Source organism: Urocampus carinirostris, chromosome 13 (genome assembly GCF_059441175.1).
Source record: "Urocampus carinirostris isolate Australia breed hairy pipefish chromosome 13, RoL_Ucar_1.0, whole genome shotgun sequence".
Classification (NCBI taxonomy): Eukaryota; Metazoa; Chordata; class Actinopteri; order Syngnathiformes; family Syngnathidae; genus Urocampus; species Urocampus carinirostris.
In genome coordinates, this window is record NC_142361.1 from 30,859,008 (window position 1) to 31,147,365 (window position 288,358).

The following is a 288,358-nucleotide window of genomic DNA, read 5'->3' on the forward strand; positions in this document are numbered from 1 at the left end:
CTGGCAAAGCAGCGACTGCTATGACTAAAGACGACCCCAGACCACATAACACAACGCAGGTAAACACTACACCGGTAATTGTCCATGTCAAGACTGAACGTGAAATTGTGACTTTCAGGGGAAATGGTTCTGACAAGTTTTCAATTCAAGAATGGATCACCATGACTAAAGCCCAGCTTCGGAAACAGTCTTATACAACAGCTGAAAAAGCAGATGAGATACTAAGCAGGCTTTTAGGGAGGGCAAGAGACGTTGTCAGAGTAGCTCTCAGGAGTGATGAGGCACTTGATGTGAGGCAAGACCCAGATATCATTTATGACATTCTAATACGATACTTTAGTCATTCCTCGTCAACTCTCCCGTTGCAAGATTTTTACACCACGCTACCCACGCCAAAGGAAAATCCAGTTGACTACTGGATCAGACTAAACAAAGCAGCAGACACAGCTGATGAGGGTTTGCGTCGCTTGGGCAGAAAAATGGAAAACCTTGGTGGGGAAGTGGCACAAATGTTTGCAAAGTACTGTCCTGATCCACAGCTATCGAACATTTTCAGATGCAAGCCTGTTAATGAGTGGACCTCTAAGGACGTTCAACTCAGGATAGATAAGTATCAAAGGGAATCAGGGGCGTCAACTAGGTCTTGCAGTGTCCCTCCACTGAAGAATTACCCGACTGCAGTGCTTGACAGTGAATCTTCTTGTTGTTCCTACTCTGGCTCTATAGAGACGGGTCTCCAGTCCTTTTGTCCCCACCATGTTAACCCCGATCCATATACAGATTTTTCGTGTGTTCGACAGCATGCCCAGCGCCCACAGCATGTCTCACCGCCTGTCCGTGTCCCACCACAGCATGTCCCACCACAGCATGTCCTACCACAGCATGTCCCACAGCCTGCTCAGAAAGATGACAGTGATGTCCTTGGCCGAATGATGAGCATGCTAGAGAGAGTTTTGTCTAGAGTGGAGCCACGGAATCCTGAGCGTATTCAGAGGCGCCTAAGTCCTTTCAACTCTCCTCCATGTAAGGTGTGTGGTGGCGCTGATCACTCCACTTTATATCATTGCAAATTGAATAATCTGTGTTTCAAGTGCCTAGCCCCTGGTCACTCTAAGCAGCATTGCCCCGACAAAGTTTCTCCCCAAATCAGTTCAGTTTCGGGAAACTAGCTGACCTGTATTCAGAGGGAGGCCGTACAGGTCAAAATGAGTTCTCCCACCCATTTGATCTCAATTTCAATTCAGTTTTTAATTCTGACACGTTCACACAATCTCAGTTGCCTAATATTGTTTATCAAAACACACATACTGTAGGGGGCCGCGATAGTTTGTTTTATGTACCAGTTAGAGTGGGGAGCAGTATGACTTTGGGGGGGATGTTGGATAGTGGCTCCATGGCCTGTATTGTGAGTGAGACTGCTCTGCGTAAGATGCTCTCTGTTGGAGCAGTACGTACAGAAGACGAATTTTCCACCAACGTGACACTCATTGGTGTTGGGGGTCGACGAGTGTGCCCAAAGTCAGCTTTCAACATCGAAATGGAAATCAATAATTGCAAAATGATTGTGCCAACAATTGTTGTTGAGGGGCAACCTGATGACCTAATCATTGGAACTAATGTTATCAGAAACATATTGCATGAGTCAAAGAAGTTTGGTGCGTACTGGACAGCAATCTCTGCTCCATCATCCACTAATGCTGAAACTGAGCAATTTCTTTCATTGCTAGCTGGCTTGCATAGATGGAGTGGTGGTGAAATGCCCGAGAAGATAGGCACAGTGCTCTGCAATTCAGCCACATGCCTTGAGCCTGGCCGTGAGTACCTCTTGTGGGGGAAGCTGTCAAAAACTGCACGAGTATCTCCTGGGAGCGCAGCGATGACAGAACCTACGTCGGCACGATCTGCCCCCAAGGGTCTAATGGTCGCCAGAATCGTCACACCTCTGTGGGCAGATGGATGGGTTCCACTGAAAGTCATGAATGTCACAGAATATCCGCTGTTTTTGAGACGCAATGCAAAGCTGGCTGACTTGGTGCCTTGTGTTGCTTTGGAGGATCTAGACCTGGTCAGTGGCCATCAGAGTACTTCCGTTGTGCAATTGCCCCCTGTCTGCTCTGATGTAAGTAATGCTGAGGAGAAGCTACAGTCTATTGGCCTGGGTGAACTAGATGTTGGCTGTTGTGATGCATCGTCTGAGTGTAAAGACAAGTTATCAGAGCTGATCATTCACTACCAAGACATCTTCTCGCGTAATCACCTTGACTGCGGAAAGGCGAAGGACTTTGTTCACAGAATCCATCTGGTTGACCAAAAGCCGTTCAGACTCCCTTTTAGACGTGTGCCACCGAGTCAGTATCAAAAATTACGCCAAGTTTTGAATGAAATGGAAGAGAAAGAGATCATTCGAAAGTCAACAAGTGAATATGCTTCACCTTTAGTTCTCATCTGGAAGAAGAATGGTGATATGCGTGTGTGCACTGACTTTAGGTGGTTGAACAAGAGGACTCTGAAAGACGCTCATCCTCTGCCACATCAGGCTGATTGCTTAGCAGCACTTGGTGGCAACTCCTTCTTCAGTACGATGGACTTGACGTCTGGGTTTTACAACATGCCTTTACACGAAGATGATAGGAAGTACTCAGCGTTCACTACGCCTATGGGGCTTTATGAGTACAACAGGTTGCCACAAGGGCTCTGTAATAGCCCAGGGAGTTTCATGAGGATGATGACTTCCATTTTCGGGGACCAAAACTATTTAAGTCTGTTGTGCTACTTGGACGACATTTTAGTTTTTGCCCCTGATGAAAGTTCTGCACTCAGACGTCTTGAAATGGTGTTCAGCAGACTCCGTGCCCACAATCTGAAACTGGCCCCCAGGAAATGTCACTTTTTAAGGAAATCTGTAAAATTCTTGGGCCACATTATTGATGAACATGGAGTGTCAACCGATCCAGAAAAAGTTGAAAGTATAAGCAAAATGACTGTGGCGGACTTGATGGAGTCGGATGGAGCGACACCTTCTGACAAACGTGTACGGTCTTTCTTGGGCATGTTAAATTTTTATCAACACTTCATTCCGGGGTATTCAACACTCGCAAAGCCCTTGTTTTATCTGCTGGCTGGCCAGAAACGGAAGACAGGCAGAAAGCCCAAATGCACTGTAGTGGGCCGCAAACTGAAATCAGGTGACTGGACTGCTGACCACGACCAGGCATTTACAGACCTCAAAAAGGCCCTTATCCATTCTGTGGTTTTGGCTCATCCAGACTTTAGTCGTCCATTTTTGCTGTCGACTGACGCCTCACTGGATGGCCTTGGAGCCGTTTTGTCCCAGGTACGTGAAGGTGACACAGTGGCTAGGCCAATTGCGTTCGCTAGCAAGTCTTTGACCCGGTCACAGAAGAACTACCCAGCTCACCGTTTGGAATTTCTTGCACTGAAGTGGGCTGTGTGTGAGAAGTTTAGCCATTGGTTGAAAGGCCATGAGTTTACCGTCTGGACTGACAATAATCCACTTACCCACATTATGACTAAACCCAAATTGGACTGTTGTGAGCAAAGATGGGTGTCAAAGCTGGCCAGTTACAATTTTGAAATCAAATATGTGCCTGGTCCCAAAAACACGGTTGCTGACGCTCTCAGCCGTGTCCCTTTTTGTCAGAATGTTGGCCACAGACTAGTCAGTGAACCTCTTCATGATCACACTGCGGAAGCTGCGGTTTTGTCTGATACAGCCGTCCAACAGACTCTCAGAGACTCTACAGATCAGCCTGTCATGGCAGAGAAGCTGTCCCATTCTATAGCTACAAATGTCCAGTCATTACTCGTGTCGGCCCAGACTGTATCCAATCAAGAAGTTGCTGCTGTTGTCCAGTCACACACTGAATGGGCCTCCGGTGCGAGAACTCGTGCAGCTCAACTGATAAGCCACATGCCCCACCTTATTCCAGATACACTACCCAGTCTGCCTGCCTTCTCTATGGATGACCTGCGAGAGGCTCAGTCCAGGGACAGAGTTTTGTCTCGTCTTCGGTTTTATGTGGAACGGTCTCGAAGACCGTCTAGACGTGAAAGGGCACACGAGACAAGTCAAGTTCTGGGCCTCCTGAAGCACTGGGAGAAGTTTGTTCTGAGTGATGATGTTTTGTACAGAGTATCCCGTAATCAGATTTCAAATGCAAAACGCCATCAGTTAGTGGTCCCTGATTGCCTGAAGGCCGAAGTTTTAAAAGGGGTGCATGACAGTGCGGGCCATCAAGGCCAGTCAAGAACCCTGAGCATCGCCAGACAGAGATTCTTTTGGTAGCATATGGACAGAGATGTGAGGATGCATGTTCGTCAATGTCAGCGTTGCATAGTCAGCAAAGTCACTGAGCCTGCAGGGAGGGCCCCTCTGGAAAGCATTGCCACTTCCCGCCCATTGCAACTTGTTTGTATTGATTTCTGGTCCGCTGAAGATTCACACAACAAATCTGTTGACGTATTAGTGATAACAGACCATTTCACCAGATTGGCACAAGCTTTTCCATGTAGAGACCAGTCAGCCAGGCAAGTAGCTAAAGTTCTATGGGAAAAGTATTTTTGTGTTTATGGCTTTCCGGAGAGGATCCACAGTGATCAAGGCCCAAGCTTTGAGAGCAATTTGGTCGCAGAACTTTTACAATTGTCTGGGGTGCGTAAGTCACATACTACCCCGTACCATCCGATGGGAAATGGAAGTGTTGAGCGTTTTAATCGTACTTTGGGCAATATGATCAGAGCTCTGCCCCCTGAATCAAAGCAGGACTGGCCAAGACGTTTACAAACACTCACATTCATGTACAATTGCACTGCTCATGAAACTACTGGATATGCACCATTTTACTTGATGTTTGGGAGAGTTCCTCGCCTCCCAGTCGACACTCTGTTTGGGAACATTTTGTCTGACCCTGACATTACCACCTACGGCAGATATGTTGCAAAACTGTCTGAAGACCTGAGGGAGGCTATGTCAATTGCTCAGGAACATGCAAAAAAGGAACAGGGCAGACAGACTCGACTCTATAACAGGGCAGCAAAAGGGCCGTCAATTGGAGTTGGAGATAGAGTCCTTGTGGCGAACAAAAATGAGAGGGGCAAGCGAAAATTGGCTGATAGGTGGGAGTCTACCATCTACACTGTTATTGAGATGAACCCTCAAACACACACATTCAAAATTCAAGACACCATCACAGGGAATGAGAAGGTTGTTCACCGTAACCTGCTGATGTTGGTTAACTTTCTCCCAGTTCAAGACCAGCCCTCTCTCCAGTCTGATTTGTCTTTGTCCTCTGCACAATCATCTGCCTCTGTTTGTTCTTCAATGACCAGTCCCACTGTCTCCGAAGAATCTCACGCTCGAGTGCCTGCTCAGCTAAACCGGTCTGGATGTACGGCAGATGATGCGCAGAGTCTTGTAAGCATCTCAGGCCCTGACAACTACACAGATCTCACGCCTGCGTCTGGGGAGAGAACCAGAGAGTGGGTGCATGGGCTGAACTCTGAAAGTTCTGATCACTCTGGTCATTCCTTGACCACTCATACTCACGACACTGCTGTTAGGGATGACATTTCGACTCTTAGTGAGCATGATCATGTTCAATCTGTAGTGGCTGCTGTCTCTGGAGGTAACGTTAGCCACACTGATCAACCAGAGTCTGCACCACACCGCACTACACGCCTGGGTCGTGTTATACGACCAGTCAACAGGCTTCTTCACACTATGGCTAGACAAGATGTCACCAGACACCTACAGTGTAATGTTTAGACTATGCGTAACACAGTAGTTCGAGCTCTTGGGGCATGACATTTTTTTCCCTTTAAAATTCTTCTGAAATAACTTGGTTTTGGAGATAATGTTTTGTGCTCATTTATGTCTTATATATGTCTTGGGTGAATGTGGAATGTGTAAGGCATTCTATAGCCGGTGGCTGGTTCAGAGAATTTTCTCTGTCCACTGCATCCTTAAAGGATACTTCTCAAGTCGGTCCTAATATGTGTGACCCAATGACTACTGTTATATATTGATTTTGATTTTATAACCAAGTGTCAGATTTTGTCCAGAATTCGGTGGGGGTGGGTGTAACAGAGTTGAAATTTGATTGTTTTGAATGTTTTTTTGAATTCTCACAAAATCTGTGTTTTTGTTGTATTACTGTTAATATTCCGGTACCTCATTCAGTTGTTAAGTCATGGGCGTCTGCGACTGTTCTTTTCGTTTGGCACTTTATGGGCTTCAGCGCTTGCCGTAGCTTAAATAAGTTTGTAAGCGTTGAAGATAATTGCAGTCGTGAACAGAAGCCCCTGACTTTTGTATTGTTTTGTTTATTGAATGCAGGCAATAAACCAGAGATTGTGAAACCTTGTATCGTGCATGAACGAGGGTCGCTACACAAGGAAAACCTCAGAAACCTCAACATGATGTAATCCCCCTAGTTCCACTGAGGTTGCAGATCAATTCTCAGGGGGCAGAGTAGAGAACGCTCTCAAACCTGCGGATTTCTTCTTGGCTCCTGGGATCACTAGTAGACCAGCATTTTCAGAGCGAAGGCGCCGGGCAGGAACATAGGGGGAAATTAAATCCGGAAGATATGAGGGAGCAAGTCCATGCATGATTTTGTATACTACCAACAGAACCTTAAAATCTCATCTTAAGCTAACAGGGAGCCAATCCAGGTTATCTAAAATCGAGGTAATGTGATCAAACTTTCTTGTCTTAGTTAAAAGCCTCGCTGCAGCATTTTGTGCCAGCTGAAGGCTCTTGACTTTGGACTTCGGGAGACCGGAGAGTAGTACATTACATTAATCGAGACGGGAGGTAACAAACGCTTTCAAAGGTTACAGAAAATTAGAATAACCATTCACTTTCCAGAGAGAACCTGAGTACACGGACAAAATCTATCCAGGCATGGGAAGAACATGCAGATTCCACACTGAGGCCAGTAATTGGAATTGAACTCTGGACCTCTGAACTGTAACGTGGATGTGCTGACCAGTCATCCACTGCTGCTTTAACTTAATCAATAATCCAATATAGATTGCTCCATGTAACATTTACTAGCTTTAGGACCTCACAAAACTGCTAGGTAATAAAAAGTCAGGAGGTTTTGAATCCGCTTTTAAACGGTACTGATAAACTGTTGAAAGTTGGCCAAAAAAATAATATAGTATTCATTACACTTGACCTAAAATGTAGTAATGCATTAGTCCTTGAAATACTTGTTATTCTCCTAAGCAGCACTTGCAGTAGTACATGCATTAAAGGGGTAGGCAAACTTTTTGATTCCTATTGGATTAGAAAAATTGCATAAGGGCTGGGCCAGAAGGGAAAAAATGGCTGAACCATTTCATTTTTTGTATACGTATGCTGATACAGTCTTGAATCATACCTAGGCAAAAAGTTAACGGGATTCTTTTATTGTTTTTAATTTTGGACACCTGAAAATGAGATCGCATAGAATATCAGTTTGTTGTTTTGACTACTATGCACTGCTTTGATTATTGTCACTATTGGACAATCATATATTTTTTGGTTTGAACAATTTTATTGACACTATTAACAGTAAATAAACAATGTGAGGTTTGAACAATGTTTCTCGACAATTTTAACAGCACTCAAGCATATTCACAATTTCGTTATCTGACAATATGACGTTTTAACAATTTTTTCCGACATTTTTAACACAATTTCATTATATCATATCCCAACAATATGAGTTTTTATCTGTTCTTTGATTCTACACCCTTTAGGGCAGATCTGCTTTTGTAACCCCTTGAAATTTTAAGAAAAAAAAAGGGCTCATTAGAGGACTTCTAGAACCGGTTGCATTTCTTATTTGAGGTTTGGCCTGTTTCCCGTTCTCAATGCAAGATTAAAATCCATTGATGTGTTCTCTCCTTTTGAGTGTCTACTAAACTATGAATTTTATCAGTAAGACTATCCAATTATCTAGTTTGCAATTATATGTACAATATATATTTCATTCTTCATTTGTTTCAAATGGTACCTCTTCATCTGATTCTTTTTGAAACACTCGAAATACAAAAATAAATGTGTTGATTTATATTAAAATGAAGGCCAGGTTAGTTTTATGCACCAAATGTGATCATTTGCATGGAAAAACTCAAAATGCAATACAGCTAGGTAAAGTGTTTTTATTGCATACAATTTATATATCTTGATGAATAAAAATTCCTGATTTAAAAAAATATATATCAATTACAGAAATACTTGAAAGATGGCCTTGAGCACATTTTAAAAAAATAGTTTTTATGGGGACACATGATAAGAAAGGCACTTCAACACATTTTTATTAGTAGTACTTTTTCCTTGGGCAGGCTGGAGTGAAATGCCTAACGGTCTATATGTAGCTGGAGATTTCCAACTCCTAATGTAGCTACTCCGAAATCTTTAAGTGGTGAAAAACAAACTAAATGTACTAACTATTTCAGACAAGTTAAAAGATACTCATTCATTCTATATATATCAGCAACCTCCCAGTCTCAGGGTGGGCGGAAAGAAATACTCTTACCAGTGTCTGAAACAACTTCTGCCCAAACACAGAAGCCTGCATCGAATAACTATAGCTTCCGGACTTTCACGAGCGTTATAGGATCGTGCATTTGCATATAATTTTCCAAAGTAGACGCACAGAGAACACAAGAATAAGTGGTTAGGAATTAAGCCAAAACCTCAGCCCCAGAGGAAAGATTCAAAAGAAGGTAACACAATTTATGACGCGACAAAACTTAAACGTACATTGAAAGCATTGTGGAAAGAGGAGTTCACGTGGCTTGTAGCGGACGACGCAACGGAAACATTGCATGAATGAAGATGAGTAAATACAGGTACACACTGATGGTAGATGGAAAACAACGATGTCATATACATGCAATGAATGTTATGAGTAGATTTATAATAAACTTCACTTTAATGTTTTGTTCTGTTATATATTCTGATTATCAATCCATAATACTTTGCAACGATGGGGGTTTTTTTTTGCGATGAGTCGTCTTATTGTGTTTCAAGTTGTAAAAAATGGGGCAGGCAACTTTATGGCTGGGCAGGCAACTTTTCAAAGTTGTCTGCCCCTGGTGTCCAGTAACTTTTTGTCACGAGTTTCAGACACTGCTCTTACCTACACAAAATAAAACAAGAGTACTGAAAAACACTACAAAGTACCGTTATATTCAAACACAATAAAAAATTGCTCATTCATCGATTAAATTTAGGTCTAAAGCAGGGGTGTCAAACTCAGTTTAACTCGGGGGCCACACGGTACAACAAACATTCTGTCGGGGGCCGGACTAGTAGATTAAAGAGAAAGAAAAAGAGATAAAGAAATAAGAGGGATGGAAAAAGGAGAGAGGGCGGGACAAAGAAAGAGAGAGAGAGAGCGTGAGAAACAAAAGATAGTCACGAGAGAGGGGGAAAAGAAAGAGAGAGGAAGAAAGAAATCCAAAGAGAAATAGAAAGACAGGAGAGAAAAGAGAAAAGAAAGCGCAAAGGGTATGAAGAGAAAAGGAAAAAAAGAAGTTAGAGCTAAAGAGGTTAAGACACAGAGAGAGAAGGAGACAAAGGAAGAGAAAAGAGACACAGAGAGTGAAAGAGACAGAGTGGGAGAAAAGGGGTGTAGAAGAGAAATAAATACAACTACAGTGTCTTTGTGAGAGACATCTGGCTTTGGCAACATCAAGTTGACATATTTCAACCTGCAGCTTGTTTTTCTCTTGCGCTTCTCTGAGTGTTGTCTCGCGGGCCGGATTCAATCCCTTAGCGGGCCTGATCTGGCCCACCTGTGGTCTAAAGTAACCCAATTCATCTCAATGCAACTCTAACACACCAAAGGACTCTTTCCAACTTCAAAATTATGTCAATAAAACTCAACTTTTGGGGGATCGTAAACAGAACCGAGATTGCTTTCAGATTAAAACTGTTTTATTGAAATCTTAAAAGGCTGCAGACGGATGTGTTAATTCATCAGGAAAAGACTGATTTAACTCTGACATTCAAATTTCACATTTCTCGATTTACTCTCTGCTTCCGCAATGTCAAAGACATACAAAAAACAATGATAAATGTTGCAACGCGTGAAATGTTCTAAGCCGAGACTTAGAAAAGGCACACAGAGAAAACACTTTTGCGAAATGTTACAAATGTTAAAATTGCACATTGGGTTAGGTATCTCATTCGGGTTGTTGCAACAAATGCATTACTGTGCTCAATTCGAAGAAAATATTTTGACCTACACACATAATCAGGCATAGCCCATAAACAGTAACATATTTCATATCAACCTAGAAGATTCCACAGATTAGGCATGAGTGATAGTTTATGATAACTTGACTTATTAAAACTTTGGTTGATTATTTAAATAAAAATTAAGTCATATGGATCTGAATACAAAGAGGTTTTGTTCTAAAGAAGAGCTCGTCGAATTCACTCCAGTTTTACGTCTCCGTGCAGCTTCCTCTTGACTCTTGAGTATGGACTTAAGGTGTCATCCATGATGAAGTCGTAGAGGACCTTCACCCACGATGTGTATTGGGGAAGGTCGTCATAATACTCTGCTGCTATTTTCTTCACCTGAAATATTGGAATAGAAGAAAAAGAATCAAAACCATGGCTATTTTTTTCATCATCCATCGATTATCTGCACCGCTTATCCTCAGTAGGGTCACGGGGGTGCTGGAGCCCATCCCAGCTATCTTTGGGCAGTGGGCAGGGGACACCCTGAACTGGTTGCTACACAGAGAGACAACTCACTCATTCACAGCTAGGGACGATTTTGGTCAGGACAATCAACCTGACATGCATGTTTTTGGAATGTGGGAGGAAACCGGAGTGCCCGGAGGAAACCCACGCATGCATGGGGAGAACATGCAAACCCTGCACAGGGAGACTGGTAGCTGGATTTGATCCCATGACCTCAGAACTGTGCAGATGTTCTAACCACTCTGGCGCCATGCCACCTGTGTTTGCATCAATTTTGCTAAATTAAAACAAATCACAGCTGAAAACAAAAACCGAAAATCCATGTCAATCTACAATCTACTTTGCACTATGGTTACTCTGAATCTCTGTGGTTTGTATTCTTCCTTGTGCTTCTAGCACCCATTTTTGGTTGGACTACACAACACAGAGACATCGGATGAAGCGTGTGAAGTCCAAGCAGCAAGATGGACGCGAGGATGTAACTAATTCCACCATTCATTCCTCGCCGGACAACCGACGCTTTGAACTCAGCGCTCATGAGCGGCCACAACGCCGGGAGCTTTTGAAGATCTCGACAAAGACTACAAAGAGTTCAGCTAAGTCAAATGATTCAGCAAAGCTGAAATTTGGTCTGTTAAATATTAGATCGCTTGCTCCAAAAGCTTTACTTGTTGATAACATTATTCGTGATTATAAACTTAACTGTATGGGTCTTTGTGAAACGTGGTTACGCCCGGATGAGCACTTAGCGCTAAATTATGCCTCTCCCCCAGACTACGAGAGTAGTCATATAGCACGCACGCTGAAAAGAGGTGGTGGTGTTGCGCTAATCTCTGAAAAATCGCTCAAATTTAATACACGTACCTCTAATAATTACAAAACGTTTGAGGCTCTTGTGATGCGGTCCCCTCAATTGTCAATTGATGTAATAACTATCTATCGTGCACCTGGGCCATACACAACTTTCTTAGACGAATTTGCTGAACTTTTGTCTGAACTAGTAACCTATGCAGACAAAATTATAATTATGGGAGACTTTAACATTCATATGAACTCCCCACACAGTTCACTTACTATTGCGTTTAGTTCTCTAATTGATGCATTTGGTTTTACTCAACTGGTTGACTTGCCAACCCATAAAAATGGGAACACGCTAGACTTGATTCTGACTCGAGGAGTTTTAACCTCAAACATTATGGTGCTACCGTGTACTACTGTTATCTCTGATCATTATTTAGTGACATTTGAGGTGCTAACTAAATGTAAAGTTAATAAAGCTGAGGGATCTAGCGGACGCAATATAAGCACTGGCACAGTTTCTGAGCTCTTTGAACTCCTTCCTGGAGCAGTTGCGTCCTTTCCTAAATACAATGGCTCGATTGACTCACTCATGAATGAGTTCAATACCACCCTGACTAGTGTGCTGGATTCAATAGCGCCCATAAAACTAAAATCACGTCCTAAAAGACGCACACCTTGGTTTACTGAGGAAACTAGAACCCTTAAAAAAGAATGCAGGAAATGGGAGAGAAAATGGCGCGCTACCAAGCTTGAGGTTTTCCATCAAACCTGGTGTGACAGCTTGTTAAAGTATAAAGCGGCCCTTGCCTCTGCAAAATCGGCCTACCTTTCGAAGGTGATTGCGTCTCAAAAGAACAACCCCAAAGCCCTTTTTGACACTGTAGCATCGCTTACAAGGCAACAGCCTATCGCAGACAGTTCGACACACTCTGCTCAGGACTTAATGGTCTTCTTCACTAAGAAGATTCAATGCATACAGGAAGAAATTGCAAAAGATATTGTTAGTACCACACGTATTAAAGGACTGAAATTTACAGATGCACGACAGGGTGGCTGCCCTGGGAAAATGGCCGGTTTTAGTGAACTGTCACTTGATGATCTCAAACAAGTGGTGAATGCGGCCAAACCGACAACTTGCCAGTTCGACCCGCTCCCAGGTTCACTTATTAAAAGTCTTTTTAGCGTCCTTGGGCCTTCAGTTCTAAATATTATAAATACATCACTCTCCTCAGGTGTAGTTCCAGCAGCTTTTAAGTCCGCCGTTATTAAACCCACACTGAAACGACCCAACCTTGATCCAGAAATATTAAGTAATTACAGACCTGTGTCAAACCTACCTTTCCTCTCTAAAGTACTCGAAAGAGTAGTGGCACAGCAGCTGAATGCTTTCATATCGGAGAATAACCTTTTTGAATCCATGCAATCAGGATTCAGGGCTAACCACTCTACTGAGACAGCTCTGATCAAGGTAACAAATGATCTCCTAATGTCAATGGATTCTGGCGCTTCATCACTTTTGCTGCTGCTGGATCTTAGTGCTGCTTTTGACACAGTGCGCCACAATATCCTACTAGAACGGTTGGAAAAATGGATTGGTCTCTCAGGAGCTGTCCTCTCGTGGTTCAAATCCTACCTCTCAGATAGGACACACTGTGTTAAATATGGTGAAACGACATCTGAGCCCTTTAATGTTACCTGCGGTGTTCCGCAGGGTTCCGTGCTCGGCCCCCTACTTTTCAACATTTACATGCTTCCGTTAGGTGATATTATTCGCAAGTACAATATCAGCTTCCATTGCTATGCAGACGACACTCAACTATATCTTCCGTTGGAGGAATCTTCCACACTAAACTGTGGAAATTTGGAGGCCTGTCTCACTGAGATAAAAGAGTGGATGTCACTCAACTTCTTGCGTCTTAACTCTGAAAAGACTGAAATGTTAGTCATTGGTCCTTCTAAATGCCGGGACTTATTCTCAAAAACTGCTGTGAACATTGACAAATGTCACATCACAAAGAGTGACTCAGTTAAAAATTTAGGTGTCATATTTGACCCTGAACTATCCTTTGAGATGCATGTAAAACAAATTACTAGAACTGCCTTCTTCCATCTTCGCAACATTGCTAAAATCCGTTCAATACTGTCTCAGTCTGATGCGGAAACATTAATTCATGCATTTGTTACCTCCCGTCTCGATTACTGCAATGCACTACTCTCCGGTCTCCCGAAGTCCAGAATCAAGTCTCTTCAGCTAGTACAAAATGCCGCAGCGAGGCTCTTAACCAGGACAAAAAAGTACGATCACATAACACCGATTTTGGCTAACCTGCATTGGCTCCCAGTTAGCCAAAGATGTGACTTCAAAGTTCTCTTAGTATTGTACAAAATCATACATGGACTTGCTCCCTCTTATCTTTCAGATCTGATCTGCCACTATGTCCCGGGCCGAAGCCTACGATCTGAGAGTGCTGGTCTTCTGATGATCCCGAGAGCAAAGAAGTCTTCTGCTGGTTCGAGAGCGTTCTCCATCCGGGCACCGGTGCTGTGGAATGCTCTTCCCCCTGAGATTCGATCTGCAACCTCAGTGGAAATGTTTAAATCTAAACTTAAAACTCACTTCTACTCCATTGCATACGAATAACCTACTCCTCTTGTCGGTTGAAAATAGTTTGTGTAATATAGTGTAACAATCTGTGAAGCCCTTTGAGACTCTTCGTGATTTAGGGCTATACAAATAAAAATGACTTGACTTGACTTGACTTTAGTGGTCAAATAAAAGAAAATTTATTTTTGCTTATTACCTAAATCAATATTGTTTTTTTAAGAATGACGTTTTATACCACTAGGAGGCACTAAAAATACACACTGTACCTTTAAGTCCAATGCGGTTTTCGGACAATAAGAAACTCCGCATCAAATAATGACACATAATCAAGGATCAACATTGTCAATATAAAAATGAGTGTTGCTTGATTTGCTTCCCCCTTTTTTGTATTTTTCAAATACTACACGCAAGATTTGAAGTATTTGGTAGCATTGCGTATGCATACATGTATATTGCAGATATCATCTGGGCGACATGATGCAGGCTAGATAAAATAGCATAGTACAATATTTTCCAGCCCGGCCTACGGTGCAGAGGTTCATGGTTCAACTCCAGCTATCACAACCCCCCCGTGTGGAGTTTGCATGTTCTCCCCATGCCTGCGTGGGTTTCCTCCGGGCACTCTGGTTTCCTCCCACATTCCTATAAACATGCATGTCAGGTTAATTGGCCAGTCCAAATAGTCCCTAGGTGTGAATGAGCGAGTGAGTTGTCTGTTTCTATGTGCCCTGCTGCTGGGTGTTCCCTGCCCACTGCCCGAAGATAGCTGGGATGGGCTCCAGCACCCCCGCGACCCTACTGAGGATAAATTGTACAGATAATGGATATTTTCCAGACTTTAATGCTCACCTAAAAACCACTAATTGGTCGGAAACTTGAAAGCACCTTTTAAACAAGAATATTCGGTGGATAAAATTGCAAATGCATAGTTACAATTAAATTATATTGCATACTGTTATGCTTTTGAGAAACATATAGAATGGTCTTAAAGTGCCCTTTTGTGGTTACCATGTGAATTGTATAAACATGCTGGTTACATTTCATCCAATGTAGAAAGGAAATCTTACAATAACCAAAATGCACCAATTTTATTTTGTCTTCATTCAATTTTCAGGATTCAGTCAATTATTTAGGCGCTTTTCATCCAATAGCTTGCATTTTATACGTTGTGTATGTTTAATCAGATAGATATAAATAAAACTTGGTTTACAATCATTTTGTTCTGCCTTTGAGAAACATATAGTGGTTTTGCAGCGCCCTCTTTTGGTGAACATGTTAATTGTTTGTGGATATAAGGAAAGAAATGTTGAACTTAGACGGCAGCACAGACGCCAATGTTCAAATGATTAATGTGAATCCTTTTTTGTTGTTGCACGTCGTTTACTAGCTGTGTAGCTGGAGAAGAGGGCATAGAGTACTTCGAGTGAAGACAGCATAGCAACCAATTATGTATCAAATCTTTTTTGTGGTAAAACCAGATGTCATAATGTTCATTTATGTTCTATGAAATTAATTAGATGTATTTATTTGTATGCAACCCTAGCTCTTACTGTGGTTTCAATTACAAAGAACTTATAGTTGGGTATGCCTTATAGATGGAAATTGTATCACTTAAGACTGGATTTGGGGGTGCGCCTTATAATCTGGTGCACTTTACCGTGTGGAGAAAACGGTAATTCTGAATACTAACCATAGGTAGTCTACAGCCTGGGATGCTGGGGAAGTCATGGTGCTCATTGTGGTATCCTACGTTGAAGGTAAGCAGATTGAGAGAGCCGTAGTAGGAGTAGGTTTCGTGGCCCTTGAGGAACATGTAATGCTCCGCTATAAAGTGACCAGAAATCGGGTGTAGTCCCATCCCCAGCATGGAGCCGGCAAGCATGTACACCACAGGTTTGATCCCCCACATCCAGAAGAGCAGAATGTCAAACGCGAGCTGCACGAAAACATTTGTCAACTCCAACTGAGTTATTGGTTTGGGGTTGATGCATAGAGGCCGGATGGCGTAGAAAAGAGGCTGCAGAGTAATCCAAATCAATTTTCGGAAACGCGTGCAGAAAAACCAGCCTTCGAACCGAGTGGGGATGTCCACGTCGATGCCGTCTCCTCCCAGGTAGCGATGGTGGTCCAAATGATACCGTTTGAATGAGGCGGAGTAGGGCAGACCGATGGGGAGGTTGGCAAACATGGCAAAGTATCGGTTCCACAGAGCTTTGTTGTTCCCGAAAGCCGTGTTGTGGGAGATCTCGTGGATGGCGAGAGTCATTGAATGGTTGATGCAGCTCCCGAAGGCGTAAGTCCAAAACAAAACCCATTTCCAGTCCAAATCTTTGATCAGATAAAATGCTAAAAATTGAATAGCCACCATTGTGCAAACAATCCATTTCAACCTGAGGTCCGGACCCATGAGTGACTTGATTTGTGGGTACTTCGCTGTAGGAAGGGGGAGAAACAGTTACAATGAGGAAATACAGCTATGTAAAAAAACTAAACTTGTAAAAGGATTTCTAAACTAATATTCCCATTAAGTCTTCTACGATTTTTTATGCCTGAATTGGGATACTTATCCAATTGCGCACTGCTCGCACATTCTCTGCGCACAAGAAAATCTAGCCGGCGCACAAAAATGCGGGCTCAAAATTACAAATTTAGAAGCGACTTAAGTCAAAGTTACAGTGCATGAAGGTAAAAATACACGGGTTCCTTTGACGTTGTGTCCTAAATGCGGTATTTTGAAGTCGAGTCGAAGTACAACGAAGTTGAGTAAAGTTAGTAAAGTTTGTCGAGAACCGGCTTCTTCGGCTCGCATCACTAAAAGGAACCGGCTCTTGAACGGATCTTCAGGTTGCTTTTGCTTCTTTAATCCCAACGTGACCAAATATTATGTAAAACTATGCACAAAATGACTTAATAGAAGGGGGGAATAGAACAAAAAAGAAAAAATACCAAAATGGAAAAAGTAGTGAAAAGCTGAGAAAAAAAGAAACAAAAGAGAAAAAAAGAAGGAAAAATTTAGAAAAAAGCCAGAAAAAAAAGAAAAGAAAGAAATGTAGGAAAACAGTAAACAGGGAAAAAAAAGAAAAAGTAACAGCTTGGAAAAAATAAACACAATGAGATTTTTTTTAAAAGGAATTTTTTAAAAAGTAGAAAAAAACACGGAAAAAAGAAGAAAAGGTTTGTGTTGCATTCAAATAATTTCCAATTATATCAAGTGAATCTTGTTGCCAACATTGTACTTCCACTAAAAAATGTGATTAGTACAGTTCTGTATCTTGCAACAGACTAAATAAACCCCCCAAAATGTTAATATTATGCGACAAAATATATCAGGAAATAAAAAGAAATGGATATTTTGTGAAAGAATTGTAAGAACAAACGACGTTTGTAGGCCGTACAACCTTTGCAATAGTACATGGGTCAATTCATTCAAAAGAGAAAAATAATTTTGCATTGCCGGAAACTCAGCAAAATGTAACTTAGTGTCAATTTTTGGACATGTTTGATAATTAATTATCTTGACACACTTGGGATTATGGTTGCTCACTGTTGTTTCAAGCGTTGCTCACCCGACTTTGTGTGAATGCTCAGACCCGTGGAAAATTACAGGGAACATTGGTCATGAGTGAAGAGGAATGAGTGAAGAGGTGTTGTAAAAGGATAGTGGGATGTTTGGACGTGTTCTAAGGGATGGGCAGGGCACTTGTATGATGCGACAGGGGTAAACCAGTGAAAGCTGTCGAGCCCTAATGTTGAACAAAAGAGTGTGTTGTGTCACCCTGACCCGAGTGACATAGCCGCTTTCTTGTGTCCCGTTTCATCTGAAGGGACGAAAGCTTGACCAACTTGGGTGTCGAAGGTGCTTAACTTGTTTGGGCTTTAGGCATTTGGGTTGGCCATGGTCCAAAAATGTTTGTGTGTGTTTTTTTGGTATATTTTTCACTTTTTAATTTCTTTGTTATTGTATGTGTTTGTCTTGCTGTCGGTCACCCCTCTCGAGGGGTATGACCAAGGTAGATAGATAGATAGATCGATAGGGATACGTTTAATCCGTTTTTAAATATTTGACACCCGCAAAGGAGACTCCATCGATCATCAGTTCATTGTTTTGACTAGGATACCTCATGTTTGTTATTTTGACATTTTAATCACTATTGGCCAATAAAGTTGCTGTATTTTGAATTACACAATGGCCGGCATAAGCTCAACAGGTAAAACGGGTTAAGAGGTCGCAGGTTCGATTCCCGGCACCTCCGTGTTATATGTTGAAGTGTCTTTGGGCAAGACACCGAATCCCTAATGCCCCCGATAGCAGGTAGTTGCCTTGCATGGCTGACGCTACTATTGGTTAGTGTGTAAAGGGAAAAGTGTGAAGCACATTGTAAAGCATTGACTTGAAAAGCGCTATATAAATGCAGACCATTGGATGCATTGACACTCTTTACAAAGAATCTGCTCGTCCTAACCTTGGAGACGTACATGTATTTAAAAAATGAGCTGAGGGGAAGGCTTATAGAACTCGTTGGGATTTCTTATATAAGGTTTGGGTCTTCTCCTGTTCTCCTTGCAAGCTCCAAATCCATTGATGTCTTCTCTCCTTATTTTGAGTGTCTGCCAATTTATGAACTTATCAAATTCTCAACAAAGGGTCTAATGTAGCCTAATTTGTCATCTTAAATCCAAGCCTCTAAGTCTCTTCAATTGATATGTTTTGTCACACTGTTGCTCAGGAAATAGTACACGATATTTTAACGCACCTATGCTCTTATAAGATAATTTAAATGCCCAACACAGAATAATATTTGAGTTACTTGCGGATGATCACAGAGACTCGACAACAACACACTTCTGCGAACAACGATCCCTTTGTTGTTACCATTTAGATCAAATTAGCAAATTTCCCGTGAGACACCATCCGCAGGACACTTTAGACACAATAGTATACAGGTTTTTCTCCAAAAATTAGAATACAGTAATTTGTTGTAAAGTGCTTATTTTCAGGATTCGATATGAATCATCTGAAAAATTGCATGCATTTTATTATTCTATTTTTCGGATTATGGCCTTCTGTAAACTAGGATACATTTTTATGATATTGTAATATTTTGAGATGTGATATTTGAGTGAAAACAATAAAACAAAAACAATAAAAGACTTGTAATATTTCAGTAGATTTGTAATGAATCCAGAATGTATGACTTTTGAAAATTTGCGTTAAAAGTAAAACTAAGAACAGGTTGCAAAGGGTGTAGCATTAACAACCAATACACAGATATTAGGGAACCACCCGATTGTTCAGTTTTACACCTGAACCAACTCGCTACCTTAAACTCACGTCAAGGAAATTTATTTTCCCCTATGTTCCTGCCCGGAGCAGTCACTCTGAAAATGCTGGTCTACTAACGATCCCAAGAGCCAAGAAGAAATCCGCAGGTTCAAGAGCGTTCTCCATTCGAGCCCCGGTGCTGTGCGAGGCTCGGCCCAGAGATTCGATCTGCAACCTCAGTGAAACTGTTTAAATCTAGGGTTGAAACATACTTCTATTCTATATCTTAAGAATGACCTATATTTCATGTTGACAATATATATGTATTGTTTTTAATGCAACACCCATTTCAACCTGTTCATCCTTTTCATTTTACACGATACTTTAATTATTTTATATTTTATTTATAATTTATTGTTTGTTGATGCAACATCCATTACAGCCTGGTCATCCTGGAAGGGGGATTACCTCATCTGCGGTCCCTTCTCAAGATTTCTTCATTTTCCTCATGCTGAGGTTTTCGAGTTTTTCCTTGCCCTCATGCAGGTTTTAGATCAAGGGATGGTGTCATAATAGTCTGTAGTTTACAATAGTCTATGCAGCCATTTGAGACTCTTTGTGATTAAGGGCCATACAAATAAACATGACTTGACTATCACATATTCAACATTTCCGAAACAGTCCTGTATACTATTGCAGGGGTCATTAATGTGGTGCCCCCCCCCGGCCTTGTTCTGAAAAGAGCTCACCAGTGATGGGTCATTGTGATTGTCTTGGAAATTGGATTTCTAATATGCATAAGAAATCATTTTTATGATCGCTGTCTTTCGGAACATGACCAATTCTTCCAAAATTATTTTGAAAATGAGTCTATATATTATGTATTAGTGCCCTTAAACACAGCAGCTGTTTTAGCAGTTAACTGAACCCATTTTTACCGCACGTCTGATAATTGCAACATGGTAATAACCATTTAACTACATAGTAATAACAGGATGAGTTATTTGAAAAGTACATGTCAGACTAGTAGCCCTTCCTGCTATTCAGTTACAAAAGGTAGCTCTCAGCTTCCAAACCCTTGATGATCCATGCTATAAAATGAATAGCATTTAGCAACAAATAAGCTACTAAAAGTTGCAGTACAAGTAGTTTCGATTGTATTTACATAACAGGCGAGGTGCTATTTACTTAGCTTGCAGTCATCACTTGCACATCATCTGATTTGGAACCGTTAGCTAACCGTTTTACCGAGACAACACTTCATCAGCTAATTCAAGTCACATCAATGTGTTTTAGTTCAAGAAGAGTGATGATCAAAGCAAGGAGAGAATTATAACGAAAGTAACAGTGATGAGGTTTATCGAAACTTGCCATTAAGAGAAAAACTCACTCACCGAGGATCTCTTTCCTCCTGTCAGCGTGTGGTTGATCGCTATAAACCCATTCGTAGTCCTCTCGGGCAACTCGATTCCCCATCTCGGAGGGAAATTGTTGTATTAAACTGCCCTAAAAACACGCCGATCGACGTTTAAATACGACGGTATAAAATGGTGGTCCTTATGACTACTGTTCACTGTGCCACCGCCCATGTGACGTAACAGAAACCCTGTAACTCGGAAGTCGTGGCACCGGATAAAAAAGTGACACCGGATAAAAAAGACAAATTAGACATGTGATTTAAAGAGTTTTTTCTTACTTTTTTACTTTTACTTTTTTTTAGGGTTTTAAAAGAACACAATGCACAACAACTTGCCGCAGAGACGAGTTTCTTTTCCAAATATTATTTAAATTTAAGCAGTCACCGAGAACAACACGATTGAAAATGGTTGACTTTATCAATTTTAAGGATCTATTTTAAAACGTATAAAGTACAAATAATACATAAATGGATGCATACATAAATGAATGCATGAACAAATACATACATTAAATCAATTCTATATAAATGACAAAGAAAGACAGAAAGAAAAAAGAAAGAAAGAAAGAAAGAAAGAAGGAAAGAAACAAAGAAAGAAACAAAGAAAGAAAGAAAGAAACCAAGAAAGAAACAAAGAAAGTCATGTTTATTTGTTTGGCCCTAAATCACAAAGAGTCCCAAAAGGCTGCACAGACCACGGATTATTGCAAACCACAGACTATTATGACACCATTCCCAGATCTAAAACCTACACGAGTGCAAGGAAAAACTCAAAAACCTCAACATGAGGAAAATGAAGAAACCATGAGTATTGTAATATTCTTAACGTGTGTAGGATAGATAGATAGATAGATAGATAGATAGATAGATAGATAGATAGATAGATAGATAGATAGATAGATAGATAGATAGATAGATAGATAGATAGATAGATAGATAGATAGATAGATAGATAGATAGATAGATAGATAGATTCTTTATTCATCCCCGCAGGGTGGAGTTAAAGAGCCTCGTGGCATGAGGAAGAAAAGATCTCATCAGTCTGTCCGTGGTACAAGACAGTGACAGCAGTCTGTCGCTGAAGCTGCTCTTCTGTCTGGATATAATGCTGTGTATTGGATGCGATGAATTGTCCATGATTGACCGCAGCTTTTTCAGTGCCCGTCTCTCAGCTACTGTTGTCAGGCTGTCGAGCTCTGTGCGCACAACAGAGCTCGCTTTCCTCGCCAGTTTATTGAGACGATAGGCATCCTTCTTCTTGACGCTGCCTCGCCAACACGCTGCCGCATAGAAGAGGGCGCTTGCCACAACTGTCTCGTAGAATATTTTCGGGAGCTTTTTGCAGATGTTGAAGGACGCCAGCCTTCTGGGGAAGTAAAGTCGGCTTTGACCTTTCCTACATAGAGCTTCTGTGTTGGCAGTCCTGTCCAGTTTGTTGTCCAGCTGCACACCCAGGTATTTTTTAGGTCTGGACAAATTCTACACATTCTCCTTTGGTGGTTACAGGAACCGGGTGAGTTTTAGTTCTCCTGAAGTCCACCCCCATCTCCCTGGTCTTGGTGGTGTTCAGGTGCAGGTGGTTTGCGTCGCTCCATTGGACAAAGTCCTGAATCAGTTTCCTGTACTGATCTGTACTGAACACCATAGGCAGGGTTGGGTAGGGTTACTTTAAATGGATTACTTTCAATTACTTTTGGATTACTCCAATACCAAATACGCTAATAAAAGACAAAGGAAACTAAATATGAATAACCTGAACGGCAAAAATTATGTTGGCAAGCTGTTTGGATTTATTTTCATTTTGTTTCTGTCGCATTTTATGTTAGTTTTGCCGGAGATCAAAGAGATCAAAGCCAGGAGAGAAAGCTTACCACGTGTTGTGAGATAATATAATCCCTGTCCCTGTTTTTAAACACTATATATATATATATATATATATATATATATATATATATATATATATATATATATATATATATATATATATATATATATATATATATCATCTCATTAGCTGCACCGCTTATCTTCAGTAGGGTCGCGGGGGTGCTGGAGCCCATCCCAGCAATCATCGGGCAGTGGGCAGGGGACACCCTGAACTGGTTGCCAGCCAATCGCAGGGCACACGGGGACAGACAACTCGCTCGCTCATTCACACCTAGGGACAATTTGGACCGGCCAATTCACCTGAAATGCATGTTTTTGGAATGTGGGAGGAAACCGGAGTGATATATATATATATATATATATATATATATATCCTAGATGGTAGTGTGCCCGCTTTGAGACTGGGAGGTCGCTGGTTCGCGCCTCGGCCGAGTCATACCTAATTGGTAAAATGGCGGCGCCCTCTGTTGGCTGCGGCTGCATCGGCTCGCTACAACGGGTCAGGTGTATCGACATTTCGTTCTGTGTACATTGTTACAAAGAATGACAATACAAAGGAAATTATTATTATTATTATTATTATATATATATATATATATATATATATATATATATATATATATATATATATATATATATATATATATATATATATATATATATATATATATATATACTTCCTGAGTGGGTTCAAATCCAGCTACTGGACTACCTGTGTGGAGTTTGTATGTTCTCCCCGTGCTTCCGTGGGTTTCTTCCAGGCACTCCGGTTTCCTCCCACATTCCAAAGACATGCATTTCAGGTGGATTGGCTGGTCCAAATTGTCCCTAGGTGCGAATGAGCGAGTGAGTTGTCTGTCCCTGTGTGCCCTGCGATTGGCTGGCAGCCAGTTCAGGGTGTCCCCTGCCCACTGCCTGATGATTGTTGGGATGGGCTCCAGCACCCCCGCGACCCTACTGAGGACAAGTGGTGCAGCTAATAAGATGAGATGATATATATATATATATATATACTGGACTGTCTCAGAAAATTAGAATATTGTGATAAAGTTCTTTATTTTCTGTAATGCAATTAAAAAAACAAAAATGTCATACATTCTGGATTCATTACACATCAACTGAACTATGTCAAGCCTTTTATTATTTTAATATTGCTGAATTTGGCCTACAGCTTAAGAAAACTCAAAAATCCTATCTCAAAATATTAGAATATCATGAAAAAGTATACAAGTAGGCTATTCAACTAATCACCTGAATCATCTAATTAACTCGAAACACCTTGCGAGGTTTCCTGAGCCTTAAAAACACTCAGCTTGGTTCAGTAAACTAAATCACAAGTATGGGGAACACTGCTGATCTGACTGCTGTCCAGAGGACCATCATTGATACCCTCCATCAGGAGGGTAAGACACAAAAAGAAATTTCTCAAAGAGCAGGCTGTTCACAGAGTGCAGTTTCAAAGCATATCCACAAAAAGTCTGTTGGAAGGGAAAAATGTGGCCGGAAACGCCGCACAACCAAGAGAAATGACCGCAGCCTTAACAAAATTGTGAAGAAGAGCCGCTTCCAGAATTTGAGGGAGCTTCAAAGACAGTGGGCTGAAGCTGGAGTCCAGGTATCAAAAGGCACAGTTCACAGACGTGTCCGGGAAATGGGCTACAATAGCCGTATTCCCATGGTCAAGCCACTTCTGAACTCAGGACACCGGAAGAAGCGTCTGACTTGGGCTATGGAGAAGAAGCACTGGACAGTTGCAGAGTGGTCCAAAGTCCTCTTCTCAGACGAAAGCAAGTTTTGCATTTCATTTGGAAGTCAAGGCGCCAGAGTCTGGAGAGGAGCAAAATCCAAGTTGCTTGAAATCCAGTGTGAAGTTCCCACAGTCAGCAATGGTTTGGGGAGCCATGTCAGCTGCTGGTGTTGGTCCACTGTGTTTTATCAAGTCCAGAGTAAATGCAACTGTGTACCAAGAGATTTTAGAGCACTACATGCTTCCATCTGCTGAAAAGCTCTATGGAGATGAGGATTTCATTTTCCAGCATGATCTGGCACCTGCCCACAGTGCCAAAACCACCAGTAACTGGTGCACTGACCATGGCATCACTGTCCTTGATTGGCCTGCTAATTCCCCTGACCTGAACCCCATTGAGAATTTGTGGGGTATAGTTAAGAAGAAGATGAAAGACACCAGATCTGCAAATGCAAATGGGCTGAAGGCCGCTATCGAAGCATCCTGGGCATCAATAACACCTCAGCAATGCCACAGGCTGATTGCCTCCATGCCACGCCGGATTGATGCAGTAATCTGTGCAAAAGGATTCCCAACCAAGTACTGAGTGCATCAATGGACATTTTCAAATGTTTGATTTAGTTTTGCTGTTATAAAATTATTTTTTTACTTGGTCTGAGGAAGTATTCTAATATTTTGAGATAGGATTTTTGAGTTTTCTTAAGCTGTAGGCCAAATTCAGTAATATTAAAATAATAAAAGGCTTGAAATAGTTCAGTTGATGTGTAATGAATCCAGAATGTATGACATTTTTGTTTTTTTAATTGCATTACAGAAAATAAAGAACTTTATCACAATATTCTAATTTTCTGAGACAGTCCAGTATATATATATATATATATATATATATATATATATTATATATATATATATACCCCGCGACCCTAATGAGGATAAGCGGTACGGCTAATGAGATGAGATGAGATATATATATATGTATATATATATATATATATATATATATATATAGTGTTTAAAAACAGGGACAGGGATTATATTATTTTACTTTCATTCTGAAGATAAAAAAATAGTATATAATTCCTACAAAAACACTACGAGAGTAGCAGTATATAACAAAATACTACTCCAGAATTATTTATACTCCAAAAAGACAACATAAAGAAATAAAAATATTACTATGGAAATACCAAAAGAAATTCTGCAAAATACTGCTTTGGAAATACGTCAATTTTTTCTTCTACAGATATACTAATAAAATGCCAATACATTATACTATCAAATGAAAAACTCCTAAAGAAATATTACAGCAAAAATACAAGAGGTTTACGACAGAAATACTGCAAATTACACCTATAGCGATACTACAAAAAGTCTCAGATGAAAATATCACAAAAATTAAACTACAGTAAAACTTTACTACCAAAACACTACAGGAATACTCCAGATATACAACAACTATTTTAATATGAAAATACCATAAAAAACAATGGAGACAAAAATAAATACTTGAAAAAAACAATACCACAGTAATGCCACAAAAATACTATGATCATAAAACTACTGTAATAGGCAGGGTTGGGTAGGGTTACTTCAACTTGATTACTTTCAATTACTTTTGGTTTACTCCAATACCAAATATGCTAATAAAAGACAAAAGAAACTAAATATGAATAAAATTTAAAAAAATTGTGCAGGCTTGGGGAGTAACATAATACATGGAACGGCAAAAATGATGTTGGCAAGCTGTTTGGATTTATTTTCATTTTGTTTCTGTCGCATTTTATGTTGGTTTTGCCGGAGATCAAAGAGATCAAAGCCAGGAGAGAAAGCTTACCACGTGTTGTGAGTCGTCATTTTATTCATATTTAGTTTCCTTTGTCTTTTTTAGCATATTTGGTATTGGAGTCATCCAAAAGTAATTGAAGGGAATCAAGTTAAAGTAACCCTACCCAACCCTGGTAATAGGTCACCCCTTTCTTTATGTTTCTACTTTTCTATTTTTTTCCTTTATTTTTTCAATATTCGAACCAATAATTTTTTCTTCCTTGTTTTTATCTTTTTGTACCAATATACTAAAAGTTAAAATGTTAAAAACCAAAAATACTAATTCCGAGATGCATTTCGTGGTTATACGGCGGAAATACGTCACAGCTAGCAAATGTTTACGTCGCCATTCCATTTTTCTCAGAGACTTGTGTCCTAAATAGTACTTCCCATTGTACGTTTACGTTTTTAGAATAAAATACATACCAGAAGATTGTACTTTACTTGCTGTGGGTGGCTTAAAAACCGTACTATGCGTTTTTTATATAAAAAACGACGCGTTTGTTAGTGAATTCACAACCACGTGTTAACATTATCACGAGAAGAAGAAGGCGACGAGGAGGGGAAACAAAATCATAAAGTTATTTATTTTTGGGGAATGTCTTTGTTTCTGGTGAATAGGTAGGCATGGCTCCCTTGCATTTATTTCATACATCATATACATTACGTAGTCTGTAGTGACTGGCAATGTTGCCCATTGCACATTGTGCTTAGGAGTGTAATGTTGTTCAACCCCTGTTAAACTGTAAAACATGGATAGCGTTTGCATTTTTCTATTAAACGTAAGAAATAAATTTCAATACTGTGATGTCTGCAAGAATTCTATGCATCTACTAAATATTTCTCCTTTCCGTGTAGGTATCTTGGAGACAATGAAGATGGAGATACTTCAAAAGAGTCACGTTCCCAGGCATTACTTGCCAAACTGCAACAAAAGGCTAAAGAGAAGCAGAAGCAAAGTTTGAGAGAGGAAAAAGAAAAGTCTTCCGAAAAACGGAAAGCTCATCTTGACGTTAAGGAAAGAGGAGAGGGTGATCATGACAACCGTCAAGAGACCAAAAGATGTAAAAAGTCTTCTGAAAAACAGAAAGCTCATCTTGACGTTAAGAAAGGAGAGGGTGATCATGACAACCGTCAAGAGAGCAAAAGATGTAAAAAGTCTTCTGAAAAACAGGCAGCTCATCTTGACAATGAGAAGGAGGGAGAGAGTGATCATGACGGCTGCAAAATATCTAAAAAGAGGAAATCGAAGGTTGTAGTTGACGATGGATTGGACAATATTGATTCAAATACTTCTGAGTGTGAACCGAAGAGAAAAAAGCAACGTACAAATGAAAAGCTAAAGAAAGATATTTCAGGTACTATTGTGAACACTCACAGCACTAAAGGTCTACTGAATTTTATAATAAAAATACAATTCTCTCTATATTGGCTTCTTCAGTTTCAGGTGATATACTTAATAAAAATTCAGAACCAACCGTTTCCTGTCAAGATAAAGATGTTAAAAAGTCTGAGGACCATATCCAGAAGGAAACCATGAAGAAACCTGATAAGCCATCTGAGTTCACAATTTTGCGAGGATCTGAAAGAAAAGCAGTCAAAAAGGTACAATGAATTATTTATATTTATTTAAGAGACTTTAGTGTTAACCTTGGAATCAAATCTCTCTATGGTGTCCAAAATGACTAAAAATTTAAAACAATCTGTTGTGTATTTTGCATGTCAAGTTAATGAAACACGCTTCTGAGAGTCTGTTTTAGAAAACTTTCAAGGATGCACGCTTTCCTATTAATTTACAGGTTAAAAGAGTTCTACCCCAGTGGCTAGCCCAGCCTGATGTCATCCCACAAGACATGAAAACTCAACTGGTGCCTTGCTCCGATATCAAAGAACTTAATGAGTCGCTGCAGAAGAAATTACATGATCATGGAATTCAGCACTTCTTTCCAGGTTATATTACATATTTGAGTGCGTCATTGATGAAATAACCGAGTCCCTGGCAAAAACGACAAAATGTATGAATCTTATATGAATTGAATTGTGATTGAAAACAATGTAGTTAACATTGTATGCTGCGAGATTAGATATGTCACTCTTGGCCAGGGTAAACATGTAATAGTCAAGTCAAGTCACGTTTATTTATATAGCCCTTAATCAGAAAAAAATTCTCAAAGGACTGCACAGGATTACAATTACACAATTGCACAATTACCTGATCTTAAACCAGCATGCCGGCAAGGAACAACTCAAAACCCCAGTGTGAGGATAAAAGAGAAACCTTGAGAAAGCACCTCACATGTGGTAATACCCCTTCCAGGATTGACCCGGGTGAATCACAATTAGCATTACTGTACACAGAATAGTAAACACTAGGTAAGGTAGGCCACTAATAATGACTTGAGTTGTGTTATTTAATGTTATGTGCATCTTGTAACAATGAATGTGATTTTTTTTCCCACAGTGCAAGCAGAAGTCATCCCAGCCATTTTAGAGGGTGCACGGAATGGATATCTGATTGGGCCGGCTGGTTACAAACCTAGAGATTTTTGTGTTTCCGCTCCAACCGGAAGTGGCAAGACACTGGCTTTTGTCATTCCTGTAATACAAGTGAGTAGCAGGCCAAAAAGATACTTGAATCATAAACCGGGATTATGCTGTATATTAGGGGTGTCAAACTCGTTTTCGCTCTGGGGCCACGTGGTAGAAAAAACGTTTTGTTTTTACCTCCATCTTTTTTGAACTTCACAACGATGGATTTGGTTGTGATGTTTATCAACTGCTTTTGTACCAATAAGCAAACATTTAACTTTACTTTGAATGGTATTTATATAGCGTATTTCAAGTCAAAGAAAACCTCCTAAAGCGCTTTACAATGTGCTTCACACTTACCCACTCACACACACACTCACACACCAATAGGGAGTCAGCCATGTAAGGCGCCTACCTGCTTATTGGGGGCATTAGGGATTCAGTGTCTTGCCCAAGGACACTTCGACATATAACACGTAGGAGCCGGGAATCGAACCTGTGAGCTCTTGATCCCAGGCTTCATTTACACTACAGTTTATTTAACTAGGGGAATATCACAGACTGGAAACGGACAAAAATTGCATGCAAATTCATCTAAAATATTGATTATAATGAATTAAGTCTTTCTGCTTATTGTTTTTCATGTAAATGTTTAACTAAAAATGGGGACTTCACTGTTGGATATCATATCTATATTAGAAAGGAGTTAAAGTTTATTCAAACCCCTGCAATGACACCCAATGTTGCGGCTCGTAGCTCTCCAGCTAATCGGTTGAAAATAGTCTGTGTAATATAGTGTAACAATCTGTGAAGCCCTTTGAGACTCTTCGTGATTTAGGGCTATACAAATAAAAATGACTTGACTTGACTTGACTTGACCTTAAACAGCGCTTCAGTGACTTAAGCTTTAGGTAAAATAATGTCAGGTTGAGTTTCCTCAATGTTCGCTGGTTGATTAATGGTGGACAGTTAATACTGCTTTGCGAGTTGCGTCTGGATTTGGCGATACCTAGTGGGCATATTTAACACTGCAGGTCACTGACTCATTTTACCCTTGTGCTTCTCTAAGAATTTTCTCTTGGGTCACACACAATTGTTTGGTGGCCATGAGTTTGACACATGTGCTCTATATCAATCGGAATTATTTGATCAGGATTTCTGGGATGTTTACCCTATATTATTTATTTTTTAATGTATTGTTTGTTAGTGCAACACCCATTGCAACCTGGTCTTTATTTTATTTTTATTTTATATTATACTTTTATTATTATTATTTTATTTTTTGGTTTTTATTATTGCATTTATCCTGGAAGGGGGGATTACCTTATGTGCGATCCCCTCTCAAGATTTCGTCATTTTCCTTATGTTGAGGTTTTTGAGTTTTTCCTTTCCCTAATGTAGGTTTTAGATCGGGGCATGGTGTAACAATAGTCTGTAGTTTGCAATAATCTGTGGCCTGTGCAGCCATTTGAGACTCTTTGTGATTAAGGGCTATACAAATAAACATGACTTGACTCTATCACACCTAAGCATAATTTTTTTTTGATAATCTATGGTTTTTCTCTTTCCACCCCATCAGGTTCTGATGAAGAGGGTTGTGTGTGCAGTCCGTGCCTTGGCAGTTTTACCAACCAAAGAGCTTGCTCAGCAGGTCTTTTTATTATTTTGTCTCTATTAATATATTTGGGCTGGTAACTTTATGCATCAGAGACTAATCGAGTTTTGAATTGTAAATCAACGTTAAACTAAATTCTGCCATCATGATATGGTTGCTAACATTAGCTGCTAGTATCAACCTCTGCAATGTCGAAAAATGTTGATTATCTAAAGATAAAAGATAGTTGTCACAAGTTTATATTACGATTTTTTTGGTGGACCAAAGGAATAATTTAATTAATACTTGATGTTTCTGTGGATTATCCTCTTTTCAGGTTTGCCAAGTATTTACATCCTATGCAGAGGGAACCACCCTAAAAGTAGTCATGTTAGCAGGCCAAAAAACATTTGAGGCCGAGAAGATTTCACTTTCTGAACAAAGGTGATGGTGAAAACAAACTTCAAGCATTACTAAAATGTTTCACCCTTCAGTAAAGACAATTCACTTCTTTGATTCAAGATGCGGGATGAGACGCTGTTTAGCTGACATTGTTGTGGCCACTCCTGGTCGGCTTGTGGATCACATCAACAAGAATTCAGGCTTGTGTTTGGATCAACTTAGGTTTCTTGTACGTTACCGATGTTCAAAGATTTTCTAATTACGCTATGCTTGTTCTGATTTATTGTTTTCTTTGACTCAGATTATCGATGAGGCGGACAGGATGATTGACACCATGCGTAATTCTTGGCTGAATACTGTAGTAAAGGCAGTGTATGGACAGATTGAGCAAGGAGAAGCGAACACATCCATCTTCAGGAAAAAGGCATCTCTGCATGTCACCGCGGCAAGGTGAAAAGCTCAAAGCTTTATTACGCTCATTGTTAGTGATAGGTACAGATTAAAGTAGAGAACACCCCCCGAGACTAAACATGATTCCACTCAGAGGCGGGGTAATTAGCTAATGCTTTCGAAACTTCCGACAACCCAGGTAAAAATATATATGTAATATTCGTGTACATAATTTAAATAACATAAATAGATATGTATATTATGGGAAAATGAAATCACGTATGACTCAAGCTGGCACAGTGGAGTTTGGGGTGGATGCAGAAGGGTGAAGAGGCAGTGGAAAAAAATGAATCCCGATTTTGAAACTTCCACTTTCCAGGATCTTCATGCCCATAGAAGACTTTTACTTTCATTACCTCCTTATTCTTAATACCTGTCCCTTTTGTTGATTGGTTACCCCTATAAAGCGGTACTTGGTGTTTTTACCTGAACGCGTATAAAGGTAAACTTGAAGTTGTACTTGAACCGTTTGGAGTATTTGTTTGGACAACACTTCGAAGTTTTCTCCTCTACAGTCAAAATTTTTGGCACTAAATTATGGAAGTTTGGACACACACAAAAAAAAAACAATTTGTGTGCGCCTATTTTTTCCCCTATATAAATCTGCCTGGAAAATTAATGTAGCGGGGTGGTGGAACCGAATAACACTCCAGGATTACAGCCCAAAGCCTCCCTGAGCTCCACCTCAAATTTGACTATACTATTAGATATTAGTATTTTACACAAGTTTTCTTAAAGAGAGATCCAGGCAAACCAAAATTGCCATTCGAGTGACCATTTGGAAAAGGGCTGCTATTCTGGAATTGGGCTCTCTAATTAAAATATTTGTATACTGGCCATTGTTTGACATAAATATTCAGCGTGCCTGCAAATATGATTTTATTTTATATTGTTTGGTATCATTCGAATCTGCAAAAACTCAGCGTTATAACCAAATATGGCATGTTTTGAAGTTGTTCTGTACATACTGGATTACCTTGGCTATGACATCACATGAAAGGGAACGTTTTAGGTTATATTCCTTAGTGAACGAGGCACGTGCCTTTACTTTTATTTTAATTTTCTAAAATGTTGTATATTTAATTAGTTTAGCGTTTAGTTGACACTCAAAATAAGAGAAGATGTCAATGGGTTTTAAAATTGCAAGGAGGACTGGGAGAAAAGCGCCCGGATAAGAAATCCCAACCTGTTCTAAAGGCCCTCCTCTGAACCCTTTCTTTTTATGACATCACCAAGGTTATAAAAGCAGGTCTGCCCTAAAGGGTGTGGAAATCAACAAACGGCATTGTCACGGTTGCTATGGCGCCCAATTGGCCCCGCCTTTGTGGCGCCAGCTGAAACTTGTTGACAGATTGGCTCCCTGTCAGTATTTAAACTTCGTCCTGTCAGTCCCCTTTTGTCGGTCCGTCTGCGAATGTTTTTACACGGCCCTTCTTCGCCTGTCCCGTTTTTTGCTCCTGTTGGTCTTCCACAACGATCTGTTTTGATCTCGACTACGTCTGCTCTCCCGTCCCGAATTACGACCTGTTTTGATTCTCGTCCACGTCTGTTCTCCCGTCCCGAGTAACGATCTGTTTTTATCTCGACCACGTCTACTCTCCTCTCCTGGCTTTCGACTTGTTTCTGATCCCGACCACGTTTTTGCCCTCTATCCCGGCTACTGACCAGTTTTTTCCATTCCCGACACCGCCATCGGTTGCCACAGAAGTCCCACTTTTGCTTTCGGAGCGACCTGCTACCCGTGTCCAGCGATCTCCGGATCGTGGGCCCAACCTCCTCCCTTTCTTCTAATAAAACTCGTGAGAAACGTTACGCGAGTGGGTCCTGTTTCCGTTCTGGTCCTGACGGGCATCATGATTGGCAAATATACACAATGATACGTCGACCAATGGCAGATGGACGAGGCACATGACTTGCACAGAAATATACACAAACAAAACAAAGTTTAACGAACGAAGATTTTGGACACATAAAATAAGTTGTTTTTAAAGTTCTAAACTACAATGAATGAATGAATGAATGAAAACTTTATTTGAACATCAAAATAAAAAACAGAACAAAAACAATAACTCAACAACAAAATAACGTTACATAATATGTTCGAAAGGGGTAGTAAGAAGCAAATGCTTATATTATCTGCACCTTCATCTTCCGCACCAAATTTACCAATGATAAAATAATATGTTGTAACAAGTGACCAAAAAATTCTTCCACGTTGTGACGTGAAAATATCAAAAGTTGGGAACGACGTAACCCGTGAATACAAAATACCTTTGTGATATTGACTGAATAGGGTCGATACTACGGTTAGTCATTGACTCGCTTTTTCCATTCCAGCCTTTCTTTCCCACAAATGCCACTTCAGAAGTTGCTTTTTTCTGCCACACTCACACAAAATCCAGAGAAATTGCAGCAACTGGGACTCCATCAGCCGAGACTTTTCAGAGCTGCTGATAATTCTAGTTGTTCTGACCATCCTCAGTCATCTGTTAACTCCCATAAATCTGAGCAGTATAACTTTCCACAAAGTTTGACGGTAAGTCTTGATTTAAGGGAGGGAAAATACGTATTCTGATATCCTGTGCCACTGGTTAAAAGTGTAAATGCTTGACTGTTTTGTAGGAGTTATATGTCCCTTGTACACTCGAGAATAAACCTCTCATACTTATCCACTTCATCCTACGACTGAAGCTCAGTCCGATTCTTTGTTTTGTCAACTCAAGAACGACAGCCCACAGGTGAGTGAAACCCGATTACATGAATCCGTTTTAAGTCTTGATATTTAGTGTCTAAAAACATGTTGTTGTTTTTTGCTCAGACTTTTCTTGCTGATTCAGCTGTTTTCTGGCATTACGGTAGCAGAATTTTCCTCCCGACTTTCTCCCAAGGAACGAAAGAAGAGGCTGAAAGAATTTGAACAAGGAAAGATCCAACTGTAAGGATTTAAAAAGTTTTTTTAACATTCAAAGCATTATACTTGAGTGTATGTGTGTGAATCAATGTGGTATGAAATTTTGAGTTAATCATCCAGATTTCTTTGTTTTAAAAATAGTTTAAGGCAAAATATACCTACCTACCCAGCCACCCTGGTCATATACCTTGAAACGGGTGACAGACAGCACGACAAACACATACACATTAACAAAGAAAAAAAGTAGCAAAAAACACACAAAAACTTGACCATGGCCAACCCAAATGCCCAAACACCCAAACAAGTTAAGCACCTCGGCACATAAGTTGGTCATGCTTTTATCCCTCTGGATGAAATGGGACACAAGAAAGCGGCTATGTCACTTGGGTCAGGGTGACACGACACACTCTTCTGTTCAACAGCAGGGCCCGACAGCTTCCACTGGTTTACCCCTGCCGCATCATACAGGTGCCCTGCTCATCCCTTAGAACGCGTCCAAACATCCCACTATCCTTTCACAACACCTCTCCATTCATTCCTATCACCAACAAGAGCTCGAGCTTCCACTACATTGAGACCTCTTTCCTGCAGTGCATGACACCATCCATTCACGTCAATCGCGACCTTCCTCTTGGTGTCCTTCCATTTACTTCTGCTCTGTAGATCCTCTTCAACATTCGCTCCTCATCCATCCTCTCCATGTGTCCAAACCAACAGAGCACTATCTCATCCACACGCTTGCTCCTACTCCAGTTCTGTCTCTCACAATTTAATTTCTCAATCTATCCAATCTTGTCACTCCTAACATACTCCTCAAACACTTCATCTCAAAAACATTTAATTTCTTTCTCAAATCTGTGTTATGACTCCAAGTCTCTGCACCATCCAACATGGTCGGCACAATCACATTCTCATACAGTCCTTTCTTAACACCCATACTCTAGTTACTCATCACTCTCCTCAAAGCACCCACAACCTTCCTTGATTCACTCTGTGCAATAGTCGCACTCCATTCCAACAACTGCAGCCACATCACAACCCAAGTATCTACAATTAAGGCAAAATATAAAATAAATTATATTCTCATTTTCAGTTTCATTTTTTATTTATTTTATGTCAAGGGGAGCTATAATGTATATACATTTAGAATAGAAAGTTTTATAGGAATTTCTTGCCACCTATAAATACAGAGGAATAGAACAGTTACTCTGCTGATCGCTGGAAGACAGAACAGATTCTTTTTGCAAATAATTATCACTGTGTTGTCACTCCTTACCGAAATGGATTTTTGCTCAATTTCTTGTGGCACATAGGTTGAAAAATAATACTCTAGTACCTACAGAAATCGAGAATTACCTTATTTATTTGTGTATAGCACGCATCTGTAATTTTGTATTGAAAATTGGTATAAAATTTGGTGTCACTTTAACTTAACTCAACTGAGCATTGCAAGTCACAAACATTGTTGAATACATGCGCCAATGATCAAAATTATTGATTGTCCACATAAACTATGAACAAAACACCAACACAAAATTTTGATGTATTTATTTAAAGTAGGGCTGTAACTAACGATTAGTTTAACAATCGATGGATCGGTCGATTTTAATTTTTTTTCCCGATGAATCTGATTTCTAATTTCCGTCCTATTTATTCTAATACGGAAGTTTTGGACGGATAGACATAGTGCACAAACCAAAATATTCTTTGATATAAAACAATAAAAATAATTCTAAGTGTTTTTTTCAATCAACTTGATAATAAAAATAAATGCATAGAAATGTATGCTGTACACCTGCAAATATGATAAAAGGTACTCTTTTCCTACCGATCATATTAAATTTGGACTTATACAAAACAAAAAAGAAAAAGTAATTTAAATTTGTGTAAAATAAATGTGATCCACAAAAAAAGAAATAATCAAAAGTGTAAACAAACCTACTTTTAAAAATGTTTGTATTTGGGGGTATTTGTATTTTGTCGATTATTTGTTGCAGCACTGATTTAAAGTCCTTCAAAGTCAGATTCATCATCAAATACATCATGGATTTGTTTCCCTCGTCATGCTTTGTTTGTGTTTATTTATATCTTTCAGGACAACTTTCTGTTTTCTCCATATGCTAACGTCGTCTCTAGTACAGTGAATAAAAATATTGTAATGATTAGATAAAATGTAACCGCCTTTTTGTGTGCCATTTATATCAGTGGTTAGGATCCGATGCTCTCGACACCGACACCCTGGTTCTTCTCCTGTTGCGTACAATGTTTTGACTGACCAACCATTGCACAAATATGGGAATAAACTACCGTAAAACCTTTAGTTTGATGCGCACCCCAACTTGGAGTTCTTTTTTTAGGTTAAAAAAAATTTGCTTTTTCCATGAATAACTGTGTCATCTGTATTCCATTGTAGGCTGATCAGTACCGATGCTGCTGCTCGAGGCATTGACATAGCAGGGGTCAGATGCGTCGTAAACTATGACGCACCACAATACATCAGGACGTACATTCACAGGTGAGCTTTTGGAAAAAAAAAAGATCAAATAATTGCGAAACTATAAGCATAACTACCTGTATTTGTTAATTATAGTTTGATCTTGGACTCATTGACATGTTGATTTTTATATTTTCTCAACCGATGGGTTAGGGCACAAGTGTCAAACATACAGCTCATGGGCCGGATCATGCTCGACAAGGGTTTTAATCCGGCCCGTGAGACAACGCTGAGCAAAGCGCAAGAGAAAAAACAGGCTGCAGTTTTTAATTTGTCCACTCAATGGCGCCAAAGTCAGGCGCCACTTGCAAAGCACCAGTATTTCTTTCTCTTCTCTTTTCTTTGCTCTCCCCCTTTCTTTTTTTTTTTATCTAACTCTCTTTCTCTCCATCTTTTTTTCTCTTTTTCTTTTATCTAACCCTCTTTTTCCTTCTATCTCTTTTTTTCTTACTCTCCTTTTTTCTCTTATTATTTTTCAATTTTTTGCTCTTTCTTTCACTCTTCATTTTTCCTCACTCACTCATTTTCCCCTCTTTCACACACTCACTCTTATCTTTCTCACTGTCACTTCCTCTTTCATTGATTCTTTTTCCATCTTCCTCTGTTTTCTCTCTCTCTTCCTCCCTTTCTGTCTAGTGTGCTCTCTTTATTTTTCTCTTCTCTTTCACCCTTGTTTCTATTGCTCTCTTTTTCCTTTTTTCCCCCTCTTTCTTTCTCTTAAATCTACTAGTGTGAGCCACATGAAGATTATTTCTTTTACAATGTGGCCCCCTGGTAAAATGCTTTTGACACCCCTGGGTTAAAGCAACTATTGGTCAACTGTTAATGTTAACATTTGACCAACCGTCTTTGCCCTATTTTATATAAACACAGGATCAAACCTATTTTAAATTTGTTGTATGCACAATTTACGTACCCAGTATGTTTTTTTTAGCAGTGAGTGACTTCAAAGGATTAAATATGACTGAAACTATTAAACTAATAGGTTTCCTGGTTGTTTCAGAGTTGGAAGAACTGCAAGAGCTGGAAAACCTGGTCTGGCCTTCACATTTCTGATAAAAATGCAGGTCTGAAACTTCTACATTACATGTTTGAAATATTCATCCTTGGGGCGAAATTAATGAACATAGAAAGCACATTAACCTTTTGGCATGTCCGATATGACTGTCTAAAGAAATAGTTGAATCTTCGCTTTGTTGTTTTCAACAACAGAAAAACTGTTTGCTTAGTCAAGCGAGATCTTACCTGGTTCGTTTACTAATTGGACTGTAACAGCCTCCCTCATCGTGCTGTTCATATTTTGTTGCGAGACAAGACTACTATCATTTCATCAATAGCATCTTGGTACTTAGACATAAGGGAGATGTCTAAGGTCATTATCAGGATTGACTAGGAAATACAAACCTTCACAATCACCACAAATATTCACATTATGTGTAAATCAATTTTATTACATGTTGATCAATCTGCCTTCATCCCTCGGTTGTAAACACATTTTTAAAACGATTCAACAGGGAAATAATCTCTTGCCAAACCTCCCAAAAAGTTTCCCCTTGGAGTAGCAGTTTTTCTGATCAATGATTAATCTGAGAATATTTTGTTATTTTAAGGGGCACATCCATACCAGTGTTTCCCATAGAATTTTGTGAGACCCAGGCGGGTGGACGGTCCAGGGGGTTCAGGGGCATGCTCTTCGAAAGAAACATGTACATTTTGAAATAAAATGCATCGTTCAGGTGCATTTTTTCGAACAAAATCAAGAACCTAGATCTATGATGAATGTGTACCCTTTGCAAACCATTGAATCATAAATACACTAGTTATGAAAGGCAATTAAACAGCTAAGCAAGTAACACCCACAAAGCCTGGTAAACGAGACAGTTTTTTAATGCCAAAAAATTCTGCTTGTCATCTAATTAGACTAACGTCAACTCTCGTTGTTCCAATGCTGTACCATTAATAGAAAATAGAACAAATCTCTGATGAGTTTTAAATTTAATTAAATGTAATACTCATATCTGTAATAACGGTAATAAATACCAGTACTGCTGCTTTTGTAATTGCTGCTATGTCAGGATGCTGTTTCTTCTTCTATGGTTCACAGGAGGTTATTGAAATGTGCTAGTTATAGCAAGAGACCAAAGTGTTTGCTGTCTCTGAGCAATTTTTTTTTCTAATTGTTTGCAATGTCTGCACCGCGTTTTTACACTGTCGAAAACGCAGGCAGTGCAACAAGTGCTGTGCAGGTTACCTGTGTTGAAGGCTCAAAGCTATACCTTTTTTTCTACTTGTTGAGATATGAAAAGTGTTTATCTTGGGGACAATGCGACGCTCATCAATGTCACATTTAACCCAGCCGTCTAATCACAGTGTGGGCGGGGCGGGGCAAACACCGCAATGACCAAATGCTATCTTTTGCAAGTGGGAGTGAAAGTGCGCTTTAACATGTTCTTTTGATGATACAAGTTTATGAGTCTCTGGCAGGACTATTCAAACCCTGGTGACCTGCCAGGATCTTCTTATGTAAGGGAAACACTACTTTAAATCAAGTTGTGTGTCAAGGCGAGTCTGAATATGTGGTTAGTCCAAATCTCCTGACCCTGCTCACCATCTCTGACTCCTCATTCCCATAGAAGGATTATTCAATTTCAGTGTTTATTACTTTAAGGGTAAACCCTTGAGATGCCGCATCTCATTTTCAAGGGGGTATTTCTACGCAGCAAGCCTCACACCACCTCAGTTCTTCACCGTTAGCAACTCCAATAGCTATCAAACACCCTTCTTTTCGCACCTATGTAATCTGCAGGGTTGGGTTCCTGTTAGCTCTTAAGGCTGTTCCTTGGTGCAGGCTTTAAATTTATTTCCAAGAAATGCAAGAATAAGTGTCGCAACTGTGCTTTTTCCTGGTCCTTCACCCAAGAAACACCTAGCCAGCGGGATTAAACGCCCCAGATATTATAAATCTAAAGATTGTTCTATCAACTTTCCGAAACAAAGGTTTTTGTTTTCCCTTCAGAAGAAAAAGTTCCTTCGAATGGTTCGTGCTGCGGGGAGTCCTGGCCTCGAAAGTCACGTCATTTTACACAAAAAACTGAAAGTGATGCAAAGCCGTTACAAACAAGTGCTCCTGGACCTTGCTGCTATTATTAAGGTAATAATTCCATCATTAAAAGTAACTGGCTTCATTTGAAATGAGTGAATTTGCATTGGGGATCAGCTAGTTGGAGCCTTAAATCGCTGAGCTTGGAAAACAAGTCAATTTATCGCTAAAAGCCAGAGTACAACCGTTTTGCATGTATGAGTTTGTTTTAACCCAAAGGCGGGGCTTGTTTACAGTTATGCTGTCATCTTTTTTTTGCAGAAAGAAAAGGCTTCCCTGAGATGAGGATGTTTTGTGACCAAACAGAAGACAAGTCATTGGATAGCTTTTTATTGTTTCAATTTTATTCAAAAGTAAAGTACAATTTGTGTTGTTGGTAATTATTAGAGTTAACGAGTGAAATGCTTGTTTAATGCACTTCCCCCTCATTTAAACCCCTGATTGGAATCGTTACATTTAGCCTCCATTCTCTGGAATATTCAGTTATTAATCACTGATTCACAATAGTCAAAATAAAGCATTATTAAACAATACAGTGAATAGTCATGCAAAGCAAACGTGTGGTCTGAGAATGTCCCCAGAACAGATACTTTTTTATTTTTAAAAACAAGGAGATTTGAATATTCTACACAAAAATGTATACCTTACAACTGCAAAACAATCCTAACAGACTCATCACGTTTCGAGTGATCTCGTCTGTTTATATCTCAAAAAATGTTCTTAGATCTCAAAACGTTGAGTTGGAAATCTCTTTAACAGAGTCGTGGTTGCTTTTGGTGTCAGTTGTCCTCCCGGGAGAGCCTCTCCTCTATTCTTCATGGATAACTGCAAGGGAAAGAGCAGTTTTTGCAAAATATTTTAATAGTTGTGTCACCAATTCAGCACTGTTGTACTTGAGACAAAGCTCCAAAGTGTGTTTTACGGTTGAGATGATATTCGATGACCTTTGAAACAAAGCCGAGAGGTATTGATGCATAAACAGACGATAAACAGTGGTCCTTTGTTATTTAGCCATCCCTGAAAATCTGTTATTAGTTTATGTGTTAAGGTTATTGGGTTGGAAATCAGATGTATTATCAGTGCCTGAAACTCATGTCAAAAGGTTACCGGACACCAGGGCAGACAACTGAAAAGTAGCCTGCCCATCCATAATGTTGCCTGCCCCATTTTTCACAAAGTGAAACGCAATAAGACGACTCATCGCGAAAAAAACAATTGTTGCAAAGTAGTAAGTATTGATAATCAGAATATATAACAGAAAAACATTTTAAAATTAAGTTTATTATAAATCTACTTATAACATTCATTGCATGTCTATGACATCACTGTTTTCCATCTGCCATCAGTATGTACCTGTATTTACTCATCTTCATTCACGCAATGTTTGTGTTGCGTCTTTTGCTACAAGCCACGTGAACTCCTCTTTCCACGATACTTTTAATGTACGTTTACGCTTCGTAGCGTCATCAATTTTGTTAGCTTCTTTTGAATATTTCTTCTGGGGCTGAGGTTTTTGGCTTGATTCCTAACCACTTATCCATTTTTCTTGTGTTCTCTGCGCTTCTACTTTGGAAAACGATATGCAAATGCACGACCTTATTACGCTCGAAAGTCCGGAAGCACAAAGTTATTCGATGCAAGCTTCTGATCGGCTGCAGAGTATGCAAATTGCCAAATGAACCGAAATTCTGAAATGTCCAAACCGAACGAAGATTTCGAAATCGGAATAAAGCAAACGTTTGATTTGAAAAAAATAAAAACGAAAGATTTTTTTTTTTTCTTGAAAAAGTTGTCGGCCACCCGGGCAGAGACGTGTAAGTTGTACGCCCGATGTAAAAGATGCACGCCACGGGCAGTCGTTATTTCAGACACTGGTATTATATAGTTTCTTTGTTGCATTATTAATTCTTTATTGTAAACATTGGATTCATGCAACATTTTTTTTAAATGACAAAATTGAGAAATGTTTTTGGACTGGAAGCGACGGTACATAAAAAGAGCCACCATTTTGCTCATTAGTAAATAAGTTAAAATATGGTAAAAACATGTATTGTCGCGAACATACCTGTGCCTTTTGAACACAGGAGTAAAATTCCCCCATCTCTTTGGAGCAAAGAGTGTCCACAAAATTGTTCTCCTTCCAACAGGCCATCATGACGGACAGCTCGGTGATACAGGTGGCCTCTGGGGGAAACAAATTACAATGTAAACTTGTACAAAAATATGCAAGTAAATAAACAAGGGCTGAGGCTTAGAAACCGTTTCTTCCCCGGAGCCATCACCACCCTAAACAAACATTGCATATGCATAGAAAAAAATGTATTCATGTTTTATTCCTTCACTCTTGGGATAATATTGCTGCTACATGATGCACTTCCAACCTAGGGTAGTTTACAACCTGAACAACCTTGAAAATATTGCCTTTTTAATCCTGATATTCTTTTTTTTTAAAGGGACAGTGTGTATTATGTAGGCGGCACGGTGCAGAGGTTCGGGTTCAAGTCCAGCTACCGCAGCCTCCCCGTTTGGAGTTTGCATGTTCTCCAGATGCCTGCTTGGGTTTCCTCCCACATTCCCAAAAACATGCATGTCAGGTTAATTGGCCGGTCCAAATTGTCCTGAGGTGTGAATGAGCGAGTGAGTTGTCTGTCTCTGTGTGCCCTGCAACTGGTTGGCAACCAGTTCAGGGTGTCCCCCTGCCAGAAAATGGCTGGGATGGGCTCCAGCACCCCTGCGACCCTACTGAGGATAAGCGGTGCAGATAATGGATGGATGTCTTATTTAACCACTACAGGGAGTGCAGAATTATTAGGCAAGTTGTATTTTTGAGGATTAATTTTATTATTGAACAACAACCATGTTCTTAATGAACCCAAAAGTCTCATTAATATCAAAGCTGAATATTTTGGAAGTTGGAGTGGGGCTTTTTTAGTTTTAGCTATTTTAGGAGGATATCTGTGTGTGCAGGTGACTATTACTGTGCATAATTATTAGGCAACTTAACAAAAAACAAATGTATACCCATTTCAATTATTTATTTTCATCAGGGAAACCAATATAACAGCTCAACATTCACAAATATACATTTCTGACATTCAAAAACAAAACAAAAACAAATCAGTGACCAATATAGCCACCTTTCTTTGCAAGGACACTCAAAAGCCTGCCATCCATGGATTCTGTCAGTGCTTTGATCTGTTCACGATCAACATTGCGTGCAGCAGCAACCACAGCCTCCCAGACACTGTTCAGAGAGGTGTACTGTTTTCCCTCCTTGTAAATCTCACATTTGATGAGGGACCACAGGTTCTCTATGGGGTTCAGATCAGGTGAACAAGGAGGCCATGTCATTAGTTTTTCTTCTTTTAGACCCTTTCTTGCCAGCCACGCTGTGGAGTACTTGGATGCGTGTGATGGAGCGTTGTCCTGCATGAAAATCATGTTTTTCTTGAAGGATGCGGACTTCTTCCTGTACCACTGCTTGAAGAAGGTGTCTTCCAGAAACTGGCAGTAGGACTGGGAGTTGAGCTTGAGTCCATCCTCAACCCGAAAAGGCCCCACAAGCTCATCTTTGATGATACCAGCCCATACCAGTACCCCACCTCCACCTTGCTGGCGTCTGAGCCGGACTGGAGCTCTCTGCCCTTTACCGATCCAGCCACGGGCCCATCCATCTGGCCCATCAAGACTCACTCTCATTCAATCATCAGTCCATAAAACCTTAGAAAAATCCGTCTTGAGATTTTTCTTGGCCCAGTCTTGACGTTTCAGCTTGTGTGTCTTGTTCAGTGGTGGTCGTTTTTCAGCCTTTCTTACCTTGGCCATGTCTCTTGAGTATTGCACACCTTGTGCTTTGGGGCACTCCAGTGATGTTGCAGCTCTGAAATATGGCAAAACTGGTGGCAAGTGGCATCTTGGCAGTTGTACGCTTGACTTTTCTCAGTTCACGGGCAGTTATTTTGCGCCTTGGTTTTTCTACACGCTTCTTGCGACCCTGTTGACTATTTTGAATGTAACGCTTGATTGTTCGATGATCACGCTTCAGAAGCTTGGCAATTTTAAGAGTGCTGCATCCCTCTGCAAGATATCTCACTATTTTTGACTTTTCAGAGCCTGTCAAGTCCCTCTTCTGACCCATTTTGCCAAAGGAAAGGAAGTTGCCTAATAATTATGCACACCTGATATAGGGTGTTGATGTCATTAGACCACACCCCTTCTCATTACAGAGATGCACATCACCTGATATGCTTAATTGGTAGTAGGCTTTCGAGCCTATACAGCTTGGAGTAAGACAACATGCATAAAGAGGATGATGTGGTCAAAATACTCATTTGCCTAATAATTCTGCACTCCCTGTAGATCGACACTCTGTATGGTGTCGTGCAACTAAAAAGTGCTTAAAAAAAAAAAAAAAAAAAAAGCATAAGGAAGATACTACAAAGACTAAGTGACCTGACGGCACAATTATAATGTTTTTGCACAGCCTTTCATAAGCTTTTTGCTTCTTCGAGTTCCCCTAACAGCAAGTGTGTGAGGCTTGAATTTTTGGGCAGTGGTTTGGTAACAGGTCTTCATCTCAGCACGTTTTCCTGATCTGACTCAGATACAGCACCTTCATTATCAGGTCGCCGTCCTAAATCGGTGAGAGGCGCTAAATAACACACACTGTCCCTGTAGGCCTATATTGACGTGTCACGTCTAATCTCGTAAACAATGTTCACGGCTTTATGACAGTAAGGACAATTATGATTTAAAAAAAAGATACTGTTCGCTTTTATCTTCCAATTTATAAGGGAAACACATTTGTGGCAGAATTTAGACAAAAAACGCGTTTACCGAAGGTGGCTTAGTAACACGCAAGCGTTTCTTTTCACAATGGAAAGAACAATAAAATGCAATAGGGAGGAAATCTTTTTTTATAGAGAAAAAATATACATAGATTCAAATATTTTCATGTTCTGCCTTCTTATAAACCAATGATATGTTTACCTCCTTTCTTGGGTTTGCGGTTGGCCACTTCATCTTTGAGGACAAGAGGTTTGTTAGGTTTAAGGACAGGTTTTTTATGCCTTTTGCAGATCATTCGATTGACCTTTTCCTGTAACAAAATTCCAACCTTTGACGCCATTGCATTCGGAAACTAAATCAATGTAATATTAGTCCTTGACTTTAACTCTCCATGTGTAACCTGTATGTATTCTACGCTGTTTTTCTTCGTTGGTAGTTACGTTTTATGGCAGATTAAATAATGTTGCAGTGCAGTACCGCCATCTACCGATTTGTCATCTTACTGCAAACTTAATTTATCAAACGCTCATGAATGAATATATTTCTATTGGCACGATACGTGATAGATTTATAACGGATAATTGCTTTCATTCCAATGTTCCCTGTAATTTTCCACGGGTCTCAGGGTTCACACAAAGTCGGTGAGCAACGCTTGAAACAACAGTGAGCAACCATAATCCCAAGTGTGGCAAGATAATTCATTATCAAACATGTCCAAAACTTGACATCAAGTTACATTTTGCTGAGTTTCCGGCAATGCAAAATTATTTTTCTCTTTTGAATAAATTGACTCATGTACTATTGCAAAGGTTGTACGGCCTACAAACGTCATTTGGTTTCACAACAATTCTTTCACAAGATTTCCATTTTTTTTCCCCCTGGTATCTTTTGTCGCATATTACTAACATTTTTTGGGGCTTATTTAGTCGGTTGTACGATACACAACTGTATTTAATCACATTTTTGAGTGGAAGTACAATGTTGGCAACAAGATTGACTTGGTATAATTGGAAATTATTTGAATGCAACACAAACTTTCTTCTTTTTCCCTGTTTTTTTTTCTATTCTTTTAAATTCCTTTAAAAAATCTCATTGTGCTTGTTTGTTTCCAAGCTGTTACTTTTTTCTTTTTGTTCTCTATTTACTTTTTTTACTTTGTTTCTTTCTTTTCTTTTTTCTGGCTTTTTATCTGAAATGTTCCTTCTTTTTTCTCTTCCTTTCGTTTCTTTTTTTCTCAGCTTTTCAACACTTTTTCATTTTGGTATATTTTTCTTTTTATTTTATTTCCCCCTTCCTTTAAGTCATTTTGTGCACAATTTTACATAGTATTTGGTCGTGTATGGATTAAAGAAGCAAAAACAACCTGAAGAGCCGTTTGGGACCCGAAAGAGCCGGTTCTTTTTTAGTGAGCCAAGCCAAAGAAGCCGGTTCTCGAAAAACTCTACTGACTTTACTCAACTTTGTTCTACTTCGACATTGTCATCAAAATACCGCATTTCGAACACAGCGTCAGGAAAACCCATGTATTTTTACCTTCATGCACTGTAACTTTGACTTAATTCGCTTCTTAATTAGCAATTTTGAGCTCTGATTTTTGTGAGCTGGCTAGGTTATCTTGTGCGCTGAAAAGCTCTGGATAGTGCACAATTGCGCACACACGCAGTTTAGAGGGAACTGGCTCGATTTTCTTGTGCGCTGAGTATGTGCGGGCGGTGCGCGATTGCGCACGCGCGCAGTTTGGAAGGAACATTGTTTCATTCTCTTTTTTTCAGATGAAAAGTTAGATAATGCGACAAAAGATTGGTTTCTTAATCACTAAAGCACAAAAAATGTCCAAGCAATTTTATACCGTTATTTTTCCAAATGAAGCACAAGATAAAAAATAGATAGCGATAGAAAATAAAAGCGCGTTCACAAACAGCCTAGGTAGCTACCACAAGGTGCGCTATGGTTTCAAGCTGGAGAGACGAAAACTCTAATTAAAACAGAAGAAGAAGCGCAAGAAGGAGAAGGGGAAAGAAGAAGAAAACTTAAGTTAAAAAAAAAACACCAAATAAACATCTCAACTGGGACCAACATGGCGACGCGCTCTATCTTGCCTCCACCTTACAGACTACTATTTGTTTTAAAGGTGAGAAGAGTCATTCATTAATGGCACTTTCTTTTCTTACACGAGAAGTCATCACGTTGTGTTGTAGCTAAATAAGTCAACCTGGGAAACGAGCAAACGTCCTTCGTGTTGGACATAGCGACACTGACAGTCTTCTTGCAGAATTTAATGAAATTCTGCTTGGTCGACGTCAAATTAATGTAAATTTATTTATTGTTTGTGGTAATGAAGCATGCTTCAACGTGTGACCAAATGTATCTTAAACAGTGAGCATGCTCAGTAAATTAACAAATGCAATGTTTTCAGGTGTTTGCAGAAATAAATGTACACTTTTGCATTATGTGTGATGACTCTACCGCAAAATACTTGATAATTTACAGTTTCTGAATATTTTGTCGTTTTACATAGAATGCAATTGATATAGTGTTTTGAGTTGATGGGTTGGGAAATGTTTTTTTTTTATATAGCACGTTGAGTTGCAATTCATTGCCTGAAAAGTGCAATACAAATACATTTTGATTGATTGATGAATTTCTGCAACAAAAGTAGTGACATAATCATCAGTAATCTTCTATGCATGAAATTACGTCATGGCTGTTGTTTTGCAGCATCCCACTTTCCGGTCTGCATATTGCGCACTTCACAGCAGCAAGGCTGAGTATTCCACTGCCCCCAATCACAATGAAAAGGTAATCAACCTTTGTATATTATTATGAGGACCCATGGAAGAATAAGCAACAAGCATATTATATTATTAGGAATTGGGCATTGCCTGCAACGGTTCCTGATTGTTTTGGGGAAGGATATTATTAGGGGCCAAGCGGTGACCCTTCGAAGGTCCTTTTTGTTTAAAAAAAAAATCATTTTAAGGTCTAAGTAGTAACCACAGAAAATGTATCTAATAATTAAATAAAATTGGTTTGGGTGTGCGTTTTAGCGACAATTGCAAAGCGCCCCAAACATTTTCCTTTAAGGGGCAGTTCACATTTCCCTTCTCTGATGGAGTCTATTTGTAACAAAAAGGAAACCTTGCAGGGGTCACCAAGAAAGTTCAATTGAATCATAAATGATTGCTACTTTTGAGTTTACTTGGAGGGTTTTGGTGAGTTTTTTTCGTTTCTGTACTCATACGAATAAAGCTACGTGTTGTATTAATGTATATATTTTTGTAGCTATTATGCTTCTCTCCTTCCACAGACGTTCGACAAGATTCTAATAGCAAACAGAGGGGAGATTGCTTGTAGGGTAAGACTGTCTGAGCTACTTCCATATATCTAACTGAACAATTAACCAACTTGACTCTGTGTCAAAAATGCTATCAATGCTTTTATTTAGATGTAAAGATAAAAACGTTTTCATTTTTTTTAGTGTTTGTTCTAATTGAATTTTCATAACAAATGCCATTTCTGCATAAAATAGATCTACAAAGTTATATGGCATCAACGATGATAAAATATTGTTTTCTAATTAATGTCAATGTTCTCAAATGCATTTGTTTACTCAAGATTATGAAGTATCTATTCTAAATATTAAATAGTATTATTAAATAATTTGTATATATATATATATATATATATATATATATATATATATATAAAACTGTGTCAAGTTATGTATTAAATTTCATTAGATGTCCCCTCAATGTTTGACTTTTCTTGCACATCTCAGACTTAAAACTTCTTAAATAATGGAAATTGGAATGCCCATACATTATGCTCAATGTCAGACAAATCTAAATGTAAGAAAGGGGCTACAGTGTAGTAAATCTTAAGTAAAAAATATATCACTATCTGCCTTACAAATATGTAAGTACCATATGTAATGTGTCTGCATTCCTATTAGGTGATGAAGACGTGCAAGCAGATGGGAATCCGGACCGTTGCTGTTCATAGTGACGTTGACTCAAATGCTGTGAGTTCAGTGGGCAATTTGTTATTTCAGGGGCCCGACTTTGACACAGTGGCCGACCGGATTAGTTTTGATTAATTTTGGGTTACATATTTGGAACTTAAGGATCTGTAGTCAATTTTGTAAAGCTGGTCTGTCTATCCAGGTTCATGTGAAGATGGCTGATGAGGCGGTTTGTGTGGGCCCTGCTCCCACTAGCCTGAGCTACCTCAACATGGATGCGATTATGGATGCTGTCAGAAACACAAAATCACAAGCTGTAAGTCTTTGCAGGTTTTCTTTTGTGACCTTAACATTTTGGGCTATTTTCATTTAGCTAGTGTGTCATATTCAGAAATGTCCTTGACCACTAAATTACTATAATAGTATCATAGTATTGGTATGCTCCTGAGATTTGCAGGATACCACTGTTGGAGTATGTCAAAAACGTATGCTTTATACCACACCAGATCATTCACTTTAATTTTTAAAGTACGATGGATGCTTCCGCTAACTGTCATTGGTACCATTTAACAATCAATAACTAGAAAATAAAGGAATAATAAATTACCAGTAATAATAACTAATGTATTAGTTAAATTATTATTTAGGGATTTGATGGCAATTCTTAAGAAAAGTGATTGCCTTTTTTCGCAGGGATTAGAAATGGAATATTCTTGGTGTTTGTTACCTGGTATCAGTTTTTGTCTTTTTAATATTTAAGTATCCAGATTAAGCCGAATAAATAGGTAATTATCATCCCCAAAAAGGAAATAGAAATGACGGTGGATAGATAATAATTAATAATGTAACACTATTTTGTAAAATTTTGAATACTGACACATTTTAGAGCAAAATGAAGTTTGTTGTGATGCATGGCAAAAGTTGGTCAAATGCTCTTCGGAAGGAAATCAGACTTTCCACCTGGGGATGAAAGAAGGCTCTGCTGTCACAGTTCAAGCGAATTGGAAGGAGATTTTATTTCTAGTCAAAAAGATGCCAGAAGCAACAACCAATCTTCACTCAGAAGAGTGGATAAATCATGTGTTTTCTCTCACCTCAGACATCCCATTTGGATTAATAGCTGTCACTCATGAAAATAGACCTCATGAACAATATGCCATTTTTCGTTATGTTATACGTGATTTTCTTCTGACGTATGAGTGTCAGCATGGAGATAGATAGCAGGGCAAAAACAAACAAGGGGGAAACAAAACAATAATTTCTTTTAAAAAAAAAAGTCTACATCTGTGCTTGCAGACAAAAATAAATTGAAAATAAGTCTTAAAAGGAATCTGTCAAGACATGTGTGCCTTCAGTTTAGGGCAAGATAAGATTACCATAATACCTGTAATTTTTATAAGAATGTAAATCATAATGTTTTTATTCAATCAGTCTGCATTTTTTTTTGTCCTTTTGTAGGTTCATCCAGGATATGGCTTTCTTTCCGAAAACAAAGAGTTTGCAAAAAGACTAGTGAGTAAAGTCGCTGTTTGTATTTTACCATTCGAACTATTTAATTGTATTTTAGTAAAAAAACCTACAAAAATACGAAAGAATGTTGACTATCTTGTAAAAACGAGGAAAAATGATTATTTTCTGTTTTTGTTAACAACCCTTCTCATTTTTGTAACAATTCTCTATGTAACTAAATTCTATGTATTTTCCAGGCAAAGGAACACGTAACATTTATTGGCCCAGACACGCACGCAATCCAAGCAATGGGGGATAAAATCGAGAGCAAACTCATTGCAAAGGCTGCAAAGGTTAACACAATCCCAGGATTTGACGGTGTGGTCAAGGTGGGTTATATGTTTTTAGGATTATTTTTTATGCAGTTTTACTTAAAAGAAACTGTCCTCTTTGAACCAAAATCCTTTGTCATAGACTCCAGAGGAAGCTGTAAAAATAGCTCAAAACATTGGTAAGTTAGTTTAACTTATTATGTTGATATAACCATTTTGTTCCCTCTATTTTGTGTGCGTTCATTCAATATTATTGAAATCATCGTAGTATTTTGGCAATTATCTCATTTTTCTATTTTTTGATACTGCTAGGATATCCAGTAATGATAAAAGCATCTGCTGGAGGAGGAGGCAAAGGAATGAGAATTGCATGGAACGATGACGAAACGAGGTATGTCTGCTTTTGTTAAATGTAAACATGAATTCCTTAAAAAAATCACTTTAAACTTCAAATTTCATGCTACAATATACCTTCGATTTGCATGGTTAATCTGTTCTATAGCCACCAGTACTGAATGAATTTCCATGAAGTATAAACTATATATCCGGGACATTTTGATTGTATGTTCTGTTGCCCCGGCAAAAATTCTATAGTTTTACCCATCTATATATAGTGGATGCCACAGTTGCATCCATCTATATATAGTGTAAGTCCATGCCTCTCCAAACGAACACCTATAGTACATTCTGGGGCTTTAAACTAAATGTTTATTTGGACCACCTTGACTAAATAAACAGCGTCTAACACATCATCTCAAAACGTTTTTCCCCAGTTGCTCCCTCTCAAGCAATCTTAAAGTCCCATTTAAGATAGGTTTATTATTTGGCCTGATTATAAAAATGCTATGTAAATAACCTTGAGTATAGCGATTGGTTAAGCCTGTCCTGCAACACATTTGCTTTTGGTTAACAACCCACAAAAAAATAAAAAAATATGTTGTCTATGTGCTCTTTTTCCTTTTTTTACCAGGGAAGGTTTCCGGTTTTCATCACAGGAAGCAGCGTCAAGCTTTGGAGACGATCGACTTCTCATTGAGAAATATATCGATAACCCGAGACATATAGAGATTCAGGTAAACTGTAGTAAAAACACATTAAATAGGAATTATTTTCAAACATAATGTTTAAATAAGGTGTGCTGCTTCTCCCAGGTGCTGGCTGATAAACACGGGAATGCTTTGTGGTTGAACGAAAGAGAATGTTCAATCCAGAGGAGGAACCAGAAAGTGGTGGAAGAAGCTCCCAGGTATGCAAGAAACTAATGTGACTTTGAAGGGGAAGTGTGTTAAACTAAATACATTATTATGGTAAAGATACAGTTTTATGGATCACGGAGTTGAAGTTCTGCCTAACATGCTTGAATAAAATGAAAATACAAACTGAATGACAACACAATGTTTTAGTAAACCTTAGTGTTGTCTTTTGCAGTACTTTCCTGGACTCCAAGACGAGAAGAGCAATGGGTGAACAAGCAGTGCAGCTTGCCAAGGCTGTGCAGTACTCCTCTGCTGGCACAGTGGAGTTTCTGGTGGATTCTATGAAGAACTTCTACTTCCTTGAGATGAACACACGGTTGCAGGTTAGACAGTGTTGGAATATATGCGTTAATATGAAAAATGCATTGAAAGTTGGGGTACCAAACTTAAAACACAAAGTTTGAAACGCTTGACCCAAATACAAAAACCGCAACACTAAAGTTGATTACAAAAGTCGAATCGTATTTATTTGTTCAGCCCTTAATTAAGAAAAGTCTCAAAGGGCTGCACAGATCAAAGACTATTGCAAGCTACAGACTATGATGACACCATCCCATCATCTGAAACCTACATGAGGGCAAATAATACATATTATCAACATAGAATATAGGTTATTCATATGCTATAGAATAGAAGTGTATTTCAAGCTTGGATTTAAACATTTCCACTGAGGTTGCAGATCGGATATCAGGGGGAAGAGCATTCCACAGCACCGGTGCCCAGATGCCTGCGGATCTCTTCTTGGCTCTTGAGATCACTAGTAGACCAGCATTTTCAGAGCAAAGATTCCGGACCGGAACATAGGGGGAAATTAAATCTGAAAGATATGAGGGAGTCCATGCATGATTTTGTATTATACCAACAGAACCTTAAAAACACACCATAAGCTAACAGGGAGCCAATCCAGGTTAGCTAAAATCGGGGTAATGTGATCAATCTTTCTTGTCTTAGTTAAAAGCCTCGCTGCGGCATTTTATAACAGCTGAAGGCTCTTGATTTTAAGAAAAACTTATTATTATTTTAGTTAAGTGGCTGGTTAGGATGAAAAAAATTAATATCTATCCCAATGGCTTTCTCTTTTTTAGTACCGGTATATATTCTTGAGGTATCTAAGCTTTTAAACAATAAGACCGTAAGTAGTGACAAGAAAACCGGAGGAGGCATCTAATGATGATGATGATCATGATGGTAGAGCGGTAGTCTGTGCAGCCTAATGCTTTGACTCACATTTGCAATTGTACTAAATTAAATTCTCGCACATAGCGTAGTGCCAGCCAAATTTACTTCAAGCACAAATGGATTGGATGTTGCACACAACCTGAAGGTCATGGGTTCAAATCCAGCTACCAGCCATCCTGTGCGGAGTTTGCATGTTCTCCCCGTGCTTGTGTGGGTTTCCTCCGGGCACTAACACAAAGGGCACCTTAATAACGCATAACAAGAATTTCATTTTAATTTATCAATTTAATTTTCTATCCTACTGATATTTTACACGAGAACTGATTTTTAATGAATGATAGTCAGAATGATTCAACAAGGTAGGAAACTGATGAACTTCAACATGCAATATTTCATTTTTTTTTTACCTTTCCAATTGTTTTAATTACAAATGCTCAAAAGGAATCAAACAAAAAAAAGGACAATTTTCACGACATTTTGCAGGTAATCAAGACTCTATCATCAGTTTCAGTCTTAATGAACTCTGCACCATGTTTGTACAAATGATAAATTCTGTAGGACTCTTTAAACTAAATAAAAATGAAATATCACATTTCTACTAATTACTACATGTGCAGCCATAAAAAAAAACATATATTTCACACTTATTAACACATTTTTAACCCTTTTTTCAATATTTGAACTACATCTTTGCCATGGCACCATCTGAAAATGCATTCTTCTTCTTTCTCCAAACTGTTTTGCTCGAAAAGAGGCTTCGGTTGCTTTTTGAGAGTTTTTTTCCTTTTTTTTTTAAACAGTTCTGTAAAAAAACAACTGCTGTCTGCCCAAAGTAGCACAGTTTGCGAGCCTATCCGTTCGCGTTGCGCTGCCGGGCGGGTAATTATGGTAGCATGAAAGCTCCACGCTGCAAATGAGACAGAGCTTTCTTCCACATTAATAAAATATAACGTTTCCTCCCATTCACTTCGAAAAGTACACGGTTTCTTCCTTTTCCCGCCATGTTTAAGTATGTAGCAATCGTTTTGAACTGCTTCGCGTCGCTCAAAATTGAGGCTGCGATTGTCACGCGGTCTCACCTCTGCTCAGTGATAGCTCGGAGTCTCCCGATTATCAAACTCTCCTACTTTAATTCTTTTTTTTTTCGTTTTTTATATCATTTTTTATATTTTCTGTTTTTAAGAAAAATTGCAACAGTTTAATCACATTTTAGGCATTGATATTTTGTGATTAGGTCTATTCTTAGAACAGGCACGTGATCATGTCGCTTGGAGTTGGCGACCCCTGCACTAAATGCAACACAATGTCCCCTTTAAGATTTGACTAATTCAGCCCCTGAGCTTAAAAAACCCTCGCCATCTCTGTTTATAAAATATATCTTATGCTAATTAATCCCCAAAACTGTCTTTTTCAGGTTGAGCACCCCATAACAGAGTGCATTACCGGTCTCGACCTGGTAGAGCAGATGATCCGAGTCGCCAAGGGTTACCGGTTGCAGCATAAACAGGAAGATATCCCGATAAATGGTTGGGCTTTTGAGAGCCGCGTCTATGCAGAGGTTGGTATCTCAGCTTTTATGAATTTCTTTAGAGTTTCTCTGTATCATTTTATTTGTTCCATTAGGACCCTTACAAGTCGTTTGGTCTTCCTTCTATTGGAAGATTGTCCCAATATCAAGAGCCAAGCAAACTAGAGAATGTACGTCATGCGTTTATGGGAATACTCTAAATGTATTCTTACTGCGGCTAAGTTACGAGTGCAATTCATTTCTTACTGCCAGGTTCGAGTGGACAGCGGCATCCAGGAGGGAAGTGACATCAGCATCTATTACGATCCAATGATTTCCAAGGTTAGTTCATGAATGTTGGTCATTTTTGCTTGTTGAAAATGTATGGTTAAATTGTCATGAAATTCAAATAACATTCTGATTTATTTTGGTTTGTGTTTGAAGTTGGTAACCTATGGTGAAACGAGAGCTGAAGCTCTTGCCAAGATGGAGGATGCCCTGGACAACTACGTCATCAGAGGTATATTTGAGATAGACCGCTGACCCCCGAAATTTGAGATAAGCCCGTTCTGAGGTGGGAATTAAGAAGTCAAATCGTCTAATGAATAATTATTTAATGCGTTTCAAACCCTGTTATCTCAGGTATATACATTAAATGTATATATACATATAGATAGATGGATAGATAAATACTTTATTCATCCCCGTAGGGAAATTCACACTTCCAGCAGTATCCTTGTGTTGAAAATAAAACAATAATAAAGTAAAAGGAATATAATACATAAATACTGTTGATATAGAGTATATTTCACATTTCGAACAAAATAGTATATAGTAAGTTCTACTTCTATGTAATATATGATTAAACCACATTATATGTAGATATATATGTAAAGTAAAAGTGGCATTTTGTGTACCTTTTGTGTGATGTGACTTAAACTGGTACAGTGGAGTTAGTGGGTGGATGCGGAGGGGGTAAGTGACACCAGATTGCAATTAAAATGGGATTCTTATGCACAAAGAATATGTTTTTGCTTTTGCTGCGTCCTTATTCTAAAATTATTGTCCCGATGTCCGATTGGTTATGGCCATATTTCTCTGCGAGGGTAACCATGCATGTGGCTTCTTTGTATTTCTTGATAATTGCAAGCTTTGTTTTTGGATGGGTGTTATGTTTTTTGCTTGTCCCTTTGGCATTACTGAAAGTCTTGGAATACATAGCCAAACAAATCCAAGTTTGTGACACAAGATTATAAAAAGGATGAAAAAAAGGGAACATTGTGGTAAGGGGGTTCACCCAATAGCATATTATCATCTTCATGATGCTGTGTGCTAAACCAATAGCAGAGCAGGATCTTTTATGACATTGACCAATAGCAGATGGGTATCTTAGAGTTGCCACTTGCACAGTTATATGCAAGAACACTACAACGCTAGAAATTTGTAAGGAATCTATTGCCGAGGGATCTCGCATCATAATTTGAAGACACCATAAACTAAGGAAGCCGTAACCCGGGGCTCTAGAGTACTTTTCCATCTATCCATCCATTAACTGCACCGCTTATCCTCAGTAGGGTCCCGGGGGTGCTGAAGCCGATCCCAGCTATCTTCGGGCAGTGGGCAGGGGACACCCTGAACTGCTTGCACTTTTCATTAGAAACATTTTCATTTTATCTCATTTTTAATAACGTGTCCGTCTCCTCAGGTGTCACCCACAACATTCCTCTATTGCGAGAAATCATCACACATCCTCGCTTCATCTCCGGCGACATCAGCACAAACTTCCTTCCGGAGGTTTATCCCGATGGCTTTAAAGGTCATCAGCTTCAGCCGGAACAAAAGAGGGAGCTGATAGCTTCTGCAGCAGCACTATATGTCACAGCACAGTTCTGTTCCCAGAATATCCTTGGTACTATGAGGTAAGGACTGTGGAAAATTATATATTATTATTTCTTATACTCGTTACTGGTGTTTTAGGTTAGGCTGAAGTTACACCAGGAAGAAGCAACTTAGGTTTTGGGTGTTCTATTTTCAGGATAGCTTCAGTTCCTGTGAAGAGCAGGTGTTGGGAGTTATGCGCACAACTGGAAGAGCAACAGCATGAAGTAGTAGTTCATAAATCTGGAGACATGTACACGGTGAGAAGCAGTTGTTTGTCTGATATGACAGCTTGGTTTAGATTGTTACATTATGAAAATGATATATTTACACATTACATATTATCTAAATTTTAAATGGAAAGTCATTTTTAATTCAGAAACATCCTAAAAGGTGCATATGGCCGTGTAGTATTACATAATTTGGTTCGTTTTAAGTGTTATTTTTCTTATTTTACTACTTTTTAAAAACATTTCTATGTTGTAAAATAGATTTCTCACATTTACTTTTTCAAACATATTTCTTATTTGAAATTATTTTCTTATTTTACAATGTAGAATTTTGTTTAGAAAAGGTATACAATAAGAAAAATAATACTTAAAATATGCTATATTAAACATTTGGTAGAAATAAGGAAATTGTTTTACTCGGAAAAATATGTTTAAAAAGTAGTAAAATAAGAAAAATAACACTAAAAATTAGCCAACTAATGCTACATTATGTAATATTGTAGAAATAAGGACATTTCTTTACTACAAATTAATATAGTTAAAAAGTAGTAAAATAAAAAAAACTACTAAGCTGAATCATAATGCATTATGTAATGAAAATAAATACATTGTTTTACTTCTAAGAAATATATATAAAAAAAAAACATTTAAAAAACCAAATTATAATGGTGTGTAATCCGATATGGCAAAAATTAGGAAATTATCCATCCATCCATCCATTATCTGCACCGCTTATCCTCAGTAGGGTCGCGGGGGTGCTGGAGCCCATCCCAGCTATCTTCGGGCAGTGGGCAGGGGACACCCTGAACTAGTTGGCCAGCCAGTCACAGGGGACACAGAGACGGACAACTCACTCGCTCATTCACACCTAGGGAAAATTTGGACCGGCCAATTAACCTGACATGCATGTTTTTGGAATGTGGGAGGAAACCCTCGCCAGCACGGGGAGAACATGCAAACTCCACACAGGAGGTTCGATCTCATGACCTCAGAACTGTGCCGCACATGCGCTAACCACTGCTCCGCCGTGCTGCCCTAAGGAAATTATATTAATATTAAATGTTTATAAAGTAGCAAAATAAGAAAACTAAGAGTTAAAGGGACAGTGTGTAATATTTGGTATCCTCGGTGGCACAAAAAACTCGTCATTCTGTGAAAAAACAAACAAACACCTGGTAAATTGTGTTTCTTTTACATAGTGGAATCCCAACTTTAGTGACCGCCATGTTTGTCTATTGTGTTGTTTCTAGCTGTGTGGCACTGTTTTTTGTTCGCATTAGACCACAGTGCCATCTAGTGGTCAAATATTACAAACTAGGGCTTTCAAACGAGCCAATTATGATAATTTAGGTACTATAATTAGGCGGATTCCATGTACTTTTAGGATTTGTCTTAAACAATGAAATATGATTTTAAATCATAAAAGTATTTTACAACTTTTTCAAAGCTCCCCTCTTTGGAGTAGAATTTTTTTTCAAACGATCCAAAAGATCACCACGGATCCAGATACTCGATATAATACTGGAGTTAACACTGCATGGAAGTTTAGCATAGTTGTCGTCAATTAATTGTACCAGTTATCAAATTTCTTTCCAGGTGCACGTGGATGGAGAACAGGTTGATGTGAGTGGACAGTGGAATTTGGCCTCTCCGTTACTACCGCTCACTATTAATAATAAGCAACGTATGTTACAGGTAATAAACACAACACGGAAGCCTGTTTGTAACAGTAAATGACTTTCACTGCAAATGTATTTACAACAGTTTTATATTTTGGTTTAGTGTCTATCCCGGGATGCTTCAGGACACATCGTTCTGCAGTATCTGGGCACAGCGGTAAGTTTCATTCAGTTTATTCAGCGCAAGGCTTAGACTATTTGAGGTTAGTTTTCATCCTTTATTGGTACTGGACTGAGACTTTGCTGCTGTAGTTATTGATTTGATTAAACAAAAGAATGAATATATGAACACATAGAGACGCTGCCCTACTTAAGAACGAGATTCCGGTCTGGTTCCAGACAATCGTTCTTAAGTTGAATTTTCCTTAAGTGCTATATTTTGTATTTTTAAGTTTTATATAAGTAGGTTTAAGGCTCGTATAAGTAAACTCAGTTTTTTTTTTTACTAAAAAAAAAACATTTCTGAAAATAACATGCTCTATAAAGTTAAGTTTAACTTACTTTTGGAAGATGAGCTTCAAGAGATAGGCGACTTCCTCCTCCCTGGTAGAAATTGGCCAAAAAAAAAGTGATCCAACCATTTTCTCAACCGCATCAAGCTTTCTTATTCCACTTTCATTTCAAATGAAACGGCTCGCCTCTTCTTTACACCAACTATGTCAAATGGATGCACGAGATATTAAACAATAAAAATGTCAAAGTTCTTAGCGTGCTGGAGATACGGTATAGAATGTTTACACACAAACTAGGAAGAGGAAGCTGGATTTCTTCTTCGGGGTGGATGCTGGGTGAGCTCTCACAGCGCCACCACACACCGGTAGTGGCGGAAAGTAGCACTACAGTAATGTCCTGTACTTGGAAAAAGTTGCACACAATACAAAATCTAACTTACAGCAAAGTCCGGATATTTTTTGACCTCCCGAAAAAAATGTATCTATCGTTTTTCGTAAGACGAATGGTCCTAAGTAGGGGAGCGTCTGTATTTAGCAAAAACGTTTCACCTGAAAGTCACGGTGTGTATTAACTCACCACTACAGGGCGTTGTTGCATATATTGGAGGTGAAGCATCTGCATTCAAAGACCCACTACTGAAGCCTAAAGGATATCTCTTTTTCAAAATTCTGAAGCCAAAGACAGGACATGAAAACTGGTGTTAGTCCCTACGAGTGACAACAAAAGACCAAGCGAGCCTGACTCACAGGAGCTTCTGAAAAAGGCGGATATCTGGAGTTGGTCAGAGCTGGTATAAGTAACTTACTCTAGCAATTAGCAGAAGGAGAAACTGAAAAGGCCAGTAAAATACAGCAAACCAGAACATGTCAAGCATCAGGAATAAGAATCACAAAACCGATGGACAAAGCAAGCTTTATTCACACCTAACAGCTAACAATGAAACTCGCAAATACCGGTAAGCAGCCAAGTGACTAACTTGAGCGGCTAGAGAAGAAAACAATGGGATAAAAGATGCATGAATCACGGAACCTTCACCACCAAATGCAGGGCTCAGCTGCGGAAGCTAAGTGGCTGCTAAGTGCAAAATGAAGGACAGAGACGAGGTAACTTGGCAAAATCGTAATTCAGGCTTTCATTGTATTAAGATGGCAGCCAATTATGTCAGCTTCTCATACGAGCATCTCAAGTTGTGTAACATACACATTTCTGAACCTACGAGTCTGAAATTAAGTAATGTCACACCACTAAGGGTCGCCATTACACACTGGGGCTATGAAACTTAGAAGCAAGTATACAGATGTCATGTTGGATACTCCTCCTTGCAAAGATCTTGTTTGAAAAAAAAATGATTGTTGGGAATGGGAGGTTAAATCAAGTCTTACTACCTTGTTTTTTTTTTTTTTTAGTTCAAGGTTCGCATTCTGTCCAAACTGGCTGCGAAGTTAAATTCTCACATGCCGGATAAAATCCCCGAAGACACTAGCAGCATCCTTCGGTCGCCAATGCCAGGCACAGTGGTGGCAGTTACAGTCAAGCCTGGCGATGAGGTGAGATTTACTTTGTCCAAAATAAAATGGGCGTTGTAAGCATGCATTGACATTTTCTGCCGAAAATGACCTAAAGTGTCTTTTCGGTTTAGACCAAACCAAAAAAAAAAAAAAGACAGACCACGTAATCTCTTAAGTGAGGTGAACCCTCCAAAGCTGGTTTTCACTTGGGGCGGAATTGCTGCCTGAAGTGGCTATAGACTTTTTGTATTGCACTTGAGAAGGAAGGAGATGGGGAACTCCATCCGAACAGGAACTCTTCTAACCTTATTCCAATAAGACATTTCCTTTGAAGATTGTGTGTCCCTGTTCTCCCATGTTTTCGTTAGCCGCTAGCTAGCTAATGTTTACATGCTTATACTATCAGTTTTCATTCCTAAACGTGCACTTTGTGTGAGATTTTCAGTGGTTTGGCCCCGAAGTCAATCGTCTGGCGCTAAACTATGTGCTAATATAATTTTATTTACCAATTATGTAATTTTCTTTGGTAAATATGCACGCTTGACTCATGGTTTCATTTTAAACTCCGCCCCTTAGCTCACCATTACCATGATCCTCTCGTTTTCTTGTTGCCATTCACTCTTCCGTCCATTAAAATTAAATGAAGAGCTAAAATTTCCCAATAATATGTACTTAAGAAAGGAGAGATGCTTTATTCTTCATTATATTTTTCTTATTTTTTCCCCTTTAGATCTTTCATCAGTTTTACTTCTTCTATCGCTTTGTCCAACAAGATTTCTTCAAAGCACTCAAAACTCATTTTTATATTTGGAAATTATTTAATAGAAGCTCTTAATTGAGCATTTTTGTCAGACGCTCGTCAATTATTTATCATTTTGTACCTGTGCAAGAAAAAGTATATCTTTTTTTCTGTAATTTCTGTGTTTTGGCTATTCGGTTTTTCACATATTTGAGTAAAGCACGCACACCCTTAAATTTGTATTAAGAATGTATGTGAAATTAGATTTCACTTCTCTCGGCTCAAACTAACCATCGGAAATGACGTTGAGGCGAGGTGTCCGGGATTTAGAGGGAGTTCGAACTCCTTTCTTTGTGAAATGGTATGCCCCAGCGGCAGTGTAGTGGTGTGTGACGCCATGTCGTGCATATTGGAGTTTGATACAGTTCATTTAAGCCTATGCTAAAGTTGTCTTCTTCATTACTATTATTACATCCCATACATTGCGGAAATACCTCCAAATACTTCGGGAATACATCTAAGTGTTCTCACCGTAGCCCTTGTTAATAACATGCCCCCATTTTTTAGGTAGAGAAATGCTCGCGATATACTTGAATTAATGTGGTACCTAAATTTTGGTGTATTGTGTGTCACGTAGGTGGCAGAAGGCCAAGAAATCTGCGTGATTGAAGCTATGAAAATGCAGAATAGCATGACCGCTTCCAGGCAAGCTAAGGTCAGTGGAACTCAATAGGTAAATTGTGAAAACGCCAATAATTGGAATTAATACACAAATGTTTCCCCGCCAGGTAAAGCGTGTCCACTGTAAAGCGGGTGAAACGGTGGGTGAAGGAGATTTGCTGGTGGAGCTTGAGTAAATCAAGCCAGGCTATTTACTTTCCAGTCCATAACGGGAAAATCATCGGAAATGCACTAAAGTGCCTGAGCATTGAGCTTGACCAACGCTGTTACTGGGTAGTTATTCTCTCATTAAGCTAATAGCACTCCTTGTTACCTTCATAAAATGGAATCAGCCTGTTTTTGTAATTTTTTTTTGCCTATGTCTGTCTGCGGCAAATTACTAAATACTCTATGAAAACTAAGAAACTGGAAAGGAAATCAAACAATGTTCATTTAACTCTTCCAGATGGTGCTCTCGGTTTTCAATACAGCGGGTAGTTCAATACATTTCCAGTGTATTTTCCAACAAAAGGTGCCATCGATAGCAGGGGTGGTGGACCTATAGCTCGCTGGCTATTTATGGCTCTTTTCATGAGTACATAGGGCCCAGAATTAGAATACAACTTCCCCGTTAATTTAATGTACAAATACAAGTGAAGCCGATTGTCACTGGTGCAGAACCGATGATATACTGACTCTAGGTAGGGTTTTCTTTAGTGTATATATACGACAAAATTTTCACTAGTTTACATTTAAGGTAACCCACTACAGAGCCCGTTTTGGCCGTTAATCATTAAAGAATCTGTTATATAGAAGCTCGCGAAGCATTCCATGTTCATTGTTTGGACACTTTTTATCGAAAAGCTACAGAACGAACTTTAAATACCCAGAAGCTCTAGCAAAGCACCTAGAGCAATTTGATTGGGTGAGTAATAGCAATGGTCGGAGCTATACATACCCCTCCTCCACTTTTTAATGAAAAGTCCTACAACGAACTTGAAATACCCAGAAGCTCTAGCAAAGCACCTAGAGCAATTCGATTGGGCAAGCAATAGGAATGGGCGGAGCTATACACAGGAGAGAACGTGCGCACTTCTCCTCCTCGCCCAGTGTAGTCCACATTGAAGCTAATTACGTTTGTGCCCTCGTTTGCAGTATTTTGTGACATTTTTACAAAGGAACTTTGCTCGCACTCAGTTTTGAAACTATTATTTCAAAATGAGCCCCAACACCCAGTAACTGCAGAAGGGAGACACATTTTAAGTGGTATATTTGTGTTAATATGAGACACAGGCTCTAGAATTATTATTTCAGAGGTTTTATCAAATCAAAAAACATTACAAAATGAAATAAAATGGCTTTTGTCCAGAGAGCGCGTTTGGCTGTTTTGTTGAATTTTGTCCTAAAATTTATGGTGTGGCAGTCTCAAAAACATGATATTTTTGCTATTTTGGCTCTTTGATTTAAAAAAAAATCCCGACTCTAAGCTAGACTACTAACTAATATTATTTCTAGAACCACATTCAACCTAAAAATGGCGCTCTCAATTGCTACTCTGATTATTTGTTTATTTTACGGAAAATCAAATTCTGGAAAGGAACATGCTTTCTAACAATATACTGTATACTCACAGCCACATATTAGGTCAGGGGTGCCAAGCAGGCGGCCCATGGGCCGAATCAGGCCCGTTAAGGATATTGAATCCGGCCTGCGAGACAATGCTGAGGGAAGCGCTAGAGAAAAACGAACTACAGGTTGAAATAGGTCCACTTGATGCTGCCAAAGCCAGGTGCCTCTCACAAAGACTGTGTAGTTGTATTTATTTCTCTTTTACGCTCTTTCTTTGTTCCTCTTTGTCTGTCTTTTTACCTTCTATTGCTCTCTTCCTTTTCACTCTTTTCTTTCTCCTTCTCTCTTTCTACCCAACTCTCTTTCTTTCTTCCCCTCTCTTTTACTATTTCTCTTTTAATCATCTCTTTTGTTTCTCATGTTCTCTCTCTCTCTCTCCCCCATGTCCCACACTTGCTCTTCTTTTCTCCCTCTTTCTCTTATTTCGTTCTCTCTTTCTTTCTCCTCAATCTACTAGTCCAAGACAATGTTTGTACTATCGTTTGACTCCTGGAGTTAAAATGAGTTGGACACCCCTGTATCAGGTTAACCTTGCCTTATATCTTTCTAGCCTTCAAAGCTGCCTTAATCCAAGGCAGGCCTAAGTAGGCCTATGCAATATTTGCTGGGGTTCCTTTACAGTTTACACACAACATGGGATAATACAAACCAAATACCTATGCTCTTGGCATTGGCAAATTAAGCCAAATTCTAGTTTTTGTGCAATTTTCTTGTAAAACTGGATGGTTTAGATTTATCTGCGTTATTTCTCCCTTGTGTGACTTCCCGCATCCAACATGGTTTTCTGTTATTGTAGATTGCGACAAAGTTATTCAACACTTTGTTTTTTTTCATATGTTTATTAAGACAACGTGGTTATTCTTCCAGCATAGGCGGAGGGGATAGCTTGAGACTGAAACCCTCTTGTGCTGGATGAGCTTGAATTAGAATCCCGGCTCTCTCGTTACCGTGGGAAAGCTCTGTCAGGACGGATAACTGCAGGGTAGGATGAGAGAAGAAGACACGTTTAGGGAAAATGTTCATTTGTTAGCGTCATTGGTCAAGTCGTATTTAATTGTATAGCTCTTTATTACAAAAAGTATCAGAAGGCTGTACAGAGCACAACAAAAGACAAAACTAATAAATCATTTATTTTAAACATTGAGCTTCTTAGTAAAAAAAAAAAAAACTACTATATCAGTAAGAACATTCAAAGATTTAAAACAAAGGTGTTTGGATTCGTCAATCTAGTAGCGCTCTTACTCAGTTTTGACTTTTTTGGCTTTCTAACAAGTTCAGCAACTTCAAACACCATCATCTGATCCTGGTGGTCTCTCCTATTACGGTAAGATGTTTTCCATTGTGTGACGTCATCACGCGTGCACCCTATTTTCTTTTGCTCAGGTAGATCGCCGTGTTCTATTGAATGGAGCCCTGTTCTTGTTTGCCTAATGTTAAATAAATATTCTCAAAGGCTGAACCACAATGTCCTGCTTATCTTCTCACGCATTAGGAAACAGCACTCTTACATGAAAGTAGTTTACAGGACGCTGTGTGTTATTTGACCACTAGATGGCGCTATATCGCATTGTGGACTAAATGCAACAAATGAGAAGTGCTAAAAAGGACGAGGGAGAATACAAAACTACACAATCACTTCACAAAATGCTACATTTTTCTTCTAATTCACCTTATATTAAAATTTTTGTTTTTTGGGGGTAACCATTGATAATTACTAACCCTTGACGGTCCTTTGTATAAACAACGTAATTGATCCCAGGATTGTTCTTGTTGAAAGTCGAGCATGACTTCTTCCAAAGCCTGCAATACAGAATACAATCAAATTATAGACAGTAGACCCCGGGATACAGCGACCCCGAGTTTTCACTTTACAGCGATGGGTGTTTTTTTCTGCCTTGTCTACATAAGCCCCCCCCCCCCCACACTATACAACAACCAAAAATAACTTAATATGCCTAAAAAACTTGCATTTCTCACTTTGCGGCGATCGTGCATATGTAATCAATACCTGCTTATTTGCTGACATATAACAAAAAAGGAGAAATAACCAAATAACAATTTCACAACTGACTACTCTGTGATGCTAATCACCATAACCTAAGTAATATTTATGAGTATAATTCTGATAAAAAAACCCTACAAATGGTAGAGGTAAGATCAGGCCTCAAAAACCCTCCCCGACCCGAGTCGGCAAATATCGAAGCCCGAACCGACCCGAGTCCGACAGATGAACTCAATTTGAGGGACTGAGTCTGAAGCGAACCCAAATTTCCATATTTGTGAGGACACGGGAGTAGGCTCCCGATAAAACCATAGAATCGACTACAAAATCCTTCTGTAGACCTACATGGCCATTCATAACCTCTACCTCTCCGACCTCCTTCACATTAACACGCCAGAGCTTTCAGCCGCTCTGCCCCCCGGCTCTGGAACTCATTGCCGCCTGACCTCTGGAATTCCGCCACCCTGTCCACCTTCAAATCCGGACTCTTCAGACTTATCTATTCCTAATTATCTGCTTCACATACCACCCCCTTTTAACTGTACTGTGTTTTTATTTGCTATTTATTTCTAGCTTGCTTTATTCTTGATTTATTGCTGTTTGGTACTCTATGTACAGAGACCTTGGTTGTTCTGAAAGGCTCTTAGAAGTAGAATTATTATTATTATTAGAGAGGGGTGACGACACAGTCACAGAATCTGTCATGCGGACCCTCCACAAAAAAAACAAAGAACAATGACTGTTGGATAATTAAAAAAAAAAAGCGAGATTCAAGCCCAGCCCGAACGTAATGATTGACATTTTAGGCCCGACACAAATAGGGAAGTACTAGTAGAACCAATGTATTTGCATTACGAGATGCCTTACCTTTTTTCGCCGCGTTTCATGATGTGCAGATGAAAGTCGAGTCTGTAACAGAAAAAGGTTTTATAAAGGGACAGTGTGTAATAGTAAATCCCTCCTAGTGGTAGAAAACAAAGTTCATTCAGAAAAAAATACATTGGTTTGAATACTAGCCAAAAATACATGAACTGTCATACCAATGTTAATTTTTGTAAGATATTATTAGTTATTATTATTATTATTATTATTATTGAGAAATTTGTCTTCCTTCAACATAAAGGAATCCATACCTAGAGGTCGGCACCATGTGTGTCTGGGATCTTGCTGCTTGCAACCATTTTCTGGTTGGCATTAATAACTAAAATAAAGTCGCTATCTTGCTGCTCTCACATATTTTTTTTGCTATTTTGCGCGGTTCCTATCTATGATCTATGGCGTTTTTATGTCAATGGGCTGCTATAAACTGACATGAATTCTGCCATTCTGCACTAACAAGGCTACACTTGTTCACAAACACAGAAAGGGGTTGGGTAATAGTGGAGTTCAATATGGAAGACAAAAAAAGACAAATTTGGACTCATTTTAATCATATTGATTGCTCAATATTTAAATCTGAGAGACTTAACACAGTCCCTGGTTTTCAGACTGGGTGGAAACATTTGATGGAGTGAGATGGGTGCCACCAGGCTGTACTTTCCCAAGACCAACTACTGGAAATGGGGCCCCTACGACCCTACTGGTTAAGGGATCCTACAGTCAGACATTCTTATAAAACTGTCCTCACGAACAGTAGGGGGCAGTAACTCTTCCACATGCCAACCAGATAATTAGGACTGGAGCCACCATCGGCGTCATTTTTACGCACTTTTTACATATTTCTTCAAATAGCGTGGTCTATCAAGTGACTATAAAGGATTTTATACGATTGAATACAAATTACATTTGATGCAAAAGATATTCACTGACTGGGCTGTGGTGCGAGGTCAGGGTACCCTGGTGGAAAATGTTTACAGGAACGGCGAGAACGTGACGTACGGCTGATAAGATAATCAGCACATCCAGACGCAGAAAGGCCCTGATAACGTCGAAACGCTCGGTGTTGTTTTGAGTACCCCAGACATCGGGACTCTTCTACGAGATGAAGCCCAGGGGGCTTCCTTGGCGCGCCCATGGGAGGAGTCGGCACGCCATTGTGCGGGGAGAAGATGGCCAATAGGAGAAAGCTAAAGGAATTGAGAAAAAGGCTTCCCAGAGACTCCAACGTCGCTAATTCAGCCGTTTTCGATGGTGTACACTTAGTTAAATTTTGAGGGAAAATAAATCTGCCCCCGTGTGGAAATGTCAGCTTCCTGTTCATCTTTTCCCCCAAGAAACGAGCGCGCATAAATTGTTGTGAATGTAGGTTTTGTTTGGTTAATGGAGTCAAATTACTAATCCGAACAATTTGGTAAACGGTACATTTTGATATTTAATTCCTAAAACGAGTCGGGAAATAATGTCAAGAATTTCAATCACCCGTACGAACGCTAAATAAGTTCAAACTTTCACATTTTGAGTGATTTTCTTCAGTCCTTTTCTGCTCTCCTTCGGAGCTCCAAATCCATTAGTGTCTTCTCTCCTTATTTTGAGTCTCTACTAAACACAGAAGATCCACAAACCTGAGCAAGGGACGTGGTCCGACTCCTCACCGGTAGGGAAAATTGTCGGCCTTTCCCCCTGTTAACGTTGGAACACTTGTAGCAACTCCAGTGATCTTGCTGCTGCTCGGAAGTGGACGCCAGTCCACAATCCATTGTTTGTTGCTGCAGGCACTGAACGTGGTACAGGTGACCACAGCTGTTGACAGAGACCGATCTTCGTATTATAGGGGAAATAATTGCATCTTGTTGGCTAATTGCTAAGTTACCAGCAGTAATAATTAGTTATAGTTACTCACTACCTTTTGCAAAGAGTAACTGAGTTACACTGTAGTAAAAGTAACTAGTTCCCAGGGAAAGTATCTATTTCCGTTACTTTAAAAAGACGTTTTAGGTCCAAAAACCTTTCTGAGCAGTACTTGAGTCAGTTGATTAGAGAATAGATAGGTACTAGTGTTCTATAATTTTGTTGTTACTTTAGTCCTCGCATTTCCAGTTTCGGTTGTTGTTTCTAGTTTAAACTTTGTTAGGTTTGGTTTTTGTTACTAGTTTCTTGTTTGGACATTTTGTCAGCACATCTTTATTTGATAATTTGATCCAGATTTTGTTAAAAAAATATTAGAATTGTTTTGAGAACCTTTGCTTCCAGTTCCTGCCTCCCCCGCATGGGTCCATTGACCGCTAAACTTAACACTATGTCTGTATATCACTGTATAGCAAAATATTTTTTAGAATCGTTTATTTCTCAATTCCACTCATTGATATGAATATATTGGAGTGAAGTGGCGTTGAGCCATTAATTCACAGATATCTTGGGTGACAGGCATTGTGGGAAACTCCTTTGACGTGTTTATTTTAAGATGCTCAGACATTTTGAGCTCTTGCGGACCCAAAAATAATTTATAATCAATAATAAAATAATTTGGCAGGCCACTTATGGGCCATCAGTTTAATGCAACATTCGTATCCTCATTTTCCTCATCTGAGGATTTTGTGTTTTTCCTTGCCATCATGTAGGTTTTAGATCAGGGGAAGGTGTCATAATAGTGACTTGACTTGTATTTATTGCATTTTAACAGTGACAGATTTATCCTACACTAAACGATTAAGTAGAATAACAATCAGCAGTAAACAATGGAAAGTGAGTTTAATAAATTAAATCTAACTCGGATGGTCCGTTGTTAAGATGGGAATTCCAAATATTTAGAGAACCGGCGTTTTCAGCTTGCCTCTTTTTCGGCTCTTCAGGTTGTTTTTGTTGTTTAATCCATAAATTATAATTTATTATGTATCATTACGATTTACTTGAAAAGGGGAAAAGGAATAAAAATCAAAGCTTAAACATTAATGATGAAAAACACAGATAACATTGAATATTTATAAATTTACAAAGAAAATACTAAATCCAAAATAATTCTGACCTTTTTTTTATACTCCACAAATTCAACAGCACAGAATACCTGGAAAAAGCATTTTGACCAATCACAAGAGGAGAATAGCGTCTCAAATGAAACCGACTCTCTATCGGTGGCTAGCCGGCTCCCACTTCCAAGAGAAGGCTCCTAGACATGAGTCGGTAGCAGCATTCACCGATTTGCCTATCCTCTAATATTAAATACTGTATTTTGAATGGTGACACTTTTGGAAAAGACGTGACGTAAACAACCCGAGTAGAGCAGAAAACCGTGCTTTTGAACTTCAGTAACTAAAACGGTAATGTAACTGTGTAAAAAGTAATGAGTCAGATTACCCAGTTACTGAAAAATAATATAACGTTGTTATTCCCGACACTGGTTATCAGTACGAAGCATCATGTCCCCTTTGCTAATTCTACGTCGACGAATGCTCGGCAGAGGAATCCCCGAGGGGACATTACCAAAACCAGTCATTTTCAACCAATGTGCCGAGAGGAAATTATGCAATGTCACTTTTTAAAATGTAAAGTTTTATAAAACACACACGGCAAACGCAAACGAAAAGCCACAATCAACTACCTAAAAGGTGGAGAAGGCAAATAAGGAACGCACGCTGTAAGGACAGCGGGTAAACTTACCTACTCAGCTTTTAAAATAGTCACAAGGAACCCAGTAACAGGGTTAAAATTTCTCCTAGCAGAAATGGTCGGTACGCAATGGCTGTTACTTACAATCACTGTTTCAGAGCTGCCTTACGTGTTGTGTTAATGGGATACGCCATGTTGAACTGTTGTGTTACTTCAATGACATCTCTAGAGAAAACAAGCCAATGAAGTCTACTTTGAGACTTAAATTTATGACATCATATTTTCTGCAAATATCATGATAAATAAAAATAAAAAAATTATGGTATTGAGTTAGGGCAGCACGGCGGCGCAGTGGTTAGCGCGTGCGCGGCACAGTTCTAAGGTCTTGGGAACCTCCTGTCTGGGTTCAAATCCAGCTACCGGACATCCTGTGCGGAGTTTGTATGTTCTCCCCGTGCTTGCGTGGGTTTCCTCCGGGCACTCCGGTTTCCTCCCACATTCCAAAGACATGCATTTCAGGTGGATTGGCCGGTCCAAATTGTCCCTAGGTGTGAATGAGCGAGCGAGTTGTCTGTCCCTGTGTGCCCTGCGATTGGCTGGCAACCAGTTCAGGGTGTCCCCTGCCCACTGCCCGATGATAGCTGGGATGGACTCCAGCATCCCCGCCACCCTACCGAGGATAAGCGGTGCAGCTAATGAGATGAGAGACGTTATTGAGTTCTTTGAGTTCTGATATGAATTACTAATCCCAATATTTTCTGCAAATATATAATTGTCAAGTGTCTGTGCTGTAAAAACTGGGGGTATTGTAAATTATATTGTAACTAAACATACTGTTCAGTGTCATTTTATAACTTTTTTGGTTAGTGGTGTGCCGTAAAATGTTTCCGATGTAAAAAAATGTGCCCTGGCTCAAAAAAGGTTGAAAAATACTGACCTAAATAGAAGTATCTGCTCAGCCGGATCCTGCCACCTTTTGTAGTGTTGTAGGCAAATACTGCAGTAGTCCTGCCTGGGGTGAAGTCCCCTCGTCACGGCGGTCCGCAGATGAGCCAGTGACCAGTGGAGGTCGCTATTTAACAAACTCGTGGTCGTTTCGAATAAAATCTGCAACGCAACGCGGGGATTCTCTTATACGGAGCGTCATTTTTTACAGCGTGGCGTGTTATCTACCTGTTCGTAGTTGAAAGTGTCGAGCATTCCGAGAATTAGGACTTGGATCTCTGCGAGTTGTCCTTTCTCGTAGATGGGATTCTGTTGGGAGGCGTAGGTCCGATTTAAGAGGATTCGTGGGGGCATTACAAGGAACCAAACCGCATCTTTTGGATTTCATGTAAACCCAAGGGGAATTCATTTTTCTACTGATTAGCGCAAAGGGCTCCTAGTTTGATTTGCATTTCTAAAATAACAACTTGTCTTGTACTACGTGGTGTTACTGTGTTATAACCAGGTGGATTATTGGAAGTAGAAATACAGGCGAAAGAACGAAAGAGAAAGGAAGAGAAAGTAAGAATGTAGAGAAAAAGAAAGAGAGAAGGGAGAAAGAGACAGAGGGAGAAAGAAAGAGAGGACAAAAGAGATGGAAAAAAGAGAATAGAAGAAAGACAAAGGGAGAAATAATCAGAGTAAGAAAGTAGAACAAAGAGTGAAGGAAAGAGAGAGAAAAGGGAGAATGAGAGAAAGATAGATGGATAAAGAAATAAAGGGAGAAGGGAAGACAGAGGAAAAAAGAAAAAAGAGGGAAAGAAAAAGAAAGAAAAAGGAGAATGAGAGAGGCAGAGTGGGAAAGAGAGGGAAAAAAGAGGGGAGATAGCGAGAGAGAGAGAGAAAGGGATACAAAAATAAAGGAAGAAAAGAGAAAGACAGTAAAAAAGAGAAAAAGAAAGAGTGAAAGTGAGGGAGAGAATGGAGAATGAGAGAGCAAGAGAGAGAGAGAGGGAAAAAGAAAGTAGAGAAAAAGAGAGTGAGAAAGAGATAGACAAAAAGACACAAAGGAAGAGAGAAAGCGAGGCAAAGGGAGAAAGAATCAGTAAGAAAGTAGAAAAAAAGAGTGAAGGAAAAAAGGGAGAGAGAGAGAGAGAGAGAGAGAGAAAGGGATCAAGAAATAAAGGGAGAAGGAAAGGCAGAAAGAGAGAAGGAGGGGAGAAAGACAGAGGAAGAAAGAAAAAAGAAAGAGGGTAAGAAAGAAAAAAGGAGAATGAGAGAGAAAAATTGATAGAAGAAAGGGAGAAAAGAGGGGAGATAGCAAGAGAGAGAGAGTGAGAAAGAAACAAAGGAAGAAAAAAAAGAGTAAAAAGTAGAGAAAAAGAAAGAGTGAAAGTGAGAGAGAGAAGGGAGAATGAGAGAGCAAGAGAGAGAAAAAGAATGAGAGAAAGGGAAAAAAGAAAAACAGAGAAAAAGGAGAATGAGAGAGTGAGAAAGAAAGGAAGAAAAAGAGAGAAAGAGTAGCAGAGATAGAAAACAAGAGGAAAAGAGAAAGAAAGAAAAAACAAGTAAAACAGAAAGAGAAAGGGAGAGAAAAATACAGAATGAAAACGAGGGAGAAAAGTATCAAGAAAGAAAGAGGAAGCAGGGTTCAATTGACTCAGTCGACCACTAAATCACAATGACGGAGGACTGCTGAGCTATTTGCAGAACACCTTAACCGTCCTCAAGGGGCACCACGTTGGGGACCCCTGATGTAGTATTTTTGGAAGGAGTAGTGAGTAATGACTTTTTTACAGTAAATCAACAACAATTCTAATCAATTCTAAACATGTTTTCACAAATGTATACATAAAGTCTCCATACCTGCAGTATCCGCTGGATGATAGCAGGCAATGAGACCAGGCTGCTCATATTATTGAGAACATTCATGGTCAGGTCCTTTAAGACTGAAAAACACAGAATTAGATGACATTTACAGTTTCGTGTGTAGGGATTTTTCTAGCTTTTATTTTGAAAATCGTTAGGATTGAAATGAATTGTTTTACTGCAATCAGTAAACGAATTTGCTTCTAGGTGTTGCTTGTGCTCCACCATAAATATTTTTTCTCTGAAGGATGCTAGAATTTCCGACACTGATGAAAAAATAAAAAAAAATAAAAAATTATGTTATTAAGTTCTTTGAGTTCTGATATGAATTAGTAATCCCAAGAAAATGGAATCAATGAACCAGGCCGTTTGAAATAGAACACACAATTAATTAACACAGGGAATCACTGATAAGAAAAAAAAGAGGGGAGGGGGCGGAGATTATGGAAGTTTTTGACTGCTGAAAGTCAATTTGGGGAGATTCCCTTGTACAGAAAAAAACCTCTCATTCCCAAGAACCTGCAAACATGGAGTTAAATCTATAGCCGTCACCTTACTTGCGTTGTGGAGAGATTTGGTATCGTGCTACGGATGGTCGCAACATATGGCCCACGTGCTGAAGAGAGCAGGCCTGCTTGATGCGCCCACCACGCGAGGCGGAAAAAAGACAGTGAGCTATTGACCTCTTTTTATATGGACCAGGGACGCTTGACCAGATCATGCTCTATGGGCGGTCTAAGATATCTGATACTGTCAGTATCAGGTGACGGTGTTTGAAATGGCTAAACTTGTTAGAAAGCCAAAGAAGTGAGAAATTTGCGTCATGTTCTGTACTTGAGAATGTCCCTCCAATCGACATAATTTCATACGGTGAGAATATTATTTAAATTGGATATTTTAATTACATTCAAAACTTCATGTTACCAAATTTCATTATGGTACATGTCCGGGAACTGTCCAAAAGGGGACGCCGTTATTCCATATATTCCAAAGTGAGTTATTTGAAACAAAGGAGGTGGAAGTCATTTTTGTGATGGACTTATTTGCTATTTGAAAAATAGCTACAATTTTTCAAGATCCAGTAAAAAGTGGCGATCAAATGTGAATTCGAATATTTTAAAAACCAAATTCATACACATATACTGCTTGGGTCACTGACGTTTATTTTGTTTTTTGAATGAGCTTTTCCAAAATAAAAGAATATGTTATTACTGTGTTGTTACCATGGTAACCACTAAAACGTCTGCTTTGTATAAGGGAACAAAGTGATGAAAGACCCTCCTGATTTCTCATTGCATTTAAAAAGCATTTTTCCTAGAAAACCACAACCACTTGTATTTACATAGATCTTTTTTTACCTTGTTTCTGAGGAGCCATCATTGTTTCCAACAAAGAAAACCAGAGCTCCTGTATAAAAGAAGAAAGAAACATAGGGGTGGGGGATATACGATATTAGATCTCTAAAGACGTAATAAGCTTTAGACCGGAAAATAAGGGAAGGATCATTAAATCCGGCCCACTATATTCAAGTGAAAACCTAATATTAAAGCACTGTGACCTTGTACATCTTAATTCTAGAATAGGGGTCTCCAACCTTTTTCAAGCGTCGAGATTCTTTTGGCTACTTATTAGCGCAAAGGGCACCGCGTTTAATATACATTTCTCAAAGAACAACTTACCTTGTACTATTTACTATGCTGTTACTGTCTTATTACCAGGTTAATTATAGCAAGTAGAAAGAAGAGAGGGAATAAAAGACAAAAGACAGTGAAAGACAGAGAAAGACAGAGAAAGAAAGAGAGAGAAAAAGAAAGATAGATAGATAGATAGATAGATAGATAGAGAGTGGAAGAAATAGAGATAAAGAGAGCAAGAAAAGGGAGATAGACAGAGAGAGAGAGAAAGAAAAAGGAGAAAGAGAAAAAAGGGAGAAAGACAAATGAAAGCCGGGAATGTAGAGAAAGCAAAAGAGTGAGAACAGAAGAAAAGGAGACTTAAATAGATATAAAGAAAAATTGAAATAGAAAGAGAAACAAAAAAGAAGAAGAATAAATTGAAAAAGAGAAAAAATAAAAGGGGAAATGGTAAAATAGAGAGAAAAATGACAAAAACAGAGGAGAAAGAGATAGAAATAGTAGGGAAAAAAGAGACAAGAGATAGAGAGGGAGAGACAAAGAAAGGAGGAAGAGAGAAAAAGAAAGTGAGAAAGTAAGGGAGAAAGACAAATGAAAGCCGAGAGTGTAAGAGAAAGAAAAAGAACGATAAAGAAAGAAAAGGAGACATAAATAGATAGAAAGAAATATGTAAATAGAAAGAGAAACAGAAAAGAGGAGGAAGAGACATAAAGTGAGAGAGGGAAGAAAATAAAAAAGAAATGAAAATAAAAAGGAGATGTAAAATAAAGAGAAAAATGACAAAAACAGAGGAGACAGAGATAGAAATAGTTGGAAAAAAATAGAAAGGGAGAAAGGGAGAGAAGGAATGAGTGAGAGAGAAAACAGAGAAAGGAAGATAGATGAAAGAAAAAAAAAAAAACAAAGAAATAAAGGAACAAAGAAATAAAGAAAAAGATAAATAAATAGCGAAAGAAAAGAGACAATGAATGAAAGAACGAAAGACGGAAAGAGAAAAAGAAAGAAAAGAAGAGAAGAAGTAGGGTTCATTTGACTCAGTCAACCCAAAAAAATCATTTGACTAAAAAAAAAAAAAAAATCACAATGACCCAGCACTAATCATCTATTCTAAGAACAGGTCAGCTGTCCTCGGAGGGCTCCCGGGTGTCCGCGGGCACCAGGTTGGAGACCCCTGTTCTCAAACCCAACCAGAAAAATAATATAGCCCTAATACTTTGCAATGGAAATACCTTGATTTGCGGCTGCTGGAGTTTCTGAGAGTTACGATGACCTAAGGCGATGAGATTGTTCAATGAAAGTTCCACTTTCTTCAATATGGCTTCCTCATTCTCTCTCCCTTCATCAATAGCCAGAAGAGAAAGCTCCTCTTTCAATGCCTAGGTAGGAACATATTAGCAGTCAAAAATAAATACAGTGAAGTATTTCAACACCCTGCTATTTTGCTATTTCTCCTACTTAGAAATCATGGAGGGGTCTGAAATTTTTATCGTAAGTGCATGTCCACTGTGAGAGAGATAAACTAAAAAGAAAAATCCAGAAGTCACAATGCATGATTTTTTTAACGATGTATTTGTGTGATACAGATGTAAATAAGTGTTTGATCACCTCTGTATCATCGAGAATTCTGACCCTGAAAGACTTTTTAGTCCGCCCATTAGAAGTCCACCAGCAATCCTGATTCAGATGAACCTGTTTGAGGTCCTTAGCTGCATAAAGACCCCTGTCCACCCCATACAATCAGTAAGACTTTAACTTGTAACATGGAGAAGACCAAAAAGACACCAGAGACAAAATTGCACACCTCCACAAGGCTGGAAAGGGCTACGGAGCAATTGCCAAGCGGCTCGGTGAAAAAAGGTCCACTGTTGGAGCAATCATTAGAAAATGGAAGAAGCTAAACTTGACAGTAAATCTCAATCGGAGTGGAGCCCCATGCAAGATATCCCCTCGTGGGGTCTCAATGCTTCTAAGAAAGGTGAGGAATCAGACAGGAACTGGTCAGTGACCTGAAAAGAGCTGGGACCACCGTTTTCAAGGGTACTGTAGGTAAAACACTAAGACATCATGGTGTGAAATCATGCATGGCACAAAAGGTTCCCCTGCTTAAACCTTCACATGTCAAGGCCCTTCTTAAGTTTATATAAGAGTATTTGGATGATACAGAGGAGTAATGGGAGAAATGACTGTGGTCAGATGAGACCAAAATAGAACTTCTTGGTCTTAAATCCACTAAGCGAGTTTGGAGAAAGAAGAATGAAGAGTACAATCCAAAGAACACCATCCCTACTGTGAAGCATGGGGGTGGTAGCATCATGATTTCGGAGTGTTTTCCTGCACATGGGACAGGACAAATGCCCTGCTTTAAAGAGAGGATGACTGGGGCCGTGTTGTGAGATTTTGGGGTCTTCCCTCGGAAGGAGCATTGTAGATGGCTGGGTCTTCCAACACGACAACGTCCGGAAGCACAGGACCAGGAAAACCAAGGAGTGGCTCAGTAAGAAGCATATCAAGGTTCTAGCATGGCCCAGCCAGTCTCCAGACCTGAACCCACTCGAAAATCCGGGTTTCTCAGGGACAGCCTGGAAACCTGACTGATCTAGAGAAGATCTGTGTGGAGGAATGGGCCAAGATCCCTCATGCTGTGTGTGCAAACCTGGTGAAAGACTACAGGAAACATTTGACCTCTGTAATAGCAAACAGTACCAAATATTAACATTCATTTTCTCAGGTGTTCAAATACGTATTTGCAGCTATATCACACGAATAAATCGTTAAAAATCATGCACTGTGATTTCTGGATTTTTCTTTTTAGTTTATCTCTCCCACAGTGGACATGCACATACAATGGAAATTTCAGACCGCTCCATGATTTCTAAGTGGGAGGAATAGAAAAATAGCAGGGTGTCGAAATACTTAGTTTCTTCACTGTGTGTAAAAAAACACAAAATTATTTGTTCAGTCTAACTACGAGTGTTACAACTATCTCTTGGTAGCAACCATCCTCAGTTATCCAACTCCTTATTAATTCGGTATTTATATTTGAAATATCAAGACTTCTAGGTAAAAAAATCCATTACCTGCAATAAGACTGCAAATGCTCCAGAAAAGTCTCCCTTCTTCTCGAGAAGATAGCCCGTAGCTTCGCTGTGGTGGTGCTTGTTGGTGATCTTAAGAATATATAAAAAGAACTTTAACACAACCCTCAAAACCTCAAAATGAATGAAGACTATGAATATAAATGGTATACTTCTTATATGTCAGAGATGATTGAATAAAATCATGCATGGAAAGATAAAATGTAATTTGAGCTGGTACAGTGGAGTAAGTAGGCGGATGCAGAGGATACACTGTATACTGTATCCTACAGCTTTAGGAAAGTGAAATTTAAGACCTTTTAAGACATTTTATTGCCTTATGAAATCAAATTTAAGACCAACTTGACAATTAAAACGGACAAAGAAAATAAAATTTGAAAGATTACAAGCTGCAAGTAGTGAAATATTCGGCCCAAAAACAGTAAGTTTGTAAATCTTGGAAGCTATTGCCAAGAAGCAGAAATGATGTCTGACATGAGGGAGGTGGAAGGAGGAAGCCGCGCTTCTTTTACCCCAACACCGAGGAGGAACATTTCTTTAGATTAAGTGATTTGTAGTTAAACTGATAGTTTGGCAAGCATTTTGTTGATCTAAATAATTACTTGGGTAAAAGTAAGTACGTGCTGTGTAGATATTGGACAAAAGGGAAAATAAAAGAGAGAGAGCGAGAGCGAGAGAGAGAATGTCAGGAACAAAAGAGATAAAAAAAAGAAATAGTGAGAGAGGGGGGAACAGATAGAGAGAGAGACAGAGAGGGGGGAGAGAGAGAAAGAGAGAGAGAGAACGATAGAGAGAGAAAAAGAGAGAGAGAGAGAGAGAGAGAAAGACAGAGACAGAGAGAAAATGTGAAAAACAAGAGAGATAAAAAGAGAAATAGTGAGAGAGGTGGAAAGAGAGAGAGAGGGAGAGAGGGGGGAAGAGAGAGAGAGAAACAGAGAGAGAAAGAAAAAGAGAGAGAAAGAGAAAGGAGAGAGAGAGAAAAAGAAAGATGGAAAAGAAAGAAAGGGAGATAGACAAATGAAAGCCGAGAGTGTAAGAGAAAGTAAAAGAGTGAGATGAAAGAAAAGGAGACATAAATAGATAGAAAGAAAAACAGAAGAGGAGAAAGAGAAAGAAAGTGAGAGAAGAAAATAAAAAAGAAAGAAAGAGAAAAAGAGAGCTGGAGAGAAAAAGAGAGAGCGATAAAGGAGAAAGAGAGAAAAAGAAAGATGGAAAAGAAAGAAAGGGAGAAAGACAAATGAAAGCCGAGAGTGTAAGAAAAAGCAAAAGAGCGAGAAAGAAAGAAAAGGAGACATAAATAGATAGAAAGAAAAACAGAAGAGGAGAAAGAAAGTGAGAGAGAGAAGAAAAGCAGTAAGAAAGACAAAAAAGGAGCTGAGAGAAAGAGAGAGAGAGATAGATAGAGAGAGTTTATACAAAAAAATAACGATTTTCTACTGTACCTGAACCGCCTCCTCCAATTTCAAGTGCTGTGCCGATTCGAGGAAACTCAAGAGCTGTTGAGGGGCGAAACGGCACAACAAGTCCAACAGACGCATGTGAAGATCATCTTCCAGAGGAAGAGTGCTTCCTGGATGATGACGATCCCTAAAAAACAGATTTCACTGAAAAATTATATTTGAAAAAGACGGAAGAAATACATACGAGAAAGGAAACAAACCACGACTCCATGAATGAGCTTAGAAACTTGAAGAGTAGCTCGCCGTCCTACAAAAACAAAACACAAAATGACTACTATGAAAACACAATTTCAGAGGGAGACATCAACAGGGTTACAGTGTCCCTACCGTGTGATGTCTTCACTAGGGCTGCAACAACCAATCGATGAAATCGATTTTTAAAAGCATTGGCAACTAATTACTTTGCCCTGTTGCGCGATTTATCAGCAACTAAACACGCTAAATCAATGCAAATACTGCAATCGACATTTCGTTCTGTGTACATTGTTACACAGAATGACAATACAAGGAAATTATTATTATCATTATTGGATCTCGTGGTGAAGTTGTACGCTTGTAGTACCACTTTGGTCCGGCAGAGGGCGCTGGAGGCCATTGGTAATTTTCCCAAGACACATATCTATGTGCAAACAATAAACTGCTGTAATGTATCATTTATTATACTCTCACGCCACCTAGCGAACAACATTATACACTGCATTTAAATATGTGATTACTGCCTAGGACAATCAGAATGGGCTTACGTGCACGTGTTTTATTCTATCCTCCAATCAGAAATCTATGAAACAGTACAAGAAAGTGGCTCACGCCTCCAGTCAGTGGGACTATTTCGTCGCAATCCAAGAGTACAATTTTGCCTTGTTTCAATGTGCTTGCTTTTCTTTAATAAACGAGTTTGATTGTAACTCAAAAGTCTCTTATTTCATCTGGAAATCGTTTTGAACCTGACAGCCCTTATTTTTGGAATAATGAAATCAATGTCTTTTAAGACTTGTTAAGGATCCGCAGTGAAGGATTTTATCTCATCTCATCTCATCAGCCGTACCGCTTATCCTCATTAGGGTCGCGGGGGGGCTGGAGCCCATCCCAGCCATCTCCGGGCAGTGGGCAGGGGACACCCTGAACTGGTTGCCAGCCAATCGCAGGGCACACAGGGACAGACAACTCATTCGCTCATTCACACCTAGGGACAATTTGGACCGGCCAATTCACCTGAAATGCATGTTTTTGGAACGTGGGAGGAAACCGGAGTGCCCGGAGGAAACCCACGCAAGCACGGGGAGAACATACAAACTCCGCACAGGATGTCTGGAGCTGGATTTGAACCCACGACAGGTTCCCATGACATGAACTGTGCCGCACAAGCGCTAACCACTGCGCTGCCGTGCTGCCAGGATTTTAAACATTTGACTATAAAAGATTTTATACGATTAAATACAAGTGCAATAAATATTTTCACAGAGAAGGCTTAAGTTCAATGAGCAGTGAAAGTTCAGGGCAGGAGATGTTGTTTACAAGAGTGGCGGGAGCTGACGTTAGGCTGATAAGATAATCAGCACATCCGACGACGCAGAGGGGCCCTGGTGACGGGGGACGGCAGGCGATGTTTGGAGAACAAGGCCCTGATGACGTGGAAGCGCTCGGGATGTTTTGACCATTTCAGAGATCGAGGCGAGGGGGTGGACTCCACATGGGGGTTTCCCTAGCACGCCTATGGGAGGAGCCGGCACACCAGCTTGCGGAAAAAAATTGGGAGAGGAGGCTTGACGGAGACTCAAGCGACACTAATTCGGCTAATTCGATGGAGTTCACTTAGCTAAATTATTTTAGAAATTAAATCTGCCCCCGTGTGGAAATGCCGGTCTCTTGTCCATATTTTCCCCATCAAGAAACGAGCGAGCATTGTTAGGTGAATGCAGGTTGTGTTTGGTTAATGGAGTCAGATAACTAATTCGAAGAATTTGGTAAACGGTACATTTTAATATATTTAATTCCTAACAGCGGGAACCCTGAATTATAACAATAATTAGCAAATAAAACAAGGCCGTTTGTGTGCACTATACGTTACCGGAAGTTGCGAAATGATTTCATCCACTTGGTCAGCAAAGTGACACACAACCAGGTCAGCAGACATGCTGGAATCAAAGACGATCAGTTCCTGTGAATGCATTTTGGAGAAAACACTCCTGTTACATTTATAGAAGAAGAAAAAATAAATGCTTCTTCTTTTTCAGAGAATCTAATAAACTGAGCTCTATGTTGCAGTAAATTACTCCAAAATGTTTTTTGTTTTTTTTTCAAGAGAAAACAGACGCTCCCCTACTTATGAAAAACGGTAGATATGACAAAAATTTCAGGATGTCGAAAAATATATAAGTTCAATTTTGTATTGTGTGCACCTTTTTCCGAGTACACAACAGCACTGTAGTGCTTCTTTCCGCCACTACTGGCGTGTGGCGCTGTAAGAGGTCACCCAGCATCCAACCGGAAGAAGACATCCACTTCCTCTTCCTAGTTCATGTGTAAACAAACTATCTCCAGCACGCTAAGAATTCTGACATTTTTATTGTTTAATATCTCGTGCATCCCTTTGAAGGATTTTACACATTTTACTATAAAGGATTTTATACGATTAAATACAAGTTACATTTATCCAGTGCAATGAAGATTTTCACCGGGTAGGCTGAAGTTCAATGACAGGTCACGCTATCCGAATGCGGAACGTTTTGGCTGGGGAATTTTGATAACAGGACTCTGACGGGGGGACGACAGGCGATGTTTGGAGAACAAGGCCCTGATTACGTAGAAACGCTCTGCTGTTTTGAGTTTCTCCAGACATTGAGGCGAGGGGGTGGACCCCACGTGGGGCACGCCCATGGGAGAAGTTGGCGCACCAGCTTGCGGAAAAAAACGTAGGCAGTGGAAGAAAGGAAGAAGATCGAGAGAGGAGGCTTGACGGAAACTCGAGCGACACTAATTCGTCCAATTCAATGGTGTTCGCTTAGTTAAATTGTTTAAGAAATTAAATCGGCCCCCATGTGGAAATGCCGGTCTCTTGTCCATATTTTCCCATCAAGAAACGAGCGTGCATTGTTAGGTGAATGCAGGTTGTGTTTGGTTAATGGAGTCAGATAACTAATTCGAACAATTTGGTAAACGGTACATTATAATATACCTAATTCCTAACACCTTCAATATGGTTGTTGTAAAGTGTAAAGGAGAAGCGAGCCACGTTTTACCACGGAGGAGGACCTCTTGAAGTGCATCTCCCAAAGGTAAGTTAAACTCAACTTTATTTATCTTTATAGAGCAGAGGTCCCCAAACTACGGCCTACAGGCCGGATGCGGCCCGCCTCCACATTTGGTCCGGCCCCCTGAACAATACCAGAAAGCATTTTGATTGTTTTTTTCATATATGTGTATTTGTATTTGATAATAACGTTGGACTTTTGCAATAAAATGTTCCTTAGTTATGAACTATTTTCATTATTAATTATTAGTTATTAACTATTTTATACGGCGCAAAAAGGGTTGCTGACGAGTTAAAATGTTATATTTGGGGATTTCAGTGTTGTTTTGTAAAGCAGAGAAAAGTGAAGTAACAATATATCACCACTAAATGACATAGTCTCACAGGTCAGAGAAGGGTGTTTGGGGCAAGTCTCACGTGATTTAATGAGACTTGTTCAAAAAATCACTCTTAATGTAAACAAGTAAATGGTGTCGTGTGAGACTGACATTTACCATCTATTTTGTTGTTTACATTTAGGCACTCCTGCAATCATCACACTTTTTCTGTTACAAACTGACCCCGGCTCCTCATCAGAGAAGGGAAAAGTTAGGTGGCCCTCACAGGAAAAAGTTTGGGGACTCCTGTTATAGAGCATATTATTTTATGAAATGTTTATTTTTTAGTACAAAACAATACAGGTTACTTATTCAAACCTTAAACATACAAAATATAGCACTGAAGCAACTTACGAAGTAATTCAACTTACAAAGGATCGTCCGGATCTCGTTCGTAAGTAGGGTAGCGTCTATAGTGCATTTGAGCTGACCTGTAAATGTTGCAGTGTTATATTCTTGATTGATAGTTTCTCTTCAGAGCTGAGGCTTGACATTGACATCAATTGGTGGATATAGTTAAAGATATCCCCCTTCACGTACAGACAAAAAAATACAATTTATACTTTATATAACTTTTCAATACATTTCTTTAGTATATTTATGAGATTACGAAAACCACCCAATATCATTTTCATACAACTGAAGTTATTTTACCTTTCTCAGCGGGTCTTTTAGGTAGCAGTCGATGGTCTTGTCATACATGTGTTTCTTCTCATAAAGAAACTCCAAAATTTGGAAGCTGGTTTGTCAGAAGGTGGGGAAAAGATCAGGATTGCAACGGAGAAGGAAATTCATTTTTGCAATAGATGCGGAATTAATAGTAACACACTGTTATTACACTGTAGTTACTGGATAGTTATAGTTTGAGGATCCGGTGGTGAAGTTAATGAACCTTGAGTTTGATCTATCTTTATGCTTACATCTAATGGGTATATTCCCATTTTAATTCAAATGTTAAAAACATTATTATCATTGGGCGGGTATTGATACCAGGCGTTGCTATTATGCCGATACCAGGCCATAATTCTGATACTCAAAACAGCTATCAACATCAGCCGCCAACATTAAGTTGTGTGTGGCTTACAGATGACCATCAAGATTTACGAAATCATGATACAGTGTATAAAAAATGTGGACTTAATTGATAGGGGGGGGGAATCCAAGAAAATTACCATTCATACAATATAATGTAAATGGCTGAATTCCAATATGAAAATCTTTGTTTTTGGGGACATTTTTATACAAAAGTATCAATAGTATTGGCAGTGTCTGAAATAATGTCTTTCTAGACTCCCGGGGCATGCATCTTTTACGTTTTTTTTAGATTCTTGTTTTTTTTTAATTTACAAATAAAACGTTTTATTCCAATTACGAAATCTTCGATTTTTGGAAATTTCGGTTTGTTTGGAAATTTGCATACTCAGCAGCCAATCAGAAGCCTGCATCAAATAAGTTCGTACTTCCGGACTTTTCCGAGCGTTATAAGGTCGTGCATTTGCATATCATTTTCCAAAGTAGATGCACAGAGAACACAAGAAAAATGGTAAAGTGGTTAGGGATAAAGCCAAAACCTCAGCCCCAGAAGAAAGATTCAAAAGAAGCTAACAAAATGTATGACGTTACAAAACGTTAACGTACATTAAAAGCGTCGTGGAAAGAGGAGTTCACGTGGCTTGTAGCAGACGACGCAACGCAAATATTGCATGAATGAAGATGAGTTAATACAGTTACATACTGATGGCAGATGGAAAACAGCGATGTCATATACATGCAATGAATGTTGTAAGTAGATTTATAATAAACTTAATTTTGAAGTGTTCTGTTATATATTCTGATGATCAATCCTTAATACTTTGCAACAATGTTTTTTTTGTGTTTCAAAGTGTGAAAAATGAGGCAGGCAACTTTTCAGAGTTGTCTGCTAACTTTTTGTCCTGAGTTTCAGACACTGGCACTACTTATCCATATTGGGGAGTAGTGCAGAGGTAAAAAGGAATCCAAAATCCCTATCAAAATGTTTTCATAGACCTATTACAAATCATATTGTCATATACTTACAATTTGGCTCTCTGTGATAAAGTCAACAACTTTTCCTCATCAAACTGGACCACACCGCCCACTTGGAGCAGCTGTAGCAGAACCTTGGAATCAATAACATGAAATCCCAGTCACTACATTGTCCAACAAAATCGGGTTTCATTTAACTGGAAAGAAAAACTCATTCATTTTACTGAATTATTTTATGAGTTTTTTACACCAAAGTCAAGGCTGGTTAATTTTTAAACAGACTTCCATCAGATTTTCTCTTTTGTCAAAGCCAAAGTGTGAATGTACCCTTAGCTAAACCGTAAATATCTAGGGATTATCTCCATGGCAACGACAATAAATCGGCAAATTTCCCTCTAAATCGTATCACAGACCTGCTGCCGTTCGGTATGTCGAGAAGCATCATCGGATCTGCAGAGAAACTCCAAGACCTTTCGAAAATACAATAAAGATGGTTCATGTAAACGGTGTGTGGTCGCAGTTTTACACTAAATTACTCCTTAGGTTGAGACCACCCCCTAGCGCCCCTTAAACCACACCCCGAAAAAAAAAAAAAAAAAATTGACAAGACACATATTTATAAAAGGTATATTATGTTTGTCAATTGCACAAATGCTCAAACAGAAATAGAAATACACTATATACATAGAAGTGGAAAATATTTATCAAAAATGCTGAAATAAGAAATACAAATGCATTATATACAAACAAATGGCAAACAGTTATCAAAATGCTTAAATAATAATTACAAATACACCGCATGCATAAAAATGGCAACTATTTATCAAAATTGTGAAGAGAACAATATTATAAAGTAATAAATTTGACTTATTTTCTGATACTCGCAAGGTTTCTTCATTTGCCTTATGCTGAGGTTTTTGTGTTTTTCCTTGCCCTTATGTAGGTTTTAGATCAGGGAATGTGTCAGGTTCATTGGCCGGTCCAAATTGTCCCTAGGTGTGAATGAGCGAGTGAGTTGTCCGTCTCTGTGTGCCCTGTGACTGGCTGGAAACCAGTTTAGGGTGTCCCCTGCCCATTGCCCAGAGATGGCTGGGATGGGCTCCAGCACCCCCGTGACCCAACTGAGGATAAGCGGTGCAGATAATGGATGGATTGTTGAAGGTTCTCATGCCGTCCCCGATGTGTCATGGAAAAAATGCCGCCCCGCCCACCTCGCCTGTGCCTAAACCCGCCACTGTAATTAGGAAACAGTATTTTCCAAGTCACAGTAGTTACTCAGTCATGTCTGTAGAGGAAAGTCAAGTCACATTTATTTGCGACGCCGTTAATCACGAGTAGTCTCAAAGGGCTGCACAGACCAAAAAATATTGCTAATCACAGACTATTATTACATCATCCCCTGATCTACAACCCACATGAAGGCAAGGAAAAACTCAAAAACTATAGCATGAGGAAAGTCGAGTCAAGTCATGTTTATTTGAATAGCCCTTAATCACAAACAGTCTCAAATGGCTGCACAGGCCACAGACTATTATTACACCATCCCCTGATCTAAATCCTACATGAGGGCAGGGAAAAACTCAAAAACCTTAACATGAAGTGAATGAATAAACCTTGAGAAGGGACCACACATGAGGTCATCCCCCTTCCAGGATGTCCAGGCTGCAACAGAGGTTGCAATAACAAATAATACACAGATATGGTCAACATGAAATATAGGTCAATCATAAGCTAAATAATATAAATGTGTTTTAAGCCTAGATTTAAACACTTCCACTGAGGTTGCAGATCGAATCTCAGGGGGCAGAGCATTCTACAGCAGAACGTTTTCATGACGTGTTTTGTCATCGATAGAAAACCTTTCCTCGGAAATCCACTTAGTACGTGTAATGATAGAATGAATTAACCACTAAAATCAAGGGGAATAATGTACTCTATCTTCCTGTTTTTTACCCTGGAAATAACATAAAACCTGAGAGACACAACTTACCTGGTCAAACAACTTTCTGTTTACAAATAGCGTGTTGTCCGGCTTTGATAGCTGCCTGGCCAGAAATGTGAAAAGACCGCCGACCTGGCATGGTGTAAAATCGGGATTATCCACCATTACCTGAGGGACAAAAACAAGAACATATTATACAGTGACAATGACGGTTGGGTTTGCCAATTACACAGGACTTATCCTACTGGGCTTTTTGACATGTTTTAGATTTGAATAAAAATATGACGGAAGAGCACATTCAGTGACAGACTGCTGTCAGTCTTGTTCTACGGACAGACTGAGGAGATCGTTTCTTCCTCATGCCATGAGGCTCTTTAACTCCACCCGGGGGAGTAAAAGCCCATATTAAACCACACCAATACATTTGCATATTACCCGATTTTTATTACAGTGTATTTTCCGTATTTAAATACTCTATAAAAACACTTTACATTGGGTATTTAAGTATTATATTCCTTTTCCTTTATTATTATTTTATTTTCAACACAAGGATACTACTGGAAGAGTGAATTTCCCTACGGGGATGGATAAAGTATCTATCGATCTATGACAGCAGAAGCAATGTGGTGGTAAATATGGTAGCTGAAAATAATACCGCATTTTCTCAAAACCAACAACAACAGTGTCCTCGAGGAAGGACCAAACCATACCATTTCTGAGTGAGTTAGGAAAATTTGAAAATAAACGTGCAATGAACCCCTTTTTTTAACTAGTCGATTGTTTCTATCAGGTGAAACTGCAAAACAGACTTGCAGAATTTAGTCCATGCACATTTACAATTTGAGACTATAAAATAGGTCAATCAAATATATAGTCTTGATACAAATAGATAGATACTTTATTCATCCCCGTAGGCAAATTCACACTTCCAGCAGTGTCCTTGATGAAAAATAAAATAATAAAATAAAGGATATAGGATACAAAAATACCCAATATAACGTTTTGCTATAGAGTATTTAACTAGTGCTACGGAAAATACACACTATAATAAAAATAGGGTAATATGCAAATGTGGGGGTGGGGTTTAATGAAGGCTTTTACTCCCTCGGGTGGAGTTAAAGAGCCTCATGGCATGAGGAAGAAATGATCCCCCCAGTCTGTCCGTAGAACAAGACTTAAATAGTTGGCTTTAAAACCGGATAGATGTTTTCTTTTGACAATCGTAAAACGTTGACCCTGCGTATAATTTTACCTGAAGTAAAATGTCAACGATCCTCTGCTGGTACTCGGTGGCTTGTTTGTCGTTTTTAAAGTCTTCAAAGGTCTAGAAGAAAGAAATAAGGAATACATATCTTAACCAATCCCCCTCATTTTAAATTTGAATTTTTATTCATGAATACCTCAGCACAGCTAAAACGGAACCATGGCAACAATTATTTTCAGTGTCATTGTGCACCAAATCAATTCATACCCCAAAAAGTACTACTTTCAGTATCTATAGTATAAAGTAAGAATTTATGAGTGATATGATAACTCACCATGGCAAGAACATTTAGAAATTCTCGAGTGTCAAAGTGTAGAAGTGTCTGGATGAGAGGGTAAGAGTCTGATGGCGATTCCCCCGTGTGAAGCAGAATCAGGTACTCAAAGACCTGAAAAATGAACCGAGAGTGGGTTAGCCGAGTCAAAGCTGTATAGGATGGATTTCATTTTTATTGATAGTAAAATGTAGACCAGAGGTCTCCATCATGGTGACCTGTTTTGAAAGTAGCCCACCAATGCTGGGCCATTGTGATTTTCTAGTGAAATTACTTTTTTGTGGTTGACTGAGTCAAATTAACCCTACTTCCTACTCATCTCTCTTACTCTTTCTTTTTCTTTCTTTGTTTCTCTCTTTCGCACTCTCTCTTGTTCTTTCTTTCTCTATTTCTTTTTTTTTCTATCTTTTTTCTTGCTTTCTTTTTCTATATTTCCTCTTTCGCCCTTTTCCGTCTCTTTCTCCTTTCCTTTCCTTTGTTTCTCTCTTACTTTTATTCTTCTTTCACTTTTCTCCATTTCTGTTTCTTTTACACCCTCTATTTCTCTTGCTCATTCTCTCCCCATTCTTTCTCTTTTTATTTTTCTCTCTTTCTCCCTTTTTCTCTCCCTCTCATTTATTCTTTCACTTCCTCACTTTCTTTCTTTCTCTCTGTCTTTCTCTACTTTTCTCTTTCTCTCTATCTTTCTCGACTTTTCTCCACCTTTTCTCTTTTTTTCTTTCTGTCTTTCCCGACTTTTCTTGACCATTTCTCTTTCTCTCTTTCTTTCTGTCTTTCTCTACTTTTCTCGACCTTTTCGCTTTTGCTTTCTCTGTCTTTCTCTACTTTTCCTGACCTTTTCTCTGTCTTTCGCTCTCTCCGTCTTTCTCTACTTTTCTCGACCTTTTCTCCTTCTTTCGCTCTTTCTGTCTTTCTCTACTTTTCCTGACCTTTTCTCTTTCTTTCGCTCTCTCTGTCTTTCTCTACTTTTCTCGACCTTTTCTCTTTCTTTCGCTCTCTTATTTTTTTCTCTGTCTTTCTTTCCTTTTGTATTTCTTTTCTCTCTCTCTTCCGCTCCCTCTTTCTCTCTCTTATTTGTCTTTCTTTCTTTCTGTCTTTTTAATCCCTTCTTTTGACTTGCAATAATGAACCCAGTGTTAACAAAGTAAAAACATAATAAGTAGTACAAGTTATTATTTTAGAATTTTTTATCAAACTGGGTGCCCTTTGCACTAATAAGTAGCAAAAAGTAACCCAGCGCTTGAAAAAGGTTGGAGACCCCTGATGTAGACTACAATTGACAGTCTACAAAATGTACTAATAAAAGCTCCACTCATGCAAGCGTGCTATAACTAATATTAATATGAGGTGGTTATCTGTTATTGTGCCTTAGTTTTACTCGAAATAGTTGTTAAATACCTGATTCTTGACCTGAACCACTAGGTCCTCAGGGATGTTCCCAAGAGGATACGCCCTTCCTGCAAGACAGCAACTTAAAAAAAACAAATACATGAATCCACAGCTATCTTAAAACTCATTCTAATCACTCTATGTACATTAATTACAGTTTAAGGCGGCAGGGGCGATTAATTATAGTGACCCGAAACCACTAAACATGTGATCAAACCGCTATTTACTTTTTAAATGTATGCTAAGACACAATTCTCAAACATCAGCAGCTACCCGCTAACGCTTACATTCAGTAAAAGGGTGTCCAAATGCACTCTAACTTATCAAAACCACACAAAAAAAAGTCCGTAACTGCATTAACTATTCATAACAGTGAATATCTCTAAGCACTGTGTTTTTCAGACAATCTGTAAAAAACTGTCAACAGTGCTGAAATGACTTTCCTAAAAAAGCCAAGAACTAGTATAACAATGAATTTGAGAGTCTAGACTTTTAAATGCCTTTGCACATTCGACAGGCTCTATTTTTAAAACTAATCTTAAAACCCATTTTTATTCCTTGACCCAACATGAGACTTCATCCCTGTATTATTATTTTCTATATTTTTTAAGCGTTTTCATTATTTTATGGTCTATTTAAGGTTTTTTGTTAACTATGTTTTATTTGCATACAGCACTTTGTTTTCAGGGATTTGTAAATAAAATTATATTCTAATCAAAGAAAAACTGGAGCATCTTTAAATAAATGTCTTTTAAAATACATTAAAAACTGCTCAAGAATAATATTTATAGTCAAAGTATCATTGTTTTGATTATCTTATTCAGCCACCTAAAATTTAAATGACTTTTCACGATTTTTTTACTAGCTTTGGAATTTGATCAAATTCATGGTGACCTATTCCAACCAACGTGTCAATTTAAACTTACCTGATGTACACCAAAAGTTTGTTTCCCATCACTACTTCTTCAGCTTTTCAGAGAGGATTACAGAAAGATAGATTCAGTCTTATACAAATGACTTATTAAAAAAAAAAATTAACAACGACTAACCTGTTAAGGTCCTTCCCTTCCGAAGTGGTGGGCCAATGACTGCAAAGAGTTTCTGAGGGGAAAGAAGAGATATCTTTTTTCCTTTTTTATTGCTAAAGGTATCAGATGAAGACTGTCTCGGCAGATACAAAACAATCAAATCAATTGATCATTTTTTTTCCTCCTGTCCCTATACAGACGCTGCCCTCCTTACGAACGCAATGGGTTCCGGACGATCGTTCGTAAGTTGAATTTGTTTGTAAGTAGCTTCAGTGCCATATTTTGAATTTTTAAGGTTTGTATAAGTATGTTTAAGGCGTGTATAGGTAACCTGGATTGTTTTGTACTAATTAATAAACTTATTACGAAATAATATGCTCTATAAAGATAAATAATGTTGAGTTTAACTTATTTTTGGAAGATGGGCTTCAAGAGGTCCTCCATGGTAGAGAGTGGACGAAAAAAAAGCGTTCGAACCATTTTCTCAACCGCATCAAGCTTTCTTATTCCACTTTCATTTCAAAAGAAACGGATCGCCTCTTCTTTACACTTTACACCAACTCAATTGGATGGATGCACGAGATATTAAACAATAAAAATGTCAAAGTCCTTAACACGCTGGAGATTTAGTACAGTATGTTTACACACAAACTAGTAAGAGAAGGTGGATGTCTTCTTCTGCTGGGTGACCTCTCACAGCACGACACGCCAGTAGTGGCAGAAAGAAGCACTACAATAATGTCCTGTACTCTGAAAAAGGTGCACACAATACAAAATCTAACTTACAGCAATGTCGGGATATTTTTCGACATCCCGAAAAAAATGTTCGTATCTACCGGTTTTCGTCAGTCGAATAAAGTATCTATCTATCTCTATCTGGTCGTAAGTAGGGGAGCGTCTGTAACTCAATGCAGCCTGCTCCTCAAAAGGTTTGTCCACCACATGCAGAAATCTACACTCCATCCCCATGCGAAGTAAGATGTTAGACCCTGACCCGAACCTGGCCCGAGGTTCAGGCCCAGTTCGGGCATAAAATATCAATCATGAAGTCGGGCCGGGTCATACTTCTTAATCTGTTGATGATTTTTTTTTGTTTTTAATTGTCCCATCATCATGTGTTCTGTGTCTCTTTTTCCTTGTGGAGGTACTGCACCGCATGGACGCTACCCTGGCGACTTCAGAAGGGTAATTCTTGCCGTCTCAGACAAAAACTTTTCAAGGTAGTCAAGGTAGCGTGCCTGCTGCGCACTCCGGAGCCAAGTGTACACTCTGGTGCCGGGCTTTTTGTCGTCGGAGACGGCCAAAATCAACCCACAAATAAAATATAAAAATTTGGGATTTTGTCGGGCTCGGTCGCTTAAATCAAGCTAATCTGGTTGGCTCGGGCTGGTTCGGGCTTTAATACCCTTAAGCTGGGTTGGGTCAGGCTTGATTTTTTTTTAGGCCCGAACTAACCTCTAATCCCCATCCATCTACTAGTCTGTCCATCACTTGTGAGCAGTCTACTATTGTAAAACAGAGATGGGTTAAACTTACCTCCATCGGTGTGATGTAGTCATTCATACCACTGTTGAACACGTAGATCATAGCATCATACAGTTGGTTTTCCCAACAAACTTGAACCACCTTGAATCAAACACACACACACACACACACACACACATATACAATATACGCATTGAATACAATAGAAGGGAAAATGCTGCCTTTATAACATATTATTGGATGACACACAAATACACACCTGCTGTATGTCCAAGCTTGTGACGTCCAGACGGACAATGCATCTCTCTAGATTGTCCATCAAAGCGTTGCTGTGGTAATGGGCCAAGAGATCCTTCATGATGGGTGTGGGGAGGTGACCGAGCCGGTCCATAACAATATACGACTCCAGCGACTCCAGAAAAACACCCTTGGCAACCACGTTTTCCGCAAGCCGAGAATAAAGCTGGTCAAATAGTAGATCGCTAAAATGGAAACACATACATTAATATTTGGTACCAGTACGTACATTCCTAGAAAAAGGAAAATGTGCACTAATTTCTTAACACAATATCGACGCTACAAGGATCTATTTTCAGTACTAAAAAGGAATCCTAATTACTTTGCCTTGGCTTCAACTGTATTCAAGGACCCAGGTTGATTTATACCAACTACAGGGCAATGGCAAATACTGTATGTATCTTTTCAAACAGGTACAACAAGGGTTAACAACAGCAGACCAGTACTGAAAAAATCTCACCAGCGAGACACTGGGATTTTCTAAGAAATTGGATATTTAACTGGCATGAAAAATTATTGACAAGATCAGTGTTTTTAGATACACCAAAAATTCTCCCCAAATTCCATCTCAAATTAGTTCATAATGTTAATCATTCGTTGCTCTTATTTAAGGCAGATGTTTTAGCGGTTGACTGAGTCTAATTTCACTCGACTTCTATAAATGACAACCTGGTAGTAACTTAAAAACAATATCTTTACACCACAGTAATAGCATGTTATCAAACTGGTCCACTACACAGCATCATCTCCAAACAGAAGAGCAGCTTCAGCGACAGACTTCTGTCACAGTCTTGTTCCACGGACAGACTGATGAGATCATTTCTTCCTTATGCCATGAGGCGCTTTAACTCCACCCAGGGGAGTAAAAGCCAACATTAAACCCCGCCCCCACATTTGCATATTACCCTATTTTTATTAGTGTGTATTTTCCATAGCACTATTTAAATACTCCATAGCAAAACGTTATATTGGGAATTTTTGTATTCTATATCTTTATTTTATTTTCAACACAAGGATATTGCTGGAAGTGTTAATTTCCCTACGGGGATGATAAAGTATCCATCTATCTTTCTGGTAGCCCTTTTTACTAATCAGTAGCAAGAAAGTAGCTCTCAGCTTCAAACAGGTTGGTGACCCATGTGTATCTAATAGAATATACTTACGTCCTTTGCAGCAGCAGGGAGAAGTCTATCAAGACTGGAATCAGATCCTAAATATAAAACGAGATTTTTTACAGCAAATATTAAATTTGAATATTGGTAAACAGAAGCATATTTTTTCATTCATTTGGTAGCGCTTAACACACTATTTTCAGAGGGCATTTTAAGATCACAGTCAAAATACTGATGATCGGCTAGCAACGCTAGTTACTTTTTTGGCAATCAATAATTGCTATAATAAAATTTTTCAAGGACAATTACATTGTATTGTTTTTTTAGAAATCGCAGACAATGTTACTTACATGGAAATGTTGCTCCATCACTTGAATCCGTCCTTGTTCTGGGCACCTCTTAATTGCATAATCAGCAAACTGGAACAGTATCTCCACCATCTTCAATGCAAATTAAGATAAAATTGAAGTATGATTTGAGTCACAGACATTGTGGCGATTTTCTGCACATACCTTGTCACCAACAATTCCCTTTCTTTTCAAAGGATCAACCCCGAGGCCTGGGGAAAACACAAATACATTTGCTTTACACATTAAATGTAAACATTTTAGTCCTTCTGATGTTAAAGGGCCTGCTAAATTGTGATATAACAAAGGTTAAAATCTGTAGAATGTAGGACATTTTAAAAGAAATATCTTTATTTCAGAAATAAAAACTTAATATTTCTGTCAGGACCAGAACGGAAACAGGACCCACTTGCGTGAGTGACGTTTACCACAAGTTTTATTGAAAGAGAGAGGAAGGACTGCGCCCACGATCCGGTGTTCGCTGGGCGCGGGAAGCAAGTCGCTCTCGTACTCGGATTGTGATCTGAACGCGGAAGTAGATCTTCAGTAGCGAGCGATGGCGGTGTCAGAAGCAGAAAACTGGTCAGTAACCGGGACTGGGAGAGCAAGACGTGGTCGGCGTCGGAAACGAGTCGTAAGCCAGAACGGGAGAGCAGACGTAGTCGTGAGCAAAAAGGGGTCGTAAGCCGGGACGGGGGAGCAGACGAGATCGGAATCAAAACGGGTTGTAGCCAGGGACAAACGAGAGCAAAAACGGGACAGGCTGGGGTCAGGGTCGAAAAAGGCTTGCCTTGTATACACGGAGATTCGCAAACGGACTGACAACGGGATTGACAGGACAGGGTTCAAATAGTGGCAGGGAGCCAATCAGAATCCGCGGCGGTTGGCGCCAAACAAGCAAGCACAGGTGAATAGCATTGATAATCATGACAATTTCATATTTTTAAGATGGATATTTAAAATCCGTTTAATTCCCGGTTCATGGTTTTTGAATGGTCTGTAGAAGTGTCAGATACAATCTCCAGTACTGATATCCCTCTAATGCTACTCGCCTATTCCTAACAATGATGATTATAATTAGATGAATTAGATAAAGAATGAGTACTTCTGAGGGTGTTTATGCATGTTATACAAAAATCTCCCCAATAGATCTAACAGTTTTAATCTATAAGGTTTTGGATAGGGTTTACTATGTAATAAATAACTGAAACATTTAAAAAAAGAACCTTTTTGGACTTTAATCACTTTTTCCAGTTTCCTAGGATGTCTATGAACCATTACAAACCAAATGTTATTAAAAAAATCCCTAAAACATGAGGTAAATGTGAAACCGGACAAGAAATAAACATTATTTTAATCATAAAAAATATTATCACTCACCAACAACTGCCTTAGCTGTTCGCTCATGGAAGGACCAAGCCAGAGAGAGGGCTTCAACAAAATGTTCTTGCTTCAATAAACAGTCAATGCGCTGCACATGCGAAGCAAAAAAAAAATCAAATTTCGCCAAAGAGAACAGAAAACCCAGGAGTAAGTAAATACATATCTTAAAACGAAAAGATGAAAATCAATGAAAAAAATAATCTTCATAATAAGTTACCTCTCTCCAGGTTCTGAGAGTCATGGAATGGGCTGACTGAAAGAGAAGGAAAAATAGCAATTGTAAAAAAAATAAAAATATCAATAGACCATTTAAAATTTTTTGAAGAATCAGTACGGGTGATAATTTGTTTTAACTTTCGTTTTTACATTACTGCAACTCGCGACTCAACAGTTTAAGAGAGTTTAAAAGCTTATAAGAATCTCAACCAATATTTTCCAAATTCAACAAAAACAAATGCGCGGCTATTCTAAATTCGAAAATCTAAAAATGAAAATGTGAGAGCTTAGAGAACAGGGGAACCTATGGCTCGCAAGCCATTTTTGGCTCTTTTCTTAAGTGCATATGGCTTAAAGGTAAAATGCACAATAATATAATGTGTATTAACACACCAACCATTTGTCAGACATGTGAAGCAGATACATTATCAAATAATTCTTAGTTTTTTTAGTCCGGTATATATGGAAAATACTGACGGTAACTAAGGTTTGGTTGAGTACATATAATACACAATTTCACTACAGTTTACATTCAAAATGTCACACCAACAGACCGTTTTGGCTGTAAATTGCTCAATAATCCTGTACTGTATATGGAGTCACACAAAGCATTCTAGGTTCATTGTTTGGACACTTTTTAATGAAAAGCCACATGAAACATTTTAAATACCCAGACGCTCTAGCAAGGCACCTAGAGCAATTCGATTGGGTGAGTGGTAGGAATGGGCGGAGCTATACACATGAAAGGCCGCCCGCACTCCTTCTCGCCCAGCGCTGTCTCCACTGAAGGTAAACACGTTGGTATCCTCGTTTGCAGTATTTTGTGACATTTTTTTTATAAAAGAACTGCTTGCACCCTGTTTTGAAACAATTTTATAAGACAAAAATGACGGTCAAAATGAGCCTCTTAAGTTACTGCTGAAGGGAGACAAATTTTAAGTGGTATATTTATATCGATATGGGACACAGGTTCTAGCATTAATTTCCTAGATTTTATCAAATCATCAAACTTCACACAGTGAAATAAAATGTGCTGAAGAATTAGCTCTTGTCTGGAGAGCGGGTCTGGCGGTTTTGTTGAATTTTGTCTTTAAATGGTTGTTTCAAATATATTTTTGCTTTTCTGGCGCTTTGGATCAAAAAGATTCCCGACCACTGTTATAGAATGTCAAAACCTTGAACCTTATCCACCAGATATATTTTTATTTATTTAACTTAATTTTATAGCATTGTTATTGTAAATGAAATGACTTGATTGACATGAAATATCCGAGAAACATTAACAAATAGTACCTTGGTTCCCAAAAAGACGATCTGTCCTGAGTGGCTTGAAATAGACTCGTAGCAAGCTTTTTCTCCAATTAAAGCCTGTAACACATTAAGAGTTTGTTGGTGACTCAAAGAAACAGACACACTGATACAGTAAAACAAAGATTGATTCATCACAGGCTAAATATTGATAAAAACAACCAAATACTTCAATTTATACCCAGTGTCTGAAACTCATGACAAAAAGTTACCGGACACCAGGGCAGAAAACTCTGACAAGTTGCCGGCCTAGCCATAAAGTTGCCTGCCCCATTTTTCACAACTTGAAACACAATAAGACGACTAATAAAAAAAAAACATTGTTGCAAAGTATTAAGGATTGATAATCAGAATATATAACAGAACATCACTTTAAAATTGAGTATATTATAAATCTACTAACATTCATTGCATGTATATGACATCGCTGTTTTCCATCTGCCATCAGTATGTACCTGTATTTACTCATCTTCATTCATGCAATGTTTGCGTTGCGTCGTCTGCTCCAAGCCACGTGAACTCCTCTTTCCACGATTCTTTTAATGTACGTTTACGTTTTGTGGCGTCATCAAATTTGTTAGCTTCTTTTGAATATTTCTTCTGGGGCTGAGGTTTTGGCTTGATCCCTAACCACGTTACCATTTTTTTGTGTTCTCTGTGTGTCTACTTTGGAAAATGATATGCAAATGCACGACCTTATAAGGCTCGGGAAAGTCCGGAAGCACAAAGTTATTCGATGCAAGCTTCTCATTGGCTGCAGAGTATGCAAATGACCAAACGAACCGAAATTTCCAAACCGAAAGACCCTTTCAAAATCGGAATAAAGCAAACGTTTGTAACAAGCTACAATTCCATTCTGTCTAAAAAATAAAAAGAAAAACGAAATATTTTTTTTCACTTGAAAAAGTTGTCGGCCACCCGGGCGGAGACGTTTTGTAAGTTGAACGCCCGATGTAAAAGATGCACGCCCCGGGCGTCCGGGCAGACGTCATTTCAGACACTCTAATACAGGGGTGTCAAACTCATTTGAACTCGGGGGCCACATAATAGAACAAACATTCTGTCGGGGGCCGGACTAGTACATTAAAGAGAAAGAAAAAGAGAGAGAAAAAAATAAGAGAAAGAGGGAGGGAAAAGGAGAGAGGGCGGGACAAAGAAAGAAAAAGAGAGAGAGGGGGAGTGTGAGAAACAAAAGATAAAAAGTCGTGAGAGAGGGGGAAAAGAAAGGGAGAGGAAGAAAGAAGTCCAAAGACAAATAGAAAGACAGAAGGAGAGAAAAGAGAAAAAAAAGCACGAAGGGTATGAAGAGAGAAAAAGAAAAGAGAAAAGGAAAAAGGAAAGTCAGAGCAAAGGAGGTTAAAAGACTAGAGAGAGAAAGAGACAAAGAGCAATAAAATAATAAAATAAAAGAAACAGAATACAAAAGTACCCAATATAACGTGTTGATATAGAGCAGGGGTGTCAAACTCATTTGAACTCGGGGGCCACACGATAGAACAAACATTCTGTCGGGGGCCGGACTAGTAGATTCAAGAGAAAGAAAAAGAGAGAGAGACAAAAATAAGAGACAGAGGGAGGGAAAAAGAGAGAGACAATGAGAGAAAAGGGTGGAAAAGAAAAAGAGAGAGAGAGAAAGAGAGAAAGAGAAAGGGAGAGAGAGAGAAATAAATACAAGTACAGTGTCTTTGTTCGAGGCACCCGGCTTTGGCAACATCACGTTGACCTATTTCAACCTGCAGCTTGTTTTTCTCTTGCGCTTCTCTGTGTGTCGTCTCGCGGGCCGGATTCAATCCTTTAGCGGGCCTGATCTGGCCCGCGGGCCGCCTCTTTGACACCTGTGCTCTAATACCTTACAGATATATTGTCGAAAGGAGCATACAACATGGAAAAATGGGTGAGCAGGAATGAGGAGATGGTGTGTGTGTGTGTGTGTATGTATGTATTAATAAACGTGTTTAATCCTAGGTACTGTAATTGAAATTTTAGGACTATAATTGCAACATCGTGTTTTCACCACTGGATTTGCTCGTTGTGCCTTTCTTAATTTAGCACGCCATATTCCAATAAAATCATTTTTTCCACGTCTGATCCACTACATCTATAGCCCTGTGATTTTTTTAAATCTCTAAATTAACATTGGGTCAATCAATGAGAAAACCCCTTACCAAAGCCTGAGAGACATTCCCTCCAGTGGCTAGTGATTTGAAATGCCGGCTGTTGTATACGAGTTGCACTTGCTCCAGATCCATCACCTCCAAAATCTCCTGACTGGGTCGGTCCACAACTTGGAGCTTTTCGTGGCTGTCTATCAGGACTAATGTACGACCATTAATCCACTGATGAAGAAAAGTGAGACAATAAATAGGAAAATGATGGACATTAATATATACTATTTACATTTCCAAAGTAATAACATTCATGCAGGTGTTGCACATCGGCAAAATGGATGTCTACTGATGACTTCAATAACTTTGTGAGGGAAAATCAATACATTATTACAAATAATGATCTAACAATTTGTTTTCATATATTCATGTTTAAATCATTTTTGCACAATGACGATGTTTCTGTTGTTTTCATTGCACTATTTTCTGCCATACATACAATTTAGGCAAGTGTAAAACCACAATATTGTAAATATTAACCATCTATTCAAATTTTTGTTTTTATGTTATTTTTATCATTACATGTTTCTTATCAGGGTTCTTAGAGCTTAAGGAATGTTAAATTTAAGACTTTTTTGAATGCCCAAGTTGACAAAAAAAACACAATTTGAACATACAAAACAGAAAAAACAAAAAATATTTCTTACACACAATACATCCTGACTTGTACACATTTCCTGCCAAAGCTTTTAGCCATAACATAAAGCGTTTTTGGGACAGCCACTTCTCATTAAATGGACACTTTCCCATAGTCCAAAGTAAACCACTCTCTTCAAGTGGCTATGTGTATTGTGGGTAGACCTTATATATGCATCTGCTCTAAAACGCCCGACTGAAACCACATCACCGTTTTGATACTTCCGTTATTGTGGTCATGCCATGTTCCCACGAAAATAATTTTGTGAATTATATATATAAAAAAAAAAAAGATAAATGTTACAAAGTATTTTTAGTTCAAACAAATATAAATGTTATTAATGTGTTTACATTTTTAATACTTCTAATCCATTTAAGACATTTTAATGACAATTAAGGCCTTACTTATAGAATCACGAATTTAATGCCTTTTAAGGCTTCTTCAAGGATCCACAGTAACCCTGATAATGTCGTTCTACATCTAATCCCGTTGCTAACAGTGACGATATTTCTATTTTATTCTATGTACACACCAATAATGATTCGGTAACTAGTTTACTCCATAACATAACATGCAAATATACGAATGATAGTTTTTCAAATAGAAAGCAAATGCTTACTAATATCTTTTTTGATTCATCAGAAAAACATTTTTAATAAAATACAGAAATCTGACAATATTTACTATTTGAAGCTGGAAGTTCCGATACATTCAAATTAAATTAATTGTGTAAAAATGTAACGCAACATTCATGCATGTGTATTAAAAAGAAGCAGCGGTACCTTTACTAGGTTTACTTACGTTCAAGCTAATAATATCACAGTTGAGATGAATCTGTCTCTGTTTGATGACATGGATAGCACCCATCTCTTCTCTTTTTATCTGGACAGCAAAATTAAATAAAAAGAAATGTTACTTTTGATGACACTAGTCTAAAGGTTTATTTTAAATGATCTTCAGAGTTGGTCTCCAATCGCATAGTATTTTTACTTTCCCATGTTTCATTAGTGCAGCTGCATAATTTTGTTGTAAACGGAATACAGATTAAACAAAAATCAATACATAAAAATGATCAAAATGTGAAAGAAGAGATATTGCAAAAAAGCATATGCATGTAAAAATAGTATAAACATCCATCCATGCATTATCTGCACCGCTTATCCTCAGTAAGGTCGCGGGGGTCCTCAGGCAGTGGGCGGGGACACCCTCAACTGGTTCCCAGCCAGTCATATTAAACAGTTTTCGGGAATTGGTTCGGCACTTACCATTAGAAAATGGACAGTCTCTCCTTTGCAAAACGCTAAGAACGGGTTGACAACCGTTTGAGCAGACACAAACTGCCAAGCAAGCTGTGGCACACTGGATGGATCTGACTACAAAAAACAAAACACATTACATGATATGGCAGTACATCATGAAATTTAAAATAGCATTTATATGGTATGAATGAGTTGTTTTGTATACAATCAAATGCAATGGACAAACATTTTGTTCCATCTCTGTCTCTTTGCTTAACAAAGAACCCGGGATGCATTTTGCCAAATACCGTTATTTTCTGCACTATAAGGCACACTTAAAAGCCTTTATTTTTTTTTCAAAAGCTGACCATGCGCCTTATAATCCAGTGCACCTTATATACGGATCAATATCGATTCGTAATTTCTCGCAACTGAGGCAAGCAGCCGGCGACTAGATTTCCCCCCGTGGGAGAAGTAGTCGGCGATATATGCTGGGATGTTTATACCGGCGTTTCATATCCTAACCAATGTGTCAATCATCATTTGAATTGGTCACTATTGGCTAATGTTATTCGGAGGTAAAGAAGGTCGGTCCTTTTTAGCATTTATAGGCTTGTATGGGCTAAAGCGGGGCAAAACAAAGCCTGCAATAGGCAGAAAAAGATGCGAATCACAAGTTTGGTTGCTCTACGGCCCGGAGAAAACATTTTTTACTGCTGTAGTTTGTATTCGCAAACAGGAATAATGGGGTTAAACAGACACCTAGCAACAAGCAACGTCCATCAAAACAGAGATGCTTCTTAGCGGATTTTTTTCGTTTATTTGTCGGCATTATTGCGTGTTTTAGAGTATGTAAATATTTTACACGGTTGGATTTACTACACTCACGGATGTAATAGGACAATGGTTGCGTAATATTATTGAACGTGATGGCTGCAAGGCGACTTTGGTGAACTACCCTGGCTTTATATTTTTCCCAGTATCTTGTTTCAGACAGATCTTGATGTTTCTGTGATGAGTCTATTTTTAAATTCAATTCAATTCAAAGTGTTTATTGTCATATGCACAGTAAAGAACCACGTATCCCTGCACAATGAAATTCTTACTTTGCTGTCCACACAGTTGCCAGCGAAAAAGAAAATAGAAACTAAGAATCTGTTGGCATTTCTCGAATCCCAAGAGTTTAACCTTCCTAATTATATGTTGAATGACACATTTGAGTAATTGGTGATATCGTACAGACACCGTGTCCATACGTGTCTGGAACACGTATTTTCTTCTTTGCGAGCAGTCGGAATGTTAAGGGGTTAATAAGTTTGACTGAACAATCTGACTGTTTTGTTGACGTTCCCACTGTATCACCTTCTAGTCCGGTGCGCCTTATGTATGGAAAATATAGGACAAAACACTATTTTTGGGGGGGTGCGCCTTATAACCCGGTGCGCCTTACAGTGCAGGATATTCGGTATTCATTGAAAATGCACAAAAAATTGTTTAATGATTAGTTTCTTTTCAAACAAATACTGACCTTGCTGTAGGGAAAAGTCATCCAAACTTTTAGTGAAGGCTTCAGTCCAATGACCAGAATCTGAGATTTAAATACAGAGGCACATCACAAACGTGGCTTGATGTTTCAAAAAGTTGATGAGCAAGGGTCACAGACATACTTTTGTGAGGGAAGCCAAAGCCAAAAGTGAATAGTGCGTTATTGGGTGGTCACTGAAGTCAGGAGATGCACGCAACGGTTCAATACAGCAAACTTCCCCTTTTGAGCCACTAAAAAGACATCTTGAGTCGCAGGAACGCATGCCCATTACTCTCCTGGAAGTATAAAGATTTAGATTACAACAAGAGGATGAAGGTGTACTGTTTGCTAGTGCTTGCAATGTTTCATTCTTGCCAATATTATCATAAATGAAGTTAAAATAAAATTTTTAGATGAATTATGTCAGAGTAGACAGGCATAAATCTAGCAGTTAAATGATGGCTACATGGTGAACAATTTACTCAACTTTATTTAGAGTAAAGCTTTTTTTTTTTTTTTATAAATCAGAGAATTATATTTTGTCATTTCTTTTGTATCTGAACTTCTATAAGCTTTCATGATCACTTCAAATCACCTTTCCTAATGTGAAGAGTTCTTGTTTTCGAGTTCCTTATAAAAGATGATGCCAATGATTAAAAATCCAGTTCAGTCAGCTTTAGCAAGGATGCTATTTACTCTCATAAAGCAATTAGTCAGGATGGATGGATGGGTGGATGCAAATGAATATCTGTTTTAAATATTGGATATTAGCCCCCATCTACAAAAAAAATAATTGATACGATCCCTCTATCTATACAGGACTGTTTTAGAAAATTAGAATATTGTGATAAAGTTCTTTATTTTCTGTAATGCAATTAAAAAAACAAAAATAACATACATTCTGGATTTATTACACATCAACTGAACTATTTCAAGCCTTTTATTATTTTAATATTGCTGAATTTGGCTTACAGCTTAAGAAAACTCGAAAATCCTATCTCAAAATATTAGAATATCATGAAAAAGTATACAAGTAGGCTATTCAACTAATCACCTGAATCATCTAATTAACTCGAAACACCTTGCGAGGGTTTCCTGAGCCTTAAAAACACTCAGCTTGGTTCAGTAAACTAAATCACAAGTATGGGGAAGACTGCTGATCTGACTGCTGTCCAGAGGACCATCATTGATACCCTCCATCAGGAGGGTAAGACACAAAAAGAAATTTCTCAAAGAGCAGGCTGTTCACAGAGTGCAGTTTCAAAGCATATCCACAAAAAGTCTGTTGGAAGGGAAAAATGTGGCCGGAAACGCTGCACAACCAAGAGAGATGACCGCAGCCTTAACAAAATTGTGAAGAAGAGCCGCTTCCAGAATTTGGGGGAGCTTCAAAGACAGTGGGCTGAAGCTGGAGTCCAGGTATCAAAAGCCACAGTTCACAGACGTGTCCGGGAAATGGGCTACAATAGCCGTATTCCCATGGTCAAGCCACTTCTGAACTCAAGACAACGGAAGAAGCGTCTGACTTGGGCTATGGAGAAGAACCACTGGACAGTTGCAGAGTGGACCAAAGTCCTCTTTTCAGACGAAAGCAAGTTTTGCATTTCATTTGGAAGTCAAGGCGCCAGAGTCTGGAGAAAGGCTGGAGAGGAGCAAAATCCAAGTTGCTTGAAATCCAGTGTGAAGTTTCCACAGTCAGCAATGGTTTGGGGAGCCATGTCAGCTGCTGGTGTTGGTCCACTGTGTTTCATCAAGTCCAGAGTAAATGCAACTGTGCACCAAGAGATTTTAGAGCACTACATGCTTCCATCTGCTGAAAAGCTCTATGGAGATGAGGATTTCATTTTCCAGCATGATCTGGCACCTGCCCACAGTGCCAAAACCACCAGTAACTGGTGCACTGACCATGGCATCACTGTCCTTGATTGGCCTGCTAATTCCCCTGACCTGAACCCCATCGAGAATTTGTGGGGTATAGTTAAGAAGAAGATGAAAGACACCAGACCTACAAATGCAAATGAGCTGAAGGCCGCTATCGAAGCATCCTGGGCATCAATAACACCTCAGCAATGCCACAGGCTGATTACCTCAATGCCACGCCGGATTGATGCAGTAATCCGTGCAAAAGGATTCCCAACCAAGTACTGAGTGCATCAATGGACATTTTCAAATGTTTGATTTAGTTTTGCTGTTATAAAATTATTTTTTTACTTGGTCTGAGGAAGTATTCTAATATTTTGAGGATTTTTGAGTTTTTTTCAGCTGTAAGCCAAAATCAGCAATATTCAAATAATAAAAGGCTTGAAATAGTTCAGTTGATGTGTAATGAATCCAGAATGTATGACATTTTTGTTTTTTTAATTGCATTACAGAAAATAAAGAACTTTATCACAATATTCTAATTTTCTGAGACAGTCCTGTATATTAAAGGACACAATGCCCTCCATTACAGTAAGATTATAGAGAAGGGGGTACAAATTTATGTTGTTGGTAAATTTACCTGAAAGCCAGTTCATAAACTGATCCACCACTATCACTGCAAACTGCAAGTGTTGGATCGTCTGTAAACTTGGAGGATAAAAAAGGAAAATACAAATAAGAGGGCAAATGAACAAAGTCAGTAATTACCTTGATAACAGAACGATTGCATTGAATGATGAAAGACTTAAAAACAAACTTAAATTTACCTTCACATGAAGGATCGCAGTGCCTGGAGGGTGCGCATCAGTGATAGTCCTAAGAAGTTTCCCATTGGCAAGATCCCACATGGTGATCTAGTCATGAACCAAATACATTACAATTATTTTCATTCCGCAGGGCTCAGTACTTGGTCCCCTTCTTTTTAGCATTTACATGCTTCCATTAGGTGATATTATTCACAAGTACAACAGCAGTTTCCATTACCATGCAGATGACACTCAACTGTATCTTTCAATGTAGGAATCTGCAACACTTATTTGTGGAAATTAGGAGACCTGCCTCACTGAGATAGAAAAATGAATGTCACTTAACTTCTTGCGCCTCAACCCTAAAAAGAAATGTTAATTATTGGTCCATCTAAATGCTGTAAATACTGCTCTGAACATTGACAACTGTGACTCAACTCAAAAATCTAGGTGTCACATTTGACACATTTGCAATAGAAAAGTTATTTTCCATCTTGCAACATTGCAAAAATTCGCCCTATGCTGTCCCCAGTCCGATCCTTCTCTCAGCTTTCACTCGGGAAATGATGGTGTGCGAGTTATCCTGAGAGCCAAGAAGGGATCCTTAGGATCGAGAGCTTTTTCCATTTGACCCCAGAGCTATGGAATGCTCTGCCCTCTGAGATTCAATCTAGTACCTCAGTGGAACTGTTTAAATCTAGGCTCAAAACAAACTTATATTCTATAGCTTATAAATGACCCAAGATCATGTTAATGATGTCTGTGTACTGCAATATCCATTTTGGCTTGGTCATCCTGGAAGGGGATTACCTCATGTTCGGTCCCTTCTCAAGATTTCTTCATTTTCCTTATGCTGAGTTTTTGAGTTTTTCCTAGCCCTCATGTAGGTTTTAGATCAGTCTGTGGTCTGTAATGGTCTGTGGTCTATGCAGCCCTTTGAGACTTCTTGTGATTAAGGGCTATACAAATAATTATGACTTGACTTTAAGAATAAATGACTGTGAAGATGTACCAAATTGAATCCAAACAAACGGTAGCACATATTCTACACCTAAAAGCCCCACATAATTCTGTATTTACCTGTCCTTTTGCAAAGCCACAAAGAAGTCTTGAGCAATCGTTGTTGATGCTGAGAGCAGAGATTGCACCAAATTCTGCACCGGTACTTTTTGTACCAAGACAGAGCCTTAACGCTTGGTTGGTGTCTGGTGGTGACAGTAAAGATTAGATTATCCTTATTAACAAGACTGGTATATTTTTTTCTCTTTTAGCTTTCAGAAAAACTAAAAATCGATTTTTGGCTTACCAAAGACAAAGGCGAGACCATGAGATGTTCCCACAACAATTACACCTGCGACTGTCTTAAAACAAGATAGAAAACAAAAGCATTAGATAACAAGAAATTACAATGTAAACACCATGAACCCAAATTAAAGTTATCCTTATTTGGCCACTAAAGATCCAGATTATAACCCTGGCAGCTCTTTGTTAATTTACCCTTTCTGAGTTCACAAACTCCCCATTTATAATTCCACTACTCCAATTAATTTCTCCTAAAAATAAAACAATATTATGAGTATTGAAATGGGCAACAGAGAGAGGAAGTGTTCTCATCTCATTTAAGAACTCAGCCTTAGTATTGCAATCCGCAACACATTTTATGGTGAGAGACTAAGATTCCGTTTTGCTGTAGGCGTTGTGACCATAAAAAGCTGGATAAATAATTAGAAACACGAATACTTTTTACTAAGAGGCCCTGGTTATACTTTTTAACCCAAGAAATATAAGATAAAAACTCACAATCGCAGTTGGTAACCCAGCATCAACTTTGTCCTGAAGACAAAACAAATACATCATTATTATAAAATATATAACATTGTATCTAATCTAAAATAGTGGAAACATTACCGCTGCTGAGACAATTTGTGCAGAAATACCCTGAAGAATTGTGTGTCGGAGAACTGAACCATGAACTGCTGCTTTCGATTCCACAGCCTTCTTCTTCCTACATGAACATTTCAACAAGTTAGGTTATAGTGTGTAAGATAATGTACCAATATTTATGAATTTATATTTATTGAGCAATAACAGAGATTAAGTTGACTATTGTCTGTGGGTTCGGTTTTTTAATCAAGTCTTTGTTTTCCCAAGAATAATTCTTTTTATTAGATTTCATGCATTGTGGCATCATCTCTGAATGCTTATTTAAATTCCATGGGCACATGTTATAAGTTATTTTCGATACGGTATAATTCTGTCATTCTGTCACACGGTTAGTTTGGACACATTTCTGTCATTCTGTCACTCGGTTGGTTTGGACACATGGAGAGGATTGATGAGGAGCGAATGTTGAAGAGGATCCACAGTGCACTGGAGGAAAGAAGTCTAAATGTAGTGGAAGTTAAAGCTCTTGTTAGTGATAGGAAAGAGTGGAGAGGTGTTGTGAAAGGATAGTGGGATGTTTGGACGCGTTCTATGATACGGCAGGGGTAAACCAGTGAAAGCTGTCGGGCCCTGCTGTTGAACAGAAGAATGTGTCGTGTCACCCTGACCCAAGTGACATGGCCGCTTTCTTGTGTCTCGTTTTATCTGGAGGGACGAAAGAATGACCAACTTGGGTGCCGAGGTGCTTAAGTTGTTTGGGTGTTTGGGCATTTGGGTTGGCCATGGTCACATTTTTTGTGTTTTTTGCTACTTTTTCTTTTTTTTGTGGATGTGTTTGTCTAGCTGTCGGTCACCTCTCTCGAGGGATATCACCAGGGTAGATTGATAGATCTTCCTGTCATGCTGAATTACCTTTTATCACCACTCTTTTCTAATTGAAATTCTTCTTTATGTTACTATTATTTAACTCAATTTTGTTGCCACAAAAGAAATGACCAAAAAAATGTCCGCTTGGTCATGAATGCAAACTAACAACATATTTTTCAAGTGACTGAAAAAAGCAATGATGAATTTACTTGCACAAAATAGAATGTTGTGGATCCAAACAGATATTTAAAAGAAATGAAGTGCAAAGATAGACACTAGTTGGTGAGAGACCTCCTGACCCTCATATTATTTTAATATTATGTATACGTGTTCAGATATTTTTCCATTTGTATGTTTTATCTTCCTTGTAGTCAGGTTGGTTTCTTCAAAAATGTTTGATTACTCTATGCAATGCTGCCAGTCCTTTTTTGTCAATGTCTAGAAAGATATTGTTGGTGTTGGAGTTAAGCAGTATTTCTTCTTTCAATTAGGACATTACAGTGTCCTTGGGCAGGACACTGAATCCCCTAATGCCCCCAATAAGCAGGTCGGTGCCTTGCATGGCTGCAAGGCCGCTATTGGTGTGTGAGTGTGTGTGTGAATGGGCCAAGTGTGAAGCACATTGTAAAGCGCTTTGGGAGGTCTTCATTGACTTGAAAAGCGCTATATACAGTGGGAACTCGGTTATCGCGGTTAATGGGGACCAAAACCACCCACGAAAAGTGAAAATCTGCGAAGTAGCGACGCCCCTTTAAAAATGCTTAAAAAATATATATATATTTTTTTAAATTATTTTATTTTATTATTATTTTTTAGGCCCGCGAAGCTCTGAACCCGTGAACGTCGAACCGCGAAGTCCTACTGTAAATGCAAACCATTTACCATTAGATTTTGCATTCTAAAGAATGCTGTGCACACCTACGAGATTTTGTATAATGTAAAAAATACATACATACATACATACACACACATATATATATATATATGTACATATATACATATAATTCATTTATCGTTTTCTTTTTGGAACCCCTTGTGCTGTTTAATACCCCCTAATAAAAAAACGTGAGTCTTCATGCCGTTTTAAGTGAGCTGGGTCCCCGCTGTCAGAGCTGGCAAGGGAAGCAGTATCGCAGGAATGAGCATCGATATTTTCAGTATTGAGGACGCAGGTGTCTTCCAGGACAAACGGTTCCTCTTCATCTTCCAGCTACAATCAGAAATAAAATGAAAAAGAAGTCATATTTAGGTTGCATTAATACAAAGTCTAACAGGCTCTGATTATTCCCCAGAACCATCACTGCCCTAAACAAGCACACAAAACTATAAATGCTCTTCAATCTGTGCAATAAAACTGTTTTACTATCATCTCATGTAACTGTAAATAAACACGTGTACTAGATTCACTACGTATAGAGAAAAGTTATATTCATATATTGGTATTTGTATATTGTATTCTTTTTGCTTTATTATTGTATTGTTCTCAGCTCAGGGATGCTGCTGGAAATGTGAATTTCCCTTCGGGGATGAATAAAGTATCTATATATCTATCTATCTATCTATCTATCTATAGGACTGTCACAGAACTTTTCAAACAAACTCAAATATTGCAAGCCTTTTATCATTTCTATACTGTTGATTATGGCTTACAACCTACTAGTATACTTTTTCATAATATTCAAATATTTCGAAATGGTATACTTTCGAAATCACCAGCAACGTTAAAACAATTCAAGTAGTGCAATTTTGCAATTGATTTGTAGTGAATCCAGAATGTATTAAACGTTTTTTTTTTTTTTTAAAGAGCATTACAGAAAGTAAAAATCTTTATCACAACATTTCAGAGAGTGTCCCGTACATACAACTTATCACAGTCTACAAGCACTACTGTACTATGTAAATGTTGGCAATGTATTGAAGGATTTGATACATTTTACTATAAAGGATTTTATACGATTAAATACAAGTTACAATTATCGAGTGCAATGAAGATTTTCACTGAGTGGGCTTCAGGTCACGCTGTTCCAAATTCTGAATGTTTTGGCTGGGGAATTTTGATAACAGGACTCTGATGGAGGACATCAGGCATTGTTTTGATAAGCGCTCTGCTGTTTTGAGTTTTTCAGACATCGAGGCGAGGGGGTGAACCCCACCTGAGGGCTTTCATTGGCATGCCCATGGGAGGAGCCGGCACACCAGCTTGCGGGAAAAAAACGTGGGCAGAGGAAAAAAGGCAGAAGATCGAGAGAGGAGGCTTGACAGAGACTCAAGCGACACTAATTCGGCCATATATTTGATGGAGTTCACTTAGCTAAATTGTTTAAGAAATTAAATCTGCCCCCGTGTGAAAATGTCGGCTATTCCATCTTTTCCCATCAAGAAACAAGCGCGCATTGTTAGGTGAATGTAGGTTGTGTTATGTTAATGGAGTCAGATAACCAATTCGAACAATTTGGTAAACGGTACATTTTAATATTTAATTCCTAACAGTATCCTAATATTATTTCTCATTGTTTCTTTAAAGTATTTTATTAGCTGTTTAATCTGGTCACGTCTTATTTGTTGTAAACAATGTGCATTACGTTGTAATCAAAGACAACAAACAACATTGTATTATATCCCATTATTTTTTTAATACAAAGCAAAAGTTTGCACTAAAGAGATTCTGAAATGGTTTTCTGTATTTTTATGACCCATTGCAAGTACACGACTATAACAACAAGAATGGAATTCAATATATTATTTACCTCATTCAGGATGCTCTCTAAAGTGGGTGGTGTGTCTACTTGGGGGATGTCGAATTCCTTATCATCAATCTAAATCATAAATGCAGTGGAAAGGATATTATATACACCTTGGGAATACAATTGAAGTCAAATAGTGATTTGACTCACCACTTCTTCATCAATTAAATCGTGCAGCGAAGGTGAAGAAACGAGACTGCATGTGTCTAAAGATTCTGCCATGTTATTTTTTAGATGCGCAGCATAAAAAAGATGAATATTGCGTTGTTATTTTGCATCGGTTTACTTCCTGGTTTGTTTTTCGTCGTCTTTCGAATACTTGGGAACTGCAAGCAAAGTAGAGGTGTATATCGCCATCTACTGTACAAACGTGTTTAGCACTCAAGTAGCCCTGGCTGTAAATTGCAGTTCAAATACGAACAATATAGTGATAAATGTGACTTTGGCACAGTATTAGAAATCTGCAAAACAATCCCTCTCTCTCTCTCTCTCTCATCTCTCTCCTTCCCTCTCTCCCCCGCTCTTTTTTCTTTGTCTTATGGTCTTGCTCTCCATCCCCATCCTTCCCTCTTAATTGTCCTCTCTTTCGCGCTCTCTCTCTCTCTCCTTCCCTCTCCCCCGCTCTTTTTTCTTTGTTATATGCTCTTGATCTCCATCCCCATCCTTCCCTCTTAATTGTCCCCTCTATCTATCTATCTATCTCTCACTCTCTCTCTCTCCTTCCCCCCCCCCGCTCTTTTTTCTTTGTTTTATGGTCTTGCTCTCATCCCCATCCTTCCCTCTTAATTGTCCGCTCTATCTAACTATCTTTCTCTCTCCCTCTCTCTCATTCCCTCTCTCCCCCGCTCTTTTTTATTTGTTTTATGCTCTTGCTCTCCATCCCCATCCTTGCCTCTCATTGTCCCCTCTATCCATCTATTTACCCCTCTTTCCATCCATCCACTCTGCCCGTTTCTCTCTCTCTCTCATTTCTCTCCTCTCCTCTCTCCCCAGTTCTTTTTCTTTGCCTTATGCTCTCACTTTCCATCCCCATCCTTCCCTCTTAATTGTCCCCTTTATCTATCTCTCCATCTACCCATCATCCACCCTCTTTCCATCCATCCATGCATCCACCCTGCCCCTCTCTCATTCCCCTCTTTCTCTTTTGTGCATGCCTCTCTCTCTCTCTCTCTCTCCCTCTCCCCCTGCTCTTTTTTCTTTGCCTAATGCTCACTCTCCATCCCCATCCTTCCCTCTTAATTGCCCCCATATCTATCTCTCCATCTATCCATCATTCCCCCCTCAAATAATTTTGCTTATATTAAGTATTGTTTTTTTTCTAAAAAAGGTAGAACTTTTGATTTTATTTAATTTTAATCTTAGAGTACACCATGTTATCTTAACTATTCAAACATTGAAAATGAAGACATTAATACATTTTAAAATGGATTTAGTACAATTAAATGTAATCATTTAACTTAATTCAAAATTGTTTTGCAATATGTCTTTAATGTATTCAATTAAAAAGTGTATGTTGGTTTAAAAAAAACAAAAGGTTGAGAAATACTGATCCAGCTCCTCTTCAAAAAAAACAAAATGCTTGGTACAAACGTGTATTTACGTTGTCAAAAAGTGGGAGTACCGCCCCCAAGAGGGCGGTGGAAAAATCTGGGGGGCGGTGAGGAAGAAGGGGGCGGTAGGGGGCGGCAGTCCGAAGTCAGAATTTTTAAACGTAGCCCGGTTGTGAAACAGCAAAGCACTGCGTTTTTTTTTCCAAGGTTGTGTAGTAAGTGATGGAGTTTTGGCCAACCACAATTGTTACTGTTCGAGTTTTAAAAGCGCCGACCAATCAGACGCAAGTTTTAATAATAGCACAAGCCAATAAACGTGATTCAAAGTTTGCAAGCACGACACTATGCCACATCTGCCGTGTGAGCTCATTGAGTGTCATGGCGGACTCCGTAAACATAGTCCCAGAGTCAAGAGACGAGAAGGATACAACCGAAGAAGGGCGGTACATCAATTGTTTGGGGGTTGGGGGGCTATGAATACACTGGGGAGCCTGCAAAAGTTTGGAAACCATTGATTTACAATCAAGCAAAATCCTTTGAAAAGAAAATGGGAGGATGGATACAAAGATTTACTGTTGGTTTTTTTTTTAAGTCTTAACCGAATTTTGTCGACTGCACGTCGGAATGTGATCACAGGTTAGTATGACCGCCTCACAATCAGAAGATTGCTGCATGTGCATGTTCTCCAGACGCTTACCAGAGTTCTCCAGGCCCTTTCCAAGGTAACAGTACGTTTTGACAATCAATTAGTGAAGATTTTATTCAATTGGGGGCTGCCACAACGAACTATAACACAAAAAATCTGCTCCTTGGATGTATTTATTACTGTTTACAAGCAGGATAAAAAAAATATTAACACAACACTTGCAAATAGTTGCACTGCTCAAACATACACTGACTTTCTGTACATTGTGCATCTCACCTCTTAAATATGTCAATTAACAGTCCCTGGCAGTAATTCCCGTTTTAAAACTAATATATTATGAGACCATCAAATAAAATAGATCAATTGGTGCAGGTTTTTTTGGTACGTCTCAGCTTCTGTCACCGAGGCGGACTATTGTGGAGCTGGCCTGGGAAGCAAGCTGAGTGTTGCTATGCTCTGTAAGTTTATTCAAAGTTTCTTTCATTTTCACTTCCTCCAACTCGCCATTCATCATACCTAGAAAGACAAAAGCAGGAAGAAACAATTCACAAGGTGAAGTAGAGTTTTTTCAATTCAATGTTTTCAATAAAATTACCTGCTTGATATATACTCTAATACAGTGTTTTTCAACCAGGGCGGCGGAGCACACTAGTGTGCCAGGAGACCTTGTCTAATGTGCCGCAGGAAATTTCCCGATGTTATTTTTCCATAAAAAAGCATGCCATTGTTCAGTATATTTCCTTTTATTCCAGTGGTCAGCCAAAAACCTTTAACATTCATCTACCCGGCAGCAGTTTCCTATTCTTTTACCCTTTATATATTAATTATGAGGTAGACAGGGACATGTTATTGATAACTTATTTTGTATGATGAAGCTGTTCAAGATTGTACTCCAATAGAAATAATACAATTAATCAGTGTCAAAATATTGCTTTTAATTGTACTGTCATGTCCTGCACGGTTGTCATGGCGCCCAGCTGGCCCCGCCCCTTGACACCGGCTGAGGCGCATTGGACTGATTGCTTTTGGAGTACTTTAACGCTCCTTTTGGGACTGCCCGTTGCCAGACCATTGCTTAATCTTGTGGAAAACCTGTACATGCCTGTTTGACCTGAGTAATGCCTAGTTTGTAATTTTGATTGCCTTTGAACCAGTTTTGTTTTGGGTCCGTTTGTGTGTTGGACAACTTTTATTTCTCAATTAAAGTGACAGATCGTCTACGCATATGAGTTCCGACTTCCTGCTTCCCGGCCCGTTTCATGACATGTACTCATTTGGATTGATAATTTCTTATTTAAAAAAAAAAAAAACTGAAAAAGTTAATGTAGTAAAATAAAAAGTCATACTAAAACATTTTTATAAAAATAAAATAAATAAGTAGTAAAACTTATAAAATTGATAGATATCGTAAAATCCCAAATTACTGTAAAATTATTAACCAAGGGCAGCACGGCAGAGCAGTGGTTAGCGCGTGTGCGGCACAGTTCTGAGATCGTGAGATCAAACCTCCTGTGCGGAGTTTGCATGTTCTCCCCGAGCTGCGTGGGTTTCCTCCGGGCACTCCGGTTTCCTCCCAGATTCATTCAACATGCATTTCAGATTAAATGGCCGGTTCAAATTGTCCCTAGGTGTGAATGAGCTAGTGACTTGTCTGTCTCTGTGTGCCCTGCGATTGGCTGGCAACCGGTTCAGGGTGTCCCCTGCCCACTGCCCGGAGATAGCTGGGATGGGCTCCAGCACCCCCGCGACCCTACTGAGGATTAGCGGTGCAGATAATGGATGGATGGATTATTAACCAAAAAAAATAACCTGTATTACCTCCAGTTCCACGGTGACCACAAACAATGATAAAAATGTTACACTGTCAATTTAGGCGACATGATCATTTAAGCTTTAAAATTAGAAAAAATTGAATTTATATCTTCACATTTTCGACAGGGAGTGTCCCTCAAGATTTTTTTCGACTAAAAAAGTGTGCCTTGGCTCAAAAAAGGTTGAGAAACACTGCTCTAATATATGTTAAGATTTAAAAAGGGTCATACCGCTGTCAGCGAGACTGCAGATGAAACCTAATGCACTGTACTTGACTTCTACTGCGCCTGCGGGATCTTCCAGCATGTTCTTCAGCATTGTCAAGAACTCTGTTTCTATGAAGAGGTCCTTGATGGATTCTGTGGTCATAAATCCATAAAAAGCTATTGTTTAAAAATCTAAAATTGCTTGGCATTTATCAAATATCTCAATATGGAATCACCTGTGGCCGCTCCTTTGGCGTCAACTCCCTTGGACTCTGATTGGCTCCCTGTCCCTATTTAAACCCACTCCTATCTGTCCCCTTTTGTCCGTCCGTCTGCGAACCTCAGTTAACACTAGGCAAGCCCTTTTCGACCCTGACTCCCACCTGTTTTTTTTGCTCCCGTCTGTCCCCCGGCTTTGACCCGTTTTTGATCCTGACCACGTCTACTCTCCCGTCCCGGCTTTCGACCACTTTTTTGTCCCCGACCACGTCTACTCTCCTTTCCTGGCTTACGACTCGCTTCTGACCCCGACTACATTTTTCCTCTCCTATCCTGGCTACCGACCTGTTTTCCGTCTTCGATACTGCCATCGCTCGCTACGGAAGATCCACTTCTGTGTTAGGATCACAAACAGAGTACGAGAGCGACTTGCTTCCCGTGCTTAGCGAACGCCGGAACATGGACGCAGCCCTTCCTCTTTCCTTTAATAAAACTTATGAGAAACGTAACGCAATTGAGTCCTGATTCAGTTCTGGTCCTGACACCTTTCTTCACACAAGCTACTGTTACAAGATATCTGCAATATTCCTATACGTCCGGTTAGATGACAGCAGATCGCCATTTTCTTAATTGGTTGAAAAAGAGGTAGTGTGGGTAAATTATTTTGCTCACCTCTTTTGCTTGGAGTTAGTTTGAATTGAGATGATCAGCTTTTGCAACCAAGGAGATTTAATACAAAGAAGAAGGCTCGGGGAGGGATTTTAGAACAGGTTGGAATTTCTTATCTGAAGTTTGGGCTCTCCCCTGTTTTCCTTGCAACTCCCATACCTGTCAACTTGTACGTTTTTGCTGTACAAAGTATGTTTATTATGCATTTTAAGACGTGTACGACGTACGAGAAAATCCGTACGGAAAAACGCAAATTAGTCAATTATGGGTACCATCCGGTATACACTGACTATCACGAAACGGCAAGTCAATCAAGTCGAACGAGTTCGCCGCGGTAGCCTCTATCTCTGTATTGTTTTTTTCATTGCAAACGAAGCGAGCAGTTTGATGCTACTGTGCGCATGCGTCTGCCACTTTGGGATTTCCCATCATACATCATTCCGTGGTAGTTGTGTAGTGAAAGGAAGTCCGTCTCTTTTTGGGGAACCGGCTTTTTCGGCTCAACTCATTAAAGAGAGCCGGCTCTCAAACGGCTCACTTGCTTTGATGCATTATATTACAAATGATGATGTTGTATAAAGAAGTTAAGAAAAAAAAGGAAGTATAAAAGGAAAAAAATGAAAAAAAAGACAGGTTTGTGGTTATCCCTTTAATCGGTATATTACCAACAATAATTTGATGCAGAAAATGAATTAATAATTTGAATAATCCTACTTAATTATCTTTGCATGTATTTTTTCCTTCTACAGTGAACGTCCAAGCTACTTCATTTTTGAACTTTTTTTAATGATAAACCTCGTTCATGTCGAGCAACTCAGTATCTCACAACAAAATGTTAATTAACAATATATATGATATAACGAAACACATGTACAATATAACATGTTAAACTACATAAATAAACACGTTTGAAAAAAATAAAAATGGTGTAAGATTATTTTGTATTTTGTAAGGGAAAATACGACAGTTTGTAAGGGCATGACAGGTATGAACTCCATAGATGTCTCCAATCCTTATTTTAAGTGACAACTAAACTATAAACTTATCTATAATTCATTGTATTTGCATGTGTAAGTTACAGAGAAACAAAATACACTTAGAGGAATTTTGCATCGGACTTTTTGAGCAAAAAAATTTAAATACATTACCAATGTTGATAGCAGAAGCAATCGCCAGGGCAATCAGGGCCTCATTCTGCATGATGACATGCTCACTTTTGGACATGGAAATAAGGTGGCGAATTCCATCTGCCTTTACTATTGCATTGATGACACCCTGCCAGAACGCATTAGTGTAAGCAGCACTATAAAAATCAATTAGGGATCGATGTCTCGATTTAAGTTTAGGTTTGAATAAAAACCGAAAACTCACTGGTCTGCGGCTATGCCTGATAAGAGCAGACAATAGACGACTGGCTTCTCCTCTTAGTCCTACGTGGTCTTTGGCTTCACACCATTCCGTAACACGAGATAGGAGACTGCCATCGGTTCCGAGCGCCAGGGCTGCTTCCTCTGGCGGAAAAAACACAACAAACAAAAACATATACCGTAAATTCCGGACTATAAGCCGCTACTTTTTTTTCCAAATTTTCAACCCTGCGGCTTATTCAGAGATGCGGCCAATTTATGTAATTTTTTCAACGACCGCCAGCGGCGCTCGAGTACAAAAGGTAAGATTTAGACCGGTGGAATATATGCGCCGAGGAAGATCACAACATCTGAGCGTGAACATAGCTTCATCGTGCAAATTTCAAACGGGCATATTGCTGGGATGTATTGAAGTAAGGTAGCGTGGGACAACGTCGTCATGATTAAGTTTCTATCCGACAATGAGAAAGACAACTTAGATGTTGTTTAACAGGGAGGATGAAGTGGATGGTCTGCCGTGGTTTGATTTGGTTTGAACAAATTTATTGACACTAATAACAGAAAACAAACAGTGTGAGGTTTGAACAACCCCTCTTGACAATCTCAACAGCAATCAAGCACATTCACAATATTATATTTCAATATGACGTTTAACAGCAAACACAATGTGAGGTTTGAACAACCCTTCTCAAAAATCTTATTAGCAATCAAGCATATTCACAGTTTCGTTATATAACATCTTTGTTAGTGTCAATAGATCCGTCCAGGCCAAAGTCGATTGTTTTTGGTCTGAACAAATCCACCGACACCAACAGCAGCAAAACAAACACGACAATCCTTAACAGACTAATTTGCTGGCATGCGAGCGTGTTGTTAGTAGTGTGAGGCTACCTCCCAAAGGCACGGTTTAGGATGAAAGTTATATTATTATTATTAAAGCTTTGAAAACTCTCTCGATGTACCGTCTTTCTTTGTGAATATGTGTACTATGTATTTGCAACTGTATATTTTTGTAATGTATTTATTTGTATTTATTTGAGACACTTATTCTGCACGAGCAAATTAAAAAAGAGGGGCGGAGCAAACGTGGGCTGATGGGAAAGTAGGGACCGGTAAAGGTGAGTTTTTGTGGACACTGCGGACAATAATGGATATATATTTTTCCCACCCTTACCTTTGGAAATATGCACTTTTTTTCCCTTGGATTACTATCAACGGGCACCTAGAATCTGCAGGTCTGCAACAAATTTTAAGTACCCATATCATTTTGCGTTCATTTTGGCGGCTGTGATTTTTGGACTGTGTGCTTCAATGAAGGACATTTAGTTTCAATCGCGGGACTTGAAGTTTGGTTTGGATTAATTTCTTTTTTTTAAGTGTGTGCATGCAGCTTATATACAGGTGCGGCTTGTGTATGGACAAAATCGATTTTCCCCTTAAAAAGTGATGGGTGCAGCTTATAATCAGGTGCGCTCTATAGTCCGGAATTTACGGTAATCTGTGTCGTGCACTGATGGACACAGGCTGGTGCTGGAGCTATTGCCCCTCTGCTGTCTCTTAACATAGTGTCCTTTCAAAAGTCATTCACGTACAGTTTCTTACCTTGTCCATCAACCATCATGCGCAGCGTACCAAGCAGTTTGAATTGAACGGGGGGCATATCAGACTGAAGAAGGCCCTTAATCCTCTCTGCCACTCCATTTTCCATCATGCGAACCTTATTGGCAGCTTTAAAATTAAAATATTTACATCGTTACATTAGTTTTGGAGAATCATAACAAATATCTACTGTATAGAGTCATTGTACATATTAATCTAATCAGTTCTTGTTTTCTGAGACAAAAAAAATAATAATTTTGATCATTACCTGGAATGGCTAAGTTTCGTAGTGCGCTTAAACCAGCATGGAGAACAGACACATCTCCATCAGTAATGTGCTGTTCCAACATTGTAAGGATGTGAGGAACCACCCCGAGGTCCATCATCTTCACACAGTTACTATCTGACATGAAAAAGTACAGCAATAACAGAACATATGTAGTCAACAAAAACGTTTCACAGTTTATACATTGCTGACATTAGATGTGTAAATGTTTGAATATGATACCATTTCTGGCAAAGTTGGCAATTGCCAAGGCTCCTGACAACTGCAGCTGAGTGTTGGAGCTCTGCAGCCATGAAAGAACATCTTGGTACACCATACCCGAGCCTTCACTAAAACATTTTTGCATGGATTCATCTGACAAAAACACAAATGCGCACAAAGTGCCTATTTAAATGTCAAAAATGTCATAATGTTATTATTCGCTTTGTCATTTAATGGTGGCACCAGAGAAGGCAACAAACTTAAACTTTGATTAAAAGGAGATCTGGAGTATTGTACGATTCAGACAAACTTTGTATCTTGCAGCAAAACACTCACCTCCTAAAAGCAATGATACAATAAGATTGGAAGCAATCTTGACACTGCAGAGTGTCGGAGGATCTGAGCATTCTTGAAGGCCTCTGATCAGCTCAGATAACGCCTCTGGTACCCCAGATTCAACAAATTGGAACTTCAGGATATCTGTTGGAACAAAAATACCTGTTAAAACATATAAACTTGTAACACTAGTTTTGTTGTTGTTGTTGATTTCATCTCAGAAAGATTCCACATGTCCTATTTTCCTTGTTGTCAGCTTTTTTCAAATTTTGTTTATTTATGTCTTCCTATTCCTGTAAATTGGAACTTTGTGTCGCCAATAATAATTTCTGGCTGTATCTCCTCTTCCCAATATATGCTGTTCATGAAAGTGGGAAGTGTGACTCCAAAACAAAGAAGTAAACACAGAAAGTCTTATTTAAACTTGGAGAGTCCAATGCTGAAAAAAAATATCCCAACTACACTGACTTTTTGCTCTCTTGAGGGACTTTATTGAGATTACTAGAGCTTTTCTGCCTTGTTTCTTTAGATTTTGCCCCAACAAATGGTCCTATGTATCTTCTAGTCAAAGTTATGAGGGTTTTTGGGCATCTTGTTTTAATGTTTTGGTAAGGAAAGAAATAGCATAGAAAACTTTGACCCATTTTTCTTGGTCATTTTACACAAAAAAGACCCAATTGATTGGATTGGCTGAAGAAATGACTTTGGTATAAAATGAACCAATTTTAGGGGGTGTTATTTTCAACAAAATATATTTTTTTTGCGGAATTAAACGTAAACATTACAAAATTTTGTGGCGGTTATTTCTGCAAAACTACACAGAATATTGGGTCAAATCAACCCATGTCACGTTTGCCCATTGCCCTCACTTGGCCTGGCCCGTTTGGTGATAGCTGCGGCTCGTTGCCTGATTGGCTTCACTCCTATTTAATATCAGTGCTCTCATTCACGCCTGGTCAGTCCGTCAACGAACCTCTGCACTTGCAAGACCTGTGTTTTGATTCTGTCCGATATCCTGCTCGTGTATCCAGTTTACGATATCGATCTCGTCTGTCTCCTCCTGCCCGGTATCTTGCTCCACTCTCCAGTATCCGATATCGATCACGCTTGCCTTGTCCTGTCCGGTATCTTGCTCCAGTGTCCGGTATCGACCCCGTCTGTCTCGTCCTGTCCGGTATCTTGCTCCCGTCTCGATTATCCGTTATCGATACCGTCTGTCTCCTCCTGTTCGGTATCTTGCTCCAATCTCCAGTACCCGATATCAATCTCACCTGTCTCCTCCAGCCCGGTGTCTTGCTCCAGTCTCCAGTATCCGATATCGATCCCGCCTGTCTCATCCTGTCCGGTATCTTGCTGCAGTGTCCTGTATCGACCCCGTCTGTCTCCTCCTGTCCGGTATCTTGCTCCAATCTCCAGTACCCGATATCAATCTCATCTGTCTCCTCCAGCCCGGTGTCTTGCTCCAGTCTCCAGTATCCGATATCGATCCCGTCTGTCTCCTCCTGTCCGGTATCTTGCTCCAATCTCCAGTACCCGATATCAATCTCATCTGTCTCCTCCAGCCCGGTGTCTTGCTCCGGTCTCCAGTATCCGGTATTGATACCGTCTGTCTCCTCTTGTCCCGTATCTTGCTCCAATCTCCAGTATCCAATATCAATCTTGTCTGTCTCCTCCTGCCCTGTATCTTGCTCCAGTCTCCAGTATCCGATATCGATCCCGCCTATCTCGTCCTGTCCGGTATCTTGCTCCAGTGTCCGGTATCGACCACGTCTGTCTCCTCCTGCCCGGATCTTGCTCCAGTGTCCGGTTTTGATCCCGTCTGTCTCGTCCTGTCCGGTATCTTGCTCCCGTCACCAGTATCCGGTATCGATATTGCTGTCTCCTCCTGTCCGGTATCTTGCTCCAGTCTCCAGTATCCGATATCAGTCCCGCCTGTCTGGTATCTTGCTCCAGTCTCCAGTACACGATATCGATCCCGCCTGTCTCGTCCTGTCCAGTATTTTGCTTCAGTCTTCTGTATCGATCCCATTTGTCTCGTCCTGTCCGGTATCTTGCCCCGGTAGCGATCCCGTCTGTCCCATCCGGAATCTACCCATGTGTCCTGTATCAATTGCCCCTGACTTCTCTGTCTCACTGCTTCCCCCTAGTGATCACCGCATCCCTGGCGTTTGTGTTCACGAGCATGACTGCCCCATTCCCGTAAAATAAAGCTTGTGTGAAAACGTTGCGCGTCTGGGTCCTCCGTCTGTTCTGGTTCTGACAACCCAAGTATTAATGGGGTCCATTTCTTTCATTAGGATTATTTCTGATAACACTGTGTTTAGAGTGTACTATTGGTGATTGTAACATGGAAATCATAGTAATGAAGTTTTATCCTTTCATTTCTTTACACACCCTTCCACACCAAGATATTTAAGAAACATAATCATTATAATAATTTTAATAGACATATACTGTAATCAACCACCCTATTTTAAAACAGTCGATCACAATTCATTAGATAATGAATCATTGTTCTACAGTATTCAACAGTTTAAATATCACCGTTCTCAGCCAGTGAGCCCAGTATTTCCAGTATGGCGTGTTGACGCTCAGGATCAGCTGCCCTTCTCAGTTGAGTTATCAGTACATCTGCAACATTCACTTCAACAAGAGCCTCCCTTGCTGAATCTGCAAAGAAATTGGTTTTGTAGTTAGGTAAGTTGCTTATTTTTCACAGCGGGTGGTCGAATAGCTTAAGTACCGTATCCTTCGCTACACTACAAAAAAGCATACGAATATTTTTGTTTTATTTGACTTAAACTACTAATGCAGTATTTATTTGGTATATAGTATCCACATCAAAACGTACCCAAGTCGACCAAATTACAGAGAGCCAGCACACAGACGTTGACAAGGGGATCATTTTCTGGATATTTCCTCATGATCGACACTAGTTTGAAGATTACACCGGATTGAACTAACTGCTCCTGCTGGTATGCTGTGTAGAAGAGAGAAAACAACGTGTTACAGAGCGTTCTCGGAAAAATTAACAAAGCTCACCACTTCACAAGCCTTAACCTCCTTACCTGGACACTAACCCTTTATTTTTACTGCTAACACTAACCCTTGCAACCTTCGCGAACATGAGATGGGATAAACAATAAAAATGCAATATACTGCTGTAAAAATACAACGGACGAGAGCAGAGGACACTAAAATCGAATATACTAATATCCTAAATAAATAAATCAATAAAATGTGCTCTTTACCTACACTGGTGACTGCTAGGTTAACGTCTGTTGACCATGATGTTGCTAATACACTGTATGTTATGTATTGCAATCATCAACGTTTTCCTCTATCTATCTATCTACCTTGGTCATATCCCTCAAGAGGGGTGACCGACAGTAAGACAAACACATACAATAAAAAAGAAAATAAAAAGGGGAAAAAAAAGGCACAAGACACAAAAACATTTTGGACCATGGCTAACCCGAATGCCCAAACACCCAAACAATTTAAGCACTTCGGCACCCAAGTTGGTCATGCTTTCATCCCTCCAGATGAAACGGGACACAAGAAAGCGGCCATGTCACTCGGGTCAGGGTGACACAACACACTCTTTGTTCAACAGCAGGGCCCGACAGCTTTCACTGGTTTACCCCTGTCGCATCATACAGGTGCCTTGCCCATCCCTTAGAACGCGTCCAAACATCCCACTATCCTTTTACAACACGATAACCAGAAAATAATAGATTTAAACTGTATCAAATGTGTTATTTGAGTGTGAAAATTAACTTACAATTGTCAAAGCAAATGCGACCAATTGCTCTTCCAGTATTAAGCAGCATCTCTGGATCACTACTGTCCAAATGAGGAACCAGGACATTCACTAAGCCCGCTTCAATGCACATGCCTCGGACAGCACCTAAAAACAGTGAGATAAAAATAGAGTAATTGTCTAGATTTGTTTTAAAAGAGCAATATCCAGCTAGTTTAAGCCCCTTAACCATAAAATGTAAGCATTTATATTATATTTTGGCCTAATGGCAGTGTCTGAAACTCATGACAAAAAGTTACCGGACACCAGGGGCAGACAACTCTGAAAAGTTGCCTGCCCAGCCATAAAGTTGCCTGCCCCATTTTTCACAACTTGAAACGCAATAAGATGACTAATCGCAAAAAATATGTTGTTGCAAAGTATTAAGGATTGATAATCAGACTATATAACAGAACAGCACTTTAAATTAAGTTTATTATAAATCTACTTATAACATTCATTGCATGTATATGACGTCGCCGTTTTCCATTTGCCATCAGTATGTACCCGTTTTTACTCATCTTCGTCTGCTACAAGCCACGTGAACTCTTTCCACAATGCTTTTAATGTATGTTTGCGTTTTGAAGCATCATAAATTTTGTTAGCTTCTTTTGAACCTTTCTTCTGGGGCTGAGGTTTTGGCTTGATTCCTAACCACTTATCCATTTTTCTTGTGTTCTATTCGCGTCAACTTTGGAAAATGACATGCAAATGTATGACCTTATTACGCTTGGGCAAGTCGGGAAGCACGAAGTTATTCGATGCAGGCTTCTGATCGGTTGCCGAGTATGCAAATTGCCAAACGAACTGAAATTCCGAAATTTCCAAACCAAACAAAGATTTCAAAATCAGAATAGCTACTGGTGCTGTATTATGTTAATGTGATTCTGGTGATTTAAACCCAGAAGTAAGATGAGAGTGTGGAGATCCACTATTTGAGGCTGAAGCTTATGTTGATCTGTTCTCCCTGAAAATTTGTAGACGTTATACAATTTAGCTATTTAAAGCGAACAGTTAAGAAAAGATGGAGCTTTTGGGGGTTTAGTTGTTTGGGAGCTTGCGCAATGGAAGATTATTTGGTAAAGGTTATACTGTTGCTTTGAAGTATTACTCCCATCAATGTGTTTTTATTGAATAGGAATTCATGAAGATGTGCATTTCCCGATCACCTGTTTTGTTCAAAGATAATGGGTAAAAAATTTTGGTTAAAATAAGATATGGTTTGTTAGTGTTAATTCATGTTGTCTAGGTTTACAGTTTTTCCTAATTTATTTAAATTCCGTATCACAAAAAGGATATCGATGTCGTTTAAAACAGTTAAATGCTCCGACAAAAATGTATTCTGTGCAGTCCTTTGTGACTCCTTGTGATTAAAAAATAAATAAACATGACTTGACTTGACAATTGCAGCGAAGAATGCATAGGGTGCCAGTTTATTATTTGGTGTCATGATTACTGATGTGACAAAGCAGTGCCCGCTCATTTGACGTCAACCGCCGCGGGTTCCGATTGAATCCCTGTCACTATTTGAACCCAGTCCTGTCTGTCCCCCGTTGTCAGTCTGTCTGCGACCCTCAGTGTATACTAGGCAAGCCTTTTTCGACCCTGACTCCCACCTGTCCCGTTTTTGCTTCCGTCTGTCTCCGGCTACGACCTGTTTTGATCCTGACCACGTCTGCTCTCCCGTCCTGGCTTACGACCTTATTTGTCCGCGACTACGTCTATTCTCCCGTTCTGGCTTACGACTCTTTTCCGACCCCGACTACACCTTGCTCTCCCAGTCCTGGCTACCGACCAGTTTTTCCGCCCCTAACAACGCCATCGCTCGCTACGGAAGATCCGCTTCCGTGTTCGGATCACAATCCAAGTACGAGAGGGACTTGCCTCCCGCATCCAGCGAACACCGGATCGTGGGCGCAGCCCTTCCTCTTTCCTTCAATAAAACTTGTGGTAAACGCTACGCAATTGGGTCCTGTTTCCGTTCTGGTCCTGACAATTTGGGCCATTTTGCAGCCAATCATGTTGCTGTTATTTGAATGCCCCACCCTTCAGGGCGGATCTGCTTATGTAATCCAGGAGATTTAATAAAAAGAAAGGGTTTATGGGAGGTCTTTTAGAACAGGTTGGAATTTCTTATTGGATGTTTGGGTTCTCTCCTGTTCTTTTTGCAATTTCAAAATCCATTTATGTCTTCTTTCCTCTTGCGAGTGTCTACTAAACTATAAACTTATTATGGCCAACAAATTTGATTTTTCAAGATTGTAAGAACAGTATTTCCATTTACAGGGTTGGGTAGGGTTACTTTAACTTGATTACTTTCAATTACTTTTGGATTACTCCAATACAAAATATGCAAATAAAAGACAAAAGAAACTAAATATGAATAAAATGACTAAATTTTGTGCAGGCTTGGGGAGTAACGGAAAACATGGAACGGCAAAAATGATAATGGCAAGCTGTTTGGATTTATTTTCATTTTGTTTCTGTCGCATTTTATGTTAGTTTTTCCGGAGATCAAAGAGATCAAAGCCAGGAGAGAAAGCTTACCACGTGCTGTGAGTCACCATTTTATTCATATTTAGTTTCTTTTGTCTTTTATTAGCATATTTGGTATTGGAGAAATCCAAAAGTAATTGAAAGTAATCAAGTTAAAGTAACCCTACCCAACCCTGTCCATTTATATAATAATCATTGAATTCTGTAAAGATTTAAACTTTGTCCTACCTTCCCGAGCCATTTCTGCCACCAACAAGGCGATCCGGCAGCTCAGATTGCTCTTATTTCGTAAAGCCTGAGCAAGTATAGGTAGAATCCCACTTTTGGCAATCTGGACAGCAATGTCTTTCTCTGTAAAACATGTTAAGGGATATTCAACGCCAAATACCAATCCAGTCTGTAGATTTGTATTCAACTCTGCTGTGGAAACCGAAATCCTATTTTCAGCTCATCCAGATAGAAACTAAATGGTTCCCATGTACTCTGAAGAGTCACAAAGCATACAAAATGAGATTTGCTCCAAACACACATTTCGAATTTGTCGGGGATATCTCACTATCTTGAAGAAACGTAATCGCAAAAAAAAAACATTGTTGCAAAGAATTAAGGATTGATAATCAGAATATATAACAGAACAACTCTTTAAAATTAGGATTATTATAAATCTACTTATAATATTCATTGCATGTATATGACATCGCTGTTTTCCATCTGACATCAGCATACCTGTATTTACTCATCTTCATTCATGCAATGTTTGCGTTGCGTCGTCTTCTACAAGCCACGTCACCTCCTCTTTCCACGATGCTTTTAATGTACTTTTACTTTTAGTAGCGTCATACATTTTGTTAACTTCTTTTGAATCTTTCTTCTGGGGCTGAGGTTTTGGCTTGATTCCTAACTACTTATCTATTTTTCTTGTGTTGTCTGTGCATCTACTTTGGAGAATGATATGCGAATGCACAACCTCATAACGCTCGGGAAAGTCCGGAAGCATGAAGTTATCCGATGCAGGCTGATGAGTATGCAAATTGCCAAAAGAACCGAATTTCCGAAATTTCCAAACGGAACTAAGATTTCAAAATCGGAATAAAGCAAACGTTTGATTAGCAAATAATTCTTTTGGGGTTTTTTTTCTCTTGAAAAAATTGTTGGCCACCCGGTCAGAGACGTTTTGTAAGCCCGACGTAAAAGATGCACGCCCCGGGCGTTCAGGCAGACGTTTATTTTGTCTCAATAAACTGGCTAGGAAAGCGAGCTCTGTTGTGGGCAAAGAGCTGGACAGCCTAACAACAGTAGCTGAGAGACGGGCACTGGAAAAGCTGCGGTCAATCATGGACAATCCATCGCATCCACTACACAGCATTATCTCCAGACAGAAGAGCAGTTTCAGCGACAGACTGCTGTCACTGTCTTGTACTACCGACAGACTGAAGAGATCTTTTCTTCCTCATGCCATGAGGCTCTTTAACTCTACCCGGCAGAGTAAAAGCCCACATTAAACCACACCACCTACATTGCATATTACCGAATTTTATTGCAATATGTATTCTGTGTAGCACTATTTAGATATTCTATATAACATGCTACAGTGGGCATTTGCACGTCACACTGGGTATTTGTATATTGTATTCTTTTTGCTTTATTATTGTATTGTTCTCAGCTCAGGGATGCTGCTGGAAATGTGAATTTCCCAGCGGGGATGAATAAAGTATCTATCTATCTATCTATCTATTTCAGACACTGCTTGAGGGTAATGGTATGACTACGAAAGCAAAATGCCATGATGGCTCTGCTTTTCCATTGGCTCACTTTAATACATATTATTGCATTAGAAGAAGCAGAGCACTAATTACTTGCTACAAGCGCATGCTTCCTGTCACCAGAGCCGCTTTGTAGGTTGACCAGCTATTAGGCTCAGGAGGCAGGCTTAGGTTTTCCCCAACTGCAGGTAGAGGTGACTTAATTGGTTCTAAGGCAGAGACAGATTCCTTCCCTTTCCCTTAAGCACACCGAATTACTTCCTACAACAACTGAGTTCCACTGTTTATTGCTAGTGGGAATTACTTCACATACTCTTTTCCAACTGTGCAGCCAGAATTGTGTCCAAATGAGGAGTCAGCTCCTCTTCAATGAGTTCAGTACTCACACTGATGGCCTGGAGAGCGTCATTCAGAGAATCTGCAAAACACATTCAGAAACATTATTTTTTGCTTCCGTTTGTTCTGTGGGTTTAGTGATAGATGGCTATATGGTTTTGGATTTTTTCTTTGTAGGAAGGGAACAAAATAGAGAATACTTCTAGTGTCAGGGAAAATTATAATTTATTATGAGTTGCCGTATAGAAATATATAACAACTATATAAGATAAAATTCAAAAGCACCAAGTCGAGTCAAGTCATGTTCATTTGTATAGCCCTTAATCACAAAGAGTCTCAAAGGGCTGCAAAGACCACAGATTACTGCAAACCACAGACTATTATTACACCATCACCTGATCTAAAACCTACATTGGGGAAAGGAAAAACTCAAAAACCTCAACATGCAAAAAAGCACGACAAGGGAAACAAATCCATGGCGTATTTGATGATGAATCAGACTTCGAAGGACTTTATATTAGTGCTGCAACAACAAATCGACAAAATACAAAATACCCCCAAATACAAATTTGTTGACAACATTTTGAAAAGTGGGTTGGTTTACACTTTTGCTTTTTTGTGGATTAAATTTTTTTACACAAATTGAAATGTATTGCTTTTTCATTTTTTGTTGTGTATGATAAGTCCAAATTTAATATGATCGGTAGGAAAAAGAGTATCTTTTATCATATTTGCAGGTCTATAGCATACATGCATTTCTTTCTAAGTCAAGTCAAGTCATGTTTATTTCTATAACCCTTATAGTTGAATAGAGCACAGTCCTACTGACGATAGCATCGGGAAAATATTGCTCAAGCTGCTCAACTTTTGCCTGAGGAAATCCGTTGTATTTTATTAATGGGAACGACAGATGGACTTTATTTCTACTTCTGTGCTACGTTATTCTCGTTTCATTGCTCGCCTGTCGTACTCAGAAGTGTGTTCTACTCCTAAACTCCAAAAGCTAAATTATTTGAGCACCCCTTGTGGTGTCAAAAAACACTACATGAATTAAACTGTCTTTATTGTCATTGATATCAACGTTGTGAAACATTGTATCCAGCGAGTATAGATATGGCCCTCTATTATAAACATGTTGGCTAATAGAGGCTAATAAGATAGATAAATAAATAAATAAAAGAGTATGAGTACTTATAGCAAGAAAAGCGTTACAATTAAAGATGAAAAATAATCCTTTAGTTTTTAAATGCTAATATGCGTTTATTTGTTGTTGTCACGTGATAGCTGCCTGCAGCTCCCCATGCTCAAATGGGATAAGAATCCTGCAGACGATAATCAGCAAAGCTAATCCATTTTAGGTCCAAATAAAAATAACCTAAGGCAATGCTGCACTATCTAGAGGATATTACATTATCAATTTGGATCAATGATATTATCGACCTACATAGCTGTCTATATATCTGTATATCTGTTCATTTATCTAATTTATGCATATCAGGAAGAATAAATAAATATATGTTTAGCATAAATACTTACCAGTATCTGTCATGGCTGCGGTCAGCAAAAAATCTGCAATCGTAGGTTTTTGGCTATCGGCAGAGAAGACAGGATGCTGAAGATGCTCGCTCCCCTTTTTATATTTTGACGTCGCTGTTGATCATGTTCTGTATGTTTCACCAACACCATGAATCTCGGATCGCCTCTTTCCCCTTCTTCTCCTCCTGTTGTGGTATGAAGACGCTAGATTTAATGTGGTTTGCCGTTAGAGGGTGCTGTTTATCTTTTGTTTTCAATTAAAACGGTAACTGATGATTTGTGTTTAATATTCATTGGTTTAATATTATGTTTTAAGATGTGGGGGTGAAGTTTGTGTCTGGATTTATATTTGATTTCTTGATAGTGGTACATAATGCTCTTGTCAAGTGAAGTTAATGAAAAAAGTGGATTTAAACTTATCAACAGGGTTGGGTAGGGTTACTTTAACTTGATTACTACATTTTGTGCAGGCTTGGGGAGTAACGGAATACATGGAACGGCCAAAATGATGTTGGCAAGCTGTTTGGATTTGTTTTCATTTTGTTTCTGTCGCATTTTATGTTAGTTTTGCCGGAGATCAAAGAGATCAAAGCCAGGAGAGAAAGCTTACCACGTGTTGTGAGTCATCATTTTATTCATATTTAGTTTCTTTTGTCTTTATTAGCATATTTGGTATTGGAGTAATCCAAAAGTAATTGAAAGTAATCAGGTTAAAGTAACCCTACCCAACCCTGCTTATCAAATATTGAATGAAAAGCGCTATATAAATGCAGATCATTTTCATTTTCAATAAAACCAGCGCAAAACAACATTCAGAAGTCAGAATATTTTCTTCTAATATGTGAAAAAATCCGACCAAGAATCATCTCCCTTAAAACACTTTCATTTTATATATTTAGAAATATTAAAAAGATAATCAGGGCAGCACGGTGGCGCAGTGGTTAGCGCTTGTGCGGCACAGTTCATGTCATGGGAACCTGTCGTGGGTTCAAATCCAGCTCCAGACTTCCTGTGCGGAGTTTGTATGTTCTCCCCGTGCTTGCGTCCGGGCACTCCGGTTTCCTCCCACATTCCAAAGACATGCATTTCAGGTGAATTGGCCGGTCCAAATTGTCCCTAGGTGTGAATGAGCGAATGAGTTGTCTGTCCCTGTGTGCCCTGCGATTGGCCGGCAACCAGTTCAGGGTGTCCCCTGCCCACTGCCCGGAGATGGCTGGGATGGGCTCCAGCCCCCCGCGACCCTAATGAGGATTAGCGGTACGGTTAATGAGATGAGATGAAAAAGACAATCAATTGTGTCAAACGTAAGAAGCAATTATCTATCTAGAAAGGGGAGACAGGGCGAGAGAGGGAGAGAGAGAGAGAGAGAAAGAGAGGAGAGGGAGAGCGAGAAAGATTGACAGAAAGGAACAAAGAAGGAAATAGAGAGGGAGAAAGAGAGAGAGAGAAAAATAAAAAGAAAGAGGGAGAGGGAAGAGAGCAAGGGGAGAGTGATGGAGGAGAGGGAGAGAGAAAGAGAGACAGAGGAGAGTGAGAGCGAGAAAGATTGGCAGAAAGGAACAAAGAGAGGGAGAGTGTGAGAGGGAGAGAGAGAAACAGAGAGAGAGGGAGAGGGAGAGGGAGAAAAAGAGAAGGATGCGTGAGAGTGAGAACGAATGACCGAAAGAAACAAAGAGAGAGAAAGAGAAAGAGAGAGGGGGGAGAGTGAGAGCAAGAAAGATTGACAGAAAAGAATAAAGACAGAGGGAGAAAGAGAGAGAGAATGAGGAGAGGAGAGGGAGCGCGAGAAAGATGGACATAAAGGAACAAAGAGGGAGAGAAAGAGAGAAATATGGGGAGTGTGAGAGACAGAAAGAATAACCGAAAGATACAAAGAGAAAGGGGGAGAGGGAAGAGAGAAAGGAAAGAGAGAACAGGGGAAGAGGGCAAGGGAGTGAGAGAGATGGAGGAGATTGAGAGCGATAAAGAACAGAGAGAGAAACAGAGAGAGAGAGCGAAAGAGAAAGAGAGAGAGAGTGAGTGAGAGAAAGAAAAGAAGGTGTGTGCGCGTGTGCGTGCGCAACAACAGACTGAGGAGGGCAGCAATATGCTGTCGCAACCTCTTGCCTGCACAAACCAAGTAGAGCAAGATAACTTGCAGGAAACGAACGAATAAGTTCATTTTAGTTGCATGACTTGTACTAAAAGTACAAAGGAAATACATTGTATCTCGGCGACAGCTACGGTTTAATGTGAGTTTTCTTTTAATGGCGTCTGCTGTAAGAGCGCACACTTTTCTGAATCGTTTTCGCAACGAAAGCAAAAAAATTTGAAGATAATTACAAGACCCGATTATAAACAACAAGCGAAACCAAAGAAAAATGAACCCATTTGTGGCTACGTGTGAGCAATCGCTGTTATAAATATAATTCTAATTCATTCATCATCATCATCGAAGTGCAAATTATATGTATCGTTACAGAGTCTCTTGTTTCCAGCTGTGCCCCATTTGACTTGTCCGCTCTTCTATTGCCAAAAACAGCCATTGTATTTTGAGATATCCACCCCATCTGCCTTATAATCCATCCATCCATCCATTATCTGCACTGCTTATCCTCAGTAGGGTCGCGGGGGTGCTGGAGCCCATCCCAGCCATCTTCGGGCAGATACTCAAATTCAAAATTCTTTGTTATTAGCTAAAAAATAAAAGCCTTCTGTTATAAACACCGACAAGGATTGCTGAAGGGCTCGAGAAAATATGCTTGATTTCCAAGTAAAAGAACATTTTATTTTCATTATTCTACCGAACATTAAGTAAAAAATGCAAATACTCCCTCGGATATACATTTTGGTCTATGTTTGTGAAACTTAGATTATATATTTCCAATTTGTTGTATCACTCATACCCCATTTTCTTCATCTCTGTATTCTTCTGCTAGTAATGTTTTTTTGTATTTAAATTTGAACAGGTGAATATTTGGACATTGTTTGATCTCTTCTTGTAAATTGTTCCAAAGTTTGACTCCACACACAGAAACACATGTACTTTTCCTGGTGGTTCTCACCTTTGGGATTTTGAATCTACTACAGCCCTTTAAGTTATAACTCCCCTCTTTCCGAGTGAATCATTTTTCGATGTCTTCAGGCACTTTTTGTTGACCTTAAATCGCAGTTGTGAATGAAGTCAAATTGCAAAAAGGGTAAACAATTGCATGTAAAAACCTTTAAACAGCATAAAAACAGCTGTTTCAGAACAAAAGGCAAGACAGATAGATAAATAAAAGCAGCAATAATAAAAAAAATAAAAAATACAAATGTGTCAACATGACAAAAATAATACCTCCTATTGCCCAATATTTTGAAAATGAAGTCCGAACGTGCAAATACTCCAAAACATGCTCTTTATCAACACATTATATAGGATATTTTTGTATTCTATATCTTTTATTTTATTATTTCATTTTTTAACAAGGACACTGCTGGAAGTGAGAATTTCCCTACGGGGATGCATAAAGTATCTCTCTCTCTCTATCTCTCCCTCTGTCTCTATCTCTATCTTTATTTCTATCTCTAGCTCTCTATCTATCTCTCTATTGCTCTATCTCTCTATGTCTATCTCTCTAACAATACAATGAAAAAACCGTTAACAGTATAAAATATAAAAACTTCTACCACAATGACTGTATCAGAACAGAAGTCAAACCAAAACAAAGCCGCGATGTAACAAAAATACAAATATTGTATAACAATGTCAAAAACACAGCTAAAATACCTTCCACTGCAAAATACCTTAAAAATAAAACACAATTAGCTTGAATATAACAGTTTATAATGCATGTATAATATTTCGACACAAAATGTAAAGATATGATTGATCCCAAGACAGCAGTATCAATCCGATCCAAGTACTCGCTTATTATCGATAATATCGATATTTGGATTAATACCAACACCCTTAATATACACTATTTATACCATCTATGCATATTTGCAGGAGCAACCCTATCATATAAGATAGGATGACACAAGTGAGATGTCAGCCGTGGGGGAATTCGTCCAGCAAGGTCGATCTGTGGACACTTCAGTCCCCTCGAGTAAAAGTGGAGGTCCTAACACTGGGCGCCATCATCAGGTCCGTTTTTAGCAGGGGGAAAGATGGTCAGCTGGAAGATGTCGTCTTGGGCTACGAAGATCTTGATGGTAAGTATTAGTAAAGTATTTGTATATTTTTTTAAAGCCCTTGCATGTAGAGTGCTACCACTACCTACACATTTAATTTGTCCTGGGAGTAGCTTTGTAACCTGAAACGCTTGTAAGTAGGGACGCCTTTTGTATGTAAATGCGCTAATCCGTTCCAAGCCCTGCAAAAAGTATGATATTTTTTAAAAATAAATCATAAAAGAGCATCAGGACATGAAACAATTACTTTTCAAAATTAGATTATTGCATGACAAACATAAAATGAGAGGTACATTATATAAAAAAGAACAAAAAATAAAGGATATAATAACATTTCAATTTTCAAGGTTTCTGTTCCTTCTTTTGTCGATTTTAAATTCAAACACGCTATCGATCTAGTCTGTACAGCCCTTTGAGACTTCTTGTGATTAAGGGTTAAACAAATAAACTCGACTTGGCTCGCGTTTCTTGAAAAACTGATCCAATGACGTCTGCTTTTGCCGGCTTTGGACAAGCCATCAGAAATGCGCATGGCAGACGTCGTCAAAATGAACTTGTTAACAGTCTTTCCTGGGTGTTTCCTTCCCACAAATTCCGAGACTTCATGGATTTTTGCCCAAATGTCTTAAATGTGGGCTTATGGAATGATAGCTGCATCCTACTCCTTGTCATCTCTGAATTCTTTCTGCATGACAGTGTGTGTTTTCGGACCTTTCTGTCATCTATATGCGGTTTTTTTTTGGGATGGCCAGAAAAAGTATTTTCCTCTTCGTTTCTCCTTGTCCACTTTTTGAATGTCTTTCGTGGGGTGCATTGTGAATGATAGCTCTTTGTAACGGTACCATACAGTAGACTGTTTACAGAGCGGGAAGGGGACGCCAAAAGTGCACTGAACTGTATTTTTGACTTTGTATCCTGAAACGCCTTTGTAACTAGAGGCATATATTTTTCCCGTTCAGGTACTTTATTTGTATGTGGTGCTTTTAGCACTTTACTGCCACATACCATGTAAATATTTTTGCTTATTTATCCTCAGATTCTTGTACCTAATTTTTATCATTGAAGTCTTTATTAAATGTTTATTTTGTTTATCCTGGACTGCCATGTCTAATATTGTTGCAAACAATGTTCACATTTTTACCAATGACTACAAAGGTTACTCTATTCTATTCTGTTCTATTCTGTTCTATTCTATTCTATTCTATTCTATTCTATTCTGTACTGTTCTGTTCTGTTTTGTTCTGTTTTGTTCTATTCTATTCTATTCTATTCTGTTCTGTTCTGTTCTGTTCTGTTCTGTTCTGATTTGTGTTGTGTTGCTTTGTTGTTTTGTTCTGTTTTGTTTTGTTGTTTTCTTTTGTTTTGTTGTTTTCTTTCTTTTTTTGTTGTTGTTGTTGTTGTTTTGTTGTTTTGTTGTTTTGTTATTTTGTTGTTTTGTTGTTTTGTTCTGTTGTTTTGTTTTGTTCTGTTGTTTTGTGGTTTTGTTTTGTTGCTTTGTTGCTTTGTTGTTTTGTTGTTCTGTTGTTTTGTTCTGTGTTTCTATTCCATTCTATTCTATTCTATTCTATTCTATTCTATTCTATTCTATCTTCTACCACCGAGCCCTGTATGTGTTGGTCACCTACTCCAGTGATTCTGGCATCTTCGACTTTTTTCCACTGTCTTCTTCTCTAGCCACTCCTATTAGCCACTTAGCTGCAAGCTATGGCTAGCTGATGTTATTTTAAGCTGATTTTGCTTTGTCCTTCAGTGTTACTTGCCTTCAGCAGCTGGCCATAAAAGCGAACAATGACAAATTCAGTGACTCCTGAAGCTAGAAAATTTAATTTTTGCTCTTGGAATCTTTTACAATAATCCATTTCTGTATCGCGGTTTACTTATCATGGTTTCGCTACTTTGCGGATATTCATCGTGCATTATGTTCTGCATTCTGATTGGCTAAACAGTTGCCCCGCCCTTTTTTGCTTGTCTGTTGTCTGAGTTGTACATGTATGTAAAACAGGTTGACGAAACTACATTGTGTATGCGCATTTTTTTTAATAATATGCCGCACAAGCAACAAAAAGCAGAGGAAGATGCTTTCTATTGCCAACACAGTTGGACTTCTCGACCCACTAAACTTACTCTGGAGCCACATGCGGGTCTTTGGCGCTTCCTAGTGGCTCCCTGGTGCTTTTTAAAAAATGTTTGACAATGGAAAAATATATTCTTTCTGTAAGACAAAACCAGAACATCCATGCAGTTCTCCCTAACGTCCACACGATGGGTAAAAGTATCTTATAAAGTTAAGTGGATGGTGTCTTTATTCCATACAGTTGTGCAATAAAACGAAAATATTATTTTTGATATTATAATTTAACAGTACAGAAATTATTTATTAAAAAATAATCATTTATAAAGTACAGTACGCTTATTTGGTAAACAAATTGTCACGGTCGCCGTGGCGACAAGTCTGCCGCGCCCCCGAACTCAAGCTGGAGCAGATCAGCTGATTGCTGGTCTGCTACTTAAGGCTGGGTTGTGGGTTTGGCGAGCGCTGGCTCATTATATACACATTCCCCGGTCTGTTATGCCTTGTCCTGTTTTAGTTTTAAACATTGTCCGTTCTGTTATGCCTTGTCCTGTTTAGTTGAGTTGGAAGAAACAACTGTTTGTTTTGTCATGTCCCAGAGTTTTGGACAACTTTTATTTTGGTGAATAAAAGTTTTGGATCGTCACGCAATTGAGTTCTCTCAGTTCCTGCCTCCTGCCTCCGTTCTGGTCCGGTCACCCCTTCCACTCCACCACGCCCCGTGACACAAATACTTGTGCCTGGTAATTGGGTTTGTTCTTAAGTAATAAATAAATAAAGGTTTCTACTTTTTGGGTTTTGACTATAGCGGGACATTTTTGGAACGCTACCCCAGCGAAAAACAAGGGATAACTGCACTGGTCTTTTTGTAGTTTTTCATAGTTTATACCCGCAATTTACACAAGCTCTGACCAACTCCAGTTATTCATTCTTTGCAGCTGCTTCAGGTCTTTCAGGTCAGGTCTTTTCTTGTTGCTCACAGGGATTAACACCATCTTTCCTGTCCTTTTGCTGGCTAAAATTCCTCCTTGCTCCTGCAAGAAAATACGGAAGCAGGCTTCCAAATCTGTGGTATCCTTTGGACTTCCATAGTGTGTTTTCTTCATATGAGCACGCTTAGCTCATTTCTAAGATACAATGAGCTGTAGTGTGAATATTTATACACTGTCACTTTAAGAAAGTGAAACTAACTTTACCTGCCTCCTGTTGCCAGGTTATGTGTCGGACAAGCGGTACTTTGGAGCTGTGGTAGGCCGAGTAGCCAACAGAATCGCTGGAGGATGCTTTGTAATAGAAGGAAAAACGTATCAGCTAGACCTCAACAGTGGACCCAATGCGCACCATGGAGGTTTTTGTGGCTTTAATAAGGTAAGATAAGTAAAGAATTCACTTTATATTTCATTTGATCTCTTCATATACATCAGGGCGTGGCAACCATGTTTTTTCCAGTGTTTTGATTGAAGGTGGTTTTTGCTACAAATCCAACTTTACAACAAACATGTATTAAATATAGAAGAAGAAATAATCAGGACCCATAGACATTATTGTAGGCATCTTTTTATGCCAGGGGAGGGGTGGAGTCAGGGGCCTCATTGGGTTACAAAATTCGGCCAAGGGGCCAATCTGGGGGACAGATTTAGTTTATTTATTAATTATTTTTTTAATGTATTAATGAATAATGAAGATATATATATATGTTTTTTTTTTTGTTTTTTTTTAATAGATTAGTCTTATCAAATTGGTTTTGAAATGGTCACGATTAAATCAAAATAACTTGTCCCTGTTATAAGCACTTCGTTTGATTATTTAGTTCCTTAGTATTACTGCATTTGTATTTTGCAGAAATTTTGTAGTATTTCTGCAGTCTGATTGTTGTTGTAGTTGTGTAATATTTTGTAGTATCCTTGTAGTTTTATTTGTGTAATATTTTCTACATTAGTATTTTTGTAGTAGTCCCATAGTTTTATTTTTGTAGAATTTTGAAGTATTTTTTAGGATTTCCGTAGTAGAATTTTTGGGGGTGTATCTGTAGTATATTTGTAGTATTTTCTGCAGTAGGACTTTTGTATTATTTCCATAGTTGTATTATTGTACAATTTCTGAAATATTTTTTAAATAGTTTTCCCATAGTAGAATTTTTTTGTATACCTTAAGTATTTTTATAGTATAAATGTATTTTTTTGTAATATTTCTGTCCTATATTTGTAGTATTTCCATATTGGAATTTTTCTGTAGTATGTTTGTAGTATGACTGTAGTTTTATTTTAGTTCGCACTTTAACCTTTTTAACTTTTTAAAAAAAAAAATCCTCAAACCCCCTTGGTCTCATGGTTTCTTGAAATCAGACTGAACACTACTCTTTCGCTTAGGACCTATTCTCACCTTCGTCTCGTGGCCTCCTAAAATCACTGTGTTCTTTTGCTTAAAGTTCCTGACATTAGTTTGAAGTTGTAGTTTGCATTGAAAATATCCATTCACAATAAAAGTTGATATACTTCATCTACAATAGGTCTACAAACTGTAACCTAACTGTTAATCGATAATATTGTTATTTTCAGGCTATTTGGACTGCTACTGCTGTAGAAAATGGTGTCCAGATGAGTCATACAAGTCCGGATGGAGACCAAGGTTATCCTGGAGATTTGCACGTCTCTGTTACTTACACATTACAGGTAAACGCATACAAAGTATGTCTGTGTATGACCGCAAAGTACAGTATTTTCCGGGCTAGAAGGCCACCTAAAAATAATCCTTATAATCCGGTGCGCCTTATAGACCAGAAAATACGGTAAATAAAATTGAAAATGCACAATAGAAATGAAATCCTACTACATATAAACAAAAGAATGAGTCTATATATTTTAGTGGCAAAACCAGATTTCATAATGTTTATGTTTTCTGGAATACACATATTAAGTATTTTCTGTCTTTTTTTCATGCATAATTTTTATTTTTATGCACCTTGTAGCCTGATGAGCTTTATATCACAAACGTATTTCACAAAATACTATTTATAGTCCTGAAAATATGATACTTTGCTTGAATTCCGAACATAACAGAGTGTCGAGGTCTATATGACTCATCAGTTTAGTTGCCTTTTGATAGACTGTGGTGCGTGTTTAGATAGACAGAAGGACGCTTTGGTCACAAGATAATGAAGATTCACAGTAAAAAATCGTACTTTCTGTTCAGGAGGAAACATTGACTATGGAGTATCGAGCCGAGTCATCTAAAACAACACCAATCAACCTCACTAACCATTCCTACTTCAACCTTGCCGGACAGGTAATTTACTCAATTATATGTTCAAGTATTATCTGACTTTCACTCCAGTTCACACTTTGCATAGTGATTCCACAAGAAAAACACAAATTACTATGCTAAATTGCAATAACCATTCCAGCCTAGATGGTAGTGTGCCCGCTTTGAGACTGGGAGGTCGCTGGTTCGCGCCTCGGCCGAGTCATACCTAATTGGTAAAATGGCGGCGCCCTCTGTTGGCTGCGGCTGCATCGGCTCGCTACAACGGGTCAGGTGTATCGACATTTCGTTCTGTGTACATTGTTACAAAGAATGACAATACAAAGGAAATTATTATTATTATTATTATTATTTAAAAATAGTAAAGAATTTGCAAATTGTATTTCTAGCCAATGGGAATTGGAGATCTAAAGACATACTATTGCTTCCAGGTAGTAATTGACATATGGAAGTGGACAATTAATATCAATCTGAACCAGAAAGAAAGAAAGGAAAATACTGAAAAGAAAAATTCACTACCCTGCATGATTAGGGTGGAAAGTTTTGAATAATACTGTAGTTGAGGGACCACTAATACAGACGCTCCCCCTTCTTATGACCATTCTACTTACCGAAAACGGTTGGTACGAACATTTTTTTCAGGATGTCGAAAATATCTGGACATTGCTGTAAGTTAGATTTTGTATTGCGTGCACCTTTTTCCGATAGACGACATTGCTGCAGTGCTTCTTTCCGCCGCGTGGCGCTGCGATAGGTTACCCAGCATCCACCCCGAAGAAGAAATCCGCCTTCTACTTCCTAATTTGTGTGTAAACACACTGCACTGTATCTCTATCACGCTACGAACTTTGACATTGTTATAGTTAAATATATCGTGCATCTATTCGATATGGTTGGTGTGACGTGTTAAGAAGAGGCGAGCCGTTTCTTTTGAAATTAAAGTGGAATAAGAAAGCTTGATGCGGTTGAGAAAATGGTTGGATTGCTTTTTTTTCGTCCACTTGTTGCTACGGAGGAGGAAGTCGCCTAACTCTTCCAAAAGTAAGTTAAACTTAACTTTAACTTCAGTCATATTTATTTGTGTAGCCCTTCATCACAAGGAGTCTCAAAGGACTTCACAGACCATAGAATGTCAACGCCTAATGTGTAGCTTTGTTTATCAGTACCTTACTCATCATTCAGCCTGCTTTGTAACGTTATAGAGCATATTATTTTATTAAACGTTAATTTTTCAGTTTCAAAACAATACAGGTAACTTAAACAAGCCTTAAACATACTTATAGAAAACCTTAAACATACGCAATATAACACTGAATTCAACTTACAAACGTTTGTCCGGAACCTATCTCGTTCGTAAGTAGGGCATCCTCTCTACCAGTGTTTAAATAGCAGTACATGTAATTTCTTAAAATTAAAAACAGGAAGAATGTTTAATTTTATTCCTTGGTAGAAGTTCGTCACATACTCTTCTTTTTGTCAATTCTGTGGAGGATAAAAATAAAAGGAGGAGAACCAAACAACTCTAGGGTTTACATTATGAATCTGGATTGCATAGAAGAACTTTCAAGCGAAATCTTGAATGTTCAAGTTATATTTTGCTTGTACTCACAGGCCGCAGGAAACATCTATGATCATGAAGTGTCTATCTTTGCTCATCACTATTTGCCAGTGAATGGCACGTCTGTTCCCACAGGTAAATAGATTTCATAGTTATCCATGGAATGAATATCCTTGGATCTTTTAGAAATACGTTGGTTAAAAGTTCATTTTTTGCCGGTGAGAAGTTGTTCCCACTCATTCAACTTGGTTATAATTGTGGTCATTTACTGACTCATAGATAAAAAAATGGCCCCTTTGATAATAACACTGCATCTCAAGGGCTTAACCTTTAAATCAGTGGTTCCCAAAGTGGGCGGTACCGCCCCCCTGGGGGCAGTGGAAAGATCTGGGGGGGCGGTGAGGAAGTAGGGGGCGGTAAGGGGGCTGCAGTCCGAAGGCAGAAGTTTGAACGTTTGTTTGACGATTTGTACATGAAATTGAATCGACATCGCGATGTGACATAGTGCGGTCATTAAACCGCAAAGCACTGCAGTTTTTCAAGGTTTTGTGGGTGATGGAGTTTTGGCCAACCACAATTGTTACTGTTCGAGTTTTAAAAGCGCCGACCAATCAGAGGCAAGTTTTAATGATAGCACAAGCCAATAGACGCAATTCAAAGTTTGCAAGCGCCACACTATGCCACACCCAACGTGTGAGCTCATTGAGTGTCATGGCGGACTCCGTAAACATAGTCCCAGAGTCAACAAACAAGAAGGAAACAAAGTTTGCACCGAAGAAGGGCGGTACATCACTTGTTTGGACCTATCTTGGTTTTGACGAAGCGGACGTGGAACAGAAGAAAACGCCTGTTGCAGAATTTGCTTTCGCGTAGTCACTAGGTTCAGAGAAAACACAAATTATTTGTACCACCACCTTAAAAATTATCACATATTAAAATACACGGCATGTCAAAAATGATTACGAGTAAAAGACGAAGAAGGTTTATCTACACGTGGACTGAGGGGTAAACAAACCTCCATCAAAGCAGCATGTGCGCCCTTCATGCCGTACGAAAAAAGTTAGATGTTGACATTGTTTGGTTATGAAGACATGTTAAAATAAATAATTGGTATGTTATTTTGTGATGGGGTGCTAGGAATTCACTGGGGAGGCAAGGGGGCGCCAGCCTGCAAAAGTTTGGGAACCATTGCTTTAAATGAAATGCTATCATTTTATTGATAAAAACCTTCCGATTTCCTGCAGGAGAAGTCAAAGCAGTGGATGGTACATCCCTAGATCTCAGGGAACCAGTTTTGATTGGCCCTCATCTCAAGAAAATTCCGAGTGGTGGATTTGACCACAATTACTGTCTCTCGTCCCCTGGGGACCCATGGATTGAGAAGATGGCTGCTAGGTTGTTAAAGTCCCTTATTTATTTAAAAAAAGACACTTGGTGAACACTTTTTGTTTTCTAACTGCTGTCCTCTAATTTCAGGGTTTACCACTCAGCCAGTGGTCGAATTTTGGAGGTTTCTACCAGCCAACCAGGAATCCAATTCTATACAGCGAACATTTTGGATGGTTCTATAAAAGGCAAAGGGGGGGTTAAATATGGAAAACACTGCTCTTTCTGTTTGGAGACTCAGAATTGGCCCAATGCCGTCAACCAGGTATGCTATTCCCTCCAGAGAACACGCAGTTAAAGGTTATCCATTACTGTAATCCCTCGCTACTTCTTGCTTTGTACTTTGCAGCCCAAGTGTATTGCAGGTTCAATAAAATTCCACAATTCATTATTCCCAATCGCATCTTGCCACAAGCGGGACTAGCATAACGCATTTTTGTTGGGCCTGGTTGGTCCACTAAAAAGTGAACTGCACTTATGCGGCTGTGATCCATTATCCTCGATCGCATATTGGTTCAAGCAGGGAACGGCAAAGTGTATTTTTGTAAGGCCTGGCGGCAATTTTCTGCCGTTACTGTATTTCCACCTAAACTGAACTGCACTCATCCAGCCGCAATACATTATCCTAAATCCCGTATCGTTAAGAGAGGGGACTGTCGGAAAGAGTGCTGTCCTGGCACACCAAAAATGAGATGCACGGTTGTGGCCATGTTTTATTATCTTCAGTTGACGATTGCTGAGAGCAGGAGCTGGCAGAGTTCATAATATTTTCAGTTCAGGCTGCTGAACCGTGCCAATGTGATCTACCTAAAATTAACGCCACCCGTGCGGCCGCGATCTATTATCCCCAGTCACCCAATGCTGTGAGTGGAGGTGGGCAGAGATCATGTCAAAAATGGGTGAAGGGGGGCGACTTTTGGGAATTTCACTTATTGTTTGAGGGTTTTGGTTCCCATTAACCATCATAAACGAGAGAAAACTGTGCATGGAACTGTTTAATTAATCCCTAATGTAATTATATTTCTTTGAAAATTGGTAAAGAGTGATTGAGACAGTACAAAACAGATATTCATGGTGGTTGTTATTCCATTGTTTACCAATATTCTTTCACATAAAATAACTGTAGTTGCTTTTGTCTTTTTAGGCTTCATTTCCTAGCTGCCTTCTTCATCCCGGAGAGGAATATCGACACGTGACTCGTTTCAAATTTACCTGTGCTGATTAATTTATTCCTGGCATTGAAATTGTGTATAGTGCCATGACAAAATATGTTTTGGAATTTCTCACTGAAAAAAGTATTCTGTTTTTAATATTGGACACATTTTTTTTTTCAATTAAACCTTACCGTAGTTTGTTATTTTGACTATCATGCACTGTTTACATGATTGTCACTGTCTGCGAATAATGTTGTTCTGATTTGATTTCCGCATACTTCCTAGATTTGTGTAACCAAGGAGATTTTATTAAAATAATAAAATAAAATGCTCAAGAAATTCCTTTTAGATCAGTTTGGAATACCTTTTCCGAGGGTTGGGTCATCTCCTGTTCTCTTTGCAACTTCAAAATTCTCTGATGTCTTCTTTTCTTATTTTGAGTTTCTATTAAACTACATTCTTATCACTCATACTTCTGTATAAAATCACCATTAAATGTCTTGTGATCTTTTTATAACGCACACAGTGTCTTGTTGAACTTTTTTGAACTACATATAAAGACAATGCCAGGTGAAATTTGTGTGTTTAAGTGGTCTGATCCTATGGCAACACGACATATTTACATAAACACATAATAAAAACACTCTGCAGAGAGCAACAAGCTGCAACCAAAAATGTAAACATGTTGTTGTTCCTGAATAAAAAAATATATATAAATCCGCCGTCACTACGAAAAGAGAGCCAATAAGAGAAAAACGACACTGTACTTGCATTACTGGCTTTACTTTCAAAATATTTTGCAATGAAAGGTATTTTAGTCCTCCAGTTGACATTTTTACATATAATACTCTCATAAATAATTGGGGGAAATTTGTCTTATTTTGAAAAGGTCAACACTTTGTTTTTCAACACTTAGAACAATAGAATAAAAAGATATTTTGAAAAGGTCAACACTTTGTTTTTCAACCATTTAAAACAATAGAATAAAGCAATAGAAATTGTGTTCAATACTTTTCAAAAAGTAAAGAGAATTTGCAGTATTGTTGTAATGGAGGTAGGAACCTTTGTGAGGTATCTGTTCACTTGTGTGGTTTACTATCACCCAAAGTCAAGTCAAGTCATGTTTATTTGTATAGCCCTTAATCACAATAAGACTCGAAGGGCTGTAAACAATAAAACGAAAAAGAGCAAAAGAAGAAAAAGAAAGCTAAGAAATAGAGAAAAAAATAAAGGAGCAAGAGATAAACAAATTGATGGATAGAGAAAAACAATCACAGAAGAGAAAAAGAAAGAATCATATCAGTGGATGGATTTAAGAAGAGTGGTTCACACAGCCTCATACCAACACACAACCCCCTATTTTTTTTTTTTTTTACAGAAACCCTGTGGATGAGGTCTAGGCCACTTTAAATCAATATTGTTGTGTGGTACCCGCGGTAATCCGGGACCCTAACATATACAATATTTGTATTTGAGTTAAATGCTTGTTTTGTTTTTTTTTTTTTGGTTTGGGCACTCTTGGCTTATGTTCTAAAACCGTTGTAATATAAATATTTCTATTTAAATGTGTTATACAAATAAAATAAAAATGTAAACAATTAAACACCTTTAAACCTGTTTGGGCTGTGTTTACCGTCATTTGTTAATTGATTGATGAACTAAATTATTCAATGACATTTCCAAGCAAAAGGGTTCCAGATTTTCAGTATAATATTAATGAAGATTTTACACATAAATAAATAGAATATATGATAATCGGAAACAACAATGTACCAGGAGCACCATGTTTTCTATTGTAACTTATATCTCGTGAACAGAGAACACGTGACAAGCTCCCTGTCTCTGATAGGTCGCCTTGAATTACGTCGCGCGGGCCTATTGGCTTATTTTGAATCTCCACGGCGTCAAATTTGAATCATTCTACCCCATTCGAGTTTGCTTTAGAGCCTAGTGTGAATTCGACGGCACGAGGCGACACATTCCCATCAGGTAATTCGGTTTAAAATCTGATTTAGATTTTGATTCAGTTATTTTATGTTTATATTTAGAGTTGTATTGTTAAAATGTGTCTGCAAGTGTTTGCGGAGCCCGGTGCTTAACAAAGGGTAGCTGTCGTTTTGCTTTATATTGTTTGAGAATATGATCTTCATTGAACTAATAGCAAGCGAAAATAATAAAAGTTAACGTTTTATTAAAATGATGGTGTAAATATTGTGTTCAGCGTTAATTCCTTAAAACACTGAGTTAACGAGTTTATGGCAAGCACTTCCGCTTCTAGGTCTTTGGTCGACTCCAGTTTTTTTTTTTTAAGTTGTGGAAAGTTTACACATTCAGCATTGTTTTATTTTTTATTTTAGTTTTTTAATAATAATTATCACGGTTTTCACGTTGTCTATGCGCACATACATTTTAAAAGTTTTAAATTGATGAGCGAAGTCGACTGGTGGTTCATGTTCTACCCGTGAGTAAATAAACGGTCAATAAAATGTGTTTTTTTTTTCACTCTATACAAAATATATAAAGGTTCGGAATAATACCCCGAAAAAACAAGTACTCGTCCGGTTTCCCTACATTTAACTGCAATATTTTCCTCCCCTCTCAGCAATGGACGATTATTTGAGAATCGAGAAAATCGGAGAAGGTGGGTATAACTTTTATTTGCTTTACATTTGGAGGAATTCATTTCCATACTTTTTTTTTTTCTTTAAAGGGACAGTATGTATTATTTGATCCTTAAATGTCACTGTATCGTGTAGTGCAAGTGAAAACAAGTGCTAAAAAGCACAAAGGAAGAATACAAACTACGGAGACCAAAAGTGACCAAACGGTGGTAGTTTCCCTTTGTCCTGTTATGAACAAGGTTTATTTTTTACTTTTGGGGGTACCTGCAGTTGCAAGATGGTGGACAACTATGTCGGCATCCTCCAGGTCAGGGGTCTCCAACCTTTTTCAGACTGAGAGCTACTTTTTGCTTCAAATTAGCGCAAGGGGCACCCAGTTTTATGTGCATCTCTCCAATGGTAACCAAGCTAGATGACTAAATAAAAAAGGGTAGCTTAATGGTTAGCTACAAAGGTAAAATTGAAAGGGGAGCTGGATACTGTGCAAATGAATGAGCTTGCAAATTTGGTTGCCACAAAGCTAAAAGGGTAAGATAACTAGCAAAAAGCTAAAAGGTGGCCGGATAGCTTGCTAAAACTTAACGTTTTCTTCCTCATTTGCTTTATAAAATCCATTAATTGGATTTAAGTTTGTTGTATTCCCTGTAAAATTAATAAATCAAAAGATGCATAAATTGAGTACACAGATTCTCATTCTACTCCCTTAATTGCCTAAAAATAATAATTGGATTAATTATTAATAACTGGAGTTAATTTATTTGAATTACCGAAATGAAAACTTGTAATTACTATGTTGGTACTATGTTGTTAGGTTAATTATTAGAGATGTGTTAATTTATTCAAGTTTTAGTGTATTCAATAAATATTTATCCTGGTCGGCCCGCGACCAAAGGTGTGGTTTGAGTTATGGCCCTCTGTATAATTGAGTTTGACACACCTGCTCTCGGTAAATTTCTTGACCTACAAATGTTTTTAAGAACGCACATTTATACTGTATATTTTTGCTCAATACCGTAATTGTTTTTCTAACGAATGGGGGATTGTTTTTTTATGTCAAGGAGGCACTAAATAACACACACTGTCCCTTTAAACACTTTAATCATGCTTCTCAGAATTTTCTTATTTCTATTCTGGTGCTCTTGCAGGCACGTATGGGGTGGTATACAGAGGCAAACACAAAGCCACTGGTAAAATTGTTGCAATGAAGAAGATCCGTCTGGAGAGTGAGGAGGAAGGGGTTCCCAGCACTGCAGTTCGAGAGATTTCTCTGCTTCAGGAGCTCAAGCATCCAAACGTAGTAAGGTATGGTCACTTAGTGCATAAATGGGTACCTAACTCATATTTTCCCATTTACAAGTAAACTTGTGAGTTATATATACTGTGAACAAGAATATGAGAAGAAGCGATCTGTTCATGCTAAACTGTAAATTTCAAACGTGGAATTAACTTGATTATTGTAAAGACACCTTTTGGGTGGCATCATTTCGGAGTTTTAGGTATATAAACAGTTTTACAGCCCATGGGATGACCTTTTTTCATTTTATGCAAGCCTACTGCCTGTTCTTTGTATATTTGATCAAACGATTGCAGGAAGGCAGAAGGGTGAACCTCTTTTCTCAGAAATGAATGAATACAAATTCTGGTGTCTTAGTACATAGCTGACATTTTCAGACTGAGATTGGTGAAAAAGATGAGTTCATTATTGAGGAATTCATGGAAATTCACCAGACAAATCAATTGGTTGATAAATATGTGCACATCCAGTGGAAAGTTCTTTGGGCGATGCATCGACTAGTGCAAGCCTAATTCAGTTTAATAACCTTTTAGATTTCAATATGGAAAACATTTGATTCAGCGTAATAATCAGTTGTTCAATCCAGAAAGGGTAACTTTATCTTTTTCCCCTGACTCCTTGAAAATGTTGGTTAGTTATTGCCACTTGTTTAAACTGGCTGGGTGTTTAGTATGGGATTAATCCTGACAGCCAGGAAGATTCAATTTAGGTCAATCTACACCCACTACCATCCAAATATTACTCATCAGTTTTACAATTGTTTGCAATCTTAATTGCTTTAATACTGGTGTCAAGTCATTTTTATTTGTATAGCCCTTAATCACAAAGAGTCTCAAAGGGCTTCACAGGTTATTACAGACAATTTTTTCAGACTATTATTACACCATCCCCTGATCTGGAACCAACATGAGGGCAAGGAAAAACTCAAAAACCTCAACATGAGGAAATAATCTCTGCAGAATTTTTTTCACTACTTAAATGCTCTACCAAACAATGGTAATGGTGTTTTTTGTGATTCGCAGCCTCCTAAATGTCCTGATGCAGGAGTCTCGCCTCTACCTCATTTTCGAGTTTCTGTCCATGGACCTGAAGAAATACCTTGACTCTATTAAATCCGACCAGTACTTGAACCCAATGTTAGTCAAGGTAACTCGTACTTAAATCTTTCTCCAACATTCCACTTTCAGTACTGTTTGTCGTTTCCCCAAAAGTTCAATGATTTGAGGCACTTGTGACAATACTTATATATTCACTCCCCTTTGCTTGCTGCAGCAGTTTTACTCTCAAACTTAGTTGGAGCTTCGCGAAATCAGGCCAGTTGTGATCGAGACCTCTCTGACTAACTGTTGAAGTGGGACTTAATCCGTTTTTTCCCCCAAAAGAGTTCGAGCATGAAAGATCGTAGGAGTCGGGAGGGTTGGGAAAGGAAACTTAAATTGCTGTATAATGGTTAATGTAAATCAAAGGCAGATGGCTCTGAACCCCCAGTGCCCCGGATAAAACGTTCGAATATAAATATGGTATACAGTAAGTTTTACTTATTTGTAACATACGTGCATACAATTGAATACATTTTTATTTTCCTTATGTTTGACATAATTTGAGCTGGTACTGTGGAGTTGGTGGGTGGATGCAGAGGGCGGTGAAACTGCAGCTAAAATAAAAATCTTTCACTTGCAAGGATTGTTGTGTCCATAGAAGACTGACTTAATCACTTTCTTTTTCTCAAAAATGATCCCAAGTTTTTTTTTATTCTGGACACATTCTCTAAAGAAGGTAGCTATGCGTGTGCTTTCTTCACATTTTTTGATGATCGTATCGTTTCCATGGCTGTTTTTTTTCTTCTCCCTTTACGCCTCTGCAAGTGTTGGGACCCATACCTGATAATTACAGGACTGTATCGCACTAACTCAGAACGTTTCCATGAAGCGCATGAGATTCATAAGTGAAGGAAGGCAGAAAGGCATTGTGGGAGTTAGTACAGCCAATAGTATATCAGCATTTTCATGACTGGGATGCAAACCAAAATCGGACTAGCCTTTTACGATGCCGACCAATTGCAGACATCCATCTTAAAGTCACAACTCGCCAAATAATCTTTTTCAATACAATAAGGTAAACATGTCATAAGGCGGGCTTGCTGTATCCCGGGTGTCTATAGTATATCGAAATAATACCAGTAATATATTTTATTGGGGTGATTGCGGGCGTATAATTGCATCTACAGGTACATGAATTGGGCTATATTTTGTTCCCATTCACCTAGAATATTTAATGAGAACATCAAAGTCTTTGGTATGAAGAGAGGAATTTGCAGCTAGAACTGTTTGAAAGTGTTACAAACCAAAAAGTGCTTAATATTACTTGGATTGACAAGTGCACAAATCCAAAATAAGCACTAACTAAAGCCTTGTTTTGTCGACTTTGTCAGTGCATACAGGCGAGCATTATCTGCAAGAATTTGATTGGTCTTAAAAACGGCAGGCAGAAACTGGATTAACGTTTTGACTATAATACTGCAGCAGTTAAATTGTACTTCTTTTAATAGGAATTCTGTTAAACAAAACGATAAAATAAGCAATAGAATGCACGAGAACCCCCTCCTTGGTGACATTCTGACCGCATCTTTGCCCATTTGTCTCATTCGTTGTTTTACTTTTTATTTATTTTTTTTACTCCTACAGAGCTACTCTTATCAGATCTTGGAGGGCATATATTTTTGTCATAGTCGACGAGTCATCCATCGGGACCTGAAGCCCCAAAACCTTTTGGTTGACGACAAGGGAGTTATCAAACTGGCGGACTTCGGACTGGCTCGAGCATTTGGAGTTCCTGTCAGGGTCTATACCCATGAGGTAAGGCTCCTACCAAAGGGACTATCTATTATCAGTAAACTGGTTGACATTTGACTTAGGAACCAAGTTATCTCATAAACTTGCGCAGAATTTGATACTGAATAAGATCTAACCCAGGGGTTGGCAATCCAAAATGTTAAGACATATTTGCCCGAAAAAAATGATTTGTCTGTAGCTGCAAAAAGAGACATAAACTGTGTGTCTTTATATTAGTTATATTACCCTACTAATAACATGACTAAGTTGAAACTTCATTACAATATTAATGAATGACATGGTTTTAAGAGACCAAACCCCCCTGCAATACTAACCTTTAATGCCGATGGCCAAGCAGGGAAGCAATGATTACCATTGTTGTAAGTCTCAGGTATGATTTAGGCCATCAAGCTACGAATTGTTTCATTGGTTTAGTAAAATTTAAGATAAATGCAATAAAAAAATCCAACTTTTGATGTCATTTTAATTTGAGGATTCATAAAACAACATAATGGAAAATGGCTAACAAAACTAGTGCAATAAAATGCAGCATGCATTAATATTTAAAAATGAAAAAACAAAAGCAGCCTTTTAAACAGATGAAGTAGGTAAAATTGCGTTAATACAGTTAAAGTATGATTTCTTTACCTTTTGGGGCCCTTGGCCAATCAAACACACGCCTGGCTTGTGACGCTGCCCCTTTAAGAGTTGCAGCTCGGCTTTAACGGGCCACACGAGAGTGGAAAAGAAGCAAAAGGAGAGATTTGCCTCAGTCTTTCATTGCATCTACGTTCTCCAGGCAAGTGTTCAAGCCTGAGAGAAACAACTTCACATCACAATACATGACTTTGTTGCAGTCGAGGCAACAACTTTTATCCTGCGGTTTACAAGCCGAAACCCGTGACACAGTGCCTGTAAACTCGCACCAGATGATTTTTTTTTTTCCCTCTCATTTTCACCCTTGTTTTTGCAATCAATTGCAACCCCTGGTTGAAATGAAATGTTCTACCCATTTTTACAGCATTGAATACGTTAAGTGTTGGTGTTATATTTGTCCTCATACAGAAACTCAAATACATATTTTCCTCCCCATCTTTTTCAATTCGTAAACATTTTTTGGAAAAGCGCCAGGAAGCCACTCGGCAGCGCTAAAGATATGCATGCAGCTCCTGAGCCGTTGGTTGCCGACCCCCTGTCCAACCATTCGTCCCTCAATTCCATGTCAAATGACTGCTAACACACTCTTAAATGACCTGCATGGTAATTAAGGTTTTCCTTTCAGGTGGTAACCCTTTGGTACCGAGCTCCCGAGGTTCTCCTGGGTTCTTCACGATATTCAACTCCGATTGATATTTGGAGCGCTGCCACAATCATTGCAGAACTGGCCACCAAGAAGCCACTGTTTCAGGGAGACTCTGAAATTGATCAGCTGTTTAGAATTTTCAGGTATGGTTCTCAGTGCATTTTGTTTGTTTGAGCATTACTATATGAACTGTAAGTGCATTTTAAATTCCTTTTGTTTTAAAGCACAGGTGTCAAACTCACGGCCCGCGGGCCACATCCGGCCCGGCGTAGATATATCCGGCCCGCAAAATAATTTTGTATACATCTACTATAATGGATGAAACGCTGATAACTTTCAAACTATACTCCGATATTAAAAACCACAATGACCGAGAAATTTATGTTATCTGACATTGCCGGGAAACCCGTGGAGCTTTTGTGGCCGTAATTAAGGAATTTGATGTAAACGGCACTACAAGACAAAACTTCAGAGTAAGCTGAAAAACTGGAATCCAGATACAGAAAGTATATGAAGATGTTTTTCACCAAAGCAAATTCCCAAAGTGAAAAGCACAAATTTTATATTTCCGTTTTTTCATATTTTCAATTTGTATGGTTTTTACAGAAGATATTTTTATGGAGAGCAACAATTTTTAATTCATTTAATGTTTAAGTTTGTTGATTCTGGAATAATATTCCTGACTGTTTTAAATTCATATTTATTCATGTTTTTTTTTGTTAAAGGTACAGTTTTGTGTATTCAATAAATATTTATCCTGTTTGGCCCGTGACCAAAGGTGTGGTTGGAGTTCTGGCCCTCTGTATAATTGAGTTTGACACTCCTGTTTTAAAGGTACATTATTGTATTGAAGAGTTCATACAGGTGCTTGAATTTTATTTTCCAGGATTTAAAAGTGCTTGATTTTTGGGTGAAGTTCTTGTAAATGTTCGAAAGTGTTGCCATGTTTCTCCACCAGTCTGCTTTAAAATGGCGTTGACACCGCTCTTTGGTAGCTTTGCCATATATTTCTTCTTCCCTCTCCTTTTTCTGCAAAAATGGCTTTGTAACGTTGAGGACAATCCATTGAATCCAACCGTGATGAATGTATTCCAAAACACACGTTAATGCAGACAGATAAATAGTCACCTGTTTCGTTGGACGTTGCTTCTTGTAAGCAGTTTGTTTTCGCCACGTATGCATTTACAAACAAACTCTATGATAAAATTTTGCGAAATCTGCAAATTTGACTTGGCAAGTGCTTGAATTTGGACATTAAAAAAAGGTGTATGAACCCTCCTGGTTGAGTAATGGTAGTCTGAAAATACAGCTACAGTGGGTGCTTTGCAAGTGGCGCCTGGCTTTTGGCGACATCCAGAGGGCATTAAAACTGCAAGTGATTGTTTGTTTGATGCGAAGCAGGTTATCTTACTCCTGTACTTCTCTGCATTGTCTCGCGGGGCACACAAAATGTCATGGCAGGCTAGGAGTTTGACACATGCGCTTTAAATTGTGACTTATTGCTGCAATGGTCAGGATCCATAGATATTTCCCTAAGGATTAAGTGAAATGTCAGCGATTGCATTTTATTGTATTGTTTTTAAATCTGAATATCTTTGTTTTGCGTCATTATTATCAGGACCTTAGGAACACCGGATGATAATGTTTGGCCTGATGTGGAAACCTTGCCCGACTACAAAAAGAATTTCCCCAAATGGAAGCCTGGCAACCTCGCATCAACTGTGAAAAACTTGGATACGGATGGTCTGGACCTACTAAAAGTAAGATCATTTATGCTTGTTTGCATAATGTTGATCTAGTCTGGAATGTACCCGGATAATCCTCTCGATCAAACCTGACATCTTCTCTCACTTCTAGAAAATGTTGCTCTACAATCCTTCCAAAAGAATCTCAGCCAGGGAGGCCTTGAATCATCCCTTTTTTGACGATTTGGACAAGTCAACCTTACCTGCGGCAAATTTTGAGCAAATCTAACATCCGCCTTGATTTCTATTTCACAAACAAACCACAATATTTATCCTGTAAATATTTTGTGTGTTGGCGCTAAACCCTTTAACAAATGTTTGTTGTCTTTCCCTTTCATTAAACAAATAGCAATACTTTTAGAACTTTCGGCGCAGAGTTCAATAATCTGTCATTGGTATTCAATGGCTGTATATGTGGATTTGTTTTACCAAAGTTTTTTTTGTGTGAGATTAAACATTTTTTATATATGAAATGTAGTTATTTGTCACTAAGGTAATGATGATAAAGCCACTACACAATGGTATGGAATGACATTCGGGCCTGGCTCATTAAGACTGGTTTCAAAGAAGATTTCTCAAGGAACCATTTCTTGCAAACCCATCTCTGCAAGTAACTTATAAATAAAATAAAATAAAGAACATTCGTAAATCTGACTAGTGCACCGGTTTAAAAGTTACATGCCCGAATTTGAGGAAGAACTGTTTTTGTAAAAGCCTGCCACACGCTGCAGGCCTAGTAGATAAAATGAAAAAAACGTTTTGCTTTAAATCAGCTGAAAAATGTCTAGAACAGAAAGGGATCTATTTCCCCCTTTTTTTGGGGACTTCTTCAGCAGATGTCATTCTCAACTAGCACAATAGTAAATATTAGTTTATTAACAGAGGGCCACTGTTGATAAAGGGTTACATGGCACAGCAACTCACCCCATGGTGTGCTGTGGGCTTAATGTTGGGAAGAGTGAAGGCATGAATCTTTGGTGACTGTGAGTGGTCTTGACTCAGCCAACTCACTTGGGGGATATGTCTTTAGTATATAGATTTACAAAGGGGTGCTGAAAACAAGATTTTAAAAGCCCTTTCAATCACCTCAGCATGTCAACATGCTGAGCCATAAAGCTGATCTTAAGCTCTCCCATCCCTTGCGCAAATGACTAAATGATAGAGGAGACTGAGTATAGCTGCCACTATGACATTAAAACTAAATCATAAATTTTTGGAGTCTAACAATTAGTTGTATTTTTCCTATTGGGCCTGGTTATCAGTCAGATAACTCCATCCTTTTTCTGCACCACTTATCCTCAGTAGGGTCACGGGGGGTGTTTGAGCCAATCCCAGCCATCCTCGGGCAGGAAACGCCCTGAACTGGTTGCCAGCCAGTCGCAGGGCACACAGATGACTCACTCGCTCATTCACATCTAGGGACAATTTAACCGGCCAATTATCCTGACATGCATATTTTTGGAATGTGGGAGAAAACCGGAATGTGCAGAGGAAACTCACGCAAGCACAGGGAGAACGTGCAAACTCCACACAGGAAGGTTTGATCTCATGACCTCAGTAGTGTTCCACGGACGGGCTAACCACTCAGCCGCCGTGTTGCCCAGTCTGATAACTCAGCATGGTAATTATTGTGTACCCCTCCTGGGTAACAATTGTCAGCATTTTTCGACTACTGTAAATAAACTTAAAAAAAAAATCATGAAGTAGCAGTAAATTCCATCTCTCATCTCATTAGCCGTACCGCTTATCCTCATTAGGGTCGCGGGGGGGTGGGGGCTGGAGCCCATCCCAGCCATCTCCGGGCGGTGGGCAGGGGACACCCTGAACTGTTTTCCAGCCAATCACGTAGTCAATTGTTGCATTTATATAGCGCTTTTCAAGTCAATGAAGACCTCCCATAGCGCTTTTAAATGTGCTTCACATTTACCCATTTACACACACACTTTCACACACCAATAGGGAGTCAGCCATGCCTACCTGCTTAATGGGGGCATTAGGGATTCAGTGTCTTGCCCAAGGACACTTCAACATACAACACTGAGGATCCGGGAATCTAACCTGCGACCTCTTGATCCGAGCGCTCTACCTCCTGAGCTAATGGCGCCCAGCACATGGTCTCTATCACTTTGCCACGTGCGCAAGGGATTGGAGAGCATGCGTACAGTCTGTTGTGATTGCATAATTTAAAAGGCAGAGGTAAAAAAAAAAAACACTGCACCTTTAATTCTCCTCATGCTGGAGTATCCTCCCCCTGCCTACATATATGTCTTAGATATGGAGATGCTGTAATCGCGGCCTATGCAGCCCTTTGAGACTCCGTAAGTAAGAGTTTCCACAAGTGAATTGACAATATTCCCGTTCAATTTGATATTTAAAGTGTCTAATCCCTTAAAAATGTGTTTTTCCCTTCCTGATCCTGTCAGAGTCGCATACAGTTGAAGTATCGCACAGATGAGTCAAGTTTGAGACTAAATATCTCGAGTCACAGAGCGCAAGGAATATTTTGCAACAAGCTTGCACACTGCACAATACACAAAGAGGTAAGTATTAGTTTCAGGAGCGAGCAGCAGCAAGTCAACTGCAGGAGAGAGAGTGGGAAAGGTGAGAGGAGAGAGAGTGGGAAAGGTGAGATGGCACAACATTCATTTGGACAGGTAACTTAAAATTAGTTTTACCTGGTTATATCAGTATCAGAAATTATTTTCCCCCCATTTTATTAACACTCCACTTATTGAAACATGAATTGTTTGTACATGATTCAATTGTTTGTTTGTTTGTACATGATTCAAATTGAATCTTTTCTTCCGGCGCCGTCACGAATGGCAGCCACTCCAGCAGCTCCCGTGTTATTTTCGATTGTTCTCGATTGTTCTCAGCTCAGGGATGCTGCTGGAAATGTGAATTTCCCTTCGGGGATGAACAAAGTATCTATCTATCTATCTATCTATCTATCTATCTATCTATCTATCTATCTATCTATCTATCTATCTATCTATCTATCTATCTATCTATCTATCTATCTATCTATCTATCTATCTATCTATCTATCTATCTATCTATCTATCTATCTATCTATCTATCTATCTATCTATCTATCTATCTATCTATCTATCTATCTATCTATCTATCTATCTATCTATCTATCTATCTATCTACAGTTTTGCCAGAATTCAGCTCCATACCACTAGTTGGTGGTAACTCACCAAAGCGTATTATTTACTAAATGTTCTCAGTGAAGAAGAAAAACACGGAAGTGATTTCAGTTGTCCAGAAGCCACGCTTTAAGAAACACTTTTCGTTTACTTTCGTTCACGTTCCGAATTTATTGTCACGAATGTGTCAGGTCGCGGAAAGCTTTCAGGATGATTTGGAGCAAGTGGTCTCGCCAAGGTATTTGTTTTTGTTGCTTTTATTGTGTGCATTTTGTCACCGAAAATTGTGTTAGACCAGCAATGCAAATTTTGTTAAGTCAAATCTATCTCCCATTTGTTCCATAATTGCAAAAGTCAAGTCAGTAATGCAGTATTCCCCCTCACAGGACGTGTACAAAATGAAACGATTTATTTGAATTTAATAATTTTGCAGGTAGATAATTGTACTCCAAACTTCTGTGCTATCAAATACTACACGTCTTTGGTTGCTTATTACTCCAATTCAACCCTCGGCACGTTTTTTGGTGTATTTCCAATCAGAGAGAGAGCTTAGATAAGTAAATGGTAAATGGTCTGCATTTATATAGCGCTTTTCGAGTCAATGAAGACCTCCCAAAGTGCTTTACAATGTGCTTCACACTTACCCATTCACACACAAACACACACACCAATAGTGGCCTTGCAGCCATGCAAGGCGCCGACCTGCTCATTGGGGGCATCGGGGATTCAGTGTCTTGCCAAAGGACAGTCTATTTTTATAGCCCTTAATCGCAAAATGTATTAAAGGGCTCTACAGACTGTTATTACCCCATCTCCTGTTCTCAAACCTACATGAGGGCAAGGAAAACCTCAAAAAGCTCAGCATGAGGAAAATGTCACATGTACATGTTCAAATCAATATTGTGTTTGTGATATTGCGATTGGGAGCCAACCACATACTAGACATTAAACATGTTTTCTTCTTTATTTGGGCATATAGACGCCCATAATATGTCATAAGTTTTGTTGTATTATTAAACTGGTGTATTTCAATGCATTTCCCATGATTTCGGGTTATTATCTTCAGTGCAGTGGATTCAATTGTATGTGAGGTAAAAAAAAAAAAAAAAACTTGAGTGCTTACAGCACTACACTAGCTAATAAATCAAAAATGATGTGTGTATGGGGAAGTCTGATGCCCTTGAACATCAGTGGTTGGAAATAAAAAATCCTAAATGGCTGACTTATATACTTTAAATTCACTTCCAAGCAACGTACACTGACATGCTTTGGGTCACAAAAGAAAATGGATGTCACGAGGGTTTAAAACAGATATCTAAACACATATTCTCAATTTGGTTAGCGCATGTGCTCGCGCATGACGTCAAACCTTCCTGTGCACTATGACAGTATGTTTAATTCTTGTATAAGTAACCTGTATTGTTTTGTACTAAAAAGTGAACATTTCATAAAATAATATGCTCTATAAAAATAAAAGTTGAGTTTAAATTACTTTTGGGAGATGCGCTTCAAGAGGTGCTCGGCTCGCCTCTTCTTTACACTTCACTCCAACCATATTGAATGGATGCACGAGATATTAAACAATAATAATGCCAAAGTTCTTACCGCGCTGGAGATATTATAGACATAGACAGTATAGAATGTTTACACATGAACTAGGACGAGGAAGCAGATCTTTTTTCTTCTGGGTGGATGCTGGGTGACATCCCACAGTGCCACACGCCGGTAGTGGCGGAAAGAAGCACTACAGTAATGTCCTGTAATCGAAAAAGGTGGACACAATACAAAATCTAACACAACTCATGTCCAGATATTTTTCGACATTCCGATTACTTAAGTCGAATGGTCGTAAGTGGAGGGAGTCTCTGTATTTAGTTGCATCAATAGCATTTTACTTGGACATGGTATAATTTCCAAATCGTTTAGCCTTCACGCACAATTTTTTCTCTAAGTTGCATTCTCCATGACTGGTAGCCTGACAGAAATCCCACAGCAGATTGATGAATTTTGAAACAATTTTAAACTAACCGGTAAAATTGTCATTATTATTACTTGATCTTGCAGTGTGTCAAAGAAATGTGTCAAATGCAAGGAGACGGTTGCTGTTGTGGCCATCAGAGCAGGGGACCAGTTTTGCAGGTAAATTTAATCAGTTCACCTATTTATAAAACCTTTTTTGAGGTGAAAGCTGATTTGTGTTTGAATTTATTCATGATGTAACATTTCATACTTAACATCTATTTCAGTCTCATTTTTGCTAATTACTTTGTCCTCGCTTTATTACAAATGGAGCAATCCAAATATTATTAATGCAAAGAATAGAATGATTAAAAAAGAAATCAAAGAGTAAAATATATACTTAGCGTTGAGATGACTTTGTCAGATGAAGTTTTGTATGCTGTTTTTTAGGGACTGCTTTGAACAGTACTTCCACCACAAATTCAGGGCCACTCTAGGTAAAACCAGAGTGATTTTCCCAGGAGAAAAGGTACGTGGTTGTGTTCTAATAACTGTATAAACCTCAATTTTGTTTTTATAGTTGTTCTATAAATATGAGTGGTCTCTTATACATTAACACGTTTTATCTTGGTGCAGAAAATGTAGATTGTGCTCAAATGACTTAACAGGGCATGCAACCTGATACCTACTTTTTGCCATCTTATTTAGTCAGGCCATGTGTTTTATTTTCAGTAGGGGGTTATATCATTTTACATTTTTTTCTTCTGACTTAAGGTCCTTTTGGCTGTATCTGGAGGCCCGTCTTCTTCTTCAATGCTCAGACAAGTCCAACAGGTTGTGTCTTTTATCACTAAGGACTAAAGTTGATTCACTCTGAAATTCTATCTATCTACCCTGGTATTATCTCTCGAGAGGGGTGACCGACAGCAAAACAAACGCATACACAAAAACAAAGAAAAGAAAACAGGAAAAAAGTAGCAAAAAACTTGACCACGGCCAACCCAAATGCCCAAACACCCAAACAAGTTAAGCACCTCGGCACCCAAGTTGGTCATACTTTCGTTCCTCTGGATGAAACGGGAGACAGGAAAGCGGCCATGTCACTTGGGTCAGTGTAACGCAACACACTCTTCTGTTCAACAGCAGGGCCCGACAGCTTTTACTGGTTTACCCCTGCTGTATCATAGAACACGTCCAAATATCCCACTATCCTTTCACAACACCTCTCCACTCATTCCTATCACCAACAAGAGCTTTAGCTTCCACTACTTTTAGACCTCTTTCCTGCAGTGCACTCATATCACCATCCATCCACGTCAATCGTGGCCTTCCACTTGGTCTCCTTCATTTACTTCTGCTCTGTAGATCCTCTTCAACATTCGCTCCTCATCCATCCTCTCCATGTGTCCAAACCAACCGAGCACTCTCTTATCCACACGGTTGCTCAGTTCCACTACTACCCCAGTTCTGTCTCTCACAATTTCATTTCTCAATCTATCCAATCTTATCACTCCTAACATACTCCTCGAACACTTCATCTCAAAAACATTTGATTTCCTTCTCAAATCTGCGTTCAGCCTCCGCACCATACGACAGTCGGCACGATCACACTCTCATACAGTCCTCTCTTATAACATCCATACTCTCTGAAATAGATTAGCCAAATTATTTGTTTTTAAAGACTATCCAATTATTTGTGGGAGGCATTTTGTTAAATTATATATTCCCCCAGATCTACTTGTAAAACTATGATGACTGTCGTATACATTATGAACACTATGCAAAGTAGAATGAATAGCACTTCAATGTTCACGATTATATTTCATTATTGTTATCATTAACGTTGTTGTTATTGTTACTAATAATAAAAGCTTTCCTTCTTTTCAATTTTAAATCTCCACTTCCAGGGTTTAAGTCAAAATGCTCACAAGAAGTTGAGATTCACTCCAGGCATTGTCTACATTGATGGTAACATACGATCCCATTTGAAATGGAGCACAGTCTTAAATCGTTTTCCAAAAATATTTGTTGTGTTGTTTTTTAAGAGGGTGCCGCTTTGAATCACTCTGTTGAGGAGAGACAACAAACGGTGGCGCAATTAAAGGAGATATTTGCTGCCACGGGATTCCCGTTTCACATCTTGCCACTGGAAGAGGTAATGTAGAAATGTACCCATCATTCTTTTTCATTCTTATATTCATGGATTGTTATATCTGGTTTTTTTTGCTGTTATTTCTGACTTTTGGGAAGTATTTGTATCTCTTTCAACATGAGACAGATTTAGGCATTTAGAAATGCGCCTAAAAGTACAGTACTGTTCAAAATAATAGCTGTACAATGTTACTATCTAGAATATCCCTGGTTTTGAGTATATCTTTTATTGTTAAATGACAAACAAGTTATAAGACCCAGCATTTATAAAGAGCGTTCTCCGAAGGCTCTGCAATTGGAAAAAATAGTTAAATGGGGTGTGTTAAGACACAGGAGTGTGGCAACCAATCCCTGAGTTCTTTAATTTTGGGGAGGTAATAAGACAAAAACAGGTGTGAATCGGGTGACACTTGTTTAACGATGATGAAGCCACCACAGGTTGAACATGCATTTGAGTCGTTCAAGACACGGCTCCAAAGAACGGTGTTCTTTGATTAAAAAGTTGATTGGAGAGGGAAGAACCTATAAAGAGGTGCAAAAAAGTGTTGGCTGTTCAGCTCAAATGATCTCCAATGCCTGAAAATGGCTAGAAAAAAAACGAGGCAAGTGGAAGAAAACAGAAGACAACTTTTAAAATGGACCGGAGAATATCCAGAATGGCAAAGGTTCGGCCAATGATCAGCTCCAAGACGATCAAACACCGTCTGCAGTTATCTATAAGTGCTGTGACTGTTAGAAGATGTCTGTGTGAAGCAAATGTATTTTCAAGAATACCATGCTAAGTCCCTCCCTTCTTTCTCCCTCCTTGTCTATGTTCAGCAACTTTTAAATGTGCTTTCATGGCTCAACTGACTTTATGACTATTTTCTTTACCTTTTTCAGGTTCTCGATCTCCCCCCTTCAGTTTTAGTAACTGCTCCTCCTCCTTCACCGCAACCAGCGACTTCCTACAAAGCATCTGTTGATGAATTTATTTGCAATAATACCAGCAGTGGTTTGACAGCAGAGCAGAAGAATGAAACTCCATCACCATGCGTGAAAGAGTCTCAAACTCTGTTACTGCGGCAGTTTATCGACTCCTCGAAAACTTTAACTGCCAAAGAAGAAATATTGAGCATGTTAAGGTATTTCATTTTGTATTATTTGTGCAATTTAAAATGTTTTAACAGAAATTGATCCGCGAGCTAATAGATAATGGCTATATTATATTGGCTTAATGGGAAAATTGTTAAACCCAGTTCTTATATGGACCAGGGATGCTTGACCATATCATGCATCTTTGGGCGTGATCTCAGATATCTGAGACCACCAGGATCAGTTGATGGTGTTGGAAGTTGCTGAACTTGTTAGAGCCTTTTGTCCCATTATTTTTTTTTTCTACCATTGTTTAAGATTGTAGAAAATACTTTTCTAGCCTGAATTGGCTAGAGCAGTATTTTGCTTTTTTAAATTCATCAACGAGCTATTCTTTTTGTTTGCCTTTGCATAATGCTTTTTTAGGTAAAGTTGTTGAGTCAAGTCCAGTCATCTTAATTTTATAGCCGTTAATAAAAAACTCTTTTAAAGGGCTGCATATCCCCTGATCTAAAACTCAAATGAGGGCAAGTAAAAACTAATAAAAAACTCAGCATAAGAGCCCGATTTGGTATGTAAAATTCTAAATTGATTGAACACCCCTTCATATTCTGGCACGGTACCTTAGTACCAGGTTTTCCTTAATGCGTCAAAAAATCTCGTATCCTAAACACCATCTCCACAAAAAAAAAGATTTTCAGAAAATCTAAAAACAGTTGAATATCAGGCCTAAAGAAAACTAGATCTAAAAACGTAATACTCTGCATACCTTAGCCAATCGCTCTCCTCATTAATGATTGCAATTCCCCTTTATAGTTGATAATAACTGGTACAACCATAACATGGCACCTATTTACTCCCAGCAAGGCAGACTATGTAGAATACCGTGACAATATTAGCAAAATAGGAGGACGTTGTTGCCTGCTCCCAGTGGCCGAGACGATCCAGATCAGAGCCAAAATGGGCAAGATGAGATCGGTCTATGAAAAAAAAGGAGTAAAAGATAAAAGAATATACGGCACATAGAATATTAAATGTATGTGTGTTTCAAGCTTAGATTTCAAAACTTCCACTGAGGTTGCAGATTGAGTATCAGAGTGCAGAGCACTCCGCAATCCCGGGCCCCAAATACAGATTTCTTCTTGGCTTTTGGGCTTACTAGTAGACCAGTATTTTCTGAGCAAAGACACCGAACAGGAACACTGGGGGAATTAAATCTGAAAGAAGCGGCAAGGGCATGTTTACTCCCCCACAGTACTGGTTTCCATGGTTACCAGTAGAAGTAGTAGTCTCCCGATCTGACTCAGAGACAGCACTTTTATCATTTGGTCGCCGTTCTGTCTTTACCGAATTTCATGTTGATAATGTCTATGTATTGTCTGTTGATGCACTTACCACATCCTTTGAAGGGGGATTACCTCATGTAAGGCCCCTTCTCAAGGTTTTCTTATTTTCCTCATGCTGAGGTTTTTGAGTTTTTCCTTGCCCTCGTGTAAGTTTTAGATCAGGGGATGGTGTAATAGTAGTCTGTACAGCCCTTTTAGACTTCTTGTGATTAAGGGCTATAAACATGACTAGAGCACATTGTCATCAATTCCCATTGGAAAACAAAACCTAAGTCAAGTCAAGTACTGTTAATTTGTGACGCCCTTAATCACAAAGGAGTCTCAAAGGGCTGCACAGACCACAGACCATTGCAAACTACAGACTGTTATTACACCATTCCCTGATCTAAAACCTACACGAGGGCAAGGAAAAATAAAAAACCACAGCATGCAAAAACATCAGATATTTATTGGACGGCAAAAGTGTGACGGCTATTAAGAAAATCCAGATTATTTAAAATATATATATATCAACAGAAATGTTTGCCTATTTTAACATTATTTTCGTTTATTTGGGTTTTTGTCTACACTGTGAGAGTATGTAAACAATCCTGTTCTAGCCAATAATCTGACATAGCCTTCCAATCAAGATAAACAGCTAGATAACAATTGACAGCACCATCACACAATAAAAAAGCAAAGCACTTCTCTGATCTCTTAATCAATTAATCATTTACTTCTTGTGTAGCTGTTTAGAAAATGTCCAATCACGATGAAATGACCGTGTCTTATTTATTTTTTAAAGACAGCATCTTTTAGTGCACACAGCCCGTCGTGAAGGCTACACTAAATTGATGGTGGGGGACAGCTGCACCAGGTTGGCTGTTAAACTTCTTGTTAGTATATCATTGGGAAGAGGAGCACAGCTAGCTCAAGACACAGTAAGTGATATATATATTTTTTTTTAAGGCTAAATCAACAAATTCTTACTTATGTTTCTTTCACTAGAGTTTCTCGGACTCCCGCTACGGTGACATCATCACAGTGAGGCCGATGAGGGACTACTCTGCAAAAGAAATAGCTTATTACAATCGTATCTTTAAGGTCCCTTATGTTTTCACACCCAACTTGAACACTAAGGTATGTTCAATTAGTTTCTGGTCACTGGAGTTAGGATTTCTGCAGGCTCCCGCGGGTACTTAAAGTCTTAAAATGCATTGAATTCATTATTCTAACAATAAGGCCTTGATTTGCATTAAAATGTCTTAAAACCAATTTTCGAAAGCGTTACAAATGTGAGTACATTAATAAGATGTGTTTGAACTGAAACAGGGTTTCCGCAGATCCTTGAAAAGTCTTAAAAGGCATTAAATTCATTATTCTAAGAAGAAGGCCTTCATTGGCATTATAATGACTTAAATCCAATTTTTGAAAGTGTTACAAATGTGAATATGTTGATAAGATTTATATTTGTCTGGACTAAAACAGGGTTTCTGCGGTTCCTTGAAAAGTCTTGAAAGGCATTAAATTCATTAACCCAAAAATAAGGCCTTAAATGGCATTAAAATGTCTTAAATCCAATTTTCGAAAGTCTTAAAAATGTGTAAACCTTAACAAGATTTATATTTGTTTCAACTGAAACATGGTTTCTGCGGATCCTTGAAAAGTTTTTAAATGCATTGAATTTTTCGTTCTAAAAATAAGTCCTTGATTGGCATTGTTATGTCTTAAATCCAAATTTCGAAGGTCTTAAGAATGTGAACACATTAATAAGATTCAGATTTGTTTAGACTGAAAAGATTTGGTAACATTTATCAATTGTCTTTTTTTAATAATTCACCGATTTACTTTTGTGGCAACATGGCGTGACCACAATAACGGAACTATCGAAACGGTGATGTGGTTTCAGTCGGGCCTTTTAGAGCAGACCCACAATAGAATGTAACAAAAATGTTTACAATTGTGATCTTATAAATAAGCTCTTAAGAAGAGAGATTTACTTTTATTTTGATAGTTTTGAAACATAAGTTTAGCTTCAGACCATCTCGGAATGCAATCTTAATTTATTATAACTCTTTTGTTTGTTTGCTCTCAATGCCGTCAACATTTTATGCTTGTTTCCAGAATCAAGAAAAGGCGAGTATCCAGCATCTGACCGAGAGCTTTGTCAATAAACTGCAAGTTGATTTCCCATCCACTGTGAGCACTATCTATAGGTTAGTATGATAATTTTATACAATATAATCTTCCTATTAAATGTCTTTCTACACCTGGGGTGGGCAAACATTTGGTGTCACAGGCCGCATGATGGGAAAAATTGTCTTTAAGGAATTAATATGTCAATGATCAAAATCAATGATGGGGAAGAAACATCAACAATTTCAGTTATCACAAAAAGTTGTTGATGAAAGTGTTGTTTTATCTCAAAGAACTAGTGAGAAGCTGCAAACGACTTTGAAGAATTCCTCTTCTGAAAACCCTTGCGACAGATGTTTACTCTGTATGTGTTCCCTGGATACTTCTGTCGGTGAGTCTTTTTAGGTTGAAAACGTTAAAAAAGTGAAAAAAGTTGGCCTGTGATCAGTTGCTGTCAAACCTTATTGGGATGATACAGAAACTAGCCACCCTTTTTTTCCAGAATTGTAACATTTTTACTCCGCAAAAATGAATAGATATAAATGTGCTGGATCTTGAATTGTCCCAAGTCAATCTCTTGTCATCCTTTAGAAAATGCTTCTGCCTTCCAGTCCACTCTAATCTCGGAACGCCTCTCCCAGAACGCCAACAGTACGCCATCTCCAAAAGAAAACGCAGGTACTTTCCATTTGTTATGGATTTTTAAGCGATCGGTAAATCCCTATCGCTATTTCCAAGATTGAAGGATCGGGCAGCCCTACGGATAGCAAAAATTCATATATTGCTATGTAGATTTTTCTAGCTTTAATTTTGAAAATCCTTTGGATTAAACCGAATTATTCTTTACTGCAATCAGTAAACGAATTTCCCTCTAAGATGTTGCTTGTGCTCCACCATATTTTTGTTTTTTCTGAAGGATGCTAGAATTTCCTACACTGATTAAAAAAAAAAATGCGGTATTACTTTGAGTTCTTTGAGTTCTGATATGAATTACCAATCCCAAGAAAATGGATTCAGTAAACCAGGCCGATTAAAGTAGGACACAAAAAGAAGGTTGAAATGTTAGCCTTGATTGAAACAAAGATGAAAGGAAAGGGCGAATTACAGCTTGGAGGTATGAATGGTAGAAAGTCTGGAGTTACGGGTGGACATGCTAGAGAAGGAGTGGCTGTGCTTGTGAGTAAGAAAGCAAAGGAAAAACTGGTGGAGTGGAAAGAGATATATCTTCCAGATTGATGTGGGTGAGGTTAAAGTGGGGTGTAGAATTATGGATGTTTACAAGTGCTTATGGACCTGGTTCAGAAAAAAGTGCTGAGGAGAGAGAGGAGTTCTGGAAGGATTTGTCCGAATGTGTGGCAAAGAATAGGGGCGGGAGACCGAAAGGTCTCGCAAACCCTAGTTATAGGGTCACTAAATGTGAGAGGATGTGGAAGTAAAGCGACTGAGCGGAAGAAAGAGGAGATCGGAAGGATGGTGACTAAAAGGAAGGTTGATGTGTTAGCCTTGAGTGAAACGTTTTACTATTTTTTACATTTAATCATAAATCCGAATGACCCATTATTCATCCACTTTTTGATCATAGTGCTTCCTTAATATATTTTATTGAATATCACCTAATTCCTTTACAAAAATAGCAACTTTCAGACAATAACAAGCACTTTAAGGAGAAGTGCAACTGAAAACGAGTGTAAAAAGCACAAGGGAGAGTGCAAATTACGGAGGCTCAAAGTCACCAAAACGCATCGTTTCATGTGTAATTCTTTTGCCGAGCCTTTTTGAGTTTTTGTGTACCCGTAGCAGCAAAATGGCGGACAAACCTTTCTGCTATCTTTGGGTGAAGCTCTGGTTTTGTAAAATATATGCAAGTTTCATAAGTATTTGAAAAAAATACACGTTTATAGGATTCTTCATGGGTTTCTGCTAATTATTTTACTTTTTAACCATTCATAAGTGTTAAATAATTTATTGTCCTTTTAATAAATTTCAGTTTTACAACTCCAGGTCTACATTTTTTCTGATAATTTTAGAAACAAGTGTTTCATGGAATATTTGGAATATTTCAATATATTTACATGAAATAATTCCAGATATCAGGACTCATTGTGGCACCGAAGGCAAAGGAGAATGCTGTGGTGGCAGATCTGAGGAAGACGGAGGATGCTGTTCCGAAATCGGGTACATAAAATGCGGAGTGTTTTTTGCTTACTCGTCATATTCGAATATTCATGTTTTGTGTAAATACAAGTTACTACTACGTTATAACTCGTACATCATAGGGCTCCGCACGCAACCGATATCCGAGGCCTGCTGTGTTACGGTTGCCAGTTGACTATCAAAGACATGGTGAGTGAATCTCACCCGAGTTTTACGTGCCGAATACGTGTTTTTCGTGACTTTCTACTTCGTGTACTTTACAGTCTTCAATAGATTTTCTACCTCAATACATTTTATCGGAGGCTCAATTAAGGCAAAGGAGGTAAGACGTGGATTTTGTTGCTCATCGTTAGATGTTTGGTCATTATGGTAGACTTTTTATCTGGCCCGATGAACAAAAACGGTCAAAGTGAAAAGACAAATATGTATATAGTACATAAAGTATTACTATTTATAGAAAGTTGTTTTTTTGTTGTTGTTGCCAGCATTGTCCCTTTTCTCAGAAAACTACTACAAAACTGAATATCAAATGTATTCCTTGAAACGGGGGACCTAATGTATTATTATGCTTTCCCTCTGAGAAAAAAAAGTATTACAAAAATAATATGACAGCATTACAGTACAGAAATACTACAGAAATATTCATATCGCAAAGGACAAGCAAAAATCCTCCAGAAATACTACAAAACACAACTTTAGTCATACTACAAAACGATCAGATTTAGTGTCAAAGAAAATTTTCATTCTGAAAATAAAAAAATATACTGAAATGCTATCACAGCAATATTACAATACAGTAATACTACAAAGATACTATAGAAATATGACGACAGAAATACTACTAAAATAATACTAATACAAAAAAATACAACAAAAATGCTACTACTACAGAAATACTGCAAAAATCCTACAGAAATACTACAAAACAGTACAAAATATGAGTGCAATAATAATACAAAACTAAACATGAAATTTATTGTTTTAAAAAGGGGTATTATCCTGCTTTCATTCTGAAAAGACAAAATACACAGAAATATGACAAAAATATAATAGTAATATTACAAAACAGAAATACTATAAAATATATCTACAGTAATACTACAAAGACGATGGAGATACTACTCCAGAAACACTACTAAAATTTTACTAGTGCTATGGAAATACTATTAATACATAAATAATACTACTACTACTACAGAAATCCTGCAGAAATACTTGAAAAATACAACTACTGAAATACTACAAACCACTACAAAAACACAACATTAGTAATACTACAAAACGATCAGATTTAGTGCCTAAAACAGGGTCCTAATTCATTAATTTGCTTTCATTCTGAAAAGACAAAATACACACAAATGCTACAAAAATACTAAGACAGTAATATTACAATTCAAAAATACTATAAAATACATCTACAGTAAAACTATAAAGATACTATGGAAATACGACTTCAGAAACACTACTAAAATAATACTAATACTAAAATAAATACAACAAAAATATTACTACTACCACAGAAATTCTACAAGAATCCTACAGAAATACTACAAAAACAGTACAAAAATACAACTAGTGTAATAATAATACAAAATTAAATATCAAGTGTAATGTTTAAAAACGGGGTATTATCCTGCTTCCCATTTGTAAAGACAAAATACACAGGAATACTACAAAAATACCATGACAGTAATATTACAAAACAGAAAAACGATAAAATAAATCTACAGTAATACTACAAAGATACTATGGAAATACTATTACAGAAACGCTATGAAAACATTACAGAAACACTACTAAAATGTTACTAGTACTACAGAAATACTAATACTACTTCAGAAATCCTTACAGAAATACTTCAAAAATACTGCTAATAATACAAAACTAAATATCAAATGTAATGTTTAAAAAGGGGGGGATTATCCTGCTTTCATTCTGTAAAGAAAAAATACACAGAAATACTACAAAAATACCATGACAGTAAGAATACAAAACAGAAATAGTATAAAATGAGTCTACAGTAATACTTGCCTTTTCCCGTGTTCGCCACAAGTTTCCCACAAGCAGAGGAGGACGCGTGACGTCACACGCAATGCATTGTTTGCGGAAGCACTCATGGATGCTGACGCCTTCGCGTATCTAGCAATTGGAACGTTATCGTCTTGGTGCTTTCTTTTCACTTTTCCAACCGGACCAACACTACTGTGGCGCAGAAACTTTCAGTGGATTATCATGAAAATAAAATACTACAGAAACACGACGAAACAAATTACATAGATACTACTAAAATATCACTAGCACTATAGAAATACTACTACTAAAGAAATACTACAAATATCCTACAGAAATAATTCAAAAATATTACTACTGAAATACTACAAAATTACAACTAGTGGTATAGTAAAGGGAAGGACATTGTTCCTGTAGTTGTAAGTGCTCACATAGGCACAATTCTTGTTTCTTACTCAAGCTTTGTTACTCAAACTGAAAGTGCATCTCTACTGAACTTAAACTAGGAACTTGCAGATATTGCGGACAGAGGATTGTCACCTACCACATGGTCATTCATCTGACAAATAAGACGACTAGGAGGCCTGATGGACTGGCGGACCCTAAGACCATAACGGTTAGGTTGAGCACAAATAACCTGAGCTTGAAGGTCTGGGGCAGTCAAGTCTAAACAGTCAGTATCAGGGGAGTCTGCGTCCAGATGGTCAGTGTTCAATGGGGTCTCGTCTGGGAGACCCATACCCAAAGGGATCATGTTTTCAGAGCACTGTGATGGGCTTTCCGTATTGTCACTTGAAGTATGGTCAACATCTTGTTCGGGGATGTGCTGACTTCCTCGACTGGATGTATCAACACTGCGAGAGTCGGACTGGGCATCAGATCTGCTGTCTAGTGAGTTATCCTCTACCTCTGGATGAACTTGCTCTTCACCTGCCTGTATCACCCAGTTTACTGTACGGACATCACTGTCTTCAACCGCGTCAGGTAAATCAGGGCATACATCACTTCCATGCATAGCAGCGTCAGACTGAGTGTTCAGATTCGCTGGCCAGATCATCCTCACAGGGCAAGAAGCTAACAGAGAGCAGCAAATTCCTGTGAACTACCTTCTCTTTGCCCGTCAGACAATCCTTGACTCTGTAGACATTGAGATCAGGCTTGACTGATATGACTTCATACGGGGTTGACTCCCACTTATCTGCAACTTTGCGTTTCCCCGGGACACCTCTGTTGGCGATCAACACCCGGTCTCCCACGACGAGAGGTGATCCTTTGGCGCTACGGTTGTACAGCTTGGCATGACGAGTCTGTTCTCTGAGAGTATTCCTCTGTACAATTTGAGCAGCTTCATGTAGATCTTTCTTCAGATGGCGTACAAAGTCAGAGTAGCTGACAACAGCATCATTGGTATTAGCATGTTGAAACATGACATCGACAGGGAGACGAGGGATCCTACCAAACACTAGGTAAAACGGTGCAAACCCTGTTGTCTCATGCTCTGTGCAGTTATAGCAGAATGTGAGCTGCTGCAGCATTTGTGGCCACTTTGCTTTGGGCTGAGGGGGAAGGGTTCTGATCATATCTCCCAATGTTCGGTTGAATCGTTCTGCGATGCCATTTCCCATGGGGTGGTACGGAGTGGTATGGGATTTCTGCACCCCTGCCATCTCTAGAAGCTCTTTGATCAGTTTGCTCTCAAAATTAGCTCCCTGATCAGAGTGGATACGCCGTGGGAAACCATAGACAAGGAAGAAATCCTGCCACAGACGGCGAGCAACTTGTTTGGCGGTTTGATTTCTGCAAGGGAAGGCGTGCGCCATCTTGGAGAAATGATCAGTTACGACCAGGACATCTACAGACTTGTTCTCTTGCTCAGCAGTCCAAAAGTCTATACAGACCAACTCCATAGGCTCAGAGGTGACTATGTTCTTGAGTGGTGCACGGTTGTGTGGTTCCGGTGTTTTCCCTACTACACAGCGCTGACAGGATTTGACATAATTCACAACATCACGTTCCATGCCATTCCAGAAGAATCGTTGCCTCACCAGAGACAAAGTACGGTTCTGGCCTTGGTGACCTGCTGAGTCATGTAAACCTTGAAGGACTTTCTGTTTCAATGAATCAGGCACCACAAACTGGAAGATTTTCTTGGCCATGTGAGGATCTTTCCTTATTTTGTAGAGCATGCCATTCTGTATGGTGAGTCTGCTCCAATGCTTCAGTAGTTTCATCACACTAGGCGACTCGACAGCTCTCTCACGCCTGGTAGGTCTCTTGTGTCTATGCACAAAGTACATGGTCCTGCTTATTGTGTTGTCCTGTTCTTGTAAACCAACAAGCTGACTCTGTGGGAGTGCCGTTGACTGATCTCCCTTCTGCAGAAGATTGAAGTTGGCGTCTGTTCCCATCACTTGACCCACGCCACCAGTGGACTGAGCACTGAAGACAGCAGCAACCTCTTCTGATGTCACAGAACCATTGGAGCCTGATGGAATTGCCCTTTTTACTGACTCGTCTGATGTCCCAGCACTCTCGTCTACAACAGCGTGACAATTGTTGGATACTCTGAACACCTCTTGCACAGTACTGTTGTTCACCCTGTTGACTTGGTCCAAGAGCGAAGTATAGGGCTCGGTAACAAGGCGATGACCCACACATGACCGTACAAATGGCTCATGGCTCAGAGCGTCGGCTACGATGTTCTTTGGTCCGGGAATGTACTTCAGGTCAAAATTGTATGCAGCTAGCTTCGCTACCCACCGCTGTTCACACGCATCAAGTCTTGGTTTGGTCAAAATGTATGTAAGTGGGTTATTGTCGGTCCACGTGGTAAAGTGTCTTCCTTTCAACCAATGGCTGAATTTATCACATACCGCCCATTTCAAGGCAAGAAATTCGAGCCTGTGTGCAGGGTAGTTGAGCTGGGAGCGAGAGAGCGTTTTACTTGCAAAGGCGACTGGTCTGGCTACTTTTCCACCAGGTGGCAGCTGTGACAGGACTGCTCCAATCCCATCAAAGGATGCGTCGACAGCCAGAATAAACGGCGCATCAAAATCTGGGTGGGCCAGAGTGACACCTGTCACGAGGTCGTGCTTCAGTGTTTCAAAGGCGTTCTGGTATGCATCGGACCAATCTGCAGGCGTCAGCTTCACTTGACCTTTCTTGCGGTCTCTCTTGCGCTTATGCTTGTCACCAGATTCAGATGTGAGCCTGAACAGAGGTTTTGCCTTCGCAGAACATGCTTCAATGAAGCTTTGGAAATACATCACCATGCCTAGAAAAGATCTGATTTTACTAGGGCATGGCGTCTTGCCATCCGACTCCATTAGATCAGCGACTTGTACGTCATTTATCGCTCTCACTTTCTCGGGGTCAGTCCGAATTCCATCCTCACTGATGACATGCCCAAGAAATTTCACAGTCCGTCTGAGGAAAAAACACTTTTTGGGTGCGAGCTTGAGGTTGTGTTCCTTAAGGCGAGTAAACACCATCTGCAGGCGTTGGAGTGCAACTTCCTCTGTGGGGGCAAACACCATCAGATCGTCGAGGTAACATAATAGGCTCATGAAATTCTGATCACCAAATATTGACATCATCATCCTCATAAATGTTGCTGGGCTGTTGCAAAGTCCCTGAGGGAGCCGGTTGTACTCGTGAAGGCCGAATGGTGAGGAGAATGCCGTGTACTTTTTGTCGTCAGGGTGCAAGGGGACATTGTAGTAGCCTGACGTCAGATCCATTGTGGAGAAAAAGGCATTTCCCCCAAGTGCGGCCAAAGCATCAGCTTGATGCGGTAGTGGGTAGGCATCCTTTATGGTTCTTGCATTAAGCCTTCTGAAATCAGTACATACCCTTAGTTCTCCATTCCGCTTCCATATGAGAACAAGCGCAGATGCATAGTCGCTAGTCGACTTCTGAATAATTCCTTTCTCTTCCATCTCGTTCAGAGTCGTCCTCAGTTTTTCATACTGACTTGGTGGTATACGTCTGTAGGGTAGACGGAACGGCTTATCATCAACAAGGTGGATACGATGTACAAACTCTTTGGCCTCTCCACAGTCCATCTTATGGCGAGAAAAGATTGACTCGAATTGTTCGATGATATGAAGGAGCTTGTCTTTACACTGCAGCGAAACCTCACATGACTTCAGGTCAATGTCTTGCAGTCCCAGAGCTTCCAATGCACGCATCATGTCCTCTTCTGACCTGGGTCGGACCTCTTTGCTCTGTACACTCTGCACGTTGCACTTGACCTCCTCTGCATTGGGCAGGTCTTCCGCTGCGATACAAGGAGACACATCTGCAATTTTCCTGTTTCTTCTCAGCACCACAACTCTGTCCGTGGGATTAAAGACTTTAACAGGCACCCATCCATCTCCCCAGAGTGGAGTAACAACTCGTCCGACAAGGACTTGTCTGGGCGTAGCCTTAGATTGGGTTGGCTCAACGACCACTGTGCTGCCCGCTGATGCCCCGGCCAACTCAGGTAACTTGCCTCAAATAACGTACTCGGTCCGTGGATTCAGCGTCACGCAACTCTTGATCTTTACTGTCCCTACCTTGTCTGGAATGCAATCACCTCTCCATCTCTCTGTGTTGGAAAGCATTGACAGGAATTGACTGTGGTTATCGGACAGACCGTTGTCAGGAGTGGAAACTAATCTCCAATAGCCATCGGTACTTTTCAATTGAGTCAAAATATATTTGATGGCATTGCTGCCAAGGATCATCTGTTCTGTCTGGCCTGGCACCACCATTACTGGTATTATCATTTGGCACCCGTAAACTGTGACGTGAATGTCGTACATATCTCTGGGAGAAACTTGGTGTCCACCGCAGCCTACAATGACATAATCATCGGCCGTGTAACTCATCATATCAGGGAATTGCTGCAGGAGGGACTTAGCCGTGTCCTCACTTACTGTACAAGCCATCGACCCACTGTCCAACAGCGCTCTGAAAGTGGGGCCTTCTTGCACAAGTACAGGTGTGTAAAACAGTTCGTCAGTCTCCGCTATTCTCTGAAACCCCTGAAAGATCAGCTTCTTCGATGGAGGTATCTTGTTGCTATACATCTCATAAATTGATTTATTATCTTGCATGTCAGGCTTCACATTAGTGGTGGGAGGTATACTCAGTTGATCTGCACTGTTCTCCCCTAAGCGCAGATCAGTTAGTTTCCCTGAGGCAGTGGGACAACTTTCGTCACTGGACAATCACGTCGAGAATGCCCTGGGGCATGGCAGTGAAAGCAAAGGTTTTTGTCTCGGCAATGAGAGAGAGCACTGTGGTCGACTTCTTTGCAAATGATACATGGCTTGTCAGTGAAACCATTAATTCTGTCTCCAGGCCGCCTGGTTGGAGCTCGCCTTCTCCCTTGAAACTGGTTTGAGGTAACACGTATCAGAACCTTCTCCAACATACTAATAACGTCCGTTAGAGAGACATACTGTGGGCTCGAAGTCTGAGGTGGCTCGTGCATGAGGGTTGGACCATGGTTCACCTCAGCTTTGTGTACGGCAATTTCCGCTCGATTCGCAGGTTGTTGTAGGGAATCTGCTTTGTAGCTCTTCTCAGCGTGGTATTCATTCAGCACCTCTAGTACCTCACATGCTGACCACTTTTCGATGGTTTTTGATCTGTAAGTGAGTGCCAGTTCCTTGCATGGGCAGTTCCTAATAAACATGCGAGTGACCTCTATTTCAGGGTTGTCAAATGTTTTGCCCTGCTCACTCAAGCACTCAGAGGCAAGGTCAGCTGCTCTGTTTAGTCTCAGCCAGTAGTCATAGGGGTCCTCCTGGTGTTTGGGCAAAGTTGAATAAAAGTCAGCTAAAGGGACAGCAGAGTACTTGGTACAGGTCCAAAATGGGCAGGGTTGCTTGGGCAGTGTGGAGAAAGTCATCAGACTTGTGACACTGGATGTCATTTGTTGGATTTGGGGCGGGATCTGGTTCCTTGGGTGAGTTGCTGGAATGCAGAGGAGTGACGTGGGCAGAAATGGAGACCGAGGATTCTTCTTTTAAGGCCTGAACTTCATGTTCCATCTCGGCATCGCTCAGTGGTTCCAGTTCAGAATTGGCCACAATAGCCGGCAGTCTATTTAGCTTTTCCTCCCCTTGCTCAGAAGGATCAAGCTCAAACGGAGGAACCATGTTGACCACCAGACTGTCCAAGGTGTTATAATTTGAATCCTCCATCACAAACGCTCGATGTTGATCAGACTGCAAGTGCTCATCCAGATTGGTAAAAGCCTGAATGCCGTGTACTTTTTGTCGTCAGGGTGCAAGGGGACATTGTAGTAGCCTGACGTCAGATCCATTGTGGAGAAAAAGGCATTTCCCCCAAGTGCGGCCAAAGCATCAGCTTGATGCGGTAGTGGGTAGGCATCCTTTATTGTTCTTGCATTAAGCCTTCTGAAATCAGTGCATACCCTTAGTTCTCCATTCCGCTTCCATATGAGAACAAGCGCAGATGCATAGTCGCTAGTCGACTTCTGAATAATTCCTTTCTCTTCCATCTCGTTCAGAGTCGTCCTCAATTTTTCATACTGACTTGGTGGTATACGTCTGTAGGGTAGACGGAACGGCTTATCATCAACAAGGTGGATACGATGTACAAACTCTTTGGCCTCTCCACAGTCCATCTTATGGCGAGAAAAGATTGACTCGAATTGTTCGATGATATGAAGGAGCTTGTCTTTACACTGCAGCGAAACCTCACATGACTTCAGGTCAATGTCTTGCAGTCCCAGAGCTTCCAATGCACGCATCATGTCCTCTTCTGACCTGGGTCGGACCTCTTTGCTCTGTACACTCTGCACGTTGCACTTGACCTCCTCTGCATTGGGCAGGTCTTCCGCTGCGATACAAGGAGACACATCTGCAATTTTCCTGTTTCTTCTCAGCACCACAACTCTGTCCGTGGGATTAAAGACTTTAACAGGCACCCATCCATCTCCCCAGAGTGGAGTAACAACTCGTCCGACAAGGACTTGTCTGGGCGCAGCCTTAGATTGGGTTGGCTCAACGACAACTGTGCTGCCCGCTGATGCCCCGGCCAACTCAGGTAACTTGCCCCAAATAACGTACTCGGTCCGTGGATTCAGCGTCACGCAACTTTTGATCTTTACTGTCCCTACCTTGTCTGGAATGCAATCACCTCTCCATCTCTCTGTGTTGGAAAGCATTGACAGGAATTGACTGTGGTTATCGGACAGACCGTTGTCAGGAGTGGAAACTAATCTCCAATAGCCATCAGTACTTTTCAATTGAGTCAAAATATATTTGATGGCATTGCTGCCAAGGATCATCTGTTCTGTCTGGCCTGGCACCACCATTACTGGTATTATCATTTGGCACCCGTAAACTGTGACGTGAATGTCGTACATATCTCTGGGAGAAACTTGGTGTCCACCGCAGCCTACAATGACATAATCATCGGCCGTGTAACTCATCATATCAGGGAATTGCTGCAGGAGGGACTTAGCCGTGTCCTCACTTACTGTACAAGCCATCGACCCGCTGTCCAATAGCGCTCTGAAAGTGGGGCCTTCTTGCACAAGTACAGGTGTGTAAAACAGTTCGTCAGTCTCCGCTATTCTCTGAAACCCCTGAAAGATCAGCTTCTTCGATGGAGGTATCTTGTTGCTATACAACTCATAAATTGATTTATTGTCTTGCATGTCAGGCTTCACATTAGTGGTGGGAGGTATACTCAGTTGATCTGCACTGTTCTCCCCTAAGCGCAGATCAGTTAGTTTCCCTGAGGCAGTGGGACAACTTTCGTCACTGGACAATCACGTCGAGAATGCCCTGGGGCATGGCAGTGAAAGCAAAGGTTTTTGTCTCGGCAATGAGAGAGAGCACTGTGTTCGACTTCTTTGCAAATGATACATGGCTTGTCAGTGAAACCATTAATTCTGTCTCCAGGTCGCCTGGTTGGAGCTCGCCTTCTCCCTTGAAACTGGTTTGAGGTAACACGTATCAGAACCTTCTCCAACATACTAATAACGTCCGTTAGAGAGACATACTGTGGGCTCGAAGTCTGAGGTGGCTCGTGCATGAGGGTTGGACCATGGTTCACCTCAGCTTTGTGTACGGCAATTTCCGCTCTATTCGCAGATTGTTGTAGGGAATCTGCTTTGTAGCTCTTCTCAGCGTGGTATTCATTCAGCACCTCTAGTACCTCACATGCTGACCACTTTTCGATGGTTTTTGATCTGTAAGTGAGTGCCAGTTCCTTGCATGGGCAGTTCCTAATAAACATGCGAGTGACCTCTATTTCAGGGTTGTCAAATGTTTTGCCCTGCTCACTCTGTTTAGTCTCAGCCAGTAGTCATAGGGGTCTTCCTGGTCTTTGGGCAAAGTTGAATAAAAGTCAGCTAGAGGGACAGCAGAGTACTTGGTACAGCTAAAGTGTTTCCTGAGAAGACTATAAATCATGTCAGGGCGGGTGTAGACGTCTATATTACTGTTTCTAATGCCAAACCTAACTACATCTTTAGCTTTTCCTCTTAAATGTATAAGGATTTCCTCTGCTTGCTCCTCAAGTCTCACATTACTCCTTTTAATAAATGTCCTCATTAGATCTTCCCACTCATGTATTGTTATTGAGTCTGAGCCATCCCCAATAAATGACGGCGGTTCCTTAACCTTTCTCTGTGTAACCACCTGACTCAATCTGTTTGCTACATCTTGTGTGGCAGCAGCGTTAGGAGCTACTATATTACGTGACTGTATATTTGTGAATATGCTATCAGCCAATTTATGTCCTATCTCCTGAATAATATTTGTCATCTGATCAGCTACACCCTCAGAAACGTCACTTGTGCTCTGAGTAAACATGTTTCAAAGATGTAAATAAGTCAAAATCGCCTGCGTAACACGTCACTGTATAGCAGTTTTAAATACTGTGAGCTGATGGCTTCATGAAATGATGTGGCAGGTAGGACAGTCCTCGGTTCGGAGAGCTTGATAGAAGTCACGGGTCACGGCACCAATGTAACCGCGTTGTACGTGTCCCACCAAAGATCCACATTCACGCTGGACTGGATGATGAGGTTTTTATTATTACAGTTTCTGCAAATGGATGAGTCACAACATTAGCTTTTTCTGCTGGGTCTGATCTCTTTGATCTCTTTGTAGTACTCTGGTTAAACTGACAAAACCCCGCCTCCTGGTCACATGTTAGAAGCCAAAACCAAACCCCACCCCATACCAGCAGATGGCACTGTTGGACTCAGCATTGCAGGACATTTACCAAAAACTATACACATATTTTAGCAGGAATTTCAATAAAATAAAAGTTATTATTACACCCGTTACATACACCCCCCTGAAATTCTGCTAAATATGGGAGTGCTACACTAAACAGAAAAAAAATCACATGCCAAAAAGGCAAATACTGATGAAAAAGAGGACACGAAAACTGGTACAGTATTACAAGGAACAAACTGAAGTGCATGTCAGTTCTAAAACTCTCCCAAAAAGGAGTGTGAAAAGAAAGGAGGCGATCAAACTCCTAACTAAGCACAGACTCAAAGATGCCTGTTACATCTCTGAAATATCAAACATTGTTCCTGTAGTTGTAAGTGCTCACATAGGCACAATTCTTGTTTCTTACTCAAGCTTTGTTACTCAAACTGAAAGTGCATCTCTACTGAACTTAAACTAGGAACTTGCAGATATTGCGGACAGATGATTGTCACCTACCACATGGTCATTCATCTGACAAATAAGACGACTAGGAGGCCTGATGGACTGGCGGACCCTAAGACCATAACGGTTAGGTTGAGCACAAATAACCTGAGCTTGAAGGTCTGGGGCAGTCAAGTCTAAACAGTCAGTATCAGGGGAGTCTGCGTCCAGATGGTCAGTGTTCAATGGGGTCTCGTCTGGGAGACCCATACCCAAAGGGATCATGTTTTCAGAGCACTGTGATGGGCTTTCCGTATTGTCACTTGAAGTATGGTCAACATCTTGTTCGGGGATGTGCTGACTTCCTCGGCTGGATGTATCAACACTGCGAGAGTCGGACTGGGCATCAGATCTGCTGTCTAGTGAGTTATCCTCTACCTCTGGATGAACTTGCTCTTCACCTGCCTGTATCACCCAGTTTACTGTACGGACATCACTGTCTTCAACCGCGTCAGGTAAATCAGGGCATACATCACTTCCATGCATAGCAGCGTCAGACTCTGAGTGTTCAGATTCGCTGGCCAGATCATCCTCACAGGGCAAGAAGCTAACAGAGAGCAGCAAATTCCTGTGAACTACCTTCTCTTTGCCCGTGTCGAGTCGACTAGTGTGATGAAACTACTGAAGCATTGGAGCAGACTCACCATACAGAATGGCATGCTCTACAAAATAAGGAAAGATCCTCACATGGCCAAGAAAATCTTCCAGTTTGTGGTGCCTGATTCATTGAAACAGAAAGTCCTTCAAGGTTTACATGACTCAGCAGGTCACCAAGGCCAGAACCGTACTTTGTCTCTGGTGAGGCAACGATTCTTCTGGAATGGCATGGAACGTGATGTTGTGAATTATGTCAAATCCTGTCAGCGCTGTGTAGAAGGGCCTATGACCTCACTACGGCGAGTTGGGTTTGACTCCCATTGCAAACAATATATAGCAATCTTAATCAGTGATACTTACCAACTGACTATTATTGTTTCCCATAATTGTTTAAAGAGCCAAATAGTTACACGATAGCCATCACTTTAGTCTCAATTTTATGTGCGTTACAGTTCGTTGCGCCTTAATATAGACCAAATACTTTGGGGGTGCGCCTTATAGTGCGGACAATACAGTGAATTTAAGCCATAAGGTGAAAATGAAATCTTGTCTTACCCTACCCGAGGCGTAAAACAAAAAGGAAGATGACAGCCTCATTGTCAAAGACACTTCCAGCAAGTTGGTATTCAACTGTAGAAAGTAGTCTTTTAGTAAGAACAGAAAATAGTTAAACCAATGGAAAACACTTAAAACTCACTTCTACTCCATTGCATACGAATAACCTACTCCTCTTGTCGGTTGAAAATAGTTTGTGTAATATAGTGTAACAATCTGTGAAGCCCTTTGAGACTCTTCGTGATTTAGGGCTATACAAATAAAAATGACTTGACTTGACTTGACTTGACCTAATACCGGTATAGGATTTTGATTTAATTGTGTGGATTTCAAACCCATAGATGAGAAAAATTGGGTAGGTTTTCAGGACCGCCCCCTTGGCTAATTTTTAAGACCAAATGTGGCCCGCGACTCAGTTTGCCCAGTCCTGACGTAAAAGGAACGTATGAACACTGAAGTGCACTGGGCGAGGAATGGATAAACGGTAAAGCGATCCGGTATCTTTTTTTAGCATCCTCTTTTGTCTTTTAGGTGTCGCATGAGAGAAGAGATCCGGGATTTTCTCCTGGACGATTAGACGGGGTGGAAAAATGGCCGAAATCCATGACCGTCTTCAATGTAGTTTTACTTCTTACAGCAAGAAATAGTGTGTATTCTTTCATTTGAGAATATGACATCCCATAATCTGATGATGAATTAGATGTTTTTAATCCCCTACTTTACGGAATTTTACGACATCAAGGACAAAAACGTATACAATTCTAGTTTTCTGGTGTTTGTGCGTCTTAAAAACGCTTGTCTGCTATTGGACATTGCTTTTAAAATTCTGGTCCGCCATTGGTTTGCGTCACGGCATCAAAAAAATGAAGATATGCCATTGGCCGAATTACCTCCTACTATGCCTCTTTTATTCAGTAAACGATTTTTTTTCTATTTATACATATGTTCATTGGAATTTTTTCATTATATACACTATACTGCAGATAAGTAGTACTCACTATATATAGTGGTACCTCTACATAGAAAAGTTTCAGGTTACAAAGTACCTGACCGGGTAAATATTCTTTAGTTACAAAGGCGTTTCAAGATACAAAGTCAAAAATGCAGTACAGTATGCGCTGCCGTTCTCTGCTCCTAGAGTCCTACCTGGCAACTCTGTGTGTGAATCCCAGCATGCTCTTCATGTCCCCAGATAAAGTTAAAAGGTAAAGGAATATTTTTATTATTTCCTGTTTTTTTGCATGATGTGCCTCATCTTTTATGTATATTATGCTGTAATCTAATATAATCATGTATTTGTTTCAAGTTCTGATGCTTTTTATTCAAAAAATGTCATACTTTTACGAGCCTCGGAACAGATTAGCGCATTTACATTCAAAAGGCGTCTCAACTTACAAATGTTCCAGGTTACAAAGCTACTCCCAGAACGAATTGAATTCGTAAATTGTGATACCACTGTACTATTTTGAAGTTTTATATCTGCTTTGGATCACATTAGGTAAGCATCACCATATGTTTCTTCCCCCCGCCATATGACAATTTCGCTTTACAACCCCCCACCTCAGAATTAATTAATTTCGTATTCCGGGGTACTGCATTTATAGTGAGAACTCAAACAAAATTGATCTACTGCCTCATTAGATTATTTTGAAAACAAGGTTCTACTGCCTACTGGAAGGGCAGCACGGCGGCGCAGTGGTTAGTGCGTGTGCGGCACAGTTCTGAGGTCATAAAATGAAATGAAATGATCTGCATTTATATAGCGCTTTTCAAGTCAATGACTTCCCAAAGCGCTTTACATTGTGCTTCACATTTCCCAATAGCGGCCGTGCAGCCATGTAAGGCGCTAACCTGCTTATTGGGGGTATTGGGGGTTCGGTGTCCTACCCAAGGACACTTCGGCATGTAACACGGACGAGCCGGGATTCGTACTGGGATCCCTTGATCCCAAGACGAGCGCTCTACCTCCTGAGCTACTGCCGCCCCCAGATCGAACCTCCCGTGTGGAGTTTGCATGTTCTCCCCGTGCCTGCGTGGGTTTCCTCCCACATTCTCAAACCGTGCATGTCAGGTTAACTGGCCGGTCCAAATTGTCCCTAGGTATAAATGAGCAAGTGAGTTATCTGTCTCGGTGTCCCCTGCCCACTGCCTGAAGATAGCTGGGATGGGCTCCAGCACTCCCGCGACCCTACTGAGGATAAGCAGTGCAGATAATGGATGGATGCCTACTGGATACAGAAAATCATTAGTTATACTCTTGGTGCATAGAAGAACTGCACTAATTGTTGACAACGGCATGCTTTCTGTGAATCAGCGTCCATTTGTTATCGCCTGCTACACAAGATAGGACATATTCCTGTAAAAAAAAAATTTGTACGGGATTTTTATTTGAAAAGACTCTTTTTTTTTTTTTTATCAAACTGATCCTGTTTTGCCCATTTGGCTCTAATCCGGATCGTTTCGGTCAGTGGTAGCAGATTACAACACAATTTTAGATTACCATTAATGTCGGGGTATTCTACATCATCTGTTTTGCTGTGAGTTAATAGGTGCCGTGTTTGTAAGGATTATAATTGCTTCATAAGGCTGAGGTTGACTGGTACTAATCATGAAAAGACATTTACCGTGTTCACGGGTGCTTTGCCGGTACTGTTAGTTTGCAAACATGGAAGTAGTCTTTAATGCACATGTTTTTATTCATCTTCAGTGATAGTCAAAGGAAGGAAATAACCTAAAAATACTTTATTTTCAAAATAAAAGATAGAGATAGATAGATACTTTATTCATCCTGGTAGGGAAATTCACACTTCCAGCAGTATCCTTGTGTTGAAAATACACACTGTAATAAAAAAAGGGTAATATGCAAATGTGGGGGTGGGGTTTAATGTGGGCTTTTACTCCCCCGGGGTGGAGTTAAAGAGCCTCATGGCATGAGGAAGAAACAATCTGTTGGGATTCAATCCGACCGCGGCGCGACCGTCACTTTGTACTTGGGCGGCTGTAAGACCACGCCAAACTTTCCTTCCAATAAAGGAAGAGGCTGTCCCGGCGGCGTGGAGAAGGTAAAACGCTGAAGAATCCACGAGAGGAAAATAAAAAGTTCCATCTTGGCCAAGGCCTCGCCCAGACATACCCTCACCCCGGCACCGAAGGGCATGTAGCTGGAGGACGGGTTGATGAGAGAAGTGCCCTCGCTGTTCAGGAATCGACCTGGATTGAGGAGAAACGTTCGTTAATGGATGAAATGGGTATATGTGGGGGGGTTCGGTATTTGTAATTACTGAGAAGATAAAGCTGTGGGACTATTGATAAGAAAGTAGAAGGAGGAATGCTTATTCTCACTCCTTTTAGTTTTTCGTTCATTCAAATCGAGAACATGAAAACAGACCTACATTTTCAAGTAAAGACAAGTCCGAAGAAGTGAGTTTTGAGGTGGACGGGGTCGCTAAATTTCAGAGGTCAGGCGGCAATGAGTTCCAGAGCTGAGGGGCAGAGCGGCTGAAAGCTCTGCTCCCCATGCCAAAAGTGATGTTAAGTCAGTCTGATAATTCATCAGCTTTGACAGGTTACGACGAAACGTTTGTTATTGTCAATTGTTGTAATTCCTCCAAAGAAAGGGGTCACTAAACTACAGCCCGTGGCCATATCAGGCCCACTGACAGATTTAATTTGGTTCTGCATATGATGCTGAGAGAAGCATAAAAAAAATAAGCCACTAATGGTCAAACAACAACTTACAGTTTTTAATTTGTCCACGAGATGTCACCAAAGCATATATTAAAACACTTCTGAAGTAGCCCATCGGCATGATTTTCAATGCAAATGATCACATTTAGAGTTTAATAAGGGGAGCTGTTATTTTGCTGTTGGCTTCTTCGGTTTTTATGGCAGTTGGCATCCATTATCCCCCTTTCAGTGTAAATTCCTCTACTACTTCTACCATCCCCTCTAACAATCTAGTCTGCTATTACTCTTAAAGTATTTCAGTTAATGGATACATTTATTTGTAAATTTTGTGTGTTCTAAATCTAATTGAATGAAATGGTCTTAAACAATTAGACGATGAAACAGGTAAAAGCGAATGAGAAAAAATACATTGGGTTATGATATCTCTTTTCCTCATGTATTTCCGAGGTTTCAGATTTTAAGAGTATCGGTATGTAAAAAATGAAACACATCAATCAGTTTGTTTCCCCTTTTTCAAACTCAAAGTTTTCTGACTCCTGCTCCTGATGATTCGGCCTTCGCTTTTCTGTAATTCGATCCGTGGCACGCAAGGGCATTTCCTTTTTCACATTTCCTTTTGTATTTTCAGGCATGTTTCAAAATCAGGAAATGACTCGAAAAGAAAAAAACGAATGAGGGATTGAAGCTGAAAGCTTATAAAAGAAACCTCCCCTAAATAACTGCATTTATCATTTTAATTCATTATCAAGTCTTCTATCATTAAATGTGAGAAATGTCTTATCATTAGAAGCTTGGGAGTGAAACCTCAGTATTAGGTCAAAACCCTACTTTTGAACCCTAGTTGGAAACCCTTGCTGCAGGACAAAAACTTTACTTTGAAACCTTACGGTAGTTGGAAACTAACTGTGCTTTAGAACCCTAGTTCGGGGCCAAAGTCCTACTTTTAAACCTTAACTCTAAAACCCTAGTTGGTAACCCTAACCGCGAGACGAAAACCTTACTTTTAAAAGCCTACAGTAGTTAGAAACCCTAGCTGTGCTTTTAAACCCAAGTTTGGGGCCAAACCCCTACTTTCAAACCCTAGCTGTGTGTTGTAATCCTGGTTTAGGGCCAAAACTCTACTTTTAAACTTTAGCCGGAAACCCTAGCTGCACTTTAAAACCCTAGTTTGGGGCTCGAACCCTACTTTCAAATTTTAGTTGGGAACCTTAGTTGCGCTTCGAAACCCCAACTTAAGGCCAAAACCCTACCTAGCTGCACTTTAAAACCCTAGTTCGGGCCAAAATCCAAATTTTAAACCCCAGTTGTGAACCTTAACTGTTTTTTAAAATCCCAGTTTGGGGCCAAAACCCCACTTTTAAACCCTAGCTGTGCTTTGATATCCTGGTTTAGGGCCAAAAGTCTACTTTTAAACTTTAGCAGGAAACCCTTGCTGCACTTTAAAACCATAGTTTGGGTCTTGAACCCTACTTTCAAATCCTAGTTGGGAACCTACTTGCGCTTCGAAAACCCAGCTCGATAAAACCCTACCATCAAACCCTAGCCGGGAAACCTAGCTGCACTTTAAAACCCCAATTTGGGCCAAAATCCTAATTTCAAACCCTAGCTGGGAACCTTAACTGTTCTTTAAAATCCTAGTTTGGGGCCAAAACCCTACTTTTAAACCCTAGCTGTGCGTTGATATAATTGTTTAGGGCCAAGACTCTACTTCTAAACTTCAGCCGGAAACCCTAGCTGCACTTTAAAATCCTAGTTTGAGACTTAATCCCTACTTTTAAACCCTAGCTGTGCTTTGAAATCCTGTTTTAGGGCCAAAATTCTACTTTTAAACCTTAGCTGCACTTTAAAACCCTAATTTGAACCTTAACTGTTGTTTAAAATCCTAGTTTGGGGCAGCCAAAACCCTACTTTTAAACCCTAGCTGAACACCCTAACTGCCCTTTCAAACCCTAGTACAGGCCCAAATTCCCTAGTTGCGCTTTAAAATAGTAATTCGGGGTCAAAACCCTACTTTCAAACCCTAGCTGAACACCCTAACTGCCCTTTCAAACCCTAGTACAGGCCCAAAATCCCTAGGTGCACTTTAAAGTAGTAATTCGGGGCCAAAACCCTACTTTCAAACCCTAACCAGGAACCCTGTCTGTGCTTCAAAATCAAGTTTGGAGCCAAAACGCTACTTTCAAACCTTCCTCGGGAACCCTAGCTTCGCTTTAAAACCCTCTCAGGCCCAAAACCTTGCTTTCAAATCCTAGCCAGGAACCCTAGCTCCGCTTCAAAACACAAATCTCAAAACCTAACTAGAAACCATAGCTGTACTTTAAGACCAAGTTGGGAGGCCAAAAATCCCATTTTCCAACCTTAGCCAAGGACCCTAGCTGCACCTAAAAACCCTAGCTTAGGGCCAAAACCCTACTTTCAAACCATAGCTGCGCTTCAAACACTCAGTATGGGAAACGCTCACCCTGAATGGGATGTTTTCCTTTTTTTTTTTTTCATATTCTACTTCCATTCTCATGATTCCATTTTTTGGGGTCTCACCTGGGTCAAAGAGCTCAGGGTTTTTCCATTCTTTCTCATCAAAATGCAGTGACCACAAGTTGACTATGACTCTGGTCCCCTTTCTCACCTGGAAATTTCCCAGACTAGAAAAAAAGAAATCGTAGTTTACAATTGAATCAAAGTTAATAGAAAACAAAAGAAAAATACTTATGAGGTTTTAGCATCAATGCATATTCACATATATATATATATATATATATATATATATATATATATTTCATAATAGTTAGACCAGGGATCCCTAAATACTCCTGAGTATCCTACAGACTAGTTCCAAAATCACCCACCAGTGTGGAGTTATCGTGATTTCCTAGGATCTTTTAAAGTTCTCCTAAAATTCACCCATCTAAATCACTCAGTGACCTTAAAAAAGGTTTCTATATTTGATTTCAATTCTATTATAAAGCCGTGAGGACCTTACCTTGTGTCCTGTAGGGCCACGTGAGGGATGAGGAGCGGGGAAACGGGACGGATCCGTAGAACCTCCCTGATGGTGGCCTCCAAATAAGGCAGATTGCCTCTGTCACTAAGAAGGGGGGTCCGGTCTCTCCCTAACCTGCTGTCCAGCTCCTCCTGGATTTGTTTTTGTACCTGAACACACAAAGTTTGGTCATATTCTTCGGGTTTTGCTTTTGGTGCACTGCTGGACCCTCGTTTGTGCACGCTCTTTAGGCCATTACGTCAATGAGATATTCATTGAAATTCGAAAGAATTAGCTTTAAATCCTTGTTTATTGCGCTTAATAAGGGCCAGAACCCACCACAATATGCGAAAATCCATGAAGATGTTCTATCGTCCCCTGCTTACAGCAATACGCAATCATGGATAATGGATCGTGGAAATTTTAAAACCCAAGATGCACTAAGGCTGCAAAGCACAGAACACCGAGTTGCAAGTTATTACAGTCTGTTTTTATACATGATCATTATTTTCGAATAACTCACGATACTTCTAAAATGTTTTAAGGAAGATACTTTTGTGATTGACTGGGCCTATTTTAGATTTTCTAATGATTACATCCTAGTAATAACACAATAACAAGGTTTTTGAGTTTTCCCTTGCCCTCATGTAGGTTTTAGATCAGGGGATGGTGTTATAATAGTCTGTAGTTTGCAATAAGCTGTGGTCTGTGCAGCCCTTTGAGACTCCTTGTGATTAAGAGCCAAACAAATGAACTTGATTTGACTTTCATCATACTAAGCTTTTTGAGTTTTCCCTTGCCTTTATGTAGGTTTTAGATCAGGGGATGGTGTCATAATAGTCTGTGCAGCCCTTTGAGACTCTTTGTGATTTAGGGACGAACAAATAAACATGACATGACTCGACTTTCATCATGCTAAGGTTTTTGAGTTTTTCCTTGCCCTCATGTCGGTTTTAGATCAGGGGGATGGTCTCATAATAGTCTGTAGTTTGCAACAGTAAGTGGTCCGTGCAGCCCTTTTATGACTCCTCGTGATTAAGGGCGTTACAAATAAACATGACTTGACTAAGAAGTACACAAAGAAGTAGCTCTGAGCTAGTGAAAGGTTAGCTCCAGGTGGATTACCCTTGAATTCAGGATGTTCTGTGACATACAGTAGCTTAAAGTAAAAGCATTACTGCATAATGTGCATATTATATGTGTATATACATTAAATAGTTAAGTCATAATTGTATGAGTACTGTAATTCTTACCATTTGATTGTCTCAATTACTTTATCCATTTAGTAGTAATGAATTCACCATATGATCGTCTATGTTTAAGAGTATATATATATATATACCACAGCCATATCCTCCTAGTGGGAGGTGGCTAGAGTCATTTCTGACTCTTTTTGGGGGATTGATTCAGAGGAGGGGATTCCCAGCCCCCTCGCTCAACCCAACTGAGGCGTTGGGAGTCATTAGGTGATCAAACCCCCCCAATGCTGAATGCCAAGCAGGGAGGCAACGGGTAACAATGCTTAAGTCTTAGGTATGACTCGGCCGAGGCTTGAACCACAACCTCCCAGTCTCGGAGCGGTCGCCATACCCCCAAGGCCACCGTTTAAGAGTGAAATATTTAAATATTTCGTGGTCATTTGAGGTCTCATTCACTTTTTACATTGTTCCAAGTGATAGCTAGCGTGCTATCAAGGAATGCAATGAGACGAGTCCAGGATTTGGTCAATGGCCAGGGAGGGGGAGATGTTTGGTTCTTCCTTGAGCCAGCCCTTTACTCTCTGGTATACAAACCACGGTAAGTCATGTTGTGGACACCCTTGTGACGCGCACTCAGCTCTTCACAGGCTCAGAATACATTCTGTTTTTTCTTTTTTATTTCTAGATGATAGATAGATAGATACTTTATTCATTCCCGTAGGGAAATTCACACTTCCAGCAGTATCCTTGTGTTAAAAAATAAAATAATAAAAAAGATATAGAATACAAAAAATACCCGATAAAATGTATTTAAATAATGCTACGGAAAATACACACTGTAATAAAAATAGGGTAATATGCAAATAAGGGGGTGGGGTTTAATGTGGGCTTTTACTCCCCCGGGGTGGAGTTAAAGAGCCTCATGGCATGAGGAAGAAATGATCTCCTCAGTCTGTCTGTGGAACAAGACTGTGACTGTGATTATTTCATTGTAATAAAAATCTCTACGAGATCTATCCCCTCCGGCTTTTTGTTAACGCTCCGAAGTCTCGCAGAACCCGGATGTTGATTTGAAAATGCGTAGGAGAAGCAAAGCTCCCCTTATCTACAATTATCATGGACCAAATATCCTGTATGTCATGTCATATTCATTTAAAGAGTTGTAGAAAATCTTGGGCCGATAGAATTATTGATCTGATGCAGAAAAATAAATTGTTGTATAATATTAGTCAAGTGCTTTTTTGGTTAAAAAAAAAAATCAAATTGTAAACAATGCTTTTAGGATCATTCATTTTATGACTCCAAGGAAAGGACTGTCTTTGTAAAACCACGCCAACGTAAATTGTAATTGTGTGTAAATAGAATTTATGAACGTGATAAGTGGATGCTTTTGGTTTTTATCTCCTTACCGCAGGGTTGTGTATAAGGTAGATGATGGCCCATCGGAGGACCGTGGTGGTGGTCTCCACACCGGCTCCAAAAATGTCGCCCACTGTCATAAGGATGTGGTCATCGCTCAGGCCGACAGCTTGGCCACTGATCTCCGCCGTATTATTGTTCTCTGCGCTGTGCTTGGCTCGGATGAGAGCATCTATTAGGTCTCTCTGCAAATGATCACTGTATTGTGCCTGCGGGACCAAACACAAATTAACACTGTTAGCTACATAGCACTCTTAGCATTCAGTTTCTCCATGCATGACCTGAAATCAGGTTGGGTTACCAGGCGTTTACGTTTATAGATTTAAAAGGACAGTGTGTATTATTTGAAACGTCACATTATGTGTCGTGAACCAGGACAGGAAACAGGAATGAGAACCCAATCGCGTAACGTTACTCACAATTTATTGGGGAGAAGAGGAATGCGCGCACACTCGATCCAGGGATCGATGGTCGCGGAAGTCGATTGAAATCAAACAGATCGGGCCAAAAATAAAACAGGATCAAAACACAGGCAAAAATGGAGATTCACAGGACTTGGCATATCACACAGACTAGCAGAAGTTTCGCAGACGCTCTGACACCAGGCAACTCGCAAGACTACGTTTAAGTAGTTTGGCAGCAATTTGTCGACGCGTTTCAGCTGGTGTCAGTTGGGCGGGGACAATTGGGCGCCGTGGCAACTGTGACAGAACCTGGCGTCACACAGCGGGGACCAATTGGGCGCCATGGCAACCATGACATTATGGGGTAGTGCAACCAAAAACGAGCGATTAAAAAGCAGAAGGAATACAGACTACGGAGACTCAAAATGACTAAAAAGCACTGTTTTAGTTCTATTTTTTGGTTGACGTTTGTGGATACCAATAGCAGCAAGATGACAAACGACATCTAGTGGTCAAATAATACACACGGTCCCTTCAGGTACATTTTAGGCCACACTTGTAGACTGAAGATTACCCATGTCATTTACCTTGTGTTCTTCATACTTCTTATGTAGAAGTTTGTCACGGGTCGCAACGCATTTTTTCAGTAGATCTAGGTCGGCGTTAGGAAAAACCTGTAGGGGGAAAAACAGGACAACAAAATGTTATCTATGTGATGTCGTTGATTCAATCATTTCATAACATTCACTTGTTTACATTTTTTGTCATGGCTAAGTTTTTGATTTGTTTTTATAATTGATTGATACAAGCAGGTCGGCGCCTGGCATGGCTGCATGGCCGCTATTGGTGTGTGTGTGTGTGTGTGTGTGAATGGGTAAGTCTGAAGCACATTGTAAAGCTCTTGGGAGGTCTTCATTGACTTGAAAAGCGCTATATGAATGCAGACCATTTACCATTAAATCAAATATGATTTTAAATATCTACCAATACAGTGTCTGGTGTCTGATACTAGTAGTCATGAAATTGGTTTTAAAATATTAAGAAGGAAGCAAAATGATAGATTATGCCCCCTTTTAAACACTAAATGTGAATTTTAAAAATATGTCGAATACTCAAAAGGCAAAATGGGAAGGAAGTGGTTTTTTTTGCTCAACATTTAATTTTTTAAAGCGAAATACTTGTTTTTCTATATTGATTTAAATAATGTATACAATGCAAATACACACAAAATACAGAAAAACGTAGCCAAGACATTTAAATCATTTCAATGTTAGCCTTGAGCAGAGTCTACTTTAATTTGAAGCTAAGATGCTTGATAAAATAGTATGTGTTTTGTATGGGGGGGGTTTACAATTGGACTCCGGGGACAAAAAGGGGTTACCAAAGTCCTTAACAGGCTTGGGCTTGCTAAAATGTGACACTGACTTCTTTCATCAACAAATAAGCACAACTTATTCGTGAGCTTGTTAAATTCAGACAATAGAGACCAAATAATTCGAACGTGTTTAAAGGTTTACAGCTACCTAGATCGCTGCTGCTCCTTACCGTCATGATCGTTCTATCACACAGGTGTCAAAGAGGTGGCCCGCGGGCCAGATCAGGCCCGCTAAGGGATTGAATCCGGCCCGCGAGACAACACTCAGAGAAGCGCAAGAGAAAAGCAAGCAGCAGGTTGAAATATGTCCATTTGATGTTGCCAAAGCCATGTGCCTCTCACAAAGACACTGTACTTGTATTTATTTATTTCTCTCTCTCTCTCTCTCTCTTCCACCCCTTTTCTCCCACTCTGTCTCTGTCTCTTTCACTCTCTGTGTCTCTCTTTTTCTCTTCCTTTGTTGCACTTTGTCTCTTTCTCTCTCTGTGTCTTTTGCTCTAACTTCCTTTTCTCTCTGTTCTCTTTTCTCTCCTTCTGTATTTCTATTTCTCTTTGGATTTCTTTCTTCCTCTCCCTTTCTTTTCTCTCTCTTTTTATCTTTTCTCTCTCTCTCTCTCTCTCCCTCTTTCTCTCTCTATCTTCTTTCTCTCTAATATTCTCTCTCTCTTCTTTCTCTCTAATATACTAGTCCGGCCCTCGACAGAATGTTTGTTCTATCTTGTGGCCCCCGAGTTAAAATGAGTTTGACACCCCTGTTCTATCACCTCTCCAATCCCTGCTCATTTTAATGAACAGCTTGAATTTCAACTTAAAAAAAATTAAAAACTAAACTAAAAAGAGAGCGTTCTCAGGGGAAGAATGCTCTTCCACCTGAGATTTGATCTGCAACCTCAGTGGAAATGTTTAAATCTTATCTTAAAACACACTTCTATAGCATATGAATAACCTATATTTTATGTTGACAATATCTGTGTATTATTTGTTATTGCAACATCCATTGCAGCCTGGTCATCCTGGAAGGGGGATTACTTCATATTGATGATTTTGAGTTTTTCCTTACCCTCATGTAGGTTTTAGATCAGGGGATGGTGTCATAATACTCTGCAGTTTGCAATAATATGTGGTATGTGCAGCCCTTTGAGACTCGTTGTGTTTAAGGGTGTCACAAATAAACATGACTTGACTAGAAGCGTTGTTGGTAATATCCCTTCCATGTGCGAAAACCTCACTATGTTCCAGTCAGCAATAGTGTAGCTGGGAACGAATGGGGCACTTGCAACAACGTTCAATGTGGATTGAATGTGACATCTTTTGGTAAAATGTGGGAATTGCACCAACAGGCAAACATTAGAGCAGGGGTCGGGAACCTTTTTGACCCAAAGAGCCATTAAAGAAATAAAAAGAAATTGAGAGAGCCACATTATATATATTTTCAGACAAAATTGAAAAAACTGCCAAACACGCTCTCTAAACAAAAGCTAATTCTTCAGCACATTTTATTTCACTGTGAGTCATTTGACGATTTAATCAAATGTATGAAATGATAATAATGCCAAATCCTGTGTCCCAAATCAATGTAAATATGCCATTTACAATTTGTCTTCCAACTTCAGTTAAGAGTGTTGAGGCAAATTTTTTTCCATGAAATTTGTCCTTGATACCGGTTTCAAAACAATGTGCATGCAAAGTTGTTTTGTAAAAATGTCACAAATTACTGCAAACGATAAGCATATCGTCATATTCACTTTCCCTGTAGACTGCTTTGAGGGAGAGAGAGAAGGAAGTGCCCACTTGTACTGCTCACCCAATCATAGTCGTTTGCCAGCGTTTTTATTTATCAGTTTAAATGGTTTCTTAACGAACTTCTGCATTAAGTTGCTTCGGCTTTATATGGACCAAAATCGGGATGAAATCACTTGACTTTGGAACGCCACAGAAAGATGTGCAATGGTTACATTTTATTTCGGAGCCATATGTACTCATGAAAAGAGCCATATATGGCTCCCGAGCCATAGGTTCCCTACCCCTGTATTAGAGGTATGTTTATAAAAGCTACTGTAAGCAGCCGGAGGGCCATTGTTTGTCCATGCCTAATCTAGAAGCTGTCTATGAACGCCACTTGGCATTAGTTTGAACAAAAATCCCATTAACGATCTGTAGCTAGAGAAACTTGTGTATTTCTCTTCGGAGCATTTCAAAACAGGTACAGCACGATACGTTTACAGACCTGCAACCACGGAAAAATATCCACCAGGCTGTCTTTGGCAACCGTGTCCACGATCCCCTGGCTGTAATGCAGGATGGTCTCGAACTCGGGATCGCCCGTCGAGTACGTGGAGTTGAAACACAAGGAACAGATGACGTTGGTGACAACCCGAGTCAGGTCGGGAGAAAAGTCCACCGAACCGTCGACGGACGATTTTTCGGACATGATGGCGCAAAGGGACTGGGCCTGGGTGCAGACTGAAGAAGACCATGAAGAGAAAAGACAATATACATAAAACGATTAGGTCCTTCAGGTGGACTATGTGTTTTTTAGGATATAAATATTTGATGATTATGAATAAATACAAATAAATATCAAATCTAAATAAGATAATTAAATTCCTGCAAAGGCAGTTTTAACTCACGTGGATTATTGAAAAGATAGGTTAAAAGAATAAGTAGACAGCTTAGGTCAGGGGTGTCAAGTAGGCGGCCCGCGGGCCGGAGTAGTCCCGGTAAGGGATTGGATCTGGCCCGCAAGACGCTGAGGGAAGCACAAGAGAAAAACGAACTGCAGGTTGAAATATGTACACTTGATGTTGCCGAAGCCGGGTGCCTCTCACAAACGCTGTACTTGTATTTCTCTCTCTCTCTCTCGCTATCACTGTCTCTCTCGGTTTTCTCTCTTTCTTTCTCTTGCTTCTCTCTCTTTCTCTCTTGCTTTTTGCTTTCTCTCTCTCTCGCTTGCTTTTCGCTTTCTCTCTCTCTCGCTTTCAGTCTTTTTTTCACTCTCTCTCTCTTTCACTATCAATTTTCTCTCTGTCTTTTGCTCTAGCTTTTCACTCTCTCTCTCTCCCTCGCTTTTTGCTCCTTTTTGATCTCTTTCAGTATCGCTCTCTCTCTCTTGTTTTTCTTCTCTCTTTCTCTCGCTTTCCCCTTCTCTCTTTCTCTTTATTCTACTAGTCCGGCCCCCGATAGAATGTTTGTTCTATCGTGTGGCCCCCGAGTTCAAATGAGTTTGACACCCCTGGCTTAGGTGTTTCAAAATGTTCTCATCACAGCCTGAAACCAAGTACAGTGGAACATCGGTTTTCGAACGCCCCCCAGTTCGAACAAATCGGAGTCCGACCAAAAATTTGGAGAAATTATTGCTTCGCTGTTCGGTCAAAAAAATCGGAGTTCGAATGCAGATAATGCGCGAGTGCGTACGCTAGGGTGCGATTCTGAGTGGCATTCGGGTGTAGATGGCTCTTTTCGTGACCAACTGTTATCGCGTGCGGATGTGCTTCGTTTTGCTTTCGCTTTCAATATAGGTGTACAAAGTGTTTTAGCCCCTAATTATGCCTCCGAAGAAAGTCAGTGCAAGCAGCAAAGCTGCTACAGGTGAAAAAAGAAAATTAGTGCGTACAACTATTGCTGATCTTGCCTGCGCCTTTCTGCTGACCACCACAAAGGTAAGAAATCCTATTCATAATTCTTTTCTTTATCCTTTTTATTTTTACACGTTCATTTTAGCGTAATCTTTCGTACAGAAGATTACGATTACGCGAACGTACGATTAGCCTGGGCTAGCTTTAAGTTTACGTTAAACATTCAAGGTAAACATTCAGGGTGTTGGAACGGGTTAAAACGATTTACATTATTTTAAATGGGAAAAATGATTTCGGTGATCGAACAAATCGGTTTTCAAACAGGGTTCTGAAACGGATTATGGTCGAGAACCGAGGTTCCACTGTATCTGAAAACTTTAAAGCCGGTATAGCTCACCAAATAAGTGCTCTGGGAGTCCACTGACACAATTCTCCAGAGAAATGGTGAATCCAATCGTGTAAAATACTTACTCCAAAACAAATAATAATGCCAACAGATAAAGATAAAAAAAGATCAACATAATAGCATTTTTGCATCGTTTGACATTCTGTGTTGTAATCCGGCCGTTTTGCCTTATAACTTCTTTTACAAGTAAAGAAACTCTAACAAAGATCTGATTCTTTACAAAGCTCCACATCATGGTTGCGGTAGGATTTGGATCATTCCTGTTGTCTTGACTGTGGAATACGAAACTTAAAGAATCAACGTGTGCTTTTAGCACATACCAATGGATTTTGGTTACCCGTCTTGTCATTCATCCTAATTGTGTTGGTGTAATAATAGTCTGGAGTTTGAACAGCCCTTTGAGACTTCTTGTGATTAAGGGCGTCACAAATAAACATGACTTGACTTGATTATTGGTTAGTTAGTGAACTGTCAAGACTGGATGATGAGGAACTTTCTTGAATCCGGCAAACAAGATGTGAGCTGTTTATGGTATCAAATATCTATTTCAAACTATATTCATACTCTTTCCAAGTCTTGTCTCGGCATTAAATGCAACACTTTATATTTCTCCCTTAAAGACGTTTTTCATTGCAATTATTTGTTTAAATACTACAAATGCTTGTAAAACTCCATGTCTTCTAGATTTATTTTCTGTTTCAAAAAAAAAAAATTGTTTATATCAACTTGCAAGACAATATCGGTCCCCAAAAATATATAAAAATCTTTCAGAGCTCATTTGTGGTGCAGCACCGGAAAGCAACAGCGACCAGATGATGAAGGTGCCGTATTTGAGTCAGAGAGACCTCTCTTGCTACCGGTATCTTATAAGTTCTGTTCTCTCGACAGCCTGGAGAGGGATTGGCGCTGCCAGACTGTACTTGCCCAAGACACTGTCCATGCACCACACAGTGGTGACCTGTTAACACTGGAAAACCCAAGTACCCTTTTCTTCGTGGGTTCTCCAGAGTTAAAGGAGCTATTACCACGTTTTGGAAAAGCAACCTATTTTGCCGGTACTTCAGTACTGAAGCAAAATAAACATCCATACTTTGTAATGCCATATATTTGTAGTATATTTCTAATGTATTTATTTTGCATTTGTTTACTCTAAAATTGCAGTAGGTGGACTCCACAAAAAAACGCATTAGCTAAAAATGAAATCGAAAGTTCACATCCACACCTGAATTTTACCAGAAATATCTCACAACCTCAAACCGAGTAACAAACCCTTTTTACAAGCTACAAACAAATGATTATGAGCAGGGAACCTGTTTAGCCAATCAGAATGCAGAACACAGTGTACGATGCCAATCTGTTATAGCAAGGGATTTTGCTCAATAGTATATGTTGACAGACTGAGGAGATCATTTCTTCCTCATGCCATGAGACTCTTTAACTCCACCCGGGGGAGTAAAAGCCCGAATTAAACCCCACCCCCACATTTGCATATTACCCTATTTTTATTACAGTGTGTATTTTATGTAGCACTATTTAAATACTCTATATCAACACGTTATATTGGGTATTTTTGTATTCTATATCTTTTATTTTATTATTTAATTTTTTTAACACAAGGATACTGCTGGAAGTGTGAATTTCCCTACGGGGATGAATAAAGTATCTATCTATCTATCTATGTTAGTACACATTACCAATTGGTTTCAGTAGTGCAGTAGTTAGCACATTCGCCCAATGTGCGAATGGTCCCTGGTTCAAAACCAGGTGGAAACATATATTGGCCTGTAGAGGGATGGGCTTGGCCCAAGACACACCACAGGAAATAGTGGTCAAGGGATCCCACCAACCAATTTCAGATGCAATATTTTAAATTCTGCCGGTCAGTTTCTGACCAGAGCTAACACCATCCATTATCTGCATCGCTTATCCTCAGTAGGGTCGCGGGGGTGCTGGAGCCACTGAGACGGACAACACACTCGCTTATTGACAATTAATCTGACATGCATGTTTTTGGAATGTGGAAGGAAACCGGAGTGCCCGGAGGGAAACCCACGCAAGCACGGGGAGAACATGCAAAACTCCACACAGGAGGTTTGATCTCATGACCTCAGAACTGTGCCGCACATGCGCTAACCACTGCGCTGCTGTGCTGCCTGACTAACACTAACTGACGTTCATACAAATGTATTCAACTCACTGATCTTCTCAATGAAGGTCGAGCCTTGACCGAACATGTGTAGAGCTCCGTGGACCAGTTTCCTGTGGAACTTCCACGTAGCGCTGTAGTCTCCAAAGGCGATGTCTTTTCCATCTCTGGTCAGCACATCTGTGGTGACCTTAATCCCAAGGAAAGGAAAACCAGATCATGAAGATGTGCAGACAATCAAACTTCTTCGGTGAAGAAGGTGTACCCACTGTTCTGGGTCTCCCCGCGAATATCTTGCCCTTCTTCAGCAGAACTTCTTTAGCGTGCGAGTAATGGTTGACGATAACGACTCGATGGGAGCCCATCTTCAGCGAATACGTCTGCCCGTATTTCTGTTGCAGTTTCTTGAAAAGTATGTGAGGAGGATGAACGCTCCGAAGACTCAAAAGACTTCCGATGAAAGGGAGGGACGGGAGACCAGGAAGCTCCCGGAGGCCGGGATTGGACTTCCTTGATCTTAACTTTGAAGCTAAGATACCTAAGCACATGAAAAAGCAGGCATACAAACACAGGTTCCATTCCATTTTTGAGGGAGTTTGAGAAATGCTCAGCAGAAGACACTTTAGTGGGAGGAGGCGGTGAGTTTTTAAGCAACTCCTTCAATGCCGCATCCTTGAAAGAGCGCCAACAAAATCAAACATCAACATGGAATTCTTGTCATAAAAATGGAATTGTCTGCTTCATATTTAAACTCCATAACATCAAAATAAACAGATTATGTTACATAGTTTATGAAAATGGCAAGGTATAACTAAGTAAATTAGCTTCCTTTTGAGACATTGTTCCGAAAAATGACCAGGAACAAATTTCCTACAAAGCAGTGGAATCTATACAGGTATACAGGTGCACAGCTGCAGACAGAAAAACCTTAGTCATCAACACAGCCCAGAAAATCATCAGATGCTCTTTACTCAGTCTGGAGGACATTGCTGGCTTGGGATATAGCAGCAGAGCTAACGCTATTATAAAGGTCTCTTCTTACCCCGGCCACCTGCTATGTGGCTTGCTACCAAATCCCTCAAAACAAGGAAAAACAGGGCCATCACCCCCCTAAACAAGCACACCACCCTCTAAAAAAATATATGTTTTGTCTATGTATTAAAAAAAATGTGTATTCAAATTTGTATTTCCCGACTCTTATTTTGGACTATGGTTATGCACCATACAACTTTGGTCAGTTTCCAAGCACTACTTTGTAAATATTTGCCTATTTATCCTAACCTTCCTTTTTTATCTTAGTTTGTCTTTTATGTTTTTGATTACATGTTTATACTGAAGTGCCACATCTAATCTTGTGGTAAACAAGGTTAACTATGTTATTGCCAATGACAATCAGGACAATTAGTGATAATTATGCTCTTCAAACTACAAACTGTACATTTTCATGCATTCGATTACCAACATTTATAATTGACAGTAAGCTGAACAAATTAACAAAGTAGACTAATATTACAAGTAGGGTCCGTAGTTGAGGTGTCCTAAAAACGTTTAAAATTAAATATTTTCTCCATTAAGTATGTGTTAACAACACCCAACTGAGTTCAAAGAGCCTTTGCATTTTTTTCCCACCGCGCCTATCTGCTTTTATCATCGTTGTTCCGACCACGAAGCGCTTTACGCTGAAAGGAAGGAGGGCTTGGGGGGGACAAAGTGATATCGTTTGCCTTGTCGTGGTTTTCTTTTATTCCAGGATGAAAGTGGTGAGAGTAAGAAAAGGACTGTTTCAAATGCAGTCCAAATGCCAAACCAAACCCCCAAAAAGATGAAAAAGGAAGTTTAAGCAATCCCATCGAAGAATTTCACACACTTGCATGTGCAACAAAAAAGCGCTGTAACGATGATTTTAGTCAGAAGATGGCGTGAGCAAGTAGGATATTCTGAAGTTAAGGACACTACCTTTAAGGACACCTCAAACTACGGACCCTACCTTGTAAGGCTTCGCATTGATCCAACTCTAGAACACGTCAATTATCCAATTAGGTAAATTTGTGGCTTGAAAAAATATAGAAAATTAAAGGCACTTAAAGGTGTGATGGAGGTTAAAAATATATATCGATCTATATTTAAAAGTATATACATTTAATGCAAAGTTCAAGCAAATTTTCCACCACCAGTATACAGTCTAACAAACAAATAAATGAATGAATACATAATAAATGGAACCCAACAAGGAAAAAGACATTGCTTAGCAACATCTACCTTATTTTTTTGCCAAATTTCCTTTTTTTCCTTCAAAATAAAACAAATATATAGTGCCTATCACTGGCATAATCACTTTGCAACATTGCTAAAATTCGCCCTATGCCGTCTCAGTCGGATGCGGAGATTATAATTCACGCGTTTGTTACCTCCCGTCTCGATTACTATTATGCACTACTCTCCGGTCTCCCGAAGTCCAAAATCAAGAGCCTGCATGCAGCTGGTACAAAATGCTGCAGTGAGGCTTTTACGAAGACAAGAACGTTTGATCACATGACCTTGATTTTAGCTAACCTCCATTGGCTCCCTGTTAGCTTAAGATGTGTTTTTAAGGTTCGGCTGGTATTATACAAAATCATGCATGGACCTGCTCCCTCATATCTTTCAGATTTAATTTCCCCCTATATTCCGGTCCAGAGCCTTCGCTTTGAAAATGCTGGTCTACTAGTGATCCCCAGAGCCAAGAAGAAATCCACATGTTCGAGAGCGTTATCCATTCGGGCCCCAGTGCAGTGGAATTGTCTGTCCCCTGCAATTCGATCTGCATCCTCAGTGGAACTGTTTAAATCTAAGCTTAAAACACACTTTTATTCTATAGCTTATGTATAACCTATATTTCATGTTAATGATGTCTGTGTATTGTTTGTTGATGCCCTCGCAACATCCAGGAAGGGGATGACCTCATGTGCGGTCCCTTCTCAAGGTTTCTTCATTTGCCTCATGTTGAGGTTTTTGAGTTTTTTTCTTGCCCTCATGTAGGTTTTAGATCAGGGGATGGTGTAATAATAGTCTGTAGTTTGCAATACTCTGTGCTCTGTGCAGCCGTTTGAAACTTATTGTGGTTAAGGGCCAAACAAATAAACATGACTTGACAATTTCAAATACTTCTACAAATGTAGCTTTCCAAAATTCCAGCTCTAACTTCTCTTCAACCTAATCAGTAAATAAATAATAACAAAGAACCCGATAAAAAAGAAAAATATGCTCTGCAAAGCCTACCTTCTTTTGCTAATTTCACATTTTTAGGAGATAAAAATATAATTCTGTCAGCCACTGGTTTAATCATATTAAAAATGCTGTATTTTCCATTATAATAATTAATATGAGAATGAATGAACGAATGTATAAAACAATCTTTATTTCGAACAAGCGCCAACATAAATAAAACAAAACAAGTAAAAACAATGTTAACGTAACATGTCCGAAAAGTAATAGGAAGAAGCGTATGCTTATATAATCCTACCCCTTTGATTGTGTATTAACATATAACACCTCACGAAAGTACATAGGTCACTCCATCATCATTCTCATTATCATCACTATCACTATTTTCACCGTCATCATTGCTGTCTCCATACAGTTTCAAAATACTACATAATAAGAGTGACCATTATAAAAACAGTAATTCTCATTGGTGGTCATGGTGATAACTGTTTTGTGGTGTTTGAGCTTGAGCCAGATGCCTCCAGCATCAAAACTCCCAATTGTCTACCCTAACTATGAGTTGTGCAGTGACTTCGGTTTTGTTTTCTTATTAAAAGTTTTCCCTATGTGTTTGTATCTCCATTTCGTTTTTTTGTTTAGTTTTTACCATCATCACCAACATATTCATTCACCTCATTGTTTTGTTATCAATATAGATCTAAATTCTAATGAATTTGCATTATATAATGGTGACGGCAATAGAATAACAAGAACATTGTTTAACACTAAAAATAAGTAGTAATATAGTTGACGACGATAATAACAACAAAAAATTAATAATAGTTATAGTAATTATAATAATACGCTTAATGTTTATATGGATAGCTACAATACTAATAATAGTAATATTAGTTAGATAACAGTTATAATAATACTGTAATCTTAATTGACTCCATACAGAAATTTGGAAACTATTGCTGCGCAATCTTTTGTCGCTCGTCGGGTTCCTTTGTTTTCCCATAACCCCCCGCTGCAAAACAAACATGGCGTCCGCCGAAACTCAGCCTCGGTTCGGACAATCCGTAAAGGGATTATTATCTGACAAAGTTGGCGCTTGCAGCGTAGACGTCATTGCTTTAACGCGACAAGTGCTTAAAGTTTCCCGCAGTCAAGAAGTAAATTCTGGGGGGTTTAAAATTGAAGATTTTTGTGATTGGCTCGTGCTAGGCTAATGCTAACCCAACCGCGGGGCTCGGTGATGTGCATGCATTACAGCAATCACTCTTTGTGCAAAATAAGCCCAATAAAAGCGTGTCTTTTTGCTATGCAAGAGTATTACAATTCCTGCCTAATATGTTTTTTTAATTTTGTTTTCTTCAGCTTCTTGGTCAAGCAGCAAGAAATATGGTAATTCAGGAAGACGCCATCCTACACTCAGAAGATGTAAGCATGAAAACAAAGGAGAATTACTGTAATGTTATAATCAGTGTTATTACAAGAAAAATAGTTTAATTTATTAAAGGTAGTGTGTCTCAACTCTTTTTTTTTTCCATTGCATGATGTCAATTGTATACAAACAAGAAATGATTAATTGATTAAATCTTATACCGTCGACATACAGTATAAACTTGCTCCTTTTATGTACTGTATTATTTTCGTATTTTTCCTAGCAGTAATCTTCAAAGCAAATTAAAAAAACACGTAATATTTTGACCGGCAGATAATTTTGCTTATTTTCAAGTAATCATTTAGTGTTTATAACCTTTTTTTCATTGCATAATGTCCTTAAGAATGCATAATTTAAAAAAATGGATTAAATTACATTTAAACATTTTAAGTGCTGTTCTTATTTTTTAAACAATATTTTGCAACAATAACGACACCGAAATTAAATAATGTTGCTCATTTGATTGATTTAGCACATTTTAGGTTTTTATATCATTTCATAATGTTAATTAAAAAAATATATTTTTTTTTCTTTTTCGTATTATAAAAATATTTCTAAATAAATACATAAAATGTTGTCCCGTTGACATTTGAATTTGCTTTTTAAGTAGTATTTCTATTTTATACCTGAATATTTTCCAACAAAAAAATCTCTAAATATTGAAATTTTCAAACAAATTTGCACATTTTATTTATACAAGACATTTTTTGGTCTATTATACATTTATCCTGGATTGCCGCATAAAATTTGGTTGTAAATGGTATGCATCTATATAGCGATTTACAATGTGCTTCACACTTACCCATTCACACACACTCACACACCCATAGGGAGTCAACCATGCAAGGCAACTACCTGCTTATTGGGGGCATTAGGGATTCAGTGTCTTGCCCAAGGACACTTCGACATATAACACGGTGGAGCCGGGAATTGAACCTGCGATCTCTTAAACCCAATAAGAACAATTCTAAATATGTTTCTACATCATTGTATATTGTAAAATGTGTGCGCCGCAGTTCTGAGGTTGTGAGATTGAACCTTCCTTTGTGGGGTTTGCAAGTTCTCCCAGTTTGCATGTTCTCCCCGTGCTTGCGTGGGTTTACTCTGAGCACTCCGGTTTCCTCCCACATTCCAAAAACATGCATGTCAGGTTAATTGTCAGGTCCAAATTGTCCCTCGGTGTGAATGAGCGAGTTGTCTATGTGTGCCCTGCGACTGGCTGGCAACCAGTTCGAGGTGTCCCCTGCCCACTGCCCGAAGATAGCTGGGTTGGGCTCCAGCACCCCTGTGACCCTACTGAGGATAAGCGGTGCAGACAATGGATGGATGGATGGATGCATGTTTTAAACCATTGGGCCTCGGATCTCCAATTTTGTGTCTCCAGTAAGCTACCTTTATTTTTTTATATTTTTATTTTTGGCTAAAGTGCTCAAATATTGTATACATTTACCTACTTATTTAGAATTTTTACTTTTTATTAGATGAAAATGAAGATAATTTTTACCAAGTGTCAAATGTTTGTTTCTGTTTAATGGACTCCTTAGCTAAATGTTTTTGAAGATCGATAACAATATAGTCAAGCTTTTCACAACTAAATTAGACGCGGTACTCCAGGTTAAACATGTCATCAAATACTACAAAGATTAAAAAAAAGAATATCAGGATAAATGGAAAAATATTTGCAATGTAGCCCTTGTTGACTGGCTCATCTTGTGCAATGCAGCTAACAAATTCCCTGTAATCTGTTTTTTTCAGAGTCTACGAAAAATGTCCATTATAACGACGCATTTACAATATCAGTAAGTTATTTTTGCCGTCGGTCCCCCTTAAACCTTCAGACTTATAAATCTCTTTCCCCCCTTGCACTTTGATTTCATTCAGGCAAGAGGCCATCCAGAAAAAGTAAGTCTAAACACCAGTCATCAATCGAGCTTCCGGCGGAAAACGATGCTTGTGTGCACAATTTTTAAGCCATAACATCACCTCATGCCGCTGCTTTGTTCTTCTCTCCAGCGTGGAGCATTCCAAAAATCTGAAGGATCAGCTCATACATCTGCTCAAGTAGAAAAATCATGTTTACATGAGATAAGAGAAGCCTGCAGGATATTTTAAGAGGAGGAAATTCCTTCTGTGTTTGGTTTTGACGAGCTGTTATGTTTATAATCGTGGTCTTGCTAAACTTGTGTGTGTGTGTGTGTACATTTTTAGTCTCCCATGTTATTAATAACAATGTTGAAATTATAACTATTTAACACTATATTTAGCCTTTTTATTGATAATTTACTACATTTATGTGTGCAAACATGTATATATCCATATATTGTAATTTTTTTTTTACTCATCCCGTTGTTTGGGTGTGCACCCATTTACCACTAATAAACTTGACATTTTTTGTCATTAAAGGGACAGTGTGTATTACTTAGTGCTTCCGAGAGGTATAAAATAACTTCTAATTTAAATAATAGGCAAAAATACAGGCCTGTCTTATAAATGTGCATTTTTGGGAAAATACTCGTAGGTGAGGACATTTGCATTTATGTTACATAACGTAAGCCTCAACTAAAGGGAGCTGACATCGTTTTCTGTCATCTTGATGCTGCGGGTTTTCAAATAATATGAAAAAAAAGACTGGTCAGGAAAAAAGAAGTAAGAGGTACGTTTTGGTCAGTTTGAGTCTCCATAGTTTGTATTCTTCCTTGTGCCTTTTAGAACTTGTTTTCGGTTGCCCTACACCAAACAGTGACATCTAGAGGTCAAATAATACACGCTGTCCCTTTAATCAAAGGGAAGTTGGAACCAGAGATGCGCTGTTCTTGATTCATATCGATGTAGTCGTGAAACTCCTACAATCACTCCGATAAAATATATTACTAATGTTATTTAGGATATACATTAAACCCCCAGGATATGGCCTCTCCACCTTGAGCCATTTTCACTTCAAGGTGTGGAATAAGATGTTCTTTCCCTACTCGTGGCTAAAAATGTATACAATTCAACCTTTACGTTGTTCACGTGTATGATTGGTGAAGATGTTTATTTGTTATTGGTCAATATCATATAAAATGCTGGTGTGCTATGTTTGCATCACAGTATCGTAAACTACCTCCCACAATGCATTTCTTTTCATTCAGTTTGGAATCTTGTTTGCTTTGTAAAAACTTTGACACATACTGTATGTATTTGGGTCCCAAGACTTGCAGTGATGCTAAATGGTGCAAAAGTTCGATAACCATGAAAACACAGCATGGAATTGTCAGAAGTATGAAGGGCCAAGCATTGTTACCCTCACTAAGAAATTTGGTGTGTACATTTGATGTACTGGAAAATTATTAAGAATAAGGAGGTTATTTAAGCAACAAAACCTTTTGAAGTTTTGAAATCAAGTTGTGTTTAAATCTGCTGTCTCCTCCCCTGTCTGCATCCACCCAGTAACTTTATTGTACCAGCTCAGGTCACCTGACACCCAAGGTAAATAAAACATAATTATATTGCTATTTAATTCACGTACATTACATACAAGTTGTACTTATGATAAACACTTGTTTATTATGTGTATACAATTTTAATGCTTTTACCTGTAGTACCAGTTTGGTACACGTTAGCCAATTTCAATGGGTTTCTATTCCCTGCCTTTTGACAATTTCACTTTACAATCCCCACCTCAAAAGGGAATAATGTTGTATCCTGGGGGTCTCTTCACGTTTCCTTTTTTTTAGGCTTTATGTTGAGGTATCTGATCTCAAAAAGTTGCAAATGCAAGATTATAAACCAGAAGATAAATACATTTAAATAATGATCGCTAATTCATTTGGACTAAACAGTTCTTTTCTTGGGAGCTTTTAGCAAAAATCTTAAGTTTCATATGACTCAGTCGCTTCAAATCTTGACCTCAGTTTCTCGAGTGAGAATAGCATAAATCATAAAAGCGCAAGTTCATATTTTATTTCTTGTTAAGAACATGTTATCAAACGCCCTTCACCGGCTGCATCATCGCAGACTTGATAATGAGCGAAAGGACAAACTTATCTGCAGTGCATTGGCCACAACAGCTGCGTGACCTTCAAGCGTCCTTGACACCAGATGTTACCTAATGATGCACGTGTTCAACATGACCATCGCATCGTTTAATGTGCCAAATGATTGCTTGAAGGAATTCCCCTTCGTTTGAGTTCAAGGACCAGCTTCAGAAATATATGGTTTCTCTCTGGAAACCCCCTTAAAATTGTGATGAACTCAATGAACACGGCAAACACATCTAACAATCGTTCGAACAAACCACAAATGAGGAACCTGCTACCTACAATGCACCAGATTTAATATAGGTGTGTGTTATGCAGCATAGCAGCAAGATGCCAGACAAACCTGGCGACTACTAGGTATGGATTCCGCTGTGTAAAAGAAAAACAATTTTTTGACAGTGGTATGATGGTTCATGCATTTTTGCTTAGCCAAAGCAATGTTTTATTTTTTTTTCCTGAAGTTTTTTTTGGTACCACTAGGAGGCACTAAATAATACGCAATGTCCCCTTAAAGCAGGGGTCTCCAACTTTATTCAAGCTGAGAGCTGCTTTTTGTTACTGGTTAGCACAAAGAGCACCCAGTTTGATTTACCTTTCTAAAATCACTTATGTTGTTACTATGTTATTGCCAGGTTAATTACAGGAAATAGGGTTGATTTGCCTCAGTCAAGCACAAAATAAATATTTTACTGGAAAATCACAATGACCAAACACTGGTAAGTTATTTCCAGAACAGGTCTGCAGGCACCACGTTGAAGACCACTGCTTTAAAGGAACGGTGTAACCAGTGTTACCTAGAGGTAAAAAAAATAATCTTCAGAATATATTGATTTGTGAATAGGTGGAAACATTTGTTGGCCTAGAGAGGGATGGGTGCCACCAGGCTGTACCGGCCCAAGACACACCATAGGAAATGCTGCCCCTACTGGTTAAGGGATCCACCCACCCATCAATAACCAAAACACATGAATATCAAATAAACATGCATGTTTAAATACTGATTAGGTAATTCATTTTATATAACGAGCCTCACCTAGTTGCCATGGTTGCTATCTTGCAGCTACGAGTACCCCTAGAACACATATTACACAGTTTCCTTTAAACACGAGGTAAAGCCACAAGCCTAAATTAATGTTGAAACTTCAGAATCATCAATGTATTATTTACCTAGTCGAATTAAATATAGGGATTCTTAAAGAAGAAGAAACTTAACATATTATTATTCAAGAAAAGAAACGTATGTGTTTTGGCACTGCAATGCAAGGTCAGTGGCGTTTATGTATTTCAAAAGTACCCTGAATGCACCATCACCTGTCGCAAGCCAGGACCAAACTTTGGTAATTCGGTGGTACTGAAGCGTTTTAGACCATCTTCCTTTTCAAACCGACGCCCAGTTGTAATTAACTGTGAAACAAAGAGAGCAAATGAAATGATTAAATATAATGCAAGTTAAAGTATATAACAAACTTTGTTTTTAAAACAACATCATAAATAAATTTACATATACTGTAAAGGGATAAAATGATTTTTATTTAGCTTTGGTGTGCTGTGACTGGAGCTGGTCGAGTGGAGTAGCGGGTGGATGCACAGTGCTGAGGAGATGGTGACGATGGGTCAAGGTAACTTGAAAACTTCCACTTGCGAGGAGTGTCAATCCATCAGATGATGTCCTTGTTTAATCGCTTCTTTATTTTTATTAATAATACCAATCGTCGATTGATGACACCATATTCCTTAGCAAGGGTAGTAAACCGTATCGTACGTTCCATGGTTGTCATCTTTTTGCTTCTCGCTTTATCATCATTGCAAGCCTTGGACCCATAGCAAATATATTCAGCGCAAAAATACAGTATTGTATCGCGAACTCCTTAAGTTGGGATTCTGAACTAAAGGAAGCACAAGAAAGGCATTGTGGGAGATGGTTCAGCCAATAGAATATTTGCATTTTCATGATGCCGTGACAGAAACCAATACAAAACCAACATTTTAAATTATGTTGACCAATAGCAACAGGCATCTAAGGGAGTAACTAGTCTTAAGCACAAACACTAGTTAGAATTTTATACGTTTTTGCAAATGCAAAAGAATTTGTTGGTGTGTAGTGAAAAAAATGCTGTAAAGAGGGGCAGAAAAACCTCTTATATACCGTAAAGTGAAATCATCACAAGGCGGGGACGCCATTTTCTGGGAGTCTACTGTACTTCCGTTTGAATGCACTTTTATAGTCATTGCCTCTTATGAACTGCAATTTATTTGGCTAAAAAATGCCTTTAAGTGTTTCACCCATTAAAAACAGTCCACGTAACATTATCCAAAATAGAAAAATACATTTTAACACAGTCACAAAACCACCTCCTCTCCTACTAGTTTTCTTATTCATTTTCATCATCATCATCCTCGTCATGACAGTGAGTAATCTCTTGCGGGGCTTGAGGGAAGAAATGAGAAGTCTGAATTTGGCTAACGGATCGGCTGATCTGGTTGCGTTTGGCTTCCACCCGCTTCAGGTCCACCTCCTGGCGGTTCCTGGTGGCCAGCGGGGACTCTTTGTCGTTAATTTTCACGTGTCTGTGTTCGACGGTGGACTCGTGGGGCATCTGCGGGCGACCGATGGAACGCGTCAAAAGGCTGCTAGCGGCCGCGGAAAGAAAAGCGTTGGTGGCTTACCAGGATGGGAGCAGCTCTGAAGAGATAACTGAAGGGATAGTAGAGCAGGTTGATGAAGGAAGCAGCGTACAAGTCTGCGTAACGCATCACCTGGGAGGCAAACAAAGTGGGACGGGATCCGCTGCGGAAAAGACTTCCCATCATGCCGTAGCACATGTCCATGTCGTGAGTCACTTTCTGGAAAGAGAGTGTAAAAATTCAATCAGGATATTTACGCCCGTGTAAACCAAATCGGAGGAAAGCGGTTGCACCTTCATACGTCGTTGAAGTGAACTGATATCGGGCCTCTCGTTGCTGCTGCTATCCAGATGCCTGCGTTCAATGTGGATTGCCGTTAACAAGCGAAAAAGCAACTTATTATCACAGTGCAACTTTTTAAATCGTGTATGATGCTGACGTTAGGACCTGGAGCATTGTCCGATACCATTACTATCACAACCAAAATAGCAGAAAGTTTGTTATAGATCTAAGATTTAATATCAAATCCAATATCTGAGATTTTGGATCATTCATTCATTATCTGCACCGCTTATCCTCAGTAGGGTCGTGGGTGTGCTGGAGCCCATCCCAAGCTATCTTCGGGCAGTGGGCAGGGGACACCCTGAACTTGTTGCCAGCCAGTTGCAGGGCACAAGGACTCATACAATTACCTCGCTCATTCGCACCTAGGGGACAATTTGAACCGGCCAATAAACCTGAAATGCATGTTTTTGGAATGTGGGAGGAAACCGGACTTCCCGGAGGAAACCCACGCAAGCACAGGGAGAACATGCAAACTCCACAAAGGAGGTTCAATCTCATGACCTCAGAACTGTGCCGCACACTCGCTAACCACTGCGCCGCCGTGCTGCCAGATTTTTGGATCAAATCCGACACAGTTTTGATACCTGTTATTGGAGCGATATCCAGTATGATAAGCGGATTGGGACGTCCATATTTGTTTCTGAAACAATGGACTTGATGTACAGCGGATTGTGACGCCTTCCTGTTGGTCTACAAGATTCCGCCGTCAATTTTCATTTTAATGGATTTTTGATTACCAGGGATACAAACATAAAAACATTGGAGCTTATATAATAGTAATACAGCGTCCAAGCTGAGAGTCCAAAAGTCAAGTCATGTTCATTTGTGACGCCCTTAATCCCAAGGAGTCTCAAAGGGCTGCACAGACCACAGATTATTACAAACTACAGACTATTATGACACCATTCCCTGATCTAAAACCTACATGAGGGCAAGAAATAATACAAAAGAAACAAACGAACAAACTAACCCAATACACGCACAGCAACAAAAACAACATTAAAAAAACAAAACAAAGTCAACGGGTCTGATTTCAAAGGAAAAAAACTTCATACAATAAAATTGTTCTATGTTGAATAGCTAAGAGATATGATATTATATAAACATTGTGTATTTTATATGTATTTATGTATTATTTGGTCTGAAATATTTTCAGTACCTCAATCTTGTTTTTCAATAGTATTTTACCGTAAGTAATTAACCATAAAACATATAGGGGCAATTAATAGAGAAATTTACATGACTTGATGATCATCAAATAGTTTGATGGTGCAGACGCTCCCCTACTTACGAACATTTGAGTTACAAAAAGCGGTAGATACGAACATTTTTTTGGGATGTCAAAAATATCCGGACATTGCTGTAAGTTAGATTTCGTATTGTGCACCTTTTTCAGAGTACAGGACATTACTGTAGTGCTTCTTTCCGCCACTACCGGCGTGTGGTGCTGTGAGAGGTCAGACAGCATCCACCCTGAAGAAGAAATCCACTTCCTCTTTCCAGTTTGTGTGTAAACATATTTTACTGTATCTCCAGCGCGCTAAGAACTTAAACATTTTTATTGTTTAATTTCTCATGCATCCATTTGATATGGTTGGTGTAAAGTGTAAAGAATAGACGAGCAGTTTCTTTTGAAATGAAAGTGGAATAAGAAAGATTGATGCAGTTGAGAAAATGGTTGGATCACTTTTTTTCGGCTATTTTTTTTTTTACCACGGAGGAGGAAGTTGCCTAACTCTTGAAGCTCATCTTTCAAAAGTAAGTTAAACTTCACTTTATTTATCCTTTTAGAGCATATGATTTTAATAAATGTTTATTTTATAGTACAAAACAATTCAGGTTACTTGTACAAGCCTTAAACATCCTTAAATAAACCTTAAACAAACAAAAATAGCACTGAAGCAACTAATAAACAAATTCAACGAACGATCGTCCGGAACCTATCTGGTCCATAAAATAGCAACTAGATGTTAGAACACCAATGAGGAAATGATGCATGCATAAGAAGTGTTACAAAAGCACAGTAAAATAAAACATTTTCCCAATTCAATTTTCTTGCATTGTTTATCAATACGATTCTCGATTTTCCTGGCAGCGTCACACAAAGAATCAAGGAAAAAAGTTTCGAAAGAATTTTACCTAGGGAGAAAGAAAAAGATGTAATATATAGAATGAGCAAAATTAACTGCAGTTATAAAACGCTTGTTTTTTGCCTATACGGTAACTAAGGCTAGACTTAAAACACTAAATCAAAGTCTTAACCCTAAAATCGAGTCCATCAATATTAGGACAACTAACATGTTCTATCAGGGTCTACTGGTTCTCAGTGATAGTAAAAATCCCCAAAACGGGCCTAAGGGGGTAACAAATACAAGTACTCACACACAAATATACCCACAAGCATAGAACCTACTTGTAAAGTTCAGCAAGAAAGCAATCCAGTGATTGAAGCTCCTCAAAAATACCTGAGTAAAAAATCCCATGCATTATATTGACTATAATTTCTGCGGTGAGTGAAGCAAATGTGATGAATTCTTACTGCTCTTTTCAGTCCACACATGCAGCTCCTGGGCCAGCTCAGGTATGACCAGGAATGTTCTCCAGCCTTGGCGCTTCTTGGATTTCAGAATGTCACCGAAGATGTGGTCACCTATGTATACGATGTCTTTGCCCTTAGCGCCCAACAAGTCACAGACAATGTCAGAGGAGCCTGTGGGTAGATTAGTTAAAATGATTTTTATTTTACAGTTGAGAACAAGAATCATATCGATATCGACCAATCTACATAGCCGCAGTATCAGACGGGAAGAAGTAGTATCAAGCCATAACTAATTGTAATATTTCTTTTTAAAGTACATGCATTACCTCCAGAGTAAACAATCCCATGATGGAGGGGACCAGTGTATGTTCCAATCTTGAGTTTGCCAGTTGTCTGAAAATAAATGAATGCATTTTTGGAGGGGAATCATTGATTTTTTATGTTTTCCCTCTGTTAATTCAACGACAAAGTTACAAATTTATGAAAGAATTGAGAAAACTGTGTAACTCACAGTGTCAACCTGTCGCAGGACTGTCCCTTCACCAAAGAAAACAGGCTTGTGGGCATCCACCAGGATCAAGTCAAAGTAAGACTGCCAGGGCCTGTGGACTGATCCAGACTACAAAACAAGCCAAAACACACATAGTTTAAAATAGTATTTCAGATACATTTTAAGAAATATAAAATTGTACTGTTTCTAGAACGCATTTGATTGTGTAAACTCTGGCCTGGGGGACATTTTTTTCCTAACGAGCATATTTTAAGATATTGAAAATGAGGCTGTTACTGAAGAACACTGAAAAAAAAACCGTTATCATGTGTTTAAATATCCGAAGATGCAAGAAAGACTAAATGCACTTTCTTTTTGAATACTGATGTTTGTACATTTTCAAACTAACCTTAATTTATGTGGGTTTCTATGTGAAAATCAAACACGGATTTTGGTGTGTTTTATCAGTTAAATATTAATCACCTGGTCCTCATATCCTTCAAATTTCTGGTTTGACACTTTGCGTTAAGCCAGGGGCATGCAAACTACGGCCAGCAGGGTCAGCAGGCCAAATAGGGCCGGTGAAGCTTTTTTTTCTGTAACTTAAGTTTTATTGGGCTCCCCCCTTCTTTTTAACACACAACAAACAAAGAACAAAGAAGGATGAAAAAAAGTAAAAACCTTGCAGGGTTGGGGAATATCTTCCATGTTCAAATCAATATTCAAAGTCCAGTCTTCATCGTTCAAAAGTGGTGTCCTTATTTTGTCTCTAATCTATCCATTTTTTCCCATTTGTCTATGAATTGGCTCTCCTGTATTCTTATACAAAATCCGGTCCTCTTCATTACAAATATTTCATCCACAGTGCACACCCACTTCTCCAAGGTAGGTAAATCTTGTTTATGCATTTATCTTGTAATCACTTTTTAACCAGGTACTCTTCCTTTCTCTGGAATATTTCTTCTGTTAGAATGTTTTAGGTATCCCATATCCCAATATTTTCTTTAAACAAACCATAATTTTGCTTAAATTCTTGGGCAAAACCTAAATAGATACATGTGGTCAATGTCTACCTCTTCACATGTTATCTAGAATGGTTGTTGAACCTTGGAAAACCTTCTCCTAATTTTGGAGGTAATAAAAAAAATCTGACGACATTCTTCCACTTGAATTCCCTCAGATTCCGGGAGCTAGTGGAGGTGCACTGTGTTTTACATATATTCCACCACCCATCTTCTGTTGTTTTTTAATCTATTACCTTTTCCAATTTTCTTTTAAGAAAGAGTGATGGATGCCCACTACATGCCATCAAACATTTATACATATTGGAAATTGTTTATGACCTTATGACTTATCCCCAGTTTTATTTCTTTGTGATAGTAGTCTTTTAGATACTTTGTTCATCCCCGAAGGGAAATTCACATCCCTGAGCTGAGAACAATCGAGAACAATCGAAAATAACACGGGAGCTGCTGGAGTGGCTGCCATTCGTGACGGCGCCGTGACGGCGCCGGAAGAAAAGATTCAATTTGAATCATGTACAAGACAAACGTGATGGAGCAGTAACTTTTAATTGACTGTAACAAAATTAGTCATTTCCCTGTAACCCGAATTTCTTTTTCAATTCGGCAAAAGTGCAGCTTGCCATTTTCAACCATCATATATGTTGCTGTAATACCTTGCATGCCCATTGTTGGAACCCTTTATCATTCTGTCCAGGAAAAAATCACTCGTCGAAGGCAAACAACCTCAGAATTCTTGCCTCCCTTTTCCAGATTATATTTCCTAACTATTTTAATCCATATTCGAATTGTACTAATAGTTATTTCTCCCAGGTGATTACCTCCGGTGAGGCTTTTTAATCCGGCCCGAAAAATGAAAATGGTAAGAACAACATTACAATGTATTTGATGGTAAAAAGTACTAATAATTTTTTTGATAAGTAGTCATGGCGCCACTCTTGTCTCCACCGTCCCTTGGTGTTTTTTCATTTAAATTTTTTATCTAACAAGTTATTTATCAAATTTGCAAAAAACACGTTTCAATTTTGGAGGTTTTTTTATATGCATATTATCAAATTTAAGTGCTTAAAAGAGAAGTATGATACATAACTTTTCTTTGTCTCTGAATATTTAAAAATCAATTGAAATTCATGTATTTATAAACAACTGTCAAATGAAAGCTAACACATACACGTGGATGTCTGCATGTATATGTACTTATAAATACATATGGTAAAAAAAAAGATAGGCCCACGTTATCTTTTTTCCTCATGTGGGACATAAAAACCCATTATGTGAAATGAAATGATCTGCATTTATATAGCACTTTTCAAGTCAATGACTTCCCAAAGCGCTTTACATTGTGCTCCACATTTCCCAATAGTGGCCTTGCAGCCATGTAAGGCGCTAACCTGCTTATTGGGGGTATTATGTATATTGATTAAATAAATTAAATGTTATGTAAAGGGTGTAATAATAACTTTTGTTTTGTCGAAATTCCTCCAGCGCGCTGCTAACAATATCCGCCTTCCAGTCATAAAATCAGAGGCTAAACTAAACCTTACCCCATACCAGCAGGTGGCACTGTTGAATTCGTCACTGCAGGACACTTATACACAAACTATACAAACATATTTCAGCAGGAATTTCAACAAAACAAAAGTTATTTTTACACCCGTTACAGTAATACAGTAAGTATTTTTTTTCTGGCCAGGCCCCTCAGTGAAAATTTTGTAATCCAATTAGGCCCGCAACTCAAAACGTTTGACCAACCCTGCATTAAGGACCTGCGATGTTTCGATAATTATTTTTAACAACATATTTGTAAATGTATCTTCGCTAAGAGCTTGCTCTGTCCACTCCACGCATCGGCCCGGTATTGCAGTACCTCCGGGAACGGTGCATTCGCAATGATCGCAACAAGGCTTTAGGGCTAGGACCTTAGCTTAGCCTTTTGGCTGAGAGTAAGTGTCCCGGCTCCTAGGCTTTGTAGCGTATAATGAACTGACCGATAACGGATAATGGATAATGAATAACGAAGATAGAACAATAACCCTTAAAAACCCCAAAACCCCCATCACGTTTATGTTTTTTTTCCTTCATTTTTTGCTTCAGGGAACCTTACATTTTTTCATGTAAAAATGCAAGTTTATCTTTCTAAATTGAACAATATTATAAAAATGCATAGGAAACAGTATTCTGAAATTACAATTCTGATATATTACAATTTTCTTCTAGTTTAATAAACTATTATATATATTGTTTTGTTTTATTAATACCTCTTTTACAGTAATATGTTCTTTAGTCTAGCAGCCCATCTTTCCACACTATTGGCCAATGTAGGAAAGGCCAAAGCAGACTTTACTTCCTCAGAAGGCTGGCGTCCTTCAACATCTGCAAAAAGCTCCTGAAAATATTCTATGAGACTGTCGTGGCAAGCGCCCTCTTCTATGCGGCAGCGTGGGGAGCGTCATGAAGAAGGATGCCTCTCGTCTCAATAAACTGGCGAGGAAAGCGAGCTCTGTTGTGGGCACAGAGCTGGACAGCCTGACAACAGTAGCTGAGAGACGGGCACTGGAAAAGCTGCGGTTAATCATGGACAATATATCACATCCACTACACAGCATTATATCCAGACAGAAGAGCAGCTTCAGCGACAGACTGCCGTCACTGTCTTGTACCACGGACAGACTGAAGAGATCTTTACTTCCTCATGCCATGAGGCTCTTTAACTCCACCCGGCAGAGTAAAGGCCCACATTAAACCACACCCCCTACATTGCATATTACCGAATTTTATTGCCATATGTATTCTGTGTAGCACTATTTAGATACTCTATAGAACATTTTTGTATATTGTATTCTTTTTGCTTTATTATTGTATTGTTTCTCAGCAGAGGGATGCTGCTGGAAATGTGAATTTCCCTGCTGGGATGAATAAAGCATCTATATATCTATCTATCTAATATTTATTTTGATAATATCATATAGTATTGTATTGTATCGTTTCTTCACATTTGGATATTATTTCATGCTTATTAATGACCATATTTTGAATTGAGCTTACCTTTGGACCATGGGGAAAATCAAACAAGTAGGTCATTATTTTCTGGAGAAAACAAAAAACAACAATAAAAAAAAGTTAAATCAAAGCTGAGCAAATATGGACATTCTGGTTCACAAAAGATAGGCCTGGGTCTTCCGATCACTGTTTGCATTTTAACTACTTAGCTCACCTCTGTGTATTTGTAATCACTGTTGGTTGCCAGGAACACTTTGGCGACTTCATTCATGCGACTGAGGAGGAGGGGAAGCTTTGGCTGATTGGGAAAAAGGGAAAGACCATAAAATGATAAATACAATGGAAATCAAGGGATGGAAACTGCTGTTAAATATTCTAGGAAGAATGAAAACAGGTATTACATACATCTTTTACTACATATTTCTCCAAGTTTTCAACCGTCTTTTCCTTTAAGGAGCCCTTAAGAAGAAAAATAGTCTGAGTGAAGCCTTACATAATAAGTCGAGTAGGTTCAAACATATTGCTGATCTACCTGGAAATGAACCCAATCCACAGCATCTCTTACATCCTGGAACATGCTCTTAAAAGACATATAAAGGTCGCCATCTTTAAAGCCGGTCGGACAGCTGTAGGACATAAAAACAATGAGGAAATGCACAGACATCTGTAGTAAAATAACCACACACAAATAATAGGATATTGTCAATTGTGCCTGGATTGGACATTGGTTGATATGGTAAGATTATCATTTCATAAGTGAAATCACAATCTTGATTTGTTTTCAGGATTCTTCTATAAAAGAAAAACATGACATAGAGCATCTCTCACCATTTTCCTTACATGTTTTACCAAAAGAAAGATATCTGAATATTTAGGATATGCATCTAATTTTTAACAGGGTTCAATTTAAGTAACTTACCGTATTTTCCGCACTATATGGCGCACCGTGTTATAAGGCGCACCTTCAATGAATGATATATTTTAAAACTTTTGCCATACATAAGACGCACCCCATTATAAGGCGCTATAAGTGCATGCTGGTTTAAGATCAGGTAATTGTGCAATTTTGTAATTGTAATCCTGTGCAGTCCTTCGAGACATTTTTGTGATTAAGGGCTATTTACGGTAAATAAATGTGACTTGACTTGACTACAGTAGAGAATGTAGTTACGTTATGCAACCTCTAGATGTTGCCATTCTAAAGGGAATGTCAACAAAACATTCAAAATGGTCAAACTTTATTGTTAACAAACAAGCTTTCCACAACTCCATTCACTCCCAAAATAAATAAACAGCCGTTTTATTATTTTCTCTGAGGTAAAGCATTTTCGTGACACATCTTTAACATCTTTGAACAACATCATTTAGTCAACACGCAAAAAAAAAACCCGTCTGATACTGTTATTTTAAATGAAACGTTAGTGCAATCGCAATAAAGTGACACTCGTAATGTGCAAAAACAACAAGTGCAAAACAATAACAATAAAGCAATAACATAATAACTGTAAAATGTAAAACGTAAACACACAAAAGAAAAACAAAGATCACTCTATAAGCTCCTCATCGACGAATCCCTCGAATTCTTCTTCTGCAGTGTTCGAATTGACCATCTCAGTGAATGGGCCATCCAACACGTCCGACTCCGTTTCATCAAGGTCGTCATTAATTGAGTCAGTGTCGCTGTTGTTGTCTGGCTGTTCGGGGACAATTCCCGTCTTCTTGAAAGCTCGGACCACAGTTGAGACTGATATATCAGCCCATGCATTTACGATCCACTGACAGATGGTGGCGTATGTCGCCCGGCGCTGTCTCCCCGCACGTATGAAAGAGAATCGTTGTTTAATATTTCCCAGTATGCACAGCGCGAAAAATGGAGTCGGCGGCTGTTTCTCGTAGTTGCGAGACCTTGCGAATTTAATATTGAGCCATATATAAGGCGCACTGTGTTATAAGGCGCATGGTCAGCTTTTGAAAAAAATTTAGACTTTTAGGTGCGCCTTATAGTGCGGAAAATACGGTACTTTTAATTTAGTTACAATTCATATAAAAATGTACACATTAGGTATGTAAAGTAACTAGTTTAGAGGCTTGTGGCAGTGTCTTCAAGGCTTGCATTAAAAGTTAGTGTTTATGAAACTAACAATAGCTGCTAAATTAAATACCATAAACTGATAAAAAGATGCCTCCAGCTAAAGCGATGCGAGCGGCTGAAGCGAAACTAGTTATGCGCTAAATACAGGATATAGACTGCCAAAAAAATATAATATTCCCCAGAGACAAACCACCGATTTTAAAATTTGAACTTGAATATGATATGACTAGCATGGAACAAGCAACATGTGTTATTGTTTGTAACTAGGATGGTGCATTACCTGGAATATCGACAGCAATTACTGAAGAAGTCAACTAAGCAGGCAAAGAGGTAGGTTTCTGAAAAAAAAAAAAAAAAAAAAAAAAGGAACATTTTGTTATGATGCAGCACACCACTGTCCATCGTAACGTTCAGACAGGCAGACTGACTGGAGTACCCCACGTTTGTTGACCGTTACTTGCACCAGAATTTATTCAGAAGAGTGTTTAGGGACTGTGCCGACAGCAGAAGCTGTCCGATCTGCCTGATGTTCCTGCCTGCCTATGTTTCTCGACTGCTTAATACATATCTATGATCGATCTTGAACTTTGTCAGCTCCGATTTTTTCCTGACTGTGTTTCTTGTTTTTTTTCCCCATCCTCTCATGTGTAGAGCGCTTTTTTCGTATAACCATGGCCCCCAAATGTCATCGCTTGTGTCTGCTTACCCCCAAACCCCCAAAACACATTGATCACAATTACAATGTACTTAATGTGACATGGGAACGACCAATATAGGTAAATAATATCAATATTTGTCAGAATTATATTTTAAAGGGTAAAGTTTTAACAATACATAATGAATATCGTGATTGTTATTTATTTTGTGACGTTATATTATGAGGGAGAGTGATTTTCAAAAAAGTCAATTGACAGAAAAGGTGATCGGGGAAGTTCAGTGTGAAAGATTTGAGTAATTGCTGAACCCAAAAGAATCAATCTTAGAATTATTTTTTTCACATTTTTGTCTAATCTTACCAGGCAGATTGAAGAGCGTGTTGAGAATGTAGAAGCGTTCTGTATCTCCACGTTGGATGAACTTGTTTGGGTACATCTCTCTGATGTCTGCCCTTTGTCCAAAATAATACAACAGTTGGTAAATATCACAGAAAAAAAAAGAAACAAGGAAATCAACCCAGAAAATGTATATGGAACATCAAAAATTTCTATCTACACAGACTAGTGTAAACATGGTCCCGTAATTTATATTTTGTTTGTTAATACAAGTAAACGTTTGTTTGATTTATATAATCTATGTATTAATTTTATTATTTATCTTTTGTATTCATAATTGGAAGACATCACTCTCACCCTCTAATAAAGTTGAACCCGTGTACACACACCAGGATATTTCCGTAGGCATCCACTTTCAGGAGGTTGCCATGCATTGTGTCAAACACGAGGCCTCTGGAGAAAGAAGGAGGAAAAATCTGCATACTTTTTAGTATTCTGCCAACAAAAATTGTCATAATTTATTTAGGGGAACTTACCGTGTGGGGAAGGAGGGATCATAGACAAAGTTGAGAAGCTCCTGTGGATATCCGATTGAAACCAGGCGCTCCACAGTTAGATCGAAGCCCAGCGCCTCATACTCGGGTGATTTGTACACTTCATATACACAAGGAGACATGACATGAAGCAGAATTCACAAACATCAAACTCCAGTGGGGGATTTAAAAATAAATGGAAAAGGATGCACTCATATAAATTAGGGATGCAACAATCGTAATTCTAGTGGATATTCATATATTATAGATACTAATATGTACAGCTAAGATAAGAAAAAGTGTTATATTTTTCTTAGCAGGGCATGTGTGACATTAATTATCTTTAAAAGTCTAATTTCATTTGCTTTTTGATACTTTATTTTCAACTTATTTTAATAGAATAAATATGGTGATGGTATAAGTCAAATTGTTGGACATGGCAGATGAGCTAATTCGACTCATTTCAAAAATAAGATAAAATAAAGTATTAATTTGAAATTTACAATACTAGAAAGACAAAAATCTTATTTCACAGTGTAGGAAAAACTTCGAATTATGCTACCAATAATATGTTTAAGAGTCTCATTTTTGTGTAATAAGGTAATTTTCTCATATTTTTTCATTTCCGACTTGTTAAAGAACAAAGAAACAAGTAAATGTCATGGTCGCCTTGGCGACCGGTCCGCCCCGCCCCCTGGGCACCAGCTGAAGCAGTTCAACTAATTGCGTGTCTGCTATTTAAGGCTGGATTGTGGGTTTTGCGGGTGCTGGCTCATTATATACACATTGTCCGTTCTGTTCTGCCTTGTCCTGTTTAGTTGAGTTGGAAGAAGCCTGTGTTTGCACGTTTTTGTTAAAGCCTGTTTGTTCTGTCTTGTCCCTGAGTTATGGACAACTTTTATTTTGGTAAATAAAAGTTTTGGATCGTCACGCAATTGAGTTCTCCCTTCCTGCCTCCTGCGTCCGTTCTGGTCCGGTCACCCCTTCCATCCCGTGACAGTAAAAAATAATATTATAACAAAAATATTTTTTTATTAATGTGTATTTATTCGAAACCTGGTTTCACAGGGTGTCCGTCACTAAATAAAATACATATATTCAATGACATAAGCCAAAAGGTGTCACGATTCTGTCACTTGCCCGCTTATTGCCCTCACCTGCGCTCAGCTCACTCTTTTATCCCCAGCTGCCACTCATTTCCTAAAGACCACTCTCCCTATTTAAGCACTTCATTCTTGGTCACTCTAGGTCAGTCCGTCAGCTAACCTCAGCGCATGCAAGGCAAAGACTTTTGACTCTGGCTCCCGTTTTGATCCCGACCTGTTCCAGTAGCCTGCCTGGTTCAGTCCCCTGTTTCCTGTATCGATCCCCGATCCATGCGCCGTTCTCCTGTCCCGGCTACCCCTATCCTGACTAATTCCGTCTCCTGATTCCTGTGTCGAACCACGCTCCGTTCTCTTGTCTTGGCTACCTGTGTCCTGCCTGATTCCATCCCCTGTTCTCTGTATCGATCTCCGATCCACGCTCCGCTATCTTATCCCGGCTACCTGTAACCTGTCTGATTCCGTCCTCGGTTTCCTGTATCGATCCCCAGTCCACGCTCCGTTCTCCTGTCCCGGCTACCCGTATCCTGCCTAGTTCCGTCCCCTGTATCGATCCCCGATCAACGCTTTGATCTCCCGTCCTGGCTACCCGACTTGTTCCAATCCACGATCACGCTTCGTTCTCCCGTCCCAGCTACCCGACTTGCTTCCGATCCCCGACCACGCTTCCTTCACGAGGGCTTCCTGCTCCTCTTGCCCAGCGATCGCTGTTTTTTTCCTCTTGCCCTGACTTCCCTGATCTCTTAATAAGGCATTGTGTGAAATGTTATGCATTTGGGTCCACTGCTGGTTCCGGTTGTGACAAAGGGGCATTTAAGGTACCTGAAAATACACCCATTAGTTTTTTTTTTTTTTTTAAGTAAATAATTTCACTAACATATATATCACTAAAATAACGTTGACACCACAATAGTAAAGAAAACTTTCTTTTTGACAACTTTTGACTTTTTTAGAATTTTCTGTTTAGCCTGAAACCTTGAGCACCTAATCTACGGACTAAAAACTTCAAAAATATTTTTGATTCATACTTCATTTTAGACTTGGTCGATTATTTGTTAATCCACTCTAATGTAATTTAATAGAGCTAAAAACATGTCAGAGTTGAATGCATCATTCAAATACAGCTGCCTGTAAGTACAGACAAGGCCAGCAGGGGGCAAAAATACAGGATTTTGTGACAACAAATGTAACCTTACATTCCAAAAGGGTTTCAAATTACTCTTACCAGCTAAAGTGTAATCCATATCAAAACCGAAACATTTGATCTTCTCCATCGCTAAGCTTCTGTTGACAAAAATCCTGTAAAGGGAAATGAAGTTTTCACAATAACTTAGATGTATTCAATTAAAGAAATCTTTCATTTATCACAGATTGGTCATTGTTCTTTTCACCTACTTATGTGAAGTTCATATGAAACAAATTGAGGAACTTGGCCTATGTATAATAATCCATTACTGTTCAAAGGTCAGTGGTGATCCTTAAGGCTACTTTAACTTGATGGTTAGCATAGCTTTAAAATAACCACATTTATGGAACTGATGTAACTACTTTTTTAGTGCTTTTTAAAATATGTTATATTAGTGAAAACTTTGATGAGGGCATTTGGCACCCAGCAAAAATATTATTATATTTTACTATCGTCGTTGTCAGACCGATCACAAAGGCAAATTTTCTTTGGATGTTTTGTAACAAAACTTAAAAAAGAAATCCTGTTTCAATGCTCTGAAAAATAAAGAACTTGTGAGGACCTAAAGTCATCCGTCCCATAACATTTGCTTGTATAAATATTACCACATATTGGTGACACAAATTTGATTTCCTACAGTTGTATGTTATTTACCGTGATCGATAAACTTGACCCAAGTGATCATATCTAGTGAAAATTACAAAATGATGAAAGTCCATAGTTTCATCAAAGTGGTAGTTTTGCTCATTATTTGAAAATGTTGTATTTAAATAAATGAAGTATTTTTTCACCACTAAGGATGTTATGTTATACACACTTGGGCTTTAAAGGTATAGGTGTCCTTAAAAAAATTTAAGATTAAACATTTCTACATTGAGTATGTGTTAACAATGCCCAACAGAGTTCAAAGCGCCCTTATTTGTTATTTTTAGCAAAGCTGTTCGGGGCGCAACACGTTGGTTAAGAGGAATAGGGTTTGCCATCATGCTCATCCCTGCATTCGTTTTGTTGCTATTTGTTAGTTTAGCTTGAAAATGGTGAAATCAATAAGAGTTTATTCAAGCCTGTATAAGAAATGCATGTACTTGCAATAATGGGACAAGTCAGAAGATGGCGGCATCAAATAAAAAAGTTCCAAATTCCATACAAATCCTTTACAGAGTAATACTAGAAGCAAATTACTTAGTACACACACCTGTGATGAGTTTCACGTCGGTATTTCTTGAGGGAGACACCATCCATGTTGGCTGGAAGTTCTGCATACTTCTGCAGACGGTCACTCCAAGACGTCATCTTATGCTGTTTAATGTTTTTCTAAGAAACGAGAATAATTGTTTGCACTCCATTTAAAGCGTTTTTTTCTTAATCTTTCTGAGTAGAGGTACACTTTTTTTCACTGAAAAAAACTCACCTACAGAAACTGTTTTGTCATTGTCTCCAGTTTTTCAACGTTTAAATTGTCAATACTGACTATAATGTAAGCTTAATAGAATACAACTTAAATTGATTGGAGTAATAAGATCAATTCGGGTTTAAAATTGCATGATATCAATGAGAATATAAAATGAATTCAAATATATTCAAAATGCCCACTTGAGGGCAGCTGATATTAGTACCATTCATTCTCGGTTGCACTTCATGGTACAGTGACACCAAGTGGTCAAATATTACATAGTGTCTCTTTAGGAAGTGTCCTTGGGATTAACACCGAACGCCTATCGTACCCTATAAGCGCGTAGGCGCGAGGCATTGATGACTCCCTAAGTGTGGAATACATTGTAAAGCGCTTTGGGAAGTCTTCGGAAACCTGAAAAGTGCTACAGTATATAAAAGCCAGTCAATTTACCATTTTGAGCAAAAAGTCTTGAATAGAAATAATTCTTTGTATCATCCATGGTTTAGAGCAGGGGTGTCAAATAGGCGGCCCTCTGGCCGGATCAGGCCCGCCAAGGGGATTGAATCCGGCCCGCGAGAAAACGCTGAGAGAAGCGCAAGAGAAAAACGAGCTGCAGGTTGAAATATGTCCACTTGATGTTGCCAAAGCCAGGTGCCTCTCGCAAACGCTGTACTTGTATTTCTTTCTTTCTCTCTCTCTCTTTCTTTCTTTCTCCCCTTTTCTCTTAATCTCTATCACTCTGTTTTTCTCTTTCTTGTTCCTCTTTGTCTCTTTCTCTCTTTGTCTTTTTACCTTACTTTGCTCTTTCTTTTTTTTCCCTTTCTTTCTCCTTCTCTCTTTCTCTCCTTCTCTATTCTTTCCTCTCTTTCTATTTGTCTTTGGATTTCTTTCTTTCCCTTTCTTTCCCCTTCTTTCACAATTTCTGTTTTTATCTCTCTTTTTTCTCACGTTCTCTCTCTCTTTTTTCTCTCGCTCTCTTTCTTTTTCCCACCCTGTCTACTTATCTCTCCCTCTCTTTCTCATTTATTTCTCTCTTTTTTTGTTTCTCTCTAATCTACTAGTCTGGCCCCTGAGAGAATGTTTGTTCTATCGTGTGGCCCCCGAGTTAAAATGAGTTTGACACCCCTGGTTTACAGAGAATAAGAGCAATTTTGACTTTTTTCTCTTTACATTCATCTAGATGCAAAGTTACAATCCATTAAAATTCCAAAACTTCACAATACCATTGAAATGAAAACAAAAAGAAAAAAAGTCTAAAAGGAAAAATCAAAGCTTGTCTTGGTCCTGTCAACTGTCTTAACACTTTTCACATTAGTTTATTCAAGAAGCAGAATGATAATACGTGTATTAGAGAAAAACGAGGAAAATAATCTTATAATATCACCATTGTTCAAAAGAACTCATACTGGAATCACTTAAATAAGTCAGAATTATATCTTTATGAAAAACAAACAAACAAAAAAACATACAGCTAAATATAAAATGTATAAATTGTAGTTTCTCAGCATAAATCTATTTGGATATATTGACATAACACTTGGGCAAGACGGGTGCAGTGGTTAGCGTGTGCAGCACAGTTCTGAGGTCATGAGATTGAACCTCCTGTGCGGAGTTGGCATGCTCTACCTGTGCCCGTGTGGGTTTTCTCCAGTTTCCTCCCACATTCCATAAACATGCATTTGAGGGTGATTGGCCGGTTCAAGTTGTCTCTAGATGTGAATGAGCGAGTGAGTTGTCGGTCTCCGTGTGCCCTGCGACTGGCTGCCAACCAGTTCAGGGTGTCCCCTGCCCACTGCCCGAAGATAGCTGGTATGGGCTCCAGCTCCCCCGCGATCCTACTGAGGATAAGCGGTGCAGAAAATGGATGGATGGGCATAACACTTGTTTCCTCTTTTGTTGCCCTGACTTTCATCTTCCCCATTATTCAATTTTGGTAACTAATTTTGATGTAATTTCTTGATAAATTTTAACTGCTGTTAACCTATTTCTTCCCCACTTTTACTAGATTTTAAACTTGTTTAAAAATTGCACTCGAAATCAGCCAAGAAACACATTTTTTTGTAATGTATTCTTGACTTATTTTTAAGGAAATTAACGCATCAATTTAACGCATTATTATTTCTATTTTACATTACCTTTAGGGAGTTATGTTTCGTCCCCCATGAGAGAATAAAGACGTAAAAACTGATTTCCGTATCCTATTTTCAAAATTGAGCAATACAAGTCTAGATGAACTTGGCAACAACAGTAACTCAGATATTAGGATTTTGCGCTGTGGAGATTTTTCTCTTTTCAAATTTGGCAAGAAAAAACATTTACTTGATCTCCATAAACACGAACTTCTCAAGCAAAGTCAAAACAAAGCTAAAATTAGCTTAGTTGTAAGCAGCATGTTATACCCTGTTAACCTTTAGCCAGCCGAGCTGTTTGTTGTCCTTTTCCTTGACGAGTTCCGCTAAACAATTCTGTAGGCATGTTTTTTAAAATTTAACTTACACGGAAATTTCGAAACATTTTCAAATAGTAAACTAGAAATGTGAGGAAGTTTAAGGAAGAAAACGTACTACGGTACTCACATTCACAGAATCCTTACAATAAGTGGACTGCGCATGCGCGTGGTTTATTTGGTCTCAGACATCAGTGCGCACAACAAAGGGCAGATCAGTTATATTGCTTTTCTAAGTCATTATTAGCCATTTAAATACTTTGTTCCGATTATTTCATAAATGTATTTTGTCTCTAGTGAATTTTATGATTAACTATGCAATATACTTTCTCAATGCATACTGTAAACGAGGGTTAACCGTCTTTAAAGCATGACATGTACTATGCAGGTATTTGTCTTCATTGAGCTCAATTAAAAGAAAGTAAACACTTTTTTGCTGTCAATTTTCTGCTGTTTTTCTCACAAGATATCTTCTATATGTTTTTGGAAGTTAGAAAAACAAATACGTATACACCTTCATTATGGATAGAAAATGTTTATTTTCTCACAATTTTGCTTCTAGATGTTATTGAACTATATTTATTGCACTATTTTCCCAGTCTGAAATCATCCATCCATTATCTGTGCCGCTTATCCTCAGTAGGGTCGCTGGTGCCCATCTCCGCTATCTCCAGGCAGTGGGCAAGGAACACCCTGAACTGGTTCCCAGCCAGTCGCAGGGACAGAGACAGACAAGTCACTTGCTCATTCACACCTAGGGACCATTTGGACCCGCCAATCAACCTGAAACGCATGTTTTTGGAATGTGGGAGGAAACCAGAGAGCCCGGAGGAAATCCACACGATCGCGGGAAAAATGCAAACTCCACACAGGAGGTTCAATCTCGTAACCACTGCGCCACCATGCTGCCCAGTCTAAAATCACTTATCTTGTAAATATTACCCATCTATTGTATTTGTATTTGTATATATATATATATATATATATATATATACAATCATTGAAGTCTTAATAAACGTTTATCCTGGAGTACCAATTCCGTGTATACTACACTGTCATCAATGATGACAATTTTATTCCGTGAAAATACAAATTTAAAAGAATCCAAAACGTATTCCTCAGATTTGTTGTCCATTCTGTGTTTTCAGGCAAAGAGCGGGTAAACAACTTTTATTTCCAGGCTATAAAACATGATACCAATCATTTTGCCTGAAACAAAACAAGTTCATGTACATCTTTGAATGTTGAACTATGATACAGTCGCGTTTTGGTAAGGCGCAGTGTTGCTCAATCGTTTGAGCAAAGTCAAACTCTCATAACGGAAAAAACAAACACCGCATGTCGAAAATGTTAAAAAAAGTTATTAGATACAATTCTTAGCTCCAGTCTAATATTTTGAATAATTTGACTGACTGCAAACTAACATCCGCAGAATTATGTAATGCTAGCGCTTTTGCTTGGGCTACTGTAGTATTTGCTTTACACTGAATTCAGTAACAATTCGACCTCTGCGTGGGTCTGAATTATGATCCAGTTCAAAATTGGCTTTTTTCCCCTTTAAAAACATTCTATATCACAAAACAAACAGAAATCTGCTGCCGTTCACTGATATAGCAGAGTATTGCCGTTTCTATGATAATCATTGCATACACTCGACAACTTTACAATAACAACTAAAAGTACGGAACCTTGTCTTTAAGAACATTATCGGGGACCCCTCTCACCCCCATCATGGACTGTTCACTCTGCTAGCCTCTGGGAAGAGGTACTGCAGTGTGCGGTGCAGGACCACCAGGTTCCGCAGTAGTCTAGTCCCCCTGGCCATTAGACTGTTAAATGGTCAATCTAACATATAGTTAACCTAAATCTTAACGGCTGCTAATCTGACTTTTTGCACTACTGGCAGTTCTTTATAGCTTGCCACTCCTTGCACATTTGCTCTCTGCACTATTGTACTTACAGCGTTACTGTTACAGTGTTAATGTTACTGTTTACCTGACTTGTTAACCTGAATGCCCATTTTGCACATCTGGTTAGCTACTCCTCTTGCACTATCGGCACTATGGTATGGTAAAATACTATACGTAGCCATAATACAATACAACTTTTACTTATATCTGTACATTCGAGGAAACTGTGCGGGTCAGATGTATCGACATTTCGTTCTGTATACACGTGTACTAGAATGACAATAAAGTAGATCTGAATCTGAATCTGAATAAAATGTCCCCAATTAGATGACATTTGCTGTGACAATGTTTTAAGTGTACTAATGTGCGGCACCACAGTGGGTTGAGAAACAACTCTCGAGGCAGGACTTGAAGCGAAAGGGTATGAGGCTTGAAAAACATCAGCTTGCTTTGCTACTGCATCAACAAAAGCTAGAATCGATTAGCTTTTATTTGTAAACTGAAAACTGCAACACTTTTTCAGTAAGCAGGGACGTAATTCTTTTAGTGAATACAGCTACATTGTTCCTTGAAGTATCCATGCTGCACAGTTGGGAGAACTTCAGAGTGTTTACCTATTAATTTGTGGCTCTGTATCCACACTTGCGTGTCCATTCGTGTTTTCATTGCTCAGTCTAATATCGTTACTGCTGCCGTGTTCACATCCCTGAAAACCACAGTGAACGCAGGCTTCTCCTGTGATTCCCACTCGAACATCATCGCCCTCTTCTCTTGGATGATCCCACTGTTCTTGGCCGTCGAACACTTCGATTCCGGAGTCCCCTGTAAAGCGCCGGTACCTGCCCTGCACTGAATCCTTAGTGACGCCAGTGCTTTGGGAAAGGGGATGCGGGTCTTCTGGTATTTCTGTGCAAACTTCATCACTTGAGACGGATGTGGCCGTGGCCGTGAGGTGGCAGGATTCAGCCAATGCATCTATTGGAGGAGGGGTCGGTAAGATGGGTGTGTATGGAGGAGGGGGCGTAGTTGGACGGTCCACGACCTCGTCATAGTCTGGCAACAGGTAGGAGGGTAGAAATCCTGAAAAATAATCATATTTCGATTAGAAGTAATCATATTACAGTGTTCGTTGACAGCATTTTTAGAAAAGAACCTTTTTTTCCCAAAGCCCAACATTTCTGTGTAGATTTTAGAAATGACAATTAGATACACAGTGGGTATGTTTACATCAAAGCAATAATCAGATTGAAAACGGAATTTTGCCCTACATTTTGATACGTCTATTGAGCCCTTTGAGACTTGTTATGATTAAAGACGTGTATGAATGAATGAAAACTTTTATTTCAAACATAAAAATAAAAAAAGAAAAATGTCACAGAACATGTTCGAAAAGGGGTAGTCAGAAGCAGATGCTTATTTTTCCTACCCCTTTATCTTCCCCACTAAATACATTCCACGTGTATATTGATCTGGAGAGGGATGGGCACCACCAGGCTGTACTTGCCCAAGAGACACCACAGGAAATGGTGCCCCTACCACCCAAGTTATTAAGGGATCCAACCAGCCAAACGTGCAGCATAATCAGATAAAGTCTCACCTTCAGTATTCATATTGTAATATTTGGGTTAGTCCATTAACTTTCCGATTGCTCGTGTATGTATGTGCATTCATCAGTGGTGGGCTGTGAGGGCCTGCAAGCCTTCTCTGCTGTCCTATATATATCTGAATCATTTGATGTTAATTATAGTTTCTCCATCAATACTAATTAAATAACTCCAAATTGTCAGCTTCCTTTTATTTCCTTGCTTCTCCCTGGTTGTGCTTCTTCCAAATGTGTGCTTTCATATTTAGGTATTTAACCAATAACATTTCAGCCATTAGTTGTTGCTATGCTCAGTAATCTACCCAGAAGCCTTCACAAAAATTCCAAAGGCCCTGGCCCGTAAATGCAGTTTTCGAGAAAGCTGTTCGTTTAGCCAATCAGATTCAGAGTTGGCGTCATTAATTTCCAAAACTATGACTGGCTACAGGCGGTATTCCAAAGTGATGATGCCAACAGCTTTTAAGCACAAAAAAAATAAATTGCTGTGTTGATTTAACTCTGAAGTGAGCAAGCCTTTTGCAAAAGGGGACAGTTTTGTCCACCACTTTCAGCCAATAGATCAGATTTTAAGCCCAAGCCCGTCCGGAATTTTGAGGCTGTGTCAGTATGTTTGAGTCATGAAAAGCTTCTCTCTCGCTGCAATTCTTCACTCGTGTTTGTTCATCGTCTTTGTTTAACTCATATTTTGGTAAAAAAAAGAAAGACATGTTTTATGTGTCACACGTCAGCATTTTCCCCCACATTCACCTGTAATCATTTACATTCATCAAAACAAACCAATGCATAACAATGGCAAAAATAAATGGATAAAACAGGGATTTTAATTTCCATAAATTGTGTATTAATGATGCTTAATACGACTGTGAGAACGGTGCGTTTCATAATTTCTCTCTGACCTATTTCCGAAGTGCACTTGAGAACCCTGAAACGGGGTTGCCGCCACCTTAAAAGGTAAAATATAAAGACTAAGAGTATTTGGCAGCATGGTCCAATCGGAGTAGTGACATAATCCTAGTTTGAATGCAACAGGCTTGGGTTGGTCTTAATTAGACTGATAATATTTTTGGGCAAGCTAAACCTTTAAAGGGACATTATTAAGCACCACCTTCTGGTAAAAACACATTCATAAAAAATATGAATTTGAATATTAAGTAAAAATACATGACCATACAAACATGCATTTTCTAAATACTCCAAGGTCAAGAAAATCGTATTTATCTAAACTTGTTTATGCAGCCCGATTTGCGTGAGTGTTTGAATGTGGCTAATAGGCTCCAAAATGGCTGAACTGATATTCGTGAAAATGTACACCGTTGTACTTTAGGCCTCTGAAATGGTTTTTAGCTAGGTTTGGTGTCAAGGCTGCCCCAATAAATATCAACATCTGCTTTTGTGTACAAGCACCTCTGGAGCTGCATGCAACTCTTTTCAAACTCCCTAGTAAAGCTACAAGTAGAGCGCTCGTCTTGGGTCGCACGTTCGATTCCCGGCTACTCCAGGTTAAATGTTGAAGTATCCTTGGGCAAGACACTGAATCCCTAATATAAACAGGCCTATCAGTGTGTGGGTGTCTAAGTGTGAAGTACATTGTAAAGTGCTTTGGAAGGTCTTCAGTGACTTGAAAAACCTTTCAGGACGACATGTATTTTTTAGTGTTGGATTTTATAAAACATTTCCCCCAATACTGCGAGTGCAAATTATACACCTTTTTTTCCTTCTCGTGCATTTTTAGAAAGGGGCGACTTATAGTCCAGAAAATATGTTTTTTTTTTTTAAATAAATGGAAGATGAAATATTCACACATGCAATTTGAGAGCAAGAAAACATCTCATTTTGACATTCTTTTAAACCCAATTTTATAGTGCATGCTATATTGTACATTTAATTGTATAGTCTGCTTCCCTTAATCATCCATGATTATATTTACATAGATGGATGGAATTCTTCTGGAGAAAACCCAATATAGCACATTCAGTTGTTGTTTGGCATAACTTGCTCATCAAACTATGTGCGTGTAAATTCTTTGCTAAAGATTGCGTCAAATGATGCAATATTTCATCACTTCCAGAAAATATATTGACCAGATTTACAGTGTGTGCGTCCCATAGGGACAGGGAAATGTAAAAATAGCTGCACAGTATACACAGTTTATCTTTCCCAGTAGCAAATGTAACTTGAATTACCCGTGATTCTAAACAAGTTAGACATCCTTTGCGTAGATAATATACAGTATCCCCAACACATTCATTCAAACCACTCCTTACTGAGGTAGAGGGGAATCTGCGAGTTGTTATGAGCTTCTCTGTAAGCAATGAGGTTGATTTCGTTCTGCCGTCGTTGTTGCTGGAAACGTTGTTTGGAGCGCCAGTGTTGACACAAACAACAGCATGTTAGAATCCCGATCAGAGTCCACACCAACCAAAACCCTGTGGAACACAAGCACAAAATATGTCTACTTTATTGAATCACACAGAATTCAACATTTTGATTGCAGCTTTTACCTGCATTTGTTTAGTCGGAAGGAAAACAGAATATAATACATCCTTATAGGTTTAGGTACCTAGGCTATCAATGTAAAGAGTCACTTACACCATAGTTCATAGTAGTAGGTGCAGCACTGCATTTCCCCGCAGCAGTGACCGGATTCACATGTGTAACTGTCGTTGTTCAAGCCAACACACACCAACTTCTCCTGTAGACAAAAAAATAAATAAAAAAACCATCATTTTGTTTTTGGAATAATACTATCGGGGTCCTAGACTTTCTAAAACACGAGTCCTAGTTTGAGCTCTTCACAACTTTCAGGAAATAATTTCATTCACCGTGTACAATATAATGAGATTAAGATTAATAAATCGAAAGAGAAATATATTAAAGAAAGAAAGAAAGAAAAAATAGTAAGTGAACGGTGTTGGAATAATATGGAAAGAAATAAAAGCAAAAGACAAAGGGAAAGAAAAATAAAGAAAATGTTAAGAGAAAGAAAACAAAGAAATGGAAAGAGAAAGAAAAAAGAGAAAACGAGAGAAATATATTAAAATAAAGAAAATAATACTAAGTGAAGGACGTTGGAAGAATATGGAAAGAGAAAGAAAAACAAAAGACAAAGAGAAAGAAAAACAAAATGTTATGAGAAACAAAACTGAAAGAAATGGAAAGAAAAACGAAAACAAAAAGAAAAATGGAAAAGAATCTTGTCCGCGTGGTTTGTAACTTGTTCTATTGTCAAAGGATCTTGACTTGTCTGGGTACATTGGCATTTTAACAGTCATATAAGGAACAATTTTTCATATTAAATAATATGAACTGGATAAACAGGAAACTAAGACAAGGTGCCAAACTGCTTAACAGTTCAAATTGGAAAAACAGTCAATAACAAAACATAGAATACCCTCATATACAGATATTCATAATTCCCTTCCTTTTTTTTAATTCTACCTGATAATAATTCCACAATGAACTGCTTCATCTAACACAATTTTGCTTTGTTCTTATAACATTCTTTTTTTTGTATCACTCGTGCGCCATGTTTCATAACCACCACCCTGCTTGAATTTTTTTAATGCCATGGATAAGCTAACTATTGTGTTCACGGATCCCTTAACCAACAGGGTGGGGGGCACAACCTGTGGTGTGTCTTGGGCAAGTACAGCCTGGCAGCCCCCGCCATCATTTAAATGAATAAATAACTGGATGGTTTAAAAAAAAAAAAAACAGTTCTTCATAAAAAATTATACAGTATATATATATATATATATAAGAACTCACGTTTAGTCTGCTCTATGTTCATCCGTTTTAAATGAATATTAATCATACATTTTAAGACCATTTGTAAATTCAAGACAGAGTGTTAATAAAAAGAAATCGCTTTGTTTTTTGGGGTGAAGAAATGTTGAGAGCGTGAACAAAAAGATGGATAGAAGTGATTATCAGTACTCACTATAAAAATGTTTATTTCTAAAGTACAGTATATGACGTTCCCATCTTATGACGATGTGGAATAACACCCCCTTGTTACCTCAGGAATCCAGTCATGCTGTCCACCTTCAAATCCGGACTCATAACCCACCTCGTTAGACTTGTCTATTCCTAATTATCTGCTTACCATACCACTCCCTTCTTTAGGTATTTATTACTTGCTTGTTTTATTGTTGTTTGATATTCTGTGCAAAGAGACTTTGGGTGTTTAAAGGCGCTTTGAAGTAAAATGTATTATTAACATAATCATCGTTCACACCCTTTCCTCACTACGTAGCAGCAACAAATTCATCCAATTAAACCTTTTCAGTATCATGAAAATGCCATTATGCAATTGGCTTAACTACCTCCCACAGTGCCTTTCTCTTTATTCAATCATTTCATGATCCCATCTCTGCAAATCAGCAATAAAATCCTGGATTTTTTTTGTCAAGTCATGTTTACTGGGGCGGCAGTAGCTCAGGGGGTAGAGCGCTAGTCTTGGGATCGAGGGATCCCTGTTCGAATCCCGGCTTGTCCGTGTTACATGTCGAAGTGTCCTTGGGTAAGAGACTGAACCCCTAATACCCCCAATAAGCAGGTTAGCGTCTTACATGGCTGCAATACAAGGCCATATTGGGAAATGTGAAGCACACTGTAAAGCGCTTTGGGAAGTCATTCACTTGAAAAGCGCTATATAAATGCAGATCATTTCATTTCTACAGCCCTTATTCACAAAAAAAATCCGTACGGGCTGCACAGACCACCATTTCAAGACCCCTGATCTGAAACCTACATTAAGGCAACAAAAATGTCATGTACTGTACTTATTCACTATCGATCATAAGGCTTGCATTGATGTTAAAGGGAAATTCAAAAACATGATAACCATGAAAACGAACATTGCAATTATCATGAAATGAAAGCCACACGTATCGCAACAATCGCTCAATTGCATGGCCATAACCAATCAACATTTGGGACCTTTAAGAATAAGGACGGGATCAATTGAAAGAAATCTTTTGAGGGCATACCAATCTTCACAAGTGGAAGGTTTGAAATCTGCTTTATTTTGAACAGCCATCTACTTACTCTACTGCATGCACCTTCTACTCCACTAAGTCAGCTCAATTTATGTCACACCAAAAAGATCGAATTTATTTTTTTCTTTACATAAACAGTTATTTAGAATTTATCAAATGCACATATATTAGACACAAGTAGTACTTACTAAATATTGCTTTGTTATTATCTGAGGTATCAGGAGATCGGAAAGCATTGGCTAATTACCATAGGTTTAGACCAGGGTTCCTACAGCTTAAGGCAAGTTAAACTTTTTCATGCCTTTTGAAATCAGATTTAAGACCAAGTGATCAAAAAGACACAATTGAAACAAACAAAACAAAACCATCAAATCATCTAGGGCAGTGTTTTTCAACCAGTGTGCCGGAGCACATTAGTGTGCCGTGAGACCTTGTCTAGTGTGCCCAATTTGATCTTTCCAAAACAATCGGGCCATTATTCAGTATTTTTTCCTTCTTCAGATGAGGAACTGTAATTGTCATCCATATGAGTAGGTGGCAGTAGATTTTTATATACATTTTATGTACCAATTATTTGCTCATGAGGTAATAACATAAGTTGTTTAACAAAGTGATTTAAAATAGCATTGTATAAAATAAAAACAAAGCATATCATTCTTTTTTATTTATGGAAAGAAAGCACATCATTATTTTTCATTTAAAGTATTATTTTCTTCTTTTTATATGCTAATTATCTGCTTATGAGGTAGTACAGTGAAATATTTGACATAACTTCATTTTCAAACATTTTCGACAGACGGTGAAACCTTTTCATCTGAAAGACATAACACTACTAAGTTTTAGACATGGAAAATAATAAATTAAAAGAGTGTTTACAGTACTTTAAGGATCATTAGAAGAAACTGGCAGATTACTACTAATTCCAAAGAACTCTTCCGGTAAAGTCATGAAACATTTTTATCATGATGCACAAGTTCAAACAAATATAAATGTTAATGTGTTCATATTTTAAAAACTCCCCCAAATTGGATTTTAATGCCTTATTTTTAAAATAATGAATTCAATGCCTTTTAAGACTTTTCAAGGATCCGTGGGAACCCTGTATACAGCATTTTCACTTTGCGATTCCCACCTTAAAGCTGATTAATATTGTATCCAGGGGGTCTACGGAAATATGAATGAAAACTTTATTCGAACATCAAAATAAAAACAGAACAAAAACAATAACTCAACAACAACATAATGTTACATAATATGTTCGAAAAGGGGTAGTAAGAAGCAAATGCTTATATTCCCTACCCCTTTATCTTCCCCACCAAATACACCAATGATATAACAACAATTGTAATGGTATTAATAATAACAGTTATGATATAAGAATATCAACAACACAAAGTTAACTAGACGCACTATTCCCAATCTCCTGCACCACTCATACCCCACCCTCCTCATCTCTGTATTCCGCCAGGAATGTTTCTTTGTATCTAAACCTGAACTAGTGAATAGTTGGACACCGTTTGATCCGTCCCAAAGCTTGACTCCACACACAGACACACACATACTTTTCCTGGTGGTTCTCACCTTTGGGATTATGAATTCACTACAGCCCCTTAAATTATAATTTCCCTCTTTGCGAATGAATAATTCATGGATGTTTTCTGACACTATGTTTTTGTTGGCCTTAAATAGCAGTTGTGCAGTGAAAAATCTTACTAAATCAGATAATTTTAATAATTTGGACTGCAGGAATAAAATATTAGTATGATCTCGATATCCTACCCTTGTGTATAGTTCTAATTGCACGTTTTAGGAGGATAAAAAGGGGCTGTAGTGGACGTTTGTAATTATTGCCCCAGACTTCTGCACAATATGTTAAGTATGGAAGAACTGGAGAACAATATAATAAATACAATGAATTAGTTTATTTTAATTTGGCTTTATTAATTCTTGAAATGCTTTTAGATACTTTAGTTTGTATGTGTCTGATGTGTGTTTTCCAGCTGAATTTTTTATCTATTATGACACCTAAAAATAATTTCTGATACAGTGTCTATTGCTGTTATATTATAATATTAATCTGACTTTTCAAGACTTTAGTAAGAGTGCATTTTAATTCGCATATTGGGATTATTTTTTACGTGGGCACGCGATCGAATTTTTTTTCCCTAAAGCGCTTTCTGATAATCTCCACAGATATCATTGCAAAATAGAAGCTAAGCAACAGAAAATATGATCACAAATTCGTTTTGGAAGACCAAAGAGTGTCAAAACATGAAACTTGAGAAGAAGCTAGCTGCTTCTTGGCCAGCACTCAACTATTCCATAAAAGTTGTTGCTAACGTTAGCATTAACCTTTAAACGTTACCTCGGTGGCCTCGGTTGCTAAAGTTTCTTGTCCAACGGTGTATTCAAACATCCCCATTGCGGCACAATACTAACAGACGGGTGTCTTATTTCCAGCCCAAATTGTTGCTAAAATGTCACATTGTTCAAAAAAAAACTTGCGAAATTGTAGAAAACAAAACAAGTTTTGGCAAACTTGAAGAGTTGAGGTTACCTCATCTCTCCACGATGAGCCCAACCAGGAAGCACGTTGCATCTTGAGATGTGATTGGCTGATATCGGTTGAAGTGCGATACCATTAAATCTGACGTCATCTGTCAATAGGCAGAAAATACGGAAAACACCAGAAGGCCTTTAAAACAAATATTTGAAAACTTTTGACATTTTTATGTAAATGTCCTTTACTCCCTGGCATGTTTTTTTGACTGTTTCGTTTTTTTTCAATCTTTTTCTTTTTATTGGTATTTTGTTTTTGTACAGTTTGAATGTACTGTTCACGCCACACTGTGGTAAGATGTGTGTATGGTAATGTAGATGCAAATGTTCAATAGCAAACAAAATTAAACACAAAACAGAATAATAATAATAATAATTATAATAATAATAATAGTAATAATGATAACAAGAAATCGCCATCAGTGCAGACACTGGTTCGCTAAACGTGTCTGTGAATTTTTACGTTTCCCCTGCATTTTATTCGTCTTTTGATCATTTTAAATTGTGTACGGCTATAATAATTTTTGTACTGGATTATATTTTTAATCTCGTTTTTTTTGTCAGACTTTTTGTAAATAATAATAGGAGCCCCGAGGTTTATCACTGCTTAATAAGGGTAACTGCAATCATTAACAGGGTTGGGTAGGGTTACTTTAACTGGATTACTTTCAATTACTTTTGGATTACTCCAATACCAAATATGCTAATAAAAGACAAAAGAAACCAAATATGAATTAAATGACTAAATTTTGTGCAGGCTTGGGGAGTAACGGAATACATGGAACGGCAAAAATGATGTTGGCAAGCTGTTTGGATTTATTTTCATTTTGTTTCTGTCGCATTTGATGTTAGTTTTGCCGGAGATCAAAGAAGCCAGGAGAGAAAGCGAATCTCAGGGGGAACATCATTTATTTCCGATAATGGTTTACATCTCACTAGTATACCTTTTCATCTTATTCTCATATTTGAAAATTGTATCTTTGAGTTTCTGCCATCGTAAGAGTTGTAACCACATTTATAACCGAATTCTCGATTCAACCGTTCAGAAAGTGCATTTTCTAGCGTGAAAATATGCAAATGCAGCCTTAATAAAAAAAATATATAGTATTTCGATTAAAAAATGATAATGAGAATTGTCACAATGACAGATAACCAAATCGATACCTCAACCATTTACTAAACAGCGACATCTAGTGGTATCATGCAGTATGACATATGCCATTATACCCGATTACTCGCTCACGTTAATCATTTAAAGTTTTCTTCTTTGTTCGCAAATTTCCAAAACGATTTAAAATTGCATTACTTGGTTGCTTTTAGAGTCATCAAAACTACTTCGAACACACCCGAGAATAAAAATAAAAACTTTAAAAGTCTTCAACGTTATTGATTACGTAGTGTGTGGATCGTCTACAAAATTTGACGTGACAATTTCGGATGAAAATGAGATTTTTTAAAAAAGCTATAAAAAATTGATAAAAAATAAAATTCAGGTAGCAAGGTAATATTCACTAGGTAGTGCTAGACTGGCCTAAGTTGTAACTGCATTGGAAATGTAGTGCAATAAAAATAGTGAAATGACATAAGCAACAACATTTGCACGATAAGAAGTAATAAAATATACACGTTTTCCCAAAATTATATTAGATAGGTATTTCTTTTTTTTCATTATTGTGTGCCTATTTAAAGCAAAGCAGTAGAATTGCTCTATTTATCTATGTTTCTTATTTTTTCTCAATAAAATTGATTTCGGTTTACAGTATATTTTGCAAGATATTATGACTTATTATTCACTTGCTGAAAGAATAATAACTTGGACATTTTAGAACAACCTGGTACGCAAATGCTTTAGTCAAGTGACATCGCAACAATCTAGTTGTTTCGCAGTTGTTCATTTATAGATTTTAAAAAGTACTTCTCTTTCATCCTCAAAAGTACGATTGAGTGAAAAGTAATACAGTATATAGTATATACTGATCTTAAGTAACAACTCCAAAAATCATGAACAGCAATGTCCTGCACGAGGATACAAACTACGGAACCCCAAAGTGACCAAACCATGCAATTTTCCTTTTTTTTTAAACCATATGTTTGCACGGGGTTTGGGGATTTTGGCTAACCGTAACAGCAAGACCGGGACAAGATTGTCAACGGTTGTTTCTACTTGCATTTGTTTATTTTTAATGTGCATTAAAAATTGTAGATCCTCAACTTTTGAAAACTGCTGTTTCTTAGTACTGGGTTGTATGAGTGACGATACTAGCCTTATTCAAGGTATCGGTATTGGCAATACTGGCATTGGCAACTATCTAGTAGACGTCTAACAATCAGGAACTAGAAATGAAAAGGAATGGTAACTTGTTAAATAAATCCCATAATAAAGGGACAGTGAGTATGTTGCCGTATATTGTAGTGTAACCGAGAGAGTGCTAAAAAAGTATGAGGAACAAACGATGAAACGGAGCCCTAAAGTGACCAATATGCACCTTTTTTCTTTCATTTCTTGCCCTGTTATTAGTGGAGAGAGAAAAAGGAAAATGGAAGAATAAAAAAAGAACAAAAAAAGGGGAGAAAGAAATAAAAAAGGATGAAAGGGAGAAAGAAAAAAGAACTTTTAGAAAAAAGAAAAGCAGAAACAAAATCAATTAAAACAAGGGACAGAAGATGAGTAGAAAGCATGAATAAGATGAATGAAGAAAAGGAAAAGAAAAGCAATAAATAATAATAAAAAATAGTTTCAAGTTCAAGGGTACCCTCAGCAGCAAGATGTCTGGCAATTATGTCAGCTCCCTCTCGATGAGCCTCATTTTATGTCAAATAAATATATATTTGTCTACAAGTATTTAAAAAAATACAACTTTATATCATTGTTCATGCATTTTTGCTTATTTAAAAAAATGGTTTCTCTCACGAAACAAATGGTTTCTATCACTAAATAATACAAACTGTCCCTTTAAACTTACGTAACAAGCCGGTGGCCTCAAACGATCATCCTGCAGGCAGCAAATGGCTCCCGGGCTGCTTAAACACATAAGAGAAAATGATACGGTCACTGTAAAAAAATTAGGAAAAAAAAGGAAAAATACTTTAATAGGGTAGCAGAGATCCTATTAAAAGCTGAAATTGAATCCTGAGTTATGATTTACATTTTAGAATGCACCAACCTGATACCCTTGTACTAAATATAAAAGAGGTGCCGCAACAAGTAGTTCACTCCTCTCAGCAGGCATGTAAACCGTATTGTCTGGCCTTTATTTTCTAGACTATAAGGCGCAATTGTAAAACCCCAAGTTGGCCAGAAATTTCAAACTGGGCCTTTTCATGAGGATAAGAAATTGAAATGGGTCTTTCAACAGAACAATGACCCCAAACACACCCGTCGACGAGCAAAGTTTTGGTTCCAAACCCCCAAAAAATAATGTTCAAGTCAATTGCGCACTGCTCGCACATTCTCGGCGCACAAGAAAATCTAGCCAGCGCACAAAAATGAGGGCTCAAAATTACTTATTAAGAAGCGACTTAAGTCAAAGTTACAGTGCATGAAGGTAAAAATACACGGGTTCCCCTGACGTTGTGTCCTAAAAGCGGTATTTTAAAGTTGAGTCAAAGTAGAATGAAGTTAAGTTAGTAGAGTATGTCGAGAACCGGCTTCTTCGGCTCGGCTCACTAAAAAGCCTACGAGAAGGCTCTTTCGGGTCCTAAACGTCTCTTTAGGTTGTTTTTGCTTCTGTAATCCCAACATGACCAAATATTAAGTAAAATTATGCACAAAATGACTTAAAGGAAGGGGGGAATAGAACAAAAAAGAAAAAAATACCAAAATGAAAAAGTAGTGAAAAACTGCAAAAAAAAGAAACAAAAGAAAGAGAAAAAAAAGAAGGAAAAATTTTAGAAAAAAAGCCAGAAAAAAAGAAAAGAAAGAAATGTAGGAAAAAAGTAAATAGAGGACAAAAAGAAAAAAGTAACAGCTCAGAAAAAATAAACAATGAGATTTTTTTTAAAGGAATTAAAAAAAAAAAGTAGGAAAAAAAAACATCGAAAAAAGAATAAAAAGTTTGTGTTGCATTCAAATAATTTTCCAATTATATCAAGTGAATCTTGTTGCCAACATTGTACTTCCACTAAAAAAATGTGATTAAGTACACTTCTATATCTTACAACCGACGAAATAAGCCCCCAAAAATGTTAATATTATGCGACAAAATATATCAGTAAATAAAAAGAAATGGATATCTTGTGATAGAATTGTAAGAACAAACGACATTTGTAGGCCGTACAACCTTTGCAATAGTACATGAGTCAATTCATTCAAAAGAGAAAAATAATTTTACATTGCCGTAAACTCAGCAAAATGTAACTTGATGTCAAGTTTTGGACATGTTTGATAATTAATGATCTTGCCACACTTGGGATTATGGTTGCTCACTGTTGTTTCAAGCGTTGCTCACCGACTTCGTGTGAACGCTCAGACCCGTGGAAAATCACAGGGAACATTGCCTACAGGTAACTTGTACTAAACAATGTACTAACATTGTACTGCTATTATTTTGAACAGCACTGCATATAAAAAATATAAGATAAAACACCCTTTTTTCTAATGACACGCCTTTTAGTTGGGAAAATACTCTCGAGGTTCTTCCATGACGGTGTGTCTTTTGAACTTTTTCGCCCGATTCACGGGTACAAAAGAAAACAAATCGCATTGTTATTTGAGGAATTTTTGTGTGTTTGCTGCTTTTCATGCCTCCTTTTTTTCAGAGGGGGAGGTTCCTCCTCAATCAGAATCCCAAGAAAGTCAATGGTTCCTTACATCCCACTTTGACAAGTCAGGAGGATACATGCTAATCCTCTTAATCTAGCCTTTCTCTCACACACTGCCACAGGGAGAGCGGGACCACAGAGAGTAATCCTGTCGGAGAAACAATAGGATTAAGGGCCCAACCCTGTGAGCGACAATCAGGCCTCCGCTGACTGATCTGCAAAGCGGGAGCCCCGACCACTCACTAGAATGTGACTTTATTTTTGTTTGGCGGGTCTGACAAGGATTGAGGTGAAGTAGGCCTGGGATGGCGGCTTGCAACGGTGGTGGAGGAGTTTCACGTCTTTGAGGGGCCGCTGGAGGTCTGACAGGCGTTTGGTCCCCTGAGCAACAGGGACCCGAGGATGACTGACAGGTGGAGTGGAAGGGCTGGGTGGTTTTAGTATGGCTGAGAATGTATCAATGGGGGGGTGCGTGTACTGCGTGAATAATAGGGGTAAGATCGGGCCTAAAAAATCCAGATCGACCCGACCCAGGCCTGTGGGTGTTAAGGAATCCCCACACAGAATTTTCTTTTTCAATTAGGCACACGTGTTATGCTGCGTATTTGTTGCAAAATAATTCATGAGCTAATTCGGGAAATGTAGTTGAGATAACTTGCTTGTTTCCTGTAGAGCTTTGAATCCCATTAACACAGCATTTGAGGCAACCTCTGAAACAGACAGTGATTGCAGCGGACAGGGATTGCATACTGTTCACTTCTGTTTGGAGGTAGAAGATTCTAGATTTTCGTTTGTTTTTTTTTGTCTCGTGTGTCGCGGTAGGTCTTGTTTTATCCAGCTAGCTCCGCGTTAGCGTCGGGGGTTGCAGGGGGCTTTTTTGTTTTGTCTGTTCTCGATTAGCGCTCGTTGGGTGCCAAACATGTGTTGTTTGGCCGGTTAGCCTGGCGTTAGCGCCGGTTTTGCAGTGTCCTGACGTTATTTTGCTGTTGAGTTATTGTTTTTGTTCTGTTTTTATTTTGATGTTCGAATAAAGTTTTAATTCATTCATTTGTTCATTCCTTCGGTTTTTACCCAACCTGCCTTGCGTTCATCGCCGTAGCCGCTTTTCATTGTTGGTTCCCGGTTAGCCTCGCTGTTTACCGGGTGTTTTTTGATCAGTTAGCCTGGCGTTAGTACCAGTTTTGCCGCTTTTTGTATTTAGTCCCCAGTTAGCCTGGCTGCTCACTGCATGTTTTTTGGTCGACTAGGCTGGCGTTTCTCAGCCGAGGCTGCGGTTTCCTTTAATTAATCGGTCCCGTTTAGCACCCCGTTGACGGCTCTTCATGTTGTTTTCCCAGTTATGCCCTTTTTGGTGGAAACCCCCTTTGTTGTACCATTATTGCATCCACCTGCAACACAACACCGAGGCATTTTCCACAAAAGGTGACAAAACTTTGCTTAAAACACTCAACATTTTTGACTAAATGACACGAAAAACAATATGGCGACTGGCTTGCTCGGGTGATCATGTTCCTCTTATACATCACAACTTAGGATGATAAAGACATACTGTCTTCACAATGCATTATCTTGGAAAATAATATATCAATAACATATTCAAGTTCTGCAAAAAGCAGATTTTCTAACATTTTACCTGTTTAAGGATTTGAGTATATCTTGAAAGCCCGACCCTACCCGAGCCTGACCGATACGCCGAATCGAGCCCAAAACAAAACGGAAAACTCACATATTATTTGTGAGGACCTAGGAGGAGAGGTGATTTAGGATAACAAATTAAAGCTCATCTTTGTAACAAAATCCAAAATTAAACAAGACTGTATAAACATTTACATCTTTTATATTTCTGTTTCCAAAGAGGCATGTCAGACTTGCAACCTGCTGGACAGACCTGACCCATTGGATGATTTAATTTGGCCCACCATACATTTCTGAGTATGTACAAAACGAAGAAAGTTCCTAGGTCATTTCTATCAAAAGTTATGAATTCTAAAATACATTCAAACCAAATGGCCCCTAGAGGGTGTGAATGTGAAAATAAAGACTTAATAGTATAGTGTGGTGAGTTGGTTTAGGTGTAAAACTGCATTCACTTAGCTGTTAGAATAAATATTTGATGCTAAACATGAAAATCATGTTTTTCCATTGTTTGTGAATAGATGTTTTGTGCTTAGAAGATATCCCTTGACTGCCGTGGTTATTATATGTAGGGTATGCCACTAATGAAGGTTTATATTACTGATCCGGCCCCAAAGTTAAACTGAGTCTGACATCCCTGGGTTAACTGAATATTTTCCCTCATAAACAGTTTTTTTTTAAGTCCGTCATTTTGACGAATTGAAACCTGGGCCATAAATCAAGTCAGCAGTACATCCTTCAAGATCTAGCACGGCACTTGTAGATCTTTTGATAATTGATGACTTTCCAATTAATCAACATTATCAAAAAAAGTTCACTTCGCACACAAAGTATAGAATTTAATTTCTTCAGAATTGCTTGTAAGAAAAATAAATACAGTATAGAATCGATCATAAACAGAAGAAGAAAAAACTAAACATCAATTGAAGGTTAAATTTTGCATTACATGTTTATGAAATGTAGTAAATTGTCCATTTAAGAAAGTAGCAAGAATAAAATGTTGAAAAGCAATTCGGAGAAACCCATGACTGCGCTTTAATTGTGTACTGTGATTTGTGACCACTAGATGGCCATATTAGAGCAGTACAGTAATATTTGGAAACTAAAACCAGGGTTTCTTTTGGTATTAAAAAGAAAAAAAAAGTCCACATTTGAAAATAGTATTTAATAAAATGATAAAACAAAAGAAAAATGTAATAAAATCCTTTCAACCAGCAATTGTTGGTAAATTGTAATAATAATAATAATAATAATTACAGGGCAGCACGGAGGCACAGTGGTTAGCTCGTGTGCGGCACAGTTCTGAGGTCTTGGGAACCTCCTGTGTGGGTTCAGATCCAGCTACTGGACTTACTGTGCGGAGTTTGTTCTCCTCGTGCTTGCGTGGGTTTCCTCCAGGCACTCCAGTTTCCTCCCACATTCCTAAGACATGCATTTCAGGTGGATTGGACGGTCCAAATTGTCCCTAGGTGTGAATGAGCGAGCGAGTTGTCTGTCCCTGTATGCCCTGCGATTGGCTGGCAACCAGTTCAGGGTGTCCCCTGCCCACTGATTGCTGGGATGGGCTCCAGCACCCCCGCGACCCTACTGAGGATAAGCGGTGCAGCTAATGAGATGAGATGAATAATAATTACATATATATATTCTTCTAGCCACAGGCAAAAACATTTTAAGAATTGTTTTTCTTATTTCACTATATTTGTGATTTTTTTTTGTAAAACAAGAAAATCCCAATCAAAATTATCAGAATTATCCAACCTGAAGGATAGTAAATAGTTCTTTATTTTAACAAATAGTTTCTACTAAAGTTAGCAAAATAATACTTAAAATTGGCAAGTAATGTTGGCTATAATGGACAAATATTCTTTTTTTGGTGAGGGTTTTCAAATTTTATCTGCACCGCTTATCCTCAGTAGGGTCGTAGGGGCGGTGGAGCCCATCCCAGCTATCTTCGGGCAGTGGGCAGGGGACACTCTGAAATGGTTGCCAACCAGTCGGAGGGCACAAAGAGACAGACAACTCACGCAAGCATGGGGAGAACATGCAAACTCCACACAGGAAGGCTGGTAGTTGGATTTGAACCTATGACCTGAGAATATATATATATATATATATATATATATATATATATATATATATATATATATATATGGTAATTTAAATTAGACCATGTATCTACTAAAGCCAAAGGTAGATAACTGCAAATTTTGAGTATTATATTGCTAAGTTTGGTTGAAACTATTTGTCAAGTAATGTTGGCTATAGTGGACACATTGTTATTTTAGGTATAATTGTTATTATATATTAATTATTCTCCATGTTAGATGTAGTCTCTTGTTTGAAATTGAACCTTTCTCATTTTATTGAAGAAACAAGTTAAAAATATCTTTGTTTTTATTCATCCTCTTGTTTTCTTCGTGAAAATGATTAGCCACTTTGATTGTAAAACACAGAAAAAAATATCCCATTAATTGTATCTTATTACATTTTGAATGTTATGTATATATCCTGCACTGCTTGCAACTGTAGACAAATTTAAATGCCGTTTTTGTTCCCATTTCCGTGTAAGCTGTATAAAAAAAAGGACAAATATGGTCCTGAAATGAGGACAACACAAGCGTTAAATGAGTAACATTTTCTTACACTGAGGTAATAACTTATTTTTTTGTGGATTGATTTACGCAGATTTTGATCAATAAATGAAAACTTAGGTCAAGAAGAAAAAAATCATGCTGTGGTAGACAGAAATGAAATGGCTAATTTAGAGTTTAGTTCCTGTAAATGCATGGACTTGCTCCCTCATATCTTTCAGATTGGGAGTGTTCTCCATTCAGGGCCTCTGTGCTGTGGAATGTTCTGCCCCCTGAGATTCGATCTGCATCCTCAGTGGAATTATTTAAATCCAGGCTTTAAAAAGTTCCACTTCTATTCTATAGCATACGAATAACCTATATTTTATGTTGACAATAGCTGTGTATTATTTGTTATTGCAACATCCATTGCAGCCTGGTCATCCTAGAAGGGGGATTACCTCATGTGCGGTCCCTTCTCAAAGTTTCTTTATTTACCTCATGCTGAGGATTTTGTGTTTTTCCTTGCCCTCATGTAGGTCTTAGATCAGGGGATGGTGTCATAATAGTATGTGGTCTGTGCAGCCCTTTGAGACTCCTTGTGATTAAGGATGCCACAAATAAACATGACTCGACTTTCCTCATGCTAAAGTTTTTGAGTTTTTCCTTTCCCTTATGTAGGTTTTAGATCAGGGGATGGTGTCATAATAGTATGTGGTCTGTGCAGCCCTTTGAGACTCCTTGTGATTAAGGATGCCACAAATAAACATGACTCGACTTTCCTCATGCTAAAGTTTTTGTGTTTTTCCTTTTCCTCATGTAGGTTTTAGATTAGGGGATGGTGTCAAAAAAGTCTGTGGTTTGCTATAATCTGTGGTCTGTGCAGCCCTTTGAGACTTCTTGTAATTAAGGGCGTCACAAATAAACATGACTTGACTTAAATGTTCCTGTCCCCCTTCCTCCATCAGAAGTTCCCGGATAGTTCCTGTGAGGTAACCCATAGCCAAGAACATAATATATCACATATCAGTCTTTGCATCGCGAGAATAGATATGGCTCTGGTGCAATGACAAAAAAGGGATTCTGGCGTACCTCACACATGGCTACCGAAACAGACCTTTGTAGTCTGGAATTCCAGGTGCACTGTATAGGAACGCATGTAAAACAGTGCACTTGTATCCTTGCTTGGTAAGAAGTGGATTTGGAGGATCAAACATGCAAATCCCCTGTGGTGTGTGATCTGAGGTGCTTGGGTCAAATGCACGTAACATCTAAATCCTCAGGGTTTGACCACAGGATCAGGTGCTTTAATCTCTTCAAAGACCTCCAATGTGTTCAGAGAGTCCATTCAAAAGTTGCGAAAGAGAAGTTTGAGATGTTTTTGGGGGGACTAAAAGGCCGTGTGTACGTTTGCATTTTTTATGTGTCAAGTTTGTCTGTGACGTTAACTGGCCTCAGGGTAATGGATTAACCTCCTTCTCGCAGGCTCCAGCATGTTTCTTATGGACGACAAATGAGTTCTTGATTGTTCTGTCCGTCTAGCTTTGAGAAATTGAAATCCCTTCAATTTAATATCCTAAAAAACTGTTATTCAGGATTGTTTTTAAAAAGTACGCGCTGTCAAGTCCAGTCATGTTTATTTGTATAGCACTTATCACAAGGAGTCTCAAAGGGCAGCACGGACCACAGATTATTGCAAACTAAAGATGATTATTACACCTTCCCCTAATCTAAAACCTATATGAGGGCAAGGAAGACCTCAAATATTTTAGCATAAGGAAAGTCAAGTCAAGTCATGTTTATTTGTCTCAAAGGGCTGCACGGACCAAGGAATATTGCAAACCACAGACTATTATGACACCATCCCTGATCTAAAACCTACACGAGGGCAAAGAAAAACTCAAAAAACATTAAGTCAAGTCATGTTTATTTTTATAGCCCTTAATCAGAAGGAGTCTCAAAGGGCTGTACAGACCACAGACTATTGCAATGCACAGACCAATATTACACCCTCCCCTGATCTATAACCTACATGAGGTCAAGGAAAAACTCTAAAACTTTAGCATGAGGAAAGTCAAGTGATGTTTTTTTGTATAGCCCTTAATCATAGAGTCTCAAAGGGCGGAACAGACCACAGATGATTGCAAACCACAGACTATTATTACATCATACCCTGATCTATAACCTACACGAGGGCAAGGAAAAACTCAAAAACCTCAACATGAGAAGGGACAGCACATGAGGTCATACCCTTCCAGGATAACCAGGCGGCAATGGATGTAGCATTAACAAAATATACAATTTAAAAATATATATAAAAACCAAAAAAGTATTGTATAAAATCAAAATAATATCAAAAGGATGACCCAAAAATAATTTAAAAAAGCTTTTTGGCTTAGGGTATTTAAAACATTAAAAAAAAAAAACAATATTATAAATACATACGTACCTATATAAATATTGTACTCAATTTGTATGGTGACATTCTTAAAATATTTAGGAAAATATCTATTGTTACCCAAAACTAATAATTTGCATACTTTTTGTAGAAATGACATCTGACCATTAGATTTCCTTCCAACATTGTGATAAAAGTATGTTGTTAGAGTAAAATATAAGGTAGTATTTTCCTTTGTTAGTAAAATTAATTCTCAAAATGATTAAATATGGAACTATATCTGCCAATAGGGAAAAACATATATTATTGGGGGTGACTTCTGGGTTAAAAAAACTTTCTGAATACATATTTTATTTACAATATTTTAACATTTTAAATTATTATTCAGCCATCAAATAAGCATGTTTTTCTTTCAAAATATGTTTGTAGGGTAAAAATAAAAACCTAAAATAAGCAACGCTATCTCCCAATAGGGCAACATTTTCTTGTTTAAAAACATCCGGAATATAATATAAATTCTATTTACAGAATCAGTATCTGCCAATGTGGCAAATTGATTTCTTGGGGTGTGTTGATTGATATAAAAGAATGATAACATTCTGAATATAATATACATTTCACTTAGAGTATTTCTACATTTGAAATTCTATTTAAGAGGTATTTTTCAATCTATTTCCCTTGTTAAAGTAAAAATAGATTCCTAAAATAAGCAACCATACCTGCCATTGAGGCAAAATGTCTTTTTGGAAATAATTAACATTATATGTATAATTTCTAAATTGTTTCCAAATAACAAAAAAATAGAATTACTATTAAGTGATTTTTATATTATTTGATCTTAAAAAAATATTTTTACGTACCCCATGGAGTTCCATCAGGTAGCTTCAGTGAAAACGTAACTCAGGAGTGGCGTGGCGTACACAGATAGACACTAGGTGTTGCTAGAGCTCCTGCTTGGCTGCACTCTGAAAAATGTTTATTTTATAATTTGTTGCTTAACACCTTAACGTTCCAGTAAAATTTGCCTAAAATCCCGATCCAAGATGTATCCAAAGTAAATTGAATGCTGTTCTTGAACCGTTTAGTGAAATTGGACGGTTTTGGTCTGTTTTGAAAGGTACAACTCTGAAGTTTTATCCCAAACGGAAATAATCACTGCAAGTGCTACTATCATTGAGTAATCTTGGTTAGAACACACAGAATGAATTTTGTTTTACGAATAAATGCCTTGAGATGAGTGTACCATGGGCATCTTATCTGGAAAACAGGTGAGACAATAGGTTGAAGCCTTACCTGGTACCTTGTCAAATTTGATCAAAGTCTGAAAAACTAAACATTGTATTTTACACATTTTTCTAAGTGTTGGTTTAGGCGTACCCAAAATTGGCTGTTTGGAGACAACCAGTTTACAACACTAAAACCTTTGTGTATTTTACTCTGGCCATTTTTTAGACATTGTGAAAGAGTTGTAAATGTTTGATTTCTCTTTCCAGAAGTCAATCACTAATCGTGCACACTTGCGCGTTATGAATAAAATAATGGATCATAGGTTATATTGAATATATCGCCGGAAAATTGCATCAAATTGTTTCGGGAATTTTATTGGCTAACCAAAGTGTAAATTATCATTTGAATTTGATTTGAATTCATTTTATCAAACAGGCCCGTGTAGGCCAATGCGGAAAAAAATCGCGAAAAAAGCCTGCTATGGGCAGAGAGTAGTGTCAATCAAAAGATTAGAGGCTAACGGACATCCATCGGTCCATTTTCTGCATCATTTATTCTCACTAGGGTCACGGGGGGTGCTGGAGCCCATCCCAGCCATAGTTGGGCAGTGGGCAGGGGACACTTTTATATTAGGAATCATTATAGGAGTCTGTTTATTTTTAAAGGGGAGTTTTGGAGCAAAACAAACTTATTTGTACAAGGAACGTCCAACAAAGCATAAATGCTTTTAGGCAGATTTTTTATTTGGTATCTGTCGGAATTATCCAGTATTTGGGTAAATATTTTACACGGTTGGATTCTCTGGATTGTCCTTGATGTAACGAAGCCCTTTTTGCAGACATTCAACTAGTTTGATGATGACCAGGGGACGTTATTGGTGAGTTACGCCGCCTAGATAGTTTTGGGGTATCTCATTTCAGACTAATCGTGATGTTTTTTGAGAAATATTTTTTTCATATGGTGGTCATATCTTAAATCCTAAGAGTTTAAGCCTTCCAATGATATGTGGCATGACGTATTTCGGTAACTGGTGACCTGGTATTTGTTTATCAAAAGCCCGGCGGGCCGTCAGAACATTAAGGGGTTAAACACTACAAAAATCGTTAAGTACACAAATGAGGTTTAAAAAAATTACTTTAATTTGCCGTGTCATCTGATAGTGATGTTGAGGTTGTGCCTAAAGTCTAATGAGTGCAGGGAATTTGCCAGGGCTGCATAGAGGTGAGAGCTGCTAAAACGCAGGCAGTACACTGGGCTGCTCACTAGGTTGGAGGTCAACTGGAAAAACTGGAAAATACACAAAACAAAAACAGATTTGACAATATGTTGTTTGATGATTTTGCATAAAAAAAGATACGATTAAATAAAGTGTAAAGAAGGCCCATGCAGATAAACATTTTTATGGTGAAAGAGGAGGTTAAAATGATCCTTTACATCAATGTTTTTTCAACTGGTGAGTTGCAACTCTTCTTCCTGTTCATTCAATCTGCACATTTGAGAGGCACCACATTTAATGTTATTGTGATTTGTAGGTTTTGTTTCCTTTTTCTGTGGATAATAATGGGTCGCAATACGAAAATGGTTTAACAGTGTCTGCCATTGAAGCACAAATATCACTCCTTATTATTTAGATAAATAGATAATTATTGTTGTTTGGGTACATGTATTATTAATATTTTGAATTTTAGTATGTGGCTATTTCAAAGCAGTTTTAGGGGGTGGCTTATATGTGATGTAGGCTTGTGTGTGAGTATATATAGTATATACACGGTACTTGAAGTCATATTGTTTGTGTTTTTTGTTTTTGGAAAAAATGGGAAATATATATTCTACTATCTCTGCTTTAAACTGCACAATCCTTTCATTCGATACATTTGAGAAGTGGAATTATTTTCTTCATTTGGGTCACGGCTTGTAATCAGGGTGCGACGGTGGGTCCTGAAGTCAGACCAGTTGAGAACCACTGCTTTACATAGCCATAACACACATATTTCTGTGGGTTGATATACAGGAAACCCTGTGAAATTGGTATACCCTTCTTTCGGAAATAAGCTGGTACTCAAAGGGTTAAATACCCTACAAACTTAAACCAATGACTATGTTCAACCCTTCTAATAAAACTTCAAAATCTGAATTTAAAGTTATTGTCTTTGCTAGGGTTAAATCAAATGATGAAGTCTGCGACACGAACTGTATACGTCACATAATTATGTCAAATACAATATAATTCAGATTCAGATTCAGATTCAGATCTACTTTATTGTCATTCTAGTACACGTGTATACAGAACGAAATGTCGATGCATCTGACCCCCACAGTTTCCTTGAATGTACAGATATAAATAATGTTGTATTGTATTTTGGCTACGTATAGTATTTTACCATAGTGCCGATAGTGCAAGAAGAGTAGCTAACCAGATGTGCAAAATGGGCAGTCAGGTTAACAAGTCATTAACACTGTAACAATAATGTGCAAGGAGTGGCAAGCTATAAAAAAAACTGCCAGTAGTGCAAAAAGTCAGATTAGCAGCCGTTTAGATTTAAGTTAACTATATGTTAGATTGACCATTTAACAGTCTAATGGCCAGGGGGACTAGACTATTGCGGAGCCTGGTGGTCCTGCACCGCACACTGCAGTACCTCTTCCCAGAGGCTAGCAGAGTGAACAGTCCATGATGGGGGTGAGAGGGGTCCCCGGTAATGTTTTTAGCATGGGATAGGCAGTGCTTCGATTGGACCTTTACAACCCCTCTAAATTGTCAAATCTCATAAACCCATAAACACACCTGTAAACATTCAGTACGTCTTTTATCCCAGAGTCGAACAACGCCGTAGTAGGAGGACCCGCTGGCAATCATGTGATTCCCATCAGTTTGCATGCAGTATAAGGCACTGTCATGAGGTTCTTCCCACTCCATTACGCTCTTCCTGTCAGAAAATTAAATCATAAAATGTAAGATTGCTAGCTAATAGAGCTATAACACAAAACACATATGTTTTGAATGTGTAAAACTGGAGTGTCATGCCCAATTTCGTTGTCACAATAAGTTAGCCCATTTGTAACAATGACAATAAAGGTATATTCTATTCTATTCTATTCTATTTTGATGGCACATTTAGAAGGAAGAAGAAAGTCTGCAGACAAAAAAAGTAAAGCAGCCGAAGAGAACGCTGGGTCAGTTAGAATTAGCACCTTAGCATCACCTGATCAAGTGGGGCTTCTGGTTGCCGTGACTGAAGTCAACAATTGAATTTGGATTTAAAATTATAGAGATTTCTTTTAAACCCACAGATATTACACACTTGTTAAGTCTCCCGATTTGGTCGGGAGACTACCGCTTTGGTTACGATTCTCCCGCATACTGATCTGAGAGCAACATCTACCGATTTCTAAAAATTTCCTTTTTTTTTGGGTCGCCGAAACTTTTATGTAAACAAAGTTTAGCCGATTAAAATGTAGCCGAATTATCCATAGTCTTTATCATCGTCTTTTTCGCCGTTCTGCACCGGAAAAAGCTTTGATCGAGACTCGGCAATCATAATCTCGAACTCCGCGGGATCGTGAGACGAATAAGAGTGCTACATATGGCTATGTTAAAGAACACCAGAAAATTTGGAATAATTAACCATTGTAATAATCACATGTAAATACAAAATAACAATAAAGTAGATTGAAAAACGAATTTTATTGTTGTCTTTTCAAATAATAATAATAATAATCACGGTGAAAAACAATCTCCCGATTTCCCATTTCTGAAACTTAACATGTATGGTATTATATCAATGGTATGGTATCAAATACCTCATGCAAGATTTCTGTGTCAGTTAGCATTAGCGTTAGCACATTAGCATCGCCTGCTCAATTAGGGCTCCGGGCTGGCAACCTTTTAATAAGTGAGGGGGGGGGGGGCATATAACTAAGTAACTATTTTTTCATACACATTTCTTTCATACACATTAGTAAATATATAAGTGATGGCTTTAAAGGCTATGTAACTCATATTAGAAATTATGATTTGGCCCCATGAGCTCATATGCCTCATGCTGCTAGCTAGCTACTAGCTGTGACACCCCTAGTTTGACCCCATGCTGGCAGTATCCTGTATAATCATGATAATGTATGCTACCTTGTGTTGTATGCTATCGCACAATTTCGGATATCTTATATTAGACAAAGGTGGCAAATCCAAAACCAAAAAGTAACAAGACTCGTCACAGTTTAGCCACAGGTGCTCAACTTAAGTAAAATGGAAGGGTGTGTGTGAGCATACCTGCAAGTTAAGTCAAAACACCTGTGGCTTAACAAAGACTGTCACAGGGATTTTACTTTCTAGACCAGGGGTCTCCAACGTGGTGAGCGCGGGCACCAGGGTGCTCCCTAAAGGACATTTGATGTGTCTGCGGACCTGTCCTGAAAATAGTTCACCAGTGCTGGATCATTGTGATTTTCTAGTAAAATAGTCCTTTTAACCCTATTTTGATAATTAACCAGGTAATAACATAGTAACAACATAGTTATAACATGATAAGTTGTTATTGCAGAAATTCGAATAAATAAATTCCAGTTCATGGACAAAACAATCGATTCAAGTATCGATTTTTATTTTGATTAAGGGCTAAACATGACTTGAAGCAATTTATTAAAAGAAGAAAATGATAATCTATTCATGTATTCAACAGATCTATTTATTCATCTTTTTATTGCTTAATCTTACAGGATGTACAACAAAGTAAATTCAAATTTATGGATTTTATAAAGCGAATTAGCAAAAAAAAGCAGTTTCTTAAGCTAGTCATCTGGCTACCTTTTTAGCTATGTACCTACCTTTTTACTTATCTTGCACTCTATCTAGCTAACATTTGATCTTATATGCTAGTTATCAAGCTAAATGTTGGCCTCCTTTCTAGCTAGCTTCCTTTTTAGCTTTTTATCTGACTATTTATTTGGCTTTTTACTCTTTTAGCTAACTATCTATCTCCATTTTAGTTTTTCACCTGTTTAACTTTCTAGCTAGCTATCGAGCTAATTTTATAGCTATTTAGCAAACCATCTAGCTAAGTTTCCATTTTAGAAATTCAAGTCTAATTAGTAATCAAAAGAGCTCTCAGCTTGATAATGGTTGGATAACGCTGTTCTACACCTTTGATAAGACTGGATTTAGAATTCAGCTAAAATAATGTACTTTGTACAGTGTCTTATTTACATTTAGAGCATTGTATTTCTGGAGCACAACATGCTGAGACCTTTCTTCCTTTAAGTTGCATGTGGACTGGTTCTGAAAATAGCTCACCACCAGAGATGGGGTTGTTCGAGGTATTGAAGGAAATTTGACTGTCGTGGTTGACTGAGCCTATTTCAAACCTACTCCTAATGAATACAATCTGGCAATAACATAGTAACAACATGATAACTTATTTAAGAAATGCATGTCACACTTTGCAACTATCAGTGATAAAAAAAAGTAGCTCACAGCTTCAAAAAGGTTGATGACCCCTGGTGTACGGCATCAAGAATAGAGTATGAAGGGGAAAAAGACATCAAGAATGTGTTTGCTATCACATAATGTGTTAGCAATTTGGGATGAGTGTCAAGATTTGAAGAGAAGGTGGAGTAAGGTGTAAATGGTGTAAAGAGTGGTGATAATAAACAAGAACCAAGTAGGTCATGGAGTAAGACATCCGCGATTGAGCATGGAGCAGAGTAAGGCGAGGGAGGCAGAGAATGAATAAGTCAAGTCAAGTCACAATTATTTGTGACGCCCTTAATCACAAGGAGTCTCAAAGACCTGCACGGACCACAGATTGTTGCAAACCACATACTATCATTACACCATCTCCTGATCTAAAACCTACATAAGGGCAGGGAAAAACTCGAAAATCTCAACATGAAGAAAATGGAGAAACCTTGAGAAGGGACCGCACATGAGGTAATCCCCCTCCCAGGATGACCAAGCAATGGATGTTGCAAGGGCATCAATAAACAATAGACGGATATTGTCAACATGAAATATAGGTCATCCATAAGCTATAGAACATAAGTGTCCTTTAAGCCTAGATTTAAACAGTTCCACTGAGGTTACAGATCGAATCTCAAGGGAAAAGAATTGTCCTTCAAATGTAGAAGTCAACACGATGAGTGGACAAATGAAGTGTAGAGCGTATGAATGCCTTACACTTCGTCTGGGATTGTGTATGAGATGTTTTTGCGCATTTTAATTCTGCTTTTGATCCGTCCGAGCAGGAAGTAGAAATTTTGTTATGCTTGCTTAGAAACCTAAATTCCTTAAGCATTTACCCGTACTTGGTTTTACACTTGACTGGTTAGCAGGCACAAGACCTTATTTCTACTGCATGCATTTTTCATTAGATGTCCCAGTAGTTTTGTGTATTGCTACAAGTCTATTGACAATCACTCCAAATATAATGTTCACAACTTGGACATGGTTGAACTGTGGTTTAAAGCTAAAATATTTAAGGACTTAGTGAAGTCAATCAATAGTTATTGATCCGTCCATTAGTGCAGGCTCATCAATGATTAAGAAATACATCCATGCATGCAAGCGCAGACACAAGCATACTACACTTGGACTGGGGCAATGTATAATTCATTGCATTGCTAATTAACAACAGTTTCAAGCATGAAAAAGCCCTAACTATTTATTGATAAAAACAGCTACAACACCACCTGCTGTATCATCTGGTCACCAAGCAAAAATACACTTCACTTGATCTTGGAATCTCTAGGAGCGGTTAATATGACTATTAAATCGACAAGTCATCCATGAGATATTTTCTGAATAAGGGATTCTTAAGTAGTAATGAGAGTTTAATATTATAGTCTTCAATTAAACATGTTTACACTCTGTAAATAGATGTTTGTTAACCTGAACATCTAAGCTGACCCTTGGAGCCTCTTGGTGGTTAAGGTTGATTCCATCCATTATTTATAACTATAGAGGCACCCCCTTCTGAAATTTTAGCCCTGGCCCTACCTTTTTGTTAATCCCCAGAGTGATTTGCCAATCAGATCATATTAATTTGACTTGACTGAACCTGACAGTCCTAAAATAAAGTATTGAAACCACTGTTGTCTGAAATGACCGCCACTCCTTCCAGTTAATTTAGAGAATTTGATTCCTTCAGTTAAGAGTGATGAAAATATCCATGAAATTAACACCCTCCATTATCAAATGAGCTTCATTCCAAGGAAGAACTCACTTGTTTAATTAATGAGACATTAGCTCTTATGTGCCTTGCTTTTCTGGAAGAACATGGCTGTCCCCTTCCTGTTCTACATATCCATTCAACCACTTTCCGTGTGATTGTGCTGTGAGGACAGGTTTGAGAGAATTACCCAAGCCGGTGGGGTCCATAAAATGTATTTAAATGCTGACGACCCTTCTTTGTACTTTTACAACCAGACGGTTTCTCCACCAACGGTCCGCAAAGTCCTTGATACATTTGGGCTTTATTCAGGATATAAAAGTCATTTTTTCCAATCAACCACTTTGTCAAGCTTATACATTTTTCATGACAATTTGTTGCAAATCGATTGAAGTACCTGGGGGTGTAAATTGTCTTTTTTTCCTGCTAAAGGAAAATTGATTTACAAGTACAGTACAGCCCCAGGATTATCATGAACATGCCGATATACTATTGGCTGAACGCCCACCTCCAATTGTCCTTTCATTTCTCTTTGTCCAGTTCAGAATCTCGTGTAGTGAACTTTTATTAGTTTAGTAATGGGTCCCAAGACTTGTAGCGATGATAAAAGGAGATGCAAGAAGATGAAAACCATGAAAATGAAGCTTGAATAAGGATATATGAAGAAGGGATATTTGTCGTTACCCTCGCTAAGGAATATGGCCGTAACCAATCGGCGATCGGGATGATTTTAAAATAAAAGGAGGCAATTGAAGCAACAGTCTTTTAAGACCATTACAATCTTTGCAAGTTTTAAAAATCAGTTTTCATTTTATTCCGCTGTCTCCTTTCCCTCTGCATACACCCACTAACTCCACTCTACCAGGTCACACCAAAGGTAAATATAACTTAGATTGGCTTGCCACAGATATACCTTTAACAAAACCTGAGAAGTGGAATTTTGTGCTTAAATACGATAAAATCAATGTTTCTTTGCATTATGATAAAAGTCAGTCGTCACTGTGCACTCACTGTGGGCTTAGGCGTAGGTCCCAGAGTCTAATAAAAGTGTCGTAGCCACATGTGAAGAGATGAAAAGGTGTCTCAAAGACCATATCCAAAACACCAGCCCCTCGACGGAACCCTGAACCCAGGCTGCAGACACACTCCAACCTGTGAGCAAGGCAAAGGATGAAAAATTAATTTAAAAATAGAATGCATTCTTGTATTGTGCACACGTAGGTGTAATGTTTATTGTGAGAAAGCACACCCACACATTCCCCAAACCCAGAATGGTTGGCAATATTGAGTTAAAACATATCATAAAGGGGTCAGGCCAGAAGGAAAATAAGTACAGATTTTTTTGTATCTACCGATACATAGTCTCAAATCGGATACATTGGGAATCGATATATCTATCAATTGTAGAGACAATGCCCCGAGCCGACTCCGCAGAGAGAACAATCCATTCACAGGAAGTAACCAGAATCTCCAGCTGTATTATAAATATATGGGGTGGGGTCGGGGAGGCCTCGCCGGTCTGGGCTGCCTGGGGACAATGATAACTGAGAAGGTAGAAAGCCACAGCCTGGTCTCCAGAGCCAGGAAACATGGCAAAAACAAATCAGGTTCCTCCCTTTTCCCTATCCCCTGGCTGGAAAAGGTACAATGAATTTGACAAAAGGGATATAGAATTTTTGAAGGAAAGGGGGGGGGTTCACCATGCGGCCACCCCCCTTTTTTTCCAGACCACGGGCTGCTTTGTGTGACCCAAAGGTAGGCAAGAAAGGCTTTTACAACAAACTGTTTGGTGCAGGGCAAATATTATGTAATTTCTAACACGCTACGAAAATACTTTCTGATCATTTAAATTAATTGATTATCTTAACCAAGTTTATGGATCAATAATTCCATTATTGCTACCAAATTTCTTCCCTCGTTCCTATATTTATGACTGCGGGGGATCGTGTCACCAATGTCTTCTAATCTTTTGTGTGACTTAATATTTCTTGTCATGTAAAAAAAAAGTGTAGTTTGTTAGTACCAAATCCATGCATTATTTATTTGTGTGTCTCTACTATTTTTCTTCTGGAATGATCAATCATTATCCATATCAATTAAATGAAAAATCGATAATATAAAGCTAAAATTAAAATATTTTTAGAGTTTTGCTTCCTTCATGATAAATCCTAGACACAATATGATGCTATGTTGAATTAATTCGAGTGTGAAACCGTAAACACTATTTACTGGCCAAAATAGGCGACCATCAAATTAGATGTTGGACCAAATCAATAAAATTTAAAGCAATTTCTCTACACTGTATGTATGTATGTGTGTATATATATATATATATATATATATATATATATATATATATATATATATATATATATACACACACACACACACACACACACACACACAAAACGCATATCCCCCTCGTGGGAAGTGGCTAGAGTCAAGAAAACACTCACATTCACCAAACATTCATTTCCTTTCGCTCTTCCCAACCTGACACTGATCATTACTACAGCACAACAAGGTGTGAGTTGCTGTGCCATGCAACCCTTCATCAGCAGAGAGCCTCGACCTTGGTAATACATAAATTCCAAATTTTCTCAAATGCATTAAGAAAAATACATGCAGAAATTCCCATATAAATGTTGTATTTCATTTCATATTTGTTAACAGATTCATTTCATCAAATTAGTTTTGAAACACACTAAATTAAAGCAAAGCAATGTATTACGTCCCTACATTTTGTAATGTGCATCAAAAAACTCAAATGAGGACAGGGCTAGCTCCGAAAGGAGGGTTTTCTTGCATGACATATGATAAATATCTTGATAAAAAAACTAAATACACGATTACAAAATAGCAAGAACACAAAAAATATAGCTATCTATTTGAATGTTGCCCTTGAGTGCAGTACACATGAATGCTTCATGAAATACATCTTTATATGGAGGAAAAATAGACACACAAAGGGACACTGGGGACAGAAGTGGCACCAAAACAACATTATTTTTATTAGTAGTACAAATATTTTCATCATTTTTGTTCAGCGTGCCGAATTATTAAGGCTGACAGGTCGTATGTAGCCTGCGGGCCATATTTGCTAACAACTGCACTGACGGTTGTTTAAAGACAATGATACGCTGAAACAAACATAGAGAGTAGGTTTTGAGGCAAATCAATCAAAATAGATGCACAGTGTTCATTTTACCTGTGAAAAGTGATGGGTCCCGGGGACTCGCATGCTCAAAAATCTATGGGTCCCAACAGAGATCTATGGGTCCCCAAAATTTAGTGTTATCGAGGTTGACATTGTAAATCAGCGACAAATATATAATATAAATCTATATATTCATTCAGTTTTAATCATGACAGTTTATTGGTAATACAAATCAGTTTTCACTTCAAGATTTTTCGGTTCACAACAATATTGCACATTATTCAAAATAATATTGCTGAAATAATTATATGAATCTATATTTTCATTCAGTTTTAATCATCACAGGTAATTGATAATACAAAGCAGTTATAACTTCAGATTTTTCACTTCACAAAAATATTGTACATTATACAAAATAATATTGCTGAAATATTAGTCTATTCGTGCAGTTTTAATCATCACAGTTAATAGGTAATACGGAGCCATTTATCACTTCAGATTTTCCAATTCATATATTCTTTGTTGTTTGCGGTCCCGCCACAGTTGTAATGCCTTCTCAAGGTCCAATCCATTATCATCCTCCTCATAGCGTAACCAGGAATATAATTGAGTCCATTTTGGCAGAAAAGTCCTTGCTAGGAGTATTCTTTTGTTTGTTTTCTTTCGTCGAATCGTTGGCTTCAACACACGTGTTTTCCTTGCCTTTGCGATCTTCCGAAGAATTTTTCTGCCGTTTGTTCTTGCTGGAATTATTGCCGTTGTCATCACTTTCTGCATTAAGTTTCGACTTATTACTGACACTGAATAAATTACCAATTTTGTGTTGATTTTCACCTAATACTAACTTTTTTCGGAGGCATACTTAGCCTTCACCTTCCCTCGACGACAACCACCACAACAATGACCTAATCTCGAAACAACGAGATCTCGTTTGCCGAGATCGGCGTGCAGACAAAAACTCGAACCGCGAGACCAAAACAACAATGGCGGATCTGCCTGACGAAAAGTTTGGAGTGCGGTAAATCTTTGTTTGAAAAAAAATGTAATCGGGTAAAAATGACAATTTTGTTTCAAAAAAGTTGCGTCCCTGGGACGCACGTTAACTTGACACTATGCGTCCCCAGCAAAAACGATGCGTCTAGGACGCAGGGACGCGGGCAAACGAGAACACTGGATACATAAAAACATGAAAAGTCTCTCTTCGCCTAATGAACTTGAATAAGACACAGAGTACAATCCTCTGAGAGTAAGTCCCTGTGCTAATGTGAAACACAATGTTTTTATAGGTTGAAGTGGCGTGACTTGTGTGGTATAGTCCCAACTCAATAAATCTCCATGCTCCCTAGATCACAGCTCCGTACAGCAGCACTCTTGATTAATAGAAAATAACCTGCACTCAACAGTGCGTATTATTGCATTATAACTGTCTCTTTGTTGCCATTTAATACCCTTCGTGACCGTGACTGTGTGTGACTTTCTCACATTTGATACCTGTCCCATAGCAACCATTTAATGCAGTCCTCTTGCCTTAGTGACTAAGCAGCCCTGTACAGCACTCCCTTCTCCATTCCTCGCCCCGAAGCTCAATCCAGAGGGCCTGTCTGGTAATCCCTCAGTTTTACCCCAGGGGACCACCTTATTGGAGTAGAACCTTCTCCACGGGGCGCCTTATTGGGTGAGAGCTTTCTCATTGCCAGGTCTCATGGCAAAGTCTTAGCCAATAGGGAGTCCTAGATTTGGCTGATTTGGAGTCTGTGTGGGGTAGTGACCCCTCATTTTGTCCTAAACACTAAAACCAAGCGGTTTAGCAAATGCCATAGAGCAGCAACCCCACCCTGACTCGCCCGACCCGACACGCAAACCTCTAAAAAAGAATTACGAAGTGAAAGAGTGACCAACATGGAACTTCATATTGATGACAAAATTCAGTATTTTACTCTAGTTATGGCTAGGCTAGATTTGCAAGATGTGAATCAAATAATTAGAAAAACGGTAAACTGTTACACAGATCAAGAAGAAGGATATATTTTTATCCAAATTAGAAATGTATATAGAAACTTGCACAGGAACCATATTAATGCAAAAAGCAGACTTATGCATTCCATCAATATTGACAATCTATCTATGACTAATTTCAAGGAATAGTCTGACTGGGATCAGAAGTTGGATTTTTGAAGCAATCCAAAAGAATCATTTAATTGCTCGGAGACAAACATTTAACCCTACATAAATGGCGTTTTCAAGTACAGTATTCCGATCGCAAATACGAAGCGGGAGTGACGTCATTAAGCAAGTCAACGTTTCCGCATTTAACTTTTGACGTTTATGATTTCATTCACATCACTCAGCAAACTAAGTGCCGTGATTGTTTCCTGCGCACTCCAAAATTGAGATACGTTGCTGTGTCCAATGTCGAGGAAGTACACTGCCACAAATCCCTTTTTCCAACCACTGACTCTGCCAACACCTCGAAAGACCAACAATCAGGGTTGGGTAAAGTTACTTTAACTTGATTACTTTCCATTACTTTTGCATTACTTCAATACCAAATATGCTACTAAAAGACAAAATGAACTAAATATGAATAAAATGACTCAATTTTGTGCAGGCTCGGGGAGTAACGGAATACATGGAACGGCACAAATGATGTTGGCAAGCTGTTTGGATTTATTTTCATTTCGTTTCTGTCGCATTTTATGTTCGTTTTGCCGGAGATCAAAGAGATCAAAGCCAGGAGAGAAAGCTTACCACGTGTTGTGAGTCATCATTTTATTCATATTTAGTTTATTTTGTCTTTTATTAGCAAATTTGGTATTGGAGTAATCCAAAAGTAATTGAAAGTAATCCAGTTAAAGTAACCCTACCCAACCCTGCCCACAATTCATTCACAGGAAGTGACCAGACTCTCCAATTGCATAATAAAGATTTGAAACCCCAAAGTATTCATTTTTAATCATGTTTCATGCCAGAGGATTTATTTCATTGTGTGTTCAAATGAAATTTCGCCTATCATCACGTTAAATCTTACATAATTGATCACTTTTACAAAATGTTCATGAAACTGCAACTATTAGCGTCTTAAACATTTAAACGTGAACTCCGGCAAAAGGTTCATTTGAAATTTAAACAATTGCAAAGGTAAAGAAGAAATAAAATATTGCAGGTTGAAGTTTCCTACCTTGCTGAATCATTCGGAATAATTATTAATAATTAAAAATTAGTTCTTATGTAAAAGATCAATAAGATAAAAAAAAATGTACGAGTGGACGAAAAGTGAAAGGTCTAACGACTCTAACCCAACCATTGTAATCAGAATACTTGCAGCCGGACTAAGACTTTAATCGGATATCTGTGTGTGTTTACATGGCTTTGCATAATCAAAACACTGGCTATACTTTCCAATTGGATTATTGCCTGCATACTAATATCATTGAGGAATAATGAAACATTGCCAGAATTAGATTTTCTTTCATCAATCCAACTGTAAAATGTCCGTTCAACAGATCTGACATTGTTGAACTTAACATTATCATGCTGCCTTCAAAAAACCATTCGGGTAAAAAAAAGTTGGAAATCCAGATGATATTTTATAGCAGATTGCTTTTTAAAGATGTATACAAGTTGCAATCGACACCACATATTGCTAACAATAGTATATACAATTCCGTTACCCCTGCAAACAATAATTACCGCAAAATTTGGACTATAAAGCTCACCTGATTATAAGCAGCACCTAGTAAATTTTTAAAGGAAAAACTATTTTGGACATACACCTGCAACCTACTACAAGCCACAATCTACTATAAGCTGCACGAGCCCGCATTGAAGCATGAGATATTTACAAAGAAAGACAGTACAAAGAAAGAGTTTTAATAATATACGGTAGCTTCCAATGGGCCTGCCGGTGGACCGCCGGACTATAGATAAACAAATACTTGTCTGTACGATGTCACCAGTCCCTGAAATAAGTCATGCCAAATACCATTGGGAAGCTCGAACTCTTGGGATTCACGATATGATGACCATTTCAAAATAAACTCATCACGATCAGTCTGAAAACGAGATACCCGAAAACTATTAAGCCAGGGTAACTCGCCATTACGTTCCCTGGCCATCTATGAATATCCGCGAAAATGGAATATATACTCCAAAACACACGATAATGCTGACAAATAATTAGGAATCCGCCTTAAACATGTGTGCTTTGTTGGACGTTGCTTCTGGTAATTCTTTCGTTTCTCCACATTATTTCCATTACAAATAAACAGACTCGTAAAATTATTCCAAATATGGAAGCTAGCCCTCCCCTTTCGATTGACATATTTTCTATGATGATGGTATGTTCATGCTAGTTTTATTCATGCACAAAGTGCGAAGTTACATTAAACTTGCATCTACTTCGACACATATATTCCACCTGTCTTACTCTTACCTTTACTGCTCGAGTGCCACTAGAAAAGATGCATGAATTAGTCGCATCATTACATAAGCTGCAGTTGAAAGCTTCGGAAAAAGGACGCGGCTTATAGTCCGAATTTTACAGTAATATATATATATAGAGAAATACATTTAAATCCTGTTATAAGATTTAATTTCAGATTCCTGAATGTTAAAAAGGTATCCATCTATTGTGAATCCTGGTGCTAGATATGCGAGAGTTTCAAAAGAACCCTGATAACACGAGGAGAAAATACTCAATTTGAAATAAGAGCCTCGCTTCATATTCACATTTTTAGGGGAAAAAAGAGCCCATTTGAAAAATATATAGATAAAAAAAAAGCAGGTAGACACCATGGACCTAACTTGCATGGTCAGCAAATATTTAAGGGGGTGTTGGACATTCACAGACTTTGTGATTGTCATGAGGGGCTACGAGCTGCGCGACACAGGGTCTATGTCCCGATTTAAGCCTGCCGTGTCTCACTGCAGGAGTTTGGCTGTTATTAGGGGCCACACACACACAGCCCGTGAAAGGAGAAATCATTAATGAATAGTCAGAGGGGGAAAAAAACGGAAAAAGCTAAGGGCATTATCCATTTGTGAAGGCTGCTAATTAAAAGCACTGTTTTGTCATTGGAGTGGTTGCAGGCTATGTTAAGGGATGAAGTCTAGAAGCATGGGGTGACACGGGGTAACAAGACCAGGTGTCAAAAGCTGTCTGACAAGAAGAGAATGGTGGCCCTGCTGAGGTTTTTACTTACTAAAACAAACAGAAGGGAGCTTCCCGACCTGTTGCCATTCCACCCAATTTACCTTGCACCTCTGAGAACAAAACTTCAGGAATGCAATATTTCCTGTCCAAGGTAATCCTAAGAAATGTGCACTGGGAAAGACAAAGCCGCTGCAAATTGTATGACATTTGAGACAATCTTTTCAGGATTGTGGAATGCAGAAATGTCGCTATGGATTCTAAAAAAAAGGGGATTTTCCTTTTTCAGGGAAGACGAGAGAATCTTTGGGAATGCTGTGCGCGGTGTTTGGGTCTAGGCGAAGGGGAGAATTGGGTTGCTATGCTAAAGCTCACTCTTAATGCTTGATTACCTCTGAATTATTGAGTTTTTGAGAAAGAGGTTTTGTTAATGCAGCAAATTAAATACATCTAAACAGAGAGTACAGCTCCAGCACAATGTATTATTTATCTTCATTATTTGATTATTTAATATTATCATTGATTTCACATACCGTAAATTCTGGACTATAAGCCGCTACTTTTTTCCCAAATGTTCAGCCCTGCGGCTTATTCAGTGAAGCGGCCAATTTATGGAATTTTTCTAACGGCCACCAGCGGCGCTGGAGTATAAAAGGTAAGATTAAGACCAGTGGAATATGTGCGCCAAGAGGGACTGCAACCTTTAAGTTTAAGCATACGTTGACTGTAAAGTTAAGGTACGTTCCGAAAATGAGGAAGACGCCCTTAATGGCGATAGTTATGAGGAGGAAGTTGAGGACGATCTTCCGTGTATTTCACAATTTCGGGGTGCCTTTTTTTTGACAGGTTTGTTTGATACACCGCGAGCGTGATCCTACTAGCGTGTTGGTACCTTTCAAAGGCACAGTTTGGGATGAAAGTTATATTATTATTATTATTAAAGCTTTGAAAACTCTCTCGGTGTACCGTCTTTCTTCGTAAATATGTGTAACCATGTATAATATGTATTTGTAACTGTATATTTTTGTAATGTATTTATTTTAGAGATTTATTCTGTTATGTGTTCTACGGACGAATCAAAAAGAAGGGGCGGAGCAAACGCGGGCTGATGGGAATTGGGGTAAAGCCGAGTTACCGGTAGATCTGTCTGTTGTCGCAGCGGACAATAGTGGATATATATTTTTCCCACCCTTAACTTTGGAAATATACATTTTGTCTCCGTGGATTACTTTCAACGGGACCCTGACTTTACAAGTCTGCATCATACGTTAATTACGGGTATCATTTTCAATTTATGATGCCTACTATGGTTCTGAAATTGAGTACTACCTATGTAGTTACAATCATGGAACTTACAGCCTGGTCTGAGTTCAAGTTGTAATTGTGTCACAAGTATTAATGCGGGCGCAGGTGGCTTATACATAGGTGCGGTTTGTATAAGAACAAAAGTGGTAAATCACTTAAACAGTGGTGGTTGCGGCTTATAATCAGGTGCGCTCTATAGTCCGGGACTTACGGTAAGTGGTTTTCGAGTCTCAGTCAAGGCGGGCACGGATGCATTTGGCCTTTCCCAAAATCATTTTCAATTACACCTCCACTACGCAGTGTTTTTTTTTAATACGGTACAATAGAAAGAATCAATTATTTATAGGATCTCATATTTAAAAATTAATGGGGATTGTACATTTTAAAACACTAGTTTTATATTTATTTCTAAAATAACTTATCATGTTATCATTATATCATTACTATGTTGTTATGTTATTAATTGGCTGTAATAACAATAATAATAATTCCATTTATTTGGTCCCCTTAGGCAAATTCATTTCACCGCAGTACAGTCAGTGCTGTCGCAGCAGACCGTGCGGCAGAGGACCTACCAGGCCCAACTCTGCTTAGCTTTCCAAGATCAGATGTACTCAGGCTGGTATAGCCGTAAACAGTAACTATTAGAAATATCGTTAAATTAGGCTCAGTCAACTTAAACACCTGCTTTCCTTAATTTTATATATAATTAAAAAAAATTTGGGAGAAATGACCATGTATATAAAGAAACTACTCATGTTGATGATATGTGATAACCAAATTTCTTAGAAAATAACAATGACCCATTAACGGTGAGCTATTTTCAGACCTGGTCCGTGGGCTATTCAGGTGGTTGTAGGGGGCTACTGGGTACTTGCAGGTACCACCTTGGAGACCCTTTAACTAGACATATCGCAGTAAGAAATTGCCTCCCTAATAACATTAAGCATTTCTTTTAAAGTAAGAAGAAATATATCATTTAATGTGGGTCATTTATGTTCAAAACATATAAAGGCAATGCCCAACTTATGAACGAGTTCCGGACGATCGTTTATAAGTTGAGTTAGTTTGTAAGTTGCTTCAGTGCTATATTTTGTATGTTTAAGGTTTATACAAGTGTGTTTAAGGCTTGTATAAGTAACTTACCGTAAATTCCGGACTACAAGCCACTACTTTTTTCCCAAACTTTCAACCCTGCGGCTTATTCAGTGATGCGGCCAGTTTATGTAATTTCTCTAACGGCCGCCAGCGGCGCTCGAGTACAAAAGGTAAAATTTAGACTGCAACTTCTTAGCTTGCGCACAAATTAAATTAGCGGAGACATATCCTCATCATGCTAATTGCAACAAAAAAGGCACATGACGCATCCTTCAAATTAAACGCATCGAGCAGTCCGATATATAAGGAAACTTTGCTTTGCGAGCGTGTTGCAAGCGTGTTTTTAATCAGAGAGCGTGGGACGATATCTATATGACAAAGTCTCTTTCCCATACTGAAGGAAGACGACTATGATGACATCGGTTAAAAGGAGGAAGATAAGGACGGTTTACCGTGCTTATTTCAAGCACGGTATGTTTTTTTTACAGAGCTGTTTTCTGTGTTGAGAGCGTGTTCCTAGTAGCGTGTCGCTACCCTTCACAGGCACGATTTGGGATGAAAGTTATAATATTATTATTAAAGCTTTGAAAACTCTCTCGGTGTACCGTCTTTCTTTGTAAATATGTGTAATCATGTATAATATGTATTTGCAACTGTATATTTTTGTAATGTATTTATTTTAGAAACTTATTCTGATATGTTTTGTGCGAGCAAATGAGAAAGAAGGGGCGGAGCAAACGCGGGCTGACGGGAAGTGGTGTAAAGGTGAGACGTGTTTGTGGACGCGGCCAACAATAGTGGATATATATTTTTCCCACTGTTACCTTTGGAAATATACACTTTTTTCCTTGGATTACTTTCAACGGGCACCTGGACTCTGCAGGTCTGCATTAAATTTTGAGTACCGGTATCATTTTCCGTTCAATTTGCCGGCTGTTATTTGAACTTAATCGGGTATTGGTTAATTTCGTGTTTGAATTGCGTTCTTTCAATGTGGGCGCATGCGGCTAATATACAGGTGCGGCTCGTATATGTACAAAATCGGTTTGGTGGGTGCGGCTTATAATCAGGTGCGCTCTATACTCCGGAATTTACGGTATATTTATTTGTACTAAAATAAACTTTTCATAAAATAATATGCACTATAAACATAAAGTTAAGTGTAACTTATTTTTGGAAGATGTACTTCGAGAGGTCCTCCTGCGTGGTAAAAGGGGCCGGAAAAAGGCGTTCCGACCATTTTCTCAACCGCATCAAGCTTTCTTATTACACTTTCATTTCAAAAGAAACGGCTCGCCTCTTCTTTACACTTTACACCAACCATATTGAATGGATGCACGAGATATTAAACATTAAAAACGTCAAAGTTCTGAGCACGCTTGAGATTCAGTTCAAGCAGCACTGTATGCTTACATATAAACTAGGAAGAGAAAGCGGATTTTTTTTTTACTTCCACATACCGGTAGCGGCGGAAAGAAGCACTACAGTAATGTCCAGTACTCGGAAAAAGGTGCACACAATAAAATATCTAACTTACAGCAATGTCCGGATATTTTTCGACATCCCGAAAAAAAAGTTCTTATCTACCGTTTTACGTAAGTCGAATGTTTGTAAGTAGGGGAGCATCTGTACAATGAAAAGCAGTATTGCAAGTGTGATTGTTCTAGATGTAAGATGATCGAATAAACATAATGATTCAACATAGATGGATAGATATCTAAGAAAAACTCTATTTGTCTATAAATCAATCCATTCATTGACAATGCCCTGTTCCCGTCAAGTAAAGTTTTTATTCCACTCAAATGAATTAATTCAAACGTGATAAATCGGTCGGATTCAAGTTAATTTAGTTGACCACTTTGTACATCCCCTCACACCTCCCTATTTGTTCTCTCTTCCGTCTCACATTCCCAGCCCTTGGGAAAAGGCAGTGGAATATATTGTTATTGTGTTGTCTTGTTTAAATCTGAACAGGTAAAGCTAAGAATGAATGGGGCCTTGGGAGGGATGGATACAGTTTAAGCCATGCCTTTCACGCGCAGGAATTTTCCAACTCCCTCGTTTAAAGAGCTTCAGTCGGAAAGCTAACATGCAAAGGAAGTTAAACAAAACAAAAACAATTGCATTAAATCAACTGAAAAGAGTTTTACCGTTGGTTAACACCCCTTCAACATTTGTTTAACACACACACACATAATTTAAATTGAACCACTAGGTGGGGCTCTATATAGAGATATATTTTCATACAGATCGCTTTAGAACAGGGGTGTCAAACTCATTTTAACTCGGGGGCCACACGATCAACAAACATTCAGTCAGGGGCCGGACTAGTAGATTAAAGAGAAAGAAAAAGAGAGATAAAGAAATAAGAGAAAGAGGGAGGGAAAAGGAGAGAGGGCGGGACAAAGACAGAGAAAGAGAGTAGAGGGAGAGAGCGTGACAAACAAAAGATAAAAAGTCGTGAGAGAGGGGGAAAGAAAAGGAGAGGAAAAAAGAAATCCAAAAAGAAATAGAAAGACAGAAGGAGAAAAAAGAGAAAAGAAAGCACGAAGGGTAGGAAGAGAGAAAGAGAAAAGAGAGAAAAGGAAAAAAGGAAGTTAGAGTAAAAGAAGTTAAAAAGACACAGAGAGAAAGAGACAAAGAGCAACAAAGGAAGAGAAAAAGAGACACAGAGAGTGAAAGTGAAAGAGACAGAGACAGAGTGGGAGAAAAGGGGTGGAAAAGAAAGAGAGAGAGAGAGAAAGATAAATAGATACAAGTACAGTGTCTTAGTGAGAGGCACATGGCTCTGGCAACATCAAGTTGACATATTTTAACCTACAGCTCGTTTTTCTCTTGCGCTTCTCTGAGTGTTGTCTCGCTGGCCGGATTCAATCCCTCAGCGGGCCCGATTTGGCCCGCGGGCCGCCTGTTTGACACCTGTGCTTTAGACTATGACTGTTATAAAACATGTGTTTTTGATTTCTTTGGGACTTTATACAGGTGAGTAACATTTTATTGTTTGTGGCTAAGCAAACAACAACTGGAATCTTAAAGCCCCACCTCCGTCTGATAGTATTTTCAACAGTAGTGATTTTTGTCACGGTTGCCATTGCGCCCAATTGGCCCGCGCCCGTGTGTCACGGTTGCCATGGTGCCCAATTGGCCCTGCCCGGGTGGCGCCAGCTGGAGCTTGTTGACAGATTGGCTCCCTGTCAGTATTTAAACTCTGTCCAGTCAGTCCCCTTTTGTCGGTCCGTCTGTGAATCTCCGTTTTTACACGGCAAGCTCTTTTTCGCCTGTCCTGAGTTTTTGCTCTTGTTTTTCTCCCGCTACGATCTGTTAGATCTCGACCACGTCTGCTCTTCCGTCCCGAATAAGGATCTGTTTTTTATCTCGACCACGTCTACGTTCCTCTCCTGGTTTTTGACTTTTTTCCGTTCCCGACACTGCCATCGCTAGGCGCGGAAGTCCCATTTCTGCGTCTGAGCAACCTACTCCCCGCGACCAGCGATCTCCTGATCGTCTGTGCACTCCTTTCCCTTCTTCCCAATAAAACTGTGAGAAACGTTACGCGAGTGCGACCCGTCTCCGTTCTGGTCCTGACAATTTTTGGCTTAATTGTTGCCCCCAACAGCGGTACAGCCCAAGTTTGATGTCAAATAGATAATAAGTTTACGACAAGAAACTTCCCAGAAAAAGCCTGTATTTATTTGCTACTCCAAGGGGCACTATAGAAGTATTTTTTTCTATTGGCCATTAGAAAAATGCACAAATTTGCCACGTCATTGCATAAGAAAAAGTCACAGCTTATAGTCCAAATTTGTAGGTATTCATAGATGCTTACAAAAAAAAATTGGTTAGACCTACATTATATTTTTACCTCATTGATTGCCAAGGTATTGGATTTGAGACTGTATTGGCAGATAAAACACATCCAATCAATTCATTTATTTTTTGTCCTGGCCTCTGCCATTTTTCTAACCTAATGCAGCCAACAACTCGAAAAGTTTGCTCACCCCTGGGTTACAGAGCCCTTCTTTTTTGTTTGTTTGCATTTCTGCCTTACCGTTCAACATCCCAAATGCGAAGAGGGGAGAAGTTCTCGCAACAAGCTGTTCCGGTTACAAAGGAACTGCAAACAAACATGGTACGAGTTTGATCAGATATTGCAGCACTTGTCAAAAGAAACAAGATTATTGACCAAATTCATTCATGTATAGCCAGGGTTGGGTAGGGTTACTTTAACTTGATTACTTTCAATTGCTTTTGGATTACTCCAACACCAAATATGCTAATAAAAGACAAAAGAAACTAAACATGAATAAAATGACTAAATTTTGTGCAGGCTTGGGGAGTAACGGAATACATGGAACGGCAAAAATGATGTTGGCAAGCTGTTTGGATTTATTTTCATTTTGTTTCTGTCGCATTTTATGTTAGTTTTGCCGGAGATCAAAGCCAGGAGAGAAAGCTTACCACGTGTTGTGAGTCATCAAATTTATTCATATTTAGTTTCTTTTGTCTTTAATTAGCATATTTGGTATTGGAGTAATCCAAAAGTAATTGAAAGTAATCAAGTTAAAGTAACCCTACCCAACCATGTGTATAGCGCACACTTGTGTATAATATGCACCCGTCATTTTTATTCAGAATTGGTATAAAAGTTTGCTTTAGTGACAATGTTGAATACGTGCATAACGAAAAACATTTATTGACAATGTAAACTAAGAACACAATACCAACATAAAATGTACAATGTATATATTAAATGTCTTTCAAAGTCCGATTCATCTTCAGGTACACCAAAGAGTTTTTTCCCTTCTCATGTTTTGTTCTTTTTATGTTTCAGGATGACTTTGTTTTCAACATTTGCTCCTGATACTGTGACAAAAATAATGTGATAGTGAGATAAAACTTAAGGCCTTTTCATGTTATCTATATCACAATGTGGTAAGTATTCAGTGCTCTCACCGCCGTGACCCGGTTCGATTCCCATTGTATCCAATTCTTCGCAACTGTTTTTCCACTGATCAATCAATGCACACAGTAAGATACTACCGTATAACGCGCTCCTAAATTTTGAGGTTTCATGCTCACATGATAAAATAACAATTGGATTATGGCCTGACTGATAGGATATAGGTAGGAACGAGGATAAAGGGGCTAGGTGGCGAGAGCACCATAGGGGCAGCTGTCAAACCCGTTAGGCAGCAGGGCCCACTGGCAAGCCTCTGGTAATTAGTGTTGGGTAAACTCATTTAGGGTCCAAATGGGTCGGGTGAGGCCGGGACCAGTATGCGTAGTGGGTGACCTCTGACACTGCTGACATAGGATACAATAGGGTTATGGTCACAATCACTATCTGGATCCTATTACTCTCGATTACTCACATTACTCACCCTTCGGTGGGTGATGGCTCCGGGGGAGGCAGGGTGGAGGACCCTCGCCTCACAATGACAGAATTGGTACCCCTTCGTGTCCCTTTTCTCCCGCACCCATTTAAAGCACCCAACAGGCTCGATCAGGGTCAGAGCTTGCACTGATATTATAGCTGCTAAGGTCAGGGCCTCTCTCACTGAATGCAGGGCAGGTGTCCACCCTAAACACACACGGTCTCTCAGATGGAATGAATATCCTCCACTGCTCCTATGTGTGTTTCACCCACTAACTTTCAATTTACGGGGGTAAATCCGAGCTACGAGCAGTACCAGAGGCAACGACTGGGGTCCGCTCAAGATCACTCACCACCAGCATCATACGCCTGATTCTGTGCCACTTGTTTATGTTACGTAGCAAGTTATTTTGTTTTTATCAAATTGCATCTACTTTTTGGGATTTTTTTCTGACACCAGCCATGACTTCCGGAAAAGGATATCCGAAGGTGTTTGGCGAGATAAAAAGAATAATGTCAATATAGACTAAGCAGGAAATAATTGACAATCCTGGTGTTTTCTTGTGAGTGACCCAAGAGTACAATGAAATGCTATTGGAACAGAAAGATGTCATCAGGGCTATAAAACCGAACAGGGGCGTGACTGTTCTTTCAAAACTGGGAACTACTATTCATGGCGAGATTAAGAGACTTGTTTTTGAGGATACGCGCCAAGGAGCTAGCAGCAGCTAGCAACACGGAGAGCAAATGTTTCTGTCCAACTACAAGGACCTACAACTTGAGGCAGCTTCAACAAAGAGGGAATCATCGTCTGGTACAACCGGAATGGATTTCAAACCCAACCATGGCTGGTTGTGGCTGTGGTTTGGCCTGAGGAAGCAGCGAGTGCAGGTTACAGAGCCTCGAAAGAAGTTTCGCAATTTTTGCTTCATTGAGAAAACGTAAAATAAAAACAATATGCTGTACAAACTGTTTGTGTCTATGTTTATTTAAAGACAAAGAAACCTTAATTTTAAGTGCACAGTAAGTGCTTACATATTAACAGTGTCTTGTGCTACGGCACTCTTTCTACACCTGCTAACTCCCTTTATGGTAAGTGCTCATAAAAACTCGAATTTTATTTCATGAACACCTTATTTTTTGTATTACTGTATTATTTATGTTAAATTCCTACTTGAATGTGTTTTATCGATCAGGGTTGGTTTTTAATTATTTCATATCAGAAAAATTGGCTTGTTACATGAACAATTTGAGCTACGACTACAATCCTGGAACAAATAAAGCTCGTATGATGAAGTACTGCTGTACTTGCCTTGAACATACACAGGTCAATCATGACTGGCATGTTGTCGCATCAAAACAATAATTTTTTTCCAGTTATTCCAAAGATAAGTTAGTGTTCTCTTCGAATTAAATGATGAAAATCAAAACAAATTAAATAAGGTCAAACGAACCAAGGGTTAATTACACATGAATACCCACAACCCTACTGAGGGAATATGCAAGTGTTTGGACAAGGGTTTAAGGGGGGCACAGGGGGCGGGGGGCTTACACTTTGCACCCTCCTCGCCTCTCCAAATCCAATCAGGTCCGTCAGAGAAAGGGTTGTTAATTTGTTGCGCTTGACCCCGAGCTTTGTACCCAACATGTATGCAGTTTGTAAAAGGTGCTTTTATCTGCTGTCTAAATATGTCTGAGCCCAAAGGGTTATGACACTTTTATATTGCTCACAGAGGGAGACAATAGCCAAAGGCTGCAACTGAACCCCGACTAATGGACACACACCCGACACACGCACAAAGACCAGGCCCCCCCGTCACACTTGCTCTTGTATTCTTGCCAAGAAAAAAAAACACATAGGTCCCTGTAATTACTTTTTAGAAGAGTTTATTGTTGTATTTATTGAAATCATTAAAAAAAGTTTATTATTTTCTTAAGGCGACAAACTAAACACAACAGGGTAATAATAACAAAACTCCAACAATCTAAAAGACCAATGGATATATGCTGAAAAGGATTAATATCAAGTTTATTTGGAAATCATGGTATTGGAGCCTCCAGTAGCATAATTGCACGTCTGAAATGTTTTTTTTTTTTGGTTTATTTCTCTCTAATTCCCCTTTTGTGCTGTTTTATCGTTTTGATATGAATATGTTCTCTCTGCAAGAAAAATATTGAATAAGGGTAGGCAGTTTGAAGCTTCTACTTCAGCCTACTCCATTTGAGGACATCCATCCATCATCTGCACCACTTATCCTCAGTAGGGTCGCGGGGGTGCTTGGAGCCCATTCCAGTTATCTTTAGGCAGTGGGCATGGGACACCCTGAACCAGTTCCCAACAAGTTTTAGGACACAGAGACAACGATTAACTCGCTCATTCACAATTTCGACCGGCCAAAAAAACTGACATACATGTTTTTGGAATGTGGTTTTCAACTTTTTTCAGTTGTCACGCTTGCCATGGCGCCCAATTGGCCCCGCCTGGGTGGCGCCAGTTGGAGCTTGTTGACAGATTGGCTTCCTGTCAGTATTTAAACACTGTCCAGTCAGTCCCTTTTTGTCGGTCCGTCTGCGAATCTCCGTTTTTACACGCCAAGCTCTTTTTCGCCTGTCCTGAGTTTTTGCTCTTGATTTTCTTCCTCTACAATCTGTTTGATCTCGACCACGTCTGCTCTTCCGTCCCGAATTACGACTTTTTTTTATCTCGATCACGTCTGTTCTCCCGCCCCGAATACCGATCTGTTATTTATCTCGACCACGTCTCCTCTCCTCTCCTGGTTTTCAACTTTTGTTCCGTTCCCGACACTGCCTCTTGCTAACCCTCACTATGACACGGTTAAATCTTCACTGTCTTGTTCCCTTACGGATTTGATTTCAACATTGTGTCCTGCAGTCTAACCGCTTTCCGTTCACATTGATGTTCAAAATCATTATTCAATAGTACAGTAGTAATTGGTAAACAACTATTTATGCAGTACTTTTATTTGTTAAGCTTAAGCCTGTAAAAAAGTAAGATTTCTGTTTCAGTGTATGATATAATAATTGTATAATAATTACAAAAAATAAAGATTTGTACTTCACGGCATTGGCCTTTTCAGTTTTTTTTTCCCAGTTGCAAAACTATTTACACATACCCCCAATAACTATGATTAGGGCCTTTCTTTCTCACTCCCACACTGCCATGCATGGACACACAAGCACGTTCACACACATGCACACGGTGGAGCCACACTCTGTGGTGCCACCCACCCCCTGTGGCCCTTTTGGCTTCTGTTTGTGTGTAAGGTCACCGGGACATTCCTCAACCGGCCTCTCAGCTCTGTTCAGCCGGCTGGAACGTTCACACTGGACGCCACACTGATATGACGGGGATGACTTTGCACTGTTTTCTGCATTAATTTTTGCTTTGATATCAACCATGAATACGAAAGATATTCCCATTTGTAATCAGGATAACAATAATGATGATGGACTATAAAAGTGACATCATAATCACAAATAGGGGACGGCTTAAGTTGTTTTTTTTCATTTTCCGATGGGACAGATTTGTAAAGCTTGATATTATGGACAATTACTATTACTTACTGGACAGGTGTTCTAAAATGGAGATGATCCAGGACACGTTAGAAAAACTATCGGGTGCCCTAAAAACACCTTGGACGAGATAGCGCGACTGGGGAGAGGAAAGGTTACTGCCCTCTTGATTCGATTGATCAATCAACCAATGGACAGTTGAGGAAAAATGTTCGTACTGTTGCTTCCTAGAGGAGAGGAGAGTGACTAATTGAATGACCAAAGTGTTGTTAATTCACTATAAAAAGATGAGCAGGAACACAAATACTTCTCCTTTCTCCCAAATTCCAAAAACATTCATGTCAGCTGAATTGGCCGGTCTAAATTGTCCTTAGGTGTGAATGAGCGAGTGAGTTGTCGGTCTTTGTGTATCCTGCGACTGGCTCGCAACCTGTTCGGGGTGTCCCCTGCCCACTGCCCGAAGACAGCTGGGATCGGCTCCTGCATCCCCGCGACCCGACTGAGGATAAGCAGTGCAGGTAATGGATGAATCGTTTAAGGACGATTTAGAAACGAATTAATTCATTATTTTTCAAAAATATTTAATTGCCTCAAATTGGTGTATTTTTAAAATCTGCTCCGTTTTAGTTGTTTACAGTTTTTCCCCAAAATAGAATAGAATAGAATATACCTTAATTATCATTGTTACAAAATGGGTTAACATATTGTGACAACGAAATTGGGCATGACACTCCAGTTTCACACATTCACAGTGAGGTAAAAAAAAAACAAGAAGATAAAGGAACAGAGAAGATAAGGTTATAAAACAAGGAGGATAAGGTTATAGTTATAATTTACACAATATTTACACAAGAAATGTCGGCATGTAGGATGTTATCGGCATGTAGGATGTTAAAGATTACACCCTGGGCCTGTTTCATTTATATTTAAAAACCTATGATTCAAGGCAGGCGGCACCACCGAAGATGGGGAATTTTTTGTGGAATATAAAGTGTAGAATGGCCTGCATGTAAAAAAGATCCTTAAAGTAATGGCTGCATATGAAGCCCTAAAAGAAAATCCCATTATGAATACAGCATTCAATACATACAATCAAAATGTTCAGAAAATTTTAACAGGATCAATTAGGAACTAGGGAAATTTAAGTTTAGAAAGTTCATGGACTTGCTCCCTCATTTATTTCAGATTTCATTACCCCCTATATCCCGGTCCGGAGCCTTTGCTCAGAAAATGCTGGTCTACTAGTGATCCCAAGAACCAAGAAGAGATCCGCAGGTTCGATAGCGTTCTCCATTCGGGCCCTGGTACTGTGGAATGCTCTTCCCCTTGAGATTCGATCTGCAACCTCAGTGGAAATGTTTAAACCTAAGCTTAAAACACACTTCTATTCTATAGCATATGAATAACCTGTATTATATGTTGACAATATCTGTTTATTATTGGTTATTGCAACATCTATTGCCGCCTGGTCATCGTAGAAGGGGGATTACCTCATATGCAGTCCCTTCTCAAGGATTATTCATTTTCCTCATGTTGAGGTTTTTGAGTTTTTCCTTGCCCACATGTAGGTTTTAGATCAGGGGATGGTGCAATAATAGTCTGTGGTTTGCAATAATCTGTGGTCTGTGTAGCCCTTTGAGACTCTTTGTGATAAAGGGCGTCACAAATAAACATGAGTTGACTTGACGTTGTAAATACGACATGGTTGGTTGGATCCCTTAATCCACTAGGGTGGTATGGGCACTATTTCCTGTGGTGTGTCAAGTACAGTCTGGTAGCACCCATCCCTCTCCTGGCCCACATATGATTCCATCTGGTCGACCAACGTGTCCTTATTAGATTGGAAAGGGGCATCCCTGAGAGCAATATAATTTCTCAAATTCCTAATTTCATACGTAAAGGCTTGATCCATGAGATAGTTTGTTTGTTACATTTTTTGGCAGTTTTTGCATACCAGCATACTGGTAGGCTATTTTCTTTTTTACATTTGGAGACAGCTTTTGTGGTCCTTTTTGTAATTTATATTGTTGTATGCCTCTTGGAATCCTAATGTAATTTGTGGTTACTTGACTGAACAATTCTAAACCTCGTTCTTTTTTGTACTGTACAATCCAATTGATGACTACTGTATGTAAGTGTTTTTTTTGTGAGACGGTCTTTGTGATAGCTGTGAGAATTGTCTATGAAGTGTGTCTTTCTTCAAGGGAACGGCCGCAATGCATGTAGCCCTCCAAGCGTGTAAGTAATTTAAGGTGAGTGTGTGTATGTGTAATGAGGGGGCTCAGAGTGAGCTGTGATTATTCTCGCCTCCTGCCGTGTGCATCTTCTGGCCCTATGGGCCCCAGGGAAGGCGCCCTGTTTTAGCCTGTGGGAACGCACATTCTGCCCCCTTATCGCATTGTTGCTGCCTCACTCTTTTCTTCTTCTTTTTTTTTTAACTAATTGAATTCTTGACTCCTGAGCCAGAGGGACAACTTGGGAGAGAGCAATGAGAAAGACATGAATTTCAAGCTTTTTTTTCAGGTTGTGAGTGGGGCAGAGCAGTGGGGGTGAAATTAGAGTGGGTGAGGCTGGGTGGCGGCGGTTACGGGGAGCACTCATAGAAGGCCGACCTGGGCTGGCTGGGTGGCTGCTGTGGCGTCAGCCTGTACTTTGATACTAAATGTCAAAGGTTATCCCCCCTGCTGTTGGTGAGAAAGTGGCGAATAGCTGACGGTTTATCCAACAATCATTTTCTTCTTTTAAAATGTTCAAAAGCGCTTTTGGCCCCGAGAAGATCTTTGTAGTTGTGCTTGAGGAATTCGAGACAAAACAATTCGACCCCCCTCCCTATTTTCACCTCTCTTCAGGGTAGCTTCTCCCTTCACTGACTCCTGCCCAGGCCCCCTTTTTCCAACACTAATGGTCAGTGTTGCATGCATCGCACAGCAAACCCACACAAAACTCGAAATTGGGGTAGCGCCTAGTTTTGCAAGAATGTCACACAGAATAATGCGCCAACATAATTGGATTTTGGGTACTCAATGCGAGAGATCATCAAAGCCAGACCAACACATGGTGGCTTTTTTGGTGTGAGTCGCTAATAAAATTGACATGCATAATACTGAATTTTGACGCTTGCCTTTAATTAAGAATTTAAAATGTCTGTCTCAGAAAGTTGCTCCCCAGGGGGGCTTTAAAAGAAGACAGTACAGGTATGACTATTGTAATGCCCTTTATGTTGTCAGTATTTCAACTTTTTCCCCAGAGCCATCATTACCCTTAACAAGCAAACACAACTGTGAAAAAGAATATCTTGTCTACGGATAGAAAAAAATATATTCTTTTTTTTCTCTTATTTTTGCACAATGTTGCAGCTAAGGTTGTTGCACTATTTTTGATGCACTTATAACTTAGGCCAGTATATAAGCACTAACTTGTTAATATTTCATATCTATTCTATCTTGTTGTATTATTTTATCTTGATTAAGACTTTATTGCATTTTTTTCCTGGAGTACCACGTCGAATCTCTCTGTAAACAATCTACACTACGTCACAATCGATGACAAATACAATTCTGCTTCATTCGAAATATCACTTACTGTATTTCAAAAAATATATGAAAGGTACCGAATTGGGAGGGTCAGAGGACCATGTAAGACAAGCTAGAATTAAATAATGCAATAAAAATAATTAATGGATAGGATTTCACTCCATCAAATATTTTCAGACAGGTACTGCTCAAAGATGATATATGTTGGATTCTCCCAAAATCACTGTGACTTTGTCTTCTTGGAGACATAAGTGTAGTGCCCCACTTGGACACATCTACTTTCAAGGACTAAAGACTGGACTCATGAGCTGTGCTCCGACAATTTTAAGACACTGTAAGCTCCGGGATAGTCAGGACATGAACATTTGGAAAAAACTGTTGATGAACAGTATAGCTAGTAAAAAAATGGTAGGGGCAGTGAACTGATGACATTGATAACTTTTTCTCTGACGGCTCTGTATTCGTAGTGCAATGCACTAGACTTCTTATCAAGTATATGGTTAGATATTTTTTCTCCAAATGATGTTGAACTGCTCTTTTGTCTGTTTTAAGTTTGTTTGGGGTGTATTTTTATTTTTGCGAACTCAACAAATACTGCAAATTCAAAAGAAAGGAGGTGATTAAATTGAGGGATTCAAAATTGTAATGTACAATAGTTCAGTTCAATGACTGTGTAAACAAGCACCGGCGAGCCTTGTTTTGTCTATTAATGAGTGGAATAAGAGATTCACCAATTCAGTTTCCACATACAGTACATGAGGGAAAGATGTGGGCGACAAATATCCAATTGCCTGAGCAATTCACCTCAACAACAGTTAAGCCTCGCTGAAAAACCTGAAGATAATAAATAGCACATCCGAAGATATAAACATGAGGATTAAAGCAGTGGGTGGAATTTCCTATCCTAATAATAGTCAGAGGGGGAGTGTGCTTCACTCAAAAGAGTTTTGTCAATGTAAATATTGTAATCTGCTCACAAAGAGAGGGGCATTCGATACAATACGAAGAGCTACATATGCAGCAACTTGTGTTCCCTAAATTTGTTTTGCCCATTCTCTGCAATAAAATATCACGGATATGCCATTTTTTTAGGATGACTTACAATAATAAATTTAGCACATGACAGGGACTACAAGATCGGATTAATTTAGCTTTGTCTGGTGGACAAACAATGTAAGCACACTCTGTGCAACTCGTGAAGTAATTGTTGAATACTTGGTTAAAAATGGTTCATTATTTTGAAAAGTGAATCGTATGCGTGTTTTGTGATGCATGATCTATCAACAGGAAGCGTTCTTGGCTCATTAACTTTTGCGCTATGACACCAACTGGCTACAACCAAAGTGGCAAGCTAACACCAAAAAAGTGATGTCACGCCATTTAAAATGTCTCAGTTCAACCAATTCCCGCTGATTTAATGCTAGAATTCACAAGAGTCGAGGAAGATTCAAATTCTTACCTCAGTGCGGGATTGATCACAACAGACCAGACTCTATCATACAGGGGAATATCATCTCTAGGACAGCTGGAATCCAATGTCCAGATCTAGAGAAGAAATAAGTCATACAACCAAATTAAGTAAATGCTTAGCCTATGAATAGAAACAATAATTTTACTGTATGCTATGGGCCATTAAAACAGGGGTCACCAACGTGGAAGCCCCTAAGAACAACTGCGTAACTCTAGGACCAACTCTGATAATAACTGACCAGTGGTAGGTCATTGTGATTTTTTTGGGAAATTTGATTTTTAACTGCTATGAGAAATCTTTGACATGATCAGTGTTTTGGACTACAATTCCTCCCAAAAATATTTGTGAAATTAGCCAATAATTTATATCTATATGTAAATCACTCAGTAATTTTATACAAGGCATACAGTATGTTTAAGTGTATTGCTATGCCTATTTTAACTTTATTTGTAATAATTACAACCTGGTAATAACATCATAGTAACATCAAAATAATAACATAAGTTGTTATTTTAAAAATGCAAATAAAATTGGTAGCCTTTTGTGCTAATCAGTTACAAAAATAGCTCTTAAAATAAAAAGGTTGGTGATCTGTGCTTTAAAATAATATGTTCAGCCAAAACAGCAGAAAACGCTAAAAAAAATGAAATCTTTATTCTTCATATTCAAATTACGATGTTGGATAAAAATAATAATAACCTTTGTCGTTTGGTCTCTAGATCCACTGATGATTAGTTCCTTTTTCGAGTCGATGCAGTTCACTTCCTGACTATGACCAAATAAAATCATTGGTCTGTCATTTCTTCTCCCGTGGACCACAATCTTGCCATCACTGAAAAATATTAGTTTCATTATTACTAATACACCATGTATGATATAGAACGTCTTAAACATTCAAATCAAGAAAAGTCAGAGCTTTTGGAAGCTCAATTTAGCGATCAAAACCTAATAAAACCAAGAAAAACAACTCGAATATGAAAACACAGTGTTTCCACACCTTTGGATTAACCTTAATAAAACCTTTATAGTTTTTTCTCATCTTCAAAAAAAAAAAAAGATTCTCAATTGAAACCATGTAAGTAACAAACCAAGTTTAAAGAGGTAATAGAAATATATTAATACTCAAGGAAGTGAAGGGTACCTTCCACCACTGATCAGGTGAGACTCAGTCAGGACAAATCTGCATACATCTGCCCGGTGGCCAGAGTAGATTTTTATCGGGTTATGCCTTATCCTCTGCCAGTCCTGAGTCTGACGCAAAGAGTAGGCTCTAATTTCTGCAGCCTGAGATAAAAATAGTGTGTTCCCATCCAGCTGTAACCATGGCAACAATCTATAGAGATGTATAAAACAGTACAGTTAGTAATTGAGCATCACATTTTAAGAATTAGAAACATTATTGGACTAGTCATGATGGTGGAGGTAAATGGTGCATGGTAATCCCACTGGGTGTGGAACAATATCAACATAACATCAGATCACATAAAAAAAATCCTACTTTGTTTTCCATTTTAAAGGAGTAGTTCTTTTACAGATTCCTGTTGACCAATTTTGAGCAATCTTGACTCGGTCCTTGAGCAGGATGTTAGGATATCTGTCGTATAGGTGACAGAGGAGAGTTATTACAACAGAAATGACAATTTTCTGGAGTGTTAGAACGGTGTTAAATGAGAATCAAGCTGTAGAAAGTCAAGTATACAAATTAACGCTACATTCTATCTTAATTTTATTTCTTAAGAATTCTTACTGATTTTGATGCAGAGGTCTAAGGCTCACAAATTTTGCACACATTTGCAAATATATTCATCATAATTTTGAAGTCATCCTATACTTCAAAATAAATTTTGGGGGCAGATTTTTGGCACTTTGTGGGATTGTAAATTCAGATTCAGATTCAGATCTACTTTATTGTCATTCTAGTACACGTGTATACAGAACGAAATGTCGATACATCTGACCCGCACAGTTTCCTCGAATGTACAGATATAAGTAAAAGTTGTATTGTATTATGGCTACGTATAGTATTTTACCATAGTGCCGATAGTACAAGAGGAGTAGCTAACCAGATGTGCAAAATGGGCAGTCAGGTTAACAAGTCAGGTAAACAGTAACATTAACACTGTAACAATAACGCTGTAAGTACAATAGTGCAGAGAGCAAATGTGCAAGGAGTGGCAAGCTATAAAGAACTGCCAGTAGTGCAAAAAGTCAGATTAGCAGCCGTTTAGATTTAGGTTAACTATATGTTAGATTGACCATTTAACAGTCTAAATCTTATATATCAAACTTTTAAACATGCACAGACGGGGCAATTGATAAAGTCTGTGTAGTAAATTGTTCTACACGTTTATCATTGGGTGATTAGACGTGGAGCTCCAGGATTAATGTAATAAAAAGACGTTAAATAGGTAAGATCAAGAAAGAACACCAAGATAGCCAATATTTATATGGTAGTGTTTGTATACTGGACTAAGTTTTGAGTGCTTCAGAAACAAATACAGACCTTAGCAGCAATATTTTGCAAAATAGAAACGTAAAGAAATAAAATAACACAGATTTCGTTTCATTCTCATCGAACACTACAGAATAGATATTTTAGGAGGTGCACATTGCAATCATCTTATTAAGGGTTGAAAAGTTATATTTATGCTGCATTTGCGGAAGATGGGAAATCAAGATATCCACTAGAAACGTAAAGAACAGATATTTGATTCAGACGACATTTTGGCTAACACAATACGTTGAGATCACGATTTTTACTTGAACATAAACACAAATAGTTATAGGTTTGACGGATAGTAGGCTAGATGTTATTTCAGGTAAGTGGTCAGATTTCCCACGTACCGCGAATGCAGCATCTGCCGACTGACAACCAAGCTAAACGTGATTTATCCTTACATGTCTTTCCAATAGCGAGTTATTCCAGTGTTTAACAAGCCTTTTGCAATCTTCTTCCACACCACATCGCGGCTAACAATGTGGCAAATTGGTTTAGAAACCTGGGAGAGTCGACTTAGCGATTTACAGTCCAAATAAGACAATATTTGATACAAAACATCCTCTGGTAGCTGGAACAGCAACATGCTACAAGTTAGCATTCAGTTAAAACATTGCTCTCGTCGCAAGGTCGACGTTGTAAATGGAACTTTGCCGTCTGGCAGAACTTAAGGTTTTAAAAACAAGGTGAACATAAAACGATACGACTAGTAGCCGATTATCACAGAAGAGGGCGGCATGTATTAGCCCATGTTGTGTGTGTGTGAACTTCCCTGGGTATTTTGATGGCGCTGTTATTATGACGTCATGCGTGATGACGTAAATGCAGCGAGACCTCACTTTCTTCTGATTTAATATCCATTCTGATATTTATTTTAACTACAAAATATGCTAGAGATAAATAAATAATTTACTTAGTATATTTTATTATTCGTTTTAAATGATTTCTTATTTTGACACAACTTAAACTTTTATTTAGGTTTCGGGTTCGTTCGTGATGACGTAAGTGCAGCAAGTCCTCACTTTTTGTTTTTCTTTCTGCTTTAATATCCTCTCTGATATTTGTTTTCAACTTCAAAATATGTTTTAATTAAATATTAATAATAATTTGCTTAATTTATTGTCATTGGACGATTTCAATGTCTTATTCTGACACAACCTAAACTTTTTATATTGTTTATTGGTTCGTTCGTGATGACGTAAGTGCAGCGAGCTCTCACTTTTCCTGCTTTTTGTTTTCTTCTTTTTAACATCCACTCTGACATTTGTTGCCATTTAATCAAATTTTTTCATGTTTTTTCATTGTAAGTTTTTAGTGTTTTTTTATTCTTTGAGAACTTTGACACGAACAGAACCTTATTGTTTGCGTTCCATGATACTTTTTGATGATATTTTTTTAAAATCTATTTTTATTTGATACCTCTGCACAGTAAAACAAGTAAGCAAAATAGTTAACAGTTTAATGGAATAGAATAGAATAAAATAGGGTTCAAATCCAGGTCCAGACTTCCTGTGCGGAGTTTGTATGTTTTCCCCGTGCTTGCTTGGGTTTCCTCCGGGCAGTCCGGTTTCCTCCCACATTCCAAAAACATGCATTTCAGGTGAATTGGCCGGTCCAAATTGTCCCTAGGTGTGAATGAGCGAGTGAGTTGTCTGTCCCCGCGTGCCCTGCGATTGGCTGGCAACCAGTTCAGGGTGTCCCCTGCCCACTGCCCGGAGATGGCTGGGATGGGCTCCAGCCCCCCCGCGACCCTAATGAGGATAAGCGGTATGGCTAATGAGATGAGATGAGAATAAAATAGTCTTTATTGGCAGCACGGCGGCGCAGTGGTTAGCACGTGTGCGGCACAGTTCTGAGGTCTTGGGAACCTCCTGTGTGGGTTCAAATCCAGCTACCGGAATTCCTGTGCGGAGTTTGTATGTTCTCCCCGTGCTTGCGTGGGTTTCCTCCGGGCACTCCGGTTTCCTCCCACATTCCAAAGACATGCATTCCAGGTGGATTGGCCGGTCCAAATTGTCCCTAGGTGTGAATGAGCGAGCGAGTTGTCTGTCCCTGTGTGCCCTGCGATTGGCTGGCAACCAGTTCAGGGTGTCCCCTGCCCACTGCCCGATGATTGCTGGGATGGGCTCCAGCACCCCCGCGACCCTACTGAGGATAAGCGGTGCAGCAGCTGATGAGAATAGTCTTTATTGCCATTATCAATGTGGTAAAACATTGTATGCAACAAGATTATACATGGGACTGGTAAACATGTAATAAAGACTTCAAAGAGAAAAATAAGAGACTGTCAGAACAAATAGGCAAAATATATTCACAACGTAGGGCTTAGAGCAGTGTTTTTCAACCAGTGTGCCATTAGACCTTGTCTAGTGTGCCACTCGAATTTGCCCAATTTTATCTGTCCAAAAAATCAGGCCATTATTCAGTATTTTTACTTTCTTCAGTCGAGGAACTGTAATTGTCATCCATATCAGTAGGTGGCAGTAGATTTTTATATACTTTTTATCCACTAATTATCTGCTCATGAGGTAGCACACTACATTTAGTAACTTAAGTTGTTTAACAAAGCGGTTTAAGATTGCACTATAAAAAATAAAACATAAATAAAGCACATCATTCTCTTTTATTTTAAGTATTATTTTCTTTTTTATATACTAATTATCTGCTTATGAGGTAGTACAGTGAAATATTAAAAGTAACTTCATTTTCAAACATTTTCGACGAACTGTGTGCCTCGGAACTTTTTTTTATAAATAAATGTCTACCTTCGTTCAAAAGGGGTTGAAAACGCTGGCTTAGAGACTCATGTTATAATATTAGTGCAATGAAAGATTAGTTTATTGTAGCAATAGTGCAATAAAAAGTAATGCAATCGCATGAACAGCCACAAAATTCTCATATAAGTCGCAAAATATATTTTTTCACAAATTTGCGTGCTTGTTTAGGATGGTGATGGCCCTGGGGAATAAACTGTCTCTGAGACAGTTTTTACTTGTTTTAAGAGACCATATGTTGGCCTGGAGAGGGATGGGCGCCACCAGGCTGTACTTGCCCAAGACACACCACAGGAAATAGTGCCCCTATGACCCAAGTGCTAAAAGGATTCAACCAACCAACCAACCAAGTGCCTACCAGAAGGCAACAGGTTGAAAAGGTGGTAGCCAGGGTGAGAAGAGTTCCTTTTAATGTTGACAGCCTTGCTGCAGTATTGCAAGCCGGCAATGTCCTCCAGACTGAGCAGGGAGCAGCCAATGATCTCCTGGGCTGTGTTGATTACTCTCTTTAGGGTTTTCCTGTTCGCTGCCGTGCTCCGAGCATACCTCATTGTGACACTGTATGCCATAATGATTTCGACTCTGCCCTACTTTTTTAGAATGCATGTTATCTTTTCGTGATCAACTTAGCTGCCCCACAGTCCTACGTGTAGAAAACTGAAACACAAAAGTACTGTCAAAATATAATAATAAACAGTGTCTGAAACTCATGACAAAAAGCTACCGGACACCAGGGCAGACAACTCTGAAAAGTTGCCTGCCCAGCCATAAAGATGCCTGCCCCATTTTTTCACAACTTGAAACGCAATAAGACGACTAACCGCAAACAAAAAACATTGCTGCAAAGTATTAAGGATTGATAATCAGAATATATAACACAACAACACTTTAAAATTAAGTTTATTATAAATCTACTTATAACATTCATTGCATGTATATGACCTTGCTGTTTTCCATCTGCCATCAGTATGTACTTGTATTTACTCATCTTCATTCATGCAATGTTTGCGTCATCTGCTACAAGCCACGAGAACTCCTCTTTCCACGATGCTTTTAATGTACGTTTACGTTTTGTAGCTTCATTAATTTTGTTAGCTTCTTTTGAATATTTCATCTGGGGCTGAGGTTTTGGCTTAATTCCTAACCACTTGTCCATTTTTCTTGTGTTCTCTGTGCGTCCACTATGGAAAATAATATGCAACTGCACGACCTTATAATGCTCAGGAAAGTCCGGAAGCACGAAGTTATTCGATGCAGGCCTCTGATTGGCTGCCGAGTACGCAAATTACAAAACGAACTAAAATTCCGAAATTTCCAAACCGAACGAAGATTTAGAAATCGGAATAAAGCAAACGTTTGATTTCGGGGGGAAAAAAAAATCGAAAGATTTTTTCTTTTTTCTCAAAAAAGTTGTTGGCCACCTGGGTGGAAACGTTTTGTAAGTTGTACGCCCGACGTAAAAGTTGCACGTGTGAGGGCAGATGTTATTTCAGAAACGTTAATAAATTACAGAATAATTAGATTAATAACAAGATTACATTATTGTAGTGTTAATAATATATGATTGAACATATTGTTTTGCAAATTTGTCATTACCCGCATTAAATATAGCCAAGAAGTGGTGCTTAGGTACAAAAAGGATGGTAATCACTAATTTCAAATAACGTTCAGAATATATGATGTTTCTTTTAATTTTCCCATAGTGGCCTATTCGTAACCTGTTATGTTAAAAGCTGTGCTTGGAAATCAAGATTGCATTTGGTTGTGGTATTTTGGAATCCCCCCTCTTAAATGTCTCAAAACCTGTTGGGAAAAGTGTCCATTGCATAGATTTATATAAGAGTACTTAAGCTCGGATGACATGAAAACAACCAACAAACACACAAACAAATTGACAATTGTATTTCTGTTCAACTCATCCTTTGTTAAAGCCCATTTAAATAATTTTTCATTTTCATTTTTTCAATTTGTCGACACAAAATGCAGATGGACGCAAACATTGGCGGAGGTTATTGATACTCTCACACTCATTCGGATGAAATGATTAAACGGCTCTCTAATATGAAAGTGTTTACAATGTATGCATGAATCAACGTTTTTGTCTTGCCGGCCTTGCAAATTTGAATAAAATTAGAAAGCAGCCAAGTGCAGCAATCAGGACTGTTAAGCCGCTGAACTGCAAAGGTTGTGTCACGGTTAAATGACTACCAAAAGTTGATTGACCTTCTGACATTTTGTGAGGCGCCTAACCGTTTAGCATCAGTAGCATCAATTTGTGCTCATTCACATCAACGGGGTCCTCGGACCTTCTGTTACAATTGACGGGTCTTTGATCAACTGAACGCAACTGCACATAATTGAAATATGCTGATCATTTGTCTTGCCCCCTTTTTAAAAAAAAAAGGGAGAACGTTGAAAGCCCTGCGCTCAAAAGGGCCATTTCCAAAGCAACGGGCCATCGGAAAAAATCATTTATGGTTGGCTTTCCAGCTGAACTGTCATGGCTAAAAGGAAATGAAGGGGTTGGGAATGGGGGGCTTTTCAGCAGCGAAGGGGGGGTCTTTGGGGGTCGGGGGTGTGGTCTCTGTCTCTACTTTGATCTTTTTAGGGCAAAGAGAGGGGGTGTTTGGTTCTGAGCTGGCAAACACATTTAGTCAGTAATTGTTCAGATCAGACTGACAATCAGTCTTAGAAATGCATGGACAAACAAAAGTTTACAGCTCCAATTGGAAAAGTCAACAGGTCTCACATCGGGCCCCAACATAAACAATGAAACTGTTGAGATGAATCTCTACTTTGATCAGTTGTTTGCGTTTCAATTATCCAGGCTGGACGAACTGGTGGCTTTTGTTAACCATACGTATCTAATGGGCCGGCCTGTCATTTTCAATCTGGAACGTCCCGCGCCTCTTCTCCGCAACGTATATTTCGGAGAATCCAATCTGTCAATCTATCACAACTGGTACATTTTGTAAAAGGTGCAGTGTTTATTGTTTAGACACTCCCAGTGGTAAAAAACTGCATTCATTAAAACGTGATAGTGATTTAAACATTGAGCAAAATTGAGTTTCTATCATATGAACGTGCATTTTTATAATACTCCTAGATTGAGAAATTTGTTTTACATCACATACATTTCACC

At 38.9% G+C, this 288,358-nt stretch overlaps 14 protein-coding genes and 1 non-coding gene across 20 annotated transcripts; 7 read left to right on the top strand and 8 right to left on the bottom strand.

Moving 5' to 3' along the window:
* Positions 1-9,937: 9,937 nt before the first annotated feature.
* Positions 9,938-21,008, bottom strand: degs1 (delta(4)-desaturase, sphingolipid 1). Its single transcript, XM_088351531.1, has 3 exons — positions 20,796-21,008; positions 15,829-16,571; positions 9,938-10,603 (listed from the first exon to the last, which is right to left on the bottom strand). Exons 1-3 carry the CDS (start codon positions 20,875-20,877, stop codon positions 10,457-10,459), a joined length of 972 nt encoding a protein of 323 aa, XP_088207657.1. The 5' UTR covers positions 20,878-21,008; the 3' UTR covers positions 9,938-10,456.
* A 5,593-nt stretch (positions 21,009-26,601) lies between these two features.
* Positions 26,602-40,289, top strand: ddx51 (DEAD (Asp-Glu-Ala-Asp) box polypeptide 51). The gene is made up of 16 exons (XM_088351576.1): positions 26,602-26,897; positions 27,135-27,634; positions 27,718-27,881; positions 28,076-28,226; positions 28,738-28,883; positions 30,385-30,456; positions 30,737-30,843; positions 30,922-31,030; positions 31,103-31,251; positions 33,589-33,787; positions 33,874-33,989; positions 34,070-34,186; positions 36,576-36,677; positions 37,660-37,723; positions 39,673-39,807; positions 40,018-40,289. The coding sequence occupies exons 1-16, from the start codon at positions 26,875-26,877 to the stop codon at positions 40,039-40,041; spliced, it is 2,178 nt and encodes a 725-aa protein (XP_088207702.1). The 5' UTR covers positions 26,602-26,874; the 3' UTR covers positions 40,042-40,289.
* On the bottom strand, positions 40,079-44,983 carry chchd1 (coiled-coil-helix-coiled-coil-helix domain containing 1). The gene is made up of 3 exons (XM_088351575.1): positions 44,746-44,983; positions 41,822-41,940; positions 40,079-40,581 (listed from the first exon to the last, which is right to left on the bottom strand). The coding sequence occupies exons 1-3, from the start codon at positions 44,882-44,884 to the stop codon at positions 40,477-40,479; spliced, it is 363 nt and encodes a 120-aa protein (XP_088207701.1). The 5' UTR covers positions 44,885-44,983; the 3' UTR covers positions 40,079-40,476.
* A 1,559-nt stretch (positions 44,984-46,542) lies between these two features.
* On the top strand, positions 46,543-62,745 carry pcca (propionyl-CoA carboxylase subunit alpha). The gene is made up of 23 exons (XM_088351689.1): positions 46,543-46,675; positions 47,263-47,343; positions 47,852-47,899; positions 48,497-48,565; positions 48,708-48,821; positions 49,964-50,017; positions 50,212-50,343; positions 50,429-50,465; positions 50,599-50,677; positions 51,257-51,359; positions 51,438-51,532; positions 51,715-51,865; positions 54,136-54,279; positions 54,345-54,419; positions 54,502-54,570; positions 54,673-54,748; positions 55,934-56,147; positions 56,264-56,366; positions 57,933-58,031; positions 58,119-58,172; positions 59,875-60,015; positions 61,353-61,430; positions 61,504-62,745. Exons 1-23 carry the CDS (start codon positions 46,622-46,624, stop codon positions 61,570-61,572), a joined length of 2,139 nt encoding a protein of 712 aa, XP_088207815.1. The 5' UTR covers positions 46,543-46,621; the 3' UTR covers positions 61,573-62,745.
* A 1,088-nt stretch (positions 62,746-63,833) lies between these two features.
* vps8 (VPS8 subunit of CORVET complex) lies at positions 63,834-110,182 on the bottom strand. Its single transcript, XM_088351581.1, has 45 exons — positions 110,026-110,182; positions 109,879-109,947; positions 108,211-108,341; positions 106,289-106,385; positions 106,181-106,213; positions 105,687-105,741; positions 105,461-105,585; positions 104,402-104,488; positions 104,215-104,282; positions 101,857-102,010; positions 101,718-101,777; positions 100,217-100,324; positions 99,753-99,833; positions 98,315-98,485; positions 96,135-96,209; positions 94,843-94,878; positions 94,623-94,713; positions 93,408-93,454; positions 93,246-93,335; positions 92,947-92,993; positions 91,746-91,968; positions 91,538-91,627; positions 90,023-90,074; positions 89,900-89,942; positions 88,983-89,055; positions 87,585-87,698; positions 87,299-87,370; positions 86,095-86,214; positions 84,518-84,574; positions 84,156-84,238; positions 82,752-82,836; positions 82,529-82,627; positions 80,539-80,628; positions 78,671-78,717; positions 78,453-78,597; positions 76,993-77,082; positions 75,145-75,291; positions 73,640-73,688; positions 72,279-72,361; positions 70,662-70,742; positions 70,426-70,595; positions 67,508-67,685; positions 65,874-65,915; positions 64,724-64,804; positions 63,834-63,979 (listed from the first exon to the last, which is right to left on the bottom strand). The coding sequence occupies exons 1-45, from the start codon at positions 110,095-110,097 to the stop codon at positions 63,860-63,862; spliced, it is 4,131 nt and encodes a 1,376-aa protein (XP_088207707.1). The 5' UTR covers positions 110,098-110,182; the 3' UTR covers positions 63,834-63,859.
* Positions 110,183-112,226: 2,044 nt separating this feature from the next.
* Positions 112,227-128,924, bottom strand: LOC148354311 (rap1 GTPase-GDP dissociation stimulator 1-B). The gene is made up of 14 exons (XM_088351451.1): positions 128,700-128,924; positions 127,141-127,245; positions 125,293-125,415; positions 122,551-122,676; positions 121,618-121,746; positions 121,311-121,436; positions 118,767-118,910; positions 118,452-118,583; positions 118,212-118,346; positions 117,947-118,072; positions 116,349-116,488; positions 116,126-116,252; positions 114,114-114,242; positions 112,227-112,587 (listed from the first exon to the last, which is right to left on the bottom strand). Exons 1-14 carry the CDS (start codon positions 128,710-128,712, stop codon positions 112,460-112,462), a joined length of 1,683 nt encoding a protein of 560 aa, XP_088207577.1. The 5' UTR covers positions 128,713-128,924; the 3' UTR covers positions 112,227-112,459.
* galm (galactose mutarotase) lies at positions 121,345-142,808 on the top strand. Of its 2 annotated transcripts, none has more exons than XM_088351453.1 (9): positions 121,345-121,463; positions 132,673-132,878; positions 136,142-136,296; positions 137,487-137,600; positions 138,121-138,213; positions 139,801-139,882; positions 140,992-141,142; positions 141,224-141,398; positions 142,278-142,808. In XM_088351453.1, exons 2-9 carry the CDS (start codon positions 132,698-132,700, stop codon positions 142,356-142,358), a joined length of 1,032 nt encoding a protein of 343 aa, XP_088207579.1. In that variant the 5' UTR covers positions 121,345-121,463; positions 132,673-132,697; the 3' UTR covers positions 142,359-142,808. The 2 variants fall into 2 exon arrangements, with proteins under 2 accessions (XP_088207579.1, XP_088207578.1); XM_088351452.1 differs by lacking the exon at positions 121,345-121,463 and adding an exon at positions 130,783-130,930.
* Positions 142,809-144,151: 1,343 nt separating this feature from the next.
* On the top strand, positions 144,152-152,554 carry cdk1 (cyclin dependent kinase 1). Its single transcript, XM_088350708.1, has 8 exons — positions 144,152-144,276; positions 144,890-144,928; positions 146,054-146,210; positions 147,225-147,348; positions 148,887-149,057; positions 150,316-150,479; positions 151,955-152,096; positions 152,194-152,554. Exons 2-8 carry the CDS (start codon positions 144,892-144,894, stop codon positions 152,308-152,310), a joined length of 912 nt encoding a protein of 303 aa, XP_088206834.1. The 5' UTR covers positions 144,152-144,276; positions 144,890-144,891; the 3' UTR covers positions 152,311-152,554.
* Positions 152,555-155,304: 2,750 nt separating this feature from the next.
* Positions 155,305-179,606, top strand: ctu2 (cytosolic thiouridylase subunit 2 homolog (S. pombe)). The gene is made up of 16 exons (XM_088351786.1): positions 155,305-155,471; positions 157,298-157,372; positions 157,643-157,721; positions 157,967-158,026; positions 159,100-159,160; positions 159,238-159,347; positions 160,226-160,467; positions 162,548-162,683; positions 162,751-162,882; positions 163,867-163,958; positions 164,172-164,269; positions 164,470-164,556; positions 165,966-166,053; positions 166,155-166,221; positions 166,296-166,354; positions 179,421-179,606. Exons 1-16 carry the CDS (start codon positions 155,305-155,307, stop codon positions 179,464-179,466), a joined length of 1,599 nt encoding a protein of 532 aa, XP_088207912.1. The 3' UTR covers positions 179,467-179,606.
* A 1,960-nt stretch (positions 179,607-181,566) lies between these two features.
* Positions 181,567-196,691, bottom strand: cyp17a1 (cytochrome P450, family 17, subfamily A, polypeptide 1). Of its 2 annotated transcripts, XM_088351787.1 has the most exons (8): positions 196,350-196,691; positions 196,132-196,270; positions 192,181-192,416; positions 189,166-189,252; positions 188,165-188,383; positions 185,557-185,726; positions 185,115-185,218; positions 181,567-182,099 (listed from the first exon to the last, which is right to left on the bottom strand). In XM_088351787.1, exons 1-8 carry the CDS (start codon positions 196,662-196,664, stop codon positions 181,846-181,848), a joined length of 1,524 nt encoding a protein of 507 aa, XP_088207913.1. In that variant the 5' UTR covers positions 196,665-196,691; the 3' UTR covers positions 181,567-181,845. The 2 variants fall into 2 exon arrangements, with proteins under 2 accessions (XP_088207913.1, XP_088207914.1); XM_088351788.1 differs by lacking the exon at positions 189,166-189,252.
* On the top strand, positions 195,635-195,707 carry trnai-aau (transfer RNA isoleucine (anticodon AAU)). The gene has a single exon. It is a non-coding gene; the product is annotated as a tRNA-Ile (tRNA).
* Positions 196,692-200,267: 3,576 nt separating the features above from the next.
* On the top strand, positions 200,268-204,196 carry borcs7 (BLOC-1 related complex subunit 7). The gene is made up of 5 exons (XM_088350720.1): positions 200,268-200,438; positions 200,644-200,706; positions 202,466-202,509; positions 202,592-202,612; positions 202,724-204,196. The coding sequence occupies exons 1-5, from the start codon at positions 200,307-200,309 to the stop codon at positions 202,773-202,775; spliced, it is 312 nt and encodes a 103-aa protein (XP_088206846.1). The 5' UTR covers positions 200,268-200,306; the 3' UTR covers positions 202,776-204,196.
* Positions 204,197-206,957: 2,761 nt separating this feature from the next.
* nt5c2a (5'-nucleotidase, cytosolic IIa) lies at positions 206,958-224,853 on the bottom strand. 3 transcript variants are annotated; one of them, XM_088350716.1, is made up of 18 exons: positions 224,629-224,853; positions 221,852-221,970; positions 220,696-220,769; positions 218,371-218,488; positions 218,192-218,287; positions 217,859-217,950; positions 217,123-217,180; positions 215,283-215,376; positions 215,156-215,209; positions 214,965-215,048; positions 214,796-214,837; positions 210,750-210,857; positions 210,565-210,631; positions 210,239-210,409; positions 210,113-210,164; positions 207,648-207,708; positions 207,397-207,573; positions 206,958-207,326 (listed from the first exon to the last, which is right to left on the bottom strand). In XM_088350716.1, exons 2-18 carry the CDS (start codon positions 221,947-221,949, stop codon positions 207,102-207,104), a joined length of 1,671 nt encoding a protein of 556 aa, XP_088206842.1. In that variant the 5' UTR covers positions 221,950-221,970; positions 224,629-224,853; the 3' UTR covers positions 206,958-207,101. The 3 variants fall into 3 exon arrangements, with proteins under 3 accessions (XP_088206842.1, XP_088206841.1, XP_088206843.1); XM_088350715.1 differs by lacking the exon at positions 224,629-224,853 and adding an exon at positions 224,452-224,620; XM_088350717.1 differs by lacking the exon at positions 224,629-224,853 and adding an exon at positions 224,188-224,395.
* Positions 224,854-226,857: 2,004 nt separating this feature from the next.
* Positions 226,858-235,674, bottom strand: wbp1la (WW domain binding protein 1-like a). 2 transcript variants are annotated; one of them, XM_088350719.1, is made up of 4 exons: positions 235,569-235,674; positions 230,601-230,703; positions 230,276-230,437; positions 226,858-227,488 (listed from the first exon to the last, which is right to left on the bottom strand). In XM_088350719.1, the coding sequence occupies exons 1-4, from the start codon at positions 235,608-235,610 to the stop codon at positions 227,019-227,021; spliced, it is 777 nt and encodes a 258-aa protein (XP_088206845.1). In that variant the 5' UTR covers positions 235,611-235,674; the 3' UTR covers positions 226,858-227,018. The 2 variants fall into 2 exon arrangements, with proteins under 2 accessions (XP_088206845.1, XP_088206844.1); XM_088350718.1 differs by having other exon boundaries at positions 235,377-235,613.
* Positions 235,675-249,277: 13,603 nt separating this feature from the next.
* On the bottom strand, positions 249,278-283,229 carry fbxw4 (F-box and WD repeat domain containing 4). The gene is made up of 9 exons (XM_088350991.1): positions 282,844-283,229; positions 281,444-281,539; positions 281,087-281,278; positions 280,645-280,777; positions 279,934-280,019; positions 270,082-270,147; positions 256,336-256,476; positions 250,947-251,088; positions 249,278-249,448 (listed from the first exon to the last, which is right to left on the bottom strand). Exons 1-9 carry the CDS (start codon positions 283,041-283,043, stop codon positions 249,311-249,313), a joined length of 1,194 nt encoding a protein of 397 aa, XP_088207117.1. The 5' UTR covers positions 283,044-283,229; the 3' UTR covers positions 249,278-249,310.
* Between the last annotated feature and the right edge of the window lie 5,129 nt (positions 283,230-288,358).

Bases quoted from the DNA above. Each gene is read 5' to 3' on its own strand.
- degs1 (XM_088351531.1), bottom strand. From the start codon at position 20,877: ATGGGGAATCGAGTTGCCCGAGAGGACTACGAATGGGTTTATAGCGAT. The intron at 16,572-20,795 runs GTGAGTGAGTTT...CCCTTCCTACAG, and splicing joins CAGGAGGAAAGAGATCCTCG to CGAAGTACCCACAAATCAAG. The intron at 10,604-15,828 runs GTTAGTATTCAG...CCAATATTTCAG, and splicing joins CAGGCTGTAGACTACCTATG to GTGAAGAAAATAGCAGCAGA.
- ddx51 (XM_088351576.1), top strand. From the start codon at position 26,875: ATGTCTTTGTTTCTGGTGAATAG. The intron at 31,252-33,588 runs GTGAAAAGCTCA...TTTCCATTCCAG, and splicing joins CTGCATGTCACCGCGGCAAG to CCTTTCTTTCCCACAAATGC. The intron at 39,808-40,017 runs GTAATAATTCCA...TTTTTTTTGCAG, and splicing joins ACCTTGCTGCTATTATTAAG to AAAGAAAAGGCTTCCCTGAG.
- chchd1 (XM_088351575.1), bottom strand. From the start codon at position 44,884: ATGGCGTCAAAGGTTGGAATTTTGTTACAGGAAAAGGTCAATCGAATG. The intron at 41,941-44,745 runs GTAAACATATCA...TGTTTCCCCCAG, and splicing joins CCGCAAACCCAAGAAAGGAG to AGGCCACCTGTATCACCGAG. The intron at 40,582-41,821 runs GTATGTTCGCGA...TTTCCCTTGCAG, and splicing joins CCTGTGTTCAAAAGGCACAG to TTATCCATGAAGAATAGAGG.
- pcca (XM_088351689.1), top strand. From the start codon at position 46,622: ATGGCGACGCGCTCTATCTTGCCTCCACCTTACAGACTACTATTTGTT. The intron at 48,566-48,707 runs GTGAGTTCAGTG...CTGTCTATCCAG, and splicing joins GTGACGTTGACTCAAATGCT to GTTCATGTGAAGATGGCTGA. The intron at 58,032-58,118 runs GTAATAAACACA...ATTTTGGTTTAG, and splicing joins ATAAGCAACGTATGTTACAG to TGTCTATCCCGGGATGCTTC.
- vps8 (XM_088351581.1), bottom strand. From the start codon at position 110,097: ATGGCAGAATCTTTAGACACATGCAGTCTCGTTTCTTCACCTTCGCTG. The intron at 105,742-106,180 runs GTGAGTTTTTAT...TCTTGTTTTAAG, and splicing joins CTGGGTTACCAACTGCGATT to ACAGTCGCAGGTGTAATTGT. The intron at 84,575-86,094 runs GTAAGTTGTGTC...TATTTTCGAAAG, and splicing joins ACAGAAAGTTGTTTGACCAG to GTCTTGGAGTTTCTCTGCAG.
- LOC148354311 (XM_088351451.1), bottom strand. The intron at 114,243-116,125 runs GTAATGTATTTA...TTATGACCACAG, and splicing joins TGCTTCTGCTATCAACATTG to AATCCATCAAGGACCTCTTC. The intron at 112,588-114,113 runs GTATGACCCTTT...TTGTCTTTCTAG, and splicing joins CTGCAGTCTCGCTGACAGCG to GTATGATGAATGGCGAGTTG.
- galm (XM_088351453.1), top strand. From the start codon at position 132,698: ATGACACAAGTGAGATGTCAGCCGTGGGGGAATTCGTCCAGCAAGGTC. The intron at 132,879-136,141 runs GTAAGTATTAGT...TCCTGTTGCCAG, and splicing joins GGGCTACGAAGATCTTGATG to GTTATGTGTCGGACAAGCGG. The intron at 141,399-142,277 runs GTATGCTATTCC...TTGTCTTTTTAG, and splicing joins GGCCCAATGCCGTCAACCAG to GCTTCATTTCCTAGCTGCCT.
- cdk1 (XM_088350708.1), top strand. From the start codon at position 144,892: ATGGACGATTATTTGAGAATCGAGAAAATCGGAGAAG. The intron at 146,211-147,224 runs GTATGGTCACTT...TGTGATTCGCAG, and splicing joins AAGCATCCAAACGTAGTAAG to CCTCCTAAATGTCCTGATGC. The intron at 150,480-151,954 runs GTATGGTTCTCA...CATTATTATCAG, and splicing joins CAGCTGTTTAGAATTTTCAG to GACCTTAGGAACACCGGATG.
- ctu2 (XM_088351786.1), top strand. From the start codon at position 155,305: ATGTTCTCAGTGAAGAAGAAAAACACGGAAGTGATTTCAGTTGTCCAG. The intron at 159,161-159,237 runs GTAACATACGAT...TTGTTTTTTAAG, and splicing joins AGGCATTGTCTACATTGATG to AGGGTGCCGCTTTGAATCAC. The intron at 162,883-163,866 runs GTATGTTCAATT...GCTTGTTTCCAG, and splicing joins CACCCAACTTGAACACTAAG to AATCAAGAAAAGGCGAGTAT.
- cyp17a1 (XM_088351787.1), bottom strand. From the start codon at position 196,664: ATGGAATGGAACCTGTGTTTGTATGCCTGCTTTTTCATGTGCTTAGGT. The intron at 192,417-196,131 runs GTGAGTTGAATA...GGTCTTCTTCAG, and splicing joins GACCTTCATTGAGAAGATCA to TCTGCACCCAGGCCCAGTCC. The intron at 185,219-185,556 runs GTAAGGTCCTCA...CTTTTTTTCTAG, and splicing joins GTGGCCCTACAGGACACAAG to TCTGGGAAATTTCCAGGTGA.
- borcs7 (XM_088350720.1), top strand. From the start codon at position 200,307: ATGGCGTCCGCCGAAACTCAGCCTCGGTTCGGACAATCCGTAAAGGGA. The intron at 200,439-200,643 runs GTAAATTCTGGG...TGTTTTCTTCAG, and splicing joins AAGTTTCCCGCAGTCAAGAA to CTTCTTGGTCAAGCAGCAAG. The intron at 200,707-202,465 runs GTAAGCATGAAA...TGTTTTTTTCAG, and splicing joins CCATCCTACACTCAGAAGAT to AGTCTACGAAAAATGTCCAT.
- nt5c2a (XM_088350716.1), bottom strand. From the start codon at position 221,949: ATGACGTCTTGGAGTGACCGTCTGCAGAAGTATGCAGAACTTCCAGCC. The intron at 215,210-215,282 runs GTAGATCAGCAA...TTTCTTCTTAAG, and splicing joins TGGATTGGGTTCATTTCCAG to GGCTCCTTAAAGGAAAAGAC. The intron at 210,858-214,795 runs GTAAGCTCAATT...CTTGTTTTGTAG, and splicing joins ATTTTCCCCATGGTCCAAAG to TCTGGATCAGTCCACAGGCC.
- wbp1la (XM_088350718.1), bottom strand. From the start codon at position 235,433: ATGGGGATGTTTGAATACACCGTTGGACAAGAAACTTTAGCAACCGAG. The intron at 230,438-230,600 runs GTAAGTGACTCT...TGTGTTCCACAG, and splicing joins CTACTACTATGAACTATGGT to GGTTTTGGTTGGTGTGGACT. The intron at 227,489-230,275 runs GTAAGGAGTGGT...ATTATTTTTCAG, and splicing joins GCAGATTCCCCTCTACCTCA to GATTTCTACCCTCCTACCTG.
- fbxw4 (XM_088350991.1), bottom strand. From the start codon at position 283,043: ATGCTAACTTGTAGCATGTTGCTGTTCCAGCTACCAGAGGATGTTTTG. The intron at 270,148-279,933 runs GTAAGAATTTGA...GTTTGTTTGCAG, and splicing joins GTGATCAATCCCGCACTGAG to TTCCTTTGTAACCGGAACAG. The intron at 251,089-256,335 runs GTGAGTGCACAG...ATTTTCTGACAG, and splicing joins GACCTACGCCTAAGCCCACA to GAAGAGCGTAATGGAGTGGG.